The sequence below is a fragment of the Ischnura elegans genome, chromosome 5 (genome assembly GCF_921293095.1).
Source record: "Ischnura elegans chromosome 5, ioIscEleg1.1, whole genome shotgun sequence".
Classification (NCBI taxonomy): Eukaryota; Metazoa; Arthropoda; class Insecta; order Odonata; family Coenagrionidae; genus Ischnura; species Ischnura elegans.
Window position 1 is genome coordinate 120,178,947 of NC_060250.1, and position 270,139 is coordinate 120,449,085.

Here is a 270,139-nt window from a genome sequence, read left to right on the forward strand (position 1 = left end):
GCCTCTACGGAAATGGGAAAAGAATGTGCTGAGAGATTATATAGCAATTGACCACGTAAAAAATAAAAAAATCAGCAAACTGAGCATTAATTTCATCATTTTAATTTTGGCGAGAAGGCGTCATTATTTCAAGCGTTGAAACTTGCAACTTTTCCATAGAAGTGTGTACTGAAATATAATTTCCGTTCTAGAGCTATTTAATCCAATCTTGATTTAAATAAGCATTCTGAATAGTTGATAAAATATGTCATGCAAGCAGCATTTCCCTTACCTTATTTCTACTCTCATTTTGATATCATTTGTGAGAAAAGTTTTTGGCTTAAAGTCGAAACGGAATTCAAAGGAGATAAATGCTAAGAAAACTGTGGAATAGGGTATCTAAATATATTTTAAAAAGAGTAATGACTTTTGAGCGGCTATGCTATTTTATTTTTTTGCGATTTGAAGTTACTCTGAATTAAGTTAAACTGATATCAGTAGGAACCAAAAGTACAAATGATGTTTTGGCCGAAAATTACACAATTTTTAAACTACAGAAGCTATGAGCCAAGCACTTCCATTGACTGCGAGTTTACCCTGTTACCGGATGCCTTGGATACATCGCGATCTTTGGCAGGCAAAGCATTCGGAGTCGTATGTTGTCCAGAGCATCCGGCAACATGGCAATTTTGCGGGCAATAGAAGCGCTTGGCTCAAAGTTTCTGTGGTTTAAAAATGGTTAGTTTTCGACCTAACCATCATCGGTAAAATTAGTTCCTACTGATATCAGCTATCCAGGATTAAAATTTAGTGACACAATTTTTCTTCATCCTGTATAAAGTATGCGTTTCATAATTTTCCATCACGTTTGCTATTAATTTAAGTTGGCGATGGATAAAAAAAAGGAAAAACATGGTTCTCCTTATCAGTCAAAGTCTACCGCAGTCAACAACAAAGTAAAATTATTGCGCGAGCTCATTCTTTAGCTGCTTTCTCTGAAATATTATTTTTCCAATAAAAAATCTACCTGTGACTTATGTATCTCCATTAAAATTTTCTTTGAGAATAATTAAATGGCATGGGGAATATTGTTTCTTCTCAGATAATATGTATAAATTCTCGATACACATTGATTACCACTGTTTTTTACCATACATGATATTACCCAATACCCTGTCAACAATATTAATGCTAAGTTTGCGAAGGGTTACATTAATGAGTAAAATGAAAACGCTTGTCATGATCGAACGAGTGAAATCAACCATCTTGCACATAAATATCGGCCCTGGAGTAACTGCCATATACCTAGTTAATAATATTGACGCTTGTAATGAAGCTCTCACTCACTCAGTATTTTAACATGATGGTCGGTTTGGCTAATTGAAGATAGTGATGGAAAAGTGTCGATAGAAATCGAATTTTCGAGCAATCGATTTTTAATCGAAGTGAAAAGCTCGACTTTTCAACCAAAACCGAAATTTGATTTGAAAGATCGATTAATAGAAAAAATCGACTGTTTCCTTTTTGAAACAGTACAGATGGCACAAAAATATGTTAATTATTCATTCGAAAATTATTCAAAATTACTCTATTCTCAAATTTGTGTTTTGAGTAGTAATGGAAAATATCCGAAAAAGTCTACTCCGAATACATGATTGAATTATTAGTACTAAAATTTACGAATACACGTACCTTTTAAATTTTGGGATCACCGCTTAGAACGAATCGGTTCCAATTAAGTTATTTATAAATATCAACCAATTGAGATGCTTTCGCGATAATCGAGGGCATGCCTTTCCAATTTTACCGGCCTTGGAGAAAAGTCATTCACTCGGGACTGATGACGTTACCGTAGGACGGTAGTGTTACTGCTAAGATCAAACGAAATAGTCGAGATGGAAGTTGAATAATCTAGTTTGGATCGAAACATGAAGGTCATGGATCGATTTCGATTTTTTTCGAAGTTATGATTTTTGCGTCACCTATAGTTGCGGGGACGATCATTGCTGTTTCTTGGTTCTTGTATATACCTCTATCACATTTGGCAGACGCATTTTCCACGCAGAACTTCCAGTTTGAGATTTTAGTCCTGAATTTTTATTTGATGAGGAAAGTAGAGATAAAAATCGGATGATTTCTCTTCAGTTTAATTTTCTTCGGATGAATTGATGAAGAAAATTTTGATACTATTTTCCCATACAAGAATTGACGATGTCGACTCAACACTCTCCGACGATTCTCTTTTTTTTTCCTCAATTGTCGAGTTTCTTTAGGACTCAATCCAGCAGCCATCATCTTTAGTTTCGTCCGCTGGTCTCTCAACATACTTCTTCATTGGGGGGAACATTATGCTCCTTCTTGTACTTACACGCAAAAATATCGCATAATTTCAAATGTTCTTTCAAAAAGGCTTCAGGTTTGTACTTAAGCAAAACCCCTACTTTTGGCCTATTCGCATTTTCCGTAAGTTTTAGTACTTCCTGTTGTACCGCTAAATCCATTTAGTCACACACATAATGGAAGGGAAGCGTCACCATAGTTCGCACACCTTTATAGCCACTCGAGAGGCCTTTTCATGGACCGTAGGCTCCTTTCCTGCGTTCTCGGATCTAAAAATATTTCATCACTTCTCTAAAAGTTGGTAACATCGATTTGTTTAACCCCGACGAGGCGCCTAATAAGGGAAAAGTCGTCTCACTAAGCTTCCTTTATTACCTTCTACCATCTTCCGATTTATATTATCAAAGATAAATGACCTCCTAGCAGCATACGCGGGATGAATTTTGCTGTATTGGAGGGGTGGGAGGGGTAGAAGCGAGCGGGGAGGGGAGGGGATCGGCCTGCGGCTCTTGTATCCGCGACGCTGCGTGGGCGTTGGAATATTTTCTTCGCGGGCGCGGACTCAAATTAGGCATTTTGTGGCTAAACGGTGGCAGATACGTCAAAATTCACAAAATATTCGTCCTAGAAGGGCAGTAACTCGGCAAAATGTATAGGAAATGACCATAAAATACTATATTTTTCGATTTTCCACCTTCCCCCCCTAAATTGCATTTGAGCGAGGGTCAGGGGTTCACCTAGAGGTCTCAAATTTTTCAGGCCTTATTTTTGATCGGTCCCACAACTTTTTTTCATTGGGCCAGATGGATTTGAAAAAAATCGATTTTTCCGATCCGCCCTACTGTGGAGGGTAGATCTCACTCCAGACGTGTGAATTGCACACATTCAGGGTAGGAGGGACAGTTTCTATTCCAGCTTGTCCACCTCGCTTTTCGAGGACTTTGCTCGGGGCTGTCCGAGGGCTTAGCCCGGGATCCGAACCCATTTTTTTCGATCAACAGACTAGTGCTCTACCCACTAGGCTACTCATTTACGCTCCTCATTTTGGAAAAATCTAGATAGCTAGAATGTTGCGTTTTTGTTTCCTCCTTGTAGACACAAATTGTAGAACATTTTAGTCTCCTATTTGGAAACGTTCTTCTTAGTTTATCGAAAAATATAGTTTCATGGTCTCTTCTTGATGCAATACTTCTCTCAGTTGCACGATATTTCTCATTTTAAAAAATCCGAAGATTCAAGAGTGATGGAGTGGAATTTTTCTACAGTGAAATAAACATGTACTTGCAATTTTCCACGATTGTAAAATTTATTACGACCTAGGTTACAATGTTACTACATCATTTTCACGTACTTCAAATATGATGACGTCAAATTGAAACCTGGTTCGTAATAAATAATATTATTGTGCATAATGTATATACGTAAAATTGTGGGTACATATTTTATTTTTCACATTTACTAGATGCATATATATGCAACCGTGCGACCCTTGGTTACATTTTAGTTGCATACACTGAAGGATGAACCCCCAAATTTTCTTGGAATGGCAGTTTACGATCTCTCCTCCCTGAATAAAAAAGTCAACTGAAATACTCCTGAGGTAGGCAAGGAGAATATTTTTAGCTGTTATTTTTATAGCACAGCCTTCATAAATGTGGCTTTCATTGATTTATTCAGGTTGTCATAAGAATAAACAATAATGTGCTGTTACTTACAAAAGGAAAATTATTATCCGCTTCTACTTGCTAGAATTTGAGGTATTCAGAGTACAAATCAAAAGAAATTAATGATAAAATATTAATAGAAAATAATGTGTTATCGAATGCCGTTTTGAAGGATATTTCCCATGTCCAAGTGCTGTAAAACGCTAAATTAGAATATTAACGGGCGAAAAATATGAGTACTGAGGACAAAAGTTACCCTAAGGTGGACTTGGTGTCTAATTTCATCATTGTGATTTCTCTTTTTATATTTATTTATTTTTGCTCCATCCTCGCTGCTAAATCTAGGAGTGATATTTAATTAGTTAATTCTTGGCTGTTTTCTCGTCTTCCTCGCTATCTTTCCGCCAGCATTAGTTTTGCATCAATACACTTCCGGTAAGATATAACGCTATTGTTATTATTTTCCTATCTCTCTTTTGCACGTATTCTAAACACGTCAGCTGTCAGGAGAATTCAAATACCACGATACATTGGCATTAAAATTACCTATTTTCAGTATTAGCTATTGCTTTCGATCTTTCAGCATCCATTTCAGTAGCAAAAATTCTTCTATTAGCTTTCCATTTGAACGCCATATATATTCCCATACGCGTAATCCACACTTCCGATCTCAAGGTCGCAGCTACTCTTAGGAGTTTCTATTGGAATGAATATTTCAAATACTTAGATAGCTATGCCTCGAGGAGGTTTTGGTATTCTACAATCATAATCGTTGTGTTTCCTCTACGTTTTATTTCCCAGAAATTAGGTACGGAGACTTTTACCCTTAAAAATGCAATACTTCCGCATGAAAAGTAGATTTAATTTTAAAAAATTAGCTATTGGTTAGCTTGTGTAACAATTACTTTATTATCAATATCAACGAATCACTGCAGGTTGAATTATCCGACAATGGGTTATTGAAGCTGTAATCTCTACAGTTATCCTCGCGAGGTCTATAGAGTTGTAGCAGGATTCCACAGAAACACTCGAAAATACCCTCTTCTACCAACGCTCAAAAGAGATTACGTCGGAATGTGCTAAATAACTGGTACTGTTAAAATGTTGAACCTATGAATTCATCAAGCTATTATTTCCGTCTGTATAACCTCAAGTTTAATGGCTTATTAATGTATATAATATATGTTTTGCATTGCCAACAGTTGTAGATTTTTCCTATTTTATTCTTCAAGTTTATTCTGAAGTCAGGCCATCGATCATTGAAATATTTTCACATTAAGATAAAGAAGAGTAAATCAAAAGGGTCATTACGCAGAAAATTTTCTGATTCGCAGAAAACATTCTGGTATCTACTCGCGCTCACTTTGTCAGCGATCCGAAGGTTTTCGAAATAAATTCGATCGGAGCGCCACCGAAAAGGAACTTTCTCGTGTGCTAGCGAGGGAATTTCAAGCGGCAAATTTGATCGCTGTCGTATTTTTGGAGAGGTCGCTACTTCAAGATAAATATCAATTCCTTCTCTCTTGAGTAATGTCAGACCAATTTAGGGGAAGAGGGACACGCATTATTCTTTTATCGTATCTTTTGAGGTAACTTCTCCAGTAAATTATTTACAAAGATAGTGTAGTAAGAATAAACCCTATCTTAAAAATTATTTTTGCTAGCTTGTATCGCAGTAATTGATAAGATTTCTTTATTTTAATAAGGTTTAGTTTGAAAATGGAGTTCCAAGGTTCAAGCTTTAAATTAGTTTTATGAAACAATTTTACCCACTACCATATTGGGAGAAAACTATAACAGATGGGCAAACAGAAAGAGCCATTAGTGAATGGATAAATATTTTACAAAAGTATCAATTTCAGACCAAATTTTAATAAACAAAAATAGTGATTATGCATTATTTTGTCTCTTTCTCAACAATGCTACTCAAATTGCACAGTATGAGTAATTAAAATGAGTTAAATATGTGTTCTATTCTCTACTTTGTTTTTCCTTTCATATGTTTTCAATTCTTCCTTTAACGCAGATACTCATACTCATAGATGTTGTTTGTTGGCCAAATTTGAACTGAAAGGTCGGGTGTATCAACTTATGCAACAATTTATTGAATATTTAAATTATATAATGAATAGAAACAAATTTGGTTGTGATGACAAAAAAAAGTTGCAATTGCAAATCAGAGGTTATTCATGAGTATTTAATCACAAACTTCATTTCTTTAGGCACAGAAAGAAAATTTCTGTGGATCATATTCAGTTGTGAATGAAGCTTCAGGAATAATTAAATTTCATCAGCTGGGAGTAGGTACATAAAACATTTCTTGGATGGCCTAGAGTTCTTCTAAGATTTAGTACTTCTAGAAAATCTTAAGATGATGGATGGAATGATTTAGTAAAGATTTAAAATTGAATATGGTCTTGGATAGCAAATGATATCAAATATCTTTGATATCACATAGATCATCATTAAACTTGTATACTAAAATGGTCAACCCATTACACATTTTGAATGCTCCTTCTCAGACACTGTGTTGGAGACATGAGGAAGACCATTCTGCAAACTAATGAAAGAAACGGAATGATGGAATGAAGGGTGAATCATTTAATGTTGTATGTACTGATTAAAGCCACCAATGTTTAGCTTACTATTTTCATTCAAAGGTGATGATCAGAATGATACAAAGTTTAATTGAGTAATACTGATGGAGGTAATTATCAGTATCTCCAGTATATCTCTGATAACTAGGTTTGTTCTGGATGTCAATCAGTTACCACTAGAAAGCACTGAGGCATAATTTTGGCCAATCACAGACTCAATGATCTTACATGACCACAGAGGTTTATCTCCAGCATAGAAAATCTGCAGGGGTGGGCTTATTAATTTTGAAATTAAAGTGACTAGTGCCCGTGGGTGACAGTGTGTTGGTGTTGACAGTTTGACAGAAAGGACTTTCCTCTATATGAGACGACAAGCAGTTCATTGAAAGACTAATAAGATTGTATCGCTGGCCATCAAATAAACATTTTCATTTAATTCATTGAAGTGAGGTTAATTACCATACTTATCCAACCCCTCCAATAGTTTCCCAAACTGTAACCCTCTAAACATTTCTGGATACAGTATTTTCAGGATAGGTAAGCTTTGAAACTGTATAAATTGGGGAAAGAAAGGATAAGATGATGAAATTTGTGATGATTTGGACACTCAACAGTGTGGGGTAATCTACATTGCTTATATTGTGTGTTATACTGCCCCAGTCAACAAAATTAACCAACTTTGTGCTGCAAACGGAGGAACTTATTCTAAAAATTGACCCTCGGAGGATGCAACAATTGAACACCCCCCCTGTGCCTATTGTCATGCAGAATTCGAGTTAGGGGATTATTTTTGCCCTGATTGATGGTGATCTAACAGCTGTGGCTTGGCCCCTGCAACCATCACCGCACAGAAAAACTATTTCCCTCCTCCGATTTATTGGCTAGGTCACAAGGGATTACATTAATGTAGTGCCACGCAACAACCAATATTCTAATATCCATAGACAGGCGTGCATATAGGACATATGGCTAGGGGGGTTTTCGGCACAACTAATACTGGGGGTTGGAGGGTATGGAATACCCATCGGGCTAAGCGGGAGTTTCGGGTGCCCTGCGCCAGAAAATTTTTCAGATAAATGGTTCAAAATGGTGAGTTTTACGGCTTTCTTAGGGGTATTTTATTAATTCTTACACTATTCTATAAGTAATACTTATCCAATTAAGTAAAATGGATTAAATTTTATAATTCCTCTGAGCTCTGAGGGGAATTTTATCCCCCAAAACCCTCCCCCCCTCACTGTGCCACTAGCCATAGATAATAGAGTGCAAATACTAACAATTGGCTTAGTCACGTTGAAAATAACCTAGGCCTGAATACACTATTAAGTTTACTTATGAATCATTTCCAGCTTGACGTGGTGGGAATACAACGCATACATGATAAAATATAAACAACAATTGGAAATTTCCTCCATTTAATGCATTGCTCCAGAACTGACCATGGTTTCAACACTGCCATTTCACCTTGAAAATGACATAGTGTGTCAAAACCATGGTTGGTAGTCCATTTATACATTAAAGTGTGGAAATTATCATTTGTTATTTATATTTTATCATGGACCAAGTTGTTGATCAAGATACTGTTGGCACCCAAATCAAATGGTTGCAGAAGAGAACCTGAGAATGCAGAATGCTTCAGGATGAATATTCTTCTAAGTACATGACAGGAAAATACCCAGGTTGGGCACACACCATATGATACAATTAAAGATACAAAAGACTCACATAACTAAATTTTCGGTGGCACTACCACCTTCCTCGGAGTGAGTACATATGTATGTGTATATTTTATTACCTCCATTACTTTTCTTTATCATAACTATACTAATTTTTTTCTGATATTTCATGATGTTAGAGCTTAATCCTGCTCCCAAATCCTTCCTTTAAAAATTTAAAAAATATACAATAGTTTCATGATGGATACATCTCAGCATTAATTCCAGGCCACAAAATTTTGATTTAACCCTTAGGCTGCGGGAACGTTTTTAAACGACCTGCATGGTGAGTGCAGGAAAAACGTTTTTCTACGTTTGACCAGATTTTCTTACCACTCGCAGACTTTCCTTAGCATTTCATTGCCATCCTTTCCGCGGTTGCTTGAACTCGACCCAACCTAGAGGCAGAGAGCACAAAGGCGTCTTTCGAGGACTGGGCACCCTCACCACGGGGAGCGCTACCCAGATTATCCCTTCTTCGAGAGAGAGTCTCTCTGCTCTCCGCGGCACATTCACGAAGAAAACAATTCCAATGAATCCTTACATTTCCTAGGAATTTTTTAATCTTGTCATTGTCCATTAGCCGGGGAAACTTATTTGAAAGCATTGGTTATTTTTTCTTATACTTTCGGTGGTGGGTCTGTCGCACCTGCGTAATTACCAAGGACATTTCTTTCCTTTGAGTATTATAATCTCGTTCTGGATTTCCCACCGAATGGGTTTCCCTTCGAATATCCTGTCCTTTCCACATGCTCTATTGATCTTTGCTCAGTTTTTCCAGAGTTTCGGTGGTGTACTTTTGCTCCTAATCAAGTACCTACTCGAGTGACTACATTTTGTGAATCTCTTCATTTATTTCCACTATGGATAGTGAAAATTTGCCATTTCAGCCTAAAAGGAGAAAGGTTTCTCTCGAGGATGAAGTTCTCAATATTTTATTTGACTCTGATTGTGAGAGTGAGGACGGAAATTTTTCCGATGTGTCTGTGTCTACCAGGGATACTGAGACGGATGAGGATGATGCAAATGATTCCGGCGATGGTGGTCCATTCAATTTGGCTGAAGACATTGAATCCGCATCATCTTCTTGGTCCAGGACTGATGATTTTACTCCTCAGATTTTCCAGTTCGACAGCTCTTCATCTGGTGTAATATCGGACCACCTTCATGAGAATGCCTATTATAACCTTTATTATCCATTACCTTTACCTACCCCATCCAAACATACGTTCCAAATGCTCCCCAAAGTTCAAATCGGCTGAAGTATGGTTGAAATATTGAGGAATATGGTTAAAAATCAATGGATTTTTTTTACTGTTTGATATCAAATCGCTCATAAAAATGTCATGCTGGCCAAATTTGAGGAAAAAAATTCATTTACATTCAATTTAGAAAAAGTAATGTTCAAATCTTTTAATTCCAATTATGATTCTTAGAAAGGGCTCAATTGTATTCATGGTCTGTCGTCAAGGGGTAGGGTGGGTAGTCCCGGATCATGAGGGTCCACTACCTGCTAGACACACGCCCGGGGTCGACGGAAAAATATCTTCCCCACTCATGTCCCGCACACAGTGGGAGAAAAATTTTGACGCTTCCGCAGCTAAAGGGTTAATAAGATTGGGTTGTATGCAATACTTCTTAATTGCAGTGACTAGGGATATAAAATCATCGTTTGATGTGTTCAACAAAGAGAGGGGGGAGGGAGGAAGAGGTAGGCACAGCAAGGTAGAAGATAAAGGAAAAGATCCATAAAGTATGCTCATTACCTATGATGCCAGTGTATATGTATTTGTAATTTTTCCACTTAGTTTTCAATTACTTAATTGCTTAGCAAATTCTCATATCAGCTAACCTTTTCACATCCACTCATCTCTTCTCAATCACATCCTTCTTGACCCATTCCATACACAATTACATTTGAGGTCTTCCTTTTCCGTTCTTCTATTTGTCTCTCGATGATTGTATTTCTCAGGCCATCATGTCTCAAGATATGCCCTATAATGCTGTTCCATCTTCTTGTCAAGGTTTTCATGAGGATTCTCATCTCTCCTACTCTTCATAGGACTTCTTCATAACTTACTCTGTCAATTGATTTGATCCCCTCTATTCTTCTATAGGCCCACATATTGAAGGCTTCCACCATTGATTTCTCCACAGTTGTCATTGTGCCTGCCTCAATTCTATAGAAAAGCATACCTTATGTCTCTCTAAATTTAAATCAGTTTACCTTATTTCACAGGACTCTGCTTATTATTCAAATAAGGTTGTCAGGTGACAATAGATTCTTCAATCATACTCTTCACGTTTCTCAACGTTTTTCCTCTTTGTTACATGAAGATACACTCAGGCCCACATGACATACATGATCTTATTATTATGCAGCTGTGTCAATAGCCCATGAAGCAAAGGGTTGCAATGTGGTATGTTATGCCTTGTGTCCCATGTCATTGTTAGTCTCAGAATTCACTTCCACCTTCCAGTATTCAACAACATAAATGGATAATAATCGTAATGCACACAAAGAAAGCACATGAATATAGGTGTACATAATTGTATGTTTTCTGCACACACATTTTGTCAGAATTTTATTTGTGTTGAAACTGGTTGGGTGTTAAAAATTATTGTGAAGGAGTACAAATTCCAGTCTTCAGTGAACTTCCAAAAAGTGACAGCTGAATTTCTCCACTCAACTTTGTTGCTGCAGCCTAAATTATTTCATTTGAAGTAAGGGCCTAAGACTGTGCCAACAACTATGGCTTCATGTAGAGATTGATGTGAGGTCTTGAATGAGTGGGGACTGCTGAGCAGGAGTGCCGACTTACAAAAAATATTGGGGTGGCCCAAACCGGGGACCTTGCCGCGGGTAAATTTTATAAGTACATAGTGAATTTTAAGTTTTTAAGCATTTTAGAAGAGTCATGTGATCAAAATTAGAACCCTGAGCACTCAAAGCTCGATATCTGGACACTCCGGGGAAAATTGGCAAGCCTGACACATTTTTTCCTCACACCTGTAACGAATTTTTGGGGGGGCTCGGGCCCCCTCAGGCCCCATGGAGTCAGCGCCACTGCTGCTGAGAATCTTTACAATCTGATGACATACGTGGAAACTGGGTTTTTTCCATCATGAATGATAGGAGGTTCCTTTTTCACAGGCTTTCACTTCCATTCAATGCATGTGCAGATTAGGTTTTGCTCCTGTGAATTTACACAGCCTTTTGTGGCTTATAGATAGCCACTCAGTTATTCCATCTTTCCCCTCATACTTTTCAACCTCCAGCATTCTTAAATGAGGGGCTATTGCATGCGCTGATCCCATGCATCACGGATAGTTGGGCCAACATTGGGGAATGGTTAGCTACAACGGTTGGTCAACCATTATTCATGTAAAATTTTAGGTTTTCCAGGCGTATAGATTGATGAAAAATTTCTCACGTTTCCCACTGGGTGTGGTATTGAGTTAATTCTCCCAACGTTACAATGGCTAAGTTTACCATCATTGGTACATTTTTTATGATTGATTAATGATTATTTTACGACTGATTTGGTAAAATTTGGTCACCTTTCTTCTCTTCAAGACTGTCTTGACTCAAGCCTTGCTTTTTCTTTTTTGAAGATCTCTTTTGTTCAAAATGGCAAATGATGGCTTATAAATTGTGCCCATGTCCTTTTACTGCCTGTAGCAGTGATAAAAAAGTACCAATGATGGCAGACTTAGCAGCTGAAACTTTGGGAGAATTAACCCAATACCACACACGGTGGGAAACCCGAGACATTTTTCATCTATTATTCATGCACGTTTTGCTAACCGTTACCTACTGTAGAGATCCAACTGTTCTCTTACCATTTTACCCTCCATCCACCAACTACTGCACGACCATCCCTTCTATCAATACATGCAATGTTACTACATTAAAGAAATACTATAGTATGCATAAGCATAGCGTTGGCTTGTACATATATGCCAGTGCCAAACTAATCACCTCTCCTGTTCTCTTCCCACCTAATTTGTGATCTAGATATACCTGATTGCCCTGCATATTTATTACACCGTAATTTCATTAGCAGCTCAAAATCCCATTTAGACTTCTGTAAAAAGAATTGGTAGAATATCGGTACAAAACTCAGGATAAGATAGGATACACCACCTTACACCATCTCACAATGTTGCCCCAAGAGATCATTAATAATCGTGCCGATGGCACCGTTTACCAACGTTGGGGCAGCAGTTATTAAGTAACCAAACCATTCCCCAACCATAGCACCATTTCCCAATGTTGGCCCATCCCTGTGGTGGATGAATATGTGGGTCAGGGGGCAAACCGGACCACCCACATTGGGAACATTGAAGAACCACAATTGTAACTTTTTTATATCATAAGATAGCATTGTCTTGTATAAGGGAATAATAAGTTCCAATAAAACTATCTTAAGCTTTGCTTGCAACCTTGATTATTTTTCATTATGATAAAAGTATAGGTAACTCAAAATATCTTTTGCACACCCCCGCCTTGAGTTTTTTCTGTGTCCGTTGGCCCAACCATCTGTGCTACATGGGATGCCATGATTTCCTTGATTGTAAGGAAAATAGTCTTATTTTACCCAACATTTTGATAATTTCTTGACTGATTTGGTATAATTTGGTCACCTTTATTCTCTCTAAGACGCAGTAACTTAAGTCTTGCTTTTTCTTTTCTGAAGATCTCTTTTCCTCAAAATGGTGAATGATGGTTTATAAATTGTACCCATGCCCTTTTACTGCCTGTAACAGTGATATCTGCAGAGAGTTAGGAATCATTGAATGCCCATATCCTGGTGGCTTTCAACTGCCATGTCCATTTTTTGTCAGCAATGTCCTCGACAGCTATAAGAACTCCAATTTTGGGTTCTTGATACTATGGGCCCATGTGGAACTTGTGTGTGTTATTTTAAGTTCACCAAATTGTAACACATGATTGTGAACTTTATTTAGGTCATTTAGGGACTAGAAAAAGATATGCAAATTCTGAAAAATAAGCACCTAAGCAGTTAGGTCATTTTGACTCACACAGGTCATCTCAAAGGGCAGCCAACTCTGGGGGTTACAACATTTGAAAAAAGAGTATCCTGGTGCAAGGAATATTTATTCTACATGTGAAGTATTTAATTTTATGACTAAAAGAGCAATCAGAGTATGCAAATTTAAACAATTATGTTAATTAATCATCAAATTGAATAGAAATCTCTTTCCTTAGGTCTAAAGTAGTATCTATATTTATCAGAATGTGAGAGCAGTCATTTAATGGTGGCAGAAGAATGAAATGTTCATTAACTCTGCATTTTGCTTTGCTATGTCACAACAGTATATTTGAAAAGTAAAGCCGAAGAAGCCGATTCAGGTTCAGCACAGATTTGAAAAACATTGCTGCTATGGAAACTAAATTTTTTGTTAAAAGTTAAATTAAAATAAGATTTTCAATTTGCCTATGTCTCTCAAAATGGAGGAAGAATTCATATCCTTTCAACTCAATTTCTACAGTCGAACGAGAGGCATTTTTTGCAATAGAATCGAATTTCATTGCTCTTAGATCATAGCATTTCTAAGGGGTAACAGATATACGGAGAGAAAATTCCTGAAGACAGTTATCTACTCATATATGTATGAAAGAGGATGTCTGTGTGTCTGTCCCTTTGCTTATCTATATGGCAGCACGAATCAAAGTAAGCAAATAGGTGCATTTCATGCTCCCAAACCCCACATTATTATTTTTGATTGCATCCGAAGCGTCCTTAGCGTCGTTTTCTCATTACCGTTAGCTTCGTCACGTTGTACAACTTCTGCTTTGTATATCCTACCGATTAGGTACACCTCTTGACGCGCTCAAATTTTAAGAATCCATTTCACCATAAAATCCCATTTCCAAGTTTCCCACTTGGTACTATCCTTCCCGAGCAATTCCGGGTGGCCTTATCCCAAATAAGAGCAGGCTGTGCAACCAGAGCCAAGAGAAAGATGGGTAGGTCTGGAGCGAGGCAAGGTCAAAAACTATTGATGAGTTATTTTATCAGTCTGCGGACGCATTATTTAAGCCACACTTTCTCATTTGAGAATCAATGTTAGATTAAGCAAAAAGTTATTTTCTTTTCTTGTTGCACCACCCCGAGGCAGTGTATCACTGAAATCTTTACTGCTTTGAGATGTGATAAAATCAGGGGAAAATGATACAGAATTCTCCTGACATAGACCTAGGACCAGGGATGCCGACTTACAAAAAATATTGGGGGGGGCCCAAACCGGGGATCTTGCCCCGGGAAATTTTATAGGTAGTGAGTTTATGTTTCTAAGCATTTTAGAAGAGTCATATGATCAACATTAGAAACTTGATCTCGATATCTGAACACTCCAGGGAAAATCAACAAGCCTGACACATTTTTTCCTCACACCCATAATGAATTTTTGAGTGGGCTCGGGCTCCCTTAGGCCCCATGGAGTTGGTTCACTGCCTACGACTAGTGTTGGTATTTATAGGGCTAGTACTTATGCTGGGTATTTTGTACACTCTCAACAAATGCCCTCAGCATTTCCGATTCGATGAAGTAAAAATTATTCATATCTGATCGAAGTGATTATAGATAGTCCCGAAATAGTATACAGAAAAATATAGTAACTGCGACTTTCATATTATCTGTATCAATTCCTCAAGACTACTTCTCTTAAAGGGCAAGTTACTTTATTAAAATATTTAGACCTCCTAAACTGCAGATCATTAAAAATTATTTTCTCCGCCAATGAAGAGAAGAAAAGACCTAATAACTAGGCAGGTAATCATAGACATATGATCTAACTGAAATAAAAATAGGGTCCTAAACGTTATTTAAACAGGCATTATCAAAGTTTAACATGAAGGCAGGGAATTAAACTGAATAATTACCACAGTCATCATTGATCAACGTTATGTTTGAACATGGATTTGGTCATAAAGGATAGATCCCACTATCCCCACACCAGTGCAGTGCCAGGGGTGCGCCAAGGTGGGCCCGAGCCCACCAAATTATTTTTCGGCCCACCGAAATAAGACGGACAAATTTCAGAAATTATGTGCAAATCGATCATTCTGTATCAATTTATATTGGATTTCATGATTATTTCGTCTGCAGTTGCTGCATACTTGCCCCGGTTTTCACTGTTAGTTTGAATTTTACGGATTCTTCGACAGAGTAGCTGCGGTGGTCTAGTGGAGTAAACGTGCTAGTATGGTGGTGGTGGTTGTTGGATGGAGTTCACGTCGCAGAAAATTTTGTTTAAAACTTTTTTCAGATTATACACTCGATTTGTATTTCCTGAAGGTTTCAAATCATTTTAAATCTGCTGCAACAGCTTTATATAAATACTATTTTTTTCTTTTATTAAGTCGTATTAAACTTACGAATTGGGGCAGGGTTGTCTTATCCTTTTTTAATGGCTACATTTTAAGGGATAGGTATCCGTAAAAGAGGGTTAGCTAAAGGTTAAGGTTGGATAAAATCCGGTGCTGATGTTGACGAACGGTTCATAGACTGATGCAAGGGGCCACACATTTTGTTTTATTATTAGAAACTTATTTTTCTGCTTAGATAAATGTCGGTTTTAAGTATTAGCTAGAATTCGTTTACCACACACTCTCCTTGGTTATCCTCTCCTCGCTCTCCTAAGAATTTCTGAGCTATGGAAGAGCAAAGTAGCATGCGGTTGATTCCAGCCTCACGTGGCCTGATATGAGACATGGTTGAGGGTGGTAAACAGTTGTGTAAGAAGCTGTGCTGCTCAAGGGCGTAACCAGGATAAAAAATTGGGGAGGGGGGGCAAGCCATGGTTGTTCAAGTTGTAGGTAAGATTTAAGGTGAATGGTGGTAAGAAAAGGTGAATTAAATCAATATTTTAAGGAACCTGTAACAGATCTTTATTAGTTTTAAAAATATTTGCTTGAAAAAATATTATTTTCCTTATAAATTGCGATTTTTGCTTCCAGGGGGGGCAGCTGCCCTCTCCTGCCCCTCGCTAGGTACGCCCATAGTGCTACTGATATTGTCCCGGAATACCGTTTATTATTGGTAATGTCATCTCAGGGTAGGTCGCGAGGCGCTGATGGACAGGCGAAGGAAAGGAAGACCTCGAGCCACCAACGATTTCGACCTTATCTTGAGGCATGAATGCCTGATGAAGTCGAGGGACAAGTGGATGGCAAGAATGGAAAATGAAGACCGCGAATAGACTCTGTGGAAGAGCTAATGAAGGACGTGAAGTAGAAGAAATGCATAAGAAGCTGTGGAGTTAGTGAAAATGAACGGGGACAGACGAGGGTCACAACTTCTGTACAACAAATCAAAGCTTCTGAGGAGCTGATCTAATGAGGAGCTGATCTAATCAAGCCGTACAAATCCGTTAAAAACCTACCTGCTCCCACGAAATTTGGTGCCGCAATCAGAATGTATCACACGCATGGGTCCTCGGCATGAATGGGATCGTTCAAAGGCCGCTATGAATGCAGGAGTGGATGGCGATGTAACCAATTCCAAATGCACCGCCTTCGAAACAAAACAAACAAATAAATATAAGTAGGCCTTTCCCAAGTGGGCATTCCTTCGGTTACTAAGCTTGTAGGAGAATGGACCCCCATAATCCGTTCCTATGCAAAAAAACGACGGTTGCGGCACAAATCTAGCAGTCGGGAGGTCCGAAATAATTGGATGCAAAGTCGCTCCATGATAGCATGATAGCGTGAGAAAATAGTTAGTATCTCCGATCTAATAATGGTCCAAACCGAAATAATCCAGAACTGCCTGCAAATTAAGGCTCCTATTATTCGTGGACCACCATGCGGAGATACCAATTGGTAATGGCGAATTATAAGAAGTGAAAGATGACTATCTTCAGGAAGCAGAATAGGGTGTTTACCGCCCACCCTAATCATTCGATCGGCATCCATTTCGGGACGAAGACGAGCGATACTGAGCGGCGGGCGATTGCCTTTATGTATTGAGTCAATGATAGATTCGAAATAAAAAGTTCCAGTGTCCTCTTCAATTAATACAACTTCTGTTCCTAAAAGGCCGTATTACACGGTACACGGAATTGCGCTATCTGACGTACGTGCGAAGGCACTATCAAAATTGCGTCGCATAAAGCGGTGAATTGCTAGAACACATGCGAGAATGCGTGGATGCGAGACGGCAAAATAGCCCCTGTTCTAATTTCGTTCATGCATTCGCGCAATTCCACGCCATTTTAGAAATAAATGCAGGTCTAACCTGCGCAATTCCGTTCCCAGTGTAAAACGGCCTTAAGATCACTGTCCGCGAAACATTAGTTTGAGCGATCGAGGAAAATATCCCAGAGGACGAGGCCGCCCGTGAAGACGACTCTGGCGGTGAAGGCGTGGCTGAACCGGAATTAGTCACAGAGCCATGTGGCTCACGACCGTCCTTGTTCACAAGAGTTGAATAGGAGAACACCCGAGTTGAATTGCGGTGCGCTCGTGAGTTCACGAGGCGGGTGAGGAGACGAGTGATGATAAGGCTTTACATTCTCGACAGCGCATATCTCCCTCTAAAATTCGGGTCCCAATGGCCTGGGCGCAGGCAATTAAAACACAATTTTCACGAACGAGAAAAATCAGAGCGGGCAGCTGTCAAGATAGTCACCTTAAACCGGTCCCTTTTGAACGAATGAGCTTAATATGAGCGTCAATGCCTATCTGGTGACAGCCATTTCGATTAATTAAGTTAAAAGCGGCACTTAGCGACAAACGAACATAATATTTTAACACACTTTATAAGAAATCATCCCCTTATCAGTAACGATTCCCGAGTTTCGGCACCATGAATTTTCACGCATGCCAATGGGACCACGAGGGTCGTACGCACAACGTGAGAAGGACGAAATGAAAATGAAGGGCAAGGAAAAAAATGATTTGTAAAGAGAGGACGCTCACCTGACTTTCCCCGCACCATCGACCGACCTTCGCCGGAGAGAACGCGCTTGTCTGCTCCCACGTATTCACACTCTCACTGCTGCCCCAGGGCGTTCAAGTCTCTCAGGCAGGGACTGGAAAAAAACACTTCGGGCGCAAATCTTCTCGAGCGCCATTTTCCAGAAAACAAAATAGGGAAGTAATAAAGAGAATAAAGAGAACGAGGGAAAGGAGATGGCGGGAGGTTTAAAGGGAATAAGAAAAGGGTCTCACGCTGATGCACACGAACACACGATAGTATCACCTCGTACATAGATACTCGTGAGAAGTTAATAACTGCAAGACCTAATTATCTCAACTCATAACTGATTTTTAAGGCAGGAGCTCAAGCTCACTAGTGGTTACGAAAGTAACTACTATGATAAATTTGAAAGCAGTTGTTAGAATTTGGCACATAACTTTGTCATTGTCCAACGATCCATTAGTAGGCTTCCTCCTTAGCGGCAGGCGAGCGAGTGAATGAACTTGAATGACTTCAAAGAGTTTTGGGGGATAAACCCCCCTCAGAACTCAGAGACATTTTTAAGTTTAATCCATTTTCCTTAATGGGATTAATATTACTTATAGAATTATGTAAGGATTATAAAAATATCCCTCATAAGGCCCTAAAACTTACCATTTTGAACCATTTATCTAAAAACATTTCTGGGGAGGGCCCCCGCACCTCCCGCTTCCCCTGGCGGGTATTCCACTCCCCATAACTCTCCGGTATTGGTCGTGCCTAAAACCCCCCTAGCCTTAATTCCTAACTGCGCTCCTGTCACTAACAAGCGAGAATCGTGATCTATTTAGACCCCTTGATCCTCCTTCCTCTTACTTCCACCCCTACCCCGTTTGCTACTCCCTTGATTGGAGTGGCGGATCTATTTGGGGGGCAGGGTTAAGGGAACTATAGGTTTTACTAGTAGTCTCATTAATAACTATACATGAGGTCGAAACACACACTAAATAAAATCGAAATTATTGGAGGTTGCCACTTTGTAAAAATGTATTTAGTCGTATTTTCCGATATATTTACCCTTTTAACGAATTGAAATACATATTAGCTCTAAACTTAGGGCCTATTTTACATGCTTTTTCGTATGTTACAATCCAGTGGCAGATCAAGAATAAGGGCTATAGCCCCGCCTGCGGGTATCCAAGTTACACTAGATATAGTGGTAATTTGGTTCGGACCCCCACTGCTGCTGGGAGGTCACCCTCCTCTTAAATCCCCTGCCCCTTGTTGTGGATCCACAGCTGCTTGATTCTCCCAGTCACCCAAGTATTGAGTGACTGGGAGAAGAATAAAAAGGACATTGTGGAATGGATTTAACCCTTTGCGGTCCAACATCGAGGCTGGCTTGACGAGTCCAGTGCTACGAGCACTAGGCTTGTTGTAGCATCAAGTTTAACTTCGAGTTGACAGCAAATCTCTTGAAAAATTGCGCTGTTATAAATCGCTTCACCTTGTGATGCCAGGCTCTACTTGAAGTTAGACCTGATTGAGAACTACACCAAAACTTTGAATTTCATTGGGGGCCCCATGTGATGGAATGAATTTAATCCATCCATGGCTTGGAACTCACCAGGGGTTTTTCCCCCACCCCTATTCAGTAGATTTTAGAAATTTAGCCAAGATTTAGAAATCAGAGGGGGGTTATCGGAGATTTTGGAAAACACCTCAGGGCAAATAGGCATCTGAGGATTTTTGATGTTGAAAACGTGATTTTTAGGATTCAATAACAGTAGTTTTGTATGAGTATTTATCAAAATAGAGTACCTATTTTTTATTTATTGAGGCCATGTGATCCATTTAAGGCACCTCTTTTTAAGGCTGAAGTGGGTGTAACGCGGAAACAGCCCCCCCTACTCCCTCACTGCCTCAAATTCCCCTAAATTCATTGGTACAACAATTAAGGAAACATTAAGGTGTATAATAGGTAGCAAAACTCTTTTAGCACAAATATCGGTTCCTTTAATAAAAATTAGTGTTTCACATATGTGCATTTGAGTAATCATCAACAGAAACTATGTTTAATAGTCGTGGCAATGTATTGTTGGCCATTTAAAAAATTGTACCTGTCATCTAAACCACTGATAGCCCGGAGATACTGCGGACGAAATATAATTTTCATTTTATTCCATTCATCTCTTACTATTTTTTCCATAAATGTACTTGGTTAAACTGAGTGACAGCATTATAAAAACGACAAAAAAGAGCAGACATTCAGTAACAAACAGTGATAATTCTCAGAGTCTACTGACCTGATTTCTACAGTGCATGGTTGGTAGATCCATTAATTAGATGCAAAATCTTCTTCAAACCAAAAGTTTTCTTCAAGGTTAGGCCTCATTTTACACCATTTTTGGTATGTAAGTAAAAAAATTAAAGATACCTTGTTACATTTGCATTGTTGTGTGCGGAAATAATATTCAGACTCAGTAGTGAGGCACAACGGATTTATTTTGCCAGCAACACAATAGATTTTGATAACGCCAGGGCTCGCGTTCGACACCCGGAAATTGACTGCCTCTGCCGCATGTTTCCGCCCATCATGCAACACAAAACAAAACACTGCTGAATATCCCTTAACAAGATGGCCTGATACAAAACAACATTTCAATTACATTACAACATTACAATCACATGCACAATACATGACAGCATTGCTAATGTTTACTGCCAGAAATGCTGTCTGCAAGTGAAAACTATGTGGTGCATAGATTATAATTGGAGAATGAAACTAATCAATTGCTAGAAAAGCTAAGAACTTCCCAATCTTGGAATGGACAAAAGGATAATAATGGATTCAAGGTATTATTTTTAAACTTTTATTAATTTACATGGGTGTAAAAATATTTTGATTTATACATTTTTTTCAAGGTCATTTGTAAGGTTTAATTTTCATAAAAATGAAAGCATTTTTTTTAACAATAAATACATCATCTTCTGAGACTTAACTTTAACATTGTATACGAAGGGCATTAATTGTATGTATGCATTTAATAAATAAGATTACAATGCTTGCTGCAGATTGAGCAACTGACAATAAGGTGTTTTCAGCCACTTTTACTTTCTTTTTGTCTGATGTGCAAACTGACATGTGAAAATATAGAACTACATATTCAGGAGATGCTATAATTTTCACAAGATAAATCAGACAAAGAAATTTTTATGGCAGTTAGAAATAGATGACCATCTCGTCAAGCTCACTTTAAATTTATTCCAAAGAAGTCCTCATCTAGGACAATGATTCTATCAAAATGAGCTCAAGGGTATCATCATTTCAACTTTTTCAAGAGGGATCAATCATGTTTATCCATTTAATAGACAATTAAGAGACATTTTCACATCAAAATGAACTTTGGCAGCCTTGTATGGCTTCATTAGTCAGTCAGTTTACCCAGAACTCTAGATGGCTCCATATATGTGAGGATGGCAAAAATAAATTATATCGAATCACTTAAATGTTCATGAAGGAGATGTGAAAATATATGCATGAAGCCATCGAAAAATAGCTCATTTATGCCCTCACTAAAAACTTTTGGAAGAAATCGGCAGCAACTTTGCCATACTAAATGATGGTTTCACACCAACTTACGATACCTGGACTATATATAAAACCATCAGAATTCATGGAAGAAAACCTCGATATGAAGTTCTCCGACTATGATCCTGATTTCAACAAACGCAAAGAGAAATTAAAAGTTAGCCAGCATTAATTACATAACAACAAAATTACTGACACACTATCAAACTCTCTCCTCGCTTGCTTTTTAAACAATGCCACACATCCAGTTTCGGCCTCATTCTACCATCAAAGAGATATAGAATCTTTTTTGGTCCTTAAAACAAAATAATATTTTCTGATTTATTTGAACAACTCCTCTATCAAAATCTACTCCTCTGCTGCGACCTAGCAACACCGTTACGACCTTGCCATTCAATCTCTCGGTCGACAGCATTCCCGATCGATCCACTGCTCCCTGATCGACGGTGCTGCTGGGGTTGGGCGCCGTGGTGATGATGGTGATGGTGGTGGTGTCGCTTCTTCTCGATCACATCAGCTTCCGAGTGGCGCATCCTGTAGCTGGGGTCATCCAAGGTTTCCTTCCTGCGCAGCGGAGGATGGTGGTGGAGTCCCTTATCGCTCGGGCCTAATCCTACCAAAACGGGTCTACCCTTAGCACCAGCGGTTGCAGCCTGTGAAGATGACTCATGTAGGTTCTCCCAGGCTTGCTTGTAAAACCGACCCAGTCCTCCTTGACGGCTCTCAGACCCAGACGATGACTCGTCAAAGGAGGCTACGGTGTGGCTGTCTGGGGATGCACGATGGCGATAGTGTTGCGTGCCACGATTCCTGCATCGACCAAAAGGCATTAATTGGACATTATGGACAAGGGTCAAAATTACAGAAGTCACAATAAAAAGAACAAGTTTTCAATTCAAAATTTTTAAACTAATAAAAAAACTAATGCTTCAAAGGATGAACACATTCAACCCACAATCTTGGACATTGTCAGTGGCGGATCCAAAGAGGGACTGCAGGGAGCTATAGCCGGTGGTACCCAATTTATAGTAGATAAAATGGTTCTTTTGTTCCAGCCCTCACTACTGCTGAGACATTACCCCCTAGTGATAGCAAAACACAAATGCTAATTTCCTAACTTTAATTCAAAGCACATCAACCGACTATGGTTTCAACATATTATGTCATTTTCAAGTCATGTCATTTTAAATTTTAGGAGTTTACCTAAAACCAATCGGAATTTACATAATTCCTATACTATTTTCCAAAATGCTATAGGAAACCAATGGGGCATTTTTCCTACAGGAAACTTTTATGTTCCTATAGGAAAATTTTATTTCCTATTCGAAAATTTTATTTTCCTATAAGAATTTACATAACTTCTGTAGTATTTTCCAAAGCATGGCCACCACAAATATGATTTGTGATAAAAAATGAAACCAATAGGAAATTTTTCCTATAGGAAACTTTTATGTCTCTATAGAAAAAAAATTTCCTATAGGTATTGATATAATTCCTCTATTACATATATCCTAAAGGATTATAAAAGTTTCCTATAGGAACAAACGTTTCCCACTGTTAAATTACTATTGGAAAACAAAATCTTATAGAGATTTTCACTAGGGTCTATCCTGGATCCCCCACTGGACATAGCCAGGAAATTTCATTGGGGGGCCAATGTGACCACCAACCCTCCTTGGGAAGTCCAAGGGGTACCCCACTTTATGGTGGTGTTTCTCCCCTGAAAAATTTCTCAAACTTAAATCAAACAAAATTTATGGCAATATTTGTGTATAATTCTGAAAGGAGCTGCCAGTATTGTGTGAAGCGTGGCCGCCACAATTTTGATTTGCCAAATTTTTTAGAGGTTTGAAAACCCCCTGAAAACCTCCTTGCTATGTTCTCACTAGTTTTAGTTATATTTCTTCACGTGACATTTTTCATTGCATTTTGCTATGGATGTGAATTTCCACTCATAGGCATTCTGAAAATTCATGATAGATCCACATTTTAATCCTTCAACTTGATATTTTTTGGCAGATATAAGATGGCAAAATTTATTTCCCATATCCAAAAATCATTGAAAAATCTTTAACATGTATGACATAACTCATTCCCAGCAAATAATATGACTTCTCAGGCTTACCGTCAGGGTACAAAATAGTCAAAGTAGCCTTGGGAATTATTCGAGTCGGAACACAATACATTAACTGCTTTCAACTATCTTACACCGTGGCAAGCCACAAAAAAGTTTATCCTGAAACATCATTCAGTAGTTTTGTAGTAATTATGGACTGCATTTACTCATAGGTTCTCTAACATCTGAAATACACCTCTAATCATTTTACCTTGCATCCACTTATCCAAGGATTTGAGTGAGTATAGAATTTTTAGGATCTAACATAGAATATCCTTCACTGTGCCATTGGAGCCATCATGCGATTATGTATTGGACTTTTCTAAGATTTATCTAATTGTAACTATGAGAAACTTTATTTTTCGTGAAAAGAAATGAAAGCATTGGGCCATTCAGCCACTCTTTCCTTAGTGATCCATGAGAGCATACCAAGTGCAACAATATGAGTTGTAACCTTCACTTGCTCTTAATACTTCAGCTCTGTGTTGATCAGAGACTTCATTGCTCACTAAAATGGCAACTGATCAGTGTTGTGACATCACAGCTCAGTTACTCAATAATAGGAGGCGATTGTTTAGTATGGCTGAATGCATCCATTGATTCAAGCAACTGACAATTACATTGCAAGCTCTACAAAGAGTAAACTAGATTGGTTGATGCTGCTAAGTCCCGTTAGCAGGATGGATCACTCTCACATTGAATGATTGCTGAGAACACACATACCAACAAGGGAGCTGGTGACGATGCATAACTATACTCTAAAAACATAAATTAAGAGCATTTATGGGCTAAATGAGCCAGTGGTGTGGCTATAATAAAGCATTCTGGAGCCATCCCCCCAGGACACCAAGGGTAGGTAAATGGGACCCTCAATGAGATAAAAATGATCGGGTAACTTTAGGAAAATAGATTGAAATTGAATTCCATTGAATATGGTGTAGTCTATAGCACATAAAAATTTCACCACCTCCTGGCAAGGTTGTAGACATAAAGATTTTTTGTTTGGAGACTTGTTTTGTTAGTGATTTTTGGAGAGGCTCATTTGGCTGTACCTAAAGCTGTAACAAACAAACATTTTTGAGGTGTGGGGAACTTTGAACCCCTTGACCCCTTTGAATTGATTAAAAACCTTAAAATTTTGCCAATAAAAATAATGTATAGCCGAGAGTCTATCATCAAGAGTGAGGAGTGATAACATGTGAAGTGTTTTAGCTATTTCTAAATTAATTTGCGGCGGAAGAACCACTTTTTTCATTGGCTGTGAGCATTGCTACACCACTGACCTAAGTACATATCACAATTCATAAACACACAGTAATATATGCCTATGTTACACATAGTAATAAAAGAAAAGACTAGTTATTAGAAAACAGCATTGAGAACACTGGTGTTTTACAGAGATTCATAAAGGATGAAATCACCCAGTAGATCACAAGAATGCATGATAACAAATATGACTTATTAATGAAATTTAAACCTTTAATGAATGATGTTTATGATGCAATTCAATTTTAAAGCAATAGGCTCAAAGAAGATACTTCAACCAGCCCCAGTCAAAAAAATCATAGAAATGTAATAAATAGTTCCATGCAAGTAAGAACAAGAAAGGCACATAAAAGACATTGATATCTTAATGCAAAACTAAATTTTATAGAAAAAATGTCAAGATAAAAAGTATGACAAGGAGTAGTTAGTTATAAACAATAATGTAACAAAACATAAAACATAGAGTGTTCAAACAAACCTTTTACAAAGTTACTACACCAAACAGTGGATATCAAGACATGAACTAAATACGCTAAATAAATACTTAATCACTCTATTATATGTATCTATATCCCAAAAATATCTCATCAATGCCATTCTCTATAACATAATTAACAATGGAAAAAGAGAGAATGTATTAAAAAAACCTGCTCACTAAGAAAATTGCCTACCATTTGACTAGAGCGATGGATTTGAGAAATATCCCGCACGATTTCGATAGCAGCGTGAAAGATCGTCCCTTCTGCCGACACGCTGGTCGGGGAAAGGCAAGGCCAAGAAAGTGTACCAACTCTGGTCTCGAAGGTGTCGGTGATGGTTGCGGTTGTGGTGTAGAGGGGCCAGGGGGGGCAGGTTATGTGTTGACTCCTTTGAGCTGCAATGGGGAGAACGGGGATCCAATAGTAGCTTTTTTTTCTTCCTCTTCACTCTATGAGAACCCTAATCCCACGTAGTCAGGTAGGAACATTTAGTGGCCATTGACAAGCAAACTGATGACATCGTGTACTGTCTTCAATCCCCTCAGTTGTAAAGGTATAAAAGGGTCATCCATCATGGAGTGAAAAAATTGAAAACCAAACCTATCCACAAAGGAAAAACCATATGTCTTGACAGAGATGAGTTTTTCTCCACGTAATTTTCATGCTTCAATGTAAACTGGCAGGTGACTCTAGGTAGTTAAGCTGCTGGCTAGTCTGTGGATATTTTCTTGAAACAATAGGTATGTCCAGTTATTATGCTCAAAATCCATATTAGAAGCCATCTTACTACAGTTAAACTCAAGTTGTCAATCGAGATTATAACAATAATAATAAAATTTGACTTCAATGAAGATTGTTTCCCCCAGTAATTTTTAGATTTTTAAATGGGATGCGAAGGAAACTTTTCAGACATGAAACACATGCCAATCAAGTTCTGCATTACATAGCAATGGTTTAACAAAGGTTTATTGCGATAAAAAGTATCCCAATGCATTCTATATTGGAGGAAATGGTGAAACATGACATTGAAGCTCAATGAGCAATAATGGTAAGGCCATATGTCAGTATTAAATTTCATAAGAACAAAGAAACAAATTTTTATGAAAAAGACAGCTCATATTCTGGAAGTGCTTATGAAATAGATTGATAGTGGAAATAAAACGATGTCTTCAGTGGCTTGTGAAGGCCTATTTTTTATCTAAATGGTTCCTACATGCCTACCCCTTTCATACATTTTTATGAATAGAGATATTGATATTTTAATGGAAAGCCTAGTTAGTGATTTTCAGTGCTCTTGGGATAGGAAAATTTGGTAATGTGCTAAGAAAGATAGTGTGTTGGTGCATTGGATGTATCTTGTGCGGCTAGAGAAGATCACCAAAACCAAGGTCCGAACATTTTTAAATAATGTACAGATGAATGATTGCCATTCTCATGATTCTCTTTGATGACTCATCTTATAGCAATTTAGGTATGTACATTGTTATAATATCCAGCGTAGATGAGTGAAATATTTTTCACATTGCTGAATAAGAATCTGCATTGACTCCATGGTGCTGATTTTCCTACCTAGAGAAAGTGTAATATTCTCTACCATTCATCACAAAAAATCATTCCACAATAGCCTATGAATCTTACTTTAACTTTTCTACAGAAGAATTTCTAAATTAAAATAAAATTCATATGGAATTAATTGGTTAGTTGGATTAATTCAGTGACCACATGAAAAATTCAGAGCAGTTCAAAATGGATTGATAATTGTATAAGGCTAGTATTTAATGAATTACAGGTTATTTAATAGACATAGAAGACAGGAAAAATTAATAAAAATATGAAAGTCTTTAGAATCACAGTTTACCAAAGAGTGAAGAAAAACACCAAAGAAATGCACCACACCAAGAACAGAGAATTAAGATATACCGAAGTAGATACTGAAAATAAATTTAGTTGTAATGAGAGGAAAACCTCAATCATATTTATTTAGTTATTATTTTGGAAATTATCCAAAGTGAGTTGGAAAACATTACCCACTGACCTTTTCTATACCATTTAAAATGAATTTATAAGTTGAATCTTACCTTTTCACGATGATCACAATAGTAGTTATTATTGCCGCCAGGAATACAAATCCACCAAACACTCCCAATGCAATTATTGCACCTATGGAAACAATATTTAATTACATTTAAGTTTTAAAATAGAATTTCTGGAACAAATAGGAGGGCAAGTGTTATATGTAGTCGGATAATCATCACATATCCAATGAAAGTTGACAAAACATTAGCACAAAGGTCAAAATAAAGTAAGAATCAAATCTTTACTAAATTGTAAAATTTAAGTAAGCACTTGTTGGCAACCATCCTGGTTGCTAGTTCTGCAAGTGAAGTTGGTGATGCTAGAACTTGAATGAAAAACTACATATGTTGAATAGCTTCAAGTTTGTTTGACTGTGATAGTATAGTAATACATATGTATATGTATGCTGAATCACAGCTCATACATCATTAAAGAAATATAAGATTATTCTATTACCCTTTGGATGAAAAACTGAGTTCCACTAATAAATTTGTATATTTACAATGTAACGCACATTGGGGAAACAGTCTAAATCCAAAAAGACACCCATAATCTAAAAATTTTGATGTGTTACAATAAAATAACAATTATGTAATTTGGTCTCTTAAACAATCATAATTGAAATACCTAATAAATAATGAAAGACAAGAGATAATGACATGTGTGAAGTACGTAAGTGCAACCAAAGAAAAGAAGAAGTGTTGTATCAGCATAGGTCCTGGCATGGGCGTAACCAGCAGGGGGCAGGAAGGGGCAGCTGCCCCCCCATAGAAGCGAAAATAAATTTGTTTAAAAATACAGTTTTGAACAAATTTTATTTTGAAGAAAAATGGTATTACCGTAAGATATGGAATTAATATAAAAATCATTAGTTTTTTTTCAAGCAAACATTTTTTTCATCAAATAAAGCGCAGTCACATTTTTATGAAAATTTTGGTTTCATTACCCTTTTCTGTGCCAAAATGCTACAATTTGTACTACCACGGTATTCCCCCCCCCCCCAGTTTTGATCCTGGGTACGCCCATGGCTCGTGGATGGTGTATATATGGTTTATATACCTGATTTATTCTGTTTTTACTCGGGTAATAACAGTTTTTACACGAGATAAAACACGTCTAATACACAGCCAATATGCCAGTTTGTGACTGTTTGTGCTGTATGGGATACTTAGGGGAAAAGAGGTATAAGAAATGAAAATGCTCACCTAAATTAAGTTTTGGTCCACCATCAGTCCTTCTCCTCTCTCCTCCCTCTACAACAGGCCTGGGACTCGAGGGACTGGGTGCAGGCGAACTGCGAATGATACTGCTCACGCCATCCTTATCAATATCGTTTGGCCTCAAAGGTCGAGTCGTTGGGTGCCTCACTCCTGGAGACAGTGTGACTACTCCGATGGATTCCGCAGGCTCGCTGTCCCCAGGCAACAAACCATTGTCCACGTCCACAGGCCCGTGTTCCCTGTGAAGCAGTTCTTCCTCCACTTCGGCCTCGATTTCCTCCTCCTCTGTCCCTGTGACCACCATGGGTTTCTTTTCCTCCAGGACGGCATAAGGTGGGCTCTGTGGTCCGGGACGGGCTGGTGACATTGGCGGTTTCAAGCTGGTCGGTGGCCTAGGCAATCTCGTGTCGGTTGTGCTTGTTGGAACTCCAGGTGGTGGCCTGGAAGGTCTGCCAGTTCCTACTCCCGGTATGACGACTGATGGCACTTTCTCCACTATCATTCAAGTTAAAATGGATTAATATTAATGTCATTTCAAGATTAAATCAGCCGTGCAACATATTTAACCAGAAATAGTAACTGATTTTAAATTATTTGAGCATTTACACAGATGGTGTTCAGCCAATACTTTCATTAAGTGACCAATTGCCCTGATCAATCACTTCCCGATTCACCAGTCCTATATCTATGATGTAAAATATCACAACATGTGGAAAGACTATGAGCAGAAAGAGTAGATGAGTAGAATGAGTAGACCTTTCAGTAGAAAATTTACACCAGTTTGAGTTGACTTAATGTAACCGTTACCTTTGCAGGAGCTGACCTTCTTCATCTAATCACATTAATTCTACAGCATGGAAATATATTTCAAATCGCATGTATAATCACCAAATGGTTTTTTTAAGCTCCAAAAATGTTTCAATACCCCATATAATTTGCAAAAATGACAGTAATCCCCTAATATGTTTCCCTAGCATAGAGAACATGTGGTAATGTAGGTATGAGAAGGTATATTTAAATGAATATCAAGGTTGTTAAAAGTTTTAATAACAAATTAAATACAATTAGTAACTTCATTCCTGCAACACTCAAGTCATGGATAATTGGGTTTATCTATAGTTATTCGGTGTCATAATATTTACTATGGATGCAGTGCCTTCTACCTTTTCAATAGAATTGAGTTACATATTTAGTTCTAAGTTAGCCTTACAAATATTACACATACACATACCAAAATACCAATACATTTTGGCATTATTTTCAGAATTAATATACTACAGATTAGGCAAAATTAAAAAATTCTACCCACGGTGTGAGAAATAAAGTAAAGACAATGAGAGAAAGTGCAGCTTAGTGAATCAAAATTTCACATTCATGCTTTTAGAAACAAATAGGTGAAAATGATAGAGCACACGCAAGTACATAGGATAGTATAAGAATAGGCAGATTTATGGGGTGGGGGGCACAGGGGCACATGCCCTCCTCCCACAGGCATTAAAAAATAGACAAAATTTTTCATACGGCTATCATTACGTTAGTTTTTTGCGTATTGCAGAGCTTCAATCATTTAATATCATCTTAATAAATTTCATATTAAAATAAAGGGAATATTTTGTACTGTAATAGTTGTATCTTGTTTTTAATCTCAAGTATGGGCCCCTATGAAAAAATTGCATAAACCTGTTCAATATTCAATTTTTTCATAGGGGGGAAGATCACTTGCCTGCCAGACCCTTGTGCCCCCACCAGAAAAAATTCCTCTATCCACCCTTGAGGAGAGTGGATATTGTATTGTGAAATGAAATGCTTGAAGACTGCTAAATGAACAAGTGAGTCTGCAGCTACATAAAGTCTAAATGACTTGTAAATTTGTGAGGAAGTATAAATGGCATTTCTGGAAATGATTTGTTGAGAAGGAGTGAGATACTGGTTGTTGGTTCTGGAACATTTTCAGATTTTAGGATGTCAAAGAAAAATAAGAGAAATCAGGCATAGTTGCTGTTAAAGGTAATGTAGCTAAATAAATGACTGAGAGGAAGAAGCACATAATTCAAATAATATTCCACTGTTTCCTTATTGCGTAGCATACAATTGTGTTTTTACCTTGACAAGTAGGAGGCTGCTTGTCATATTGTCCAGTTTTGAGACAGACGATTTGTCTCGGTCCAACCAATTTGAGATTTCTGTATTTACATGAATATGTTACAATTGTGCCAACAGTGGTAGTGTTTCTGGAGATGGTGAATGTTCCGTTTGCTATGGATGGTGGGTTGCCACATCGAGATGCTGTAAGAAATGCATTCACAATGATGAGCATGCTCAAGGTATTCAACGTGATGCTATGGGAATGGGATGTAATATGTTAGGACATACATACATATGTACATATATATGTGCATGACAATGACAATTTACAACAACACCATGTAGAAAGAAAGAAAATTTGAAAAAACTCACGTTGGCAGCGTGGTGGAGGACCATTCCACCTCTCATCAACATCACATATGAGCTGAGACCTTCCGATCAGTTTGTACCCATCCTGACACGAATAGACAACTCTGCTCAGGTAGCTAACAGTTCCGTTGACCAATGTGTACTTTCCATTTGGAACATCAGCAGGATAACCACACTCAATACCTGGATGGAATGAAAAAATAATAGTTCAGTTTAAGAAAGTACCCTAACCAGGGAGAGGGTGCACGGCGAAATGTAACATTAGAAGGCAAGTGGAGTGTCATCAACACTACAAGGAAAATATTTTTTTTCTCTTTCCTTGGAATGATATATGTAGTTATGCTGCATTCTTTTTAAAATGGGTCCACCGAATTAAATTGATACTAATAATTATTCTTATTAATTAAAGAGGAACCATGGGGTGATGTACACCCTTCGTGCCCTTTCATGGGTTAATCTGAATATGTTCAATGAATCATGCACAAGGGCATGATGATTGAATGCCATGGTACTCTGTGATACAAATACTTACAATTAAATGTATTTAAACATGGAGTGTCTTTTTTAAATTGAGTTAACGTAACGGTGCATTGATTTTGACCCCCCTACTGTTATTGATCCATCTTAAGTTACCTTTGCATTTTATCTTAATCTTAAGTTATTCCTAAGCGCGATTAGCCTGTGGAGTCTCTCTACATAGAGAGATGCTTTGTAATAGGGACAACCCAAATTTTGTTGTTGCCAATAGTAATCCCCTGAATGCTCAATATAACGGAGAGGCTGTGCCCCCCGCCCCTCTGTAATGACAATTTCATTTATTTCCATACCACGCATGCAAAACAGCACTTGAATGTTGGCCTTTTCCATTGGGATTTCACAGCAAGCTAACAATAGACATTCACAAACAACCATGCCCTGGATAGGGGTGACCTACCCAGGTGGGACTCCAGCCTGCCTTCAGTTAGGCAGGCAAGGACATTACACCCCTGCCAACAAGGCCGGCAAATGCACGCCATTGGTGCAAGTATCATCCAGCATACTTACGTTTACAAACAGGAGGGAATTCATTGTAGAAACCTGTTGGCAGACATGTGCGCGATGCTGGTCCAATCAATATGTGCCCAGGGTCACAAGTGTAGTCAACTGTTGATCCAACTTCGAAGTCACGAGAAGCTAAAATGGTAGAATTAGGAGGTTGCTCTGGCTTTCCACAAGTCTTAGGCTCTGTACAGAAGAGAAAAAAGAAAGACATTTAAGAAAAGGTATAATATGAATGATATCTTATTTAAGAACACCTTATAAAATAAAAACTTAGGTAAAAATAGCAGGAATATTTCCTTTCTGCTTGCTTCCTCATGATAAAATTCATAACTATTCTTCCAAAATTAAAATCTAACCAGTTTTCATAGGCAACTAGTTTTAAAAATCTGGTAAATGTTTTAAGTTTGAAACCCAATTTGTAATTTACAAGCTTAATATAATTGTAAAAACTCTTCTTGGGATACCGCATGGGTAAGAGTATATAAGAGCGCCGACGTTTCGGGTACCTACTTGCTACCCATTCTCACGGCTACTGAGTAGCGAGTCGGTACTCGAAACGTCGGTGCTCTTCTATAATCTTACCCGCGCGGTATCCCGAGAAGAGTTTTTACATGTTATTCACCGTGAAAGTGTTAAATCTTACTTAATATAATTGTTTGTCAAGTGAGACTTATTACATCATGTATAATATTCAAATATACTCAAACTGAAAAAATTGCAGAAAAGAATGCGAGTGAATTTCTGATTTTTGTGAAAAGTAGTGTGGGTCATATCTTCTCGAAATCATAGCCTCCTTTTGCACTCCTTTCAAGTAACACTTACGATGCTGGCAGATGAAGTTGAGCCTGGCATTACAATTGGTATCAGACCAAAGCCATCCTTTTGCGCCATCAAACCTTGCACAGTCCTCTCCACCACCAGGAAGATTCCAGAAAGATATGGCAACATCTTTCCCACTTGTAGACCACTTCCAGTTGTTGCGATCAGCTGGGTCCCGAACTGCTCCCATCCAATACTGTCCATTTTTGTCATTCCTAGAAGAAAAAAATTAATTTTTATCCCAATTGGCTTGATTATGATAGTTTAAAAAATTCATTCATTTCCTTTTATGGGAAATACTATTAATTCTCTGAATGCTTTAGCTTGGTTTCCTCAAGCTTTCTAATTGAAAAAAGTTGGAAGTGTATGGTGGCTATCTTTTAAAAAATAAATTACCTAAATACAATACAACTTATGAAGAATAATTATCTGTAACAAAAAAATGCATTTGCAAGTAAAATATCAGTACATCCATTAACGTTATTTTTGAAATTGATTTTCAGCTTGATAGGGTTCTATAAAAAGATACTAAACGCTTCCAAAATTAATTATAAGGTCCTATTATATTTTCTTCATTAAATAATTAATCCTTAGCAATCTCTTCAACAAACCATTTTGCTCCACAGATATGAGGGAATATCTGCAAGGTTGACATATGTCGTGGAAAATCCAAAAAATAAAAAATAAATAGGTACTTTCAGGACTAACCAACCATACCAACTTATTCTCATGAATCATTAATTATCATGCAAATGATGGCAATATTTCAAAAAAGCCATGCATTTGGGTAAATAGCAGGAGCAATTTTCTTAGGGGTCTTTATTGGTATAATTATCATGTCATAAAAATATTATGCGGAATTACAATTCAAAGCTTAGTGAAGTTTGGGACTGTTTTTGAGTATTGATATACCGTATATGTCTGAATATAGTCCCCCTTTTTTCCAAAAATGCCCGTGATAAAAGTTAAGGGGGGGACTATATTCAAATGCATTTTTTAAATTTTTTCCCGAAACTCAAGCCTCAAAATTAGGGGGGGGGGACTATATACAGAGGGGGAATATATTCGGAGGAATACGCTATGCACCCATAAACCTTGCACCTGAGTTTAGTTATAGGCGTTAATTTCAATAAATAGATAGCTATTTCCAAGAAATAAAAACTAGTTACCTGTGCCTTCTCCACAATTCCCAGCTGACGAATCCTTGGAGGGCAGGATTACTCTCATCAAGGAGCGTACCACCCCTGGCACGACAGAAGGCTAGGGCATCCCGGAAGTTAGCAGGTTGCTGGCTATGGAATGCATAGCATTTGCCATTGTACGTTGCCATGCTGCCAGGGGGAGCATCTCTGAATTGGGGGCATCTCTCAATGGGTAGAGCCTAAAAATAAACAAAGAGAAACATGCATAAGACAAAATCATTGATCGCAAGAACTTAGATGCATTAATCAGTGATGAAAGTTTCCATTGATACTAAGATAGTTAAAATATTTTGAAATACATCAAAATCTCATGTTGACAAAATTTACTCTGAAAAGACATACAGGGGTGCAGCTAGGAATTAAGGTTGGGGGGGGGGGCTTTAGGTACTAATACCGGGGTGTGTGGGGGTATGGAATACCCACCAGGATAATTGGTAGGTGTGAGATAAATAAATTTCAGAATTTTAAGATAAATGGTTCAAAATGGTGAGTTTCACGGCTTTCTGAGGGATATTGTGTTAATCCTTACACTGTCATATTGGTAATATCAATCGAATTAAGTAAAATGGATTAAACTTAAAAAATTTCTCTGAGCACTGGGGGGGGTTTTACCTCCCAAAATCCCCCCTCGCTGCGCCACTAAAGACGTACACTACATACACACTCTACGTACACTATCTAACCAACAATATTAATGATCAATAGCCATTGATACGTAAAGAGCAGGTTTCCGAGGGTGATAAGTGTTATAATCCTGTTTACAGGGGTGCCAACTTTTAAAAAATATTGGGGGGGCCCATATCGGAGGTCTTGCCCCAGGAAGAGGTTAAATTTAAAGTGTGTCGCAGCACCGATACACTACCATGATTCACACCTCTTGATTCAGTTAACCTGCTTAACCTTATAATTATTTGTTTTAACATATAGTTGAATTTATTTTAAAAGGTAACTATCGTCAAACATAGGAAATAAAAATTACCAATATATTTTTGTGATTTCACTAAGCATAATATAACTTAATTATTTTCTTGAATTATTGAGGGGGCTCCACCTCCCCAAACGAATCTTAGAGGGGTCTCGGGACCCCTCAGGCCCCATGGAGTCGGCACCACTGCCTGTTTATTACCAAATAGCTGAGAGTTTATCTACATGTTTCAAGCACTGAGGACACCGTTCACAGGATTATTAGTCTGCTATCTACACTGGCAGGGAAGAAAATTCAAGAAATAATGTACGTATCACCATATTTTCCCTCTACTCCATCTAAGATTCAGTGATTGACCCAGGTAGTCTTGACTTTAGATCCCATTCCCCTTCCAATGGAATGCATTTTATGCTATTTTGTGGAGGGATATCGACAATCTTATGCCCCTCTAGATTTACCACTTCAAAGTTTTGCCATTTTCCACATGAACCAGCAATACTTGAATTATTTTTGATTAAGTTCCCAATGCCCAACACAATCTGCAAAGTTATGGTGGAAATCTGCACAGTGGTATGTACATTCAGGACAAAATATTGTGGAAGGTTGGGAATTCGTTCCACACATTAATTATGCTATTGTATACCTTATTATTTCATAAATATAATATTCTATTGATTTCATATCAATTGGTATTGGCTGAATGCTATTGTCAGTTGCATTTACGATTGCTGCATGCAGGGGCGGATCCAGGATTTCTTTCCGGGGGGGGCACAAGGAAGGCCGTATCCAGGAATTTGTTCTGGGGGGGGGGAGGGGGGGCACAAGGATACCCCGGAATAAAAAAAGAAATGCAATGATAATGGGACCGTATTAAAAATCATGCATATTTTTAAGGGTCTGGGGGGGGCACGTGCCCCCCCCTAGATCCGCCTATGATTGCATGCATGGTTGTTTCGAGAGGTGATAGAAATTCGTAAACAGAAAAACAATTTCCACAGGAATGACAGCCACCAATAGATCAACTCCTGGATGCCTATTTTCAGCAGACTTTCCTCCTCAACCTCTCCCCCTTCCCTCATTCCCAACCCTCCAACTTGAATACTAGATATTCAACCAACACTCAGAAAAGCCCAAAATCACCTCTGAAGAAAAGACCAGCAGGGGTCGTGAAACATCAGGATAAAACTTGAGCCATGTGGTAAGATGCGAAAAAGTTTATCAACCATGGACCGCAAAAGCCTCAATGACGAATTTTCATTTGATGATTGACGGCATTGAAATCTCTTATTTACACGCAATATGTAAATCCTAGCAGGCCACCCGGCATTGCTCGAGAAGGATAGCGGAGAAATGGGAAATTTGGAGCTTGGAATACATAGCCACATAGTAGAATTTTTTATGATTTCTCTTTAGGCATGTCAATAGGTGTGCCTACCTAACAGGATGTCCAACCGAAGAAGTGGTATGAATTGATGTAATAAACGGTAATGAGTAAACGACGCAAAAGACGCGTCGGACGCAACTGAAAGTTGTTGTATTGGATTTAAAAGCATAAGATGCACCTATGTCGCACTTTTGTCGTAATCCATGATGCCATATAGAAACGCATAGCGGACAAACAGACATCCTCTTTTATAAACATGTATAGATGGACCGCGAAAGCCTCAATGATGAAATTTGCAGGGATGGCAAGTGAAACGAAACGAAAATGTTCTGTTTCAAACCGGAGGGAAACAATTATACGAGGCCTAGGTTTAGTTTCGTTCCTGCACGAAATTAATATTACCAAGGTGTTTAGTTCCGACCTGGGATGAAACTTACTCCCAGAAACGAAACTAAATTAATCGAAACTCCGCTGCTCATAGTTAAGTTTCGATCCCAGAAGTTGAGTGGATGGGGAGAAGAGGGAATAGTTTCAACCCATTACGTCTGACATACGTGTGGAGAGGTTAAAAAATTGAGCTTAAAAATCGAATGGCCAGTTTGCCTTCACCGTTCTCCGGTTTGTGGTAAAAATATAAGAGCCCCATGCATCTGATGGCGGTAGGCCGAACCTCTACTTCATTAAACCATACTTCGTACTCGGTGTGTGGGTAGAAACTAATTGTTCGAAGGTGAAGCAGGTGGTCCCTCTGGTGCGAAACCTAATCTGTGTTTAGTTTCGTCCCTGAGGTTTAGTTTAGTTTCGACCCGATTAGTAGTTTTGACTCCGATTTCGTTTATACATGTTGCTCCTGGGAACGAAAATGTTGAAATTTTACTGGTTTTGACTTTCGTTTAGTGTCTATTGCCATCCCTGGAATTTTGACGCTCGACTTGCATTGAAATCTCTTTTCTTCACATAATATATGAGTAAAATTCCTTGACATTAACCATGACACGAATCCGCTGAGGAAGGTAGGGAATTTTAAGTCTTGCATGCAGGGAAGAGAGGGGGAATTGAGACGACTTGCTAGAGCCCCTTTGAACCGTAGTAAGTGGGTCGCGAAGAGAAACAATTAGACCTGCCGACAGATGGCTCCCCCAGACGCGAGCTTCGATGGCTCTTCGGGACGGCCGTGCCGCCTCGCTGGCCGGCCACGGGAAAAGCCCCCTAACAGTGCCGTTATCTTACTACGAGGCGCGCGTGACATCTAAGAAATAGTGGGCATACGTAAAATGGGTCGACATCCTCCGAGCGCTGCGCCATCGGCTTATCATGTCGTCCTCACCGGCACAAGAGGCAAGCTAACTCGCAAACTATCTCCGAGGAGTACAAATACCAAAGAAGGAAAATGATTAGCCTTGACCTAGACTAGCCACAGGATTTCCCTAATTCACCCATCTTAAGGACTTAATTACGTTGTAATAATGTAAATAATAAGGTTGCTGCGTGAGGACTACGCCGACCCATGAAGTTTTCATTGCACCCATGCTGCATACATTTACAAGATGACTACAGCATCCTGTATCAGGATCTGGGATTCATTTTTCCGCATCACATCACAATATAAAAATGATGATCATTTTCCTACGCATTAAATCAATGAAATTGCGTGACCAGATTAGCCCAAAAGCCAAAAGCAGAGCAAAAAAGAAAAGTCAGTGCATGACACTCGGAAGATGAAAAAGTCCATGCATGACACTCGGTTTCAAAGCTGTGCGGTACTAGCCTCGGCAAAAAATTTTTCTCTTGGATTCAATAGAGGAAATGTCCCATCTCATCTCCTCGTGGATTCTCTATGACTGACTATATGTTTCGCCTAATCCATGAGTACGATGGCAAAAAGCAGGAAATTCCTGTTGGTATCTTCTTCTCCTGTATTCACACATAAATTGGCGAAGGGGATATTGCGTAGATAGTAGGGGTTTTACGGTAAGTACCGATGAATTTCCACGGGGGAAAAACGCTGATTGGGTACAGATCAAAACACTTTTCCAGAGTTTCCTGTTTGAGCATCTTTCATCAAGTGGACTGCGAAAAAAATGCACCGAAAAACACAAATTTTAGTAAACTACGTTCAATATGTGTACAAAGACAATGATAGCTGACCTGACCAATGAGTTTAAAAACAAACAGCAGGGAATTCCTTAATCTTCTCCGGAGAAGAATCCACTCATAAATTAACAAAGAGGGTTGTACGTGGAGAGAAGGGGTTTTACCGCAGGTAATTGTTATGATGTTTGACGAATATATGTCTATCACCATCCAAATTCCAAGTGATTTTCCTCGTCTATAAATCGGCCAGCACTCCACTTTCCTTTCTCCTCTCTTCCGTGATTCACGAAAATCTCCGGCCTTCCCGAGAATCAACGGTACCTTTCTTCTCCTCCTCAAACTTTTATAAACCGCCAATTAACGTTCCTCGAGGTGCGTTTGTGCGTGCTGTGCGTACGTAGCGTTCATTTCCTGTTCCTTTACCCTCGAATGGACATGACGACATCGTTCCCAGGAAGTGACGTCAGCAGCGGAGGTGTAGTTGGGTCACTAGGCGCGACCCTTTGCAATTACGGCCTGGTTGCTCCTTGACCCCAAGTATCCACTGACCGCTAGCCGAAGGCGACCGTTCACGTGAAAGATAAGGCAGTATTTATAGCCGTTTCCTCTACGAGTTACCCATTCGTCTTTCCTACTTCCCTACCCTTACATTTGAGATAAAAATATTATGCACAGTCTCACTTAAGCTATAGCGAGGATATTCTCCTCTTTGGCTATAGGTACTCTGATATCCCTAGCTGCTTCTGCAGAATACCCTGCGGGCCACCTTTAGAGTGGTTGGCAAGGATTGACCAATCACCAGCGTGCTAAATCAGGGTGGTCACATGGTATATGGGGAAATACAACTGACGGGGAAACCCCAAAAGGTTGCCAAGTGGTCTAAAGATGCTGGAAAAGTTTCAACACAACATGACAACGTAAAGTCGTGCCTGATTGAGGGAAATGTTAGGAAAAAATTAGTCTATTTTAGCAAAAACTTTATGCATTTCCTCCATAATATGAAAACGATTTGTTCTGGAAACTTAGATCTTATAAAAGTATAAATGGGAAATTTTTCTGTATTTGAGATTTGTTATGGCACATTTTTGATAAAATTGATGCATTTAATACTCAGAATCTGGAATAAAAAGTGCTATAAATTATATCTACATCGACACTTTTATATTCCATAATGATCTTCGGTTTACCCAACCCTTAAACAGTCATCGCGTTCACTCCACATGATGGGGAACGTATTCGGTCATCATTGAGTTATATGCCACTTTATTAGGCTTACATGAAGCAATTGAATGACTGATTTCGAATTCTTATATTTTCCACTCTTTCCACTTTTAATTTCTAGGGAATAGAAAGAATAATTATTAAAAAACTGTCCGTCCGTTGAAAATTGATACATTTCTGTTTTCTCAATCCTACTCACTAAAAGTACTCATTTACTTGAATATAGGGTTGAAAGTTATGTCTAGCATCAATTAGAATTTACTTATAACTAATGTTGTTTTAGAAAATTTCAAAGACGAGAAAAAAATAAGTGAAACAACATACAACCTGCTTTGGAGGCTTATATCGCAAGGAGCTGGAGATACTCCAAGTGGTTCGGCATACAGAATTTTTCCACATGTTTCACAGGAGATTAAGGTAATATACATCAGAAAATAGAGTGGTTGAAAACGTTTTTGGCGGGTATAAGAGTAGTTTCATTTTATCACGGGAAGAATTTTTAATGCTGAAAAGTAAAGGTGAGATATATTTGAAGTTATTTTATGTAACTTAGTTCACAATATAATTATTTACTTCTCGGTTAACTTAAAAATGATATTCTAGTTTCTACTATAACTGGAATTAACTTTAGAGATATTGAAATTGGGAAATCGATTTCTCCATTAACAGCGGCATCAGCAAACTCTTATACGTATTCCGTGAGAAAAAAGTACGTATTCCATGAGAAAATGCAAACACAGTTTCTCATGGAAAACGTATAAGCTGAAACTGTTAAGTGAAAAATTATAAAAGGAAATTAATGGCTTTAAAAACTGCAAATTGTTTGAGAACCTGCAAGATTTTCTCACTTTCTGAACAGTACTTCCAAAATGTCGGGACTACACTCAAATAATAAAGGTTGATAAAATTTTAAAAAGTACAATCAGAAAGACATAAAAATTACTTATTTGCTTGTGCAATATCCTCACCCAGAAAAAAATCCTTTAGAATCGGATAAAAGAACCATAGCCGGACTCCAATGAATTCATATGATTGATTATTGTGAAACCTCACTTGTACAGACTTTTAACAGAAATTATATGGAAACCGCATAAGTGGTGCTATATGATTAACACTAAAATATTACATCATTTCCATGCAATAGAGTACTGTAGAAGCTTCACATTTTGCAACACCGAAATGAATTTAACTATAACAAGTGCAATTTGTCGAAATATATCCATTAGATTGAAAACATATTAATATTACAAATGTAGCACTAGAGTATCATCACCTGACTAACCGTAATAGAAATTTTAAAATTTTACAGGAGCAGGAAGCGAATCAAATCACGTTTTTAAAGCATTAACAGAAGAATAAATGGTTGTCAGTCAGAGCATGCAAAAATGCCTCACCCGTCCGTTTGAACACTGCTGGCATTCCTTTCAATCTGTGGGGTCTGAGGCAATTTGCCGCGCCTTCCAATTGAATGAAACTCGTTGGACACCCTCCCGAGCGATGAAAGGAATTCCTCAGGGTCTCCCCGCCGCGAAAGTTTCAGATGACAAACATGCCGCGTGAAATCGAATTGCTTGTGTCATTGGAAAAGGGGAGGAATCGGTTGTTAAGGCCTCAGCCGTCACTACGACAAACCTTTTGTTTACATTGAGGAAGAGTTTTCCTTTCAAGCACACGCACGTTGCATGCGCTGATAGAAAGGTGAGACAAAGGCAAAGGATGGAAATATAATGAATGCGCATGAGTAACCCGACAAGCAAATAATGAGACTGAACTTGTTTGAATTGAATGACTTGTACTGGTGAGAAGATATTGAAAGTGAAACAACCTAATGGATTGGATTGTGATGAATTGTTACGACAAAAAGTGCAGCGTTTTCAGTATGTTACATGAGTTAGGATGGGTATCCTTACAGGAGCGTAGATCGAAGTATAGGCTTAATTTACTTAGTAAATTCGAAGAAGATATTTTCTCTGACGACGTGAATCACATCCTTCGTTAACCGTCGTACTATGGTAGACGTGATCATGAGAATAAAATAAAATAAATATACTGAAAAACAGAGATATGTATTTAAAATGTAGTTATTAACAATTAGCAAGTTTTTTTATGAATAAGCATGTATATTTTGCTAGTATGGGTAATATTTCTATGACCATGCTGTGTGCATGTGGCTGTCCTCTTGCATGCTGCATGTTGGTGATTGGTCACCCCCTGCCAAACACCCTAGAGGTGACTCTCAGGGTATTATGTAGATTGGATAGTCTCAGCTCCAAAATATTTTCAAAATCGGATGTAGTTATTCACAGGAGTTTGCCCCGAAATTCAGCCTTAATTTCCTCAAAATGTTAAACTTTAGTGCTCGGACAGCTGTGGATAACAATATCCGATTTTGAAAAAAATAATCGGAATTGAGACCCTTGTATAAGTTGGCAACTTTCCCGCACGGGGCAGATTTGAACCATGAAATAAAGTCATTTTCCGGCCCACCCTAGTATACATACTCGAAAAATCATTTTATCGGCTACAGATAATTTATTTTCCTCTGGCGGTGCCCGAAAGAGCACGTTTACTCTTATTCTATTTAGTGTAGCTGAGCTGCTTGTCGCGCCAAAGGTGTTGATTTTGTGATCTCCACTCCGCACTCACCTGGTCCGTGTAGACGAATGCCTCGCAGATGGAGAGGGCGCTGGGGGGCACAGGTGCGATGGGGGAGGGAGGCGCCCCGGAGGCCACCTCGAGGTGCACGGAGACGAAGGCGCCCGGCATCGGCGGATTGCACGGCAGGAACAACGGCTTGCCCTCCTCCAGGTGACCCGTGAACCGGTTGCACACGGGGTTCGAACCCAGGTCCGGACGCTGGTTGCCCACGCGCACCACGATCGTCCCCGGACTGTTCTTGCCTGTGAGAGAGAGAGGAAAAGAGAACGTGGTCACGAAATACTCAGAACTCGAGCGTTCAAATCGGTGGTGTATGCAATTTTCAGTGATGATCAGTTATGCTGCGGCCTGGCAGGGGCGCAGCTAGGAATTGAGGCTGGGGGTGCAACTAATACCGGGGTGTGTGGGGGTCTGGAATACCCACCAGGATAAGCGGTAGGGGCGAGATTAATAAATTGCGGAATTTGAAAGATAAATGGTTCAAAATGGTGAGTTTTAAGGCTTTCTGAAGGATCTATTCATCCTTAAACTATTCTATTAGTAATATCAATCGAATTAAGTAAAATGGATTAAACTTAAAAATTTCTCTGAGCTCTGGGGGGGTTATCCCCCAAAACCCCCCCTTCGCTGCGCCACTGCGGCCTGAAAGCATTTCACTGCAGGAAGAGGAAGAAAAATGAATAAGGCTTGCAGACAAAAACCTTTCACTAAGCGTAATATCAGGCATAGATTAAGTTCTAAAAAAAGGAATACTTTAAAATAAAAGTGATATTTGCAAAGGTGGTTTCGTCTAGAAATCTTACAATTAATGGCATGCCACCAAATAAAATAAGAAATTAGTAAATAAATGATAAAGTAGGACCATTTTGAATCCACGTTCCGATTCGCGTAGTAAAATTGTCCGACAAGGACTTGGGTTGGACCTCATGCCGTGATAGTGCGGTTCGAATAGCGTGGGATTCTCCGAGTGTGGTCAGTTTGATGATGGATAACGATACCTGACGCGCGCAATGTACGACTAAGGTTGAGCCTTAAAATCATTTTATTGCAGGAAAAGGAATATAACGACGGCTAACTTCTAACAACACGTATTTTTAAAATACCAACTTTTCAGGAGTGCAAAAATACGATTAATTTTTTCTAATTGTGCGCTAAAATTAAAAACCAAAAATTCACCAAACTGAAAAAGATGCATACACTTGCCAACAAGGAGTTGTTTTTTGCTTGAATTTTATTTTTTAATATGATTAAACTTTGTTTAAGATACCTGAGTCAAGCCGGCCAAATTTTAAGGTACGTGTTGTTAGAACTTAGCCATTGATAAGGAAATGGTCACTACTCGGTCACATGAATCACTGACAGCTTGGCTGCGCACTCAATTGCCAAAAGTTTGAGGTAAAATTGTTCATGAAAGATGTGGCCCTGAACATATGAGAGCAATTCCAACTCTATAGGACTCCTCAACACGATAGAAAAGTTCGCTCAATCTGACGTTTATCTTAGACCGTCCGCGTTGAGGGTTGGCTCAAGGATGGTGTGGGAAGTTTTTAGAAAAAAAGTTTCGCCAAAATGTTTGTTATGCTTCATCACACATATGCTAAGAAAGTAATTGTTTTAATCTTGAAAAAATAAATGATAGCCATATCTTCATAATATCATGTAAGAGTAAGCGATAAGTACGATCGTCTACAACTAGCAATGAAAAATCATTAGAGCAATTTCTCTTAGATATGCACCCCAGAGTTCATTTAACATTGAATGAAAACTACAAAATATTGAATACAATCACTAGTAATTCTAGCTCTTAGAAAGAGGCGCGCTATTTGCAGATCCAGAGATTATTTCAATCAAATAGTCGAAATAATTATCATAAATAACCAAATTATTATAAATACTTCAACATTCCGAATGCATTTGCAAAAAGAAAGATGTTCACTCCTTATAAAATGCCGTCTGCATATTAGCGTGATGACATGTTCATGCAGCAACACGTTCTTTAACGATATGTTTCCAGCATTCGTAAAATAATCTAATCTACTCTACCGTTACTTGAATTTCCGGAGTAAACAGACGGAGTGTAGGCCGCGATTTTTAATCGAGACCCTTTAAACGTCTTTCGTGTACAAAATAAAATGCTAATAAAACGGGCTTGACGGAAACCGAGTTCCTGTATCTTTATTTGCATGGCAATCAATCTTCGGGAGAAATTATTATGGCTTCGTGGAAACATGTTTGCATAACGGAACATAGGAGGAGGCGATGTGAAAAGGGAGAGAGAGAAGAAATAATCATTTCGCTGATTAAGTGCACCGTAATCCTTCATAAGTCAACCGTGACTGAGCGGATTACAGGTCTGAACATCACGTTGAGTACATATTCAGAACGGATGTTGAGCCGCTGAAATGAAGTGCATGATATAACATCGGATGAACAACTTAGATCATCTTAGAAAACTTGTATACAGAATGGCTTTCGTTAATTCCATCATCTGAAGCTATGTTTATTTCTACTAATTTCAGTAATAACATTCTGTTCGAAAGTATGCAGTGGGTATCACGAATAATTATAATAAAGAGAATCATGGTAATTTTTGTAGTGATTACTGAAAAAGTGCGCTGAATAGCTTATATGTTTTTTTCTGGTTAGAGCCTGAATCCAGAATGAGTCATTAATTGATAAGTTTCGGATGAGCAGACCCGATATTACCTCAAAATTTGGCAGAATATTGATTGAGATTAGATAGTAGTTAGTAAATCAATTGGGATAGATACACTATAACGAAACATACACCTTAAATGAAAATCTGAGAAAAAAATCCCCTGAACCGGGAATCGAACCACGGACCATTGAATTTCCAAAATATTGGCTATTTTTATAGTTGAAACTCGCATTAAATGTGAAAGGCGAAGATTTCATATGATGTACACACTTTACCCTAGGAGGAAGCGTGGTGAAGCCTTCGGACTCCAATCAAATTCCTCCAAGTTCGAGGTGGACTAGGGAACTGGCCGGAACGAGTGGATTTCACACACCTGTGGGTTAGTCCGAGGTGAGGTCTATCCTTACATATCCAAACCAACCTTTGGTTGAGGCATTGAGGGAGTGGTACTCTATAAAATAACCAAACGATGTTAAACGCCTCCTCGTGCCTTTTATTGCTTCCTAAGCAAGAGAGATCCAGCTCATTTTGATAACAATTTTTTCATGGAACAGCATGGCGATTATCTTTAAACGTTTTCATAAACCCGCTTTGTTGTTCGTCTTCTTGTCCAGGTCTAATCTTGCAACCCAAGTTCAAACCACTTTCCGATTATCTATCAAGCTGGATATTGTAGGATAATTTAGAACCAGATGACAATGCCGTATTTAAACAATTTTATGGTGATTGCAGCTGTATCTCGATTTTTGTGGAGAATTTAAATTTAAATATGGAAATTAGTTCAACAATTGCCTCCAAAACCCGATGGCAGCGCTGTGAAAATGATGGAAAATCATAACAACAAACTTGTTTACATCAAAGTTTATCGAAAATTTGTCGCGAGAGACACGTTGCCTTTTATAAAAATTAATTTTTTCACTATGATTTTATTTATTATGATTTGAACCCATGTACAGGGTGAGCAAGCAGCAAGACGTTATAAGCGTCCTTCCTTTAACCCTCTATTAGTGTCCGCCGAGTCTCATTACTGTGCTCGTCCACACCATTGCGAATCCGCCAACCCGACCGTGACACTATAAAGTCGAAAAGGGGGAGTGCGCGCGGGAGGGAGGAAATAACAAAAGAGCGAGGAACTGCGGTCCGGGGAAGATTGATTATAAAGGAGGGGCCAGCGAGAGATTTAAACGCACTGCCCGTCAAGGAGGAAAGAGATGGAAAAAATCGTGGAGAGAAGGGGAAGCGGCCATGGAACGGAGCCATCTTGTTAAGGAAGTCCACTCTTGTGCCAGCACATTTCTTCACATACGATCTCCAAAATTTACCACCAGAATACATAGTCGATCCTCGAAGTGAATGCCCCCTGCACTGTTGGAATGGGCAGTTGCGTAAATAATACCAGATGGTAAAAATTATAATTCCACCGCTGCTGGTCGCCAAATATTATCTCAAGAAATCACTCCTTTCAAATGTATCTTGGATTTCTGGTCCAGTAAATCGTATGTGTAAAATTTGAGCCATGTAATCGTTTATGATATTTTGTCCATAGAATCATAAGCCAGAATCAATTGACACTATTCGTGTTCCAATATTATAAGGAAATTTAAGAAAATGGCCATCCCAAATCGAAATTTCGATTTCGATGGAAATTCAATCGAAAATCACGAAACGAAGATTGAATAAATGGCTGAGATACGGGTTTGTGGAATGGTATTCTAACGTACGGTTTTATGGACGAAATTTAAGATACAATTGTATGGCTCAGGCTTTACACATTCAAGTTTGTGGACTAAGAATTTAAGATATATCACAAAGGAATGATTTTTTGAAATACTATTTTGCGGCTACGAGCGGTAGAATCAATCATTCTCAGTACTGTAAGTAATTACAACCTATCTATATATGTAAGCAGCTCTAGTTTACTAAAATGGTTGAATGAATAGTTATTGTATAGAATATATAAGTCTATATATTGACTATAAATTGTATCTATGAGTACAATAGATCGTTTATTAGACAATGTATTGTATCTAAACTAGTCTGATAGACTATCTTTTGTATTTGTATGTATTGCAATTCTAATCGGTACCAATATGACTAAGGCGTAAAAATTGGTTAAGAGCTTTAAGTTACTAATAGAATATAAGTGTCAATCGGAGCACGTATATGACTTTCAAGAGGCGGATAAGTGAACAAATATGAGAACAAAAATGACTGATAAATTAATTTCAAATGTCGTAATTATAAAGCATCGCCACTGTTGCAGTTACTCACCTGATCAGTTTCTATCAAGTATCAAGTCTATATGAGTTAATTGGGGGAAAATTAATTTTGCAAAAAAAACGAAATCTGCCGTATTTTTGTAATGAATTACGCATCGCAATAATCGATTAAAAATTGCAATAGCAATTTAAAAAAATAATTTTAGATGAATACCTTAATAAATCTCATCAACTACAAATCCCATTGTGGACCGCCTCTTCAATGAGGCATATGATCAATCAATCAATAATGAGGATCAATTTTCATAATGAGAGCTAACGGATTAATCGGTAAAATAAAATAAGAGGGTCGCTTGAATTATAATGTTATTGCGGTTATTTGAATACCCCTTCTAATGGAGCAATTCAAGCCTTTGGATGGACGGATAGTGCGGAACTATTAAGACGACTACAAGACTTTGGAAATCTGAAATTCTCATGCAAAGCAAATCGAGTCTTTCCATGCAAGCCCGAAGTCATTGGGGCAGAAGCCATTTCGCCTCATCGAGCATGCGCTTTGAAAACTTTCCTCCGAATGGTCGCGGACGAATTCAACTCGGTTTAACGGATAAAAGGAGACAGCTCGTAAAAGCCTTTTCACTTTCTTCGAGTACAAACCCTTTGACTATCGCGCACTCCGGAAATGGAAATTTGTTTCGTCACGCTTGGTTTTTGAACACTGTCGCAATTCTCATCGCGCAAAGCCCATCCCTCGGAGGGAGAAAGGAAAGGATTACGTGAAGTGAAAACTCAATCCAGAAGTTACGACCGCGCGCGAACTGCGACTTCGAAAATCTCAGCAGAGAGGAAAAGATTTATTATTCACGCTCTGAAATACTTTCGTTTATTTCCGGAAAAATATCATCGATACCTCCACTGCACTAGCGCTTAACAATTGCCCACCGAATCAAATCCGCTCATCCAGGAGCTTGACAGTACGGATGCGGTCAGCTGGCATTAGGCAAAGGAAAAACGCAAACCTCCATTTCTCCAAGCTTCAGAGGTGAGCGTTTGCTCTCTGACTATTGCCAGTTGAGCGCATTCATATTGTCGGGCTCCTAAAGTAGCGGCTTTTATTCGGTGCGCAATTGTTGAGCGTTTATGCAGTGGAGGTATCGAAATGGTTCCAGATTAAATCCGCGGTTATCGGAGGGGTGAAGCTAGATTGTCTTTAGCATAGGCAATTATTAGTAGAGGGGGACATTTTGGATTGTAACTATTCGATATTTCCAATACTGATATTTGTAGTGTTATTAATTAATAAAACTTTTGAGTTAACCCGTGTCTTGCGGCTTAAAAGTCAACGTTTGTTCCCATCTACCGGGGACCTCTTCAGGAATAATTAGATAACATATGAATCGCGAATGTTTTATCAACTTCATTTTTAATCTTAATTTTAGATTTGCTCGCGTTGGGCAATATTTCGACCTTCAACATTCGTCCCTTCAAATAATAATTAAAGGAGATTCAAAAAATTAATCTCCTTCAATTAAAATCTGAAAAAAAGAAAAGGAACATTTCAAAGGAAAGGAGGGTAAAAAATATTCCAGTAGGCGCGACATCCCCCCTGACTTTTACCCTTACATGACGATTCTTATCTATGGTGTGAACGGAGAGTATCTATGAAAATCTCCCTGATTCCATTGTAAACACATCTTCATTTGTAAGCATATGGGTTTCCGGGAACGATAGAACTTTGCCGAACCAGATATTCTCCTCGAGTATAGTGCTTAGACTTTCCTCTCTCCTTTGCGGGAAATGATAAAAGAACTACACTGTTTCACGGCTAATAACTCAGGTAAGAGATTAACCGAATTTTGGAAATAATAATTCATGCACAACTTGGGTCTTCATTTCATACGCTCGAATGGAAGGCAAAGTTTTGCTAGGACAAAATATCACTCGTGCTTCCATATGCATAGTAATTTAGTAAAAACTGTGAAAAAATCACCCGAGGGCTGGAGTTAATAAATATTCCCTTTCCTTAATACTTCTTTTTAGTTGCAGTCATAAAAAGGGCAAAATTATAATGGAGAAAAAGTAGTTCGCTTTCGTTTTAACTACGTGCACAATTGGGGTCGGAAAGGTAGCCATCGTAAGATAAAATTCAAAGTATTAATTTTTTCCTTTGTTAAAACTCAAGGAATTTTATGTGCTGAAACCTCGTGTTGCCGAAATTAGTGTCTTCACGCGTAAGTTGATGCAATTGCTATGCATTAAAGATAAAAAATGGCTACAGTTCCTGACAAGAATACAACCCGTGCATACATTCCCTCGTGCTTTAGTCCGTCCAACGTATCACTTTCTTTCAACACTTCTTTGCGTGCCTTGACGAAATGTGGAAGGTGGCCAAAGCGTCGAAGTCGGCAACCCTTCCGGACTCTCTGTCTGTTCCAATTCGTAAGATTTCACCGACGTTGTCCGTCTCTTTCCAACATTGTCCCCCTCCACCCGCAGCTGCATCAAAATTCCCCAAAGGTAACACCGCTTCCGGTCAACCCTTCCCTTTTCGATCGGCAACTCCATTAATCCGTATCCACTAGCAATCGCTCAGTTCAATGGCGTAGTCCGGGAAGTCCGGGAGGTCCGAACCTCCCCCCTCCCCCCCCCCCCCCCCGAAATATAAAAACACAATTACTCAGCCTCATACAAGAAAGCAAAATACTGATAAATCATGAATTTACAAAAAATTTACTTGAAAAACGAAATTTTTCGATTATGAAAAGTGTTAAAATTACTTTAAAATTTTTTATTTATTACCCAGTTTTTCAAATATGTTCCCCTGGTTTTGGGCCTTCCCACCGAACGAAATTCTTGACTACCCCACTGCCTCAGTTGGTGCTATGCGATACTCAGCCGATATGACCGAATGGCGTTCCAATTCAAGCCTCTTGCTCGTATGCATATCCAGATTTATGTTTGAAGAATAAGTGGGGAAGCTAGGCTTCCAAAGCACTTAGGCCTAAGGGTCCATTGCGCCAACTACCGATGACTGATCACCCATAGAGGCCTATATCCTTAGTAAATGCCAAGAGGTCTCCAATGGAAGATCTCTTTCCCCCTTGGGCTCCATAAAAGCTGAGCCCGTCTATATCGAGTCCTCATGAATGCAGGGCACTCGCATATTAGATGGGTAGTAGTTTCCCCTCCCATTTAGCACCATCTAAACTTATCCGAGTCTGCAACTCACAGTCCCCCTCTATGAATGCCGAACAAATCATATTTGGTAAAAATGAATATTTGGGTGTATGTTGGCTGAGTCACATTCTTTGAGCATAGTGATGGTGACTGCCGTCCGCTTAGGCGTAAAGAAAACCGAAGGATATACCTACGTTTGTTACTTCTGCGGGCAATCAACCCATATTATCCAAGGAAATCTTTGATGTTACTGTTTACCTATTGAGAGAAATATCGATGATCATTTTAGTATAGAAAGTTTCAATTTCTCTCGAAACAGTAACTTTCAGGCCCGAATATTACCATGTAGAATTCTCTATTCGTATGCTAAATGTGCTGCCAGCTCGAAAAAGAAAATTCACAGTACATATTAATTTTTTCCTCAGTTGGGACTCGAGGATTCCATACGCTAAAGCCTCATACTGCCAAAATTGGTGGATTCCCACGTATGCTGAAATTGCAAAAGAATTTAAATGAAAACTTGGCAGAGTTCCTAAATAATTAATGAAAATCATTTGGTTTAAATCTACGCTTCGTGACGTACTACACGAGTTTCAATAAAGATTCAATTGTGCCAGATGATGGCATTACTGTGTTTAAACCTGGGCCGCTAATAAATTAAAAGAAGAAAGAGTGGATTTAAAAAAAGTTATTTTAACAATTAATTCGACTAACTTTCAGGAAGTGAAGCCTGAATTAATCAACAAATAATTATTTTAAATTCATGTTGCGTCACTGGGCGACACCATGAAATGGATGACAGAAAATTTGACACAGGGAAACTTTTGGAACGCGCTTTCTTTCTTACGACACGTACTCTCACGATCATGAAAACCTCTTGTCTTGTCCGACGCGGCGCTCAACATGCTGATCGTGAGCGACAACCGACGATGGCCCATCACCCAAAGGGAGCGATGCTAAACAACGCCGATTTGCGGCGGAGATACGGTTTCAGTTCATTAGTGATTCACTTTTCGTGTCAAAGTCGTGCGCGGGCGAGATTTCTTGTCGGCGATGAGGCGGAAGCGATACATTGTAGTGCGAAGCAGTGCGTGGTCAGTAGATGAAGCCATAACGGCGAGGGCGATGTGAAGAAATTGGGGCCATCAAGAGGGTACCATCAGTAGCGCAGCAACCGACAGCTGCTTTTTAACTCTGCCTCCGCCTGAATTTGGAAGTAAAGATATTTAAAAGATATATACGATATATAAGATATAGGAAACCGCCACAAGGGCTCTGAAGAGCTGAATAAAGGGGTTTACATAGAGGAGGCCCTGGTTCGTCCCTTGGAAGCTTGATTCACGTTGCCAGCGGAAGTTTTTAAAACTAACTGATATGCAAGGATGCATATCAATTAGTTTTAAAAACTTCCGCAGTGCGGCGACGAGTGCAGAGCGATGTATCATCCTTAATATTTACAATACAGTAATTAGATTCGCAATGAGTGGCATGGAAAAGTTGTGAATTTGTCCGTTAAAAGTTGCGATAATTTGAAGTAAAAAAATCAATTTCTGTTTATAGTATAATTCCCTGAGGAATTCGGATCGATAACACTGTCTGGCAGTTTTCTCCGCCGCCATCTGCTTAGATTTATTTGATGAACTTCTCATCCTGAACTATACTCTGATATTAGTTTTCCGCTCTCACAGTTTGAAAATTTTTCGATTCTCTCTTCAGGACTTTTTACAACCTAATACTCTTACTTAAACGATTACCTACATTTATTTTTCTTCGTAGGGGGCCCTATTTAAGTCACGCTATCGAATTACCGTTCGAAGTGGCTTCATTGAACTGTAATCTATTGCCACACCGTGGCTGCAAGGACTTCCTATATTTCCAAAGTATTCTCTCTTTATCATCATCGAATCTCTTACAAAGCACATAAGTACTTCTTTCGTGAGTTATTCTGAACTGTGATTAAGCGTTAAAGTGAGTATTGGGTATTATTCTCCACTGCGTGCTTCGTCGATTCCGTTCAAAACTACGAATACATATGAAGTAACAGCACTCATGGTTCAAATTCTCACCCACGAGAGTGACCACAAAGCTCAACTTCCGTATGAAGCCCATGAAAAGGGTGCAAAAAAATGGTTTGATGAAACAGGAGTCAAATTGAAAATAATGTCCGCTCCTTCATGACGAAATGTTTTGAAAAAAAAAGTGACCATGGGAATGCTTTTCGCCCATATTTTTTTTACTAGCTTTCTTCCCAAATCGCCTCAAAATTTTGGATAATCGGTGGAAATACCAAAAAAAATATCGGACACAACATTCTCGAACGGTATCGATGGCGTAATGGTCTTTCAGACCTTGCCTTCAACTCGCATTTTCAACCGCCGGGACACTTTTTTTGGAAAGTTTTTTTTTGTTAAGCTCGTCTCTTTTCTTTCGTGATCTTCGACCATCTCACTTTCTAGTCCCTTCGCTGAGAAACGGGACTGCCTAAAAAAATGCTTTCCTTGTCGCCGAAAGACGAGGAACTACGCTCTACCGACTGACAATCTCCGAATTAGACAGCGGGATTGTTTCCCAACGATCATTCGAGGAAAAGTCGAGAGAGGAATGTAAAGTACATACTAATTAGAGGCTAGCAGTCAAAGTTCATCACCGAACCGAACAGCTGAACCGAAATATCTTTTATGTGAGTAGCGTGAAGAACTAGATGAAGATCAATACACATAAGTAGTTTCCTGATTATCTAGCCTATCTTTTAACAAAGAGCTAGTAGAGCTTATGATATGTATAGGATTACGATGCCACAAATGTTATGGACTCTTGTGGGTATAATACTAAATTCACAGAATGTATTTCAGCCAAATAACCCAAGATACACATACGACTAAGTATAATGCACTGCCTCAAGTGGGACATCAAGTTAAGTAAATTTAATTTGTCTACATATCATTTCCTAGTGTTTGCATACAGACATTACGACGTTTGCCGACAACATGGGTCATAAGAAAAATTGATATACCTACTTATCCAACGTATTGAGTGTGTGCATGCGCTGAACTTACAATACACTCTTCGCCAATTCTGGGTAATAATTTAAAGTTAACAATTGAAAATTGTAGTTGTGCACATGGTTAGCACAATTGCATGAACAAAGACCTAAAGGAAGCAGGGAGTGGCGCTAAAAAAATCCTCGCCCTTTTCCATGAATAGATTGAGAACATAGATGCTTCGTCACTGATATCGAGAATAGTAGAATATGGATCTCAAAACGGAAATAGAAGGCTGTTTTTATAAGTCACAGTATATCCGAGTAGGCAACAACATTATTTTGGCAAACAGGCCAAATTACGGTGATTCGGCTGGTGCGGTGTCTTTTTAGTGTGCCTTCTTCTTATCCCAAGGTCTTTGGTTCAAACCTAGCTTAGCTGTGTCGAAGAGAGAGAGCCTTATCTCCACTTAGGTGCTGCTTGAAGGTGACTTCTCTTACGATACTCAGGTGGCCAGGATTTCAAGCCTTCCCTTTTCTGCCTTTCAGACTTATTTTCTTCCCTTTTTTCTTTCCTTTATATCAATTTCCTTACAAAACAAATGATCTTAGCTGTCTATCATTTTGTTCAAATGCCAGCACCAAAATAAGTCTATCCAAATTCGATATTTCTCTCAATAAGGCCTGCTTGGCGATGCCCCAATTCATGCGGATCGAAAATTCTTCCAAGTAGTCAAGCGCAGAATAAAACAAGGGAGCAGCGGTGGCCAATATATATAAAATATAACCGACGTATCTATTCCAGGAACATTTCTCGCCCCCTAACGCAAGGGCCGTAAATCATCGGCTAATAGGCCAGCGGCCGATTGAGCAACCACTTTTTCAGGTCGGAACGGGTATCATTACACCTATCGGAAAGACCCGCCCTCATCTCTCAAAAGTCAATGTGCAAATTTTGGGAAGAGGCGGCTGTTAGTTTGACTGGAGGCGTGCCGCGAACGTTCCGATCGCCGCCATTCACGTGCGTGGACGTCTATACAGAAACTTCGCCGCCGGATTTGATGATTTATATTTGAGGTGGCCGGCGTCGGCGGCGGGTGTGTCCCTGAAATTGGGCCAGCAGATGCATTTCAAAAATCGCAGATAATACGCGGACGGTAAACCTGTAATTCAGATTATTCGCGTGTTCTCCTTTTTATTTGGTGCCGTTCCATCGGCCTATCACTTCTGTTCCGACGCGGAAATATACGTGATTTTCTCTTCTCCCGACGGATTGAATGGCCTTTGACAAATGGGGACAGGAAACGAATACAACGTATGAGACTCGCGCAGAAGAGACTTAACACCTTGGACAGAGAACTTAATATTTATGTAAATTTCTGTATGTCTGTTGCATACAGAAATTACATATTATTTATGTAATTTATGTATAAATAATATTTAATTTCTGTATGCAACCGACAACTGATTTTTTACTCTGCCTCCGCCTGAATTTGGAAGTAAAGATATTTATAGCGCTCTGAAGTATTCAACGCTGAAAATTTATTGCATATTAAAATGATTGAATAACTAATATTATTATTGTAAAAATACTATTATATACTATTGCTGTTTCAATTATCACTATTATAATTGCTTCTAATTTTGAAATTTTATGGCAAAATCAATATTAACAAGGATAAAAAGATTGCGTATCACCTTTGCAAATAAATAATGCCCAAGATGGCAAAGTACCTTGATAATCTTAAGATTGCTGCCCACAGCTAATATTTTGCGACAAAAATGGCCGGAGAAAAGTGATTCCATCAATAAATTTTTGGTGTAAATGTGAGTATTTTGAACGATTAAATTGCAATTTGAAATTTCAGAATTAAAAGATACGAGTTTTATCATGGTAATATATAATTTTCAAACCATTGGCAGTTCATTTCCACTAAAGTGGACAAATAGCGAGCGATACATTATTTTTGTATCAGATCCTCCCAAAAAATGCGAAAATTACTAGTTAAGAAGGAAAGGTAGATATTTATAAGTCTTAGTTTAAACGTGCCCATCAAATGTAGCCGGAAATTCATACTGTATCCAGCTTGAATCTGAGCAAGGCGTCATACTGTATCCAGCAATTACCGTACGTTTGAGACTATCCTAGCAACAAGATGAAGTGTATATTGGAGGACAGGAAAATTATTATTTTAATAATCATAAAGCCAATTAGATTTTTAACTTGCTTAAATATTAGTGTTCCAAAACCATTGCGTAACAGTAGCGCGACTTAAAATATCAGGAAAAATGCTTCAAATTTATTCGGGGAATTTCTCTACTTGATTTTTTATTAAGAAAGTACCTCACCTAAATTTGAAATTTTCAGGAAAAATATTATATGAAATGAATAATATTCCTTTAATCTAAAATGAAATGTGGCATTACTTCTTAACTAGGAAATTTGCAGTGACGGCAGTAGTCTTTTTTTGCGTAGCCTCAAAATGAAATGTAAAGGGGTGCAAATTTCTGATAGGAAAATTAATTCCTCAATTAATTGAGAATTTATAAAATTTTATCTTGACGGAAAATTATCTTTAACGCATTATACCCATTGTTGTCTCCAAGCAACATCGAAAATGTGTAAATTTTCAGCTCTATTTAGAAAATATCTTAACAACGTATTATTTTGTGGTGTAAATTTTAATGACGAAATATTTATCTGCCATAATGATTATGATTGAGTGCAGAATTTTCATGTTTTCAAAATGAGAAATCTTTAATTTTGATATCTCCCAGAAGCAGGGATGCCGACTTACAGAAAATATTGGGGGGCCCAAACCGGGGATCTTGCCGCGGGAAATTTTATAAGTAGTGAGTTTAAAGTTTTTTTTAAGTGTTTCAGAATAGTCATATGATCAACATTAGAACCATGATAACTCGAATCTCGATATATGGACTCTCCGGGGAAAATCGACAAGCTTGACACATTTTTTTCTCAAACCCATAACGACTGCGTAGGGCTTTGGCCCCCTCAAGCCCTACGGAGTCGGCACCACTGCCCAGAAGCAAGTCTGAGTTGGAAAGGGTTAATATTGTATGCATGAGATGAATCTTACTTCTGGAGATGAGCGTTAGTATTCCAGAACTTCATCAGCGTCCTTATTTTTTTCGTACTCACCGCAGCATGACTTCCCAAAGTCTAGGCGCACCAACTGCACCATGTATGGCTCAAGCAGGTTGACGTACCACCAAGGGGACCTCTCGAGCCCCGTCAGGGTACAAGTATCGGCCGTGAAGAAAGAGCTGGTGCTGCCATCTATAGCCTTGGATGGTGAACCTCCCTGCTCAGTGCTCACTTGCATGGCAGCTTTACCCGCGGCCACGTTCAGAACTGTTGGAAGAAAGAAAAAATGATATTTTTACCACTATAATTTTTTCCATAGTAAACAAAAAAATGAACCAACTACTGTAAAATACTAAATTATTACTACAATCGACCAGCCGCTGGCCATCTACCATTGGAAAATAGGATTTTTCTCATTGCTCTAACACTATCCGGTATTTCAAAATAAGACCATAAGTATCTAAACAAAATGAAGAGGAAAATAGAAGTGTTGATGTCAGAAAGTAAATAATTTGCCTACGAGAATTTTAGGAAAAACTGCTCGATTTAATCGCATTCAATATACGTAAGAGGTGATCCCATTGAAAATTCAATTCAAAATCACTCCTCACGGCTGGGTAAAGGAATACAATGCAATTGTTTCTGGAAGTAAATGAGAAATAGAATTAATTTTTTGAGAAACATGGGTTTGATGAGTTACATAGTGAACTCACAAAATGTTAGTTCTAGAATGAAAGGATAGAAAAAAATGCATTCGCGAAAATAAATTAAAACATCATGGACACCATTAAAGACCTAACCGGCGGTCGATATAATTGTAGTGTGACTGAAAAGATATATACGATTTACTAAGAATTAATTAGTGATACAACTGCATTAAATAAGATAATTTTGAGTAACTTCTGTAGACTAAAGGGAAACTCATTAAATATTATTTTAAGTGGCTGAAAATGATAAGGGTTCAAAATCGTGGCAAATATAGAAAGATCAAAATATCGAATACATTTACAGAAGAAAAACTGCAAAATGCATTTACAAGGAAAAGCATTATTTTAGTGTTTGAAAATGAGAAAATGGGTAAAAAATTTGCCGAGTAGTAATGTCAAAAAGACAACGTGATTGATACTTAAAATATAGAGGTAAACAGAAGAAAATCGGCAAAAGGTACAGGTCTGATTGTGTCGGCCAGGCTGTCAGTGGGCTCCCACTCCCGGACGCGATCCCACTACTGCCAGCCACGCAGGCTGAGAGGCGAATCAAGCCAGAGGGTTACCCCCCTGGCTCGATTCGCCTCTCCTTAGACAACCTGGCCACCCCAGACTCCTCCAGGGTGCCCATGTTGATGCCTGGCTTAGTGCGGACGTCCAGTCGACGTGGGACAACCCACTGGCAGGACCCCCAGCCTCAAATCATCCTCTGCACCAAGCCTCCAGGCAGCTGGATTACAGGAGCACGCCACCACTCCCGGCATGTCTAGGCGTGATACTTTTTGACATTTCATTTTAATTGTACGTGAACACATTTCAAGGAGTGGATATCTTTATAATTAATTACGATAGTTTAGAGTAAATTAAGGATTTTTTGATATGTTTTTGCAGTATGTACGGTTAATCTTAATGATCTTAAAAGTAATGTTAATGGTACGTGAACAGCAATTCAAGGAGGGGATATATTTATAATTAATTACGTTAGTTTACAGTTTAGATTATAGATTTTTTAATGTGTTTTTGCAGTATGTACGAGTAATCTTAATTTTATGATTAAAGAAAGAATTACTCTTCATAGTATCTCTCCTATAGAATATTACCAAGGGCACGCTATCTCGTGAAATGTGAACTCTTATTCCTTTTACAATTCGCACCGTCAAAAACAATCCAAATGAATAATAGAACCCTCTTTGGAATTCTAATCAATAAGTTTACCCGAGTGAAGCATGGAATATGTCTCAATATTTTGGAACTAAAAATGATACCTCTTTAAAGTGTTTATCAATTTAATTTTTTCAACTACTATGCCGCAAATTTTGCTTGTATAAATTTTCACCCTTACACTTCGATTTCACCTCTCTTTATGCCATGTTATTGTGTTACCTTAATCCTGTTTAAGAGAATGCCTTAAATATATTCTGAGCAGCCAAAATCCTACGTGCCTAATCGTCGGTTATTTGATCGAGTTTAATATCCTAACACGTCACGTCACCTCTACCGTTAGAAGAAAGTTATTGTTAACCATTCACATTATTTGCAGATAAAGTTTTCGCAGGGCAATCGAAGCATACGTCTTGGCAAATCGATTTCATCCAAGTGGACTGGTATCACCATCATCATTCTTTCATCATTTTTTTTAGGAAATAATTTCGAACTTTCCACACCTAAATTTAATCCCGAAAAATATCATAAAAATTGAAAATAGAAAGAAAATATAAACCGTTTTCATGTTTTTCTTATAATTATTTTTAAACTTTCATTTTGAATGAATTATTTATTCAAAGTGCACTTACTTTATCAAGTTTAAGTATGAGGCGTATATAATTTCTATACTCTACTGAATAGAGACAATCAATGCTGTGGCGTAAATAGCTTAAAACTTTTGATAAGTTACCTATACTCTCAAAAAAAACTCTGTAATAACAACAGTTCGTCGCTAATTTATCTTTTGATTGCGGAAGCAGGGCAGAGATCCATTATGAGTAAGACTCTTGCTCAACCAGTTGAGTTTATCACACCGTCAGCTAATTTACCGAGAACGGAGGTGATTTACCTCTCACCTGGATACTTAATGTCTTTCATGCTCAGTCGATTTTCTTCAAATCTGGATCACTAAGCACATCGGCTTCGAGGAAAGACCGTACTAACCTCCTGCTCGGCCGGATATGGATCGAATTTCCTCTCGGGAAAGCACTTCACCACCGACTCTGTCTGACACTGGTGTTTTTCACATCATGAACCTTATTTCTTACCTAATAACTCGACGATTCCAGATTTTCTCTCTATTCTATATTTATTCATCGATATATCTAACAGCAAAATGTACCATGTGTCCTCCACAAAATGTGTCATTAACTGTCTCACACTTTACACAGTGCGTGAAGTCTACTCAGGATTTCCACATGATTTATTCATTTAGTGTGAATGAGTAAGTTTGACCATAGAATATATAAAGAGATCTCGCCCTGATGGGAGGAAATATTTATTCTCGCTTTTTAAAATCTTTTTTCTACTCTCCGCTAGATGTCAATAATGTTCTCTGGTTACTATTATTGTTGCTCTATGGTTTGACTGCACATAAAATGTTGTAATGCCTAATATATTAATGTTAAATTGAATTTAAAATTCACCGTGATTACGATAGAAGATACGTCATTTGAAACGTTAGCGGTAGACAACAAATTAAATCGATGGAAATTCCGAGAAGACTCCAAGAAAATTATACGCCGGGAAAGAATAATTTCATACTTCATTGTATATTTATACGTAGAGACTATGCTTTATTTGTTGACTCAGCTGTATTACGTTGTCTGAGTACATTGGAAAAATACTTGATTTCTTCCACGCAGCGTAATTATCTTGGAAATGTTATTAAAGTATTGAAACCATATCTCCTCGGGATCTTCACTGCTTCAATTCGTTGTACAACACCAACGCTTCAGCAATTGGATGTCAGAGTGGAATGTAACAAGTAAATTTACTTATCCTTACTTTACACAATATTTGGCAATTTGCCATCAACCGCCGTTCAAAGGCCGCAACTTATAAAATGGACCTCTTTTCACTCTTCGTCGCTCACATCTCTTACCAATGCACCCAAACTGCAAAAATGCACCTCTCTCCTGTATTTATGGGAATACGCATTTGTACCTCTGGTCACAGTCATATGTACTGAAAACGGTAGTGAGCACCAGGATATGAAGTAATGCTGAAGTTCCGCTACTCCATCTGTATAGCTAACCTACAAAACTGCTCTTTCCTCCAATCCGTGTCCGCCTTCTGAATACCTATCACTGGAGGATACTAAGCGATGTGATGACATTTTTTGTGTATAAAAGAGGAAGTATGTTAGTATGTCCGCTATGCGTTTCCATACAGCTGCACAGAATGCAACCGAAGTTAGTACAAATGTGAATCTTATACTCCCAAATCCTTAGTGCTACTTTTGGTTGCGTCCGACGCGCTATTTGCGTCGTTTTCTTATTACAGCTTGCTACGTCACGTCAGATAATTTCTGCTGTAAGAAATCCCCATGGGTAGGCACACTTCTTGACAGGCTAAAAGGAAAAAAATAATTCCATGAATGATCATAGGTTTTCCCAGCGTTCAGCGTCAGAAAATTTTCTCGGGTTTTCCACCGGTTGATGTTTTTCATGTTTCCCTACGTTTCGAGCGGCGACTTGCTGTTATTCCTCAGGGGATCTTCCTAAGATCCCCTGAGGAATAACAGCAAGTCGCCGCTCGAAACGTAGGGAAACATGAAAAACATCAACCGGTGGAATCTTCCTAAGATCCCTAAGATCCCCCAATCTTCCTAAGATCCCCTGAGGATGATCCCCTAAGGATGGACTGCAAGTCGCTGCTCGAAACGTCGGGAGACAAGGAAAACAACAACCGGTTGAAAACCCAAGAAACTTTTCTGCCCATAATTCCATGGATACCTGACTATTAATCCTCTCGGTGCAAGCCTTCTTGCTGGGTATACGTTCACACTGTTTCTCATTTTCTACACAGTTTCGTACACACGCAACGATCAAAGCCGTGGAGCGGGATATAAGTTGACCCCGTAAGGGATATACGGAAATCGTTAATTGCATTCTCTGGGTACTATCCTTCCCGAGCAACGCCGGGTGACCTGCTAGTATTTTTATAAAAATCCTATGAATTACATTTCGTACTGAAAATGTTTGTTTATCAGCCGGATAACCTACGAAGATAATCTTTCCTCCCGTCCGTGTCCGCCTTCTGAATACATATCACTGGAGGATTTTAAGCGGTATGATGACATTTTTTGTAAGCTAAAACATAATCTTCCAAAGCATTAAGTGATCCAAGAGCATTCATCCGCATTCTCATAAAAAATTGTCACGATAATACGACAATTCTTGAATAAAATTTTTGTTCCCTCATTATCATATTAAATTCCATTTGCTTTTATAAAACGTATATATTTTAAAACCTACGCTGCTAATTAATCATTCACCAAAGTTATTCTCAAATATACAAACTGGTTAAATCTTTTTTATGGGCAGACGGACGGACTAGATATCTGATCTAGTATGTTAGTTTTGTCTACACAACTGTTCTGTTCTGTTCGTCGCAGAAGTTGAGACGGCCAAGAGATTAGATAAAGGTAGAGAATACCAACATTGCGTTATTTTTTCTTAAATTTTACTGTTTGTCTATGTGTAACATCCTCAATTGCTAAAAAGTCAACTACGCCAAATATAATAGATGCCTTGTAATGGTCATATTTTTCATTCAGTACTTTCCTCGATAGTTCAAGTAGACATACCATAGCGCCATTGGCATTCATTAAGGTGACATATTTTTACTTCAGTTACTTCAGCATTAATTTGAAAACATCTTGAAAAAAATAAGATGATGAGGTGGCTACACTTTAATTTTTTGATGAATCATTTGGTGAAAGGCACACTGTATTAAATTCGTTTTATCAAAACCATTTTTTGAAGTACCAAGTGAAGAATCTGTGGAAGCTTGGGGGAGCAGAGACGGTGCTATGGACAAGGATGATTAGAGGAGGCTTATTGATGAGGCTTAATACCACTTTGGGTGCCAAAGGCAATGGTAGTAAGAGTAAGAACATTTTGAATTCTGGTTTTATTCTGCATTTCACCTTCGATCCGAAAAGTATCACTCTTAGTTTCCAATTAAAGTTAGAATATTCTAGAAAATATTTTCGCAAAAAATGTTGAACATCTTTAACAACATTCGATACAGTAAAATATAGAGAAAGTATATTTTTTAAATCTTCACGCAAGAGATCCGATGCGGGCTCATCCATGTCCTGGATTGAAATGGTCACGGCAACTGCTTTCGCGTTGCACTGACATGAGTTCTCGAAGGCATCCGTGCGATAATCCCCGAGAGACGCACATCGTGTGAACTGGGTGATCTTGCCCTCTGGGGCCAGGCCGGCGAAGAGGAACACCACGCTTACAACGGTACATACACATCTCTTGCTGCAGAGGTCTCTCTGGGCTTCCTCTCCCAACCCACTCTCTAAAGGGACCTGCCGTCCGGTATTCGTCTATGCGTTCCCTCCGCCATAGATTACTGCAATTCACGGAGCTCATCATACGGATTGGCCAAGTCGGCAAGACGAGTTTATCGCTTCCGACGCATTAATAACGTGCACCGATGATTTATAAGCCATTAATTTTCCCGCCTAAACCCCGCTCCACCGAGCACAGGCCCGCTGCAAGCTCTTCCGTCTAGCATGAAGACTACCATACCGCAGATCTCTATCGCTGGGCATTTAGTGTTGGCATGACCACAAGGGGAATCGCTCGTAAATGATAGTGAAAGAATTGTATAATATTCTCGATACCGGATAGTGCCTTGAAACATACCGGTTTCAATCATGACTGGTTTCAGTAATATTCTCATGCATGTTATAAACAAAATAATTCCCCTCATTTATTACACAACTTAACGAAAATATATTAAAGATACAGTTTCCTGCGTAATTCGGAGGAATTCCTTTGATATTTAACACATTGAAAGAACTTGTCTGTTTTCACACTTCTTTATTTCTACCGACCCAGGTTACAATTCAAGAGAATGGTATTATGTGCCGAAGTCTGGGTTGATACAAACAAAGACGTCTGGAAATAGACGAGTTCTTTCATATGTTAAATAAGAAAATATATAAATATATAAATAATATAGTAAATATATAATATATAAAGTTGTTTATTTAGTTATATTATATGTTAGCCTTTATATAGTAAATGTGTATTTTTAAATTTGAAAGTAAATCGCATTTAGTATGTACATTATTTTTCGCATCTAAATCTTTTTAAATGGAAAAAAGACTTCCCGAGCGAGAGTAATACGTTTTTTTTTAGCACTGAAAAGACCAGATCCGTCATTTTTATGAGTAACCTCAACTTATTTAATCATATTGCCCAGAATTTTTTCCGTCATCTAAATTTCTTTTGACTTTTATTTATTTTTAATGGTACATATAAGTCTGCGAAAATATAATTTTTCTTACAGAAATGGAATTATACCACATGTTTACCTTAAAAGATCAACACCCGCTAAAATGATAGGTTAAGCGTTTTTATTTTATCTGAGACGGTAACGCTTGTTTTATTCGGGAAATCGCAAGACTACATTACTTCTGTCCATATTGATGTTTGGTCAGCACATTTATGCACATTCCTTATTAGATTTTGAATGGAAATAAGTATTATATCTTCAATACCGAGCGGCGCATGGTAGGGCAGAGCAGGGGAAGCAAGAGCGACGTGACCTCTTTTCATTAAAAATTTTTTATACTGTAAAATGATATGCAAAAAATACTCAGTTGTATTGTTTAATAAGGGAAAAGGTTTTATTTAATAAAGTTATCAATTAAGTTAATAGGAACAAAGAAATATTTAAAGTAATTACTACGCGCCAAAAATTATAGGTAATAGTTCATTAAGGTAGTCATGCGATCCCGGTCCTTCTTGTGTTGAAGCGTGCTCGCGAGAGGCGTTGCAATCGTCGGTCTGCGCGCGCGTTGCTGTCTCGCCTCGGGTGTTCTTTCCCTCTTTGCACACTTAATGAAGAGGTCGGTTCGCTTGAACATCCCCCAAGCGAACCTCGCCTTTGTTTCGCTCATCGCTATCTCTCGCCTCGATCTCGGGCAGCGCGCATTTTAAAGGCCGCACTCCGAATTAAGTCCTGCCATCAGCCCGAAGAAAAAAGATTCACCAAGTCATTCCGAACCCTACCTTTCACTGAGACTGTACACATGTGACCAATGAGTGAAAAGCGATCTTGAGAGTTTGCCCAAAATAGCAATCCAGCGTTTTCATTTGAATTGAAATCGGAGATAATTATGGAAGAAACTAATAGATATACAGACTAAAATTATGGCGAATAATTATGGTATTCAATGATATCATTTTGAAGTTCATTAAATAGCCAATTCAATCGAACCGCGGTATTCACAAAGGAAACCAATTGAATATTTTTAGTGGCTGAAAAAAGATATTTCGCTAGAAAAAGTTGCTAGTAACAATCTCAAAAAAAGCTACCTAAAATACAAAGTAAAAGTGAATAAAAGTGGTAAAAGGTAAACACAGCTACATTGAATGAGTTCATTTTAAAGATACATCCTCCTTAATTCATAATTCATGTTAATATTACAAACGCTGCACTTACAAGGAAACGCATTATTGTCGTGGTTGAAAATGAGAAATTGGGTTTAAAAAATATGCCGAGAAGTAATTTCAAAGCGAACAATTTTAACGGAAAGACAACGCGAATGTTACAGAGATAAACAAGAAAATCGGCAAAAGGTACAGGTCTGATTGTATCGGCCAGGCTATCAATGGGCTCCCACTCCCGGACGCGATCCCACTACTGCCCGCCACGGAGACTTTTGGCTGCTGGGTTACCCCCCTGGCCCGGTTCGCCTCTCCTTAGACAACCTGGCCACCCCAGACTCCTCCAAGGTGCCCATGTTGATGCCGGGCTTAATGGATTACTAGGATTAGCTGGATTACAGGAGCACGCCACAGCTCCCGGCATTTACTGAATCGAACGAATAGCGGCTTTAAAACTATTTAACTGCTACTGCATATGAATAGCTGGATTACAGGAGCGCGCCACGACTCCCGGCATATGCGAGATGGAACTGATGGCTTCATTATAACTATTAAATGGCGCTTGCAAATGTTTCTATTCACGAGCCGCTAATTACAGATATTTCCACAGTAATTTCGTAAAAAAAATTATTTGTCTTCGATAATAATTCCAAAATAGATTAATTATTGCTAATCATATTTTTGTTCGAAAACTGCGTCAATTACTTTTTTTGCTGTCTTAAGTGTCTTTAACTCTATCTCCTCAATAATCAAGAATAGGTAAATGCTTGAAACCTAAAAGATAAAGTTTAACTAAAAAAACCATGGCAAAAAGGTTATTATGATGACTAAAACGAAGAAAGCCCGCATAAATACAGCTGTATTAAAAGATATTATTACGAATTTATATCTTCCTTCATTGAATAGGCAATTCATGCGAATATTGCAAGTACCTACTACACTGATATGGGAAATTTATTCTTTTAGCGGTTGAAATAGGTTTGAAAACGTGGAGTTACTCTTTTTTCTTTTTACATTTGGAAATTTACTTTAAATTAACAGATATCAATATTAAAACTTGGTGACAATTTTCCATCGTCTTCATGAAAAAATAAAAAAGTCTCCAATTTTTTATTGAAGGATCCTAGTAATAATACTTAATCAATTATGTCGCGAATGCGGAAGACTGATCCTGAAAATAGTAAAACATACTTGATCAATAAGATAGCAAACCGTGGAAGGTAAATTCTGTTACATACCGTGCAACGGGACTGATGATGACATATGAAACATCAGACATCATCTTACAATGCGTAAGAGAATCATGCCAGTAATTTTCCCCATACTCCGTTATAAAATGGAAACCCTGTAATCAACTCAATGAGTTACCACGGCATTTCTCACTTCTAAGCCAGATCGCTGGACAAGAGAAATAGTCTGGTTCCGTGAGAACCGTCCGCGAAGAAGTCTTCGCTGCTAATTGAATTGAGTTGTCTTCCTCACCGCTCAAAACGCAGTTTAGCCCGTAGCTCTGTGGATAGCTTTCCCTCACTAACATCAAGATTCCGACTGCGATGCCAAAAGGTACAAGCCATACTTAAGACTCAAGAATAGAATGACAGGATCTGGATACAAGGAAAAATTTCTGGTAGGCGCTAGCTCATAGATTGTGGGAAAGTAGGATAACATGCGTAATCAGACACCAAGGCACGAAGCATAGGGATGCTTGAGAATTGAATTACATTTCTCCCGGCTGCAACCACTCACAATCGATTGTCATATCGAACAAGAAAGAAAGCTGAGGAACAACTGCACAACCGTGAAGTGGGAGATAAATATTATTCAGCCTGCTAACAAGGTGTCTTCATCTTTTTCCTATCACAGCGAATAAAAGCTTTTTCTCCAAGGTACCCAGGTAATCAGCGTTTAACCCAAAAAATTACCATATGTTAATAATGCGGCTAAAATAATTCATAAGCAGGAAAAATACTCTTTTCGCCAAGATAGTGAGCAAAAATTACACAATAGACAGGTGAAAAACTACTTTAATAAAAAAAAAATTATGAGAAAATAACAAGCGACGTGAAGCGAAATTTTTCCGTCTTAATTAAAGCGATCGCTCGTAAGGGACGAAAACATTATAGTGTGATTCAGGCTTCAAGTTTAAAAAATTAAAAGATTCCAGATAATAACTATATTCTTGATTTTTACACACATTCAACTCGGTTGCCACGTTTGCGTGACGGGAACTCACTCGAGTGATGAATCGAGTCCAAGCTTAAACTGAGACATCAAATTCCAAGATGACCGCCGCATGTCAGATTTTTGAAATGAAATATCTCCCGCAAAAATAGTCTCACGTGTGGTATTTTACCCCAGTATCGCTGGTTTTTTATGGCTAGGATGCTGTGAATGACCACAGTTTTGAGAAATGTATTTATTTGTAAATTTTATGATTGAGCGTAGCCACAAAAACTCTGGCTCGAATAAGCCGAAATTTCGTTAAAAAAATACCACTCTAACTCAAACATAACTTGAATGGATTTTATGTCATTTGCGAGTGCAGTTGATAATAGTACATGAGATCTTAACCATCGAGATAGAGTGAGGAGAGGACTCGAGGTTGAGACGGAGTTTTTACAGTTTGGCTTGTTTTTTTATAGGCATTACGAAACTACTGTGGGCATCTCCTTTTTTTTACCGCATCACCCTCTCGATGCGAGTCAAGAGAGGATAATTTTGGAGATGAGCAGGCCACTTCTCAGCGTCGAGAGAGGACACAATCACGGCAAAATACTCGTCGGACGATTAGCAATGAATCTCTGCCGTCAGGAGCCCGCCCAGTCTCTCGCCGTGAGTTTTGTCCGAATCCGCTAGGTAACGGCCCCACGGGTGGGACCACCCCAAAGCCAAAAGGTGGCGAGGGTGGGGGGGACGTAAGGGGTAAGGGGTGGGGCAGGGTGGTGGACCTTTGACCGACTCACGGAACTTTTCCCTTGGATTGGAAGAGGGAACGAAAGAAGGAAATACTAATAAACTGAATAATCATCATCATAAGTCAACAATATAAATGTTCAATGTGTAATACATAAATATGTTCTTTTTTGATGTGGTTGCGAATACATATATATTATTATGTATTATTTTTTATATTTTTTGTGAAAGGGGAAAAAATTCATTTTATTTTATTTTGCCCATAAATTATACTTTGCTCTTGTATATTGTAGGTTATTGTCACATATAGGTTTCATAAGGATAAGATTTCAGAAAATTATATGTATACTTCCTTTTGTTCTCTGGCCTGCCTTGACTTTTATTTTTAAGGGTGGTAGCCAGCATGCTGGTTTTTTTACCATTGAAGCTACCTAAAGCTCCTTTTAATTTTGTGTTGATAAAAAAATGTGCATTTAAGTTTGGAGTTATAAATTCATTCTAATTCATTTATTCATATTAAGAAAGTCTCTCAAATCAAAGGCTCTGGCTAAAGAACGATTTTATTTTCCTCGCATCATACGTGAGGCTATTGAAATCGAAACATCAACAGAAAACTTCAATAGGGATGATGGACACATTAATTACTACCTGGAAAAGACTTACTTACTTACGCAAAACGGAACACCAAAAATTGAGGTCCTCTACGCTGATTGGTCACCGGTAGCCATCCAGAGGATGGTATATATAGCGGGCCATTTCCATCTATCGGCACTCAGACCTGATCTGAAGATGAGACCAGTGTAGGCCACGAAACATCAGAACTCAACTTCGACGCAGCCAATCCGAAAAGCAACGGAGAGAAATGCAATATTAAGATTGATTTGATGAAGCTCTCCATTTCGCTCTCGTATCCACTAGTCTTTTCATAGTGACACATTACTTCTGTTTTATTCTTGTTAATTGGTATGTTTTTCATTCTTCTTCAAGGGTTGGTCCATACAAGACATATTAGTTCCTAGGTAACGTTTCTAAAATTCTATTGCTATCTTTAAGGCTTGAAATTTACTTAAGCAACCGGGAAACCAAAATCAACCATTAAGTTTTTGATAGATGGCTTAAATCTGAATCATACAATAATTTTTTTTCATCCCTTCCGATCGATAGCTCCAATGATGGCGGAGAAATGAACGTTTCACGAAATCACTTTCCGCAATGGCTTCAGGGATGGAAATATCATCCCTTTTTCCACCAGGAAGCCGAATCATCAACAATGGGGACGAAGCAAGAAAGACATAGCTAGTAGAATAGCATTGTTTTCTGCTGAAAAAATCGCTGAGAAGAGTGGAGAAAAGAGGTCTTTTAAAATTTTAAGGAGAATACCGGACTTCTTGATTGGCCACATTATGAGGCATGATGGTCGGATAAGAAAACATCCTTTGGACAGTTGGGAGGGAGAAAGGGCAAGCGACAGCCCTAAATGAGTTACATGTTATATGAATATAATGAGGACAGGCTATAAAGGATGGCAAAGTTTGTCGTTCCATTCCAAACGCAGGTTTGTCTTGCTATCGTTGGATTAGCATTAATACGTAGTAATTATATTTATTGGTAATACGTATAAAATATGCTCAAATACTTAATGGTCGATTTTTGTTTTCCGGTTGCTTATCTATATTTCCAGTCCTGAAGAATATAGTAATAGAATTGTTGAAGCGTTAGCTAGGAACTAATATGTTCTTCCATTGATCAACCCTTCAAGAAAAAAATAACAAACATCGCGGATATCCCAGTCAACCCCAGAGATGTAGTCTTTCGCGTAGATCTCAGGGCATTCAAGCATAGGTTAACGGCCGAGGGTCGCAAAGAAGGTGGAATGGGATCGAGATGAGAAGAGAAAAAGGGATCGGAGCGTGTAATTCCGGGAAGAGGCGGCGAAAGTGGCGGGAGAGAAGCGGGTTTGGATGAAAGGAGGGTGATCGCATTGCACGGCGACGCGAGATTACATGAATCGGGTTCTCCGTGATTGATCTGGAGGCCGACGCCACGAGAGAGGACGTGGGGACTCGAATGCTGCTTCTCATCACGTCTCCAACTCGAAAGAGAGAGACGGAACGAATTCCAGGAATCCAGCCTCAAAGGATCGGCGGCTTAATCGGCACTCTCGTAAGAGATATCCCCCGAGTCATTTATAACGAGAAATTAGGGGTTGTGATCCATGTTTGACCGCGCGAGGGTGTTCTCCTGGATATTATTAGTCGGTAAGGTTTTTTTATTTTTCTTGGAGGGTTTACCAATAACGATAGCACGGCCGCCTAAGATTGAAGTATAATAAAAAACTTTGGCAAGGCACATTTATAAATAATTTCCTCTTTTAATAAAAGAATTAAACAAACGTATACGTACGTTACCTGGTTGGAGGTGATCGACCCCTCACTTTTTAGGAAAAATCACGAGGATCTCTACTGAGATTTTAATAGCCTAATGAAAAACGCAGACTTTTTACAACTCTTGATGATTACTTACTCTCATAACTTGTTGACACTCTCTAACAAGTAAGTGTCAACAAGTTTTAAGCCAAAATTTTCCTACTGTTTTCACTCCTCGAAGCGCAATGGAAAACCAAGCAATGCCAAAGAAAGTCTATCGCCCCGCGACTTTTATCTTCCTGAGAACGGGCAACGGTATCTCGTCTTACGGTTAACTCTCGGAGACAGTCGCTCATCCTTCCTCTCTCTTTCTACGGACTTCACAACACTTTCGTGCACTCTCGATCGCTTCCTAACGTCATCGGAGGGGGTTCTCGAATAACCAGAAGTAGTCTGAGACAATTCATTCACTTTCCAGCTCAATGGGTAAAGACAAAGCTATCACAACTGTGGCCACGCATTTCCTAATTTTCTCCGAATCATAAAATAGAGATTTTGCAGAAAAAAAGAAAAAATAATTTAATTTGTTATTGAAGGAATCATTATCTTGTTCAAAAACTTAATTTAATTTTTTAATAAGTACTTTACTCGTAAAAACCTACTTCTGAATTGACTTCTACTTGACTATATTCTTTTAGGGAATAATTCCATTATAAATGAGGAAAAAATTAAGCTTCCCTAATAGGCTCCCAGAAAGTAAAATCACTATGTTTTGTAATCATATTTTCTCTTACTTCATTGATCAAGTTCACAAAATGTACACGGACTTAAGGAGGATATTACTCACAAGAGGAAACAGCTACTTACTAAAGGAAAAGAAACGATCTTTTCTGTTTTAATCAACTGCCAGACTTAGAATATCAACTCAGAGTATCAGGTTATGCCATCACCAACCATATACCAGGGGCTTACACTCATATTCTCAACCTCATTAGTTAATTTTTTTTGTACTTCTGTGCTTTTCTATCATTACTTTGAATTTTTAGCATCTGCTGGGTTTTAAGAAGCAATTTTCATTTTAAGCCCATAAAAATCAAGTATGGGATCATTGTTCTGTAGCTATATTTGGCGAACAAAAGAGCATTTCTGAAAGAAAAATATAATTTCTGAATTTTAAAGAGAATTTCCAGGAAATTACACTTTTATGCACTGAGAAATTACAGTCAAAAGTTTTTCCAATGTGGTTTTTCGAATCTTTTTCTTTCTTTGCAATACAGACGAAATTTTCAGAAATAAATGATTTAATTATTCACTTTAGCAAAATAACTGAAAAGTAAAAATATAAAACGGTGCCTACCTACCAAAAATCATGACAGATATTGCAGAAAAAATCAGTCAACTCACGAACTTTGCTTCTTGTATCTAAGTATGGTATTATGGGTAATGCCGTTCATCAATAACGCACAGGTAATAAAAATCTAGAGAAGCCACAGAATCAATTCCCGAAAAATACTTGAGTTGTAGAATTGCTCCGTGGGAGATTGAGGACCCGATATGTGCCCTCAGATTCGGTGAATGGAGAGCATCCACGTATCTTCCCTTGGAATAACTTCACGGATTCCTGCGGTTTGGGTTAATTTCCGAAAAAAAATCCCAGAAGAAGAGAGCACAGACAGGTTCCGCTCGATTTCCTCCTCGCAGCGAAACAAAATCTTCGACCAACGCAGTTTTTAAATGGAATTCCTTCCTCGGATGATTTTTTGGATCCGCTCCTTTTGCGAGCATTGGGAGATGGTGAGAGGAGGATTATAGACATTTCCCACCCCTCAACTTAACCTCTGAAATACCACATTATCCCTTCCCTCCACTCTCAGCTACGAGGATACAACGTTTTAGGCATGCCTCTTGAGAAATCTATGGTTCCAAATTCGGTGGTAGGATAGGCAAGAGCCCGATCTATCCGTGGCATAGAAGAGATCACAACTTCGGTAGATGGAACCGTCTGAACTATAGTGGTCATTTTATATATTTCGAACGAAAATTTAATGTTTATTATCATGAAAACTGACGAAGAGATATCAGGACTTACATGAAAAATGATTTGTTGGTTTCACAAACTTTAATTCACCTTGTCCTTCCGTATTCAACTTCATCTGCATATTTTGTTAGGAAGAACTGCGCCAAACCAATGATTGATACTAATGAAGATGATATTTTCATTTTGAGCAGAGTAGTCCCTATTCAAAATTTCCGTCTTTTTTAAGATTAATAGAGTAAATCGAAGAAAATAATTCAAAATAGGAAAAAATAAAAAAAATTTCAAATTCGAGATACAGGAAAATGTTGACAACCCCACAACTTTATGACTATTGGCGGTGCCTTAAGATTTTAAGAGGATTGCATAAGACTAAGGTGAATAATCCGGTTATCCGAAAGAGAGACGAGTAGAGAAGGAGTGGGTCCTCCCGAGTGTGGGTGAAGTTCTCCTATTCCTCAGATGATCCAAGTCTCTCACGGAAAACTGTTTGGCAGCGATGATGTTTTCGAAATGTGTGAAGGAATGCGAAGTCGGAAGCATTCAATTCGCTGGGCGTCGCTTCAAATTCTCCCTCTCCCCATCTCTTCTCACCCTCCTCCTCTTACCAACACATATACTATATGGCCCCTCGGATCCCCCCTCCCCCTCAACCCGTGTCATCGAATGATAACGGTACGTCAAAAAAGCTCCTGTGAACCACGCAACCGGGCGATCAAACAAGGAGAGCCGGCTGCATATATTTGCTTTTCTCCTAAAATATGCATGTTGCGGAGCTCAATATCTTACTAATATTAAAAGCTTATTCCGACTAACATCATAGATCCTGGCGTACTGCCTACAATACAGTTTTTTCACCGCTTGGCTGAGTGTAATGTCCTTATTGCAACTATTTCAGTGCGTCCTGACAGATAACAGTATCAAGCGATTTGATCGTTGGATTATTCTTCCTCATAGGATAATCCTCTAAAATCGCTGGCACAGTGATGGTTTTCCAGGTTTCGCTAATAGTAGGACCCGCCCGCCTTTGTTACGGTGCGGGATTCCTCTTCCTTTCCCTTCTTTCCCTATCCTGTCCCAGGAGGCGTCGTCGAGCTCCTATCGCGGTGCGGAGAACAGAACCAAGAAAAATAACCAGGCAACTAAATGAGAAAATTCCTTCGTTTTATTTGATTGATTTCTTTTCGCCTATTTTTCGAACTCTATGGATTTAATACTGATAAAGAACATCAATTTCTCGACGTATTCATAGAATTTAATCATGGTAATATAACATCGGCATGCATCTTAATACTACATCGCAAGCCCGCTTTGTGGTAATAATTGATCGATGCATGCAAATCCAAGCACATTTGAGACATAAAATTTTGAAGAGTGATTGCCGTAACATCATTTATTTGCATCGTATGAATTCCCATTCTAAATACATCACTCAGAATGGATGAAACAATGTTGCGGAAACGGCGAAGTTATTGCGATTCCTGAATTCATTCCCTTCGGGGTAATTTGTCGATGGTGATGATTACCATGAATTTTCTGCTACCAGCATTTAGCGAAACGAGACCTTTCCGGCAAATCCTCCGCGAGATAATGAGCCCTTCACTTCCTCCTCCAAATTGCTCACGTGACGGCGGGCGGATGGCGTGAACGTCATGGAATCGCCTTGACCTCCGGAAGAGAATCTTCGGAATCCATTCCAGGGAAAATTTCACTGCAATACAATTTTTTTATCCAAGCCATCCCATTTTAAATTTCGGAGGAAGATTGCGATACATTAGCATGCTTCTTGCATGCATCAAAGGATGCATAAAAATAAAACAAAAATGGCAGAGATCGAAGCAATTTCTAAATGAGTGAAAGTACCTACATCGGAAAAGTGAAAGGTCCCTTCATTTCGGATCATTTAAGGGGGGATGATCGTGACTTCTTTAAAAAAGTTTTGATGGCAATCAGGATTTAACATAATCATTTCCGTGACCCCTTGCCACTTTAAAATGTTAGCATTGAAATAAGCACTTGCAATTTTAAGCGATTATAAAATTTATTAAGACCTAGGTGCTAATGCTACTATATCATCTTCAAAACGTAGAGGTAGTAACATTGAAGCCTTGATCGCAATTCATTTTACAATCCTAATTATAATAATAGTGGAAAATGGCAAGTATTTATTTCAATGTGGAAAAATCCCACTCCATAACGCTTAAATATTTTGATTTTGCTTATATTTTAACCGTGGAATCCACAATTTTACGCTAATTATTTGAAAAAAAATTCGAACACTTACTCTCTCTCCCAAAATAAAATTTTCTGATTCAGATCAATAATTAAGGCAGTATTTTGTTTCTAATTTCAAGGCTATTTGTTCTCATACCTATTGCGGCGCTTATCTTTTTTCTCTGAGCCGTGTATTTTTTCACTCTTCCTCATTCACCACATATTTTCCACTTTTTCATTCCTTTCCCATTTCACTTTTAGCTTTCAAAAACTGTCGAGCATGATCTTATTAACCTTTGTCGTGAGCCAATACTTCCGCCGAGTATTTTGCAGGAACGGATGGTGATGAGTAAAAAGTCGGAACACAAGTCTAAGATCAGTCTCTTTTTAAACTTCTACTGCGGAAAATTCCTTTATGTTCTTCAATCTCTTCATGCTGACTTGAATACTAAGGAATAACTGTAAAAAATTGTATCTCAAGTCTCCGATTACCTAAAAATACTAGCTAAACTTTCTCTTGAGCACCGCAAATGAAACGGTAAACAATTTATTCCCAACATACGAGCTATTCATAGCTGTGAATAACATTTACTCTGTTTAATAGCACAGACGATTGTGATATGGAGAAAATATTATCGTTGTACTCTAAGTGGTTTCGCAAGAGCCGAAATATATTGCAACTCATTTAATTCAGATAAGTATTGCTATATTAATGATTAACTTGATAAAATAGTAAATGAAAGCCCTCAAAATATATTCTATTCAAAGACACGCCAAATCTTCCTCCTGACTCATAAGTTCCATAAGAATACATATTTCACCTCAAATAAACTAACATACTGTTTCAATTTTATAGGCGGAATGGTCAACTAGTCGAAACTAGTCCATAATGCAAAAATTTTGTGCATCATGGAAGATTAATTAGAATAGAAATCGTGATTCAATGATGATGTGAAAAAATATCACAAAAAAATCGTGTATCTAAGTTCAGCCATCAATCATTTGTACCATAAATACGTTTTAATGCCGCGCTTCCTATCCACTGACAATGAATGCTATCGTTGGAATCAGCCTTCAGTGTCTTCTCTGCCGACAAAACCCGCTCTTTCTTATCCTTATTCCGAGGGTTGTTGTGATCGAGAGACCGGTAGTGGCTCGTTCGTTGCCCGGACAACTGCACTCACGCCTCCCATCCTCGCGGAACAGAAGCAGTTGGGATGAAGGGGCGGAGGAGCAGAAAATAGGAAGTCGCAGGAAGGAACGTCGAAGGCGGGGAAACGAGTTCCCTTTCGCCGGCAACGAACGCTCCGTCATCCAACCATCTTGGCCCGCTCCACGGCGGCACTATGAACACTCAGAAGGCCTTCTTTCCCTCGTAATTTAGTCTCCATTTGCCGTCCTAGTAAGAGATGCTCCGCTCGATTTCATCCTCGCAGCGAAACGAAATCTTCGACCAACGCAGTTTTTAAATGAAATTCTTTTCTTCGGTTTTTGGATCCGCTTCTTTTGCGAGTATGGGGAGATGGTGAGAGGAGGATTATAGATCTTCACCAACCCTCTGGAATACCATGGAGGTTCAAATCCCGCCTGAATAGGTTTCCCCCATCTAGGGCATAGTTATTCGTGCACGTGTAGTTGTTAAATTGTTGGAAACTCGGCTATAAAATGCCAATATGAGCTATTTTATTTAGCATAAGAATAATTTTAAAAACTGACACTATTTTAAGAATAAGGGGCGAATTATTGTTGTCCTTATAGGGTTCAATTGATTAAATATACGCTTAATAATCGCCGATGGTTCCGGTACCTACTACCATTGAAATTAAAAAAAATAGTAAATGAAAGCCTTAAAAGTAATTCCTAATCTTATCCAAATCTTCTCCCTAAATAGTAAGTTCTATTGGAATAAAATATTCACGTTAAATAAACAAACTTATATTACTTCAATTCTGTTAGCGGAGTAGCCATTCAGCGAATTTTGCAACATTTTTGTAATAATCGCTAATTCTTTTTGTCACAATTAATCTCATTTATTGAATTAGAATTGGTTAGTTTCATTTCAAATTACAATAGCATGGATACTATCGACGGAAAACAAGTAAATCTGTGTATGGTCAAGTAGAAAATTATTATTTTAGGGGTCAAGTGAAGTACCCAAAAACTGAAACTTGGTCACGTACTTGATCATCATTGACGAAAAGGAAAAAATGACATTTTTAGTAGGTGAAAAATAACATCACCTTTAAATTACAGGGATATTCAGTATGGCACCATATTCCTTCACAATTTCTCGATGGTAAGAGAATTTTTTCAGGGCAGATTTAATAAAACTTAAAGACATCTCATATGCTTACAAAACACTGTATTTTAGTTTGCAAGAGTTGAAATAGTCATCTATTAAATTCTAAAGTCATCCTACTGGCCTCAAAGAGCCTTGGATGCACATTAGAAGAGACGCCTCCAATCTTCACACAAACTCAGTATGATATCCTTCCTCAAGACAATTGTCCGCGCATGTCAAGAAGCTGATCCGGATTTGCAGCCAGGTTAATGCTTTTAAAGAGAGCGAAGTATTCACCAGGAAAAATTAAAATCGTTGAATAAGAATCGATGGAATCGGAATCGATTTAAAACAATCAAAATTGGAATCGAAAAAAGTGGAATCGACTCATCGTTAATATATATATACACACACTCGCACGGTGGCAAAGATCATCCCCCGCTCCCCTCCCCACCCAGTTGGTGTCTCGGCCATCGACACCGCATGTCTATCTCCTCGCTTGCGGTTTCGCTCGACTCGTCCGTTGGGTCGTTTCCGACAACCACGCGGCCATTTCTCCCGTCCCATCGGCTACCGCAGCCACACAGAACGATGCCGCAGGAAATCTCCCAGCGGCATCGAGACGAACCCGGCTCCATTTACCACATCTTTTACAGCGCTCTCCGCGACCGTTACCAAACGTCCTTTTTTATTTATAGGTATACATCGGTCGTGTTTTTGTTTTTGATGCGAGAATACGTGAGCCTGGTTAAGGTGCATTGTTCAGGCGATATACTTTCTACACAGGAGGGGGTTTATTCTGCATTTCCGAATGAAAACACCACATTCAAAGAGCTATGATGGATCTTCAAATGAACCGTACAATAAGTAATTCTTTGGGCGAGGAAACAAGAATGACCAGGGTGAAATCTTCTGGGGGTTTTCGCCTGATGAATTTGATTTCAAATACACGAAAATAATTTGCCATATAAATTAAAACTGAGCTATTATCATTACTGTTGTCGTTAAGAGCTACAGGAATTTATATCAATTACGAAAACTTAGTTTTAGATAAGCATATGCTGTCATTGCCTGCCCGCAAAATGTTATTACATTCTCGATATCATCCCATCCGAATGAAAGCGTGATGGTTGTCCCAAAATAATATGGCAATCATTCTCAAAGAGATAGAGATTTCGGAAAACGTCAATGTGGTAAAAAATATGGGATTACTTAGAAACAAGTCCATCTCTGGCAGAGAGAAACGACTTTCTATCCCAGTAAATATTATCACCTAAAATATTGCCGACGATCAAAGAGAGCCGTGCCAGAAAAAAAATGAACTACTTTCCAAGGCTCTAATTCGAGAACCAAATCCTACATGCGAGGAACACTCTTGAGTGTCTCGGCCATTGCATGTCCTTCTATCCCGTGAGCTGGTCTACATCTGAATGGCTGTCTGAAAAAAAATAATTGCGAAAACGAGGCACGGTCCAATAAGAAAATGCAATCGAATCTGTCGACTGGAGTCGGCGGATCAACGAAGCGGTGTGTGGCCGGAAGGAATCGAATCCTTTGTTCTTCTTCCTCCCGAGAATGACGAGAATCTAAGTGCTTAATCCAGAGATATATATATGTATCTCTCGCCGCTCGATTTCACAAATCGGTCGCAGCCGCGAGGAGTGTTGAGATTTCCATCGTTTAGTCACACTGCGGTGACGATTCGCACTCGCTGCACTAACATTGCGGTGAATTTCTGCTCTAGCTCTGTCCGACATTTCCTATTCCGCGGTTTTCATTCGTTGAACGTTTCGCGGAGAGAAGTTTTTCGTTCTCCGATTTCTTTCGATTCTATTTTTGTGGGATTCCACGCCCATTTTCACAGTAAGCTCTCATCAAAGGAAGATTTTGCGTACCAGAATGTGTCTCATCAGTTTTTTTATCAAGCCGTTTTAATTTGTATATTTATTATGATGAACAAGTTTATATAAATGACGGGTAAAGGCAAAAAGTATTTTTTATCCTTAACGTAATTTCTCGTGTAGTTCCGCCGATAAATGTGATATAATCATAACTTCTGCAGAATATGTCGTTCGTATATTTTTAATGGTGACATTTCACCAAATCATCGTCCCTCTAATGATTTGTACAATTTTAAACTATTATTTTACGGAATAAAATGTACTTTATCACAGTTTTTTTCGTTCTCTATTATTAATAATGTAATCAAAGGGAAGAAAAAGAAATTATTCAACCTCAACAAAATTCCGCGCGTCATGTCACGTGAATCACTACGACACGTTTTCAACAACAATTTCTCATAAATAATTAGTATTTAAGCGATTTTTTAACTTTCATATGGGGTGAATAACGTCAATAATTATAGCAGTGAATGGAAAATTTCGTTTAACATTTAAGGAAAAAGGTTGATCTGTGGAGTGAGGAAAACGGTAGGTATGTAAGTATAGTAGACAACCGAACGACTCATCAAAGAAGCAGGTGATGACAAAATATCAACGCCGAAAGTACGAAAAAATCTTTCCTCCCCATCTAGCTTTCACCAATCACGCGTGAGACCCGAATCACGCCAATCTGACGGAAATTTTCGGACACGCGAGATTTGATGAGCTGAAATTTTTTCTTATTTCAAAATAGAACTATTCTAGAATACGACCATCCACCCAGGCAGCCTAACGATCACATCTTCATCATCATTATCTGGGCAAACACTTGGCAATAGAAAAAATCGGCCAGAGGCATATTTCCTCTCCATAACTCCTCCTGCCTACATCTAACAGGATCACCCAACAATAGTTTTCCGTGATTTTTTTCAATTCCATTTTTGATCCTTCTCGACTATCTTTGAAGCCATTTTTAATCTGAGAATTTACGTACCAGAATGTTCCGCATCAGACTTTATTCATCCACCTTTAATACTACATGTTTCCCAAGGGTGAAGGCGAATTTACTAAGAATATATTACCCTTATATGCTTCGCACTTCATGAGAAATATGATCACTCTTGAGGCTTATGCTTCATGCCAATCATTCTTTAGTTGAAACACAAGTGCACTTCCTTCAAGAAGTGCACTTGATTGAAGGATTAAACGAAGGCGATGAATTTTACGGTGGCTTGTGACCAGGTTAGGTTCATTATATCAACAAAATAAATTTATGAAGTGATATACCTAGATCACCATAAATTAAAGCTAAGGCAGAGCACTCGTAAGCTGGCACAAGAATGCAGCAAGGTATTATCCCATAAGGCGACCTTTACTTTGGGTAAGGAAAAAGTGGAAGAGCCAGCGGAATTCTGAGTAGCCTTCATTAAGTAACCTTAAACTATTGAAGATCTTATGCGTCCTCCAACAACCAAGGTAGTGGCAGGTTAAGGGTGTAAAGTACCAAAAAAAGGAATAGACGTAAGCGTGGCTAACTCCGAACACAGAGGGCCAAGAAATGGAATTATACTATCCTGGTATTATTGGAGAACGAATGTATGTTTATCATAAGAATTATTCCGGATCCTAACCCCTTCGTAGCCTTGACCACTAGGGAAATTCAAAATAGAGAGAATGTAAACTTGGTACCATCACTTCTACTACTAACGACCATGAGGAAAATAGGTTTGATATAAACATTGGTAAATGCCTTTCTATAAAACTACTTTAATGGGGAGGAAACCGTGGAAAAGATTAAAGTGGTAATCGTGGCGAGAAAAAAAGAATAGAGCATGATAGAAAAGTATTACCTTGCGTACCAAATAGAGAGATTAAGCACGCACGCTCCAAAAGCCAAAAAACGAATATTGCTATACATTCACTAAAGCCCTCTTCTTGCCCATCACTTTCCCGGTTATCAGTTTTTTTTGTAAAAACTTTTGTATCATTCGTTGGAATAGGATAAATTAATGTCACCGTAATAGAGGAAGAAAATCATGGGACAGAGGTCAACAGCCCGACGAAAATTACGAAATATGATACAAGAAAGGAAGGAAAATATATCAAGTCTTTCGGACATGAGTGTTTCTGAGAACAAACAAAACTTGGACACAGGCCAGCAGCAACGGTAAAGCCAAAGCGGACGGTGGAAAAGCAACGGTTTATGATTCGCCCACTCGCGAAGAGTTTCTTCTGGAATTTTTTATTTCATAAAACAGCATAGTTGATAAAACGTGTGCATTAAACTGAATTTAGAGAGGGGAAATATGGGCCAAATTTCATTAAAATTTAAAAATATCTTTTTACGCTCATTTTAATAGTTTGTAAGAGAAATTTTAAAGTAATAACTAAACCATAATCAAAATTCCCCTTAGTTTAATTTTGTTATGACTGATTGAAAAATAGCGTCTAAGAATGGCAAAAGGTTGATATCTAAAAGATAAAGTTTAACTAAAAAACAATCGCAAAAAGATGACTACGGCGACTAAAATAAAACAAGCCTTCATTAATATGGCTGCATTAAATGAGATAATTTTGTAGACACATATTACATTATTAAAATTACGAAAACTGTACTAATATGGGGGTTATAAACGCCGTAATAAATCGCTATGAAAAGGCTGTCCAATAGGAGAGAGGAATGGAGAGCTGCATCAATCCAATCTTAGGATGTTGACTAATGACGATGATTAATTAGGGAATCGCATTTTTTTAACGGTTAAAAATTAGAAATTGGATTAAATAATGTATCAAGTAACAATTTCAGAAATACATAACGAATCATATCTAAAAGTCAAACAGAAGAAAATCGGCAAAAAGGTACAGGTCTGATTGTGTCGGCCAGGCTGTTAGTGGACTCTCACTCCCGGACGCGATCCCACTACTGCCCGCCACGGGGACTTTTTGGCTGCTGGGTTACCCCCCTGGCCCGGTTCGCCTCTCCTTAGACAACCTGGCCACCCCAGACTCCTCCAGGGTGCCCATGCTGATGGCGGGCTTAGTGCGGACGTCCAGTCGACGTGGGACAACCCACTGCCAGGACTCCCAGCCTCAAATCATCCTCTGCACCAAGCCTCCAGGTAGCTGGATTACAGGAGTACGCCACGACTCCCGGCATATTAATACCAAAATATAGTTACCATTTTATGGCAATCAAAAAGCATTCCTGCCCGTCTCATTCAGGATCTTCTTTGATTACATATTTTTAGGAAGTTTTTGCATTCAAACGAGGTTTATTTTATCATAATACATGAAAGAACGGATTGAAAAATTTTAGTTTTAGATATTCTGTCTCATGCAATTCAATCCAGTGGAAGGGACGGAGAACACTCAACGCAAAAAAGTAATTATTTGTTCATGAAGATAATATTAATGTGTTAAATTTGGCGGACGTATGTTTTACAAGTCAATACTTTTATTGTTGTCATTATATTACCACCAAGTTAACCTTAACTATGCAAGAGAAAAGTAAACATAGGCATCATGTCAACGAATGACCCATGACCAGTTAAAAGAAAACACTTGCATTTGGGAATCAAAAAGCTTGCTGCTTAGTCACTTCAGAAAACTCCTGGTAGAATGCAAAAAACATACCGATGGCTAAGTTCTAACAACACGTATCTCAAATTCGGCTGGTTTGAGACAGGTATCTTAAACAAAGTGTAATACCATTAAAAAATAAAATACAAGCAAAGAAAAACTCTTCCTTTGCAAATGAATGCTCCTTTTTCAGTTTTATGAACTTTTAATTTTTAATTTCAGTGTGCAAGTAAAAGAAATAAATCGTTTTTTGCCCCCCTGAAAAGTTGCTATTTTTTAGATACGTGTTGTTAGAACTTAGCCATCGATATTATGCAGAGAAAAATATTATGCTATATGAACTTGAATCGAACCATGACGTGCGTCGCGTAATGTACTCGGCGCCGAGAGATCGAACTTACTTAATGAAGCTAGCTAAATTTGTTTGAGATATCCTGATTCAAGTCCACTTCAATGCGAATTAATTTCTTATAGAATTTTAGCAATTTGTGGGTTTGTTAATGATTTAAAATTCATACCGCCTAACTGGTCACAGTTATTTTCAAAAGCAAAAAGAATGGCAGAATATTTTGTTTCATTGAGGTCAGGACTTTGCAACCATGCCAGTGATTTCTTTCCTATAACGAATTCTATAAACGCTTAGCAGCGGCTCTTGATTTCCAAGCACATTCGAGCCGGAAGCTTTCTGTCAACAGCATGAGTGAAATATAGGTGAGCTACTGCTCGCTCCTCCTGAATCGGTCTGTGGGAACATTGGCACTCCTCCGGATATTTAGGTGGGCAGTCTTTAAGTGTGTGCTTGTCTTGAATTTGCTACGGACCGCGACCAGCAGTGGCAGATGACAGTTGATTGGAATCGGTTCAGCTGACAGGAAAAGGGGTGAGGGGACTAAAAGGTCTCTGGAGATGGAGAAAGTACATATCCGCGCGGACCTGAATCCCGAATCGTAGAAAAAAAAGTGAACTTTATTGACTCTCGCATAACCACCTGCTCTTAAACGATACCTACGCCGCTCTATTTACTTAAAGACGTGAAGTATTGATATCGCCCTTCAACGGCATACCAGTTTCACCTATTCATCTACCGTACGAGATAAATGCACCAGTGCCGTCTCCCGATTGATTTTTGCAAGAAATAAGAGCCTACTAGCACCTCTTAAAAGCTAGGAAAAAAGGAATAATTTTGCACTTCATGAGATGGTATAGCTCTCCAAAAACTACTCACCACAAGAGTAAGTCCTTAAAAATGATGTGCAACGAATGTCTAAAATTTAATAAATAATGACAATGGTCACCATGACACATCATTAACCTCCGGTACAAAAGTTATTAGTATGCATGAGGCATTATAATTAAGAATAAATATACCCTGACGAAGCAACTACAAACAAAGAAGTATACAGCAATTGGATTTGTGATATCATTTATTACTTTGAAAATATTAATAACGAAAATTATCGATTTTGAGAACAATTTTATACAATATTTCACAAAACAAAGTTATAAGACAGAAGAGAAGATACTAAGCCAATTTGAGACAGGAGAAAATTCAGAGACTGATCGAAATAATATGCGTAGAAAACACTAGTGGAAATGTCGGGGAAAAAACATAATTATGAAGATCCATGAAATTCAGAAAATGGAATAAGAGGAGAGTGAAAATTGGCAGCGGATTTTTCATAATCTATCGTTATCGATGAACACCATCAGTTACAGCAAGATGGAACAGAAAGCAAAGTTAATAAACATACTAGATCAAGAGCAATCGATTGTAAAGTGGGAGAGGAAAATTTACAAGTATAAAGTTCCCACGACTTGGATTGCTTATCAGCTTTCACCTTTTTAGAAGCTTTCCCTGAAATATAAAAGCTCAGTATAAAATGAACTAGTTACCTATCATCCCGAAATCGTAATCAGCATTGATAAATCAAACTTTATCCAAAGCCTATCGGATAACGCCATTTGCCTCACACCGTGATCCAGTTACCGCTCCGGATGTGAAATGGAAAATCATGAGTGAAGGGCTTCATATTAGGCCAAAAGCACATGGTTCATTGAACACACCCATAATTTTCTCTAAGAATGATGCCAGAGAAAAAAAAACAAAGCATGTTAACTCCGAAAATCCAATTTTGCACGCCAATCAGGCAAAATTTTTTGTGAATCTGAAGATGATAGAGGACCGTGGAAAGAAACAACCTGAGATTCAAAATAAAGGCTGATTCTGTGCAAAATAATTATATGTAATTAAATTTTCATTAAAGAGAACAGAAAATATCGGATGAAAAGTTAACTCTTGCTGTCCTATTAGCTTCGAAGGACGTAATCTCTTGAGCGAATTCGGCACGCATGTGTTTTTTTTTTAATTTCACGATGAATTGCCTCGTTAATGTGAATCAAATCAACTCGCACAAAATTTAGGCACAGACATATCGAAATCCCCAATTCGAAATAGCTATATTAGTTTTCTTTTAAGAAACAATTGAAAAATTGGATCTAATGGTTCATTAATACGCATCTATTCAAACAAGGTATCAAAGCGGTATTTATCTAGGGAAGCCGTGCATTTTTTAATCGGAAATTGGTATTATTTTACACTGAAACCTAAGAAAAAACTTATGAAAATAATTCGAAAGGTAATAAATAATAATGGGATATTGGAGTAATTATTCCTTCTACTAAAATGACTATAATGAAACTAATCGATTCCCTTTTCCTGTAATTATATCCCTCAAAAGTCGTGAAATTATTCACTACAAAAAACTACCTACAGTTCGTAATTTATCATTATTTTTTACTTCGAGCAATGTAAATCATTAGCAGTAATTCAAAAGAGCCGTAGGCTTAAATCAGGTACCGATGGTGGAAGAAAAATGATAATACGAACCTACCTATTCCATGCTCGATATACGAATTTCAAATGAAATAGCCATAGTTACATCGTCATGTTATGATACTATTGAATAAAACCCTGGTGGTGGTTTTTCAATTATACTGGTATACTTAACAAAGTATATTCATTCATTTTCCATAACGGAAAGGTCTCACACAGTTAAGCCTGAAATCATCGGTTAGATTTAAAAATAAGTTTAAGCTTAAAAGTATATCGATATCCTTCAATATATCCAACATGGACAAATCCATTTTCTATACGTGTCTGTGTTTTTTTTAAATATCTTCCGGATGAGTTCGGCAAGCTTAGGATGCACAAGGAATAATCAATTGATAAATCTCTCGGCATGAATACACCATAGAAATGATGTCGTATTAGCTTCGAATCTCCTGATACTATCTTCATCCTCCAAATCCCACAAATTCCGTGACCGACGCAGTGATTCTTCATAAATATCTTTAAACGAATCGTGCCGCTGAAACGCTTCGACCCATCGCCGCAGCATCACGAATGGAAGTTAATATATTCTTCCGGAACCTCACGCACTGAAATAGCACGCTTCCGCTAACACCCTATTTATTTCGTGATCTGGGAGATATCTCGAGGCCTTGAGCCCGCACGAGCGTAGGGAAATACCCCATCCTCTGTCTCTGCCGCACAAAACTGTCGTATTTCATGCCGAGGAGTAAAATCCTGAAAGATACACAAGAAAGATCACTTATCGTTATCTTTAGATAGAAAGATAGGTAACAGCTTGGCTAAGGAAGAGATAATGCTATTAAAAGAATGGAGTACATATATACTTGGTCAAGAATTTAAAAACACCCTGACTAAAAAGTAACTTCTAGAAGTTGATGGTAGTAGAAGTAGACCCGAAATATGTATAACGAGGTAAAGAATTTAATTATACTCACGATATTATTTTCAAGAGAGTAAAATCGTTAAGCGTTAAATTATTCATAAAAAAAGCAGCGAAAAAAGGTTTTCTAACAATGGATGTGACGATAAAGCTGTAGGTATATTGATGAAACCACGAATAATCATGTCATTCATACTTTTTAGATGGATGTCAATAAAACATAGTAAATAATGTCAACAATATGTGAATTTTAAAAATACTTAGTTTAAGTACTCGCATACAGAGAAGAAAATACATTTCGTTGATTTAGTTGGAGAAAAATAACAATTTGACAAAAAATCCATTGTAGAGAGAATCTGGCAATTATTCCCCTTCAAGGAACTAAAATAAATGGAATATAGGTATCTTATTCTACTTTCTCTGCAGCTTAGTTCCCATTTGGGTTCGCTGGAATTTAATATAGGTACACGATAGCAAACTAATTAATTAAGAAACCCTCAGACTAATTTTGCGATTAACATGATCGAATTCTGACCCCACAAACTCAAAGGAATGGAAGCAAAGATCGATATTTTACATTACACGCGTCCAGCAATACGGAATCCTCGCTGAACACAGCCGGTGATTTCAACGCCTTGGTTCTGAGGCAGCAGCGGTCGCGAAACATTCCTTTGCAGATATGTTCAAAGCGTTGAGGTGCAGGTTTGAAGCGCGAACGAGCGGTTCGAAGAGGAGCCAGGTGGCAGACCCGCTCCTCGACGCCGGCCGGGCCGCGCTGTTCGCTGCCTGGCGGAAAGCCACGGCGACCGGCGAACCGTGAAACAGATGCAATAATTGATGACTAGAGGGCTTCAACGGGGAGAGCGGATGGGTGGATAGAACAGGGGAAGGAAGGATTGAGCAGGAAAAGAGATGAGAATCGTATGGAGGTATAGGGACAGGGATAGAAACGTTGATAGGATAGGGGTATGAGGGCGTTTTTGCGTAACGGAAAGAGAATCACAGCACAACATTACCCTGGTCCACAGATTTCCGTGAATGAATAAAAATCATAGGGTGAATGCATTCAGTGGTGGAAAAATGTCGGTCAAAATCGATTTTTCGAGCAATCGATTTTTGATCGAAACGAAAAGCACGACTTTTCAACAAAAATTCGAACCGAAAGATCGAATGATCGAAAAAATCGGTTCTTTAAAAAATTTGTACAATAACTAGTTTATTATACATTCGGAAAAAAATACAAAATTGAGATGCAGAAAAAAATGCCAAAAAATCTACTATTTAATTTGGAATAGCTGAAGACACTGATACGACTAAGAAATAAATGAATGCGTCCACATAGTGTTTGAAATTGAATCAACCTTGAAATTGAAAAGCTCAACTTAAATCAACGCACACATGTATACTAAATGTCAGCATGAGTTTAGCGATACAACGTATCTTACGGGTGTATTTTCACACAAAAAATTCCTTTGCTAATTGGAGCAGAGAAATATAAGTTGTTTGACATTTAGAAAGAAAAAAATACCAACGACCATAATAAGGCAATATTTCATTGACTCACTTTCTAATTGAAGTAAATTTTACATTTAACATCATTCTTTCTCTTACTTTTCGAGAAATTTCAATCTGACGACTCTTTCCGAAAGTTCTGATGGAAGTATTTTACGAAAAACTTATTAATATGAATTAAATATGTGATGAAAGAAAACTTTTGAATATTTTAGACAAAATTCCTTGAGATAAGAAGAGTACAGAAGGATTTTCATCACCAGTTCTGTGCAGGACCGGAGCTAGAAGTTTTGTCAGGGGGGTAAAGATCAATTTTCCATCTCCCCCTGATACTTCCTACAACCCCCTACCCCACCACTAAAACAAGAAACATCCGTAAGCTGTTTTTAGAGATGCGGTGGTTGGAATTACCCACCGTATGTTCGCTTTTAAGAAGTTCTTTACCTTATTTTTTAATGAATTATAATTTTATAATTATTGTTAAATAATTTTATTAGAAAAAATAAATAACTTTTTAAAATTTTCTGCCCCCTGAAATCTGCCACCAGGGGTACGTGTCCCCCCTTTCCCGCCCTACTTTCGGGCCTGATCATGTGTGATAAAAAAACAATAGATAATATAACACGCACTCAGTCGGGCTGGTCGTGAGTTTTCGATCTTGGATTCACGTCAGTGTCCACCCAATGCATTTATTCGCATTCCATGGACCGGAAATTCCGGCGCCATCGACCGCCATTTTCTCCGCGCCCTCTCCCGCCACGGGGTCAGAACGGAAGAAGAATGATATATATTGCGCATGCGGGCTCCTCGCGTCATTTGCGTGGGTGGAGGCCGGCTATCGCCTTATCACGACGCTTCCTAATGTCTTTGCGCACGTCCTGGAAGCGAGAGCCAAGGTGGCCTGAGTCACCGATCGAGCGGAGGAAGCTAGCACACTACTCATATTTTTAAAAAAAGTTCAAGGCTATCGTAAAAGAGTGGTGCGGTGGCAGTAATTTATAGGAAGATAGTTTCAAATTTTCAAAATATGTGCCAAGATTGTATATTGTGCCAAGAGTGTATATTTTGTTGTATATTGATTATTGAAATTGAGTACTTACTGTAAATAAAAATATGGAAAATTTTGCTACAAATTATATCTTTAAACGATATCACCTCCTGCCAAGTTCTTAACGACGTAGCGGTGAATTATAGGTTCCTTTCATTTAATTTGTATGAATATATGCATATTGTTCATTTTAATAAGGACATATTATTATTATTATTGTTATCATAAAAAATAGCTATCTGCAGCCACCGATAAAATGCTCATGCAATGAGTATTTTAAAGCCTCATTCACTAGCACATACGTTTTTATGATAGCTCATAGGAATTGTAGGAGGACACATCAGCAATCTAGTTTATAGAGAACTGATTGAATGATCGGGCGTCGAGCAACAATACAGGAATTTCGATTTAAAAGAGGTGTGAAGAAAAATGGAGTAAACGTCAAGGATAGATGGGGTGGTGTGCCATATAAGGTCGGGAAGGGAGGGAATGTTAAGTTGGTTGCCATAAATCGCAGTTTGCAAATGAGCGGGGCAGGGTTGCAGATCGCGGACACGATGCACCTAACGGCATCCCAGGGGCTTTTTTTGGGTAGGACAGGGTACTCCTAGTCAAGGAACGTGAGGGCAAGGCCAACTTGTGACACTCACTGTGACCACTCCTGTAACATACTTACGTTCCCATTGATTTATACAGTACTTACCTAAGCACAAAGTCACAGAACTATGTGAAGTAACCCCTGAGTTTTTAGATATTGGTAAATTACAGCATGTAAAGCGTGAACGCAAGAGCTAACCATATTACTTATGTTTTCATACTCCCATGTCCTTTTTTTAAAATTTCATAAAAGTATTTAGAGTGAATGAATGAAAAATGTGCAAAAGAGATGCCAAGAAGCTGAAATATTGAGCAGCTTCTCTCAAAGAACTTTGCTGAAATGGTGATGAAAATGCAAATTTTTTCATGACATAATTTATGAGGAAATTCGTGATAGTAATTGTTTCAATTTTCGTGTTGTAATGAAATACAGTCGCAATATTAGCGAACCTAGTTTTTCGGATAAATATGTCCCCAAATGAATCCGTGGGCATATTTTCAATCCTAAAACATTATCTTCGCCGAAAATTACTAATTATAGGTTTATTTTGATGCAAAAGGGAGATATATCGCTTTATAAATATGGTTTCAAAGCATTTAATTAACAAAAGGCTTTGCTTGCATCCACAAGTAAACGTGCCAACATATTTTACGCCAAAGATTGACATCCGCTGAGAGAAACATTGAGTTGATTAAATAGTCCTAGTCAAGTGAAACTATTTTCCCACAGCGAATTACAATCATTGGGGTAGGTTTATACGTGTGTTTTAAATATTTACTACCTAAATTCCATATGAACTTAAAGAATGAGGCGAGGAGAAAATGAATTGATCTCTCCACTACGTGCAAGAGAATAGAATAGAATAGATATTTATTCATGCTCTGGGTAAACCCTTGGAGCAAAACACAATTTACAATAATTGGCTCATCAGAGCACAAAGTTCATGAAAATATCAAGTAATAACAATAAAGTTGTTTGATACACAAATAATAAAGAAATGGCACGTAATTAGGATTGAAATTTGACAACACACGAAATATGTTGGCTGTATTTTACTTAGGAGTTTATTTTTGCTCTCCTTTGAGTAAAGCCATGTATAACTAATATTTAAATGCATGGACGGAGCCCTTCTGTCTTAGATCCCTCAGGGAGAGAATTCCAAAATTTAGACTCCGTTACTAGAAATAATTTCTGGTAGGTAGTTTTACGAGGAGTAGGATAACATAAATAGTCCTTTTTGCGAGATGACATATGAGTGGTTACTGATCTGTCCATAAAGATTTCCCGTAGATAATAAGGGATTCTCTCTCTAAGGGAATAGGAATACGAAAAACATTACGGTGTGACAATTTTCTTTCTCAACGCACAGCGATGCAGCTCAGAAAAGATATCCTCGGAATCCTCCTGTACTCGTTCTTCCATTTGCAGATTTACGCATAATTTCTCACCCGATCGCAGGCACCAACAAGTGATAGAGCCAACGATATGGATGCAAAACACGATTCTGAAGGAACCTCACTCAACCAGCGCCCCAAGTAACCCAGGAACAAGTTGGGAATTAATAGGAGAGTGGGTGATTCTTGTCACAGCTTGAACATATCCCCGCTAAGACGGCATTCCTACCCGTTAGAGGATAAACTATCACGGTGTCGCTAATCCCGTTTTACCTACATTGAGGAATCATTCCCACTACGTATCTCTTCGGGGAGATCTCAGAAAATACCCTCTTGCTTCATTCCGAAATAAAATCAACTCGCTTATAAGTTTGCTGTGACAGAAAAAAATCGACAGCTTCACGAGACGAGATAGGAATCCTTACGCGGTTCCTAACAAGAGCTTGAGCATGAGACTTGAAAAAAGTTCATTTTTTTACTCGGAGATGAAGTATATTTAGGTTTACCTCTAACTCAGAGCTCTGTCAGTGCCGAAATTTACGGTGAGTCTCATGGTCATACGTCAGCATTAGGTGATCCCTCAGAGTAAAAGTATGTCCTATTTTTACACTGAGGGCGATTTCGAAACTGCAGGAAAACCCGAATAGGTTCAACTAAATAAGCTAATAATTTAGATTAAATTAATTAAATAGTCCAGAGGACAGAAATAATATAGCGAAGGTAAACTTGATAGGAGCGGATCTCCGAAATGACCATGACGTACGCTAAAAAGTATTCCTTTGAATAGGTACAGTGCTATAATTCCAACACCAGCCATAGCAAGTCAAAAAATTTAAAACATCTCTACCCTACGTCAGATTTCAGTCAATAATGGATGATTTTTTTAAAATAAACTCACCCCTCGGCGTTTTTACTGGGAGAAATTAACAAATGAAACGCGTCACTCTGAGAATGGAAAAATAATTATTACTAGATATATACAATGATAATGCATTTTTTTGTTATCTCGACCTACACGAATATTTCTGTTCAATGCAAGCGATTTAACAAATTTACCTCGAGGATCGATTCTCTCTTGGTTGAAAATATCTCCAAGAGGTAAGAAGAAAAAATAAGCCCCATCAAATGGTCGATGACGCAATAATATAAATAACTATCCTCAGCATCGAAATTTCGTTACTCTGACGCAGTCATAAATCGAATGATTTGTCAGCTAACCGCGTATTATCCTCAAAAAAATGCATTATTTTTTTACTTGCATGAGCGTTTTTCATTCCCTCTTCTGCATATCTCAGAGAAAGTGCCCAAGGAAAATTCCCCTTCCTATCATATTGACTGATCAAAATGTTTTTTTGTCCATTTCCCTCCCAACCGTTTGGCTACTGAAATTAATTACTGCCATAAAAATGATGGTTCCACACCAAGGGGTGACCAGATAGGCTAGATAGGCGGCAGGCTAGGCTACATTTAATTTTACGGGCGAAAATTTAACTCAACTCAAAACTACCGTTGCATATAATGTTTATTTTCACCGTTGACTGAGTTAAATTAATTATAATGCCGCAAATCAATCGAGTTCCACTCCACGAGTTCGCCTCCCTCAAGAAAGTGGCTCAGTGCCTCACCTCTCCGAGCGTTCCTATGGCAACCACTTGATGGATGATGCCATTCCACAGGCGCAGAGTAATTAATTTCCTTCCCTTTGGGAGATAGGAAACATTATGTTTGACCAGATGAGCTACACGGAAGGGCAGGAAGTGGACTGGAATGGTGGCAGCAGATTCCAAATGATTGCGGCAGTAGTATTTTAATGGAGACATTGAGATATCGCGGTCACAATTAGCCGGAGATGCACTCTCGAGACATCACCTCGCCACAAACAGCCAAAGGTGACGCGAAGCATTAATCCAGGGGGGGGGGATGAAGACGTCGAGGAGCGAGGAAGTGCAGGTGGAAGGAGGAGCGCGACTCGTTTGCGAATAGGGATGTTAATGCGTCGTGTCCATCTGGATGGCATAGTCTGCGTAAAAGTGGATTTATAAAAACCTACCCAACACCGAATGTGAACATTTTAAATCAGCGTTTTGCATGAAACCGATATTTAATTGAATGCGAATATTCGCCTTTGAAGTTGACGCAATGAATAAGATGATACAAGATACAATGATGCACGTTACAATTTATGCAATAAGTTCTTTTAGTAGCTCACGCGTGCCACTAATTCTTTTTTTTATAGGTAAACGGTGAAAATGGCTAGGATAGCAATTTTGACTACCGGAAATATATTATTAGGATGATAATTTGTTTTTTTCATGAATAGGTCAAATGTAGCTGATATTTATTTTTCTCTGGAAAATAATTTATCCACCACTCAACCAAGAGCTAACATGAGCAGATAATATTGAATATTATGAGAGCAGGTTGGAATATTAAGTTTTTAAGCGAATGTCATTGAGGTACTCAAAATAAGTTTTAATATTTGCTCTTGAAGAGTTGCTGCTGCTTAAATTGCCCTTTAAGTCTTTGAAGTAATTTTCCCCTGCAGGTAACATTAGAAGGAAAGGAAGATCAGATCTTAAACCAATACCATTCCAGAAAAGGTGTTGTGCAGTTCTGTGGATTATCTAAGAGGTATGACCGTAATAAGTGCTCGTTACCCTCGGAAATAAATGGAATCAAATCCATACCTCTCATTTGAGCAACTCATATTTGAGATAATTTTATGGCGTTCCAATTCCTTTGTTGATTAATGCCTTAATAAAATGAACGAAATTACTGTAGTTGATATTTTACTTAAGTAAATGAATGTAGTTATGTTAATGTTATATTTTCCTAGCAATTGATTTGCATGAAAATGATGAAAAATATTAAACTAGCGGTATTTTTGGAAGTTAATCCTTTGAAATTTTAAATCCAGCATACCTAAAACTTTCACTTTACCCAATCGATTATGCCATTTCTATTTCCACCATCAATAACTGCTCCAATTACATAATTAACGATTTACGGGAGCTAAACCTCTCTGGCCCACCCACCTACCCCTATCTGCGATCAGTGCCAACGGAATGGTTGTTTTTTTTTCCTTCGTCTCGACACGTTGCCTGGCGACGACACCCGTTACGTTCCGCGTCAAGAACAAATTAAGTGCCTTCGAAGGCCTTGAGTGAGGGAGCAAGAACAAGTGGCGTCATCACCCGGAGACCTTGCGAAGCACACACCCCGTGCGACCATTTCTCATTTCCAAGTTCAAGGGAAACTTTTTTTTTTATAAACGCATAGGTAGACCGCAAACTCTTGTTTTTTTTCCTCTCTCTCTCTCTCTCCTCAATGGATGGACAATCATCTTCCAAAGCCGCGAAAGGAATTCGAGTGATGAACAAGGTGAAAAAAACATGGATGCGGAAACTGCTGCGATCGACATTTTTCGTGCGGCGACGGTTAAGACAGCCGATCCCGTTTATCAGATCGGAAAAAATGGAGATTTGCAGTAAATTTCTGTTTTATCTCGCGGCGTTGACTTCTCAAATGACGCTTCTTTCGTGAGATGGGTAAGTGAAATATTTTTACGGCTCAAGAAGCGGCAAGTATTTCGATTGCCTCGTACAGTACGAGCTATCATCATCTGGAGAGATGGGGGAAAAAGTGCAAGGGTGCAAAAATAACGCTCCAACGAAGAAAAAGGCAGAGCTGACGCGTTACTTGAAGGCTACATTACGGAAGTAGTGGTGAGTTATAAGAGTCTTTGCAAAGTATGAATGTTTTTCACAACAAAAGGCTTGCATGCCTATTAGAATGGTACAGGAAGAATGGTTTAGGAAGTCTGAGATCTCTCCAAGCTCTCCTATCTCTACCTTGTTGTTGAGATTTTATTTGAACTTCTTGCGGAATTCAACTGCTTTAGAGAGACAAGGACACAGCATAGAATTGCACAATTCCTGTGGTTTATTGGATTTCCACCCAATCCAAAACGGATACAACGTTATCCACGGAGCCGGAGATAAATCGCGAGTTATGAGGGCACATTTATACGTACACGGTCACTTTACATACCTTTCAGCGACGGGGATGCCGAAAATACAGGAATCGAGAAACATGACTGAAGGATTTTCTATCGCCATGGAATCACAATGGATTATCGGAAAACAAATGAAACAATTACAATTCCACTTTTCTCTAGCGGCGTCAACTTCTCAGATGACACTTGTTTTCGTGAGATGGGTAAGTGAAATATTTTTACGGCTCAATTAGTGGCAAGTACTTCGATTACCTCGTACATTGCAAGCCATCAACATCTGGAGAGATGAGGGAAAAAGTGCAAGGGTGAAAAAATAAATGACGCTAATAATAAGGCAGAGCTGATGCATTACTTGAACGCTACATTACGGGAGAAGTGGTTGGTCAGGAGAGTCGTGGCAAATTTGGGTTTTCCACAAAAAAAGCTTTCATACTTATTTATATTTTTCAAAATGGATCACCATAGAATAGATCAGGATTATCAGAAAGAGAATAAACCAATGACAGCGAATTGAATGGGTAATGCTGATACATACTTATTGAAAGAAGTAGAAAATAAGAATTAACAAAAATAATTAAATTCCCCATTAGATACAGCAGAGCTTTCCTTATCGTGCCACAAATTTCAGCACTGATGACGGGATTAAATGCTTGCCCTTTCGGGGAACATGTACTACCCGATAGAAATAAATTTTCTGTGAATAGATAGAGAAAACTGGCTAAAATGCGGAATTCAACTGCTTTAGAGAGACGAGGACACAGCATAGCACTGCACAGATCCTGTGGTTTATTGGATTTCCACCCGATCAAAAACGGATACAACGGTATTCACGGAGCCGGAGATAAATCGCGAGTCATAAGGGCACATTTATGCGTACACGGTCACTTTACATACCTTTCAGCGACGGGGACGCCGAAAATACAGGAATCGAGATCTAGAAAACCCCCCTCTCTCGGAAACCATGGAAACCGGTCTTTACATGCTGTCCAGCGAGTATTCGAAACGGGCGGTGGGACAATATTTTTAAGTGGACGGCAAGGAGGCGGCCGCGGCAAGGGCATTTTAATGCGTCTGCGATCTTTTTATGTATTCACGTACAGATTTTTAAAATATTTTTTTCGAATGACTTATGTGTGCGAGGGTTACTTAACCATCCCTCTTGAGGGCAACCGTATACCAGGGAGATGCTGTTACGGTACTATTTACGAATCGACCGGCAAGGACGCGGAGGACGAGCGCCGATGAGGCGGTCTGAACTGGCCCAGCGGCAACTCCACATTCACGTCTTCAAGGACCTGGACCATATATCGGAAACATGGGAAAATAACACGATTTTTAAATATGAAAGGAATACCACATTAGGTCGTGAGCATTGACAAAGCATGGTTGTTCGATAAAAATCGTGGTGTATCTCGACAAAAAAATCGCCAATCGATAAAAAAAACCACGATATATATCGCCTAATAAATATGCAGAATCATGATGGAACATCCAATCCAAAGTATCTTGATATTGTGAGTGTAAATTTTTATTGGTTAATGTACAATAGCATTTTATTGGGCTAGATTAAGCGATGTCGTACCGATATTAATAACCATAATCGTTAACTATCGATATTTAAAGATATCTTACTCCAATATTGAATTCTCGGTATCACCCAGGCTTATTACATCTTAGAAGTTCCGTAGTATCGCCCAAGCCAACAGCATCTAGTGCCCACACCTCAGTGTCACATCGTATTTCTTCGATGCATTGATTCCATGCCACATCTAAATGTGGCATTAGCAACTATGTGAAAAACCCGAACATTCACTAATATACATTAGGGTGAGCGCGCAGCATTCATAATGACTCTGTTATTCATGGCTTACACGATAAGCTTAGCTCGCAAAGGAGTATTCCAATAATACATTTAGAGGTGAGGAGTAAAGGGAATATATTGGTCACATCAATAGATATTTTTACAGGAGAGAATAAAATTCACAGACGAATTCATATAATTTCATGAAAGTGGGAGGGATTCCATACGAAGATAAAGTTTGATCTAAATTTCTTTTTGATCTCTTCTTTTTGTGATCTACACAACATCCAACTTTTAAAAAATACACAACCAAACTTTTTGTTAAAAAATATCTAGTCCAATTCATGTATGTCACCGAAGTAATCCCCACAGATATGTAAAAAAAATATGAATACATTCTCCCTAAAAATACCTATGATGACGGGAAGGAAAAACGGATACAACGACGATTTTCATAAAATATCTCAATTTCTGTAAATTTTTTATCATAAATCATAATTAAAGCTCATTGTTAACGGTGGCAGAACTCGCCTTAATATCCTGAAATCTAGAACCAGCTGTTATTATGAGAGAGGATAAGTCACTCTTCATGATCGTCATAAAGCTAGATCAGACAGATGTATGTTATACATGGATATCTGACGCAATATTTGACCGACGGAACTTCCGCGTTCATCCCAAAGATTTTTAGAGGAAGTGTGGCTCGGGCAGTTCGATCTGAAGGCGGAATAACGAATGGAAGGGGTGGAGGATGGATACCTAATACCAGTTCCAGGAGGATGTCTCATCGGCCTACTTCCGAATCAAGATCTTTCATCTCCCCCCCACCATCATCCCCAGTGGGAGGCAGAGACGAAGCGAGGAAGAGAGAGAGAGAGAAGGAAGGAGGAGAGGGGAGGGAAAAACTTTGAATAGCCTCGAACTGTTGCCGTCCTCATTTCTCTTCAATCTATACGAGTTAATGCCATTTTTTCCAATCGGGCATATTGCGCAAGAGAATATCAAGCCACAAAAGTGCGCAGTAAAGCACTGTTTTAAACTGGAAAACGTCGATTATTAGTTCAAAAACTTTTCAAAAATCATTTGCCGTTTCCACCTAACAAGCATGGAACGACTTTCCTTAGCCATTCAAAGAATCATCACCCCTGCAAAAATTCAGAAAAAGTCATAGGTACTTATCCCAAACTAGCTAATCATTATTGACCATTCCAACGTTGTATAATCACATACGTATGCCCTACATTGTTGTAAATTTTCCTACGTTATTGATTTCAAATTACGATACTAATTGTAACACATTAAACTGAATGCTGAGGTTAAAGCTGTGTTAACAAAAAATAATGTTCCAATCGGATGTAATGATCTGAGAAAAATTAATTTATTCCTATTGCCGCTTTTGTAAATCTTGGTTGGGCACGGTTAAAGTAAGTTCTTCGCATCCATTATTATCGATCTTTCATCTTACGAATTAAAATCCCGCCATTATGTATAGGGTATTACTAGTTTTTTTTAGATCAATATTCTATTTTAGGTATGATCGATGGGTGGTTGTTGGAAGATTTTGAGGATACAAAAATACTGAGCATGTGATAACTTCCGTTACCTAGAAGTTCCCTTTTTCTCTTAACGGAGTCTTCTCCTTCCCAGTACCCGCTAATGCGGCCCTGGACATCGGTTTAAATGTATTTTAAAGTATTGAAAAGCATAATATACCATATCCGTATCACTTTTATAGCACACATAAGCTGTTTCAATAATGTTTTAAGCACATATATACTATTATTATGGGGCATTATTGAATGCTAACGAGTAATTGATTGAAGAGGTCCATCAAAAAATCTCAGAAATGTTAACCAATCATGATGATAGGGAATATATAAAGCCGAGAAGATTTAATTTAAAACGTGAAACAAAATTAACTTTACGTTAGCATCCAAGAGAAAAACTAAATTCTTGATAATCCACAAGATTATATCGCTTAGGCACTTGAAATCTCCATTACTAGCCAAGAGATGTAAAAATTCCTAGTACATTCCCTGGTCAAAAAAATATTTTTTCCCGGGAAAAATGGTTGAACTCAGAATATTTGTTAGACTGAATCATTTTCTATTTTAGTATTTTATAACATCAAGTAGGCTTTATTTCACTTTACTTGAGAAATTTATCCGTGAGAGATCAAAAAATGGTAGAAAGCATAGCCAGCAAATTAAGTCAATGGAACTCCCAGGAACTTTACGGGCGAGAGTATTTTCAGAGACAATTAATTCGAAATTCACCACCGGTCCCTCATTTGTTCAAGGGAATGGCCAAAGAATTCGGTCCCTTCACGCAGCCTGCAGTGGCCGATGTGGTTTTGTGCTACGCTCAAAAATCAGGGGACTTGGAGAAACCGGTACGAAATTTGTGAAAGTAGTCCGGCCAGATTTTCTTCTTATACTAAAGCGTAACACGATCATCACATCTCCTTTGGTAGCTCAGTTGGTAGAGCGGTGGACTGTAGCGGGACTAAAATGCAGATATCCATAGGTCGCTGGTTCAAATCCGGCCCAAAGGAATTTTTTTCCATATTCGTTGTGAATTTGTTCTAGCAGGAACTTATCACGGTCATTTACCTAACATCGGGTTTTTTGTCAGGCGAGATAAGCCATAATTTTACATTTAAGTAATTTGTATTACAGCGGATTCAAGTTCGTCAACGGTCGACAGTAAACCATTACGTAAAGTAAAATATAAAATTTAATAATATTGCGAATTATCTCAGTGATTTTTTCGATGTGAAATGTCTTTTATTATATTCGTAAGATTATGTGGCGTACCTTATTAGGATTACAGCTATCTTAGATTCGTAAATTAAAATTATAAAAACATATTATTCAAATTCAACGTAAAATTTCCATTTTCATATGAACGGCGACCAATTAAATAACACGATGAAGAGATACACTTTCACCGACGCGGTCCGGAGAATGACAACTTTGGATGAAAACTTGGGAGATAATTTAACCAATAAAAACCAAAGCATTTAGATAAATACAATTGGCTACTCCAAAGTGTTATCTGAATTGACCAACGATATTAAACGAATTGTTCTGATCCTGGAAAATAAATTGATACGATTAGACCATATAAATGTAGAATTAACAGTTAGTTAAACTTAGGAAAAATGTGACTTAGCACAAAAACATTTGTGACTTTTAAATACTCATACTGAGAGGAATGTTTAGGAATCACGCAATTAAATTCTAAATTAGATATCTCTATTACGTCGAGGGAAGGAAGATGCCTAAATCAACAATAATACCCTTTGATGAGAGCATTGCAATAATACCACGAGTAGATAAAATTTTCAATATATTACTGTTTTAAATGTCTTCAAATAACGGCTCGTGAAAACAATGCATGTGCAGTAGCAGTTAAATAGTTATAAAGACGCTATTCGTTCGATTCAGTAAATGCCGGGAGCTGTGGCGTGCTCCTGTAATCCAGCTACCTGGAGGCTTGGTGCAGAGGATGATTTGAGGCTGGGGGTCCTGCCGGTGGGTTGTCCCACGTCGACTGGACGTCCGCACTAAGCCCGCCATCAACATGGGCACCCTGGAGGAGTCTGGGGTGGCCAGGTTGTCTAAGGAGAGGCGAATCGGGCCAGGGGGGTAACCCAGCAGCCAAAAGTCTCCGTGGCGGGCAGTAGTGGGATCGCGTCCGGGAGTGGGAGCCCATTGACAGCCTGGCCGACACAATCAAACCTGTACCTTTTTGCCGATCGCCTTTACTTTTACTCTATATTTTAGGTATCACAAACTTTTTCTTTTTGACATTGTTACTGTTAACAGCAATCTTTTGTGACTAAATATTTCTTTTGTTGGCACAAGTTGTGAATGCAGCGGTTGTAATATTCGATTGAATTGGCTATTTAATGAACTTTTTGCCGATTTTCTTATGTTTATCTCTATATTTTAAGTATCAATCGCGTTGTCTATCTGAAATTGCTGCCCGGCACATTTTTTTAACCCAATTTCTCATTTCCAACCACTAAAATAATGCGTTTCCTTGTAAATGCAGCGTTTGTATATTGACATGAATTGTCATTGAAGGAAGAAGTATCATTAAAATGATCTCATTTAATACAGCTGTATTTACTGAAGCCTGTATGTATATCTACAGATCTTCGTTGCCATTATTTTTCCATTAGCCACTTTTAATTAAAATTATCTCCTCCAAAAAATTTAACGTTTAAAATTTAAATAATTTCCGTTCTCACCACAAACCAGTGAACTACAAAAGAATCCTCAATTCGTTCTCTCATTGAAAAAAATAACTACAGGCTGAAGATTAAGATGATGTGTATGAATGAAAAAATCATAATTCTTTTCGCTGCAGGCAAGGGCGAGGGGTTGGTTTGTGACAATGAACATGGTCTGAGATACGCGGGACGGCTCGTCATTTGATCCAGGAATTCCCATCATGTCCGGAGAATGAATATGATGGATGCTGACAGCTCTTCCTATCAAAAATAATAATGAGTTTTCCGTCGGCCAATTCATCATGGAGATATAGTCGCCGGACACAATCAAAATTCCTCAGAGCTTCGATATCGCCTCACCACACTTGCTATAATTACAATCAGCCCAATCTGCAGGAAATTACGCCAAGGAGTGAGCACAAGATCTTTGACCCTTCCCTTTTCAAATATTTCTCCCCCTCGCGACTTTCATTCATTATGATTACGCCCGCAGGCGCTCACTTGGCGCTGTTGCGTTTCTGAAGCACGTGACTCATTATACCATCCGTCTATACTCAATCGGACACTTATAACGGTCGCTTACGGTTACGATGACGCTCCTATCATAAATACCAATCCTGTGGTCGCTATAACGGAAAAAAAGGCATTCAAATTCTAGGTCTAGGAATTCTTTTTATTCCAGCCAAAAGAAGATTCGTAATCATACGTAGAGGAAGCGATCGATTTTTATTCGTTAGGAATATTTCTCAATTTTTTTCACTTGTTAATCCAAGACATATTTCATGCTCACGACAAGTTTTTTTCTAATGCAATCGTGGAATTTTGGAGGAAATAGAGAATTAGAAGGAGAAGCTATTGGAAAACCTAAGCGGATGGAATGCATAATGAGAGGGTGTATGAAGGATGATGATGAGTGCTGCGTGTAATAAATATGCAGGAGAAGTTTAGAAAATTACCGTAACAGATGGGTTTCTTGGAAAAGGAATAATAGGACGCAGACACAGAAATTTAATATAGAGATGCAGTTGGGAGCGTGAAATACACTTTTCTGTACAGGCAATATGATTAGTGTAAATCGCTGACCTATAACCTATACTTCACTCGACAATTATGTGTCTCTTCCTGAAATATAAAGATAGCAGTACCAACTAAACCTGTTGCATACCATTGCAATATGCATACTAGGTTCGCCGATTAAGCTAAAATAGCTTTTTCGCCATGCGCAAAAGTTGAATTTAGTAGCTGTGATAAAAGATTACAGACAGTATATTGAGGCATTATCATTTCATTGGAACTGAAATGAACTTGCCAGTTGAAAAATAGTGTATCCAATAGCACATCTGGAGACTGCTGACACCAAAATAAAAAACTGGGGAGTAAATTTGAAAAAAAAAACAACCAGGAAAACAAATGAAACATATGGATATCGCCAGAAATTGAATCTCAGAGGTAGCTTTCAGGGTACCTCACAGACAGGAGTAGACCTTAAAGCCGTTCTTATTGTAAGAAATCAAATGGTTATGATAGGTTTAAATAAAATATTTTACAAACCATCCATCCCTTAATCTCCTCTAAACTTAAACTCCTCAGGACTTAAATATCCTCTAAACAACCAAGCTCACTTCCAGATTGCCTTTTCTTTCCGTCAATATCAATTTCTTGATACGTAATGATAGCAATGAAAGGAGTTTGTGACCTTCACAGTTTATTTAACACAGTACTACCGGTTACGGCTGTCAAGCCAGCTTCAGGCACATTTAACAACATTGTTGAATATGTTTTACAATATACCTGAAGAAGACTTGACAACCGAAAGCGGCCTTTCTGAGTTAAGGAAACTGTGGAAGTCGCAAAGTCTCTTCATGGCCCTTACGTAGCCCTTTCACGGTGTGATAGCTTCCGATTTCGATTGCACATATCGAACGCCTTGATATCGAACGTCTCCCCTCATCCTCCTCCCTTAACGACCACGATATCGAACCGTAAAGCCGTATCCCAAACATTAGGCTCACTATCGCCAACTTACTTTTTATGGTCTTAAACATCGACTAGTCTTCAGATCTTTCATATCCTTAAAATCCTCCCTTATTTATCCAATTATCTTCCTGAAATCCTAAATGCTACGCGTCCATTTCCCTCTGCTGTGCTGCCCGAATAGCCAAACAGTTTCACCTGCATGAGTTTGTGACCATTTACTTCTATGTTAAGCCTCTTTTCACCGGGCTGAAAGTCGTGGAGGAGAATGCAAGGTGCATTGTAGTGAATCTATTCATCGGAACCAAATTCCACCACAGCTCATGTGTTCTTTACCGGCATGTTTCACGATGCTCCGTGCGCCACTGCAAATACCTCCAATTGAGAAACTTTCTTCCCAGGAGGAGGCGATCATCAACGCTAAGCTTCCTGGAAAGAATAAGGGTGCCACTAAAATCCTAAGACCCCTTTGTGCTTCAACTTCCAACCTGAGGCCTTGACTCGTATTTGCCAAACGCAAAAGGCGGCGGGAATATAGGAATCATTTGAATTTCCTTTTCTTATCGCTTTAACCCTATTCCCACGGGCGGTTGCCGCTGCTGTTCCCAAAAGCGGAGACGACGCGACGGCCGTGTTCCGCCACTAACAGCGCCCGCGAGTGGCTGAGCGGAGACCCGTAATGAGCGCCTGATATGCGATAAATACTCTCGCCAAGGCGGTCTCTAATCAGCTCACTTGGCTCGGAGATGCGGAGGCTGCATACGAGAAAAGGGGAGGCATTCCTGACAAAAATCATACCCAGAAGCGCGGTTAACACCGGCATTTTTTACCACACATTTTCGACGTAAATTACGGAATTTTTAATAATTTATGCGAGACGTGTTTTTGCTGGTATTCAGCCACCAGGAAGAATTTAAAGATTATATATTTATAGTTGCTGTCAAGCTTGTACCCAGGCGATAGCATTTCCGTTATCAATATGAATATAGCCAACGAATATCAAAATTGAAAGACGATTATGCGTGCTACTTTTTTAAATCGTTAAATGTACACTGAAATGTCAAAGTAGCAAATTAAGATGCAAGGGGTACCCTTACCATACCCTTCTACTGGCGTGAGAGGCAATACTTCTCAATATTTTATTGAAACAACACATGAGACGAAAATTAATCTTGGTAGTATAATATGCACAGGTTATTTATGACTATCTAACCTGGGCCCATTTCTAATACAAAGGCAATAGATGAATCAATTCCTTTATTTGAATAAGATATTTGGGAGTTTGTATCCTTAGATCTGGGCCAATTGGCTGCTATAATTGGACCATGATATTCATTCTAATATTTAGGATTGGGTAACCCCTAATCAACGGCTATGAACTCGATAACATTTCCCAAAATGCGCCATGATATGAGAGGATGAGCATTAAAATATATACCGTCTGTTTCGAAGTCATCTGTTGCAAGGGCGATAAGCTTCTATTTTACATTGAACAGCGGCACAGCGAGAGGGGTTTTGGGGGATAAACTCCCCCAGAATGATACTCAGAGAAATTTTAAAATTCAATCCATTTTACTTAATTGGATAAATATTGCTTATAGAATAGTGTAAGGATTAATAAAATATCCCTCAGAAAGCCGTAAAACACACCATTTTCAACTATTTATCTGAGAAATTTTCAAGAGGAGGGCCCCAGGACCTAACGCTTACCCTGGCGGGTATTTTACCCCCTCAGACACTCCAGTGTTTTGCACCTGAACCCCCCCCCCCCCTAGCCTTAATTCCTAGCTGCACCCCTGACCATGTGTATTAGTATTGTTTGCATATATATTACTGGAATATCACAATTGCATGGAAATGATAAGAACAAATATATCACTGAATTCAACGAAAGAATTTTATTCACATAAAAACTCACCATTTTGAACCATTTCTCTTAAAAATTTTCTTGGGGAGGGCACACATACCTCCCGTATTCCATACTCCCCAGTATAAGTCGCTCCAAAAACTCCCTAGCCTAAATTCCTAGCTGCGCGCCAGATATTGAAGAGGCTCATACCGCGATATTTTTGTTTGACGCGAGATCATTTCACTGCCTTCTCAACCCTTCTCTCCTCCCCTACGATCAAGAAAGCGAATTTTCCCCCGCCTCTCCCTAAGATTCCCTCAAACGACCACTCCTCGTCAATTCCTTTGCGGCGAGGATCGTCGAGCGGCATCCAATCGGGACGAGTGGTCGGTTAGACACTCAACAGAGTAGTAATCTTCCGCGCTCTGATGTTTCTGCGGTGAATTCGCAAGGGGTCAGAGTTACATTTCCCAATCGGCGAAATCTACTATTGCGGATTGGAGAAACGAACCGAGCCGTGATGGTTTATGTTCTGAATCTCAGTAAACCGGATTGGGATTCGGAGAAATTTTCGAAGAAGGAATTCGGGGATTCCAAAGCAATTTGAGCACTTAAAATCAGCCTCAATCTCAAAAATATTTTTAAAAACGTTAAGAAAAAACGCGGTTTAAATACTTCAAGCCCAGGATAATTCAATACTTACCAGATCTCCTGGACTCCAGTCTTTACAGAACAAGCCTTTATTACATATTAATTAATATTTGTGAAAAGCTAGGAAACTATTTTCCCTGTTATATTAAATTAGTTGCGAGACGAAAATTATTAATAAAAAATAAAAATTTGTAGCCAAAGTTTAATTATTGACTCTTAATTCTCTTAGGCCCAGTTTCACCAACACGGATAATATTCTCTATTATCTCAGTTTTCAAAAACTCGGTTAAAATTATTATCTCAGAAATGTGAGGACCGTGTTTCACCAACGACGTTTTATCTTAGTTTTCAAAAACCGAGATAATCAGAATAAATGATTTGGCTCGTACGTTTTTCATAACTCTGACGTGGGAAAAACAAATGACGGTAAGCAACCGTATGACATGGAATCAGCTTTAATAAGCCGGTAAGTGTACAATCAAGTACAGAGTGATAAAATGAACAGCAACAGTATTAATATAGACAATGAGAGTTCGAAAAGCTCAAATATTAATGTTTTCGTGTAAGGATTTATTAATTTGCCTTACCGAATACCACGCATGGGTAGTAAAAAATAAATAAAAAACAAATAGGGGAACCGCGTTTAGCAAGAGCAAGGAATGCGAGAATATTGCGGTAAAAAAACTTTTAAGCACCTTTGTTTAATGCATCGTCATTTAAAAATGAAAATTTTTAATTTACCGAGACTCCCAGATTTAAACAAACACAGTTCTTGGTTATTTTGTGCTACAATAATTAATTACGTCTCACATTGGTCAAATTGCGATTTCGAAGATAACGATGCTGTTACATAGGTATTAATTCAGGAAGAGGACAGAGATAAAAGGTTTTTGTATGTATATGTAAGAAAATTCAAAGAAAGGCTTGTGACATTTATGAATACGAACATATTTTGGCAAGAGTTGTCGGAATTATTGGCTCAAGTGGAGCAAAGGCATGGGAAAGCTCAGGTTTAAGAGAAAGAAACGTGAAATTTCTTTGACAAGGGGAGATCACGTACCCCATTATGATGATAAAAAATTTTCCTCATGCCTATGCTTGCTACAATTAAAATTATTCATATACTTGTCGCCGTATGATCAAAACGAAGACGAAAAAAAAATTATGGAAAAGTTGCTACTGCGAAGGCTCGAACCCTGGTCCCCTGGGTGAGAGTCGACGACGGTACCACTGCACCAACTACCCGATCTAGAACGGGTCGCGCTATTTTAGCATTATACATCATTATTGAATAAGGCTTGTTAAAAGTACCGCATGAAAATTAATTATTTACTGCCAAACTAAGGCTCATTCATTAGAACCAATACCAGTTTATAGATGTGTTCGCCATTCCGAATGCTATAAAATATACGGCATTGGAAACCTCCGCTTCCCCTTGTTAGTAAAATTCGTCTTCTTCGATGAGAGCGAGAACTGCCTTTGCAGTTTCATATGCCATTTTGGGATGAGTAAATAAATGTACTTCACCATATGTATTAAAATAATCTGCACGCTCATTTATCCATAATGAACGTGGTCTCCGAATAGAATGTCGATATTCTTCATCGCTGTCATTCGTATTTTCCGAGAGCTGATGAAGCTGCATGCGCGCCATGCCATCTGCCCTCAGATTAACTCGGATAATAAGCTTTGGACTGCGGAATATCGCCAGTAAAAGTATAAACCGAGATAACAGCCCAAAACCGAGTTAATGCATCTGGTGAAACACGATTGTTGTAATATCTCGGTTTTTGAGAATATTATCCGAGTTAATTCAATTATCCTCGTTGGTGAAACTGGCCCTTATTCAAATACAATTATACACGCTATTTTTTTAAATCATTCGATTAACGGTACTGGCAAAGTATAGATTACGTTATCATAATGAAAACTTAAGCATGGAGTAAAACGTTTGGTAATCCTGCATGCTAACATGAATTAAAATTCTATCTAGAACTCTTTATTGCTGTAAGGATAAAAAAGTCCCTTTTTGGATAACCCAGCGTCTATTTAAAGGGTCTATCCACAGAAAATCTTTTCACTGGTGAAAACTTTGAATTACTTAATGGCTCTTAAGCCCATTTAGTCGTAAATACATTCATTTGAATACAGTATATTCCGTTTCATGGGCCCACCGGTTACTTGGGGCAGATCTTGAAGAACAGAACCCAATTGCAGAATATCCCAGAGTATTCTCCGCTTAATTGGGACAGCATGCCGCTTTATTGGGCCATGAGTCGGCGACATTGACTCTATACTCGCGATGAAATTAAAATTTTTTGTTTTCAGAATACTATTTTTTTATATTTTCCTCCTTTGATTTACTCTTATTTTTCACAAATGTTCCTATTCTTGCCCTATTTTGAAAGCTCTTGTTGTTATAATATCCGCAAGAGGATAGGACTTTTATTTATTAGGACTTAGTAAAAGACATTCATTCAGAGTCGCCCGAGGCTGTGAAAATTTTTTAAAACTAAATTGTTATAATTCTTAAAAATGATAATAAATTAACTAAACTCGCTGATTTATTAATCAAATTAATAGTTTAATAAACTTATGTTGCATTATAAACATTCTTTAGTCTTCTTTCTATCATTTCAACGTTTCTTTATACCCATATACGAGAGAGTTCGCCTAATTGGGGCAAAGTTCACAAGTCCCGATATGTCCCAATTAACCGGAATCTACTGTATTTACCTGGGCCACGGTCCATTTAAGCATACCCTTCTCACGGGCACATTTACCTACATGGCCTACATAACAGCATCGATCTCAATCCATCACCGCGAGGACACAACAATGAGCTCGTTCCCGATGTCACAAAGCCCCACTTTGAAAGGAGAGAAAACGCACATTTTGGGGGAAGATTCGATATCAGACCCTTAAAGAGGGTATCGTAGCCGCCAGCGGTAAAAGGCAAAAAGGCGGAGCACTTTCTAAGCGGCGAAGGAAAGGAGGCGCGGATTAATGCACGTAGGATAGAGCACGTTCCACTATGACTATCCACATTCATTCCTTTCCGCAAGAGAAGAGAGTCGCTGGGCCCATTCTCAAGTGGAACAAGCAAAATTCTACTCGTCGATATAAATGTAATAACGAAGTGGGGCGTGACAAACGATACCTAACCTCTATTCCCTCACTCTATGTGTTGGAAAGTGTTTCAATGCGGTTTTTTTCACCACGATCAATTCAGAGGTGGTTAGGCGTAGTTTTTTATTGACCAAATATAACAGGATGCACACAGTCATAGCCAACCTTGTCGCATAAATGCAATTTCTCGATACAAAGCATCATACAAAACATCACAACATCCCGTATTGTGGCCTATCTTTGGCGCACGATCACTTCTTGTTTTCAATATGTTATTAGAAAATGGTGTACGCCGTCATGAAGAGACATTTTTATTTTAGAGTTGATTTTGAGGTAAAGCAAACTTTCCATTAATGTATTACTCCTAATGAAAGATGCCTGCATGCATTATTACTCCCCAAAAATATTTATATAAACACCTCAAATAATGGCTCCTCATCTTCGTATGTAAAAAATATTTGAAGCAGGCTTTACAAATAATAATCTATTGCATTGAATATACTCAGTGTTTGCTCACATTTTTTTTAGTTAGAAGTCCTCGGTATAAGTGACCAAAATTTCATAAAAAGGTATTTGTTGGATTGTTCCATTCATGGATGTTATTTTAAAAAATCAGTATTCGGTACCGTATTCACACGAAATAAATAAGCCAATCGCGGCAGTGATACTTCGAGCTTCGCGCTTCTGATGAGGTAGTATACCCCTTTAGTAAAAAAACGCTTTTGCAAACATTATAGTTAGCAGTCTTCAAAAGAACCCGAATTCGCCAAAGGTTTGGTTGTCATAAGCTCTATTATGCCTTCAACATAAATACCCTGTGACGTAAACGGAGCTGGCAAAATAAAAAAGTGGATACTGGAAAAGTGACTGTCTTTGTTGATATGCTACCTGACAACTTCTTCCACAGTATATTGCTTGGTTCACTCCTTGCCAGTCTTTCTCGGCTAGAGAAATTATACGAAGCCTTCTAAGAGCAAACGTGATCAAAGAGATTGTCCTGGAGGAACACGAATGGCGAAGAAAGAAAAGACTCGTACCTTAGAGTTTTTAAAGTACTTCCAACCAGTATATGTAAAAGAAAATATATTGTGGGGTAGAGCTCCCTTTTTTCTTCCCGAAAGAGGCCACATGCATTAGGAGCGAAGCGGGTTTGGAGGTTATGGCCGAGGGTGCTAAATTAGGCGACAATTTCAGCATAGACAATAGAGGCGAGCGGCGGGGAACTTCAGCACGCATGCCTCCACATTTGAAAAGCGAGGAACCCACACGCAAGCCACAGGCCTAGCCATTCGAAAAGACTGCCTTGAACTATTGGAGTCCCATTTTTTCCTTCGGATTCGCGAAAATCAATCTCAATCGCGAATCAATCCGGAATCGTGCCCAATTTCAGATGTGTGGTTTTCATTCTATTTCGTTGGCAGCCTTCGTCTGCAGTTTGTGGTGGGACCTAGTTAAAAATTATTTTTCTAGCTAAAGGGAAATTTTCCACCCCTGAGTTGATTTCACCAAAATATTTTAGTCTAAGTTTACACAAGTAATTTATCTTATGTTCAGTTGAAATACGGAAGCGAAAAGTTTTACCTCTGGAACCTTTACAAACTTTTGGAACCTGGAACAAATCCCCGTGTTTTTAGAAGATTTTACGGAAAATACAATTGGAGAAAAGTGGGAGTTCGGTTAATTTGGGGTAAATAGGGTTTATTACATCTTGCAAATGTTTTTACAGTCAAAAAACTAAGTCATTATTAAATTCATTAGGAAACTAGCAGAGTGCTCTATAATATTTGTCGCAAGGCAATGAAAACTAAGGAACCTATCCTTGAAAATCAACTATACTTTGTGGAGGTAAAGGGATGAAAAGGCGTTTGGATAAGATTAATTTACGATTTCAATCTGAAGTAAAAGTTGTCTTAAAAAGGTAAAAAAGAGTCTTTTTGTGAGATTTTGGCTTCTCTGCGGACTTGAAATTGGGAGAAAATATACCCTGCTACAGAGGCATGTACTAGATAGAAATAGGAAATTCTCACACATCGCGCAAAGTGAGGCTGCTTTTGAATGAGACCATGAGGGAGGGAACTGCATGAGACACAGGAAGGAAAAAGAAAAAATCCTCCACGGACGACCAATGTGCGCTGGCTAATTTCCCACGCAGCAGCATCCTACGTCGTTTCACATGGCTCTTGCACAGCAAAGATTGCTAAAATTTTAGTAGTATCAGCGTATGCATAGGTCTAGCTGTTACGCTCTAACGTTCGAGGACCTCATTCACTATTTTGACTACAACAATCCCATAAAACTTAATTTAAAACCGAAACCGTAATGGTATCACATGATCAAATAATAGCAATGCCAAGAAAAAGTTATTTATAATAATCATTGAAAAGGATGGAGAGTCAAATACTTTCAAACAAAGAAAAAGAACGTTTTCATGAGGGTAAGTTGAGAAAATATGAAGGATAGAATATAACAAAGAAGATGTCAACAAATTAATATTTATCATTAATCCGGAACGGCTGAAAATTCATCGACCACAAAGCTCCAAATGGAGATGTGACTAAAAGAAAAAAAATACAACAGTGAAAACCAACCGGCATAGAAATAAAGGGCTCTCTTAATCTCTTTTAATTTACAGTTTCTGTCGGACCTGGAAATATAATATGGTACCCACCTGATGTTTTCCGTGTCTCTCTGAAAGATATCTATTCTCAATCGCTCTAGCAATCCATTACACTTCAAAGCCAAGAAATATCAGCTCAACCCTTTTAGTACTAGACTGACCACCGTAAGTACCTACTTCTAAAGCCATGATTTTCCCATTTTTTATAACCTGGGCCGCATTGAAATCTTTTCGATGCCATTAAATCGTGCTTTCCCCGTAATGAAATCCATAATTCTTGGATCGGTATGAATCTAACTGCAGGTGCGACGGTGGGGTGAGGAGCCGCGATGGAGGGGGGGAGGTTGAGTATTCCTCTTCCCACAATTCCCCCGCACCGCCGCGGCGCAGTCCGAGGAGGCAGCAAGCACTTTTTTAATCTCCGTCTTATCTGGACGCATGGTCCGCGCATTAGCATCGATGGAGGAAGTGCCAGGGGAAAGCGAGGAGCACAGATGGGCAGGACACAAGTGCGCCGCGAAACAATGACCGATTTCTCCCCCCTCCCTCCCTTGACCACTGGTCTCCTTTCCTATCTCCCCCCCCCCCACCAACCCCCATTCTACCCTCGCTCGATAACGGCCGTGGGATATCCTCCATCCCTCTCTCCCATCCCCCTCTCCCTTTCAAAACCCCCTTATTCAACCCTTTTGCGGCTTAATACATTTATATTGAAATGAAAGGTGGCTGCGCTTTTCCATATGTCGAACATCCACTATATCACGACGGAATCAGTATAACTAATACATTTACTATAAGCAATGGATAAAAAAGCTTGCTATACACAACATATATCACTGAAAATGCAACGGATCAAACCGCTTGCTATATGCAACATCATCATCGCAATTAGTCAACAATCCTAAGATTGGTTTCACGCAAATCTCCATTCCTTTCTCTCCTATATGCTAGCCTTTTAATAGCGACGTATTTCTTCTCTTTTACATCCTGTATCTCCTGTCCTATGTAACTCATTCGGGGCCGTCCCTTACCCATTTCTTCCCTTCCTCCTGTCCTTCTAACATTGTTTCCATTAGGCTATCATGTCTCATAATGTGGTCAACTAAATTGTCCCGTCTTCTGCTTAAGGTGATATACAGCATATTAAACAGAAAATGGAATGCACAAACGGATCGCAAACGAAGATTCAACACTATAACAAATATGGGTTAAAATGAAAAGTCACTGAATCTGAACAACTGTTTACGATTAGGGTACTGTGTTTCCATATTTTTCCCCTACAATGTCCACATCAGTAATTCATCATTGAGCGCATTATAAGATGTACAGAAAAAATAACAATTACGAATTGAGTGAAAACTCACAGGACTTCATAGCAATTTTTAAAAATAAATCAACCCTTCAACTAATCAGAGCCATAAGGTAGCTGTGGAACGGCTTCAAATCCTCCACTGTTTTGTGTCAAATACAACTTGTCGAGGATGGGTCATTGTTTTGGTTCCCATGGAACCTCGCGCGCTTCGCTAGGGAAGTCGGTAGGGTATCTTGTGATAATGACAAGCCCCTTCCTGGCAAGTGGAGTTGGGGCAGGGAGCGTGGGAGGTTGATGGAACAAAAGAACTCTTTTCCGTGAATGAGTAAATGGCCAGAGGAGGAGAAGAATACGCGGAGTAAAAAATAAAATGGAAGACGGAAGTGGGACGTTTGGAGATATTTTTTCGCGTCGCGCGCGCACCGACTTAAGTTCGAAGTGGGTCGGTGATTTTGAGTCCGAAACCTCATTCATGACGATATGAGAGGCTGCATTTTTTAAAAATAAATCCACTGGACCTTAACGTCTGGAGGAACAGCGGACATTAGCACAGTAGTGTAGCCAGGATTTAGAAATACCAGGGGGGGTTTACCAGAGATTTCAGGGTCCTTAAGGGGTGCATAGAAAACACCAAGGGGCAAAGGGGGGGTCCTCCACCGGAAAATTATGGGACTTTTGATGCCGAAAACGTGATTTTTTAGGACACAAAAACTGTAATTTTGTACGAGTATTTATAAAAATAAAGTATATCATATATATAAAATAAGGTAATAAAGGCCCAAGAGGGGGTTGTAACCCGGAAAACGACCCCCCGTGGCTACGCCACTGCATTAGAATAATAATATCCTTCCATCTCTACAATATTCTCTCAACCTACTCTCATTTTGTCAAAGAGCGATCCAAATAAATGGAGCAGCTCGATGGATGATCACAAGTCAAGCACCGCTTGAGCGTAGGATAGGGGATTTAGAACCCCCATTGACGATCGTTAAAGAATATCACAGAAATATTCAACTGGAGCAGGGGACATAATCGTATTTCATAGCGAGAAAGGTTTGGAGTTCATGGGATACTAAAAAAAAGCCAAAATAGCGGTAATCTTGGCGCTATTGTCCCCATGATATGCAACGCTTCATCGGAAAAACTTCCCAAAATCATTACTGATTATAATCGAAACCTTTGAAAAATCTCAAAAAGAATATAAAAAAGATGATTTTTATATTAATGCCGGGGTTCTAAGCATTTGGCTGCGGCCCATCCTCATAAGTAAGCGCCCACCCTTATAAGTAAGTATCTTGAAGTGAAATATATAAGGGTATTGGGGAAAAGGTAAAAAAAATTCTTCATAGAGAGAATGAAGGAAAATGGTATTATGCAGACTGAAAGAGAAGTTTGAGAAGCAGTGGACACATGGAACCGGATGAAAAGAGATAGGAAATATGTAAAATCATCCTTTTCCTGGCCATTGGCAAGCAAATATCACACTTACCGAAAAAAATACTTATGTGCTTAGGAATGTAGAGAAAAATTGCCAAAAATAAATGTGAAAAACAAAATAAAAGTAAATAATATTGTTTATCCCCAAATTGTTCCAATCTTTCGTTCCAAACCATTCCTTAAAATTTCACCTGCTGTTCTGAATTGCTAGGTTCCATTAAAATTGAAGTTTTGAAACAAGCCTCAAACCTTGTAACTGCAGAAAATAGAAAAAAGAACAAGTTTTTTTCTAAGGTATTAGGGCACAACAGCAATGCGATAGTTCGTAACTCAAAAGGATGTAGTAAGTAGCTCTATTTCCACTAGCATTTAAAAGTCCTCGGCTGATTTCCTTGCTATAATTGTTTACCGGTCGCCTTTCATATACCTTTGCATTTCGAAAATCAGATATTTGCATCGCAAAGATATTTTGATAAAATAACCACGGTTTAAAAAACATCCGAGTCCCACTGTTGCTATACAGATCTGTGCCAAAATAAAATGCAGCAGAGTATTCTTGCACGATGAGATGTAGACATAATCAGGAGAGAGGTTAAGGCTACAACGAGAGACCGTCCGTTGAGATGCCAGCTACGATTGCAAACCTCTGACAGTAAATTGTGATCATTTACTCACACATTCCAGGTCCACGAACCAACCAACCTCGGGAATGAAGCTTTGCCACACTTACCTGCAAATAGAGAAAAGGAGCAATTAGTGAAATGATATACAATCCAATATCTTCAATATTAACCTCTAAATTGAGCCTTCATCACACTTCATAAATACCATGTAGATCATAGAATCAACATTATAACACAACTGTTAACAAAAGAGATTGATGTTACGGGTGACTTCGTAAAAAAATAGCAGCAGTTCACTCTCAATAAGAGATTCTAAAAAGTGTTTTTACCATCATTTATTTAGAATTAACGAGTTCCCTCGGAACAAAATAGGCTCACTAGGCAAATGGTGATTAGTAGGGACGTGGGAGTACTCGAAAATTCGAGCTGAGTCGAGTAGCTTGAACTCGACGCGAGTGAATCGAGTTTCCTTACGAATGTCGACTGGAGTCGAGTAGTTTCGGTAACAGACATGTCGAGGCCGGTAAGTTCCAAAATTTGCCGTCAGGAGGCGCTATCATTTAAAGTCGATATGTCGTTCTAATTCCTTGGCATGGGAATTTCAGCTTGCTGTATACTTTGCAGTAAACCACTATAGTCGTCGACGTGGGCGCCGAATATTTTTTCGTCAGCAGCGGCACCTACCGTCTTCCGACCCGGTGGCGTATGCGGAGTAATCCGAGTGGAGCGCTGCATTGCTCATATTTCCTAATGTGATATTTTTGTACTCAACCCTACTATATTTATTCAAAGGCATAAACTAGGTAAACTAGGTAGGGAGAGGATAGGTAAAAACTGTGAAGATTTCTGAAATAAATAAAAATATGTAACTTTAAATTTTTGGCGAACAATGCCGGTTTTTCCCAATTTTTACACAATTACCATGACAGTACCTCCACTGCATAAACGCTCAACAATCGCCCACTGTATCAAATCCGCTCATCAAGTATTATATGGGCTATCTAGATGAGTGGATTTGATTCAGTGGGCGATTGCTGAGCGGTATCGATGAATATTCCTCATTATCATTTACTTTTTTCATCAAGCTGAGGATTTAGAATAGAAAATTCGCAAGGGGATTGAAAAAATGAGAATATGTTGGAGAATACGTTGTTGTGTTGCCTGGTCCAGAAATAACCATGTTCCACTCGACTCGACTCGATACTCGGCTCAGCGCGATACTAGAATCGATATCGAAAAGTGCTACTCGCACATCCCCAGTGATTAGACAACTAGAAAGTAGTTTTTAAGTAAACTTATTGCACACGGTTGGCTACCGTCAACCACAGCACAAATGGAGGGCCGTTAAATTATCGTGGTGCTCTGATTCCCGAGTCAATTTTTTAGGCTGGGCTACGCTAGTCACCTCCAACTGAACCAAGGAAAGAAGCGGACCATTCTTAATTAGGCGGATGGAAATAGATGGCGAGGATGCCACTTTCGTTTGTGATTCTCGTTTCCGCGTCAACCCGTTTGCGTGTCGCTGCATTCTTCGCCATCTTTCTCGAGCGGTGAGGAATTTGGGACTGCCCTGATTCACATAATTTTCGCTGTAGTTCGTCTTGTCAGACCACAATCCAAATGAAGGGGTCATTCATTTGACGGAAACCAAGTCGGGGCCTCAATCGGAGCAAATGGAGTCAAATATATTGACCCCTATAATATGCCCGCAGCTGCCTTTATAAAAAAATCTCAAAGCTCCATTTTGAGTAATCATAAGCACAGTTCTGAGAAACCTATCTCCTACCTTTCGAACATGTCTCGTGTTACTTTACCATAATTATGTAACACAGCTTAGCTGAATTTATTTTCAGCTATTTGACATCGTGGGGAGTGTATCCCCGACAATATAAGATGAGATAATGGTGGAGATACTGTTTCGTATTTGAATGAAAAATGAAATCCTAAGCAATTGGAATCAAATTTATAATAATTTAATGCAATTTTTCGAGAGTTATTAATCCCGTTATAGTTTTATCGTATGAGAAATTGGACAAAAAACAAATTGCGATGCACACGTAAACAATTGAATCCAATTATGGGAAAAATATCGAAAGCATTTTTTAAAAATGCAACAAAATTCATACGAATCAAGGATAATACAGAATCCCTCAAGATCGTAGGTTTTATAATGCCATCTTTGAGCATGCAGAAGTATTGCATACGAACCGTCCTTGCAAACTAATGAGCACAAGCAGCGATCATTTTTTGTCGCGAGATAATACGACTCATTAATATGGCATCATAAAGAGGTAAGTCAAAATAGAAGGTCCATTCTACGTCGGAACTCGACTTGTGCCTTATTTCGAAAGAGCATTCCCACAATATGGATATTGCACGTGAACACAGCGTGTTCATAAACCATATGGGAAATAATGCGCCAACCCATATGTCCACACGTGTATGTAATTGACATGAGCGCCATCTCAGAGTCAAGGAGGGTAAAGAGAATTAGTGGTCTGTTTGCGAGATTGCTCTGAGTACGCTAAGAAAATAGAAAGGTTTAAACGGAAATGAAAGGTTTGATTTTTTTCAAACTTTCTCCATTTTCAGGTAAAATGGCTTTATTCATATTATGTACAATGTCCCATGCATTTACACAGTCCTCAGAAATGAAGCCATCTGGTAGGCGGGTAACCGTAAGAGAGGAATATGCCAGTGATGGAATTTCCACCGGAGTAGGTACCTACACATGCGTTATCATTTGTGAATATGTTTCAAAAGGTGCATGCATATGAAATCAATGACGTTGGCTAGGAATCCATAACGGGATTTATCTGCAATTTACAGATGCTTTTTTGATTCGCGACATTGTAGCAATGACAGTAAATTTACGTTTTCACGAATCCTATATATATTATATTCTATGCTTTAATTGCATGTGTAATAGTGTAATATTTGTGTATGCTTTGTACTTAACTATGTTGTATTTTATATGTAACATGACATTAGCTTTTACTCAGGTAGTATTCGCAGGTCTTTCACGCCCCCCTCCTTGTGTGGGCGTTTTCCTGCAGAGGGTTTTACTGGGGATACTACACCCTTAATCCTTATCCTCATGTATTTTTTCACAAACAGAAATATTTTGTACACTAAATCTTCACACATACTTGTTTATCTTTTTTGGCATTTCACAAATAGTGTATATTGTATATCTTTTGTATTTTCAAAGCTTATCTACCGTTTTTAAATATGTTTGCTTTGACACTCTTGAGAGGTTAGGTGGAAGAGGGGACTTCTTTGACTCAACCTCGCCCTAATAAAGACATCTTATTACAATTATTTAAATTTGTAGCCACTCAAAATCGACTCTTCTGAAATACGAAAAGAAAAGGTGACCTCTAATCTATTTTCCCTAGTGGCTCTTAAGCGCAGATGAAGTTTTCATTTGGATTATGAAATCTTACAGAGGGAAACCTAAGTTTTTACTGGGTCTTAGGTACTTGTGACTAGATAAATCAATAATTGACGTCATAAATCACGTTTACTTCCATTGCAATAAATTTGCTCAAGCTTATGCGACGTATGGCTTAAATCTCAGATTAAAACAGACTTAACCTTAAAATGCCCGCAAGTTTAATCTTAATGCACATGGTACACGTCCGATGATTAATATTGTTTTCAAGAATAAATAACTCTCATTAACTTTCTTTGTCGGAAATAAAATGAATTCATAGCATAATTAAATTTCCCATTTGCAGTGAAAGTACAATAATTTCCAAATATTTCTGTTAAATTCCTATGCGTCAATAATAACGTACTTCAGTACGCCATAGTTAAATGTCACTCTATTAATATAATAAGACTATATATAAACATCAAAGTCATACAATGCAATACAATCTCCGTATGAGAAGCAGGGTGAAAACTGTAAAGCCTTTCACTTTTTACGAGTGGAAATGACTTTACTCTCTCCAGTTATTGAAAAACGAGAGCTATAAATGGAATCGGAGAAAACGCAAACAACCAATGCAATCTACGCAAAGGGGAATATCCAGCAAAATCGTGAGGTGCTTCTTTGGCTCAGTCACCGAGCTTAAGCATCCTTAGGTTTGGTTCGATCTCAAAAGGATGTCATCTTTACTTTTACGAATCCTAATCTGCTGAAGGAAGAAATCATTTCACCTTCCTCGCACGCACTGAAGGGACTTATTTTTTAAATCTCATTAAAGCCAACTTTTTCATCTCATTTCAGAACTTAATCTCATTAAACTCAACTTTAGCACCTGTGAAGACTGCAATACAATCAAAATACTTGTAGTAGAGTTGCAAAATAAAATTTAAGCGGGCAGTACGATATCGTCGTGTGCCATTCAATCCCATTCAGTTTGTAACACCGAAAGAGAGTATACGTTAGTAACACTGAATGTTTTACTGGCTAGCAAAATGAAACGTTTACATTGACAAGCAGGCCAAGAATGCAAAATTCCTTATTGCAACGCTTCTTACGATACCATTCCATAGTTTAAGCTCTACTGGGCAATAACTATATGATTAAACCTACAACTTAGATAAATCACTAATTGTATGCTAATTCTATAATCGCTACAAACCCAACCATTAATAACATGTAAACATTCATCATTCCTGTTTTACTGAGGAATAATTGCATTCTGATATAATTTTATATTTTGAAGCTGCATGGGACACGCTTGTTCTAGCTCACTTCAACAGATATGAACTTGTTCTTCTAGTCATCTACGAGACTCAATTAAAAAATGAATAACCGCATGATCAAGCATTATTGGTAATGGGCTCGTTCACCATTTTTTTAATTACTGTCGATTTCAATATGGTTAGAACAATGAAAAAACCCTTATTTTTCCATCTTCCTATCCGTTACGTACTTCTCAAGCTATTAGAAATATCGACGGGCTAATCCCTTTCGCTGGTAAGTGTAAGACGTCACTGAGTTTTACCGAGCGATTTACCGCATCTCCGCTACTTTCCGGCCTCGCTTATCCGTCTCACGTGCTTCATTGTCATTATCACTCTAATGAGAGATTCTTTCCGTCAAAGATCGGGCCTCTTCGAACGAATAAATGAACCTGAACTTAAATGACGTCACTGACTCATGAAAATTGGGCGGCAACTTTTTTTTTACGATTTTTCATTTCTAAATTATGAGAAAATGGATGAATGAGGAAGACTTTTTTTCGTAATGACATATCTTTCACATCCATCCATGTAATTACTTTAATCCATCATAACCTAATGTTGCTTCTCAGTAACATCAAAAATGTACACATTTTCAGCTCAATTAAGGAAAGATTTAAACCACGTGCGCTTTTGTGCTGTGAATTTTAATGGCGAATTATCTAGCTGCCACATCAATTATGAATGAGTGGAAATTTTTCAAATTTTTAAAATGAGAAGTCTTGAAATTCAATTTCTCCCAGAAGCAGCTCTGGGTTAGAACGGTTTAATGAATTTCGAGTTTGAGTCAACGACCCCCATCGAGACTTTTACAACTATTAGCGATACAAATACAAACAATAATCGCAAAAGTAGACCATAAAATCTGATTCGAGGTCAATGCTAGCATCTTTTCCATGCACACGTGTGTTGCTGCAGAGGATGCTTCTTCCAAATGTGGGCAATAACAATTTATGTTCATGATACTTATAGAAATCAATAAATGGATGACAAATTGGTGCGTAATGAGCTCTCATTGACCTCATTCTAAAGAAGTATCATCCGATGCGAGCGACAAAAGTCCAGATAATGGCAGAATGCATCAATACTGAAAATCACTTTGAAGAGCAGAATATTATCTAATTATGAACACATGACCTAAAGCAAAGGTTCGCCAAATGAGGCAAAGGCAAGGATGTTAGTTAATAGAGCTGATAGCTGATATAGACGAGAAACTAGGCCATAGAAAAGCTGTTTGGAAAAGGATAAATGTCCTTCAGACCTGGATATGGAGGAGCATACTGACGACCAAATGGACGAGGGGTATTGGGTAGTGTGTGATGAGATAGGAAATACGCCAAGGATGAGCCCGGTGAATTCTTGTGCGATAAAGAGGCCATGAGACGGAGCAACTAGACGGGAAAGTTCATTGAGGGAGGAGGAAATTGAAGAAGTCCAGAGAGGAACGCTAATGCCGATTCTAAAAGTGCTATTGAAAGTACATCCAGCGCTTAAGCAGGTTTTAGACTACGTCATATTCGCGTCATCGGCAAAGAAAACTATGCAATGAATTTTCTACTCCATATTTTCCAGATAAGGCTCCGTTTGGAATTTTCCTATTTCAAAAACCTATGAGAGCCTTAAAGGACCGTCGTTTTACAAGCATAGATGACATTAAAATACATGGCAGACAGACGAAAAACTAATATCGAGTTTGAGAGTGTTTCGAGAATTGGAATAAGCGCCGGAACGAGGGCATATTATCAAATGAGGACTAGTTTGAAGGCTACAACATTAGTATAGACGAATAAAGAAATTTTTTTTTTCAAAAATTAAAAACTTCCGTTATATCCTGAACACACCTGGTATGAATTCACGGTGTGCTAGACTTTCTTTGGGAATGATTGGAATAAAGTTCGGGTTTCCATACGCGAAAACAGAGGTGAAATTTTGGTGCAGTGAAAATAATTATCAAGAGTAGTTATTGTAATTGAGTTTCTATAAAGAATATTTGAAATGTTTACAATAAGTATATTTTAAATTCCCCCAAGAAAAATGGTGAAGCGCTCGCATAGCTGCGATAATCCCTCGTCATGGAATCCACATTGTTTTGAAAAATATTTCTAAGTCTGTTCGCAGGAAGACAAAGTCTCGAGGTGCTAAATTTTCATCAGGGATGATTAGTATCCAATGAGTTTCAATGAGTGGAAACCTTGACAAAATTTAAATATAGAGAGATAGCTTGATGATCAACAGTCGCTAAACTTCGGGAAAATTTAGTCTCTTTTGAGAACACGCCGCCTGCTCTGACAAAGCAAGGCAGCAACACAGGAATAAGGTACACATAAGTAGGGGGTGCCAGGAATAACTATGGAAGATGACGCTAAAGGATTTGAAAAAGTGGGCGTGGCCCCTCACTCCATAGGAAGATGGGAGGACGCTGGATTGTCTGCGTGGTTGGGAGCGCAATTAATCCGACTAATGGAGCGAGCAATTGATCGAACGCGCGCGCGCGACGCAACGAAACGAGACGTGTGGCCGGATTTCGTTTTCTTCCTCCACCCCTAAACCCCAACCCCCTTGAAAAAAAACTACCCTTCCCTCCCCCAACACGAGACATAATAATAAGGCCTAATGAGGACGAGGCTACTAGCGACGCACGACGTCCGATAACCAGGTCGTGGAAAAAAATATGTATCGCGTAGAAACGAAAGCTTGCATCTCCATGGAAACCGTATACACACACACAAGAGAAGACGCCATTGGATGCGAAGAAGAAAATCACTTCGTTCGTCTCTCCCGCTGGCCAATTGTAAGTGCATCTCTCTCCCCCTTTTCGCCGCGTGAATTTCACTTTTTTCTGTCCATCGACATTGCGTTCGACATTTATCACAAAAATTATACGGCATTTAAATGCGCGAAAGCGATTTGCTCACCCATAACATTAAGAGCAGCTCGTTCAACGGAGTGGATCGCGCGCTCAAATGGGTGGAGAGAAAGAGGGTTGACTTCGGTGCAGCATAGATGGAAGGAATTGCTTCCATCCGGCTTCAGTGTCAGCATTGTAACTTCCATAAATAAACTAAATAAAGCCTTACATTGGATACCTTTCTATCATTCTCCTCCAAGATTCCCAGCAACGACACTGAGACAATAGATAGAGCTATAAGAAACTGCCATAACCCTCTAAGACAGCGGTACAAGGAAGGGAATCAAAAGTTATCTTACTGATTATACTTGAATCTTGTGTAGACTTTTACTTGATAGGGGAAGTGCCCCGTCCCCATCTATCCATCTCTGATAAAGTCATACAATGAGAGATAATTCCAGGAGTAGCTAGACCAACTATATACGCAACTATTCGTTAATGTCACATATGATTATAATTCTATTCTAACCCAACCAAAGAGAAATGTACGCTCATAAGCTTAACAATCAAATGTTTACGACCGGGGCCCGTACATGATGAAATATTCTACGTAAGCCAATAATTTACTCGAGGAATTGGGCACGGTAAAAAGCCTTCTCCTTCAATCCTGGTGGTTTCCTTTAATTTATTACTACTCTAAAGACTCATGATGATAGATATTGATCTTCACAGCCATTTATGATTCCAGAATTCGTACAGTACAAAACCAGTTCAAGATTGAGGAGCAGATACTTAGAATTTGCTACGGAGTGAACAGCAGCATTTGGGAATATCGATACCATTCTGCTCTGTAAACCAAGAAATCGAACCGAATACTACTAAACTAAGAATACAGTTCGAGATGTATTTCAATATGAATGAGCAGAAGGTGGTGCAATGTTTACAGATTTATGATATAAGAAAATGAAACTATATCTCCCCGCTTTGCTACGTCTTAAAGCGCTACTCGCTAAAGCGATATTGACTTAATAAGCGATATTTAATATAAATGTTGTAAATACCAGTCATTCACGCAGAGGGAAGAAATCATTTCAAAACATAAATTTTACATTCATAAAATAGTAACAGACTTAATCAAAATATTATGATTAAAATAACTTAAAATGCAGCAGTAAAAATACCAATCTCTTTCACAACGAGCCCTTACTCACTTGTGGGATGAATATACATGTCAACAAAGAAGCTGATTAGTTAATTATTCAATCAGATGATTCATGATTAATATTGTAGCATTGGGTGTACAAAGAGTTTGTATACCTAACTACGAACACCATATATTTTTGAAAAAAAAGCGCCAAAGTGGACTTCTGCTTCAAAGGAAAAGAGACTAGTATAGAAAACTTATGGAAAATAATTATCCATTCTTAAACGTAATTTAATTCTAAAGACAATGTTGAACTCTTAGCGACTCAGAATGTGGATAATTGTTTTGTTTCATCGGAAAACCTCTTGAGAGAGAATGGGGAGGTAGCAAAGTGGAGCACGTGCAGGCATCCTCTCCCTCTTCACATGACCCCTTAGAGCGCCGGGTTGCGAGGAAAGGTTATTAACTGGCCATTTGTCTTCCCAGCGGACGGGCATCGAACCACTCCCATCCCGCCATCGAATCTTCCTGCTTTCCCCACTAGGATGAGGAGTGGGGAAAGGAGAATAGAATAGGGAGGCTTGCCGTTATTATAGATAATAGAATCTCTCCAGATATTTCTCCCCCTAATACTAAGAATTTATAAAGGTAACTAGAAGATAGCTAATGCATCGAATCACCCAAGATGAGGCGCCTTTCACAGCAATGAAGTCGCCGTTAATTTCTCTGATAGGAAAATGTAAGTCTCTCACGGTAACCTTCTTGAGCGCTTGTCTCGTAGCCAAAACACCAACCTACGTGATAGAGGAAGATAATATATGTATTTAATCTGATATCTACATTTTAAAACGCATGTAATCATAATTGTAGACTATAATGAGTAAAATTTGATTCACGAAAGTGTTTGCAAGTTTCACGCCGTCAAATCATTAAATTTTATTGAATATTTTGGAATATGAAGCAAGAACTATACTGCCGCCGGAGCAAAAAGAGCCAGTGATGGAGTGAAAAATATGAGAAAAATACCAGCAGCTACTCCATATATGCCTTAGACATGCAGTTTATTCATATCTTCATATGGATATAGCAAAATACACGAAACCATTGTTAACCCTCGAGCGGGCGCTCCTGATATTTTTACACTACCGGCCACGTGGCGAACTTTGTCCACGACATATGCATTTATAAGATGACACTCGATTTATGTTAAAATGTATCTTTATTTGTAGAAATTAGCTCAATCTTGTACATTTATAGTTGATTCAGATATAAAGGTACACAGTTGGTACAAGACCGGTTGTGCGGGGTTATTTATACGCCACGAGTGTCGGGTTCCTCTTGCCGATCTAAAAATAATTTGCTACAATACTTTTTGCTTAAAAAATTGAGCTATGGAGAGTCAAAATGACCTTACAAGAATACACGAGGTCATTCAAGAAAAGCAAAGCACGAGGTAAACGGCCGGTCGCGCGGCGTACTTTGTACGCCACGGGTGTCGGTTTTTCTTGCCGTTCTAAAAATGAATTAGCTGCAATACTTCGAGATTTGTAAACTCGCATTATAGACATTCAAATTACACTGTAAGAGTAAACGAGACCATTACAGACCAGAATTTAGGGAAAATGTTGAAAGCCTTGGTTTTCGAAGATTGGCGTACTTTATACACCAGCACGCCCGATCGAAGTCACACATTCTCCGCGCCGAAGGCGCGTCTATTTGAGCTGTACCGGTGAGTCACATAACTCACCCCAACCAGCTGACAAAAGAAATGAAAAAAAGGACGCATTTGTATCGTTGTCAGAATTAAATGTTGCATGTGTGGAATAAGAAACTTAAATCTAATGAATTTAAAATAGGAAATACAACTGTGTTGACTTTTAAAGTACAAGTTGCTATTGGATTTTGTTGCCTTTTTTCTTTTTGCTATTATATCATTTTTAAGGCCCTTTTTATTTTTTATATTACTAATTATTTTTTTGCAAATTTCTTTTTTGTTTATAGTTGAACAGTGCATAGTGCAGTCCTGAAAGCAATGAGGAAACAATGCTTAAGCTTTCATAAAAAATAATTGCTAAAATACTCTAACTACATTGCATACTAACATACATTGCTCGACAAGTGATTACTTAAGAATAGGAGACATACGAAAGACGCATGCAAGAGAAATAAATTAGGCAGTATTATATGTTTAGTGTCAGAGATAATTTTGCTAAAAAGTGCCATCAGTCTGGACGATTAAACTATTAAGGTGTTTGGAGGAGAAAAAGTTGATTCAATAGGAATGATTTATTTTCATTAATGCTTCGCAGGGAAGTGTGTGACATTCTATTTTAAGGTTTCTTGGTTCGATAACCATTATTTATACCACTTCCTTTTTTTAAATAAAGCGACCCAGATTTCGATGAATAATCATCATTATCAGGCTAATTTAGCAACTAAACATAGCCAGAGAAATTAATTTGCAATTCAAGCGATGAGAAAAGAGAATGAAGGGATTCTAAACACAGCATTGAAGCTTCGAACGCAACAGGATCCGCTTGAAGCCAACTTCGAATCCGCGTGCGAACCTACTTATTCCGAAAGCGGAATACACAAGAGAGCCACTGCTCGAGACGAGAGCCGCGGATCGAGTTTCTTCTCTGTTTTTTGCACCCCCGAGTCCCCTCACCCCCCATCTCCACCCATCCGGCCAATTTCCAAACCAACAACCCCTTCCCTCGGGAAACCCTTTCGAGGTCTCGTCAATCTCTTCTTGCAGTCCTCCCGACCCAACCCCGCTCCCCCAGATCCAAGATCCATTATTCCATCTCACGACCAACCGCACTGTGCTCAACGTTGAGACTTCCATTCCATCACAAGGGCCTCGTCTTAAAGAGAGAGAGAGGAGGGTGAGGAACAGTGGACTGTCACGAGTTCCCAAGAAAAAGAAGACGTAATTGCAAGTTGAATCAATATGAAGACGACGAAACCGGAATTCTACTTTAAAAAGCAAAATAATTCAATATATTTCCGCAATTACTAATTTACTCTCAATTGATTTCAACAAAGAGATGAAACAACCAAATGTGAAACTTGATAGTGCTACGGGGCATCAGGTCGGTGTGGTAGCTAGAGTGTTGGCTCCTCACCCCGTTTGATCGGGTTCAAATCCCGGCGCTGGCAGAGAATTTTCAAAGACTGAATGAAGACTGAAGACTGAGAAGGAGCTTCTTGAGCGTTTTGGAAAGGAAATTTCAAGCGCAACACTCCGTCCGTCGGATGGGACGCTAAGCCGTGGTCCCCTTGGCGCATTTCGTTAAGAACAGGATCATGCAGGCACCGGGTTTCTCTCCACCCTTCCTACCATACCTTCCCTCATGGCGCAAATGACCTTCAGCAGTTGGTCGCCTCCTCCAAAGACCATACATACCTTGACAATGTTGCACGTGGCTGTTCAACTTTTGGGCCAAAATTGGGAAAAAATCGGAATAGTCTGAATGAAATTTAGCTTAAAATTTGGAACACCGACTACAAAGAGGAACGCTTACTTTATCCAAAAATTGACGAACTGGATCACGGAGTATTCTCTCTGACTGCCAAAACTCCGAGGATTGAAAATGAATGCATTTGAAATATGGCGCAACCGAAAAATAGTCAAGATAATAGGGATCGATAGAGTGATATTGAAATGCTAAGATGAGTGGGAGAAAATGGAAGTTTACAAAAACTGTGACCACAAAATGTCACTCGGAATACATTTTTTGAGACATGATAGTCTGCGAGGGCAATGATTAAAAGGAAAGCGGGCGATAAAATCGTTAGACAGTGAAAAATATATCTGAAGTTATTAAAAATGAAAAATAAATATGCGACGCAAAAGGCTTATTGATATGGGAATATAGAGTAAAGCAGCGTTAAACCACTCTCAGGATTTTTGAACGATCATTAAGACGACGCGGTCCCTCCAATTGCAAAATGATAATAATTCCGAGGAGCAAGTTGCTTATGTGGGTAGAGCTACTGATCGAAAGGCATCAGGTACAGATTTAGATGAACCTTTGCAAATTAAAAAGACAAGACAAAAAGCCACGAAGTGCGGTCGAATGAGAGGAACTGGCTCCCTGAATGTGTGAAATTCATGGCTTGGTCCGGTATAAGCTCTGCCGTGACCCATCCAAAACCAACAATCGGGTTGACGTTCACACCAATTTTTATTATTGAAGTATCCCACCGATTTAAGTATGTTGCCATGGAGTATTTAAGAAGTATTCTGGCAAATTTTCCCTCCCTTCATGGATTTCCCTCTTAAAAATCATAATAAGACTTACTCCCTTTCTTTCTATCCAAAAATTCCATTCACTTCCTTCCCCCTGCCTTGTTTACTTAACATTATACTCTATAACACCGTTTTCAACATACCCTCCCCGTTAAGTACTCCCTCCATCCATTCCTTCTGTCTCTTCCGCATCTCATCTAAAAGCTGCCTCTCCTCACCCACCATGTCCAGCACTTCGTTGTTCCCCCTCTCCTTCGTCCGCTCCATCTCTTCCATTTTTCTCCGAACCGGCATCTCGAACGCCTCTAGTCTTCTCCAGACCAATTTCCATGTTAAAAAATTTCCCCTATCTGGGAATCGAACCACGCACCGGCTTTCCCGGACACTGCGCAGACTATCTCGCTATCAAGGTTCCTTATTTCTATGGCAAAATTTTATTTGATGCTTTCCCGAGGAATATATTGCGTGAAGAGCTATCGGGATCACCACCGGGTCAGGAGGGGAGGTGCATTACTACCGACTCCTCAGGACTAATAGTGAACGAAAAAAATTCGAATGTAATTATTTACTCGTTGGTTACGCACGGTGGCCAATTCGGTTATCGAAACTTCGGTAGCAATGCACCCGGTGGCGATCCCGAGAACTCTTCACGCAATTTACTGATGTGCATATTTATTTATTTTACTTATCTCCATGACACCGTAAACCTCACACTTTGGCCTTTTACATCGGGGCTATTGTATACATTTGAACAAATACAAGTGCACGAACATCCATGCCCTGGATAGGAGGAATCTACTCAGGCGGGACTGGAGCTCGCGACCTCTTGTTTGGCAGGCAAGGATTTTACCCCGCCGCCACCGAGGGCGGCCATTACATTGTGTTACGGGTATTTAGGATAGAAATACATATATCGAAATCGCGTTGAAGCACAGAGTGAATGATAACGCGAGGATTGGCACTAATGTTTCCTTTATTTCACCGTGCACTAGTACTTCCTGTCCTCAACTCCCCTCCCCTCGGTCCCTCACCTTACCCATCCCCCCCACCTCACTCCATCCCTTTTACTTGACTCTCCACCTTCTTTCCTCTTCCTCCTCCTTCCATTCCGATTAAGGCCATGTTCCCTCTCCGCTCTGAAGTACCTGCGGACGACACTCAACTCGCGGAGCATCATCGCATAAAACTCGCTTTTATCGCTCCACGGCTCGGCTTCCGAGGCTGCAAACAGCGAATCTGGCGTTTGAGTCCCAGTGATCACCGCCTTCGCCTCACAACCGACTGCTCGGCAACAAATCGTCGTCCTAGGCCGCGCCTCGGCCACCGTTTCTCCCACGATCCCTCTCCGAGTGGCCGTGAATGTGTTTTTTGAGGTCGTAGTCCACGACACCTCGCCTTGATAACAGCAACGCCCATGGTGGTAAGGGAAACGGAATCCATGGTGGCTTCCATGATAGTCTATCAATTCCGAGTCAGACGATGTAAAACGCCGAGTTGGTCAAACTTCATTCTTTCCAGTTGTCAAAATAATTTTTATCTTATAAGTGATATCCAAAGAACAAAAGCGATGGAATAATGAGTCAACGAGTTAAGTAAAAAAATTGTATGAAATTCATCATCAAGGTCACAGAGAGGTTGAGATATTTCGACAGGATTTTCATCCGTGACCCATACTACGGAGATCTTTTCACAAAAAATGTGAACTTTTAAATACGTGTGAAAAATTATTTGATCATAATATTACTCGATTTTTTTGCTTGAAAGGAGAAGGCTGATGTATTAAATTTAAAGAGAATAATTTAAGGAGTACTTGACGCTTGTTCATTGCTCCACAGAGAGCAGTGAATATAATTTGACCAGAAGAAACGAAGAAAACTGTTTCATCCAGTAAGAAGGAAAATAGCCAGTAACATAGAGAGGAATAAGCGATATCATGGAGAGTAAAGCGCCTGGCGTCAACGAAAGGGTCTTGGATTCAACTCTCGGTTTAAGCCTTCAGAAATCCTCTTGCAAAAAAGCTGCACTCCGGGATTGCCGACAGAAGTGAAAACTTGAAATAACGTGAGCATTTTTGAATGTAAGGAATAATTTCTAATGTTTATATTTCTACAATATATAATTGCAAACACTTCACCTTTATAAATTAATTTTATGGCACAACATTCGAATCAGCTACTCAAATTGAACGTATTAAAAGAAACTGAGTTATATTGAACTAACCTTCACTATTCTTGTATCGAGTACACTCTCCTGCACAAGTATGGACTAGTGACAGTGATGCGAGACTGATGGTTTGTACCCCTCCACAAGTACTGTGTATATAGCGAGTATACTGTGTATATGCAGAATATACACAATTATACATAGTAGCGGTGGCGGTGACGCGAGTGCAATGTCTTTTACCCATCTTCAAAAGTGCTCAACGCGACATAAGAAGTTTTCACATAAAAAAAATTCCAAGGGCGAGATGGCCCAGGGAAAATAGGTGAATCCTTTACACTAAATACGCTATACGCAAGCCGTGTCTTTATCCGGAAGGAATCCTATCCTCACTGGTGCAGACCAGCCTTCGAGTTGATTGAACTAGTGAAATAGTGAAGATTACTCTCATTTCCTCAACGTCTCCATTAAAGTTCCACAACATTACCATTTGAATCTTCACATTGAATTCTGCCATGAAGCGAGAAAAGATGCGCTCTGTTTAGGCTCACAATTAAATTTTCCAAAACAAAAAATTTTCCAGTTTTTTCCGCATAGGTACAGAAAATTCATATCACTAAGTTGATTAGAACACATATTGAATATTTAGACGCAAAGTTTTCCTTAGTAGAAGTATAATTGAACTTCAAATTAATTAAAAATTAACTCTCATCCTGAGACCAAGCCCAAAAAAAGCTTTTATTCAGTTAAAGTAAACATACGGAAGTGAGGCATGGACAATGACCGCAGCGGAGAAAGCAAGGATAGAGGCCTTTGAAATGTGGTGCTACAGAAGAATGATGAAAATCAAATGGATTGACCGAGTTAGTAACGAGGAAGTGCTAAGAAGGGTAGGAGAGAAGAGAAGCCTCATGAAAACCTTAATAAGAAGACGGAACAACCTTATAGGCCACATCTTGAGACATGATGGCCTGATGAAGGCAATCGTCGAAGGGCAAGTGGAGGGCAAGAATGGAAAAGACCTCGGACAAAATATATGGAACAAGTAAAGAGAGATGTGAAAGAGAAGAATTACGTAGGTGTGAAAAGATTAGCTGATAGGAGAACTGAGTGGAGAGCTGCGTCAAACCAATCCTAGGTTTGTTGACCAGTGATGATGATGATGATGATGAAAGTAAACATTCCAGCAAAATGAATTCTGTGTTATTCGTTATTTATCGCCGCAATTGAAAAAGTTTCCCTCACAGGTGAAACATTGTTGCACCGAAAAAATCTCTCTCCTGACAAGTCTGATTGAATAACGGGCGGCATAATGTATTCCCAATCAATGCTATTCCCCAAAAGTGCACTCACCCACGACCAAACCGGTCCACTAAGGATCCGAGAACACGCGTTTTTAATTGAGGAGAGCAATGATGATTTTTTCCCCAACCCAACGCCTATTGGACAACCCATTTCAGCCAACCTCGCGTTTCCTGGCTTCCATCGCTAATTTGCGCACCGACTTCCTTCCTCACTCCTCGCCCCGCGGGATTCCCTTCTATTCGTGGCCAAACTGAGGGAGAAAATAAGAGAATGCACCGCCCTTCACCGCATCCTTTGTTCTGGGGGATTTGATAATGACCCCTGAGGAGGGAAACCCTTCATTTGTATGCCTATCCTCGACCGGTTCAATGCATATCCAATCTACTGCCATCGGCTTCCGCAAAACAAAAAAAACGCATAATTTTGGTGTTTTACGAAGATATTCAGATAAAAACTCTTAAAAAAGAAGGAGATAGTATTTCAGTAAAATTAATAATGATGTGGCACCTAACTTTTTGATGTTAGTCGAAGTAAAAACTAAATCAGTTCAAATTACTTTCCCTTACAACGTGATCATTTATGGAACCGCAGCTATAGCTTATACAAATTACGTAAATCGTGATAAAATAAATTGAAAAAAAGGAGGGCAAGTATTTGTCAATATAGATGACAGCGCTACTATACTTATTACTAGGTATAAAGGTCCTTACTCTTCTTCTCTGATAAATTAACTCATCTCCAAAAGTAAAAAGGAGAATCAGTAACAAATTTAAGTACTCAGTAATCAAAATAAATCCAAATATTTCAGCAAGCCAAAAATCAGTGAATTTCCAGTATTCCACTGTCAAAATTAATTCATTTTTCCCGCCAAAAAGAAAGTAAATGAAATGAACACTTTACCTTGGGTAACTGTAGGTATAAAACTCTCATAAATACATAGGTCTACAGCACACCATTCTTTAAACTGCTACTTCGGGTCTTTTTTTACTCCTCTCAGGCTCTTGATTTATCGGAAATTCCTTGCTTGTCTCTCGATGACTAAGTTTCTGCCTTTAAGGAAAACCTTTGGTGAAGAATTGTTTTGAACTCGCCACCAAAAAAAAATCCTGGCCAAGTTAAAGTTTTGGTCACGAGAAGACCAGGAACACGTGAGATTAATCCGAACTTAAATGTGGGAAATTGCAACCACCTTCGGACCGAAAACAAATTGGGCATCATAATGAGGAGTTTAACAGCTTTTCCCTTCGAAAATTCCTTCCCGCACACTTCATAAAAGCATTCCCAAGCGGTAAGCACCTTCGCTACAAATCACGACGAAAAGATGGAGAGCTTTTCACGCCATAAATTACGTGGATGTTTAGACAACGAATTTTAAGGAAGTTTCCCATCGGTGAGTCAACCTTCGGATCAAAACGTACGCGTACGCAAATTAATTTTAGTTCACGTACCTTCATTATTTCATATCAATGTCGGGTACACCATATATCTTCATGAATACTACTTTAATGAAAAACTCTTATTTCATTTTTAAGACATTTTCAATCGGTGAGTAAACCTTCAGATCCTAACCCATATTTTATTGCCTATAATTTTACATCATTTTTCGTAAAATAAATAAGAAAAATCTCAAATTCCCTTATGTAATATAAATCTAAATACTGTTCTAATAAAAAAGACGGCTACTGTAGATAGATATATTCTCTACTATTACTGTATAGAAATCCTCAAACCATTTTCAAAACTGCATCATTCTTTTATTCTGCAAGTAGTTGTTTCGCATATTCGCTGAAAGATGCTAAATGCCTCGACCTAATCGCATCTGATATGATTAAGGGACAATCTCTATGCATTGTAATTCTTTGATAACCTAACTGAACAGACATGCCTAAAACTTTAAAACTTCCATGCAGAAAACAGTCTTCTAGGAACTTCCCATTTATCAGTCTAATAGGAACTTCCCATTTATTCGTGAAGACATAAGATTGCGTTAAGTATTTAAGTATATGTTGAAGTCTTCAACTTTACCTTTACCCAAGTCTTTAACTATATTGCCCATTGGATAATTTACCAACTATATACATTACATTTTCATCCATCACCGCACTGTCATACGATAAAGGTTTTACAGTGAGGGAACTAACGGTAGTTTCTTACATCAATTTCAAAATAATTGCCTGTAGGGAAATTTTTTCCCATTATTTCTTACGCCATCAAAATTTGTTTGACGCCCATCCTATTAGGACATCTAATTTGGGAGGAGCACGCCTTTTATTGATAAATGACATTTTTGGCAGCACCTTCCGCATGAAAACGACGGAAAGAATATTGACACGATGGAAAAAGAGAAGAGAGCCCAGCCATTGTCTATTTTGGTGATTAAGAAATAACATTCGAAAGCTCTTCATTGTTTCAATCAAGCATTACGACCTCATTAAAAGATTGATCAAAACTCTGCTTTTAAGCACGGTTCACAATGACGTAGTCAATGTTGTGATCCTTATTAATAATAAGATACAGGAGCCACAATTATGTAATACGACCAAAAAAATTCTAAAAACCATGTGTTAAAATTTGCAAATAAGTATACAAAAAAATCAAGATAATAATTTTACGATAGTGCTAAAATTATTTCATTTAAATATACTATAATGTGAGCATAGTCACCCAAATACTTTCACAATTCAATTAATAAATTGAAATCAGTCTCTGAAAAAATTTTTCACGGAGCGGAGTGATCTAGGGAAACTCCCTTTCCCTGCTCCGGATTATGGAATAATCACACTCCTGAACCTTAAAACGGGTTAACTCCTGCCATGACCCATTCAAATCCATCTTCGGGTTGAGGACTAAATACGAGTCATCAGAATATAAATTCCCTCATTGGCAAATGCCTTTTTTACATTGGACATGAGACGAATGCAAACAGAAAATGCGCATAAGTTCCTATTTCAAAGGAGGACTTTCTTGCGGCGAAATAATGGAAACCGAAAAAATAAACGAAAACAAAATCAATTACAGTTAAAACAATTTACAAAAATGCACCATTATTTTATGACAACCCTGTACTATTCTAGAGGGAAAAAAATATAAACTGTTTTCATTTAAACCATTTTCAAAACTATATAATTCTTCAATGATAACCCTGTGGTATTCTAGAGAGGAAACAGCATAAACTGAAAGTAATTATTTTTTCACCTAAACCTGTTCATGTTCAAAACTGAATCATTCTTTTACGATAACCCTGTACTGTTCAAGGGACCTTAACCTCGCGAAACAACCGACTGCTTCCTCCCGCACTTCTCCCCACCCGTTCCCCTATCCACTCCCCCCCTTAATTCCCTCCACCTCACCCTCCCGCCCCGGCCTTTTTTTACGCGCCGATTGTAAAGGCAGCCGCGGCTCGGTTGCAGGTATTCAGGTCACACGCATGCAAGGAAGAGGCACGGAGCGAATACGAAGATGTGTGGAGGGATGGAGTGGAAGGAGGAGGAGTCCAGGAAAGATAATGGCCGGGAAGGAGGAGAAGAATGCGCGCCCGCGGGCCTCGCGCTAGGAGTCGAGTCCGTCTTCTTAGGGCGTCTTCCAAAGTCGAGAGAGGGACACTCTGAGCCAATGCAGAAACTTGAGTGAGTAATTTAATGGAGGCAGTATTTTATTCGCATTTCGCGGCGCCGATGGCAGAACCACTTTGCACGACCGACGCAGGTTAACATCGAATGCGCAGGATCAACATTTAGGCCGAAGCGCTCCCGTCCACTTAAATTTGCGGTACTCGGAAAGTTAGTCGCAAATAAACTTGCAGATGTGGGACACAGGCAATCCTGGGCTGAGTCTGAAGAGGGTTACTGAGAGTAGGAAGACTAACAGAGTAAATTGTTCCCGGGTCAGCAATCGGGTAAGGTTCTTCTCTACCGATGCTTCAATTACAGATTCTCTCATGGTCTACGAAAGCAGTCGGGATGATTGGGTAAGACTCAAAGCAGTTGAAATAAACTTCACATAGCTGCACAAATTCGCCACATTCCCTATTCCATACCCACCAAGCAGTTGAAGAACTGGATAACTATAACCTCATTTCAACTCATGAAGTTAAATGAAAATTATGTAGCTACTTAACACGCTTAAGTATTCAACAGTGAAATTTCTATTAATAATAATAACAATAATAATAATATTTATGTTCTCGACAATTGCCCGTTAATAACATACAATAGCTACAGCATACAAAAGAGCTAACAAAATAAAATTTTACAAAATAGATCAAACTTAAGCCATGAGGTTAGCTTTATCCACATTAAAAGCATCGGAAGAGCTTTTAAATCTTCTTCGATTACTGCGCTTTTAGAATGTTTTTTTCTTAAATTATTAAAACAAATACATTATTTGAATTATCATTTTACTAGAGCGTAATCTCGTGAAAATCACAAAATGTTCACTCACGGATACTATCAATTTTTAATCAGATGTTAAGTTGGTGACTTGCATTGGGTTCCTTATCCACGAATTAACATGGACTTATATAAGAGGTAACTTTTACAGGAGCAACCTTACAGCGAATAGATAATTAAATAAAATACTCCAAAAAATACAACGCTATGAGGCAAAAGGGAGCAATTTTACTTTATGCTATGCGCATAATGTTAGAGGTATTTATTTTATGCTTTAACTTTGCGAGACAACGAATGTGAATACGGCTTTAAACAGGCAAGACCTCCTCATCATGGAAAAAATGTGTCAATAGGGTGGGAGCCTGTAAAGAATGTATGTTGGGTGGAGAAAAATTTTCATAGTGGAGGAAGGGTGGATTCCGCTGCGCTATTGTTCCTCTCTCTTGACGGACAGCTGTTTCCTCCGCGGTATTCAACACTTTGAGTCGGAAAGATGACTTGGAGGAATGATGAGAGTGACAGACAATTTTGATCTAAACGTTCCCTTTTCAAAATTTCTCAAAGCCTTGATCCTTGACGATGAAAAGAATCCCCAGAAAAACGAGAGAACGAGAAATTATAGGCTGCAGAGGAAGCAAGAGAGACAGAATATCTGTTCGAAATTCTTTATTGCCATTATTCGTCCATCCTGATACATTAACTTCCAGTCCCATTGTATTTAAGAATTTTCAAAGCAAACAGGCTAGTGAGATTTAATCAATGATTCAAACTTACGATCTCAAATATATGAGAGCAACCGTATTATTTTATCTTCAGATTGACTTAAGATAGAATTTCAATTAATATAATCAATAACGTAGTATAGAATATTCTACATGGCGATAAATTTATTTTCCCTATATTTTACCAAGTAGCTGACGCTAGTGTATTTGAAAGGGACAAAAGGATGGCAAGAACAGAAAAGGAAAATTACGAATGTCAAGTATGGAGTAGATGAAGAAGAAATGTGTAGATGTGGAATGATTAGCTGGTAGGAGAATTCAGTGGAAAGCTTCGTCAAACCAATCATAAGATTATGATTTCATGCTTTCCCGGCGATCATAGGATTGTCGACCAGTGCTGATGATGATGAGTGATGGAGGGATTCGACGCTGATGGAGGAGAAGTCGATTCATCAGAAAGAAGAGTGAAGACTTGGGATTTTCTCCGCGGAGGAGACTAAAACGTGAACGGCAAGTAGGCGACGGCGTCAGGCGAGCCACATTCGATTCCTGGAAGTCTTCCTCGCATTTAAAGATTTTCCTGAATGGAAAGAAATAAAAAAATCAAGAAAACATTCGCTGCCCTTGCTCAACTGACTTTTCTCGTTCCATGCATTCGCAAAGACTGCCTTCTCGTTTGTCCACCGCTCTTTTTTTCCTTCTTGTTCCGATTGTAGAGGAGAAACTACCTGAAGCGGTTGCTTGTGTTTCAAGGAGATGATGCGGAGGCTGTTGGCCTCAAACCAATCAATTTAAAATCAGTCCCGAACAAGCTCCAATATTGTCAAATTATATCATAAGGAAAAAAATAAGTAAAAATTAACGAAACTATTGTTTGATGGACCAACATCAACTCAACATATCCAAAGTTATTTATTTCAAATACGAATACTGTCAAAAAATGTAAATGAGCGACCTGGAAACCTGACATAAACAGCATTCATTTGTTTGGTAATTGTTGCGACGTCATGTCACCTGTCCCTTTATCCACTACAAACGTTTTTGAGCCTCATCAATGATGCATGAGATAACGTCACGTGGAATAGTGATCGTTATTAATCAGCAAGTAAATTCGTTTTAATTTATCACTTTGATTGTCTCCACTTTGAAAATTACCGCAGTAACATCAGCCTGTGATACTAATTTTTATTGCTTATGAAATGAAATTTATATTATTGTGAGGTGCCGCAAGTATGATAAGGAGGCATAAAAATGGCTGTCGCGACTGATGCAAAATCATCATTTTTTCGCGCATACAAAAAGTGGACAACAGGATACGAAGCTGCGTCCAAAGGGATAGGAGATCGCAAGTGGCCTTAAAAGCTTCACTTTCAAGTGCAGATGGTGAGTCGCGATAGTCAGCGCCATGGCTTTTCACTCAGTGTTTCTATCCGAAAATAAACCATAAAGGTAGAAGCTCAACTATAACTATGCAATGGGAATTGTAAATATACAGTCATGTTATGAGGTACCTGCCGTACTTATCTTCGTGAAATATACTTAACTAAAAAGTACAATACAGTTTCTGAGTTGATAATCATATCACATCGACGACGTTGTAACTGAGATTAATAATTTCATATAGTTGCATTTTATTGTGTCATAAGTTTATTTCAGTGACGTGCCCATTACAACGAATTTATTGAGATACGTACGATTTAAATTAACTTATATAAAAAAAAATTTGGACGGCCCATAAACGTTCAATTAAATGTTTTGAGTAGTTTAGAGAATAAGTTTTCTCCCAGTAAAATTTCGTAATATTTGAGTGAGGATAAATTTCAATGTATTTTTTTACAAAATATTTTTGTCTTTTTAGCGACCTGCCTCACCATATTTCAATAAATCTTTACTGAAAAATCTGCAAGACATCGAAAAGCATCGTTGAGCATAGAATTTATCATTATATAAGTACACACAAAATCATTTATTCTTTGATGCACCAATGCTTTCCGTTAAATTATGTTCATAATGGTCTCAATGCCGCTGAGTCAACTGTGACGTGTTGACACACACTTAATGCTTTCTCATGGAAAAAAATAAGGCTCTAAGAGTTATCCGTTGAGTACTTTCTCGCGAAAACGTTCCTAAATGCTTTTCTATACCGAAGAAGAGAGCAAGTTCATGCTTTCACTTGCCGCGAAAATCCACCACTCATCACGCAAGAGGTGACTTTTGAGAAAGCCGACTGTGATTGACAACGTGAACTTTCAAAGAGCTCAAGGCCAGCAGGATGCTCACAATGACATTTTAAAAAACAAGTACATACCGAGATCATGGTCAGTGTTTATAAGTTATGAGAGAAAATATGCGTTACTATTAAAATATAAATACGTGAAATGATGAAAGAATGTATGCGTGATCATAGTGAAACTTACGATGTCGAAAAAAAATTAAAAAGTTGATCTTTCTCAAACTCTAACCGAGGTATTTGCGCATACGTTCAGTAGATATTAGTGACTTAGCCGCAGATTATCTGCATCGACGCAGCAAATGAAGCTCTTATATTCTCTCCTTAGGGGAGCTAATATATAGGGTGGTATAGGTAATTGTGTGATATCCAGGAAAACTTATAATGGAATTCCACAATGTTAATCAAGAGTTAGTGAATTTTGATCAAAGTCAAATTACGCATAGCAACAGCAGACCCTAGCGTCCTAAAGATACGCTAAAATTAATTATCACAAAGGAGTCACTCACACCTAAATGTTGACGGGGAGAATTGATTTATCATATAGGTGGAGAAGAGCGTTTCATAGGCTTTTCCGCAGGATAGAATGCAAACATCAGATGATTGATATGCTTAAGTAAAGATAGAAAACACCTTTTTTTAGTCAGGCTTACTTCTTAGCAAAGTAATTTTCGAAGGAGGAGAGAAGTTTGGCGAATCAAAGCCAAATATTGCGTCGTATAAAATATTTCACTTGAAACCAACGGTTTTCCTAATAAATTGGCTACAAACCACTATTATTTTATAGGAGATAGTGCACTCCGAAAATGAGCTTAAACTCCGAGATAATGCGCGTTGCCAAGAAGATAAAACAATCTTCCAGTTGAAATTATTGATAAATTCCCCTTTAAGCACAATAATGCTCCCGCTGCAAAACTCTTTTCATTAATTTTACGGCATATCCATCCCCAGTGTCATCCTGCGATAATGACTTAGTGCATACATGATGCTGGGAAATACATACCTCCTGCCAACACACCCAATAGGTGTCCAGCAGGGTTCAAAGTCAAGATATAGGGCGTACCATGTATCATCCAGGACAAATGCGACGGCAAAGAGAATTTATACGGCACACTTTAAGTGAATTCATCCCGACAAGGACCGCGTACAGGAAACACGCATTCCAGCAGAGAGGAGCAGTATAGGGAAGGCATAAATTAAAAGGGAGCGTGGGCAGAGAGTGAAGTCAGACGCCGCCAGTCAGGCACACAACCCGCTGGGAAGGCGAACGGGATCTCCCGAGTTGGGCAGGGCCCCTTTGACTGAGTGTGAGTGTGCAATCCCACCTCGCGAAACCGCCCGCCCGCCCCTTGATTCTATTTCCTCCGCAAAGTGTGTCGACGAGGGGCCAAGATCCTTTCTTCGCCGGAGAGGACGCCTCCCGAGTGCAGTCGAGGAACGTCGACGCTCGTGGGAGAATTAGACAAACAACTCACACGCGCACACACATACATATATATACGCCCGAAGAAAAACACTACCTCCTGTTGTGCGGTGCTCTGCTTCGAGGTCAAGGGAGGGGAATGTAGAGACAGAAGCAGGGGCGCAGCTAGGAATTAAGGCTAGGGGGGGTTTCAGGCGCAACAAATACTGGGGTGTTTTGGGGGCATGGCATACCTATCAGGGTAATCGGGAGGTGCGAGGGCCCTCCGCCGGAAAAAAAAAATTAAGATAAATGGTTTAAAATGGTGAGTTTTAAGGCCTTCTGGGGGATATTTTAATAACCCTTACACTATTCTATAAGTAATATTTATATAAATAAATAATATAGATTAAACTTAAAACATTGTCTGAGCTCTGGGGGGGGGTTTATTCCCCCAAATCCCCCCCTCGCTGCGCCACTGGACTGAAGAGATTCTGCTGGGGAGAGATGAATGAATAAAATAAACGCGTTGGTTGTGGAAAACAGTGGCGCAGCGAGGGGGGGCTTTGGGGGATTAAACCCCCCCCCCAGAGCTCAGAAAAATTTTGATTTTAATCCATTTTACTGAGTTGGATTGATATTACTAACAGAATAGTGTAAAGATACAGCAAATGCCACTTTTATTTTCAAGTATTCATTTTTTTAGAACTTAATCTATGCCTGATATTACGCTGAGTGAAAGGTTTTTGTCTGCAAGCCTTATTTCTTTTTCTGCCTCTTCCTGCAGTGAAATGCTTTCAGGCCACAGTGGCGCAGCGAAGGGGGGGGGTTTGGGGGATAAACTCCCCCCAGAGCTCAGAGAAATTTTTAAGTTTAATCCATTTACTTAATTGCATTGATATTACTAATAGAATAGTTTAAGTATTAATAAAATATCCCTCAGAAAGCCGTAAAACTCACCATTTTGAACCGTCCATCTTAAAATTCCGCAATTTATTAATCTCGCACCTACCGCTTATCCTGGTGGGTATGCCATACCCTCATACACTTATTAGTAGCACCTAAACCCACCTAACCATCTTAATTCCTAGCTGCGCACCTGGTGAAAAGCCCATTATGGAGGGAGGAGGCAAGGGAATTCCCTCGAAGGGGGGCCCATCCTTTTAGCTGTGTTCCATTTATTTTGCTTATACAAGGTGTATAAAAAACCCCAAGTTTTAAGCAAAAGATTAATGGAGATATTAATGAACAATTACATCAATGAATGCATACCATGAAAGAGAATTCCTTCAAAATTGGAGAGTTAATGAATCAAACACCACAAGCTAGAATAGTGTATGGCACTGTGCAAAGTTTCTAGGACACATTAAAACTAGAGAGTTCTTTATCAAACACCCTGTTTATTCACCCCACTCACAATCACTCAATATCAGAGATTCAGCCTGTGCGTTGGTTTTGGTAGGTGAGGGTAGAGTTTACCTCAAATTAAGCCACAAGCGTGTGAATATCACACATTCAGAGAAGGGAACCCAGTCCCTTTTCCTGGACCACCTCGCACTTCGAGGATTTTATCTGGAGGTGTCCACTTGCTACCCCCGAGATTTGAACCATTGGCCCCTCTTTCAGGAGTCACTCACTAGGCTACCACACCCCATCTCTCAAACACAGATCGCAGTAAAACTTTATTTACACTACACTTATCGCTATGATTTCCTTTTCACGAATTCAATCCTGATCCAGGAGGCTCTCCATATGTATTGGATCTATTTTTAACAGGTATTCAATCGCTTATATTTAGCAAATTAAGCAAATGCGATAGTAGATAGGTACTTTACAACAGGGAGACCTAGGATGTAATAAATGAGTAATAATGATTATTTACTTTCTTACACGATTACGCATTCACAAATATGTAAAATTACCCTGATCTTCACTCACCCGAATCAATTTTATCTCTCGTTGGTATCTGTACCTAAACCATAGTCATATCGAGAAACAAAGAGTAGCAGAGACAATGATTTTAAAGTTATCTACAGACAGGTTCGTGAGACAGACCAGGAATCAACTTAACTCACGCAAAGGAGGCGAAAATTAAAACCCTTCAAAGAGCGCAAAAAAAGCCAATAAAAGCCATCACACTAAAAATATCCTCCGAGATAAAATGGAAAGTTTTGCCACTGAAAATGCGTTAAAAACTTTTAGAATTTAATACGGAAGCTTCATTTGAGTACATGGTAAAGTCCCAAGAGATATCTCCGCACATTCATTGCAAATCGTCTTTATTTTCCAGGTCTTTCTTTTTCCCACAGACAACCCTGCCTTTCCCCCGACAATGAAAGGGTGGAAAACTTTGTATGACGTCTCTCCGTGTACAGATGCACTTTAAATCCAAGAGGGGGAGTTCTTTTTCAACATCCGCCACTTTCACCCGGGTGACTCCGCGCTCTTCGACATTCCAGGTCGGTGAGTCGGTGAACGCCGACGAGGATGGGTTGGAGGGACCATTGGCCCGCAAGTGGATCTCCCGGATGAGACCGATTCGGGGAAAAATATAATAAAAGGCTGTAGAGAGGCGAAGGCGGGCGAAATATGACTCGGATGTTGGAGGGAATGAATGAACGACGCCGCCATAAAAATGCGATGGGAAAGTTTTACTTCTTCTTCGCGCAAAAAAATGTGCATGATGACGCTTCCGTTCCATTTCTACGACGTGAGGGAAGGTCCTTGGATGCGTGAACTTGAGAGGCAATCCCGGATTATCTGGTATCCACTAAACGACCTTTAATTCCATAAAAAAATAAGAAATTTGCATGCAGAGAAGAATCTGCACGCTGACGCTATCTTCACGAAAGAGCGGTTTGGTATATGTATATTGTAGAGCAAAAAACATACACGCCCTAGATAGGGTCCATCCACTCGGAAATCGAACCGGCGACCTTCCGTTTAACAGGCGAAGAACCGTTCCCCATTGCCACGGACTCCTCCAATTTCAGCCGAAGAAGAAAGTACATTTGATTACAATTTTTCTCGCGAGCCATTTCCCTCTTAACGCTTTCATCTGGGCGGTAGAACATTTTACGTAGCTGCGCGTCAGCTAAGGTTATTCGCCCTTTAAAGGTAAGGCGAGCAAAGAAGAAAGAAGGGAAACTTCGCATGTACTCAGATCGGGAACGTATATACCTCTGAGTTTCTCTATTTTCAAAATTAAATTAATGATGTAGGCTTGGTAATATTAAGCCAGAGCTATGAATGAGCATGTATCATTGTGATAGTGCCTAAAGCTGTGTAGCAAGTGGCTTAGTGTATTTTAAGGAACACTGTACTCAATCCGTACAAAACTGCTGGTAGCTCGCTCGGTTTTATGCGAATGAAGAAACTTGGCGTTGGTTGATCCAAATGAAAGGCGATAGGAGAAACGCTGCTTAACTTGCATCTGAAAGGGCATGGCTTTTGTGCTAAGTATCCTCCACACAAAAATTAAAAAAGATTCACTCCGAAAAAATACCCTTAATCACCTCTACTCAATTTGGAGTTTGGGCAGAGTAGGTGCTAACGGCAAATACTAAAAATATTTTATGAAAATTCAACCGTCTAAGAAAAGAAGATATTACAAATTCTACGTTAGAATATGGTTCTCTTTTTTACCTTTAATGCTAAATATTTTCCCAGCACTAAAGCTGACCAATGTTTAACAAATGGGATGATAGATCGAGCAGCTACATCGACACACCCTGTGTTAAAAATTATTGGAACGGCAAATTGCATTTACAGGGTCGAAGAAAATCCTATGAATGTCCGGGCTCCTAATTTCCATTTCAATGATGTTGCCTTCGCATAAACTATACGCGTTATCTACAAACAGGTCAACTGGTCATCCTATGGGAATTATAAATGAGATAATTCAAGTTATTAACCTCAGTTTTCAGGCCCCTTATAATTAAATTCTATATTTATGGAACGCAATGTAAATGTAGCTTGATGAACAAAATTTGTGAGTATCTTTAAGAAATTTCAGAGGGTGGAAAGAGAGAAATTAAGAAGAATAGGGTTGAGGAGGTATTGCAATGAACACTATATTTTCGTTATGTGAAAGTTGGAATTTTTTAATCATAATGCAGATCGGAATAAAAATAATATGCTGAAATTCACACGTTAGAGAAAAGTAACCTAATGATAGCATAGGTATTATCGACAAACATCTGTTTAAATCATATCACGATCAAAATATGAAGACAATTTTCTCGCTAAGTTTACAGGGTTGGGAAGGCTACATCAAAATGCTTATCAAGCGACGCGACGTTAGCATTTTCAGCTCGCAAATCGACTTTTAAGAGCTTTGAATACTTTTTTGTGACGAGGAGTTGTCTTAAGGCAGATGAAATCAAGAGAAGGTTTCGAGAAAAAACCTCATCCCTCTCGATAGACCGGAACTGAATGGACTGCGCTCGGGGAAAGGTAAAAAAGTAATGAAATTTCTTTTCTTCATCGCTGGAAATCTAATTAAGTCCTTTCTGGCAGATGAGGATTGGTTGAGAAGGAATGTGGGAACCAGACATAACCGGAGGCTTCAATTCTCATTCAGGGGGTTGCAAACTTTCTCAGACTGATGTGCGAAAGAAATTTAGCGAGTTTTAGTCGGCATTCAGGATGCCCGGGCGGAAGTGCAAATTTTCCTCGCCGTCCTGGATTTCAGTGTTCGTCACTCACCACTGTAAGTCGCCTGGGAGGACACATGCCTTCCTCTCGAACGGTCATATTCTATATTTTTGGCCATGTATTACCCCTTTAAAATTTCAACAATCACCCTAGAATGTTCGTAGTAAAAATAGTAGACCTTTGTCAACACCTGTCTATCTCCGATTCACAAATAAATTGTAGCTGGGAAAATACTAAGGTGAAATTTTTAAATATGAGAAGACACCGAGATCAAATTTTCAAAAATGAAAAGAAAATTTTTCAACACGCCCTCCTTTAGTGATACTGGAAATTTTAAAATGATAGCATAAGTAAGCGTACAATCCGTCACCATGAAAGTCCAGTCTAGTGGGAGGTGATGCGTCTTCTTAATGCGTTTTCGGGTCGGGTTGATCGAAGTGCCCTCCTCAAGGCACTCAAGTAGGGATCGGACAACCACTGAAAAATCTCCTCCACTCTATCCCTACCATTTATATGCATATTAAGTTTGTAGCGTGTCAGTCTGTCTACATTTTGCGCAGTATATGTACTTTAAGGTCTATCTAAGTCGAACCAAGTGCTACAGGGATGGAGTTTGGTGTGCTTGACCCTGAATCTTTGCACGCACATTTTAGACCTGGTCACAGCGCGACATTGCGTAAAGTTGCGGACAGAAAAAGAGCAAAAACGGGAGGCATACAGCGGCGAGCCACAGTTAATTCCTGTCTCCCCACTGCAGTGGTTCTCCTTAGAAAAACTCCAGAGAAAGATAGCCAGGAAATGGTATGCTACAATTAATTCCACGTCCCCCAAACTCACTGTGACCGTTTCTTGCAATTAGCCCATGATTCTCGCCATTGGGCCATGACAAGCAACAAGGTAACAACCAGTTCCCCAGCAAGTACCCAGTTGCCTCGGTACAGGTAACGCAGGTGGGCACCGCTAGTCTTCCATTGAATCACTGAAACTGTACCAAATTTTTTTGATAACCCCAGAGGCGCAGCGAGGGGGGAGGTTCGAGGGATAAACGCCCCCAGATCTCAAAGAAATTTTTTAAATAAAATTATTTTATCTTTAATAAATATTACATGAGGTAATTTAATAGCATGCTATAATTTTGCTTCATAGCCCTTTAAATTGTCTATTATTATTATAAAATACTATGATTTTAATCCATTTTTACTTATTATATTAATATTACATATAGGCTAATATAGAGTAAAAGTCAACAAAATATCACAAAGAAAGCCGTTGGGCTCAACATTTTGAACTATTTATCTCAACATTTTTCTGGGGAGGGCCCCCACACCTACCGCTTAACCTGGCGGGTATTCCATACCCACAATAGCCCCCTATTTGTATTAGTTGCGCCTAAAACCACTCCTAGCCTGAATTACTAGCTGCGCAGCTGGATAACCCTAGATGGAGAATCAGAATCGAGAGTGGTGCAGTGGAGCAATCCATCTCGGCGTGTGATATTATTTCGAGTTCGTCGACCTCATTGTCTATCCTCATGCTTCTCCTGGGAGGGCAATGCAACAATCATCGTATCCGTGCATGAATGTGCGTACCGATATGTGCGGTCACATTCATGTACCGATTGGATCAAGGAAGCCCCCCCCCCCACGGCCAGTCCCCCTATCATCATGCCTCTGCAGTCTTCCCACGCACGCCCCTGACCTCCTCCAACCAACACCTCCCTCTCCCCCCTCACCCCTCTCTGCACTTAACCGTAAGGCACACCGCCTCCGAGGTGACGGTCATGGTCGCCTACGCGTACATCGCGGGAGTTATTCCATTTAATCCTCACACCATCGCTTCCACGCGGATCATGACTCACATGACACACTTGCCGTCAAAGTATGCTCGACTTTATGATCAATAATAATGTATATTCCGCTTATAATTACTATTTTTAGTAGCACATATATATTTAGGAACATTGGAATTAAAGACACCGTTTTGGGATTACCGACTTGTTTTACATTTGGAATATTTTGGATGTGTTGCTATGTATTTGAAATAAAAAGGGTAAATGATGGCAGTAATGCAGTTAGGCTGCAAAAGTAATTTACGTGTTGAACAAACAAATTTGAATTTTCACATAAATATAATATATGGAAGCACTAGGACATTTGATATTGCACTGATCTACTTTCCATGCAGTATCTAATCAAATTAGATACAGCATTGCCTTTACTATTCTGATTACGTTTATGTAAGTCTATCATACATTTACATTGTCGCAATTCAATCGCAAATAATATGGATTAATTAATATGCATACGCAGAACTAAATACGCATTTTTTCATAATGTTATTAACTAATTACGGCATTTCATGGCACTTCAGGGCAAAAGGAATCCTGATGAGACAATATGATTAGTTAAATGAAAGTCCGGCTTTTATTAACGATTAAGAATTGTTGAAAAAATAAACTAAAAATCTTATTAAAAATAGTTTTATTGTTGCATTTCTTAGCAGTTTTTGCAAAAAGGAGTTTTCATAAGACAATGTGATTATTTTAATGCATGCTCATCTCATTTTTAACGATTCATCCTATTCAATATCTAGGAGATGGAGAGATTAAAAAGCACAAGCAAAATCATAAGCGTGTTTATAAAAAATCACTCGTTATTGTATTCCATGAAGCTAATGTTAACTTTCAACCACAAATTAATAATTAAAGGAATGCGTTAAATTGTTTGCCAGAAATTATAAACGTTAAAATAAAATAAAAATGTTAAAATTTTTGAAAAATTAATGCCCATATCGGTAGCAAGATTTATTATGCAATGTGTAAAAATGCACTAAGTATGTAGAAATCTCTCAGATTGTAAAAAAAATTGCAAGCATAAGTTGCGTATCTTATTGTTAGTGATAACTCCAGAATAAAATGTCAAAATATTTTAAAAATTGTTTACGTGGGCATTAGAGGGATAATCCTGCCTTATACGCGAGCATGCTTCATCTGACCCATATACATCGGTTCGGCCTTCCTGCCCCCGTGCCCTCTGAGCCCCCTATCTATCACCGATTGACCGTCTCCATTGTGAATTGTTCATTGGCCACCTCGATTGAATACCAGCTGGATGTGACCAATCGATGGCGATACGGCGCGTAACGAAAAAACAAAAGACTTCACACCAGTTAGCTAGTATAGCAGGGTTTCCACTGACCTGTAAAACCTGGAAGAGTCGTAGGATATTCTTCGATGAAAACTCCATGAAAATGGCTAGAAATTTTACTGAAACATCCGGAAAATTCACAACCACATTAAAATAATGAATAACTCCTGTCGCCATCAGCAATATTAAGTAAATGCCAAATGTTCATTTAGCAGCATCAATTAAATTGCTCGTTTAAGACTAACCTCGGCTGTCGAACTAACTACGGTCAGTTTTACCCATTCCTGAAGCCACTCGTTACCTACTAGTAGCTCGAAGGAATTCTTCGAACTTCCTCCGGTGTTTAGCAAAAGTACATTCTATTATATCCTCTCCTGGCGACCGAGTGGGTGGGAAAAATTTTATGTGAGAGAGAGGAAGTAGAGATAAGAATTTATAGATGGAATGACCTTGCAAAAAGGCCTTATTATGAATTGAAGAGATATGCTAATTGAAGATATAAGTTAAGAGATAAGAGTGGGGAAAGATCGAGATGATACGTTAAAAAACATTTATTATTGATCCCATAATCCTGGGTATTTTTCTGCAGGTGTCCTTGTCTTTAAAAATACCTTCAATCAACCCTTCTGGCGGCTTTTCCCAAAAGCTTTAACTTACACTCAAACGAACGATTTCTCACGACTATGTCCCATACTCGCTGCATTTCCTGTGAAAAGTGCAGCCTTTCTGTCTCAAGACACCTTTTTTTCTGAATTTCCCAAGGATCCGTGGGTCCGAGTATACCAGGGTGAGGAAATACAGCGTCACTACCCCACAGAAGACCGAGTTGTCATGGGATACCTTGGTGGAAGTCCAGCAAAAGAATACTCTAGGTTTGCTAATCAAGGCATAGCAGACTCGTGGTGCAAAAAAAGGCTCCGGTTAAACCGTGGGAAAAGAACTTATTTCCCCATCTACCTGGACGGCCAGTTTTCAATACCTACCGACGCGACGGGGGATGAATTTACCTGGCGACAGTAGAATTTGAAAAAAATTAAACGTCCTGCATTTGGGACCAAAGCCAGGAAACATTAGACGAATTACCATAGTGATAAATAAACGGGTATCTATTTTATACAAGATAATCACAACTCGAAACATGAAAGAATCTGCACATTAGAATATGAAAATTACACATTTATAGCCCTGAGAGTAATTTCTTCGCTACCAGTAACGACCAGCGCGTTAATGTAATCAAGAAATAGATCGTTTATAGCGTTTTAATTATCAAAGTAATGATGCGAAATGAAAACAAAAGAGAAAATTTCACTCTGTCTTAAAAAGAATCACATATAATGATTATTGATGATCCTCCGCAGGGGAGCCGACTTATAAAAAATATTGGGGGGGCCCATATCGGAGGTCTTGCCCCAGGAAGAGGTTAAATTGAAAGTGTGTCGCAGCACCGAAACTCTACCATGATTCACAACACTTGATTCAGTTAACCTGCTTAAAACCTTATAATTATTTGTTTCAACACTCATTGTTGAATTTATTTTAAAAGGTAACTATCGTCAAGCATGGGAAATAAAAATCACCAATATATTTTTGTGATTTCACAAGGCATAATATAACTTAATTATTTTCTTGAATTATTGAGGGGGCTCCGCCCCCCCAAACGAATCTTTGAGGGGGCTCGGGCCCCCTCAGGCCCCATGGAGTCGGCGCCACTGATTCTCCGGGAGTAGAAAATGCACTTAAACGGCATTACAACCTTGAGGTTTACAGTCAAAGATTAACCTCACTGCCACAGAGGCCGTTACTAAATGTAAGGAGAATAGAAAAATAATGAATTCGCATTGACCCTTTCTAACCCAGAGCTGCTTCTCGGAGAAATCAAATTTCAACATTTTTCATTTTGAAAATTGGAAAATTTTGCTCTCAATCATAATTATGGTGGGAGCTAAATATTTTCTCAATATAATTTATGTTACAAAATAATGCGTAGCTAAGATATTTCGTAAATGGAGCTGAAAATTTAAACATTTTTGATGTTGCTTAGAAGCAACATTAGTTATAATGGGTTGATAACACGATGAGAATAGCGTGACAACTGCCAGGCGAGGAAAAAAAATTAATCACATTGAAATGGCCAGTAAAAATGCGCTTCTGTCCGAGAAATGGCCAATTATTTACACTGCATTGATCTTAAAAAAAACCTGCATCAACTATTAAGGCTTCGTGGATGGAGAATAACTGAGAACGATGCGGTAGGATTTGAGTAAGAGAGCTAGTCTCACGGTTATCCCTTATCAGCCTGCTGGTTGATGTGAAAGATGAAATAATTTCAGGTAATCCAATGAACGAGAGAATTCAAATGGGGAATTTGTCATGCGTAAAAAAGATAAGAAGATGTGAATAACTGTTAAAGGCAGTGCCTACAATGAAGAGAATAAATTGGGATATGTATCTGTCGTGGTCCTCACTTCAGTACGGATGTCCAAGGTACCGTTAAGGCGTAAAATTCATTGGACACAATATCCTAATAATGAGTGTTGTAAGAAGTCTTTCCTAAGCCATCAAGTCCACTACAGAAATGCATCCATATAGCTTTCCTTCTCGAACAGCCGAAAGAGTCCCCTGACTATACAAAATGTTTGATTCCTCCATATCAATAGCAAAGCATAACGGGATGGAAAGGCTAGTGCACGGTTTAGAAGACTGATTTGACCGTACTATTTTTCGGAGATTTCATGGTGCTACGATATAAGACCGTCGAGGTATCATATTAGGTAATCGAACTAGCTGTATTGCATCAATGTCAAAGAATATGGGAATAAACTCGATTATCAACTATCGTTAATGTATATCAATGATATTAAAATGGTATTGCATGGCCTTATCAACGACACGCATTGCATTTGGGTTCACAGTCGTTGATAAGGTTATGCAATGCCACGTTATAATTAGTGGTATATATATATATATATATATAATATAAATACATGCATGTACATTGTATAAACGATAGTTGATTCATGTTATTCCCATATCCTTAGATATTTATTTCAATTTAACCAGACATACTGCTGTGAAAGAGTGATTCATTTAACGCACTGTTTTTTGCTCATAGATTTGTTCCGCTCCTCAGCCTCTTTTTCAGCGCTTATAAAAAATCTCATTAAAGTTGTAAACAGAAGAGGTTGGTAGGTGGAATAGCGGCATAGTCTCTTATTTTCACTTCTTCCGAGCCAGTTTCTCTTCCTTGTCAGAAGGATGCAGAAGGGTGAGATGTTCACGGTCAAAAGGTTCTGAACCTCGGTTCTCCGCGTCATTTGAGCAGCAGAAGATGCTTTTGAATTTCCCCCGGAGAATAACAACTGCCTTTTTAAGTATCTACGTGTTCCTCGATGCTGCGTGAGAACATCCTTCAATTCCTCTTTCATGCTTCAGATTTCCCTCGAGGCCAGTGGAGCGGAAACAAGCAGCACCCCCCCTCCCCCCCAAAAAAAACACATGTTACATGCGCATGGAAGATGCCCCGGCCAAGTTTCCTCGCATGTCACTTGTTTTTAGAAGGAGCATTCATTAAATCTTATTCATATTTATGAATAAGTTGAAATGAAGGCTCCCTGTTTTACTCATCTAAGTCGTGTCATCCCTAGATGGGTTGACTGCATCCCCCTTTTCTAATTTGCTTTTCATGTTATTTCTTTCATTCCCTTTGTTACAAGCTTCAAATCCCTGTAATGCTACCAATACCTGGTTCGATGTTTCTCGGGATGATTTGTTTGTTTTCCTCACCTAATCTTATCACCTATCCAATTATATCAATCACTGACATCCAAGCATTGATATTCAGATTCGAGATTTCACTGTAACAAAGTGTTTCCTGCGATTTCCTTTCGACCGCATTTTAAGTGCTCCACCTCTCCAATCTCAGCCTTTAATTTAGCCTTTAGCTCGCGTAGTATCATTATTTAATACTTCTCTTACCACCAAATGGATTTAAAATATTGCCCTACAAAAATTAATTACTTTTACAGACCAATGGAGCCTTTCGGGTACATATTTGTAAACGTTCAATTTATATGATTTGCAACCATGTCATACCATGACTTGCGGAATATTTAGCTAACTAAATTAATATGTATTTAAAGCTGCTTCAACTTTCAGATAATACTTCATTTTTAAAAAAGCTAATATTTTCATTATAAAGACATGAAATCAAACATTTTTTCACCTATGAATTAAATTTTATGGAAGGCCAAATGAAGGATTATAACAATAGAATTAAATTCTACGAGCGCGACTATCGAACTTCAGTAAATTTTTCTTCAATTTCTCATACAGGGGATCTAACTCACTCACTCAACTATCTCCACTCCTTTCACCGTTACCTGTTGAGGCTCATAACCCGAAGAAGAAAAATTGTCGACAAGAAGAAAGAAATTCTTAACGTCGCTCAAAATTAATTGAATGGCTTGGATTCGACCTGATTCTCGCACGAAAAGCGTTCCTTCGATTTTATTCCATTCGAGAAATGAAATTTTATTCCAACGGCATCAATAAATTCATGGAATTTACCCCTTTATAGACGAAAGACTGAGGATTTTAGTTGAGCCAAAAGCAAATAGATATCATGCTTAGAGAATAGAAAGCGCAAAATAGTTCCTGGAAAAAAATACCTCAAAGATTTGCCAATATTCGTTTGTTTCAGTTTGTTATGTAGGACAGCCGTCCACAATTCGATATGATAGGAACAGAACTTTCAACCAATTTAACATGAAGCCGTGCTCAGGTGTTGTTCGGCCTATACATTTTGGAGTTTCTAGTCACTGAGTTGAGGGGCGGTTTCATGACAAATAGAGTCCTTTATCGTGGCTCTCACCATAAAAGCTCATACCAGTTGACGTACGATGACGAGCGTTCTAACCAACGCCATTTAAAATTCTACCGCTCAATGCAGCACCTTCATTTCTGACAACGGAGCACAGTATTATTTTGAGATAGCATCTCACTCCCGGAGAAAGAGTAACTACCAGGTAAATGAATTTACCGCCTCGAAAATTGATTCAGAAATTACCTGTTCTGCTACCCATTGTTCGATTACCATGGTGAGGTTAAACAATGCGTTGGCAGATGGTCGTTTAATAAATTGCATCGCAAGTAAAATAACTCTGTATAATTTTTTTTATATTTTCAAAGAAGAAGCGAATATTTTCAGCCAACGCTGACAAGTTCAAATAGCTTCCGTTACACATTAGGAGGCTTTAGAAAAAAAGATATTACTTTTCGGAGAATAAAATTGGCCAATTCTGATACACTGAGGTAGAAAATAATATTACATAGCCGCATAAATGAATTAGATAATATAGAAATGGATTTAAATATATTGTAATGAAATTACGACATTGAAAACTAACAGGAATTTTAATGTTCACGGCCAGCTTCGTGGAAGGATACTCTTCATCAACATGAATCGAGGTAAAAAAGTTGGGATGATTTAAACAAACACTGAAAAAGTTTAACATAGTGGATAGGGTTAATTGTACTATTTTGGATTTCCCTGATGACTCCAAAGTGTATCCGTGGCTTTCTATTATCAAACTTTCACTGAGAAGAATTGACACAAGAAAACTACAAATACAACAAAAAGTATGCAAAAGCTAAGGTATGGTAATACTGCATCCGTTTTGAAATCGGCAAAAAAATAAGACTCGTCTCTCAAAAGCCAGTTAATCCCTCACTTAAACAAAGGGTGGACTTCTCACTTTAGTCAGAGGCTATCTTCTGCTCAATCTCAAGGTTTAGAGTGAGGTGAAGGGCAGACTTTTGGTGAGACGGAGGTGTTTTCTTTTTAAAAATATTTTCCGCTGGTTTTTCGGCTTATTTGGTGAGTACCTCTTTCCACATCAATGAACAAGCGAAGAGAGACGAAAACAAAACGGAACTGGCTTCAACCCACGAGCAACGAAATCTCCCTCGTTTCGTACGCGGACACAGCGCACCGCCTTGGTCAATCTTAGAATGTTATAAGGCGGTCTTCTGAGAAGAAACACGTACACTAAAATGATGTGAATTTATAGCCACGCTCTCCCGGCTTCCCTCGCCTGACCAGCTAATTTCAAAAAACCCTTGGGAATCCTCTTGACTGCTAACGGAACTCTTAAAGCCGGGCTGGGCGCGCCCTTCCATTGAATAGTTCTCCCTTGCCTCCATCCCCTCATCCTCCGCCTCGCAGAGAGGAATGAGACAAAACCGACTGCGAAAGAGTGGACTCTGGAAGGGAGAAAAATAAGCTAATACTTCAATACTACCTTTGCCTTTCACCACAATAATCCCTTGCTTTGGAAACTCGAAACTTAAAAGTGAGCTGGAAAGGCTTCCATAAAAGTCCTTATGCCCAGCTAAATTCTATTTCTTAGTCTGCTTGCGTCGAAAAATATCTAAGTTTTATTTCTTGATGTTTATGTCTTAGAAAAACTGAATCCCAAAAATGGAATTTAAAAGCTGGTAAGAATCGTAAAACAAGTTGTTCTTCCCCGTAATGTTGTCGGATATCGTGGAAAAATATATGCTGGGGCAAGGCGTGAAAGAGGTTTTCGATTATCATCGAAGGGTTACGGAGGGATTCGATATATTTCATTTACTAAAATGATAATCGAGGGAATGATTTTATTTAAATTTTTTACACGGGCATAAAGTAACTATGAATATAACTTCGATTAGAAGCACAGTTTGACTCTAAGTTTTAAATAAAAATAAAAAAGTAACTATCTTAGTATTCAGATTCATGCTATCCCGGAAATTCCCTCAATATTTATATTAAAATTTTAGTAGGAACCAGTTTAATAAGTAACAAATGCTTTTTTTATTCCTACCACGCTTTTTTTGGTCAATGTGCCGCAATAACTTATTGGAAAATTAATTTAAAGTTACTTTCAATGCTCAAATTTTCTCTGAAGACCATCTCTACATTCTCTTCGGGTTTTCACCGCGTCCGTTGGCTTTTGGTGACAACAGTTTCGCGTCAACAGGATATTTCAGCCAGCGTCTTCAGGTCAAAACTGTTGTCGCCAAAAGCCAACGGACGCGGTGAAAACCCGAAGAGAATGCAGAGATCATATGATCAACGCCGCGAAAATCTTAGAACCTACATCTCTCTGAAGCCCTCGAAAATGTAGTAAAGCAAAGAAATAAAATGGTGAATCATTCAAAATTGTGAAAAATTATCATAAAGCAGAGGTCATCGGTGACGTAAGTTGTAACCTTGCTTCCACGTGATGATGAGTATAAAAGATTATCCCTCAAGTTCACAGCTATGGAATGACGTCGTCTGACGGTATTCCTGCTAGACAACGGATTTACGTGGCCAGCGCAAGCTTGAGGAAGTAAAGGTCATAGCGGTGCCACTAGCGAAAAAATCATTATACCACAGTGCGGTCAAATGGTTTGGTGTTGATCCGTAAACTGGAAAATTCAAGTGAGGTCAAAAGGTTATAGAAGGCAGAGCTGAAGCGTTTGAAAACAAGAAAAATCCCGGCTTGGAAAATGTTTCCTGATTAAATGAGGTATGACATAAGACACGGTAAGCAGGAGGAAGGATTAATAAAAATATTCCGAAGATGAAACGTGGCGATAAATCGAGAAGGGTTACCATGGTGCGGGAGTCACGACCCATTAGCCTCTTCACACGACAATAAAAGGGCTTTACGGTTTTCCCCTTCAACTCAAAAACTTGATGAGAAAGGAATCTCCTCACGCCGAAACGGACACGAAAAATCACTTCTCACAAGCAAGGCAAGATTTCCAGAGATAAAATTCCTTCTGTCGGCATCCACAAGTCTAGTCCACAGAATAATTCAGAGATCTGTCAGCCTGAGTTCGATCAAAATCTTCGAGAGTGATATAAATTCAAACATCTTCTTGCCGGTGTTCTTCTCACCTGATAATCAGCCAAAAGATTGAATGATGGATAAAAATAACTGGCAATTTTCACATTACAATGATAAATCTTGGTTACATTTCACATGTTTTGAAACACATCAACCTCGGAGGATCTGAGGACCAAAAATAGTGGTCCTATGATATGGTGGATGCATATTAAAATGCGGGGATAAGTTTTAGTTTCCAGTAACAATACTCTTATTCACCTCTTTTGGTGCCTAAATTATTTCATTATTGATTATTATCATATCTACTCGCGTCAACAATAGTTACATTATCATATTTTCGTTCCGAGAACGAGGGTTGAGCCAAGTACTAAAAAGGTAGAACTATGAGAGGTTATCCACGGATTTAATAAAAAGAGGCAAGTGATACTATGGAAGCTACCAGGATGAAGCGAGTTATATCACGATTCTATATCGTGTTCAAAAATAGGTGGTGAAAGTAGCAGCATTTAGCCGTTAAAGTTTAAACATGGAAAACTTTCCTCCTGGATTCACTTCATTTGATCGCTGTAATGGACATGTCAGAAACCATTCAGGTTAAAAGAGAAGTGATCCTCGTGTAATTATCCTGTTTTATAACTCTCGAGTTTGATGACCTACGACCTATGAAACAAAAGAAGGTCAGTTAAAACATGGCGTTTTGCTAATAAACCAGGATTTTACTCCCTCGCACATTATAGTAAATAACTGAAGTCAAGAAAAAGAAATAGACGCATTCTGACAACTTAAATTCATAACAAGGCTGAATTCTTTCTATTCCACCCATAAACAGTGTTGTCTTCCTCCATGTTCCTTGCCTTTCCCAATCACCTTTAGTCTAGAACATTTTTCTGCGCCCTTTCCCCGCTCAGAATTCACTCCATCCAAGCATTCAGCCTCCTTTTGATCTTCTGTAGAATTTTCCTTTCCTCAGCCACCAAATCGAACAAATATTTTATCGTCAGGGTGTACACACGAATTGTAAGAGCGCAGACTCATAAAAAATACCCAAAATTTAAGAATGATAGAATAAAATGGAAGCGACAAGAGATACCTGGATCAGCCATTCTCAAAGATGGAGGCACTCCATAGGTTTGAGGACCTAGGACATATTTCTCCATTGTAGTGCAGCCTTCGTATACTAACAAGGCATGAGTAGTCGAAATACGCCATTAAAAACTATCCTTTTTCTAATCTATCTCTAAATGGTTTTTGAGTTGCGAGTTCTTGGAACCAAGCGAAATATACTGAGATCGTCACATACACGAATTTGAGGAAACTTGAAGTAGGCTTTTAATCACTTTTAAACAGAAATAAAACCGCTCTAATTACGCGCCAGTTTCGCTCCTCTAATGGTTTTCGTCGGCAGGTAAACCAGTATTCGTGAAATTTATTACATCTTCTTTTCTTCTTATTTCCGTTAAAAAATAATAGTTGGACCACCCAAAGGAGCAAAGGACGTCGCGTGAACAGGGGAATGGAAAAAAATCTCCCTTGGCAACAGGCACTCATACGGGACTCCGTTCAAAAGGGAGTGGAAGTGGAAGCTGGGAGAGAATCAGCAGGAGTGGGTTGCGTGAGGGGAAAAATAGGAGCTGTCTGCTGGAGCGGTAACTAACGCAAGGGGACCATTCGAATGGACTCGGGGACGCCGGAATGCAGGGCCTTTTCCTTGAGGATGATGTCTTGCTGATCTTCTGTCATCTCCATTCCCACTCATGACTTTTTTCTGGCCACTGGCGACCCTAACCCACAACCAGCGATATTTTGGCACCCACTGGGAATAATCGAAAGAGTCAACTATGGTTCAAATAAGGACGCCACTCGGCAACTATGGTTACTTTTGCATATTTTTGTACCGTGAACAACGGTCAAGCCAAATATTAAAGGGATAGAACTATGAAAAAGTATTTACAGATCTAATTAAAGAAAGCTGGCTATATTTCGTGGATATTATATATTTGAAACGCGCAAAGGATTAAGAGCAATAACGAGAAACATCCACCCTTTTAAATTGTTTCTTTTCCATTCAAATACAACATTAATGCTTTATGCGTCAGAAAAGTTGGGTATGCCTTTACTAAGCCAGTTTTATAGTAGTAATTCAATTATTTAATCTTCTAAATAATGATTAATTCAAGTAATAAGTTGGATCAATAATGTTCTCGATAGGTACTATGTATAATTCTGATTACTGGCTAGCATATATCACTCGTTCGCTATCTTTCGTTGAAAACGTTATTTCAGCGAGCATATTGAAAATAAGATGACTCTCCCATAGGGTGGTTTCCTATTTTATTATTGCCTAAATCGAAAGATTATTACTCCTGAAGTGCGCATTTCACGCTTTTAGATTTTTAAATGGCGATATCTATTTTTCGCGATTAAATGAAAAGTGAAAATTTTCAAGCGCGCGAAAACGTGACGGCCAAGTATGAATGCTGGTAATAGCTCGTTTGACGTCATTCTGGTTCCAGCTGCCGCCGTGTGACGAACCTATGAGCGCCGCTACGATGCAGGCTGCAAGCAGGCAGCAGAGTACCCTGCTAGCTGGTAGCGCTTGGCTTAAATAATGATTATTAACACCTTATCAAACGAAGAAAACTTTCCGACCTTAGCCAGTTTTAATAGGTGATTATTAAGACATGTTTCCCTGAGCTATGTGCCTCATGAATGCATTTGTAATCTCAGACGATGTAAAACTCCTATCTACTCGTATAGAAACTAGGTCCCTGTGGCGTCACGTGGAGTGGCATCGCATGGGCGCCAACGTGGCCTTTTTCAAATGAGGTTAAAATTTACTATTAGCATTCGTCTAAACTGGGATTTCTAAAACCAAATAATTTGCATATTATGAATACACTAATGTTAGGTAACGAATTGCAATCAATGCCATTCGTTTTCTTTGATGAAACTACCCTATTACGATAACTACTTTCAATTAATGACAGTGATCTCAAAGGTAGTTGGTTGGAAATCCTACACGGTTTGATATTAGCAGGGGACCGAAGTAATAGCGTATTAGAAAATCCTTCTACTCCCACTCTGCCTTTTGCCCATGGCTCAAAACCTCCTTCTTTACCTCCCACTACGAACCCGGATGGAAGGCGAGGATCCTGTGAGATTTGGAGGCTTGGGTCTAACGGGGGAGGGCAGGGAGAGGGGGTGAGGGGGTTGAGCGGAGTAAACAACCCGCCCTCTTTCTTTTGGGGTAGGTCCGGGTTGGCCAAACCACCCCGACGCCCCCACAAACCCCTCGGAGGGAATCTTTTGGGAGGGATAGCATTAAATTCGGTGAGCATGACGAGCACAAAAACGACCCAAAGGTGCCTTCGGGCCATAATGACGGGACCCAAACAACCTTCATCGCCAACGGCAGGAAGTCGGAAACTAAAGAAAAGAGGTATAAAGAATGACCGCTGATACTGCTTGGAAGCCTCCCTCCGTTTTTTTTCCCAAGCACCCCTGTTGTGACCACTGACCATACCGGCAGATTACTGAAGGACTCCCTGCTTCGCTTTCCTTTAGCTGGAAACATGTTTGGAGGGAAAGGAAACAATCATGCAAATACTGAATAGTTTCCAAGGGTGAGGTAGCAGTCAAGAAGTCCACCTCGCCTAAACCCGCGGTCGTAAAAATTTAGTCATCAGAGAAATGCTCGGACTAACCGTGAAATGCTTGAAGCGCACTTCGCATTGCCTTTGAGCGTAGACTGCAAGGCAGTGGATAGCGAGAGGGCTCTAGTGGAGGGGGGACGCGGCCTGCTTGACCCACGAAGAAACTCGATGGAAACAATCAGACTCAGATCTATTGGAGGGATTGGAGAAAAAAAGCAGCCTCTACCACAAAAAAAATCTACTTTTCGAAAGGACCCTCTTTTGGTTTCGTAGAATACCTCTTTTTGGTTGAAAAACGTCAGGTAAGAAACCTTTCTGTGGAAGAGGTGAAGATGGCGAGATTTAGAGAAAACAGATTTTTTTTCGGAGAGGAACTCGTATAAAAAAGATCCTTTCGGATGACGTCTCGCAGAAGTAAATCTGAAGGTATGTCGGACAGGTGAGTTCTCCCTTCTTTTCACCTCGCAAGTTTTGCAGTGGCTAAAGGATGTTATGGAACATAATCAGCGTCTCGAGATATTCGAAATAGGCCTGTGCCATACAAGGATCAAAACTAGAGGGGCCGTGGTCGTTCAAGTCGTAACACACAAAATTTATGAAACAAGAATTTCAGGAAAATTATAACCGCGGTTGATTGGTTTTCTAAAGTATTTGTTCGGAAAAATATTTTTATTTTTATTACATGTTAAATACTACTATCACTTTTTTAGGATTCATAGAAAATTTGTTCAAAAATTTCGTTTTGAGCTAAATTTACTATTGCTTATAGGCGGGGGGCAGCTGCCCCCTTCTGCCCCCCGATGGGTACGTCCATAGACTATCTCCGGGAAAATAAAACTTGAAATGAAATATCAAATTGGAGCCCTTGGACGAATGGAAGGACGTAAGTGATATTATGAATAGCCGAAATCACCTGACAAGCGTTTAAAGTACGCTTTTAATACGTGCTAATGGCTAACCCTCGCAAGCGAACAGCCGCTAGAATTCAAAACGCAGCAGTAGCCGACTGCCGAAAGACGGTTGTCATGAAAGAATGACGCGGTTTCAGTAAATAGGAAGATAGGAGGGATAGGGTGGCAAAGATTTTTCAGATCCCTGCTTAAGTGCCTTGAAGAGAGCTCTTCAAATGCAGCTTTCCGTCCTTCCTCGGCGCCCTTCGTTAGGAGTAGGCCAATGCCGACACCGGGTTTCTCTCTTGTCGAGCGACAAAGGGCGTACATTTTTGATCTTAATCAAAATAAGCTGAAAGTAATTGTGTTTTCATCATCCCATGTTTAAAACCGCACCATTCTTTTATTATTATTACAATGAACGGGTTTAACTTACGAAGCAAGGCAGCTCAGAATTCTTTTGCCGATCTCGGAGGCGACGGTGTAAAGTACTTGCCTGACACACAATTGGTCGCGGGTTCGAGCCCCACCAGAGTGGTTGCCCCCATCTAAGGCATTGATGTTCGTGTGCGTTTGATTTTGAAGTTACAAATCCCCGGTGTAAAAGGCCAATGGTGCTTTTTTCGGTGGTACAGGAAGGAAAAAATAAATAAAATCTTTACCTCAAAAAAGGACCACTAGCCTCTTTCCTTGAAAGATCAAGAGGTGCGGTGGCACTCCGCAAGAAACATTTTTCGCTGAGGAACTCGTGAAAAAAACAGTCCTTTTGGGATGTTAGACATTTCAGATGACGGTTCGCTGAGCATCTCAAGGGATGAGAGACGAGTGAAGCAAAAGGAGAAGAAGGGCGGATGACACAGTGAACTCTGGGAACACTTCGACCCGCCTTCAAAGCATGCGGCGTGGCTGGGAGCATGTACTCCCAAGGTGCAATCCGGGGCGGTTAAACGAGTTCTTCTCACGGATAGAAAAGGAGTCTCTATTTATACATTTACAACGGAATGATAAAAACACCTGACACTTTTCACTTCCATAAATTTTTCTCCTTCCATCACATACCGTTAGCGCAGATATTAGATTCACCCTATCCGCTAAGGTCACCCAGCCGAGCTGAAAAGTTATCACACATACGAGATGGACGGATACAAGTTATATCTCTCCTTTTTTTATTCACGTGTCTTCGAACAGGAACTGGGAGTTCGAGAACTTCGTCTCGAAAGAAGAAAATTGTGTCAATGTCGCCTGGCTGGGCTACGATACACAAAGAGGAAAAAACATTTTCTGACGAAAAAGTTTGCAATCTTTAGTAAATTCTATAATGTTGATTTTTCCAACAAGCCTATAGGTGACGTTGTCTTTGAGCTTTTCCTGCATATCAACGAAACTGTACGTAATTGTATAAAACTCGTGGAAACCTACATTAGGATCCGTTTTAATTTAGAAAGATTTTTTTCCAACGATAATAATTCTTTTGCGTTAAATTACGGATGGTGAAACATCGTTGTTGACTACATTGCAAGAGACAAGAGGCAACTAATGTGCTGATTTTTGCGGATAATATTTATAACTTTAAGCTTTCATTTCCAGATAATTCATGACCAGAACTAATGATACAAAACACTCAGGTAACATCTGAAACAGTCCATCATGCAGCGCAGTCGCAAGCCACGGAGAAATTACCATCCCCGGTGACATTGATAAAGAGTCTTAAGTGTAGGTACTTCGTAGAGAGGCATAGATATAAATTAGTCTTCGTTGGGAAAGGCGTATGACCTTTTTTCTTGAATATTGGATAAAAAATTGGACCCTTATCCCCGCCCTATAAAGGAGCAAAGATCAAATCGAGGAATAAATTCGGCAGCATTGACTTCGAGATGACAAGAGAGGAACGAAAATCGATTTGGACCAGCGCTCTTCATGATGACGCACAAAGAAATCCGTTTAAAATTCCTACAGGAGGGTTCGCGCCCCACAAACTTGATAAAAGAACCAATTTGTCTGCGTGAGACTCCGCGCTATTTATCTCAAAAAAAAATTGACGTGCGTCCTGATAGGGTTCGGAGAAGAAGATGGTGATAAAAACGCGATGTGAAGTAAGACGCTCTGAAGAGTCCATTATATAGCGGTTAGGAAACAAAAAGCATATATGGTCTCTTGTGAGACGGAGGGAGTTGAGAAATGGAATACTTTTGAGGTGTGAAGGATAAGGAATGGAATAAGGGCCAATGCGTGAAGAGAAATTTCGGTTCCATTAGGAAGGCGGATAGATTGAGAGGTAACTCTTTTTGAAAGGTCCCAACGCGTGGTCACTATCCCCCATCGAAGAAAGGGTCCAAAAAATGTGAATGTAAGATTCTTAGGCGTCAAAAAATATAATGGATGTGGTGATAAGCATGACGCCATTCCTAAAACGATCGTCGAAAAGTGGGATAAGGATGTTACTTAAAGGGTGAGACAGAGGTGAGGGAGCTAGATGCCTATGGGGGAAAAGAATGAGTCGGAGAATTAGGTACGGTAACAAGCACCTACCCGTTAAGGAGAACGAAGTCTCGACGAAAAATGAAGGAAGCTAAAAGAATAGTACGAAAATAGGTACATAGTAGGGATATGATGATCAACTACTTGCATATTGCATTTTTTTAAATTGCGTAAAAGTTACAAGTAATAGTATAAACATTCAAATTTTTCTACCGAAAATAGCTCGCATGAAATCCAAGCCAACCTATAAAACTTTCATTAAATGCCATTACTATTTTATGTTCCCATCTCGGCCAGCTTCATATGGCTTGGTATGTTTTAAGTGATCCGTATTGAGTATATCCAGTACCATAGTGTTCAGGTACGGTCAGCTATCAAAATCAAATAAAATCAAAAGCTCTTCAAGTTGGCTCTTCTTTGTTTCCATGTTGGAGAAAATTTTCTCTCCCGATAAAACCTAAGACGCCTTGCAGCTTTAATAAAACTTATCTTTACTATCTATTGGTATAAAATAATCAAAATTCCTGCCAGACTTGGCCAAAATCGTGAGAGAAATACACTTGATAGGCACCAACTCGACACAGTAGGAATCACTTCAGAATAACTCTCTCGGCAACTCAAAAACGTGACAGCGCAGAAGTCAATTATTCGCTAAGAACTCGGGAAAATTGAGCAATCCAAAGCGTGGTGCCATCATTTCTCCTTGGCGAAAGTGGCAAGAGATTCAAAAGTTCTCCAGAGAAAAGGCATTCTAATGGTGAACATTAATAGCACCGTGGGCACTACAATCTTCCTTGGCTTTCCTCTTTATGAGAGCAAATGGCATTCAACATTCCGGAGTCGTACTCATTGATTCAGCGGAATATTAGTCGCATTCCGTTCCTCTATCTTATTATTTATCGCGCCATAGGCGTGTTCAATGCTGCCCCGGAAATCCACGTTCAAGGCAACCAACAACTTCACTATACCATAATTTTGGTGCACATTTGTCGGTTTTGTGTGAGTAGTGTGATGTTTGTGCTAGTAGACGCTTGAAAATGAAACATTGACAACACAAATCCAAGCTTTTCCAACTGTTGCATAGAATGATGTTCTCGGGGTAGATATATATTTTACATTTTTTCATTTTTATTTTTTTCTTATCTCTTTTTTTATTTTATTTTTTCCAAGTAGAATTTTCATTTTATTCCTGTTTTATTTTCATCGAAATTCTTTTTGTTTTTCGTAGTTGTGCGGTAAGTAGTGACTCTGAAAATGGTTTCTACAATATCGCAATGAAATCTCAGAGTAATTGCATACGGGTATGATTATTTATTCATCCTTAATAATCCATACACCATACATCCACCATACATCATTATATTCACGTGGTTCGCGTATACAACAGTTTTAACCCCAAATCATCAAGTGCAGCAATGTCCAGAGACGACTCCTAAATCGTAAGACTCCAATATAATATATTTTTCTATCTCAGTATCGAGTTTCCCGCTGCTGCCAACCCTCGTGAAGATGGAAACATTTCAGTTGTTTTAAGAATGCATTTGCCATCGGAATAGACCTGAAGCGGGCAATTGCAGCGTGGCCGAAACGTTTCCTTTATGATGAAACATTCGGTAAATCATTTAATGAAAGCAAATGTTTAAAACCCATCGCGACACAACACTGCAAAAGGATTCGAAACCCTGCTTGTTTATTTTTTCTATTTACTGAGGCTAGCTGTCGTGTTTGTTTTCTTTGAACCTCTGTCAAATGCGTTCTCCTGAGTTTTTGTGCTCTTGTTAAGCATCTCATGGGCCAAAACAACTCACGATAATAAACTAATTAAATTGAATTGCAATTTAATATTAAAGAGGGAACTTCGTTTGATCGTTTCCTTTTTATTTTTTAACGGCAAGTGTCCTAACACCTCCTGTAGGGGCTTTCTGTAACTCGATAGCAAGTCTTATCGACGTTGCTGCGTCGTTAGCTTATCGAAAATCTTCACTAACGACAATTGGTTTTCTCTACGCTCGCTTAACGATATTTTCTCGATAGCACTAACGAAAAATGCCGATAGCTTATCCGGGGACTCGGGAGCCCGTCTTAAGCTTATCGACGCCCGCTATAATGCTTTTAGGTATCGGTTGCTCAGTGCGTGGCAAAGTTATAATTCTGCTACCACAAAGCGATAAAGGTATTTTTACTTGAAAAATTATAGATACACTTTTGCAAAGGAGATGGAAAGCATTAAAACGTTTTGCAGCAATCATATGATTATAAAAAGTGGCAACAGAGACACTAGTTTTTGCGGGGGAATAAACATGTTGTTTGAAGTAGATTTAAGAAAGTTATTTACCTTGTGAAAATAATATTTACACATTCCAATTATAGTGCTCCGATTATTTTCAGTCGGTAGTTTATTTAGGCTCGATGGATGGGTCTTAACTTTTTAGGTAGGGATCTAACCACATCTTGAGGAGAGAGCAAATGTAATTAAGCATCTAGTGCAGAGAAGACGACTTAGGAATGTTCAGAATACTAATTTTCGCCGCATTTTTAATTCAAAATAACCTTTTGAATAACCCCCAATGTGGCCGTAACACTGACGGATTTTTTGACGCCTTTTTTTGGCTGGCTAAAGCCACCGTTCACGAAAATAATTACGGTTTCCCTCATTTACTCAGAACACATTAGTCGTCACTTTTAACTTTTGCAATGCTGTTAAACTAAGTCCCAACGAAAAATATGCCTGTGTTTTGATGGGTACAGGCATACACTTATTTTAGTATCATTTTCAGCTGCTGATTGCAGTGATTTCCTATGCCTAATTGTGGCTACCAACGACAAACCTATGCTACGCTTCGCTTTTGTGTGAATTTAATCAGTAACTCGATGCCTCAACATGGTGGGCGACTATGAAAATATTTATATTACTTCCTTAAATGCGCATTTTTTTCTATGTTTACTTTATTGTGTTTATCTTCGCTTTGCGTAGAATATAATTATAAGTAACAACAACACCAACAACATTAACACTTCCGTAATCTTTACTCAAGAAATTGACACTAAAAAACGTTAAGTTTGTGACACGAGTTCACAATCACAACACTCGCGATGATTCCTTCCATGACATCCGCGTAATCTCGGTATTTTTTATCAACGAATTGATTTCAAACATCCCAAAATATGATGAAAGCGTCAATAAGTTTTTCTAATCGAATAACTACCGCTGTGGAAGTTGTGGACTTATAGCGGAAATAAGGCAAACGATGTAAACAAGCCGTGGCTGAAGATGCACTCCGAAATTTACATAGTTATAATACTAATAAAAATAATTTTGTCACTACTATAACCACGAGAGTAAAATTATTATAGGCGTAGGTGAACGAGTAAGTAGCAGACAAAGTCCTCTTCAAGATAATTATGCTTGAAAATTACGATACATAATGCACCAAAAGTTGCCGATATTCTTCCATCGACGACTGTTGAATCCTTGAATATACATGCTTACTTACACTAATTTCCCCCTTATTTTATTTTGTTCTTCATGGAAATATATTACGACACATCATAAAAACAGTAAATGAATCCACTACTAAAATGATACTCATCAGTTTTCTCCATCATTTATTATTCTTTTCCAAATCGACCGGTGCGTTCTTTAGCAGCTTCTTGTTTATTTATGGTGACTATTTATCGTTTACTAGTTACCGTAGTTAGGCACTGCTTCTTAATGCTACCGAACGAATAAATCTAGGCATGTGATTGGTTGAAAATTCTAGCCTCACTCGCAGGCGCCGACGGTGTATTGTTTGCTATCGACGAGCCGTGGTCTTGTTTTGCAACGACGAGCTGTCGTTAAGGTGAGATACAGAAACACACTTTCGATAAGAGGGTGTCGTTGCAAGAGAGGACTTTCGTTAACAACCCGTTAACAACAAAACGTTAACGAGTTAGAGAAAGCCCCTACTGCCAAACGCCTATCGACGCGGCTTGCGGGATAGTATGTAGATGTAAAGGAAGGATGCCCCAGTTTCGGTCATTTTGGCTGTAAAGCGACGTTTATCACGGGAAGTCTCTAACGTAGACGCAGAGGCGCTTGGGAATTTATCGCATGGAGTTCAAGGATGTCTATGGAAGATTATTTGGGGGGGGGGGGGGAGGGCTCCTTCGCCGTTAAGTTTTTTTTATGCATGCATTTGGCCATCTCGGAACGAATCGACTCGACGCCAAATAAAACACGAATATCGATTAGGTGGAGAAGAACTCAGCGAGAAGAAAAGTAGTCAGGGTAGAAGGGGACAGAATGCTTGTTATGTTCGGACGGGTCAATTTTTTGCTCGTAAAATAAAAACCCTGGAAAAGATAACAAGAAATCGTTCTTAGGGGATGCAAGTCATCAATTTCGTCTTTCCAAGCGCCTGAACAGCCTCTAATGCCCTCGAGTTTACGGAATTTTCCATGATGCATACATTACACACAGTTATTAAATAAAGCATCGACCGCTTTCTGAGATAATATCAATAACTGGAAATAAATATTTCAGGTAATAATAGGTACTCTTATTAAGACGCTTTAAACTTTGAGGAGTTGATTTGGAAAAAAATCAGTGCGGAATAGGCGAAGTGAGTCTTCATTTGTTAATGTTAAGATAGAATTGCAAAAAAATATTTCATGATCCACTGATTGTACGAGATAAAGCAAATTTTCATGCTCTGCCGATTGCCTTACTTACATTTAGTCAAAATTCTATCGATTATCTTGCAAGAGCAAAGACCTATACATTGTCATGTTTCTATGGATATTGGATTGCTAATCCGTAGAAACAGCTTAAATGACTGTAGATTCACATAATATACTGCAAGGAGCTTCAAGGTTGATACGAAGAGAGAAATTAATAAATCCCTAATTAATTAGCATAGAATTCAATCTTTACTGGTACTTTTATCGGAAAATAATTTTCCAAGATGCACAGTAAAACTATCCACACGATGATGCTATATAGCAATGATCTATGGATGATAGCCGGATTGTGTTAATGGTCGAGCTGCATGATCTTCATCCAACCAAAGGTACGCCAAACGTTATCGCTCATTGTTACTCTATTACTTGAATGACTACCTGGATACTCAAATTATTACTAGAGAACTGAAATGAATACCTGAATTTATAGCAAATATGAACGTGTATGAGTACACAAATGATTATAAAATATGTCCGAATGAATACCAGCCAACATACGAATCGAGACGAATAACAGAAGCCTTTCAGACTTATGAATCCAATGAGGAACACTCCGGCACAATTACTTTAGGTGTTCCTGTTTTAGCCTCTTCAGTACTCCTCGTAAGTGAATGATGCTTCTAATAGATGATACGGTTCATAAGTGAAATGGTAAGAAAAAAGAACGCTTAGAAAATCCTACGTTAGTCATTAGTAATCGGTAACTCCGATTGAAAGTGCGGAAAGCAATCGCTCCGAAAACCTCCGCTACGTGCCCAGCACCACTACGCGCACTACAGCACTAGTATGCGCAAGATGAGACGCACCTCAGTCGGCCAAGCAAGAGACGACCCGGCAAGAAGCTCCCTCCTTCCCACTCGCGAGCAACAGAGCCGAAACCTCTTCGGGGGGCGGAGAGGGAATTGTTGGGGAAAGGAAAGGAGGAGAGGCAAGGGGAGGGGGAGGGCCCGAGGCTGCGGACGAGCACGAATAACGGTAAAAAAAAGACCCAACTCAGGTGGATTCTCCCACTCTTGCGGTGGGCAGGGGTGGGGGGCGAACCTCCCACCCTCCTCACATTATCTGGTTCCCAATCCTCCCCCTGCCATCATCTCCCTAGCCAGCCTATCCACAGACTTCTCGCTCGCCGATCCCCAGAGGGCGTGTTGTATTCCCGCTTATATCACGCGCTAACCACAGCATTGATGGCATTAGGACGCAAGTGTTACCACCGGGTGTGAAAACAGTTAAGCCCATTAGCCCATGAACACATAAGTTAAAAGTGATAAGCGACCACGGTGTAATTACGTACCTGCTACACAAAACGTACAGGGTGTGCCACAAGGAAGTGTGATGGTGCCACTTTTGTTCTTGACTGGCACTGCTGACAATGGTTGCGAGGAAAGAGGCAAAATAAGCTACATCCATTCACACAACAACGGCTAGTGCCTTGAAGACTTTTTGTTCGTTGTACACCTCCCCTTCACATGGCAGATAGTTCTAAAGGGGCTCTCACTGCTGGACCTCACATATACTATCGACGCTGAATAATCTCTTTTATTAAACTGGAGTCGTTGACGTAAGCATTATCGATATAAATAACTGCAATTATATTTTCTAAATTGTAGCATAAAAAACGTACTAGCTGAAGGTCATGAAAAATTACCGGAATTTTATATAGAATAAACAAGTTCTAAGGAAAATAACTCACCCTAGCAGCAAGTCAGGAAACACGCTTGAAAATTCGGCTGCAATCAATTACGAAAACTTCCACCGGTACTTACCTATGAGTAAAAGAAATCTTGATAAATAACAGTATTAATAACAATCAGGAATAAAACATTGAGCAACATATAAATGTAAATCATAGTGTCTTACAGAAGAATGGAATCAGTAACACCTCGTTTCACACCCTTGTCCCTCTGCATGAACAATTCATAAACTTATTGTTAGATTGGATAGCTTTCACTTTAAAATGTATATATATTTTAAAAATCATTAATACGAATTCCTTTGCCTTTCAATTCCAAGTCACCAAAATAGATTTGTGAGCGGAAGAATAAATTGGCTAAGGACTATCTGACTATCTATATGTTATAATTAAAAAGAAATATGAATACAACGATATACGGTTGCAGTGGAAACTCACTCCAACATTGGTAATGTCGCTTAATTCAATCTCAACGCAGCATTTCTATCCAGAGTGGTTATTGATAGCAGGCTTTGATATTTTTATTCTTCGATATCTAGAATTCGAAACCGTTCTTATATACTAAATAATATTTAGGCTGAATGAGAAAAACTATATTTTATAAAATGTATTCAAGAATTCCAACATAGAGGATTGAAGTTTTATTTGGAGGGTAAGAAATCAATTTAGTAAAAAGAAATCGTGAAGATAAAAACGTTAAACTTGACTTTGAACACAGGAAAAGCCATCAAACGGCTGATTCACGCACCATTCTATCCGAGTAGCTTTTAAATGACGTAGGTTTGATGCTTGCCTTATATTGGACTTATTTAACGTAACTAAAAGATGACTTAAGGATTTAATAAAAAATATAGAGCAGGTAAATAAGGTTGTGATAGTGAAGAAATTAGTGGGTGTGTAATGATTAATTAATTAGAAGAATTAATTGATTAGAATGTGGAGAACTTCTTTGTACCAATCTTAAGATAATTTCATCGCGATCATAATGAATATTTAAATGAACTTTTATAGTCTTATGTGATTATTTAAAACAAATGTGTTTTTGCCTGTGTTTCAATGTATAACATTTACAGTAGCGTATTTACAGTAATTAATACAGTATAAAATGTCAGTGGCGCAGCGAGGGGGGGGGTCTTGGGGGATAAAACCCCCCCAGAGCTCAGAAATTTTTTTAAGTTTAATCCATTTTACTTAATTCAATTGATATTACTAATAGGATAGTGTAAGAATTAATCAAATATCCCTCAAAAAGCCGTAAAACTAACCATTTTGAACCATTCATCTTAAAATTCCGCAATTTATTAATCTTGCACCTACTACTTATCCTGGTGGCTTATTCCATACCCTCACACACCCGGTATTAGTTGCACCTAACCCCCCCCCCCTCCAGCCTTGATTCCTAGCTGCGCCCCTGTAAACAGCAGTACGTATTTACAGTATCGCGTCGAAAATAAAAATCACTGTACAATTTTTTCGTCGAGGAATTAACATAAACTGCAATTAATCTACACAATGTCAGGATATGTTTTTTCTCATGCTTCCCCCCGCTTCCCGCATCAACGTCTGACAAGCGACTCGCACAGGTGTAAACCGGGGTCAAGGTCACCCAATGATTTCGCCCACTGGGATGCTGCGTCAACAGATGGGCGGGGAGAAGGCCGGCCCCACAGACGGGTGTATTTTACACCGAGCTGCTGTTGGTGCGGCTTAAGGGGGAGAAGGGAGAGATGGAAGTGGGTGGGGGACTAATAGAAGAACCACAGAAAGGGGAGGGGGGGGACGGCCTCCTTGGAATGCGGACGTAAGACCTCTGAAGACCACTCCGACACTTCCCCCCCCACCCGCCACGCACCCATCCAACGGCAATCACAAACGCACAAAAAAAGGGCCGATCCCTACGCTTTCGAGTCTCCTTCCCACCCAGTCGCAAGGACGAAACTCCAGACCCCACCTACCGAAGGCGTAATACACGTGTTAAGCATCTCCATGTATGACACAAGGGAGTGTCATGGACCCACTCCCGTTCCATTTATACAAGTAAAATTTTTGTAAACCACCGATCCTGTTATGAAAAGACAGAGAGAGAACCCGGCTTTGCCATTTGAAACTGAATTCTTCATCCATCTTGAAATATAATTTTTCGGCTGCCTGAATGAGGGATGAGATCGTTAAAATACTCCCTATCGACTTATATATTGATAATCTGAAAGTACAATAAATCCCTAAGCACATCCTCACATTCCGTAACTAAAATGTTCCAAGAAAAATATTCCATTCCCTTGTCCCAATATTTTGTAAAATCCGTAAATAATAAAATCAAAACTTTAAGGAACACTTATTGAATACCATGTATGATATACGGCACGATACGGTGGCAGTTTTTAATGTAATTTAAATGAGACATTGCAATATTTCCACAAGATTTATTTTAACTCGACGCTTTTCGTTGATACAACGACTTGATAATGTTGTTGTAACAACGAAACGCGAAATAATACTTAGTGAGGCTCACACTACGCCATGGATCTAGAAGGTGGATTTTAGGTGCCATGAATACGCAGGCATATAAAATCTCAGGTACAGACTAAATGGAGCAACTGCATAGCTACCTTGTCTCTTAGCGTTCCACGCGACACCTCCTGCAGGGAGGATGAATATGAAACGGAGGAAAGAGGGGAAAGAGTTCTCCCATTGCGTTGCACACTCCTTACGTCATGATAACGGGTCCTTTGGTGCTTTTCAAACATTGCGTGACTCATCGAAATTGTTCGTTGGCGGATTGCTATGCCACTCCGTCATTGGAGTCGATCCGTCGCAAGGTGGATGAGAGAGGGTAAATAGAGGCAGGGATCACTTTGCATGATCGGATGGATCCACGCGTGCAGATGATGACCCCATCATCGAGGGGTCGCGTCACAAACGACGGACAATAACACGCTTCCTTCCCGTGGCAGAATCGATCTGCCGTGAAGTCCATGGGGGGGAGATTGTAATTCCATTTTCTCGCATCTCGAAGCGGGATGTCCTTAATAAACTCCCTCTCTTGGGATTCAAAGAATATTGATAATGGAGTAGCCAAAAAGGTGTGCCATCAGAAACAAAATGAGTTTTCGATAATTTTTTTCCTTTTATAGTTAGGTTTTATTGAGACAAATATAAGCCAACGTATTAATAATAATCGGATAAAAGAATAACAATTTTTTTAGAAATTTTTATAAAGTAATAACATTTATATAGTTTTACTATTTTTTTGAACTTTTATTTATATGTTTCATGAAAACTTTTTTACTAACATGTTCTTTTAGCAGAACTTATATTATATAATATTTACTTATTTATAATAGAACTTATATATTAAATAATTGAGGAGCTCTATAACAAACCAGAGTCGTTTTCCGGCAACTCCACAGCACAGGCAAAGTAAATGGTATTTTTTCGGTGAAAGTTTGATGTCAATACTGTGCAGGCCATCTTGAAGATGAAATGAATTTGGTGAGTTAAATAGCTCCAAACATTGAACGGAAAATGTATATGGAACACATGAGGATTTTCGCGATCGTTTAAGCTCCTAATTTGAACCTATATCTTAAAAAGACTGCATTAATTGATAGTGGTTCAGAAAATGTGGAAAAGCAAAGAGAGATATGAATATAAGACATCTTACAGAATATTTGGTCTCAGAAATTAGGAAATCATTGGAATTTTATTCGGATTTAAGTGCAGCTAAAGATGCACATTTTGACATTGAATTACGATAGAAATATTTAAAAAAAGCAAACACTGCTTATTCATTCAAAAATTGCTATCATGAATAAACGTGAATATTCCCGGAAATAAACGGTAGAAAGTTATCCTTCAAGCTAATCGATGAGTTCATAAAAAAGAAAGAAAGCTTAGATTAATTTTCCCACTGCCGAAACAGCACTGTTTTCATATTATTCCTGAAGATCCCGCCATAATTTCAAGAGTGTTTCTTCAAGACAACCACTTTAGTTGTTATATTTACTGGCTCAAGACTTCACTCACCAGGCTACTGCTGATTAAAGCTTCATCTAGGGGTCTGTATAATAGTCGAGTTTTATTCATGTGTATCACTATACCATTGAAAAAATTATCAATCTCATCCAGAATTTGATCCAAGCACTTCCTGTGATTCTGAAGTGCATGTTAGACGATTCGTTGTTCGGGCATAGAAATATAACATTGTTTCAAAACAGAAATTCAAGTACTTGCCAAAAAATTTCCCCTAATTTACTTCAATTTTGATGTATTGTCTTCGGAGGAACGGAGAGTTTTATCTTGCCCTAATTAGCATTAATAATTGCCGGCGTTAAAAAATAAGAAGCCATACGGAAAACATTGCTACATTTACGGCTCATAGCAACAGAAGAACGGGAATCGCGCAGCCTTGTATGAAGATGACCAATGTCCATTTGGGTGTATGACCCCAAGAAACTGGATTGCCCACGCAAATACAAAGAAAACACCGTGGGATGGACTGCGGAAGATGGGTCCAGACGCCTACTGCAAAACCCACCACAGTTGTCGGCAGAGAGTTAATATCTCCGAATTATTCGCGGTATCCTGTACACGGTACATCTGAAATCTATCATCCTCCAGCCGTAAATGCCTTTTTAAACGGGGCACGTCATTGAGTAGGGTAGCACAGAAAACATATTTAAATGGCGAGAATGCGAGCTTGGAATTAGTACAGGGGCTATTTTGCCATCTCGCATCCTCGCATTCTCGCATAAGTTCTAGCAGTTCACTTCTTTACACGACAAATTTTCGATTGTGCCCTCGTACATACATCAAATTGCTCAATTACATGCCCCGAGTAAAACGGCTTAGTTTCGGGGGCTTATGTTACAACTTGAGGGTAAGAAATTCATTTATGAATTGGCACTCACTTGGGTACTTACAAATATACACACAGCTATGTATTAATAATTAATCCTGAGTGACGATTTTTAGATGTGACGAAAAAAATCAAAAATCATTCATTTAGGTTTATGTGATGCAGTGGTGATAAAGACGATACATTAATAAAACGATATATTATGTTCAAAAAGACTTCTTTACACTAAAAAATAGACTCTACGAATAGTATCCGCCCCTTAGAAAACCATTTAAACATACAACCGCCATTGTTTCACCTCTTGGAGCATTAATGAAAGGGTTAGCATAAGACGGGCCACGAATACTTTGTAATCCATGAACGGCGAAGTATTTATGAACTGATCCAGTTCCTACATAAATACTCAAGTTAATACTAGAGAATTATGAAATATAAGCTAAAGCCTCGGAGTTACAGAAAACGATTGTTCTTTCAGCCTCCAACTCAAAGATCGTTTTACATTCAGGGTTAAGTGTTCAAAGATAATCTGAGGTTTCAGGCGAGATGGAGTGGAAACGGAACATAATGAAGAAGCAGGAGCAATTTCCACAATTTTAAATATATTGGTACTACCGGTTTTGCTTGCAGCATCATCAGGTACAATATTTTAAGGTGTGCAACGTCTTAAATAGGGAAGGCAGGATGAGGGTGGTAATATGGGAACGCTGAGGAAGGGGAAGAAAGGAAGGGAAGGGTGTACAATCACATGTGCTTGGAAAAACCAAGGATGGAGTCAGTGTGAGGAAGTATAACGAATATACAACTAATTGGCCTTAATGTCTTCACTCCAAAAGGGTTGGTGGGAAGGCCCCTGGCTACCCTACTCCGCTACCCAGTAGTAGGGAGCCTCCGGCTCCCCCGGAGTAGGGGAGCCATGGGCCTTCCCACCAACCTCTTTGGAGTGAAGACATTAAGGCCAATTAGTTGTATATTCATTATTTGTTGTATATTAAAATTGTGGAAATCGGTCCTGCTTCTTCATTAAGTGTTCAATTTAAAAAATTCATAGTTTTCAATTCATATAATCGAGTACAGAAATTTTTTTTGAATTTTTAACCAGTCCTGTTTCATTTTTTCGTCGCCCCGTCTCCACTCCAGTAGTGCTGGGTCATGAAACCGGTAGTTATAGCAATTATAGACATATGATTTGTAATAAACCATTAAATGACCTGAAACGAGATATGTTGATGGGCAAAATCATCAATGCTAGAATAAAAGGTGTGTGTGTGTTTTAAGTAAAGAGAATAAATAAAGAAATGTATTTCAGGTATCACTAAAAAACTCCAGTAGTTTCAAAATTATGCTCATTCAGTAACAACACACTTCTGCAGGAGAGTTTTCCACGCTTTGCACTATCCCTGGAAGTCAATCCACCGAAGACCGCGGATTCGCATCCGCAAGTTAATCCGCAGAAGCCGAAACAATCTTCGGGTCATGAGTAAAAGCCACTTTGACAGCATCCATGGCTCGTGGTTACCGAACAATTGGCCAGAAATGGCATCGTAACCTCCCTGCAGCCCCGATATTGCCCAAACAAACACTTTTCTCTTCCCCAAAGTGAAAACCAACCTCAAAGGACGCCAACGCTGAATTCTCGATGCTGTTAATGTGGCTTGCACGCATACTTTGAAGGATGTATCGATTATTAACTTCCAGGGAACATGCTAAGCGTGATAAACTCGCCCGCAGATATTTATTGTTGCTGAAAGAACTTAATTTGGAAGCTATAATATTTTTGCAGCGATATTTATTTTGTGCGAAAATCCACAGAGAAAAAATCATTCGCCTTGACCGGGATTCGAACCCGGATCCCTCGATTTCCGGCCGAGTGCTTTAGCCAGTTAAGCTACCGAGGCGTCATTCTTCCCTGTGGAAATTTGTGGACTATACCGGACAAGGTGGTATGGACTGCTGAGCATATTATGCGACGAGCAGTCCAAATCGTGCGCACGGCGCCACAGCCGGAGAGTAAAGTCCGAACTTTGAACACATATAGGTGTTCTCTCTTTGACGAATTTAAGTATACCGGGACTAGCCACGGTGACTCCCGTAAAGTTATCACCGTGGCTAGTCCCGGTATACTTAAATTCGTCAAAGAGAGAACACCTATATACGTTCAAAGTTCGGACTTTACTCTCCGGCTGTGGCGCCGTGCGCACGATTTGGACTGCTCGTCGCATAATATGCTCAGCAGTCCATACCACCTTGTCCGGTATAGTCCACAAATTTCCACAGGGAAGAATGACGCCTCGGTAGCTTAACTGGCTAAAGCCATCGGCCGGAAATCGAGGGATCCGGGTTCGAATCCCGGTCAAGGCGAATGATTTTTTCTCTGTGGATTTTCGCACAATTTGTGCATTGCGGGTGACTCCCGTAAAGTTATCACCGTGGCTAGTCCCGGTATACTTAAATTCGATATTTATTTTAATTGATTTATTCTCAATGCTCATAAAACACACCTCATCAACCGACTATACCATATGATTGACAGAAGAACATTGACGATGGGAGACAAGTCGTCCCCCGAAACGTCGGCTTTCAAAGAAGCATTAACGTGGCTGAGAACCCGAGAAATATTCGTCAGTAGTATTCACCAGGAGAAATTAAAATCGTTTATATCATATGATAGTTGTTTATGGCATATCAGTGTTCATTCGATCGGATGCGTGAAAAGTTTTGAATAGTATCCGATGAACCAGATTCGATTAAATTAAAAATGAAGTCGATGAAATTAAAACGTCGAGCAGAGAAGAGGAAGGTGATTTTTCTATTTCTTCTATTACACATGAAAGACTCTTGCGACCTCGTTTTCGCAGAGTATCCGGATCGCACGGATCCCAGACTCCTTAAAAAGGAATCCTCGCGCCCACCTCATGAATAGCCTCGTCGAGAAGAATGGATGCTTCCGATAAGGCATTCTTACGCTTTCAATGCGCTCTGGAAGGGACCCACAACGATGCCTCCCTGACCCAAAGGCCCCGTTGAATTTTCGGGCTTCGCTCAACGGCTTCCGGATCCTACTCTTCTTCATTGTCTTCAAACGGTCAACCTCCATTCATTCAAGATTCTATTTCATGGAAAATAGTTGTCAGTATTCGACAAATCCCTCTGACCAGTGGCGTAACTATGGGGGGGGGAGGGGATAAATCCCCCCCCCCCCAAAGCCTCAGAGAAATAATTTAATAATAATATATAGATAATATTACGTAGAGATATAGAGATAATATTTTAAACTATTGTCTTGTTTTGACTACTAATTTGATAATAACTACATCTGCTTAAAGTAAAACTTTTAGTGCCAAAATGATGTAAAACATTTCCAGGCTAGTCATTTTTCAAAAATTTTCCCGGACCCACCGTTGCGTGGGGAGGGGGCCGCCTCCCCGGGCCATCCCATCCCTCCCCCCCCCCCCCCCCAAATCATATTCATAGTTACGCCACTGCCTCCGACGTACTAATGATTGAATTCCAGTCAAACCGAAAACCGGTCAGAGGCTTACATTGAGCAGAAACTACACCTATATATCCAATGTGGGTAACAGGCTGTTTTTTGTAGCTTTTAAAATCTATCTAACAATAGAGCCTTCTTATTTTGACCAATTCTTAGCATGAAACACGTTCTTCGCTACATCAAAGTCACCACCATTTACTTTGACTTGCAGCCTATTTTTTTCTTTTCAGGATGGAGATCTTAAGTAAACGAACATGGGCGAATATTTTTTGTACATTAGTAGTTTCCGCACTGACATGTGAAGCGGACAATATGCCTTTGACCTGCATGCTTGCCGAATAAATGAAATTGACGCAAAAATGTTCAGAATGGTAAGGGAATTTCAATAATTATATTGGTGACTTCATTAGTAACAAGAAGGAGGCATCAGATCTCTAATGCAGTGATAGAAGACTTTTCACCTTAAACTCAATACAAAGGATATTAAAAAAGCATCGTTTCAATTTATATCCGTATTTTAGTAATAACACACTCGGATGAATATGAATTCTTTCCTAATCAGTAAACATAAACCCTTATTCACGATACTGCGGTAGCTAAACCGAATATTTCTATCGATCTGCATTAATTCTCAAAATAAACAATATGAATCTCCGACTCAATTACATCTCAAATTGTAATGGCGACCTTAATTCCCAATAACGGTTGAGAGAAGTTCAGCAAACTTTAGCAGCAGTCTCGCTTGCGTGGGCATATTAGCAGAAACATTTGATGCACTCGAGCAAAATTCATTGTGGCTTTCGGTAACCTTCTTTCAGAATGAACTGATATTGACTATTAATTTGGCTATAAATGGGTCTCATAACTCGCACTCATCGTGCATAGCGCCATATTACTTAGCATAATTAATAAATTGTTTTGTAGCTAGAAGTTTTGTTTATTTCTCATTGTGGTGAGTACAGCAGGAGTTTATTTTTATTAACGGACCAAAAGGCACCTAACTATGATTTTACAGTCCACAATTTGATCTCAATGTATCGTTTAAAATAATACCGACGAATCTTAGATCGCCAAATTACGTTTGATATGAAATAATGTCGTATCCTCTTTTATTTCTATTTTCTCTGACAATATTTTCCGTATTGAAATAGATATCAAAATTACTAGCTAATAAACACTCATTACTTTTTTGCGACGAATGAAGTCAAAGAGTAATAACCATGGAAGATGGAGAAATATAGTGCAATAAAATTATCGGATATAGATTGAAAGTAATGGGAAGGTGATGGATTTTCAAGAAGTTCTTCGCAAATTTCCATAAACGGCTTTAAAAGGGACCGACATCCAATTCTAGTTCCAATTTATATGAATCGATTCCCGCTGAGATCAACGTACACAAGGAAGTACAAAGTGGCCGCATCCTTTGCCTTGAAGCGCAGTAGACACGGGGAGCGTAGATGAAACTGCTCAGAAACAGAGCAGCCTTTCTGCACTCGAGATGGACCACCCACGAGAGCAGAAGGTAAGAAATCGTTCGGAAAAAAAACCTCGATAAAAGCAATCAACCATGAAATACGGTGGTGGTTGCTCCGTTGGGAAAATAAAACACGGGAAATCCATTTTATCTAGCAGAACAGGAAGCACGATCGGAAGGCAATATAAATAGAATCACCACGTATAAATTTTTGAACCCCTAAGGATTCATGTATACATGGTTTGCACTCAATAGCAGGCTGTCTGAAGAACTGATTTAAAACCAGAAGTTTTAATTCTTCAAAAGCACCTGGCATACTCAAGCTACGCAAGTGATACGCAGGTGTACCTTTATTAAATCCGGATCGAGTCTCGATCTACCAGCATAAAATGTAAAAATATCCATTATGTATTTATTTCCTTTCATTTATTTCTAGATTCAGCCGAAAATAAATATTAAAGACATTGCCACCGTTCATCTTCACCTCATGCTAGCTTAAAATATACCACTGAAGATTAAAAGGCGTCTAAATTTTACTTGAAGGATTGGTTTCGTAAGATAGGTAATAAAATAATTACAATTTTCTTACTACCCCTAATGGAGAACAGTTCACCGAAGGCTATTTCTACATTTGGATCCAAGATGGAACATGATCTAATATTACACGAAATAATTTTCATATGTGCATTCTGTGGTGAAAATAGTTTGCTTTGCTCAACAAAAAGGTTTCCCAGCAACAATATCTATATTTATTCAAAATAACGAGATGAAATGTAAAACTTCTTACATGAGTGGGGTTGTTTGTCACGGTGTCTTTTAATTTAGCATAAGGTATCACCTAATTCTTCCGTAAATTTTATTTCAATTTCAATAAGGTCCTTGATAGTGTAACTCTAACGAAACCATGGTCGGTCTCAATAAATTAATATGTGGAAATAGCAAAGTTGTTGATCCTTCTATTCCTGCGATTATGGATTTCCACCAAGTTACGCCTGCAACTATTAATTATTTCAATTTAGCTGGAAAATTGCAAATACACAGCTATTACTTTTATATAAAAATTATTACCTACCGTTACTTAAATCACCACAGCAGAAATAAAATCTTTTCTTATAATTTAATGAGGATATATAAATATTTAATACACAAAAAGATATAATTAAAGATGATTCTCGATTTAAGTTAATAATACTGCTAGACTATAGACAGCTACTGGTAAACTAAGGGAAATTATAACCTCAGTCTTATGAGAGATCTGAGTTTTACCACGATAATATCTTTTGGTTTTCTTCGTAGGGGGTGGGATTAAAATCATTGAACATACAATCATGTTGAAGTGAACAAAATGAGAGAGTCGAGGGTCGCAGGAAATGACATGATAAATTACGGAGGAGGGTGATGGGCAAGAGAGGCATCGCGAATGGATTGGCATCGAAAGAATGAAAAAAAAATTCTTGTTCGTCGGCCAAAGCCACGCCTCCGTGTCAGAGCGTCGTGGTCTGCTGGCCATCATCATCCCTCGAGACGTGTGTGGGCACGGCTGCCGTGGGCAACGGCCCCGGAGCACACACCAGCGGGCCGCGTACGATACCCTGAGGTACACCTCGCACTCCCCTCCGACCGTCACGGCGTGAACGAGGGGAAGCTAGGGCCAAGCCACCGAGGAATGCACGAGGAGGAGAATGGGATGGTAGACTGGACAAGAACTAAAGGCTGGAATTAAATGTTCGCACCCCGTGACCACCCCAGCCTTATCATCGCCGCTGCATTTATTAATCCCTTCCCCGACTGCACATTGAGTAGTTGCGTAGGTACTCCGTGCATTACAAATCCATTCGTCAATGAATATGCAGCGTCCTTCATTGTGGGTGCACTGCCTGTTTTAACGTGGATTAATTGAAGGTTGATATCATGATTTGATGAGTTCCCTTGCCCAATTATCATTTTTTTATTTTTTTAAATTGTTACACGTCGACAATGAGGCCGGGTAATAACATAGAGCACAAAAATATATCGAGTGCAAACTAAAAAAAATATAAAATGCTATATAATAAAAAATATAAAAAGGCGCAAGCATTTAAATTTTTCATCTTCGTCATTAAAGTACGAGTATTAATTGGGCATGACTCCAATATTTCCTCGGGCAAACTACTCCAGTCTGTAGTGACAACATTGACGACCAAAATGGTTTCATCTTCAAAACATATATGTATTCGAAATTACATACTGTAAATGTAAAACTTCCAACAAGAACGGCTTAGTCTATCATGATGTCTTTTAATCTAAAAATAGCTATTAGCTGGTTCTTCCTTAAATTTTATTTAAATATATCTATATAATTACAAATACATAGCTGTATTTGATATAAATATTTTAATGAATATTAATTAAATCGTAATAGCAGAAATAAAATCTGAAATTCGGACATATAGTTTGAATAGAGGCTCAATAGTTTGCATATCACCGGTGTTATCCGACAGTATATCATACCAATTCTTAAATTGACTTAAAGAATCTTGTCCGCTAAACCACGGCATCAAAAAACTAACAGAAAGAATTGTTCCAATTCACGCCATCGTGTGCAGCGGCCGGCTCAACCGCTGTTCGGCATTCATCCGAATGTTAAATATATGACATCGCCCAATCGACAAACAAACTATCGCATTGATCTCACCTTATCAAATTACCACACCGTTAAATCAAATAGCGTGCGGAGCAATTATTTCACGGGCATTGCAGCTCATAAGCAGTATTCAACCACTTTGAGATAAGATAATTGGGTATACCGTACAATTCCAGTCATGCTGACTTACATTAAGCGCATACACATACCGTTAAGTCAATAACGTACGTAGAAAATTATTTCACGGACGCTGCAGCTCATAAGTACCTAGTTTCAACGCCTATGAGATAAGACACCAATTATTACAAGATACCAAAAATTACAATCAGACTGACATAAATCAAGCGCATGCATTACGTTGAACAGTCATAAAACTACATTGTACAACCTCGTAAAACTGGTATCATAGGTAAAAATAAATAAGCTAAATCTTAAGGAGTACTATGAAAATTACATAATAATATTTTGAAGTCATGGTCGATAGTTGACTTTTGAATTAAAGTTTGGAATTATCACTTGTGTTTTATCATGGATACTTATATCTAACTTCCACCAAGTCAAGCCTGAAACGATGTTATACGTTCGAAAAAACTAAAATATTCCCTATTAAGGATCAGGTGCTTCCCGGCGAATAGACTGGATAAGGATTTCTCCGAAATCCCGATGGTTGAGAATGTCCATTTTCTCCAAAGTGTCGAACACCATTCCCTGTTGACGAGGGACGTGTCGGACCTCGAAACGTGATGAAATGGACAATGAGAGAGAATGGACGTGAAAAAATGGGCACTCTCACGCGGCTGGGAACCCGAGAAAACCTTATTAATACCCGATTCAAATCACAGTAGACGAAAATTCCACAGAAAAAAAATCATTCACCTTGACCGAAATTCGAACCCCGTATTCCCCGATTTCGGGTCGAGTGCTTTAGCCAGTTAATGTCCAAGCGGAAATGAACTTAACTGGCTTAAGAACTCGAACGAAAATCGGGGGATTCGGGTTCGAATCCCCGTCATGGCGAATGCTTTTTTTCTCATCGGAATTGACGCACGATTTGTGCATTACGAGTGGCTTCGTAAAGTTATTACCGTGGCTGAAACCGGTATACTTTAAACACAGTAAACCACTGCTTCCGTATAACAACACTTGCCATGGGACCAGTAACGGACACAGAAAAAACTCAAAGCGATATAAGATATTTTGAGCTACTTTTACTTTTATCTTAATAAAAAAATAATCAAGCTTAATGAAAAGTTTAAGATAGTTTTTATTTAAACTGATTATACGAATGAACAAGACAATTCTATCTTAAGATAAAGAAAAGTTACAATTGTGGTTCTGCAATGTTCAGCAATGCGGGCAGCTCCGCAAGGGGGGTTGCGCGCCACCAGCGCCCCCCATGTGAACCCCGTATTCCCCGATTCCCCAGTTGATGCCCATGGGGAAATGGGCATCTTACTTGGCTACTCGACCGAAAGTCAGGGTTCAATTCAGGTTCGAATCCCCGCTATGGTGAATGATTTTTTTCTCATCGGAATTAACGCACAATTTGGGCCACCACTGCATAGGACGGTAGGACTCCGAAACTTCTCATCATTTAAAGCTTAAAAGTCGGATGCTCGAAAAATCGCCCTGTCTTTTAAAGGGGGCTTCCACTCTTCGGTTTCGTGGGTGAATCACGTGCCGTAGCATGAACTTTCGTCTCCGGAACCGACCGCTCTCCTTCCGTGTTGATATTTCGAACGGGTGCACGTTATTTTTACAGTCCCTTCTTGAGCTTTCACTTCTTTCTCTTTTTTTCGCGAATCCGCAAGCGGGGCCAACTTAAACGAACGCATAATCGCCAAAGCGAAGAAAACGTGGCCGGAAGTGAGGTGTCCGAGTTGCTCTCGCCTGCAAACGAACGCGTCTGCTCACTTTCCGGAATCCCCTGAATGAAAACTTGATTGCGCATTAATTGGCGAGGGATCGGGTTGGTGTGGTGGCTAAACCGCTGGCTTCCCAACCAGGCAGTTTGGGTTCAAATCCCGGCCTTGGCAAAGGTTTTTCAGAAGCTACCCGATCTTTGATCGAGAGGAGGCCTTGTGGAGGCCACTTCAAGCACAGCACTCCGTCCGTCGCATGAGACGTTAAGTCGTGGTCCCTTGGCTCATTTAGTTAGGAGCAGGCTAATGCCGACGCTGGATTTCTCTCCATCCTTGCCTTTCTTACTATTTTCTCATCAAGCAAATCTAATCTGCCAGTCACCTCATTCAAATACGAGACCATACTAAACCAATCGTATTATCGTAAATTAAAATCGTAAAATCAACCCACTGATTATCATTACCCCATCCTAATCGAGTAGGCTAATGCTGACGCCGGGTTTTTCTCTATCCTTCCTTGCCTAATACTCTTTCGAGGCGCAAATGACCTTAGCTCTCGGTCGTCCTCTCCAAATAGTCCATATCTTACGAACGCTAGCATAATACGGTAAAAAAGATCATAAAAATACAATAAGATAGATACACTGTAGAGCAGATAGATTCATGATGTCTTTTTATCGACGATCGATGATCGATAAGAGACTATACCGGCAGCGTAAGGACTTAGTGATAGAAGCGTAAGTCCAATTAGTGATATTCCAAAAAAGAATTTTCAAGGATTAAATGTAAAAGTTTGTAATCTATATTATTGTAAAAAACAGAAATATTTTCAAATGTGTCACTTGTGAGTTTTTATTGAGTATGAAAATGTATGACTTCAAATGATTAGTTCTTAAAAAGAAAATCTTAAACTCTTCTCTTGTGGGCTCATATAATATGTAAGAAACACAATGCCTTATTGGTTGTTAGTGAAATGAATTTGTTTAGAGAACTCAGGAATTTCTTATTTTGTATTCTACCCTCACATCCATCGCTGGCAAGTCTGATCTGGGCTTTATCCCACCGTGTGTTTAAAGACACGGGCTCTCCCACCAAATGTATGACGTTCTGATTTTTTTAAACTATTTTTCCCATTGCAAGTAGTACAAATAGAGCAGAATACCTAAAAATTGGACATCAAATAGGTAAAAATGTGTTCCGGGATAATATGGGTTAATAGATTAGTTGACTTGTAGTGCTGTCTGCTAACATACGTATTCCTTAATGTATATTTCTAAATTTTCCTAGCATTTCCAGCACCATGCTTTGCGTGTTATAGTTTCATTGGCAGATTGCCTTCATGAGTTGTTGGCAAGTTTTCACTTTCTATGAATGCAGAAATATATTTCGTTAGTATGCGTAACATTTTTATGACCGTGTGGTGTGCATGTGGGAAAATCCTCTTGCATATCGGTGATAGATTACCCCCTGTCAAACACCCAATAGCTGGCTCGCAGATATACGAGGGCCGTTTTTATCAACCTCCGATGGGTCATGATCAGAAGACGAAGTGATCGATTAAAAATTATTTCATTGCTAAATGTTGAGCACACTTGTAGTGTCCTTTCGACATAATCGCTTCGGCGATTGAGGAATTGGTCGTGCCTGTGGATATTTTACTATACTTTCTTCATGGAATGTTGCCGCAAATGACTTCCAATGGATTATGCCTTTGTCCTGAAGCCCATCGCCCGTTTTAAAACAGTTGCCATCTAGCCACATCTTCATTTCAGCGTAAAGATGAAAATCACACGGCACTACAGGTCGGCAGGTCGGCATTGCACGGCGGGTGATAGAAAATGCCCCTTTAAAATTGCTCAAGGAGCAGTTGGGCTGCATCAGCGCTGAGATGACGGGCGTTGTCATGGATCAGAACACTTCAAGAAGTCAGCATATCACTTCTTTTATTTTGAATGGGAATGAGCGTAATGTTTCACACTGTAACGCACTTTAGCCTCATTGAATGAAAGAAAAATTTTCTTTTATCGGCATAAAGGTCAAGAAATGTCAATGCTGAAGCCATTCGGCGAGTTGTCTGTTTCTCTCTCCGCTGTGCCCACTTGGCGGGAGAACCAATTGAGGCAGTGTAGTGAATGAGATTGCAACTAACCTTAAACTAACAACTTACGGTCAGAAATGACTCTAGCGTGTGGTGCGGAGGCCGCGCAATTGCCCCACCTGCGCAGTACCCGCCTGTCGCTTGTATGGCGTTTTTGCTCAGCTATCGGATGTTGAGAAAAAACCTCCCTCGTAGATGTAGATGCATTCGCAGAAACTGTCTAGGACGCCACTTTATGATCATCTCAATTGGTCACAGTAAAATACTGCATTGTAACGCAGATTTTGATACCAAGCGAAGAACTCTGTGGAGGCGATTTCTAGTGAGCTCGTTTACCTGGGCTTCTCAATGGCCCCGCAAAGTGAGCTGCTTCGGTCCGTCCCAAATCTGCGATGGCCCCATGGCGATCCACGGGTCTCCTTCTGAGCCACCCAGGCCCGGAAAATGATCTAGCCCTAAAAGCAGACGGCACGCCGTGATTTAGAAAGTCGCCCGCGAGCGTACTCATCAAGCTCCAAATGAGGACTCCTCAAGTTTCAGGCCTTGTGATTCTCGTAAGGCGGCAGAAATGAAAGAAATACTTGATACCTATGTGGGACTGACCGCGAAAACAAACCATTGAAGTGGGACATGATGCCATATATATAGTATCAACACTAGTTGGAACGTGGGAATTCACCTTCGCTGTAACAGAGACTTCCCATTTTCCGTTTGACGCCCGTTGAGGGGGCGAAAACTCATTGCTGCTCTCATGAGGAGAAGCATTTAAAATACACTGCGGCGTACCGTTAGGTATTCAACCTACCTTTGAGATGGTAATAACTTTAAAAAGGTTTCGAAAAAGTTACGAGAATGAGAAGGATATCAAAGAAGGATACATTTTCAATAAAAAAGTTCCACATTACGTAATTGCTCACTGACAAAGGTTTTTTTTACATTTCCCTTTATTATTTTGACTTTAAAGTACTTATCACCGGCTACTGATAAGCACTTGTCATATAAAAGAGCATAACCCTCATACTGATTCTTACAAATAGCAAAATTTACCTATGATAGCATAAATAACTTCGCAAGAATGTGTGAACAGAAAGTTTTATCCCAGGGCCAAATATAAAAACATTCGCTCTTCATTGGCTAAAATAATCCGTCAGATTTAAATAAAAATACGGAAGTGTTTTTAATGCAACACATGGAAATTTGATATTGTGGAAACAAAATTTCCTGTGGCCACTGTAAATAATGCACCAAGTAATTATATACACGCACGTTCTTTCGCCATTGACGCTGAAAATAGTGAACCTCTTTTGATTTTGATACAGCATCCCATTATGCCATAAACATCACTAAAATCAAATAGAAATTATGAATTTTAACCAGCCCTCACTTTTTTATCATAATTTGTGACGTTTGTCACTACTCACGCAGTTGCGGCCGCTGTTTGTGTTTTGCTAATTTCTTTTTCCCCCCACCGACCGTAGAGGGCAGACGCTCGCGTGATAGATAGGGTGTAGGTGACGTGTACCTGTAGGGGGCGTGGAGGCAGGAGTCGCCGCGAGGCCACGCGAGTGCCTTCTGGCCAGCTCATTCATTCTTCGGTTAGGTAAAGTATCTTATTCAGGGTTTTTGGGTTATTTTTTGCGTCCCCACCTGTCCCTTCTTCCTTATCCTTCCCAATGATGAAAATGAGGGGCGCAGCGAGGAATTAAGGCTAGGGGAGGTTTCAGGTGCAACTAATGCTGAGGGACTAAGGGGTATTGCATACCCGCCAGGGTAAGCGTGAGGTGCGGAGGCCTTCCGCCGGAAAAAAATTGAGGCAAATGGTTCAAACTGGTGATTTTTACGGCCTCCTGAGGGATATTTTATTAATCCTCACTCTATTCTATAAGCAATATTAATCCAATTAAGTAAAATAGACTTAACTTAAAAATTTCTGTGAGCTCTGGGTTTTTATCCCCCAAAAACCCCCCCCTTCGCTGCGCCACTGATGAGGATAGCCGTCAGGAGAACGTGAGTTCGATCCTTGACCAACCTGAGGAAACTCCTTATCCCTAAAAGGATTGATTAACAAAAAAAATAAACCACATTCCTTCCTTTCTGAGTAGGTACAGGCGAAGCTTGTCCCTTTTACCTGTACTGGCGCCCAACCAATTCTCATGCTCGACCTTCGGCCCCGACCCCACTCCATTGAGCACAGAGGCAATTGTACGAATAACATTTCATGAGCTCACACAATAGGGTAGTTTCCTTCATCAAAGAAAACGAAATGCATTGATTGCGATTCCTTACCCACCATTAGTGTATTCATAATATACAAATTATTTGGCTTTAGAAAACCCAGTTTGGACGAATGGCCACGGTCAATTTTAACCTCATTTGATAAAGGCCAGATTGGCGCCCATGCGATGCCACTCCACGTGACGTCACAGGGACCTATTTTCTATACGAGTAGATAGGAGTTTTACATCATCTGAGATTACCAATGCATGTATGAGCCACAGAGCTTAGGGAAACATGCCTTAATAACCACCAATTAAAAGTGGCTATGGCCGGAAAGTTTCCTTCGTTTGATAAGGTATTAATAATCCATAATTAAACCAAGGGCTACCTGCTAGCAGGGTACTCAGCTACCTGCTAGCAGCCTGCGTCGTATCAGCGCTAAAGCCTCGCCCCAAGGTCACCTCACACGCCGACAGCTGGAACCAGAAATACGTCACACGGACTTTTCCCATCATTCCCACTAGAGAGGAGAAGCGTCCTCGTTCCTGCTTAGCTGTCGCGTTTTCGCGCGCTTGAAAATTTTCACTTTTCATTTAATCGCGAAAAATAGATATACTCAAAATCTAAGAGCGTGAAATGCGCACTCCAGGAGTAATAATCTTTCGATTTAGGCAATAAAAAAATTATAGGAAACCACCCTATTTTAAACATTTCTTAAGGCTACGAGTTTTCACGCGAGTGTTTGAAATGAAATCAATTTAGGAGCTCACCGCAGAAGGGTATTCCATCGGGGGTCCATCGTCCGTCTTCGGTGCAGACTCTCCTGGCAGGGCCCAGCAGCTCGAATCCCCGCTCGCACGAGTAGGTGGCCACGGTGCTGGTGGGCAGCCTCGCGGGGGACCCCGCCCCCCTCGGCACCGAACCCGCGCCTCCTGGTATCGTGAACGACACCGACGACTGGGCGGGAGCTCCGGGGAATCTACACCCGACTCCTCCCGTCGACGTCAGCGGCTCCGCCTCCGCAGCCGTGCTGAAACTCCGGTGGACCTCGATCTCCTCCGCATCCTCTGAGCTATCCTCCTCCTCGCCTGAATGAACGAGAGAGAACATAAACACGTTTTAGATTTTATGCAGCATCTCCAATGCGGTAAAAGATAGTTTAAATAATGGTTTTACAATAATAGATGATGGGTATACAAAATAAGTTTTTTATTAAAAATATTAGGAAGAATAACCTAAATTAATGACGGAATTCTGACATCCGTTTTAAAATTCATCTCTTCCTCCGTCAGGTAACATGCATACATATATGCATACAAGATAAATACATCATAATTTACGCCTGTAGATGAGGATAGCCGTCAGGAGAACGTGAGTTCGATCCTTGACCAACCTGAGGAAACTCCTTATTCCTAAAAGGATTGATTAACAAAAAAAAAGAAACCACATTCCCTCCTTTCTGAGTACAGGCGAAAGCTTGTCCATTTTACCTGTATTGGCGCCCAACCAATTCTCATCCTTGACCTTCGACCCCGACCCCACTCCATTGAGCACAGAGGCAATTGTACGAATAAAATTTCATGAGCTCACACAATTTTTTAACATTTCCACCAATGGAAAAAAGCTCGCGCTTAGTATCCCTGCCCCAGGAATGTAACCGGCGAGACTGCCTTGGAGTCTCGTTTCCACTGTAGATGATGATAACTCATATAAACCCCGGTCGAGTTATGTAAAAAAAGTAGTTGTATTGGTAATAGTGAACTATCCGAGAAAACTTATAATGGAATACCACAAAGTTAATTATGAGTTAGTGAATGTATAGTTTATTTAACTTTCCTTCATCCAAGAGTATGCTTTCCCTGAAGATTCATTATTTCTATCAAGGTGATTCGTAGAAATTAAACAATACCATATTCTGGACTCGTCACCACCTAGTGTAGCTATATGGCTACCGATCATTCGGAAGAAACAGGCTCATTTATTACCAAAATGTTTCACTAGATTATTAAAGGTAGCAGTAATGTACTTGAATATATTCACATTCGCTTGCAGAAAGTTTTCTGGGAGGAAATGGGTTAATAAAGGGGACGGACATCGGAAAGGTAAACCCTGCTCACCAGCCTTATGGGATGTAGGCCAAGAGAATACCGAATGGTGATGCAACGTTAGGTTACATTTTTACTGCCATGACGCAAGAAGCCAGCTCGTCTTCTTCCCGTCGATGCCTGCAATGTTTGTGTACCTACTCCAAAAGAAACCGCAAGACTTTTTTTTGAGCGAGGTAATTTCCCAGTTAACGATCTCACGAAGGCTATTAAGCATTCGGGAAATTACTGGCTGACCAACAAAAGAGGAGGAGGAGAGAAGCCTTGTCTCGTTTTTTCTCCACCCACGTTCCTCTGTGGCCGCACCCTTTTGTCGAAGACTCGCCCACAAAAGAGCGGCAACCCAGTTACCAAAGTGATTCACCGTCTCCTCCATTGCGACGAGGAAACTCCGTCATTAAGAGCGCCCCCTCCCCTCCCCCGTAGACGGAATAAAGCTATGCGGAGCACTGACCCCGGATGCTGTGAAATTGGGAGAGACGAAGAATTTGTGTACGCAAATTATGAAAAGTTACGTCAAGAAATTTTAACCTTAGATTAGCTGATGGCAGCAGGAAAAAAATACTGTTAATATTCAGGTCGAAAACGCACCGTTTTTAAACTACAGAAAATTTGAGCCAAGCGCACCGATTATATCCGCGAGTTCGCCCTGTTACCGTATACTCTTGACAAAGGCAAAGATTTTGAAGCCATGAGTAGAATTGTGCTTCAAATTCTATTCAAGATTCATTGATCATGGTTTCTCGAATGGACATGACGTCATTGAAACGTCATAATAGCGGCCATTCTGCCTTGAAACCTCTTTGAAGGCTTCTTCGCCGTCAAATATCTCTCGTCTTTTACGGTTCTAAAAATTCTCGAATATTGAATCAGTTTGAAGTCTCTCTGCCGATAGCGAGTGACCATTGGCCCTGCCATAATGCCACTTGCTTCTCCCGTTTCCGCAAGGAATACAACCAAATACAACGATCAAAATGGCCTCCTAGAGTAAAGAAGCAGTGGAACTCTTAGTTAATGCCTATGAAGAAAATAGGTGACTCTACGAAATCTCATCCCCAGAATACCACCTCAAGGAGAAGAGGAATACTGCCCTGAATGAAATGGCTGCTTCTTTAGCAGATGTAAGTAAATTATTTTAGTGTCATACCTTTCAATTAATTGAAGCTGGCGATTTTACGCTACGCGCCACGATTTTTTTGGCAACTCAGTTCCACTGTAAATGTATCTAGAAAAGCTAAGTCGTCTAATATTGTCGTTGTTTCTTTCAACATGACTAGTACATTCTTTCCAATAAGTTTCATCAGAAAATATTTCCATGTTCGTCATGCAGCTCGGTGGTACCCCACAAATATTATTTACGGAAAAAAGCTTGCTGATATTTCCCATGAATTTGATATTTTTCACCCTAGCAGAGTCAGTGACGCTAAAAATTGACGCTCTATTTCGCGACTGAATAAATTCAGCGCAGTTCAAAATCAGCCTATTCAAAGTCGGTAAATATATTTAATATTTAACGGTCACAGGAGAGTTTGTACACAACTAAATGTAGAGCTAGATGTATAAGCAGCAAATGGTGTTTTAACCTCACAAAGATGTTAATTGAACATTGCCCGAAACTTTTAATTCACGTACGCAACCTGACATAAATATTCAATTCTAATCACTTTGACCTTAATAAAAGGGAAATATTAGTTACTAACTACGGAAAACTTTGGATGCAAAATATTACGGGTTAGTATTAAAAGAAATTTCATGGCACACGCTTAAAATGAAAAATTTTCCTTCCCGGAATAAAAAAAAAACTTCGCGCCGCCCTGTTGTAACCAAGAGCGTCGGCTGAAATGCTTTTTCCATCGCACACGACTTCCTTTCCAGGAAATTAGGTGATAAGATCACGTTCGTCGAATTTAAACATGCGCATAAGGAAGAAAGCAATACATCTGCCGCAAAAGGCATGGACCTCCGATCTCACAACAATGCCCTCAAATGGAATACACGGGTCGCACTTTTTATCATCCCCAGGGCCAAATTTTATGCAGCCCCCTGCTATACCCGGAAACCTCGTTTTAAATTCTCAAACAAGGAAACTCAAGCATAATAAGGCATTACCGCGAGACCGTATTGCGTAATTATCCAAGGACATATGGTCAACATGATATGGGTTCCGACCTCAACATCGAGAGTATGACACGACGCATACGGGTATTCGTGGAATAAATGGACGTGGCAAACACCATGAAATAATGCTGGTATTATCCGTCCCCTAAGGATATATATCATGGTCAGAAACCGACTATGGACTTGCTGCCTCATAAAAGCATAAAAAGGTATAAAATTTAACTGCAGTGTATCAAACTAGATTTTCATTGGACATGGCCACTAAAAATCAACAGCCTTTCCCTTTATATAATTGATATATTTCTGGCCGAATTACGATACATGATTGCTAATGACCGTAAATAGAAAACGATATCATACATTTATGCAAAATAACCGTTGCATTTATAAATGCATGAAACTATCGATGAATGATAGTTATGATTACGTCACCTTCAATCCAAAGCTTGTGCATTTAACTTTTGAGTGGAAATGGCGCGCCATGGCCGTGGAAGAAAAATTCGGCCAAAGATTTTGTAGCCTGAGCGTGAGGAAGAATGAAGTGCAATGAAGAAATAGTAGTCTCAATATTACAAGATTTACATGAGAGGTGCAACTTTTCCCCTCGATGATGAACTCTTACGTCATTTTTCTTAAACGGAAACTTAAGGAAAAAAAAAAGAAATACGCAAGACGTAAATCAGAAGCTGAGTATCACTTAATCTCATTTTTTCAAGTATTCCTTCGATTTTTATGCCAATAAGTAGGTAAAATCATTGAGTTACATCTTTCTCTAATGAAAAAAAGTAACATCAGAAGAGAAATAGGCTCATCTAGAGGGCTTTTACGCACGAAAAGAACAGTTTAAACCTACAAAATGCCTCTTCGCTCCGTGCCCATAAACTACACATGGGCCCATAAACTGCGCATCACTTTGGCCCACTTGATATCACCACAATCAACTCAACGCCTTCAAAACTATTCCCATTTATTCTTTTTTTTCGGTCTTCGACTGAACGCTAAAGGTATCACCCCGGCACTTTTAGGTGGTCCGATCGAACCTGAAAACCAAAGGCAACAGAATGTGGTCTTCGAAGTGGCAAAAGCCAAGCAAAGCAAAAAAAGGAGTCTCTTTTTTTTTAGAGCAAAAAAAGAGCCTCTTCCTACTCATTCGGAAAATGTGCATCATATCTACGCATCCTTTTCCCGAGGCATGACGAGTCTGCATTTAATGCCCTCCATCAACGCAGTTTCCTGCCGGACCAGAAGGTGATCCGAAGTGCGATAGCCAGCCGTTCTATCCCCGCAGGGAGCAGGGCACTTGCTTCGTATATATACATATATTCCTCGTGCGTTCTAAACCCCCGTTTCGACTCAGTCTTCCCATTCCGAATGGCGGGCGGATGGACCACTCCTCCCGGCTTTACCAACCGATTAACATGCATTATGGATGCGGCATCAAAATCGGAAAAAAGGGGGTGAGACGCAAGATGAAACACGGTCATTCATCAGACTCCGCTACTTTCCTCACTGTGCATCAACACCGGCAGACATCGCCTTCGCCCAGAGCGAACATATAAAAGGATGCTCGTTACACAATAATAATGGCAAAAAATCGAACAGAGCAAGGAAGTAAAAGCAGTTTTGCATTTCATAACTTTTTTCACGAATAACAGTAAAAATAATGGGGAGGTTTTTTTTAACACTTTATAGGTATAAAAGTGCTGAGCGTACAGGTGTTCACACGTTGAAAAAACGCAAAGAGTGAGCGCGGAAAAGATATCTTACAGGCGTTGTTTCCTCTGTAGCATACAAACAATTGTTTCCTGAAATGAACTTCAACCATCATATTTTACGACACCTAATCGGTTGGTGATATACAGGACGGATTCAAATCTAGTGATTACGAAAATTAGGGATAGTTCGAAAGAAAAATTTATTACAGATGATAATTCACTGAGTAATTTTCAAACTGCTTCACGCTACATGTACAAACCTAGAGTGCGATGCTTTCTTTAGATGAAGCATGGATCTCCCAGCAGCCTTGGATTCAATTTTAATTCGCTCAACACATTATTTTTACGCTCTCACATATCACGCTCATCGTTTACGGTTCCCTAATTTAAAGCATATTAGTTATTTCGCTAATTTAATTGTAATTATAGGACAGCAATTACTAATTATATTTTATTTACAGCAAACCTTTCAATAGCTTCACTCTGAATGTAGACGTTTACCAGATTTACTATCTATTTAACACCTAAGTCAGCAAAGTTTTCGGAACGAATGCTGATAAAATTATACCCAAAGAGGTCCTTCTGTCTATCCTTCCGGTCTGACCGATTCAATACTTCCATGCATGCAACCCGCAATCATAATATGAGGGTAGAAAACGTCTTAACGGGATGACGCAGTCATCACAGCGGAAATAAGTGACAGAATGCGATCCAGAGTGTATCCTGACCTCGAGAAGAGAGAAAATGTCATTCCTTACGCACGCATCTCCTCAAGCATAGAAAGCGGGGAGGAGAAAAAAGGATAATTTCTTCGCGTCGACCTAGAGGAGACATTTTTTGAAAAGTATGGCACTAGGGTGGCACGGGAGGTCGGTGGATAGAACACAATAACGCCCCGCAATGAGCAGTCACCCCACTTTCTTCGAATCCCCGCCGGGACCGTGACACGATCGTGAACCCGGAGTGATGAGTCCTCCGTTCCCATGCACGGAGGAGCAGGCAGTCGTAGTGGGCAAAATAACCAGTATGTTTTTTTTATAGCCTCTAAAACCCTTGAAGCTAATTTTCGCTATCGTTTACAATAGAACGGCCTTCAAGAAGTGTATACTCAATCAAAAATTCATTCATAGGAATGGGGTACATATCCCATTCCTTTTTTTGTGTCCTAACACCCCCGCCATACGCCTGTTGTGCACGGCGTGTAGAGTAGTACCTATGTACAAGTAGAGGCCATTCATTAATGGGATCACGAGCTGTGTTAAAAGCAGTACACTTGACAGTGTTGATCCAGGTGTCATACTTTCCATGGCAATTATAACAATGTCGAAGGGTAAACCTGGAGGAAAGTGTATTGCCACTGCTCGCTTTGAAAGCGATCCGCAACCCTGCACTCTATTAATTGATTTTAATGTGATCTTGATGATAGTCTTGCCTTGATGATTAAGTTACCAAAATAACGCTAACAATGTCATCAAAACTAAACTTTAACAACAAACTCGAAGACAGATACTTATAATCGAATATAAATTTATAAAATACCTCACTAATGACTCCTTTTTAAAAATGATATCACTACGGTGCTGTAAATATTAGAATTTACTCGGATGGCACGGCCCTCAAATATATATCTGTTGAAAATGAAAATAATTGTGCGTATGTAATGTAAATTGACTGAACCCTAAAAATCTAGCATGAATTTCTCCAATTCAAATTTAGTGCCAGTGGTTTAAATACTCATCAAAACTAAAGGCCAGTAACTAGATTACTCAATTATATGATAACAAAACTAAGCTTAACAACGCCATACGTGCGATAGCCATACAAAAATATTAGATAAAAAGTATCAGCCAATGTGACATACGTATCTATCAAATCCTAAATGCTTAGAAAATTTCCGATGAATCCTCTGAATTGACATCATATTTTGCCAAAGTACATACAAAAGGAATGAGTCCAAAAGGATCTGAATTTATTTATTAAAGAATTTCACCGATTCAAGTGGTTTTACATGGAGTACCAACGAAGAAATCTTGCAGTACCCACTCCCTTTTCCATTCATAATTCGGCCCTATCCCAAAATCAAATACTAATGTACTAAATGATACCATGATAGCACCGGCCCTTTTCACCTCGACTACCTCGGCGATACTATTCTCGCTTCTTAGCACTAATCGGTAAGTGCAGGTACTATATTGCAGCCCGTACACCCAAGAGGGCATGTGCACTGAAGGTGAGAGAAAGACCCGGCGACCCAGAGTGCAAACGGGCGTGTCCTCGGCGCCTGGGAAGTGCAATGCGGGCGTGCCATCCCCTGGGAGGTCACTCGCGAAAAATAGGTCGCCCCGTATAGTACAACGGACGACGATGATCGCTGCTGCTGTCACCCACTGCGACTCCCTCGACACGACAGATATTCACACATACGAGTGTCCTAGTGTGTCGCAATGTACTGCGATGGGTTGGGTACGACCTCAACACGGTCGTGATCCGCTAGGACGGAGGAATATATAAAAAATATATATGACAGCGAATACGCGTGGTACATCGTTCGCAGTCATGAGCGAGGTCGCTGAGTGATTTCAACGAGCGGAATTCGGATATTCCACACAGATTTCGCAAACGCGTGCAGTAGTCCACGATTATGAAGTAGGATTGACAGCTGAATTCGATAGAGTACAGCCCAGATTCATGATGAGTTGCTAGGATAAAAAGTGCAGCGTTTCCAATATTTTAGGCGAGTTAGGATGGGAATCTTTGCAGGAGCGTAGGTCGAAGTATAGGCTCAATTTACTTACAATTAGTAAATTCGAAGAAGATAGTTTCTCAGTCGACGTGAAACATATCCTACGTTTACTGTCGCACTATGGTAGACGTGATCACGAGAAGAAAATGAAATAAATAGACCGAGAAACGGAGATACTTAAAATTTCATTCTATTCTCGCACTATTATGGATAGCAATGACGTTACTCGCTATATTTTTTTTCTTGCATTGTTCTAACCTTGCATGGATTTGCTATGGGAATTACTAACTGCTGGCAAGTTTTGTTTTAACGTGAATATGCACGTATATTTTTCGCTTTTATGCGTAATATTTCTATGGCCTTACGGCGTGTATCTGTTGACCCTCTAGCAAGCTGCATGTTGGTGCTTGATCAATCCCTGTCGAACGCACTCACCCTTAAATAATCAATAATTGTTAATTTCATTATGATAGCACGAGCGAGCAATATGTCGCAAGTAAATAGCAGCCCAGTGGGAGGCTATGCATCCTCTTAAGCCCTTACTGAATGCGGCCACGATGTCATTTCGGAAGGTTACGGTAATAGGTCGAATGATTTTAATCCTTAATTTATGCAAGAACTTGACTCATCTTGTGTGTCGCTGTGGCAGAAACAAAAACAAAACACGTGACTTTGACCCGAGGGGACTCGCCTGAATCATAAAGCCCCTGGAGGCAGATTCCGATGGCACGTGAAAGAAAAGCTCTTCAAAGCGTGTCAAATGTGCCGTATGACGGAGGAGTGGGGGAGCGTTGCGTGTAGGCGGTGAGTAACTGGGTTGGCGCTTGGTACGCCTCCATTCATGCTATCCGTCACACTCGCTTCGCTAAGGCCGCCGTCGCCGCTTCCTGTGACTTTGCCTTGCTTCCCTCGGGACGATGACTTTGTTTTTATCCGACGGTGCCATGACAATGAATTTCCGCAATCCGATTCGCTATATTGGGTCGTCCGTCATATCGTCCATCCGAAGAAACCGTTGGCACGCTCCCGACAGGTAATTTGCAAGAGGACGTGATCTCGTAGATTTAAAATAAATGCCCGCACGAACGGACTGTTTGCATATCAAGAGTGAAATAAAGAATATCGACGTAAAAGGTAGGTGTACTTTTCCAGAAGTAATAAAGTATTATATTTTCCACAAGTACAAGAATACTTGTGGAAAATGTAATAGATAATTTAATACTTTCAGTACAAGAATACTTTCGTTCCCATGCATCTCATCAAAGCAATTATCTTTTATTTCAATATGTCGAACTTCCACTATATCACGTCTAAAGCGGTTGAAATTATTCACAAAGTAAGGAATTAATTCCAATATAAACGATAATTTCACGCTTTACCTCGTGGTAGCAGTTTATATCAAATTCGAATACAAAATTTCCCTTTTTAAATTCATCTTTTTTATGAGAGGACTTCGATCGAAACCATAAAAAAATAGAGGAATGAAAATAGAGGAAAGGTGAAAGAGTATACAATTCAAATGGACAGTTCCTTTTTGTGTATCTCTTTGTATGTGTTATACCTGAAATTTCAAATTTTAGTCAAATTTTTGTTCAAAAATCTTTGGGCGAACGCAAAAATCCGAGGTAAAGTTGAGTTTCACTTGAGCGGGTGAAAATATTGACTGAAACGCAGCGAGAAAGAGAGCGTAACGCCCCCAACATTCCTCTTAATCCAGTTTTTAATTGAGGATGGATGGACAAAGTTAGTAAGGAGGAAGTCCTAAGAAGAGTAGGAGATAAGAGAAGCCTAATGAAAACCTTAACAAGAAGACAGAACAACCTTATAGGCTATTGAGACGTGATGGCCTGATGAAGACAAGCGTCGAGGGACAAGAGGAAGGCAAGAGCGGATAAGGAAGACCTCGAACAAAATATATGGAACAAGTAAAGAAGGAGGTAAAAGAGAAAAATACGTAGGTGTGAAAAGATTAGCTGATAGGAGAACTGAGTGGAGAGCTGCGTCGAACCAATCCTAGGATTGCCGACCAGTGATAATGATGATGATGAAGTGAGGATGAAAAAAATTACACGAATTCATAAACTTCATTTCAGAACATCGCTAAGCATATTAAATATATCGGAAAAACTTAGTCATAAATTAACTGCCATTAACTATCGTACTTAGCTGATTTCAAATATGATTTCTTTCAAACTCGTTTGGCGTATAATTTCTTCATGCTCATTCCCACATAAAATGATGCGCGGTACGTTGCAGATTTTTCCAGCAATATTCATTTCCGGTATACCAGTAATATTCATTTTTAATGCCTATTTCAAAGAGCATAACTGGATTGGTGATTTCCAATAATAATGGTGGTGAATATAATTCGGCTGTTACTTAGCGCGGATTTTTTGCTTCATGCACTTGTATAAGAACAGATTGCATCGCAGATTATCCAATTTCAAACATTCCCCAAAAATAAATAAAAAACTATCCTCAATTCTGGAAGATGGATGAAGACAAAAAACATTTACCTCATAAAATGGAACTTTAAAAAAAATCAGAATTATCGATGGATTGACCGAGCCCGGGGCATCCATTGTCGACGCCATATTTTGTTCTTCTTCCCCTTCTGCCTCTCAATTTCTCTCCGCAACCCATCTTTTTTTGCGCCAGCCTCGAGTAATGCAACTTCACGACTCTTTACCGGAGCGTAAAGGTACGGAACGAAATGCCCTATCTAGGGCAATCTGCTTGACCCACAGAGATCACAGACCAACTAGCATTCCCCACCACAATAAAGATCCCCCAAACATTCCCCTCCTCCCGCTATCACTCCCGTTTATAATTAAGCCTCTAATCGACCGATCACGCGACAGACAGGCAAGAGGATCCACTACGTCCTTAATCGCTTCACCAATGGATAAGCAATTCCCCGATACACTGAGAGGCGATCCACTCTATTAGCTCTTCAGGGGCTAGGTGAAGCATAAGATCACGGTGACCTCCGGTCTCAAGCCACAGGCGAAACTAACTTGCAGAGAATCAGTCCATTGCACTGAATTCCAGGGGAATTTGTTTTTATTTCAAGAACAATCAAGGGCGAAGTAGTCGACAGCAGACGCAAAGAACCTGAAGTAACGAATAAAAAGTCTTTCTAACCGAATTTATCCCAGAAAACCATCGCGAAAGCAAGTAAGGATGGCTGAAATAGTCACAGACAAGAAAGTATTGCACTTTCTGCATTTTTATTCTACACAATTAGGTCCATATTTTATAACGTTGGTTTTTATACAAACTATTCACAGCTCTGCGATTATTTTTAGAGTGCTCCAAAGTTTTTCGTAAATCTAAGCATTGAATTCCATTCCATTTCAAAGAATTCATAATCCGTGAAAAGTGGAAAGACACGAAATAAAAGCCGCTTCCGAGGAACCGTACGTTGTCATAGTTCATCCTTCGTTAAAATAGGGCAATAAAATCCATATGACTGACTGCGGCAACAATTCAGCGTCAACCGAATGAGAAAGAAGTTTCTAATGACGCCGGTATAAATATTTTTTTCCCCTGACCCTATTACGTTTCCACCGGAGGTTCTTCGTTCCCACGCATTTCTCATTCCCATTCTTCGGACATTCCCAAGGAAGAGAAAGAAAAAACACTGAACGCAACAGGGACAAAAGAGCTCTTCTTCTGACGTAGGTAGTGGGTAGCATCGATGTTATATCACATCTTTTCAATGCCAATAAGGATTTTCCAAATTCATACTTGAAAGGCAGCTGTAGGAGGGAAAAAATACAATTAGGGAACACGCATAATTAGCGAGGGATTTGTTTCGATTTCTGAGATTTTTCCCGAGCGATAGGAACCTCAAGACCGAAGACCATGGCACGGATTTCAAGTCGCCATTCATCCTCAGTTTGGGGACACATTAGCATTTTCTGGTAATTGGTCTCAGACGGTATTTTGCTTCCCGCAATTATTGGAGCACAATCCAAGAATGTTTAGATTCAGCAAATAAGAAAACGGAATGCGAATTTTTTTACATGGCACGAAGTATCCCTTCTTATATCTTCCAGCTACGTAGGGAAATTTATTAATTCCTAGCTGCATAACTTGAGTTAAATTTTTAAGTCAGTACTTAAACTCAACTTGCAATTTTAAATTGAAGTTACCAAGAAAAATAATTATTAATTTAATCTAATGAAGCCCCATTTACTCATTTTTCTATATTTACCTACATTATAAAGAAACTATAAAACAAATGGCAGTCAAATAATTGTTTCTAGCACTTTCTTTTTGTCTTTCGTACCTACTATTTTCACGGTAAATTTACCCTTAACCTTAACTGACAGGATTGCTACAATCTATTTTTAAATGTATTAATGAGGCTGATATCGAAAAATTGCTATTTTAAAATAGAATTACGATAGATGTGTGACAAATATGTTACCTTGATTCAGTACAATGATATTTTCGGCTCAATATCCCTCTATATTAGTTTAGTAAAATCTTTATGAGTTAAAAATGATATTATTAAATTAAATTCTTCAAAAGTTAGGAGGAAATTTTAATTTTTTGCACTAAAAAAAAGGAATATCACGGTTTAACAATTGAAAAAATAAATAACTTAAAGCGGAAAGTCGGAAAATAGTAACACCACTAGGTCCCCTTTGTCCCTCTATCGCTTTCATAAGCCTTACAGAATACATTCGGGTCAGGCTCGCTTCATTATACGCGCACCTTGCTGCCTTCTTCCTTCAACAATACCGTTGCCAGCCGATATCAGATAGCGGTAAAATTCGTTCCTTAACTAGCACCATCGATTCATGTGGGACAATTTCCCAGAGAGGTGTCCAAAACCTTGCAAATAGTGACCCAAATACTTCTTCTATTTTAGAAGGATATCTCACGTGGCTTCCGCGTTGACCTTGAATCATTTAGCGTGCACTCGGCGACAGCGTCACTTGCCGGTTTCACCTGGGCAGCACGGCGTTTTCCTTCGAGACGGTTGACGATCGAAGTTCTGGGCCATTGTCCTCGGTCAGTTCATGGCGTAATACTACAGGTGCTCATTATCCTCAGCGCGAGGGGCAATTTTTTGGTGACTGCACTTGCATAATTCACGTCGGGATAATACTCTCCTCATGAATGCTTGTCGACATTGCGAGCCTCAAGAGGAATTTTTATTGAAGAGTTATTACAAAAGCAAAGCGCTAAAATGAGAAACCGCTTCACCAAAGTAAGTGGCACACTTACTTGGAAGATTTCTCCGTCACTAACAAAGCAAAATAATGCCTTATTTTCCTAAAACGTCGCTATTGTTGTTTAAAAACATCGCTTCCACAAATTGTTGTTTAAAAATATATCATATTTAAACCATAGGTGTTCCTATATTTGTATCAGCTTCACCCGTATTTTCATTCAAATAACGGCTTTTGAATTCAGCGTTAAATAACTAACAGCTCTAGCAATACGTAGCTAAAGGTACCAACTTTTCATTCTGATCATGACTCATGAATTATGATTTGTGACACAAAAAGCATCTGCTTTTGGTGAAACGATACTAATTCTATGTTCAGGGAATTATCTACTTAAGAGCATATTGACATTTTTGAATTGAATAATGCGATTTGCTGAATAAGCTGCGCAATAACATTAAGTCTAATGAACGACAATTGACGGAGCATAGTCTGAGGGTCAGAATTCGATATTTTTACGATGATCACCAATACTTGGCGATGCGTCGGAATAATATGAATAATGTATTGCACTTTAAATTCGCGATAATAAGGATAAAATCCCTCATTTTCATACCTCTTCCTATTTGCAAGCATATATTGATCATAAGAAACGCAAGTATCTCAATAATTTTGCGATAGTTTGATCAATGAATAAATAGTTGATTTTGCCATAAAATTGAGTAAAATAAAGCGTGATATAAAAATATCTTCATTCCTCCTGCGTGGAATTTTCACACCGGAGGTATAAAATATTTTAAATAGTATCCGAAATAGTAAAAGCACCCGGAATTTCTCAATCATAGACTCGTTTTTTTTCATGAGCATGGTTACGTTTTTTTTCGAATGGTTTTGACAGCAATTTGGATTGACAGATCGCACCGAGTAATCGGGAGAATAGCGGATGCGAGCACAATCGGTCTCTCAAACATGAATAGGCCAGAAAGAGCAGCAACCGCTCCGCAATCGTTGAGCGGAAAAGGAAAATGACTCGTAGAGAGCCTTTTTTTGTTCGATTAGCAGCATGATTTCCCCCAACAAAGGCAGACAATTGATCGTATCTTCATACGGATCACGGAGGATTAGGGCCGATATTTCATAAAGCGGTTCGCTACTTTTAAGAGCAAACGAGCTGTACGCAATTACTCTCAACCGAACGAGGCTCCGCGAGCGTCCAAAACGGTATATCATTGTATTTAGAGGTGATCGACATCTTAATCCATTATAACCCAATATTGCTCCTTAGCAACATCAAAAATATAAGAATCCTCAGCTCTATTTAGGAAATAACTAAACCACGCATTATCTTGCTGTGTAAATTTTAAAGACGAAATATTTAGCTGCCACGATAACTGCGATTAAGTGCCATATTTTCTAGTTTTCAAAATGAAAAATCTTGAAATTTGATTCCTCCCAGAAGAATCTCAGAGTTAGAGAGGTTTAACCATTCACATTAATCCATTAGAAAAAAATTCCCCAGGACAGTGAATGAGAATTTTTCTGAGGTTCAACGGCGCTAAATGTTAGGACGACAACGGAATAGAATATGGGTCTAGCATCTAGCACCGTCGAACCTCAGTAAAATTGTCATGAGAATTAAAAAAATATATATACATGGGTATAAATATTTTTTTAAACGCTAAAGATTGGTTGCTATCCCATGATAGTATAAATGTTCTTTTTTGATGTGTTTGTGAATACATACATATTATTATATATTTTTTTATATTTCTTGTGAAAGGTGAAAAAAGAAATTCATTTTATTTTGTCCATAAGTTTACTTTGTTCTTGTATCTTGTAAGTTATTGTCACATATAGGCTTCATAAGGATAATCTTTCAGAAAATTATATATGCTTTCTTTTGTTTTCTGGCCTGCCTTGAATCTAATTTTTTTAAGGATGGTAGCTTCAACGCTGTTTTTTTTACCATCGAAAGTTCCTCTTTATTTCGTGTTGTTAAAAAAGTGTACATTTAAGTTGGAGTAATAAATTCATTCATTCATAAAAGAAAGCTGGTAGTTTAATGGCCTGCCCAGTGACTCAGAAATCCAAAGGTCCGTGATTGAATTCCCGGCAGAGGGGAAATCTTTCACGCGGCAGGATTGAAATCAACCACAGTTATGGACGTTATCAACATGTACTTTTGATTCGATAGAAAGATTGGAGAGAGACTCAGCATCAGGGATAGTTATTTCTCAGCTAAAGATTCCAGGCAGACGTCAAACTCAACGCCTAACGGACTGAGTTTTAAAATCTTGGTCTGCGCAGAGATCTTACCCTAGGTCCGAAGAATAGAGTAAGATTTAATAAATTAAATAAACAAATTGGGTAAAAAGTGTGTCTGTTGCTAGTCCGCGGTTAAACCTTGTATATCCTTATCAAAAAGTCCGGAAATTTCAGAGGACTGTTTTGTTATTGATGTATGATCTTAGGTTTTCCCGGCGTAGCAGCTGCAGAAAAGTTTCTCGGGTTTTCCACCGGTTGACATTTTCCATGTCTCCCGACGTTTTTCTTTTGTCTTCGTAAGATCCCCTGAGGATGAACAGTCGATGCTCGTAACGTCGGGAGACATGGAAAACATCAACCGGTGGAAAGCCCGAGAAACTTTTCTGCTATGTTACTGGTTCACAGAGCTGAAAAATGACTCATTGATCATACTCTTCGTTCAATGAGAAGCTTTTTTTCCAATATAGGCAAAGATCGATGGAATTCTTTGACGGTTCATCTCCCTCAACTACCTTCTCCGAGTCTCCTCAAGCATACGGAGTGACATAGGAGCCACACGTCTGGTCACGCCTCCACCGCCAGCGAGAGACCGTAGATGGGGATCGCAGGCCTGATTTCGCATTCAACCCCCGTCACGTAACTTCCCGGAGGGAGGGTGGGGAGGGGGTGAGAGCGCTTAAAACAATCGCCGCGTGCATCGCGCAGCCATTTTTGATATATCTCCACCTCACCACGCCCGATTGTCCATACCTTTTCTCTCCCCCCCCCCCTCCAATTCCTGCCCATACATCTCTACCGGAGGTCAATCCACTATTTATGCAGAGTTCGCCGTCCTCGGTCAAGGGCGACGCTCATTTAAGCACGACATTTCCCACGTTTCCACGAGCGTGTTGGAGGAAGATTTTCGGACTAAATACTAAAATAAAAATGCTCCTTTTTCACTCGTCCGGCCATGCCTTGAATATGCAGTGAGAATATGGGATCCGGCGCAGAAAGAAAGCTGTGAACTGAATGAAGTACAAAGGAAAGCAGAATGATTCGCCAAAAACTATAGCAAGCTTACAGAAAGCTATACATGGATTTTAAACGAATCAAGCTGGGAGCCGCTAGTTAAACTGAGCAATGCTGGCATGTGAATATATTTTTTTACATTTTTGGAAGTAAAACATTACACTAAGGGAATTATTGATTCTAATTTTGACCCATTTCTCATGATTAAATTTTTAAAATAAATTTCGCATGGATAAACATGTAAAATTAAACAAACTAAATTATTGCGCAGCTATTATCAACATCGTAATAAAGCTGTCAGGCAGCAAACTCAGTTATCCATAGTTAATATGATAATCGCTATTGAATTAGAGAATTTCGCTTCCAATCATGAAACTAACCGATAAAACTTTGCACTAGAACACCGAATTCAACAATCTTCACGGCTCTTCGCGTAATAACAAGAGAATGATATTTATCCTCGCAAAGTCATCACAGTACCGGCAAAAGTTAGTTCAAGGAGGAGTCATGGTAAAGGACTCCTTCGACCCAGCAGCGAGTCAGTTTAGAGAGGTAAGGAGAACATCGGATTATTAGAATGAGAATGGCGGAGGCCCGCTAAATGGTCACCGCTGAGGCATGCAACTGACGCTGGTATTCTCACTGAAGGAATGCTACCCCTCTTGACAAGGTGAAAACTAAACATAACTTAACTCCTGCTAAATACCGTTCAAGCTTATTTCTATACGTTTATCGCATATGGAATCACGCGAGAAATTTTAAAGTTGAAAAGTTATTTGGAGAAGATGACCAAAAGCTGTGAAAACTCACCGCTCAATAGAAAGTGGTGAACTTTCAATAATAATTAGGTACTGTAATCAAATTGAATTACATGAAAAATAGACTGTTGGAGGAATTATAAATGTTAAATATTAACTCGTATGTTTTGAGATTACTCTTTTGATTTTTTAAATTTATTTTTTATTTGTAGTTTCTTTTTTTGTTTTCCCACTAGTATCCTTTGCCGGACAAATGCAAAACTCGATAAATAAATAACACTGAGGTGATTTTTCGCCATCGCGCGCATGTTGAGAACTGAATGGAACGATATGGTGAACAGGATTGGAAAGAAAACTGACTCTTCACGGCGTAGACATGAGCTTGCTCTTTCAGAAATTTGCATTAGGAGAAACGAGTCAATATCCTATCCTTGGTTAGGTTCCAGTATTTGAACTACCCTTCGGGTGCTAGCTAGGGGCTTCACCCACAAGGTCATCAAGCTACTATTTATTCCCGCCCAAATGTATTCCGAAGAGATGTTTACGATCATGTCAATGATATCGAAAGAATATCAAGCCATGGTTAATGGTTAACCTTGGCACGGCTGATTAACGGCAAGGGCAAAGAATTCCAAAAAGCTATGGGAATAACGCACGGCAAAGCGTTTCCCTAGTTGCATCACACAAAATCTTGATTAACATCCGCGGACACGGTCGAGGCAATGCAAACGATTAATATCTCTCCCGTCTTGCTTACCCAACCATCCCAACTTATGTTATTATTATGCTCCAAAGCACATCATTGACCTACGTCTAGTTCACTCCATTCCTTCCGTATTTACACCAGAATTGCCTCTCCTCACATCCGTCTTCCAGTTTGTGCCGTAGTCATCACGAAAATAGCTTGAAGTGGAGTTGGAAATTCTTATTTCTCTGTAATGGAGCCCAAATATTTCCCTCATCATGAGGAAGTAAATAAATTAGAGAATTCGCTCCCCCTTTTCCAAATATCTATACACTACCATGGAGTTCCAGGGATAAGATATTAGTTGGTTACTTAAGGAGGTATAATTATACATTCGAGGTCTATTCATCACTGCAGCAATAGTTCTTGTAGCGCAGTTAATACTTCACTTAAAACCCATAGATATTGAAATTACTTTTGTACCTATGGGCTGATTGGTACTATGCAGTAGGTGACTCAAGCAGCCGCGGTTCTCACAAAATGGTAGCTCTAAATAATTTTAACACTTAAGAACGTGAAAGAGCTATTGATTTTTTTTCTAATTTCGTATATGCATAAGCTATTTATACCAAGCCTACGTTAAATACGCAATCATTTGCGTCACTCGTAGCCAAATCAACTTGGAAATACTGTCTGCCGGCATGAAAAGTTGATCGACCTCTCTTACGTGTTTAAGGAGGCGTACAGGTCACAACTACAACGTCATGACGCGCATCCCATAATACACTAATCATTCTTATTCCGCTAAACTGCCATTTCGTCCACTATTCGTCCACAAGTTGTCGTTCAAACTCATTCGGAAGGACACTGATTAACCACTGACGGTTCCCGCTCGGCTAGTTTCGGCGCTGGACACGAAGTAGAAGACGCCTCAGGGAACCCAAAGTGGAGGAGGTGCTGGGGGAGTAGGAAGGGGCCAGTTTCAATCAAGACGGGAGGCCCTCACATGTGATGGCCCAGAAACCTCGAATCTGACGTCGACCTATCGAGCCGAGATGATCGGTCGGCTTTTTAAAGAGAGAGAGAGAGGACACATTACGAATGGGTTTCCATCGAAAAACACTCGAGGCTACCAAACAACGAACGCCTTTTTTTTTAAAAAAAGAGAGGTAGGATATAGAACGCAGAGAGGTTTGTGTCGATTTTACGATCGGGTTGAGCGGACCTTGGCGGGTGTCTTCAAAAGATCCACCGATACGATTGGGATGAACCACCCCTTTCCCAAACGCTACGCTGCTTTAATTGCCTCGAGGTCCATCCCCTCGTTATCCATCATTCCCGAAAGAGAGGGTGTCAATCCGTCCGAGATTTCTTGTCCGTCTTAGACCTCGTCATAATGGGACAAATTGTGGGAACATTATGATTGGAGTTTGCTGATCGGCGTGCTTGTTGTGTTCGCTGTTACATATTTTGTTATATGGATTAAAATTAGATACATCAAGAGTTTAAATAGCTGATTACATGTTACGGATGACGATCATCACGATTGCCCATGGATGGGAAAGAAAAAATAATCATCGTAAAGTCAACTTGAGAAAATGGACGAGCTTGGGTGCTCATACTGGCCAGCCACAGTTATGTATGTACCATCACGCTACTGTGCACTTGGGTTCAAGCATAGAGCAATTATGAAAAATGCACGAACAGTAAAAACTGAAATATTTTAAAGTATTATAGTCATAAACTGGCCGAGAGAAGATAGAGAAGAAGCAATATCACAGACTTCGTGTTTTCCGTATACTTATGAAAATAGAGTGGATTTCAGCTAGGATTTAAATGGTAGTAACTTCAGAGATGGGTGGACTAAAATCCCAAAGTTTCATAATATCAGTCTTTTAAGGTTCAATCACCATTCCTTCGACCAAGCCTCGAATTATTGTTTGTATAAGAATCCCAGCATCACACAATTCAAATTATTTATGAAGATGAAAATATTCAGAAAAAAGACTTTTATTACGATTTATTGTGATTCAAAGCTTGATCTGAGAAAGGATCCGAGTGCTTTAGCCCAGCTCTCTTGGATATTTTCTGATGAAAAAATTGAAGAGCTGCGTACCTATCTTTTCTGCTTGGTTACAGAACACACACATTTTATTATGATCATCTTGTCCTCAAACTGCATTCTGTGCGGTCTGATATATTGCAGGTAAACGCCAGTGAAAAATATTTATTTTGTTCATCTAAATCGTAGGATTATATAATAACACTATAACTGACCATACGCGGCCCAGAAAAATATTTTCAAATGTAATTTTATGCGTATTAAAAATGAGTTGAAAATTGGCCAAGTTAAAGAGAATATTCTTCTTCAATCCAGGCAATTATAATAATTAATTGTAGGTTAAATATATGGAAAAGGAAAATGATTCGATATAAAATACCATTCTTATTCCAAATCCCTGCATATCTGTTTCACAGCAGCAAACCATTTGGCATGCAAATAAAAATCTGTTTACTGAGAAGAAGAAAATCTCGCTTTCCTTACGCATTATGAAATTAATTTAGTTCCACCGAAGCAGAATCTTTCAAAATAAAAGTAAAAAAAGGAGTGGAAGCAGACGAAATTAAAACACACTTTTCGGCTTATCACGGGTTTAAATGGAGGATCCAAGAGGGGAAATTCCAACGGTTTTGCTTACAAGATAGCGGTTATCAATCACGATTATCTCACACTTCCCCTCACCGCGAAGAAGAAGAGAAGGAAACACTACAAAGAGCCGAGACGTCGCCCCACCAATCCAACACCTCACGAGACTGTATAGCTTTGGAAGAGTGTCCACATTTCAGGATTTTTCAACTGTGAATTCCCCGGAGCATTATGACCCGAAAAGTCAGCCAAGCCGACGCTAAACGGGATTCCGAATCGCTTGAGACACTATCTACATCGAAGGTCGGAAGAGAATCCGTTCCGGAGCGAGCGGCCGCACAACATATTGAAGCGAGTGGGTAGGTGTACGAGTAGGTAGTATAGCCATAGGGCTCGGACATTCTTTTCCTCCCCGCCTTCGCCGTAGGTGGGGCCCGTTATTCAATTCGCCCCGATGATGATGGGACCGGGGAGATGAACGAGAATAATCAATCCTGATATTTCGGAACTGGTATTTTTGAGGGACGCGAGGAAATTTGTTAGGCGCGGTTGACCGATGAGAAATCGGAGAGACATTTTTCGGACATTTCGGCTGACACAAGAGGAACCTCTTCAGAAGCCATGGAACAGTCAAGTCAATTCGGAAACGCAGCTAATTTTGTGTTCGTCCGTTAAAATGCTGAGATGCCAAAGTGTTGGCCTCCCACCTCGTGGATTCCGGGTTCAAATCCCGCGGGTGGCAGAGGAATTTCATAGACTGCCCGATACCTGATTACTTCCTTTGTAGAAGGTGCATCATTTACAGCTCACCGTCCGTCGGATGGGATGTTAAGCCGTGGTCCCCTTGGCGCCTTTCGCAAAGAGAAGACGCCAAAGCATCTCTAAAGGCGTAAATGACCTAACTTGCTAGTGCCCTCCTCCATATACCTCGTGCCACGATGAACATTTCCAGCAAGTGTTTATTTTCTCTATGAGCTAGTACCTTCCATTAATGGAATCAATGATCATAGCGATGAAAATACACTTCATTATCCCTCCATTGGAATTTTAAATTACGTAAGAATATCGGGTTAAAGTAAACTATATAAATAAACCTCAATATAATAAATTTAATTTGATAAAAAAAAACCTACATACTTCTTCTGTAACATGAAAAATTTTTAAATTCACGATCTAAACCAGCCTATGCTTCTTAGTAATTAAAGTTCCAGCATTAGTATAAAACTACATCATCACTCTTTTTAAATGAGAATATTGCTATTAAATAGACTTTGGAGCATCTCATTTTATTTCCATTATCCTCAACTCCTTTAACACTAACCTACTATTAATTTAATAAGACATGGCAATGTTTCCACTGAATTTATTGTCGCATGACGCGTATCGTCGTTAAAACATCATTTTAAACTTCACCATGTCGTTAAAACATCGTTTTAAACTTCACCATGTACAGCCAAGTTTTTCTTTAATAAGGAAGGAAGACTTAAGGAAGGAATTTCTTTATGCGCCAAAAGGAAAGCATTCCTTAATGAAGAACATGGTTGCAAATGATGCACTTGAAAATATTGTTGTACAACGAAACGCTTCGTGCGAATATCAATTCGGGGGAAATATTTTAATTTCTTATTTAACTAGTATTCATAACTTCAACCGCATCGAAGCACATATCATATTTGACAAACCTACCACCTTTTACAGTAAGGAGTGATGCATGATCACTCTCGTCCGAAATAATAGCTACGCCTTGAGGATGCCTTGGAGAAATTCCACAGAGTTTTAATGCCTTTGAAAAACCGTTCCCGAACACATTCCCTGCTGAGACCCCCCCTTTTCTGCGCCAATGTGAAGGAATGTCTCGTCCATTGAGCATCTCGCTTCCTCCTTGCCTTTGGCTTATAGCGCGATTCCCGGAATATTCGCGACGCCTGCACCCATACCCAAGGCACGATCTCAACAATTCGGTGAGTACTGGTTAAAATGAACTTGCTTTGATACATAGCAATGCCTGGATGGACATTGAAAACGCGGAGAAAAATTTTAACTGACGTTTCATTTATTCCTCACTCAATAAAACTAAGGACATCATTTACTTCTATTCCAAGGGAGCAGCATTACGAGGCGGGACTAGGGGGGGCACTGGGGGTTACGAGCCCCGCGCGGCAGATTTCATTGGGCGGCAAAATATTAAAGTTTATAAAAAAATTATTTATTTTTTACAATAAAAGTATTTAATAATAATCATTTAATTATAAATCAAATTATAAATAATATTAATAAAACTTCTTTATTGCAAAACATACGACGCATTGCTTCAACTGCCGCATCTCAAAAAATATTACTTTCGTGTGTATTATATTTTAGGGGGGGGGAGGGGATAAGGGGGGATAAAAAGAGGGGGAACGGCAAACTGATCTTTGACCCCTTGGCAAAACTCCAAGTTCCGGCCTCGAACATTACCTAATGTTATGTAAGATTTTACACTTAGCCTGCGAACAGACTATTTAAACTTTTCTTGGGATTCCGAGCGGGCAGAAAATCTTACCCGCGCCCATCCCGAGAAAAGTTTAAATATTATATTCCCTAATGTTATTACCAGAGCTGAACGCAACTAGAGCTGAACATGTATCACATTATCGGTCCGCAACATTTCTAAATTCAATTACAGCTGCCGCCTGACAAACATGGAACAACTTTCTTATGCCAATCAAAGACTCTTCATCTCCACAGTAATTTAGAAAAAAATACTTGTTCCTATCTATCCCAAACTAATTGGCCATTTCAACGCTGTATAATTATGTTTGCGCGTTCTGATTTGCTGTTGTTTATTTTCCTTTATAAGTGATTTCAAATTATTATTATTACACCAGTACATCAAACTAAAAACGTGGGAAACGTTCTCAGGGGAGACGGCTTTTCTTCCTAATCAACGTGATTTCCTCACAAAAGCCAAGTGTGCCTCAGGATTTTATTTAAAGAAAAACACTTCCAAAAATCGAAAATTCGTCTTACGCACGGGTTTCCAAGGCTGTCTCGGTCACTAAACTGATCAGATGAATGCGGTGCGCGGAATGTTTTTCTTTTATTTGGAAGGAAAGGGAGGCTCCCAGATCACTTTTTTTAGTACTCCATGGAAACCTACCTTAATCGGTTGAATATTGCAATAATAATCCTCAACACCTCGAAAACATTTTGTCAAACAAAAGTCCTAGTTTGATAGACAAGAGGTCGTGGGTTCGATATCCGCCTGGATAGATTACCCCTATCCAGAGCATGGTGTTTCGTGGACGTGTTTTTATTGTACAAATATTGAAAAAATCCGATTTAAAGGCCAATATGAGCTGTTTTCGGTGATATAGGAACACATACACAAATAAAACACCGCAATCCGTTTGGCGCCGGCATCGGTGGCACCGGGGTAAAGTCCCCGATTGGTAACCTAGAGGTCTCCGGTTCTAATCCCACCTGGGTGGTTTGACCACTATCCCGAGCATGGATGTATGTAATTGTTAAACAAGTTAATTTTAAGAGAGGACTCTATAGTCCTAAATTTGCTCTGTGAAATAAAGACGACATTATTAAAGACGACATTTTAGGCCTCAGAGCGGCGGATTATCACAAATAACAACGTAGGACGATCACAAAACCCAAGCCCTGGATTGGGACAACTTACTTCGATGGAGCACGAACGCGCGACCTTCGATTTGGCAGGCGAGGACTTTTTTTTGCCGCCCTTGTTTCACTTTTTTTAAAGGAATATTAAGGGTGGGTGCAGGGATGGTCTCAGCTCTCCCCACCCCATTCCCCTGGATCCCATTACCTCCACTTTTCCCCCAAAAAGGCCCCCCCTCGCCGGGAAGGCAAGTCGGCTGCTCCTAAATCAATTCCATCCAATGGCGACGCACCGCGCTGCGGAGGGAGAGATAACTGTATAGCGCTCACGTCTCAAACTTGGTCTCAAAAACTAACGGTTTGAAAACATTCCCTCTCTCTCTCTCTCTCTCTCCCTTCCCTGGCGGCTTTTATCTCTTCTCATTCCTACCCGTTCTCCTTATTGCTCCCCCCTCCCCTTAACTTGTGCCTTGTGCTAACTTCTCTTCCCTCCGAAGCTTTTGCTTTCGCCGTCCTACACGCGACCTCCTGCTAGCAAATACCTATGGACGACGACGCTGAAGATGGTTATTATTTAAGTATTCCATCAATTAAGGCATCGATACTGGATGATATGACCTCATAGATCCACGATGGAAAAATGCTATCGTTATGAGACAGTGTTTTTGGTTTAGCATTAGAATAAATCGATAACAACTCAGAAAAGCTAAAAATTGAATGGTATTCAGGAAGAGCACTTATTGGCTTTTTTCTTAGTTTTATTAACTTTATCACGTCGATTCCATGGAGTCTTTTAGAATTATTAAGGTATCTTTGTCCGTCGCGTATTCAAGAAGTATTATGACAGTCTCCATTCCATTCATGGACTTCCATCTTAAAATCACAATATGGCTTACTTCTTTCCATTCTATCAATAAATCCCATTCTCTTCCTTCCTCTGTCTACTTCTATTATAAGTATTCTACTCCTTAATATTGTTTCTAACACCCCCTGTCATTGCCAGTGTGTGAAATCAACACACTGGCTAAGACATCAACCCGACCCCCAAGCATAAATTGACATAATCACTGAATCTGGTATGATAAGACCGATTATAATTTTTTTAATTCCCTAAAGATATCCAAATAGCAGTGGCTGGTAGTATTATTTGACTATACTAACCTAGAATTTCGTATGGAACAATATTTTTATCTTCGCAATCTAACGGAATTTTCATGGCGACTCGTTTCGGAATGTTCAAAACGAGAGCTCAAGTAAATGAACAGAGACGTACTTGAGAGTAAGATTTGAAAAGGTGAAAATATTGATTTACGAGCACAAAATTCCTGCTTCCACGAAATTTTTATCGAACATGGGGTTCTGGGGTTTATTTAAATTTTTAATCCTCTATAAGCTGTACACTCAACAACTATTCTCCGCGGTGACGGAATTTCCAGGAATATGAGAATACATTCACGTGCAACCCTTCCCAAAACTACGTAATTCTTATCCGAGGACTCATTACGAATATCTCCACGTCATGATATATAGTTTAAAACGAGTCAAATTATCGATCGGCCTGATGCGAAAAGGTATACACTATCATAATGGAAGCGCTGTAACTTAAGGCACTATTACGGAAATACAAAGGCTATTTGTCTTGAAGAGAACAACAAGGCTGTTAACATCGTCATCTTGACATCAACACCTAATATTATTTTGATTCGGCAATCATCCGCTAATAAATTCCACTGGGGATTGAATGGCGTCAAAAAAAAAGTTTTACGATCCCTCTCGCGATAATCTAACAGCCCATTCTCATCTGATCGTGCGCAAAAAAAGCAACAAATGACTATGACCATTATTTCTACAAAATCATGAGCTTCTATAAATCTGTAAACACGTGTAAAATAGAAATTACTTACACGTGTGCGCACGGAAAAAAACTTTTCTTATAGCAGTTAAGTCATAAATTCCCAGGCGTATTACTAACTCAGGAAGTTCAAAACACTGACAAAAGACCTCGATTTTTCTTGTGTTTTGGACTTGGCTGTAATACGGGTCACATAATAAATGCTGAACTTATGATAAATGTACTCGGAATAAAGATACTTAAATTAATCTCGGGTAGTTAAAAAATCGACGTCATCCGTAATCCTTAAAGTAAGTAATTTTAATAACGAATTTCTTTTTAGCATAAACATGGGAGATATTAGATACTACGTATTATCACATGATATCTATCATCTCATAGAAGCAATTCAAAGCAAACACTTTAACTTAAAATTATTTGGGGGTCAAATACTTCCTTAAAAAATTCGCGTCCACTGGGGAAAGTTTTTAAATAAAAAATATCGCCTTCAAATTTTTAATATAAGTCTCCGTTTTTGACAAAGTCTCCAGGAAAGCGCCTCGAGCGATCATATATATATATACACACAGAAAAAAGAGCACTCAAACTTTATCCGACGTTGCAGAGGGTAAATCCACAATCCTTAATGAGAGATAAAGTTATATGTCTACAAAAAATGTATTTTACTATTATTCCACAAATAATTGGTAGAAACATAAATAATTCGGTGGATAGAACTTGAATTTTCCATCCCAAAGATTAAGTCCCAATGCTGACTTGGGCGCTGATTTTTCAGAATAATCTTTATGACAACTAAGCGATTGGAGGGCATTTTAAGTTTCAAAACTATTCTCATCGGAGATAAGGTCGTGTATATCGCAGTAAAATAATACGTATGCAATGAATGGGATTAATGACAAAATTTATTGATGTAAAGAAAACCTAGGAAGGGCAACAGTAGTTTTAATTCACACCCTGAAACTAACTTGATCGGTTAAGAATCGCTTTTAATGAGAAGTTATCGCGCCCAAAGATTTTGAGTTTAAGTCGATATTCATTCAGCTTTCGCCAGAGCACGAATCGAAAAAGAATCACGCACATGCCATCGCCTTGTGTAAGGAAAGTGTTATTTTTTTTAATTCTCAGTAGTCACACGTTCCTCGCTTCGGGGCATCATGGTCCGATTGTACCCGAGGAAGGAAGGAAAACTAATAGCAAAGCGATATTGCTGGCTCGTGAGTTTGCATCTACTTATCTCCGTCTCCTCGGGGTGAACTCGTGTGTCATTAACGAGTCCATCCTTTGTGGACGGGCGAGCGAGTGGGCAAGCCGGACTCCCGTTTCCCGACACGTGACATCATTAACGGTATTATTCGGCGGAGAGCACGCCGAATTTAAACGTTCGTTTCCGTGGACACACGCCCGCTTTCGACGCCTCCGCCGAAACGTATCGAAGTCGAGGACTAGCGAGAAAAGCACGCCCATTGACACCCGATTCCCTTAACTGTCTCCTTCCTGTCGAAACCTGACTTATCTCACACTATTTTGTGGTCCACCTTCAATTTCCGTTAAGTAAAGTTGACTTGGGTCGTGTCTCGCCGATTTGGACGCGAAAAAAGATCGTGCACTCAGATGCCGTGGCCGTGTTTTCAACCCCTCTCCTTTCCCGTGCTCCGGTCGACGAAATCACTTCGGCGGGACACTCTCAGGGGTAATGTATTTTTTACTATTACTCGCTTTTTCTTAACTTGCTTAGTCTGCTTATCCGTTTCATCGATGGAATGTTGTAATTTATTGGTGCTGCCGGCTTCGGTGGCGTCGGCGTAAAAGTCCTGCCAATCATGAGGTCGCGGGTTCGAATCCCGCTTGGGTAATTTTCTCCTATCCAGAACATGGTTTTTCGTATACGTTTAATCGGTAAATTTGTTGAATACCCCGATATAAAATGACCAATATGATCTGTATTCGGTGGTTTGGGTGAGCTTTTCATGATTCGGAGAATGATGCGGGATAATTCATATGTAGATGCCATGCAGATTTTAACCAAAATATTAATGTCAGTTTACCAAGAACTGGTTAAAGGTGAGTCATATGAGTAACGTTGACGTCACATCATTCAGTTTTCCGAGTCATTTAAAAAAACTGATACACTACTTAGGTGAAATCCGTGTACAATGATTGAAATAATGCAGTAATATTGTGGGGTAACAGTGCATTATTTCATTAGTGATTCTTATTTTATGACTCACCTCATACCAGTTTTTTGTAAAAATTGCGTTTATAATTTGGTTGCAATCTGGCTGTGATTTACCAAAAGATAAGAATCATTGTTAAACACCGTAAAAATGTAAAAATCGTCGATTGGAAAACATATTCTGTAAGTAACGTACGTGATATGCGGTCTGAATTTGCTTTGAAACATCCATAGATTTTACTAGTGAAAGCAGTAGATTTTGAACGTTTTCCTTAAATGTTGGAAAGGGGAAATAACTTGAAAGAATAAGCTCTGAATCGCATACCCAACGAATACTTTCACGGAATTATCCATTTTATCCTACCGGGCAAATGCCAAATGGAAACAGGTTCGATTTCTTGAAATCACCATCCAGAGGTAAAAGCCAAACATTGAATACCGAACGTGTACGATCGCAGTAAATTCGAAGGCTATTGTTGTTAGCTTAGTTTCTCTACCGCGTTACGCCTCAAGGTCACGCCTACGCCATCGCGCCATAAATAGCGATCGGCAAAGTCACGTGTGTCACACGAATCTTCCACGGCACTCGACTCCAATGAATAGGGAGATGACTCTAATTCATAACGATCCAATTTATTTTAACTGCACTTGACCCCGAAAACCAATGGCGCTGAATAATTGCTCCGACGCAAACACCCGATCCTGCTTTCTTTTTCCGTTCCTTTTGTTTTCTCTCTGTGGCTGCCGCCGGCCAGAAGCCCGTCTTCAAGGGATCCACCGCCTCAACACCTCAACACGACGCTAAGACCGCCGAAAATTTTTTCATCCCCCAAGGAACCCGTTCACGGGCGCCGTAACGGGTTCACCTGAGCACATTGAAAGGTTTTTTCGGCCGTTAAACCGAATGCTAAAGCCTTCGATTCTAAAAAGGGGAATAATTTACAGCATTGGCTCGCGAGTGTATCATTATTAAAGATAAACATCGGAGCAGGATTTAATGAATGGTACGAGCTAGGCGGTAATCTGAGAAAAAATTGTTGCCTTTTTATTTATTCTCTGACGGTAAAGCAGTGCGTATTTTTTATAAGCGCCCTTTTTTGTGACGAGCAATTCGGCAGGATGATTCTGTTTAATCCTACTCAGTCAACTTTACCCCAACAAATTGATAGCCATTTAATAAATAAAAGAGTTTGGTACAAAGTAAAGAAAGTGAAAGCTCCTGAGGCGAATAAAAAAGTTTTCGATACCGAATCGAGGCTGAATTTACTCTGAAAAAGTGTACTTTACATATGATTTGAAATAAATAATTTAATTTTTCTTCGATGAATCTTTATCACAAACATATTTGTGGTAATAAAGCAGACGATTTAATAACAAAAGTACAGTGCACCTCATGAGTTCTGAAAATTTCAACTATTTAAGCATGACCGACGAAAATAAAATTTATGTAAAAAATATTTTTCGTTCAATATGAAAGTCTGATACATTTCGAGTGGATATGCGATACAATTTTAAGTAATTTACTCAGGGAAAGGGATGTTTCTAACTCTAAAGACGTTCGTTATAAAAGCTTCCTCTGTTTGGCTTGTTTACGGAAGAATGGTAGGCAGAAGTATCTAAAGATGAATCACTCCAATCAGAAGGTTAGTTTGAAAAGGTGAGGGTAGGGCTCATTCAAGACCACCTGAATATCATTCATTTAACATAGGACAGAACCTTAGGATTCCTTTTCCTGGCTTGTGTTTCTAGGAATTCCACGGTTCCCTTCTGCGTTAAATGGTTGATATTCACGTCAGACTGTATTGGGTGAGTTCTTCCTTCACCTGTCGAAACTGACCTTCCGATTGCAGCATAGAGTAATTTATTTTTATGTGTTTCTGTCATATTATCTAAAGCCGCGTTTACACCGGAGTTTGAAGCACTCGTTTCAAACAAAAGTTGCAAACATCTAAAAAAGCGCGCATTAGCAGATGAAGCATTTCGTTTTTCAAACACAACAGTTTTTCAGTGTTTGAAACAGAAATTTTTGTTTCCACCTGAAGTCGGTAAAGATCAAAGGGTGTTGCAAACTTTTGTTTGAAACGCTTGTTCGGTAACTATGTGCCGTTGAAACATGAAACAGATACATTTACCCCACCACCCCTCCGCGCATCCACCCCCACAACCACTTACGTGATCACTCGTTCCGCCATGCTGTCATCAGGGTATTCATCAAGGTCGCAAGTGTTTCAAGCATTTTCATGAAATATGGAAATAAACACCATGAAACAAAAATTTAAAACTTTTGTTTGAAACAACTGTTTCAAACAAAAGTTTGAAACATTTTTATCTTGTATGATGTCAGGCACGATGTGGCGGAAGTTCGTAATATTATTAAAATGTTATATTGCAATATTTCCACTTATAGTTTTATTCTTACACAACGCGTTTCGTCGTTACAAACGGCATTATCAAGTGTGAAAAGGTCTTAAAGAGTTTCTCCTTGTATATCTTGGGGCTTGAAGGGAGGGAGTAAGGGAGGGACCAAACCCCATCCTCCCCCTTACTCCCTCCCTTCAAGCCCCAAGATATACAAGGAGAAACTCTTTAAGACCTTTTCACACTTGATAATGTCGTTTGCAACGACGAAACGCGTTGTGTAAGAATAAAACTATTAGTGGAAATATTGCAATGTATCATTTTAATGATTGAAACATTTTGTTTGAAACTCCGGTGTGAACGCGGCTTAACACTCCGAATATTTTTACTTCGGTGCAGATATAGGCTTCACCCGAATTTTAACTTGAAAGCCTTCAGTCTATACCTCAAAACTCAAGCAACAATTAATTCCATTTGTTTCCTTTAACATCTCACACCGTTTTTCAACGCTTTTGCGCTGACCGCCAGTCAAGGTGACAAGGTGATTCAGGGAACGGTCAGTAGCCTGAGGTTGAGCATTGATAAAGCACCGCGTCGGACAGATGAAAAAGTGCCGCGATTAAAGGCAGTTCAAGGAAACATCTCCACAGCTTTCGCATAGGAAATGAGCTGGCACGCAGGTGGCGCCACGGCTAGGCGGAGTTTCGGACTAACGGTATTGGCCTCTTGACCCAAGAGCACGACAATACCAAATGTGACCTCCGGTTTGTTATAAAGTTTCAAGATGGCATATATGACCAGAAATACGAAAAAAAACCCAACGCTAAAAGGAGAAAAGACAAGGATTCTTCATAGGCAGGACCAGGAAGCGAGGTGGACAAGAAAATCGATAGTGCCTGTACCTGGCGCTTGTCGGTATAGAGTTTAAACCCTGAGAGTACAATTTACACAGTTTATAGAATAAGCAGCATAAAAAAAGCGTATGGGCAGTATTGGGAATCACTTTACTGCCGTATTGAATAAATTCTATGAATTTCAAAAAAGCTCAAGCTCTAGAAATTATGTGATGCATCAAAGCCCACGTAAATTTTTGAGGCTTTACTACTAATAATACTTTAGTTTTAAGATCCTAAAGTATTCTAATTGGGAGAGCAGAGTCTTACTCTTCGATCGTTCAAGTATATAATGATATTAAAATTTTAGCTCAGACAGAATGCCTTCTTCAAAAGCTACGCACTCGTCGCAGATCCCTTTTCTATTCATACAGCACTACAGGCCTTAATTATTATTAAAGAACTCACGAGGACTGCTATTGAATCAATGTGAATGAAAACAAATTGATTTTTTTTGTATCCTCCGCGTCAAATCAATCCACAAATGAAACTTGGAAATGACCTACGCAATAAACATACTTGGACAATTTAGATACGGCCATTTTTTATATCTGACTCTCAGATAACTATGAAAAATAAACATATGAAAGTACAAACTCGCGATTTCCTCAGACGACAAATTAGAAATCTTGTCAAAACCTTGGTCGCATAAACCACGGTCTAATGAGCAAACAGCTGCTGTATAAGTCAACTAGGTACAGCTAATTTGTGCAGCGAATATGCATATATCAGAGCAAGGATTTTGCTTTATTGCTTATATGATAATGATCTTTGCCCAAACTTATAACGATTTCCCTAAAACACATGAAAATATAACTTTGGAGCAAAACAGTAGCAATTGCTGATATCACAGATAGCTTTGTCAGCTTCGAGTTTGTTGAGTGATTATAATGATAAAGTAAAATACAAGGCAAAGTAACTTTGGGATTGAAAGGACTTTTCTTGACTACGTGAAATCAAATAAATACTAAAAGGTATATTTCTAAAAGCAAGTAAATATATTTGTATGTTTATCGTTCATGATGTAATCCATCATACAAGAAACTAAATATAAGTTGGGAGAAACCATTGCCCTACGGCTCATTGGGAAATACTATTTGAATAGGGTTACTATGAGGAGAAAGAAATAATTCTAGCAAGAAAATGACCTAAGGAAAAAATATTGAATTAATTCAACCACAGCGAATATAGAAAAATGAATAAACTTATTGCTCATTTAAGAGAGGACAGAGCCATTACAAGGCAATTATAGGTTGGATTACGTTTTTGCTGGATGACTTGACTATTTTGGCTTTGCCTTCATTTTTTCACAAAAAAATATGTCGCGAATGCCTTTTTTTACAATCCTCTCATAATAAACTATCAAGGAATACACATAAATGACATAGAGAGGACGCCGATGGAGAGTGATGACAAGAATAGTGATAAAAGTCCTTAATCATTGGAGTAAACATTAGCACGTGGTTAATTGCCAAAAAAGCGGTCCTACAAAGAACAGCTTTATTAAATTAAAATGGAATCCCTCGGACTGACGGTGGTCATTCTCACGAGGTTGCTCATGAATATTACGGTATATGTAATGACGCACGCTAAAAATAGTGCCGACTCACGGCGACCCGAGCCCATATTTACAGAAAATAAGAACTGCCAGAAGATTGGCCCAAACAATTAAAAGAACTGCGAGGAATTGGCGCTCGCGACGGGCAGTAAAAAAAGTCGGGTGCCTTATGCCCGATGACTCGCCGGGAAGGACCATGATAGGGAGAAAAGTTGATGAAGAAAGGACAATGGAGTATTCCATGATTCTGTAAAAAAATAATTGATTTAATAGAAACGGTGCGCAAAATTGAGGAAACGAATGATAGAAAACATGCTCCCAGCTTGTCTAAAATAAAAAATCTATGCAAATCCACGCCAAATCCAACAAATGTGCAATTAAAAAATTACTAATGGTGAAATTTTAAAGAGATTAGGTTGATATGCATATCCACTGACAAAATGCAAAACTTATACTTCTTTAACTCGTAAAAATAATGGTAGTTACAGGTTTTTACATGATTACTCGAAGGTAACGAGGCAGCTAAGGACTTAAAAGTGAAGATACAAAATAAGTTTCATATGAGAATCGTTAGAAAACTTCTCAATCAAAAATGTTGCCTTGAGCTCAGCCCAATAAATAATCGAATGGAATTTCTCATGGCTTTATTTACATTGTTGGCCTCATGAGTAACATTAGAAGGCTTCTTAACATAAAATATTATCTTGATCTTAAGCTAAATGAATATCAAAATTGAATTTCTCATGACTATTTTTAGATCATTGGCCGCATGATGGAAAAGTCGAAACTTGCTCTTTCCTGCCCTTAACTCTGATGCACACGCAACCAGGAGGTGAACTCGCATGTAGGTATAGCACACTCCCCTATGTGCGGAAACTTGGAAGCTGCCTACGTGACAATCATCTTAAGACGTCGACTTTTCCTATTCAGGACTATTCGCACGCACCCATGCCACTTCCCGAACTCACCAAAGAATTTCTCGTAGCAGCGATTTCTCCGCGATAGCCGAAATAGCCATCCCGTATGCGCTATCCTGTTGCGTGTTGTCTATCCTGTTACGCATTAACTTTTATTTGTAGGAAAGATTCTCACGGATTTCTCTGGCTTAGCTAAGATCTACAGGATGCTTCAAAAAGGAATTGAAATGTGTATAAAATGATTCCTTCCATCAGCCAAAGAGTTAGATGCAAAATGTCCTGTTTGCATGAAGCAAGGTCTGTCCTGAATTCGTGACATTTAGCAAAGCTTTACTTAACCTTCTACGTATGGTACAGCCAGCGGTGATTCTATGAGAATTCTTTGAGTCTTGCTAAACACTTAGGGTCACCGTAACACTTTTGCTATGTATGGATAATAGACCCACTACCATACATGACGTTAAGATTCATAACACCTAGATGTAGCTCTCGGTGTTACAGAGATTGATAAGCCACCTTTGGAACAAATGATGCAAGCAAAATAAAAGTTTTGGAGCGGTGCAAGAGTCGCAGCTCATTTTTCGGGATTTCCTCCGCGTCGATTGATTTTTCACGACAATTTTGACTTTTGAAATTAGCCACTAGTCAGGAGCATAAGAGGCAATTCTTCCACTTCGGATAAATATGAACGCAAAACCGGGTTTAAGATCAATGAGCGAGATCATTGTTTTTTTCTTTGAGTTGTCGCGATCGTTGTCCTAATTTTAAACTTTTATTATTATTTATTGCTCATCTCAATGGCTTTTGGCGTTACTACGGGCCAAAATACAAAATTAATGTTTTTATTTGGGGAGGGAATTTGTAAATATTGATGTGGTAAGATTAGTATTTTAAGATCAGTATTCAACCAGGAAAAAAATCTTGATGGGGTGGAAGAGTTTTGTTATCTAGGAAACCGAGTAATCAACGATGGACGAAGCAAGAAAGAAATAGTCAGTAGCTTAGCAAAGGCGAGGAGAATTCTCTACAAAGAGGAGAATCTACTTACAGCTGAAAATACCTATTTAAAAGTGAGGAAACATATTTCTACATGGGAGCGAGACTTGGGCGTTGACGGGTGCAGAGAAGTCAAGAGTGGAAGCATTCGAAATGTAATCCTACCGAAGAATGATGAAGATAAATTGGATCGGCCGAGTAAGTAATGAGGAAGTGCTGAGAAGAGTGGGGGAAAAGAAAAGTCTTCTAAAAACCCTAGTAAGAGGACAGGAATACATACTGAAGAAAAAAGTAGTACTCGGCCACGTCAAGAGACATGATGGCCTGATGAAGGTAAACTTCGAAGGATAGATGAACGGGAAGAAGTTCATGGGAAGGCCACGAATGAGTTACATAGGACAGGTTATTACGGGCGTAAAAGTGAAGACATACATCACTATAAAGATGGTAACGGATAGGCGAGAGGAATGCGAGCTGCGTCAAACTAATCTGGGGATTGTTGACTTATGATGATGGACCGGAAATGAGTTCTCTTCCAAAGAAGCAATGCTTATCAGGAGAGAGAGAGCAAATTATGGGAAACGATGGAACAAACTGCTGACCCAGGAGATGGCTTTGAAGAGAAAATTATAAAACTGCCATGAAAAAAAGAGAAAGAAAAGTCAAATCAAAAAATCTAGTTTGGCTAAGGACAATTATGAAAAAATTGAAACCATGTTTTTCAATGTCTTCCGCTCCAACCTTTCTCTCCTCCTTTGCTCTGATTAAAATTTTGCGCACAATTCTATCTCATCAAGGAGCACTACAGCTGAATCAGTTGACTTGAGCACCTCCCGTCACGCGAAATGCAAAGAAACCTCCCCGAAATGCTTTGTCGCTGGTTGGAAAAAAAAAGATCCAAAGGAAAACACGAATAAGCACTGAGAATAGCTGTGGTATGATTGTTCTGTGGTTTCCCGAGCAACGTGAATGTTGCCTCAAAGCTAGAGGCGTTGGTTCACATTCCTCGGGATTTTTTCATTTGCGAGGAATTCTTTCCGAGAACCGGTAATATCATTAATAACTGATGAAAAAAAAATCTGGAGAGGAGAAGGAAGGGGAAAGGCAAGAATCAAGACTCTTTATATATTTTCTCTGCAGCTCTGATTGATACGAAGTAGACAAAAGATATCAAATAATGATTGCAGCAAATACTTGGAATTTTTCTGTAAGATTGCGAAAAATGACGTTCCATTAATTGTGTCTTATTGGGGAACTGCAAAGGCTTGAGAAAGCTGCTGTTGAATCGTTGCGATGCAAATTTTATCAAAAACTGTAATTGCCACTACGTGCGTCTCAGACGTCGTTTTTCACCGAGAATAAAAATATAAGACCGTCAAAATATAAAAATAAATATTTCATGCATCAAATGAATACTTCCCAAAAACCCACATCCGCTTGGGATTATCAAATAAAATGTTATGCTTATGTTGCCACCTATAAAACTGTATACTAGATTTTGGAGCTTTGATTCACTTGATTTGACTCCAAAGATAAGGTACAGGTTTAAGAAATCTCAGCACATCGTAGGAATGCATATTGCCTCTTTGAAGCCAATGAAATATTCCGAAACTAGATTGTGACTCCTAATTCGCCTAAATCCTTCAGCAAGCCTTCCTTAATACGAATGCCATCCCCACATGTTTATGCTTTCACCAAAATCGATCTTACCTTAAACTTCTTCCGTAACCAACGCCAAAGCGACAAAAAAATATCGTATCCGAGCGAAATCGAGATAGGATATGCTCTCTTTGCAGTATGGCACATGAATTCTGGCAATGAATCAGCTAAGCATTCCAGGTGACTTTTTTTCCTAGCTCTTTGAAAGTTTCTCTCCGACAACGAGGTACACCTACATGCACTACTTCAGTGGATAGGATTCACAAAGAAGTAACCTCCACCAAGCGTGGCATCGCAATCTTCCCAAAGAGCCGCGACTCGGGTTAAGGGATTCCATTGAAAGCGGACGGGGATGTGGATAATTTCGGATCGTACCGTGCATCTAGGCACACCGCAAGCGACCGGTGATTGAGGGCGCGTTACCGACGGTATTCAGACCAGAAAGAGGATTGCGGAGGAGGCGGTTCAGTATGGTCCATGGCAAAAGGAGGCTGCGATGATGGGGGAAGATCATCACCACCTCGCCCAATTGCTTCGCATCCTAAATACTCGCGCAGAGATTGTGCTCAATACACATCAAAAAAAGACATTATATTCCTGCAAATGGACGGTAGCCACACAAAATCGATATTATTAATTTTTATTTCATTTTCAAAAGGAATATTTTTCAAATTCTTCGCAAAAAATTTATGATACATAAATTCGCAACAATATAATGAATTTATCAATGAAAACAACGGGGAATGATCAAATTATTTCGCAAAAAATATTTCACAAACAAAAAATAAGCATCAGCATTCCCATATTTTTTTAATCAAAACCAAAATATTATTACGTCAATGTTTAACTTCTTCCTGGGGTTTGTACAATAGCGAATAATTTTAAATACAGTACCGCAAAGTTAATAATGAGGAATGCGTTTATTTAACAACTATCCATCCATAGAGGCAACGCGAGTTTCAAGTAGTTTACATAAAGTACGTATTCTACGATTCAAACATTCACTGCCTACGAAAATCAAACGTGAGAAAAGGGTGTGGAATCTTCATTATGACACGAATTTCTCAATAAACACCCTAAAAGATGGATAGGATTTCGCCACGGTGATTTTTGCTGGCGAAAAGGCCTACGCCAAAGGCGATCGTGATGATGGAAGCAAGTGTTTGCCGACAATCTTCCCATCCTAAATGGAAATAACGGAGTGCGTTCTTCGTGGTTTGACATCACTGGAAGGCTTTCCCCGGAGAGAATTCGCTGTTTGCTCACATTCGCCACGAGTTCCGATTCGCACCGCGCTATCCTATCATTTCGGGAAAATCATTGCGGACGCAATAAACCTAATGGCTCGCCAGGTGTATGGACGGGTACGGGTCCTCATTCAGTCGTATGGCTAGCTAATGGTCGCAAATTGCCTCGAGGAGCCATAATATAGATGGTACATACATGCTGAAAGAGAATTTTTCCACAAATGTTCCCACCAAGGCAGTCTAGAGAGTGTAGCAGCCCAGCGGGTAGACATTGTCTAGCAATAACTCGTTCTTTGCCTTTTAGAGACACATATATAATAATAATATCTTCACAATAATTTACAATCCTATAACTGGGATAACTATACCTCAATTCCCACGTTTTATAGAAAGAGATTATGCAAGTAAAGTAACAAACAAATTTGCATTTCGTGCAAAGCATTAGGAAAGAAAAAACACGGTTTTAGCAGAAATTCAGCATCCAAATCTCACGCATTTACTGCATTATTTTTTCCGCGATGATATTAAAACATTAAATAATCCATCATTTACTGATAAAAATACGGAGAATAGCCGTTATATCGACTGAGAAAAGGACGTTGGCATCATAGGACACAACATTAGCAATTTTAGGCTGTACTGGTGGATAAAGTTAATGACCTACGGCATCAGGCATTGTCCTCTGACTGAAAGGATCTGGGTTCAAATCCGTGTGAAACTTCTGTAAATCAACGAAAAATCTACCCTCAATTTTAAGGGGATAAAGTGTGATTCCAATCGTACACCATCTCTTCATCAATCACGGCGAGATATTATTCTACACGAGTCGTGGAAATAACACTTTTCACACAACCCAACAAGAATGATGGTAACGTCATTTTTTTATAACAGTAGTATAAAAATTGGGCAATAAATGCGAGAGTAATTTAGCTTTGAATGCTAAAATCGTTGCTAAGAACCCTAGCTGTTCGTGACTGGAAGCATGTATCCCAGCCATCTCATCAAACCCGGTTCCGAGGATGTTGCATCCTGTGCGAAGCCTGCTTTAGCATCATCACGGGCTTTTAACCCAGCCATGACCTCCCCGTGGGCCCTTGAGCGCTAAAGCGAGACCTCTTGACACCTCACCACGATGACTGAGTAATCCATCTGCCTCCTCATATCCTTCCTGACCCCTTCTATCCTCGGTAGGGATAAAAAAAACTTCTCTCCCTCACTGCGTCACCTTCCTCCTCCTGTTGGCTTTTCCCCAATAACTCCACGAGCAAGTTTCACGCCGGGGAACGTTCACCCCGGATGACGGGAACCGCTCATCTCTCCGCCGCTGAAACTCTTCGACCCACGCCCAGGCGTTTTGCCGAAATTGTCTAATCGCTAACGGAGGATTTCGTCCCACTCGCGGCGATGGAATGAGGAATTTGTCCAAGAAAGCCGTTCGATCCTTTCCATATACGCGGCGTCCTCCTCCTCACATAACGCGTCCTTGAGTAATAAGGGAGTGTTTCAGTGGAAAATTCATGGGCGTTATACACAGAATCTCATCAAAGGACCCGTTTATCGAAGGACCAAAAGAAAAAGAAAATTTTCTGCACTAGGATTACTTCCAAAGCAGCGAGGCGGCTCTACAGATACACCATTGTACTCATGTACTGCGGTGTTAGTAGATTTTTATGTTGAAGTGTACCATATCACACTCCAACGAAAAATCTCCTCTTCGACTTAATGTATTGAAATCACCAAAATTTTTCTTTTCCTCACTTTAAAAACAGAGCAATACCTTTTCATATAAATTATTTTTTAAAGCTCCCCCTTTTATGAGAAAGCTTTAAAAGTCATAATCGAAACCTACGGTGGCTGGTATATACGAGTACATTGCATTTATATGTTTATCATATACGTTTACTATTCTAATAGGAATATGAATTGAAATTGGACACTTTCAGGCCTAAAATTATTCTCATTTTCAGCTTGAGAAATGAAATGATGGACAGGTTGAAGACCTAAGCCCGGAGTTTCTCATGAAAATAAATCGACTGCTGACACAGTTATGAGACACATGCGGGTGATATTGCCGCACTTGGGATATGTTGCGTAATTGGAACGGTTCAACCTTCAATTGATTAGGATATCCAAAGAGGAGAGATGGGTGGAAGAAAAGATGAAGGAAGGCTTTCAAATAAATAAACTATGACTTAAAAGATAGCGGAAACCTCAATTAATAACCTAAAAATGGTGAAAAATAGTAAATGCCATCAAATATGAAAAAAGCCTTCCGCAACACATTCATTGAAAACCGAGTATGCACATACAAATTTTTTGGAAGACACTGGCACATTATGAGCTCATTAAAAAGAAATTTCACGATGCTGCAACCATTTAACATTCACCATATTTTTTTTAGAAACTATTACAAATTTTTATGGAGGACGTTTAAATTTAAAATAGCACACCCAAGTTCCACAGCGTGCGTTTCTGATTGTACGAAGTACTTTCGTTCTTGCAATATTGATCGTGGCCACCAAAAAAAAGCACACCGAAGAATAATATATTCGGAACATTCAACTGACACCAGCAACTTAAAGCTATGAAATCACTTCCTTATTGCATGATCCGTCTCCATAGAGGTTAATGCTCGCAATAAATGATAAATAAAGACGTTACATGTTTTAAAGTGCATGCTGACAGTGCAGGTACCATAACCGCGCCATTCTCGCGTTCTTCGATCATTCTGACTGTAATTTTGACCTGAGGATGCCAAAGGGGAATTTTCGTTGGAGACGCTGGGTAATTTTATGGGCAGTTTATGAAACAAAAATAGGTAAGAGCAAAGTTTTTGTGAATATCGAACTCAACGGCAGCGAAGTCGACTGCTAACAACGTGAGTTTGCTCTCACTGATCCGATCACAAACTCACTCATTGTTCAGCCTCAAGGTTTGTTCGCAGTATGGGGGCAGAGAATACCTTGAACTAACATAAGCCAAATATTCGCGAATTTCTCAGGGGAAACATGTTCTTTTCCTTAAGCTATCTTGGACTTGGTTTTTTTGGGAGTTTATTTTTATTCTGGACTCTTCCATTGGCAATGAAGTAATCTATCCTCTTTTTAGAACTTTATTCTACCGTGATACGACTGGTAGCAATTTCGATGCGTCAGTTGAAACACTAAAAAATCTAACTTTTATCATTTATAAGAACATGTATTTTAAGCTTATCGACGACGGACGAAGACCTGCACTCCAGAGCTATAAAATCATGTCCCTAAAGCGAGAAGAACCGTCGCCGGTTGCGAGCTCTCCGGGAGCTCCCGATAGGCGACCGTTATCCGGCGACCGAATCGATTGCGGGGAAGCTAAACTGCAAAGACGTGCATTGGAAACGGTGACAGTGAGCTCAGGGGCCATCGTCACCTGTTCCGACCACGAAACGGCGGCGGAGGCCGTAAAGGAAGAAGACGAGGCACCCCGGTGTGGGCGCGGATGAAAACCAGACGCCAGGTGGTGCTTCCAACACGCACCACCCTCCTCTTGCGTTGCGCTCGGGGTACCACGGGGGTCCCTCTTCCCCAATCCCACCCCTCACATGCCTCGTGTGTACGAGTTGCCGTCACCCTCGTCAACGTCACGGAAAGTGATCCCCAGACCAGCACCCCATAACAAAACCGGAAGACGTAACAGCACGAATATTACGACCCCTACGATAGAGGATTTTTGACACTGGCCAATTTCATGAAAAGTTCCAATCAAATGACATGTATTAGCGTCATGAAGACCGCTGCGGCGCCACTTTGGCAGTATAAATCATTAAATTGAATTACGTTGAGCGTCGGTCGCGAGTACTAATGCTACTTTAGGAAAAAATAGAAACTTGGTAGTCTTGGAGAGTGAGGTCCTAGGTTCAAATTTTTTTTTAAATTCTCAAACTACCGAATACGGCTCCTATCGGGGTTTTCAATATTTTTTTTAACAATTGCACGTACACAAAATTCCATATCCTAAATATGGGAACTCTACCCAGGCGGGACTCTAACCCGCGACCTCTTGTTTGGCTGGCGAGGATTTCACCCCGCCGCCATCGAGGGCTGCAATATCAAATGGATAAACCGATGAGAATATTCTCAGGCACTGAGACATTTCAAGGCAAAGAACTAGCCTCTACAAACAAATATTAGTTAAATTCCTGTTCCTGCTTCTTACACCGGGGTGAGCTCTACGGTCGCTTATCCAAAATTCAAGCTGACGGATGGTATCCCACCATCTCCCACCACACGACTACTTAGGCCTCTAGAGGAGTAGTGTATAAATGTAAAATCAATCGAGAACCACTGTCAGACAGATTGAGGAAATGAAAACTAACTTTATAACTACTAAAGTACCAGATTATTTTCGCTAATGGCCTGCTATTTCCCATAACACTTGCAGAACAAAGGTTGCTTGAAACTGAGGGAAGCGTATGAAGCTGAGAGTAGTCATAAGTAGTCAAAAACTGCTACGGGCGAACAGAAAGCGTTACACAGATTTTAAACGAATTAGGCTGCGAGCCGCTACAGGCTCGAAGGCGCACTCGGCTCAAACTGTTTGAGCAATTGAGAAAAGATATCTTTCAGAGCATCACATAGAGCATCGTATTAGGAAACCACAAGATTCCCATATCCAGAAGAATTGCAATAAATTGAGACACATTTTGCCGAAAGAATAGGTATGGGAATTCGTTTTTCCCCAAGCAAAAAAGGACTTTAATAAATTTCATGTTATAAATGTTAAGTCGTTAGAACGTTTGCTTTTTATTTACAAACGGCTGATTTCCTAACGCTTACACCCCTATCGAGGCAACTTTCCAGGTAGTATGTAAATGAAGCCGGGAGACACTTGAGGACATCTACAAGAATGGAATGTTGGGAATCAGCTGCTCACTTGTAGCGCTCTCTAAGTTCAGTCCAGATATTTAGAATCCAGTTTTCATATGCATGATCGTCACCAATGTCACGCAAAGCGAACTCCATACCAGCTCCCCGTGACAAAACCGGAAGAAGCACTGGTCTGGGCTTTGCGAGGGCGTCTCATCGCCCACTCAGCTGGGGAGACCCCGTGGCCGAATATTCGGTTCCCTTGGGGAATGCGATCGAGTTTCCATCGTGGGTGTCTGGAGATGACGACTCTATAGGGTCCATAACGGTTCAGTCGGTCACATCAAAACCGTTTTTAGGTGAATTCTTTTCTTAAAAAAGTAAACAAAAAGGAAACTCTAGATAGAGGGCCCAAGGAATTCGTTATATCACGCGTCTCGTCATAAGAGTATGCATAAATCCGAGTGATTACTACCTAATTTTATTGACGGCAATTATTTCTATAAAAACAGTTTTCCGCCTTCGATTGCTAGTATTAAATATATTAAACAAGTAGTCTGTACGTTACCTAAGTAGTAATTGTGGGAAAGTTTATTTCCCTTGCAAGATCTAATATTGAAGCTTACACTTGTTGTTGATACAGAACTTAATTATTTCGTGCAAATGCTATTCTGAGAATACATTTTAATAAACTTTAAAAATATTCTGAAAGTGTTTACCGGCACAACTTGTATTAGATAACGTATCTTATTTTTCAATGGGCACCGTAGAGACATTTGTGACAGTTTTTCGAGTTCAAACGCTTAATATTAGCGTACCTAAACAAAAGTAGACTAGGAAAACATAAATTTCACTTTTATGTATTAAATTTTTCATTATTTTCCAAAATATTCCTTAAACCTGAGTCATATTACCTACATGCCACAGGTTAAGAAAGAACATAATTATGCCATGACAGATAGGGACATTAGCTCCTACATTTACCCCTTAATAGTGATCTGCAATCATCACGTACATCTACTCAACTCGACGAAAACTTTTAGCTGAATTTCACCCAAACTTTTTTTTTCACATTCGAGTTCAGAAATGTTAAAAATTCATGCAACAGAAAAAAATATCTATTCTTAACGATGATTTTACATATCCAAGCAAAACCACTTCCAAATAGGTAAACAGAAAATGTTTGCTGTAACGCACAAAGTATTATCAGAGAGGTCATTTATAGAGAAAGTCATTAAAACTATTATAATATGCCTGTTTAGGTACAATTATTAATTTATTCTTAACTTTTATCTATAGTGATGTTATTTCATAGGAACCACGTCAGCAAATATAATGCTGGGGCATTTAAAAAAAATCACAGTAAAAAATTTATGAAAGGAAAGTAGCGACTCAATTTTTTGATGATTTTAATTAGAATATATTAGCGAAAAAGGAACAACTGCCTTTCTAAAAATAGTTGAGATTCAGCACTAAATTGGGCAGGTAGAAAAAGCATAGTATCGACACAAAAAGGCAAGAGAGCAGATCAGAGAAATAAAATTTGCCATAAATAAATTGAGGAAGAGAAAGTGCCATTATTTTTAAGGCCCTAATCGGACTTAATGAAGGACTCTATATATAGGTTAAAAAAGAGCTCCAAGTTTGAACGGCAAGAAAACACTGGAAGAGCACTCACCCCTGACGGCGGACGAGAAACAGACCAAAACGCACAACACCGAGACACCGATGACACTCCAGGACATCTTTAGACCCTTCTTGGTCACACAGTTCCGCACTAAATTCATTTTTACAAAGTGTATGTTTTAAGAATCCAGTCAACTCCGCATCAACTATAGTTCCAATGGCCGCACTTCACTCCTAACCTCCCTCCAAAAGAGTTATACTCCTCCGCGTTCTTTTATCAGCGATTATCCCCGATGGAACAGCGCCTCCGTGGAACAAATCAAAAGGATAACTGACGCACCCCGGCCCCCTGAGGAATTATCGTAGCGCCAGAGACTCCCGCTGGAGGTCCGTCGGTCGTTGAAGTCACCACGACCGTTGAAGTCTCTCTACGTCGTCCGTAAGGCCTCCTTTAAGGGTTGAACGTCCGCACGGTTTCCGTCAACAGATGAGACTGAAGTGAAGGCGGCCTACACAGGGAGAGGACGGAGGAAGCCATGCCCAAGGGGGGGGAGTGGAGAGAGGGGAGGGGGAAAGGCCGTTAGTGGGATGGGTTGGGCCGGTGGTGTGGGTCGTGGAGGTGAAAGGAAGGGATGGGGGGGGGCTAAGAACGAGGGCGAATGAGGGAGGTGAGGGAACAGGTATACGGGTTCCTCAAGGAGGGAGGAGGGGTCTAAAATTTTCAGGGGGTCTCCAAAGGTACTCATTGGAAGGGTGAGGAACTTCTGGGAGCAGAGTCGCCGCACAGTACCTGGAATAGATTGATAGTGACCAGTTAAAAATTACCGTTGTCTTTGCATACATTTTCGACCCGATTATAAGCCTTGCGATACTTTTGATTCATAAATTCACTTGACAGCTCAGATGCTAAAATGTATTCGCAGAAGCACCAAAAAGACCAGTTGATCAAGGGATTGGGGTGATAAACCCATTGAGAGAAACCGTGGGAAGGAAGATCACATGGGTACGGCAATTGTATTGGAGAAATTGTTTGAAAGCAAGGCTCATCGAAGGAAAAATTCAAAAAGGGGAAAAGGCATAATTTAGGACGTGAAGTGAGGCTGCACGGGGGACTGAAATTAAAAAGAGCTGGCCAAAAATCTTTGCCTCGTAATTATTGATAAATAAATGGGACCTTTTCCGTCGATTGTATTGTAAAGGTGCAAAAAAACTTAGGCAGAAATAAAATACAACGTCATATGGGAGGACAATCAAAGATAAACATTTGGAAAAGTGATGTGGGATGAAGACCCTTAATGGTCAATGCAAAATAGAGGCAAAGGAATATACAAGAAAAATGGAATTACTTTCATTGGTAACAGCATTTAAAACTATAAAATAAATTTTAATAAGTAAAACCATGATTAAACGTTGATATGTGGTCTTGAAACCTGAATTTTGTTAATTGAAGCGTTATGAAAAAGAAAATTACCATTTCCTAATTTTTTATTGCTCACTGATCAGACACAATGCCTAGATATTCAAACAGCCGGCTGTGACCATAGCATAGAAGAAAAAACGTAGAAAAAACTTAATTATTAGAGTCTATAACCTGCCTTAGAACAGACCTACTGCAAGAAGAAAAGGAAAGTTAATCCGAGCCCTGTCATCACTGAAAAAACTTTAAACACAATCGCTTTTTAAAACTTAAAGAACGTTACCGAGGTAAAATTTCTAATTATTTCCTTAATAAAATATGGGCATCAAAACGCCAGGGACAGCAGTTATCTTGGTATTATTTGTACGAGATCTTCATCAACAGTGACTGCTTCTAAGCCATTGAGTTTTCTAGTTCAATCACATATTATGTTATGTTCATCCATACTGAAAATTGAAAATGTAACTGCAAGATTTCGTCCTTATTACACAATGAACCAACTGAATTCCCCTGGCAGCTGATGCCACACCCAAGTTCCGCAAACTATGCCGGGTTATTTTGTATTTAGGTTTGAAACCTAACTAATTTTCACTTTCATTATCAATTATATCATCGACTAGCGATGGAAGAAGCAAGAAATAAATTAGTAGTAGAATAGCCCAAGTGGAGTGAATACCATAAAAATTACAAATCTCCTTACAGTTCAGCGGGAGATTTAAAAATAGAAGTAAGGAAAAAATTTATCAGGTTGATAGTTATCAGCTCTTAATTTGGAGTGTGCTTCTCTGTATGGAATTGAGGCATGCGGCATTCAAAATGCGGTGCTTCAGAGGAATGATGAGTATTAAATAGATCGACTATGTGAGGAATTTCTAAGAAGAGAAGGGGAGAAGAGAAGCCTTATGAACAGCCTAATAAGCAGGCGAAACAACTTGGTCGGCCATATCTTGAGTCATAACGACCTGATGAAGACAATCGTTGAGGGATATGTGGCAAGAAAAAAAGGAAGATGCATAAAATATATGGAAAACGTTAAGAAGGATGTGAAAGATAAGAATTACGTAGGTGTGCAAAGATTCCCTGATAGGAGAACTGAATTGAAAGCCGCGTCAAATCAATCGTGAACCATTGATAATTATAATATTGGTTTTCATTAGGCAATGCCCACAACAGATTTCTGCGAACAGTTTTAAACTTAAACTCTATGAATAAAGTATACAGCTTCATGCCCTGAGAATAACATTTTAGTTTCATTTCGTGAATTGGAACATTCTAAGCAGAGATACAAATTAAAAACTTAAAATAAGACCGAAATGATAAGTTTATAGTGGAAAGAATTATTTCTAACGTATAAATCTACAAACTGCGGGATACTTCTTGACTCAATGGTAGGGAAAGGCATTTTACAGATGGAATCATGTGCTTCCACAAAGTAATTCCAGGTAACCAGTATTCAGTAGGTATTCAGGTAGGTAGATGTGTATCCCATCGGCAGTAATTATCAGTATTCCTATTGTATGCATTAATTATTTTCATGCAAAGAAAGCATCATCATGTGGAATTTAAACTTTTTCGCGGCCATAAAAATAATTGTGCATCGATTGTATCCACAAAAGAAAAAAATGAAGGAAATGTAAAAAGTGAGACATTTGAGAGCCTTAAATCTCCTCTCTCCGATGTAGACTACTTTAAGAACTATACTGATGCGGAACACACTCACGTTTAAGAAGGAATCGTGAAATCACCCTTGGTGCTGTTTTCAGGACGGACTTTCCTCAATCTCTCATAACTCCGCAGTGTATTCCTCGCTGTTCACTTCACCAAACGTAAACCGATTTGGGCAGAGATGATCATCAAGCACTCGCACGGAGGCAATGCATTAGAAGCAACCAATCAGAAAAGCCCAGAAAAACCTCGAACAAATAACAATATTTGAGATAAAATTGTGATTATAATGGGACCGATTTATTACTAATTTGGCATGGAATAGATATATATCTGAAGCAAGGTATAAAAACTCTTAAGTTCTTTGCACACCCAACTTCCGACCAAAAATTTATTTCAATACCATTTCATCGGTTCAAACTGCCATAATTTAAGTCAAGATTCGACATCCTAAAATTAGCATTATTACTCTCTACTCTTTGAATAACTCACCTTTCGATAACACTGGAGAATTTTTTCAATCTAATCGCCATGGAAGCATAACTTAGAACATTTTTAATTACTTAAATCACATAAAACACGCAACCGCAGGATACAGAATGGAAAATGAAACCTTAACATTTATGAGTTCAATCGTTAAAAGAAATGTTGAGGAAGACACATTCCATATAAATATGGATACGTCAAAGCTAAAACACCCTATGGAAATCGCAAATTGTAAAAAAAATGGAACGAAAACATAGGTAATAGTAGTTCCTCAATGTTAAATTAGACATAAAAAACAAATCGTTATGGTTATTATAACGTTACGGTTTCATATTGTGATTGACAAATTATTATTATTCAGTATTCTATAAATTAAGATAAAACAGGTTTTCATGACGTATTTACGAAGTGTTCTGGGAGCCTCACTTCATGGGCTTCTCTTTTCCTTGGGTTACAACCCTGTAGTGATGAAAAGGCTTGCACGATCGCATGACCCCCTATAGCTGCACTGGCGGGAGTAATTCTCAACTAATCCCGGAAGGGTCACCTATGACAGATAGGTCTAAGGGTATGAGCCAGAGGAAAGGTATTCCACGTGATTCTATCACGTAAAAAACACAAAGGGAATGGAAGTGGAAAATCTTGGCAGCTGTCTCTTCCCTGAAAACGTGGATAGACAGATAAAACGGCTATTTTCCACATCGATATTGTTTTAATTAACGCTTTAATTAATAATTTAATTAATTAATTATTGTTTTAATAGTTAGGGTACTGTACTTAGCAATACTTCAAACTAATAGCTCCAGCCCAATAGCTATTGGGCTGATCGCCTAGCAACGACGGGATGAGGTAATGATAATCAGTAATCATTTTAACAATTGGTTTGCTATGGTATTTGAATGAGGTGACCGACAGGTTAGATTTCCTCGATGAGAAACTGATAAGAAAAGCAGGGATGGAGAGAGACCAGGCGTCGGAATTAGCCTGCTCCTAACGAAAGGCGCCTTGAGGACCACGGCTTGACGTCTCATGCGACGGACAGAATGCTGTGCTTGAAATGGCCTCCAGAAAGCGCTCAAGCCGGGATCGGGCCTTCTCTGAAAAATCTCTGCCACCGCCGGGATTTGAACCCAGACGATCGGTATGGGAAGCCAGTACTTTAATCACCACACCAACCCGAACCCCTTGCAATACGTTACTGCGATGGAATAAGGAGGATTAGGACCGAATTGGGAATTTAAAGTAAAGGAATGGCTATTTAGATACATTATTTAATAAATAAACTGTAAATTATACAATAAAATAAAAAATGGTATTATAATAAATGTCAGCAATTTGACAAGGACATAAAAATGACAATTCAACACACTGACACCCACTGACCAGTCCTATCGGACACAGCTGAACCAAAATTGTAACGATGTTTTATTAAAAAATACATAATAAATGAATATAAGAAATTCTTTTGTTTATAAATTACATTTTTAATAAATTATACTGAATTGGTTTTGTATTATTTGATGCTAAATGCTAAGCGTGTACAAAAGTGTCATTATTATTGTTAAAAAATCCTCCAAAATTGTAAAATTAAAAGTTTGCTAAAACCTAAATAAAAATGCGCCCATATATTAAAAAAGAGTCATTACTAATGAACCTTTTCTCTTTGCCCCCTACACCAAGCAATAAAATATGACATTCAGATCGCGGAGCCGACTTTCCTAGCTTTATCCCTTCTTAGGTTATATTTTCTTGGATTTTCGATTGTCGATTCTCCCACATCCTGTGTACACTTCTATCCTCTGCCTTCCTCCCTGCATGTACCGAGTGACCCAAATACTTCAAATCCTTTCAGTGCCCACAAACTGCCTCCTTCCTCTACTCTTATCTCCAACAGCAGCACGCACTCTTGCCGTCTTAGCGCCCAGATTGCTCCCAATTAGTGCACTTGTCCATCGCCCGAGCCGAGCGGCACAACTCAGTACGTTCGCCTCCATGCAAGCCAAGGGCCTTGTCTTCTCACCCCAAGTCAAGTAATTTCGTGCCTTGTTAACCATAATTTTTATTCATTTTATTCAACGCTATTTACTAGATTTTGTTCGTTATTTGCGGTTTGATTTTATTTGTTATATGTTAATGATAACACTCCAAAAACAACAGCAATCTCGGAACTGAAAACAAAATGCAAGAAGCTCCTAATAGAAAATCAACCAAAACTATTGATACAGATTCTAATACTCGAGTACCTTACATGCGTTATTTTTACGTGCTAAGTGCTATGTTAATTACTTTCTTCTGCTTAACTGTATCCGTTCGAGCAAGCACCTTCTCACGAGCCATGTGGCTCAGGGGGATTTATATTTTTAACACTTATTACTTCTATGTAATCGAATTGCACAATTTACCTTATTTGCTACACTGTACAAGTTTAAATACATTTTTTCTGTAAAGAGGTTGTGTAAAATTGCAAAATAATTATTTTTTTTATTTAAAAATATATTTGAATAAGGCTATTCGGGCTTAGATGGCCAAATAATCAAGCAAAAAATCTAGTCTCTTGCGATTCAAGGAATTTGTCCTTCGATCAATGCAAGTTGGTAAAAAAAAAACTTCCATAGATAGGCTTCGTAAGAAAAGCATTGGAAATTTTCAAAAAAATCATATAAAATATATTTTATCAAAATTTCGCGATGACAACCTCACCAAAAAATCAATTTTCGTCAAAAGAATTTCTTCTTCCTGAGACATCTACAAATACGCAATAGAAGGAAAAAATTTTAAGTCCCATAAGGCTCCCATGTTAATTCAAGTCGATATATCTCGAAAACTAATCGGTCTTTTCGAGTTTTCAAATGTTTCCTCCTAATCATTTCCGGTACTATACACGCGTGCCGAATTTCAGCACTCTAGCTCTTCTAAGAATGTGGTCGGGAATTTGTATCCATGAGTGAGTGAGTCAGTTACACATCCGGCTGTATATTTGCTTTCCTCGATAATATTTTAGATTATTTACTGTTTGTTTCAAATGAGGTTTCCATGTTGTTGTTGATAAAAGGAGTTGATGGTTAAATTAAAGTTTTAAGAGGGAAGGCATGAATAAAGAGGACAATGCCTAATTGAATGATTTGAAGGAATTTTATATATATTGAGGGATCCCGCCGTCACAGCAAGCAATCCAACCCAACCCATTCGAAACATTTCCCTGCCCGTTTTCTTCCCTTCAACCCTCGTTATTGTTACTTTTTTTTGCTTTTATTCTCTCCTACCGCACCGCCCATCCTCATTAGTTTTTGTCTCCAGATCTCCTCTTCCTTTTCTCCTCTCTATCGCCTTCCCCGTGGCGATGTGGTGATGTAAAAAAAAACAGACTCGGATCCCGACTCTTCCCTCTCTGCGAAAGTCTAACTGTACCGAGGCCGGAGGGGAACGGCGACGGAGAGTGATAGATAGGAAGAGTTAAAAAGGAGGTGCAGAGAGAGAGAGAGAGAGGAAGACGGGTATCAGGAATGTTGTGGTTAATGAAAAAAAGGTCTTTCAGTGCTCCTAAACCCGAAGTTTGGCTCGGAGCTTAGGTGAGTGCAGAGGTCACCGCGGACTAAACCAAAGATGCGTGCGTATGCTATCATTTCAAGCTTGACATGGTGGTAATGCGATATATCCATGTTAAAATATAAATAATAAATCGTAATTTCCATCCTTTAATGAGCCTTGTTGTCGTGGCTTTTTGCACGAATATAATCCAGATGTCATACTCATAGAAATGAAGAATTGAGATGAATAGGGTCAGGAGGATTCGAAATTCGTTTGCAATAAAATTCAGTCGATGTTTTTACGACTGAAATATTTTAAAGCCACCTCAATTCGATCACTGACAAATAAAATACTGTAAAAATAATCAAAAGTCCTCTCAGGGACTTCATCTCCCTCTGTTCTTTCCCCTTACGATTACCTTAGGTATAAGAAAAAATTGTCATTCAAAATGCTTAAAAAGACTTTCACAGCTTCAAGATATAAAATAAATTCAAAACTAATAGACGACAATATCAATTTCTCAGATGAACTACACTGCTGCACCATAATAAAAAACTTATCCATTTTCCAAATATATTTTGCTTATAAATCAGCAAGGCTTGCGGACAGAAAAATTGTTGATACGTAGTGGAGTTGATTCCGGGATGGTATCCATTTCGGAGATGCTCACTACAGACTGCATCGACCAAAATTTTGGGGAAAAGCCTTAGATTGCCTCTCCCATAGCTGGTCAGGGCCTTTTTAAAAAGTAGTGACTACATTGCGTTTTATACTATCATCTTGGATGAGCGATCCTATCACCCCTGAGGCATGACCCGCGTTATTGACAACAATAGAATTTTATTAGTTATGTAAATAAGACATTTTAATATTTCCCATGAATTGATTTTCACACGACTCGTTTCGTTATTACCACATTATTTTTAAGTACGCCATGTGCAGCCATGTTCTTCCTTGAATATGTCCTACTGCTAAGGGAAGGTATAGTTGCTATAGTAATATGTCCCACTGCTAAGCAGGGGTTAGAGGTAGAATAGGACTGGGATGTATTCACCATTCACTTCAATATTCGCGATTCCAGCCCAGAATACGCCAACTAACGGCAATAAATGTAAACTACGCCATTAAGAAGAGCTGAAGAAAGGATTGCGGTGTACACGTGATACGCACACTCTCCTTAACCAATACTTAGAAAACTTATTACACCTGCAAGGTGTTACTTTAATCATGTACTTCAGAGTGTGTCCACCCTTTTATTGGGAATAGGAGAGGATCCTGAATTTGTGACACTTGAACTTACTATTGTGGACCTCAGTGCAATCGAATACAGCTTTTACCGTTTTTAAATTTTCGAAACATTTGGGAGTATTTTTCAAAATTTCCTCTCTGGCAGGCCATTTAATATAAGCTGTCATTACCGGTGCCATTCTCTTCACAAACTGAGTAAATACAGGATTAGAGGTGGTGGGAGTCTCAGAGAAAAGAGTGAACATTACTGGAAATTGCCAATCTAACCCTCAGGGCTGATTTTGGGAGAAATTAAAAACAAGACTTCTCATTTTAAAAAATTTTAAAAAAGTGAAAATTTTCTACTCAACCATAATTATTGTGTCAGCTACATATTTCACCATCAAACTTTTAGCACAAAAGAACACGTGGTTTATATCTTTCCTGGATAGAGTTTAAAATGTATACATTTTTTATGTTACTTAAAAGCAACGTTGGGCTATAATAGGTTAACTTGATTTCTTTTAGGGACATAACCACGTTTGGCCTGACATTAAATGCATTTCGGCCACTTTTTAAAAATAGTTCTGTGAGACTTGACAGTCTACCAATGAATTGTGGAAATCACCACTGCTCACTAGGCATCCGAAGTATCTTTTCTCTATTTGAGCACTAACCGACACCCCAGCCTCATTCTTCCTCTTCCCCCCTGTTTTCCATTTAGCGCAATGATATATTTAGTAAAGAATTTGACATTTTGAATGAATAACTTAACTTTATTTTTTCACAGACTTTCATATTAAAACATGGCCATGGTTTTGACGGTGGACATCATCTTCTTGTGAATTATTGTCTGAGAAGTCCTGAGTGAAGAATTTGGCTGCACATGATGTACTTCATAATGCTATAGTTACAAAGGAACGCTTATTAATTATTTCAATAATATTAATGAATTTCACCACTCTTCCCCATATCATACAAGATAAGATCATTTATTTGAGCTGGTAACCTCGATGAAAGTCCACGAAATCTTACTTCAATGAACGCACCAAAAATACATGAAATAATTCATGAAAAGAAACGCTAGAAAACTAATCTATTGAAATAAGCAAATATAATTGTAGTTTCACAATCAGATTTGTAATGGCTTCATCGAAAATGTCAATTAATTGATGACTAAACTATGATCTATGACTTGCTGTGAGAAGTATGTGGTGGAGATAGGCAAAAACTACTTCCCATACAAACAGCTGTTCATCATCATGGTAAATCTACTTTAATGACCGGTCATGCTTCAATAGAGGTATCAATCAGGCGCTATGAAATGAAATAAGTGAAATAATATAATAAATGAAATAGCAATGAAATAAGTCTAGGGTGGGTATTAGGAGCAACTAATACTGAGGTATGGAATCCTGGAGGTGCGGGTACCCTCCCCCAGAAATTTTTCAAGATGAATGGTTCAAAATTGTGAGTTTTACGGCTTTCTGAGGGATATTTTATTAATCCTTACACTATTCTATAAGTAACATTTATCCTATTAAGTAAAATGGATAAAATTTTAAAATTTCTCTGCGTTCTGGGTTTTTTTCCAAACCTCCCCTCGCTGCGCCACTGTATTCAATAATACTATTAAGTAGTAAGTAGTACTCTTTCCGCTAAAATTTAAAACTGATAATTCCCATCAAATAGATGGAGTAGTCAATCCATTGCCTATAATGCTTAAACACTTTTCATGCATTTATATCCAGCCGATTAAGCAATTTTACTATCACTTTCAACCGTTAACTTTTCCAGAAAGTGAAGGAATCGAAGCAATGCAATACAACTCCGTAACACGCGTGAAAAAATGTTAGACCTGGAAATAGACAATTATCACTGAGGGTCAACGCCCCTAAAGCATTGCGCAAGAGGACATAGGAAAGTTTCACAACGAAAACAGCGGGTGACTTTCATTGCCCTAATGACATACAGCAGGATTGGGGAAAAGAAAAAAACATGAAACATTTTACTCGGTGTAGCCATCAAGGAAAATCTTGTATGATGTTGTTTGTAACGACGAAACGCGTAGTGCCATAATAAAACTCAGAGGAAATATTGCAATGTTTTATTTTAACAACATCAAGGAAAAGTATACTTGGATTAATGCGTTACTAGAATCGACGATTCAAAACAAATACTGCTCATCTTTGCTGCTAAAAATATTGTTTCATCATACGCTATTTTCATCGCGATTGAAAATTAATGTTAAAGTAGAGATCGAGTGAGTTGCTCAATTCTTGCATTTGTAATTTAACACTTCCTCCAGCTCTTGAGCTCCATCCCAGCGCAATTTTCATGTGTCTGATGTTATTTGACTTTATTTTAAGCATTCATTTATTAACAACACAAAAAGTGACCTTCCTATGTTTCTTCCTAAATCATGATTTTGAAGGCATAACTTGCATCATACTTGTATGCGAGAGAAAGAGCATAGGAGAGCACTGCGGCACGCCAATACATCAGTATGACGATTTTTATACATAAAACTTGACGTGACATAAGAAACCTGTCTACAATATTCGAAATCAGCATGCCTCATTTGCCACTAAGCGACTGAAATATCATACTCAACAAAAGACTTTTCATTAACCTTTTCAGTCAGATATGTTTTCTCTACATTGTAGAAAATTACTATGTTTGATACAAAAACCTACTTATGGTGTCATGTTCACTTTCCCATAAAGATTGGAAATTATTTTCAAAGTAAATTTTGTGGTCTATCTCCATAACTATGGACAAGTATGCATATTGGCAAGTTAAAATCCCCAAAGAGTCATGTCCATTTTAATGGACACTATGACTGAAAGGGAAAGTTTCCCAGGGTAGTTATCGAATTAGAGATACCAAGAGTGGTGTAAGGTTGACATCAGTACCCAATGAGATAAGTCATATTGCTAATCTTATATATAAAAATGAATCGCAAAATGTGTTGGTAAGCGCATAACTCAACAACGCCTGGACCAATTTGGCCAATTCTTTTTTTAAAATGTTCGTTGAAGTCCAAGGATGGTTCTTACGGCGAGAAAAAAATCGAATAATTGCCGGGAAAACCCTAAAAACAGCCCTTTTGTTTTTCACATACAAACGTTCTCTAACTAAAATGTAGAATCAATTTGAGCTTTATTGCTATTATATAAAGTTCATATTTAATTACAAGCACTCACTGTTATCTAAGAAATGTAGGTGTGTTTCTAACGTCAAAAAGTAAATTTGCACTTTCTTACCGCTATACAAAGTTCAAATTCAATCATATCTATCAAAACAGTGTGCGTGTGTGCGTTGGAGCACAGAATACGTCGTTGGAGGATTTAATGTCGCGTTCCGAAACTAAAAAAAAGTGATCGCGGACCAAATATGCAAATCAGTGAAGAAATTTACAACGAAGCATTGATTTCAATTGAAGACATGTGCTTGATGATGTCAAACAAACTATTAATTCAATTAGGCTTGGCCGCGCCCAATCGTCCAATGCATGAATCTTTTAACCAAGAGTTGCACCGAGAGAAACTGTATGATCTCAACACTTTGAAAGAATTAATTCAAACAAATCTTCCACTGTTGAATGAACAACAGAGGTATGTATTTGATACTCTTATGAAAGTAACTAATGATGAAACTGGGGGGATTTACTTCTTAGATGCACCTGGTGGTACAGGAAAAACTTTTTTGATTTCATTAATATTAGCAACAATTCGCTCACAAAATAAAATTGCACTTGCACTCGCTTCGTCGGGAATCGCAGCAACTTTGCTTGAAGGTGGTCGAACAGCCCATTCAGCACTAAAATTGCGATTAAATATGCAAAGCAATGAAACTCCAACCTGCAACATTTCGAAAAACTCTGCAATGGCAAAGGTTTTGCAGCAATGTCAATTGATCATTTGGGATGAATGCACGATGGCACATAAAAAATTTTTGGAGGCTTTAGACAGAACCTTAAAAGATCTACGGAGCAATCAGAACCGATTTGGTGGTGCAATGATTTTATTAGCAGGAGATTTTCGTCAAACATTGCCAGTGATTCCACGATCAACGCCAGCTGATGAACTCAACGCATGTCTAAAGTCATCCAATTTGTGGAAATATGTCAAAGTACTTCATTTAAGCAAGAATATGCGTGTTGAGTTGCAAAATGACCAATCTGGAAACATATTCTCTAAACAACTCATTGACATTGGTAATGGCAATTTTCCTATTGACATGTTGACTGGATGCATTAACTTTCCTCAAAGTTTTTGTCATTTAACTCAATCAAAAGAAGAACTCATTCAGAAGGTATTTCCAGATGTTGCTCAAAATTACAGAAACCATGATTGGTTAAGCGAACGAGCTATATTGGCAGCCAAAAACATTGATGTAAATGAATTAAATTTCAAAATTCAAGAACAAATTACAGGCGAATCGAGGATATATAAATCAGTTGATTCGGCAACTAACCAAGACGATGTAGTTAACTATCCACCGGAATTTTTAAACTCGCTGGATTTGCCAGGATTGCCACCTCACAATCTTCAATTAAAGGTTGGATCGGTAATTATAATGTTGCGAAATATCAACCAACCGCGCCTTTGCAACGGCACACGGTTAGCGATAAAAAACTACTAAACAACGTGATAGAAGCAACTATATTGAAAGGAAAGGCAAGTATAAAGGAGAAGATGTTCTCATACCGCGCATCCCAATGATTCCGACTGATGTGCCATTTGAGTTTAAACGACTACAGTTTCCAGTGCGGCTTGCTTTTGCTATGACCATAAACAAGTCCCAGGGGCAATCATTAAGTGTTTGTGGTATTAATTTGGAAAACCCATGTTTCTCACATGGTCAATTGTATGTTGCCTGTTCCCGTATTGGAAAACCATCAGATTTGTTTGTCTATGCGCCAGGTAATCAAACAAAAAACATCGTTTATCACAAAGCACTAAAATGAAAATAGAACTGATTTTTTTTGTTAATAATTATGATTTACATGATTAAATTACTTACTTTTAAATGCTTATAGTGTTATATTTAATTATTTTTAATTCACACCGAATTATTACCAGGGTGACGGTTCTGTTCAGGATAATTTTTTGCAAAGAATATAAAAAAGGTAGGAACAAAACACTGCCACATTACAAATTCTTTTGACAGGACGAAGTCTGTCGGGTCAGCTAGTGAACTAATACAATGATTACTTAATATCAAAGAGCAATAAAATAACTGTGGCTACGGGAAACATGTGAAAACTAATTTTGTAAGACATAGGATGCACATCGAAATGGTAAAGTTTTTTTATTATATTACAGTTTTTATTAATTACATTTTATAGTAAGTACTATAAACAGCAAGAGACTCAGTTACTTAACTGAGTCTCTTGCAGTTTAGGTAGTGTGTTGAAAACATTAAAATGCAATATTTTACAGCGTTTCTGTTTATTTTTGAATCTCCATGAGGGTTTGTAATGAAATTTGATATAATTTTGAGTAATAACCAAAATAAATGGCTATAAAATGTTTATCACTAATTTATAGCATAATCAAACACGGATATTTAATTAATCAAATTGATAGGTCGTAATAATAAATTGTATTAGCTTAGTAGCCATAAAAACATTGAATAAATAATACGAGTCAAAATTTAAGTTTCCATTTTTCCATTTAACAACTGAATTTCTTTTTTTTTAATTGTGCTAAAAATTATTGTAAAATATTTTTATAGCCCTACATTTTGCATGCATCTCAAAATTTTATACATTTTCATATCAAGCCATGATGTGGGTTTGACAATAAACCGAAATGCTGACAAGAATTGAATTTTAATTTTTTCTACACAAGGCCTTTACCAAGAAACTCATTTACTAGGTCATGAAAAGAATAAGAAATAATAATTTTTTTAAGTTATCTTACATGCTCCCAATTTCTCGCCGAATGCATTTAAATGAGGCGTTACCTCCTAGGCTTGAGGTCAATGTCTTCACCGATGAACGATGCCAGTGTAACCTGTGTCTCATTTTCCATATTCCTTTCTTTGACAGTGCAGCATAGTTATAAGGGGTACAAATTCTCTGCTGAACTTACGGAAAGCTGCCGGCGCTACCACCCTTTTAAGGAAATAATTATATAGTCTAAGTCTACTGATCATATTCGAGGGACACTTGCTTCCCAAAGCAGAGTCCCAAAGAAGAATTAAGCTTTAACTCAGCTAAATACGTGCCTGCATCTATAACTTTAGCTTTAAAGAACAAGAACTCGCCCAATTTTCCAATCGAGATCTCCAGAAACGTTGAGGTACATTTTTTTAAATGTTGCAACTCAACGGCATTACTTTTTCTGTATTAAATTTATGTATCCTTGGTAACTATTTGCTTCCCTCTTAATTACTGAGCTTTGCCCGAGATCCCAAAGCAAAATCAGATTTCAGTAATATGGATATACATGTCTTTTTTTTGGCACTGTGCATAGAAGACGCACTAATATTATACCGTTATTTCTCGTTAATAAGGGAGCGGTGTTACCGCAGATGTTACAGATGAATTAAAATTATGATACTGGAGCATTTTCCATAATTGTCCACTGTATTTGTCGATCAAAAAGAATTTTTTGATATAATAGTCACAAAAAAAGAATAGCCATTGGGATAAAGACCTTCTGAAATATAAAGCAATAAAACACAATACTGACAGCTTAAGTGTTTACCAGTCACAAAAAAGAGAACAACTTGAAAAGGCTAGGATAAAACTCAACGTGAAAGAGAAAATTTTTGAGGAATGAAGATTCGTGACGAAATATGTGCTATTTGCTGATATGAGCGTGGAAAGTGGTAAGTACTGCTCATTACTAATATTCGGATGGATGAAATTGTATGATGATAAATGGAGAAATTTAGCTCAAAATTTTAGCACCTTCGACCATACTCTCATATGCAGTTTCCTTTATTATTTTTAGCGATTATTTCTCTTTGTGGGAGAAATCAGGGCAAAATTGAAAACGATGCATCAATTTGATTTCTCTTATGGGCTATCATTAAAATGGTAGAATGGTACTCGCAAGCCAGCAAGGCATCTCCGAAAATTTTCCCAGGCATTGCAAATATACTCTCCCTTCCGTTTAGTCGGCTCGTTCATGTTTTGAAAATATGTAATTACGACCGAGAAAGCAAGAGAGCAAAAAACTCTCTCTTTCGGAATATTATTTTCTTTTCCTTTCGCAGCGAACGTGCCCCAAAGCGACGCTTTCGGGCACATCCTGCAATTATAATTCGGTTCAGGAAATTTTCACGTTCATCTTCCACGGACAAAAGTCACCTCGAGCTGTTGATACTCAGAAATTAGATTCTTTCACGCGATCATGACACGCGACCATATTCCGAGGGGCGATGAACCTCTAATTCCAACCGAATCTCAGTGGTAACCCAAAGCCTAGAATACCCCCTCACTGCTTAACCAATCCCAGCTCGGCACCCTCCCCCTCTAATTAACCCCCACAACGTATATAAAAGTGTCTTCGCTATATTTTTACATCGTGTTTATGTACTTGGTAATGGCTAGATACATTGGCGTAGCCAGGAGTTTTGTTCGGGGGGGGGTTCAAACCCAGGGGGGAAATTTTTGACAAACAGGGTACTAAATCTAAGGTTGAGGGTTTTCAACTAATTTTAACACTTTTCACAATCGGAAAAACTTCACTTTCAAAGAATTATTTTGAAAATTCATGATTTCAATATTTTGTTTTCTTTTTTGATGCAAAGTAAAGTGTGCCTTTTTATTGTGGGGGTGGGGGCCTGGATCCCTCAAACCTCCCCCCCCCCCCTAGCTACGCCATTGGCTAGATAGCCGAAACTTGGCGTAATTTAAAAAGATGCATCGCGGAAGTCACGAAGTATCTAGTATCAAAAATTGGAGATTAACTCAGTAGCATATATAGATAATATCTTTGAGAGAGGATGGAGCAGGATTAATGTAAGGTTAGGTTAATCAGTTTTAAATGAAAAGACCCTACACTTTACAATATTTAAAATAAAAGGAGTGGATAGCGTGGTAGCTTATAAGTGTAACGTATGGTTGCTGATTCCAGAGGTCCTGGGTTCAAATCCTGGGTGAAGCCTTTGGGCACATCCAAACAAATTGGGTGAGGTGGCCCAGGGAAATTCACATGCCTACGGCTTAGTTCGGGTCAAGCTCTATCCTCACCTATCCAAACCATCCTTAGGGTTGAATCTTTTAGGAAAGAAATTAAAGCCACTATATATTTACGCGGGGAGCGGTAGGCAACTTTAACTTAAGCGCTAAATAATTTCCTCGTTTTGGGGGATTAAACAAACGTTTTCGAAGTCATGGAAAAAAAGTGATAAAGAAACAACTAATTACTAAAACTCGGCAGGAAAAAATATTCCTGAGGATCTCGATCTCAAATAAATCTATAATCATGCTTTTATAATAAGTTAATAAACTCATGAAGGTAAGAAATGACTTGTAAATTTAATAGAAAAGAACTTAGAATTTGCAGATGCAGAGATTTCGCCCTCTTTTAAGTGACGGTAGCAGATAGCAGAAAAGTACCCAAGAACTATTTATAAGCTATGTAAATAAAATTCCAATACTATGGGGAAGGTGTTTGAGAAACTCTGCCTAATATGCTTATGTTATTTCCATAAATAATCGATCTTAAGCCACAGTACCAAAGCATTCTTATCACTTAAATTTTTGATTTGATATGCAATATAAGTATTCATAAATTTTTTTGTCATATTTATTTCTGTATTGTTGTTATCGTGCAATGATTTTGATATTTTTATAATACGGACGTTTTCCTCTACATAAACTCACCTTGATGCTCAGTTATTTTTGTTTTTCTCTGGTGCCATGAGTATCAAACGGAAGCCCCACCAATAGAGTGTTCTGCTGCGGTGCCAAATAATTTCATTCTATTATAGCTGATACTTATTGTATGCTATAAATTAAGCAAATGAATGAAATAAAGTCATATATTCTCATTGATATAATATCCTTATACACACCCGCAGTCACTCAACGTCAGATTTCCCAATTGAACAGTATCTTTTTTTGCAGAACTTCTTGCTCAACTTTAAAGAGAGTTGGAAAGCTAAAAACCTCCATCAATAGTGAAGAGTTTTGAACACTTTTTATATTCTAAAGATGCAATCGTCATTATGCAACGTTGAGGCTATTCTTCCCAAAGAAACACGTAAACGTAATGGGTACTTGAGTAAAAAAAGAAGCACTATTATCGATCGAGCTGAATCTATGCTTAGGAGAAACTTCACCGATGCCACCCAGGCAACGCCCTTTCATTGTGGAGACGAGCCGCGCCGGAGAGAAGAAGAAAGTGGGTTGGCGGATGGAGGAGGATCTTAGTGGGAGAGGAGGAAATCCCGGCGGTCGGTGCCAACGGCCTCTGCCCAGGGATTCGTCATCCTCGGAGAAATGAAGCGATGAGCATTCGGCTTACTTTTCGGGGCGGAAGAAACAGGAAGGGTCACGCGGAGTGGTGGAATAATGTGACAAACGTATCCGTGCCTTGCTCCTATTGTTAATGAATACCTTAGAAGCTGAAGCATTCATTATCATGAACAATGAACACATACCTGGCTGGTCAAATGAATTCACACAAAAATTTTAATTTGTACTCGAATGAATGCATTGATTAGGTTTGACACAAATACCATGGAAATTAGACAGATGCACAACGAAATCAAATTCGTATTCACTCCGGCACCCGAATAGCTAGTTTATGTAGACATAGTCCTGGTAATCATATGATTTAATTGCATCAATTCGAGTACTTATGAATTCATTCGAGTAGTTACATGTTAATATGGAACGCAGTTATTCTTCCGGGAACTCGAATAACATTAAGTAGACAGTAAACACCCTTGGTTCACCTCTAGGAAGGTATGCACCAAAAATGTTTATTCGTTTTTATTTGAGTACCTTGAATGAATGCCTGTCTAGTCGAATGAATACAAGAGTACTGAAACGAAAATACGAGGATCTATTCGAATGAATAAATAGGTACTGAGGCATCTATCACGGCAGCCACTTAGATACTCACCATGTTACAGATTGGTATTCACTTAGATTTTTGGTAATTATATTATTTAATGGCATATTCGAGCACTTATAATTACATTTGCGTAGGCGCGTATTTATCTGAGAACCTAGGAATTTATTCGGATACTTCAAGACAGTAAATAAATACTCTTGCGCCCACCCCTTGGTAGGCAGGTGTTTGTATTGTTATTCGATTAGGCAAGTAAAAGAGATTGAAATTTGAAAAGGTATTCAGAAAGATCATTTGCACGGCTTTCATGTCCAAATACGCAGGAAATATATTTGGAAGCAGCACATTATTCTGTGTCAACAGACACCGAGTCAGCAATTGTTATCGGTCCATTGCTATTTGTGACCCAATTGACTCATTGAACCCCTGTCAATACCGCCCGGGTATTCATCAACAGCAGTAACAATGAATAAATTAATGAGGAACATCAGTACCTCACTCAGCATGACCCTACATGTTTTCTTTCTCCTCAAAAAGTAGACCGAATCCTAGTTGCTTTATTTCTCCGAAGAATGAGGTGCCAGCGAAAATAGATACTGGATAAAGCTCTCCGAATGATCTTTTTGAGTTCCTTTTTCTCATTTTAGAACCTGTCTTTTGCGTAATCGGATAAAGGTTGATGAATAAATTTGGGGCAACTTAATTAATTGTTTTTATTCATTGTCATTCAAGCATACAAATTAAAACATTGTTTCCAAGGTAAATGCGTTATTGCGTACGCTAATGAATAGCTAGAATCTCAATGAATGCTGAATAGCTAGCATCTTAATGAATTCCATTCATTGACATTAATACCTAGACGAATGCTATAGCGAAGACTCTTCCCAGATAGTTAGCTCACTTTCACCATTCATCAAGCATAAAAATAGAGGAGTATTATAACAACACACATTACTGCTCCGAGGAACCAGTAATCTCAACTGGTGTTAGGGATGGACGGACAAGAAATAGAATAGCCCCCGGTCACAAATGCATTTCATAATTGCACATTAGACAATGAAGGAAACACCTCAAATTATATATCGCTCTGAAATCGAAATTTTGCACTCAATTGACGGAAATATATTTTATGTGGGTCACGTTTTGGAATCCCGGACGTCTGCAGGAGATAGATATTAAAGGGGAAGAAGGGTTTGTTTCTGCGTGGCCTTAATAATGGGGCTTCTCCCCTATATACCTGAAATTTTATTGTATCGGTATCGCATTGTTCTTCGCAGAGTTATTCAGTGCAGTCTTTTCTCGCATTGCTTGCCTTATGAGTTCGAAGGCCTTGAGTAGGTCACTCCGCGCGTGATATGACGCACGGGGACATTACCATACGGAACTAATTACATCACTGAATACCGAAACGCGACGTGGGCTAACGGTTTAGTCACCCAACACACCCGAAATAAGGCCTTAGATCCCCTTTCTCCGAATCAACGTATTCGGCTCAGACCAGGAAGGGAGTACCTCGACGTTTTTTTTGCGGGAAATTTCAATGTGACAGTTTTTTGACCCAATATGAGGTCGGGATCTCTGGTGGAAATAAGTGTGCCGAAAGAAACACTGTTTTCAAAGATCTTGATACCTTCCACATTCGATGTGCTCGGCAGAATTTTAAATTTTTAAAGGAAATTTTAAAAGGAAAGGAAATTTGTAAATATGAATTCGCAAACAGAAATTTGAGGCTTGCAACTATCGTAGAGCATTTAAATAAAATGTTATTGCACTTTTCCAAAGTTATTTCAATGCGTACGAAGCGTTTTGGCTCACAGGGCCATCATCCGGTACGAGGCCGTACAAATCTGGTCTGGCAGTAGATTTTGGCACTGTGAGCCGAAACAAACTACAAGGGGGAGTAGTAAAGAGCCGAAAAGTACTAGATCTGGTCTTGTACCAGAGGATGACTCTGTGAGCCGAAACACCTCATTCGAATTAAAATGATAGTGAAGAATTGAAATAATATTTTATTTTTAAAAGTCAAACTCCACCATATCGCGTTGGATTCGGTTGAATTTATCCTAATAAGGTCGAACGCTCGAGAAGAGAAGATGTTCTCGAAGCATGATTAAATAAAGAAACTTAACTTCGAAAAAATATATAAATACATATAATTTAAGTAGCCTAAGTACCAAAAGAGCGGATGAGGCGTTCTTACAAGTGAAGTATTACGTAATATCTGAGTGCTATTTAGTTATCGTTGTTTCTTGCTACACTTTATTACTTAACCATTTGTTTAAAAATCCAATGTAAAAGGTCTTCAGTGCTGTTTGTGGGTTAATTGCAAATTACTTTTTTAATTGTAATTTTTGGGCACACAGAATGCTGATAATGGTGAAAAGGCAACCGAATGTAAGAAAATTTAAAAGATGAACTCAAAAAGGGAATATAGAAGAGCGCATTCTCCCACACAGGGGAAATAAAATGCTTATAAAAAGGTCAAAATATGAATCACAGCATTACATAGCAAGCTGAATGCACGTACAGTATAAATTGAACCAGAGCTGTAAATAAAGTACTAATGAGAAAGGGTATAGAAAATTTAACATTTTACTAAAGTTCTACATATCAAAAGCCGTTTCCTAAAATATTTTTTTATTTACAGCGTATTTCGAAGCAGTTTGAATGAAAAATTTTAATGAATGAAAAGGAATAGGAATTTATAGCGTAATTTAAGACAAGTGGTGAAGCAGGCGATAAATGGGGAAGAAACAGAGTTTTAAAGGGAAATGTTGATTATAAGTGAAGAAAGCAATAAACATCTATTGCTCACTTTCATTATTCTGCGGGTAGCCAAATATAATTATTTCGTTCGTGGAATAGACACATTGGCTGTCGACTGAACTTATAAAGAGGTTGAATTCATCTAAGTTTCGTTCAGCACACGAACTTTTAGCTTTTTAAAAAATTCCTGATTGCTTTCGTTTACTCAATCATTTTAGAGCCAAAATGTTTTTTCTTTCGGAGAATGTCCAAAGGTCCTTCATATTTTTTTCCACATGGGCGTTCACTAACCTACGCTTGGTTAGACAGAAGGAAGCACGGAAAAAACCGTTACGAATGAGAAATGGGGAAAAAAGAAAACCCGAGTTCATCACTGGTATAAAAAATCCCTCTTTGAAAATTTGCGAGGGCGGGCATTCGCCGAAAAAGGGAACTTGTTTGAACGATTATGTGATTCATGGTTCCGGAAGAGCAGAACCGAAAAAAGAAGACATGGCCCAAGAAAAACCTATCACATTGACTTGAATAGGAAAAGTATGTGGCAAATAAACTGTGTTATACAATGTGGATATGCACCGTAGCATTTCATTTGGTTAAGAAAAATTGCTACTATCGTCATTGTTCGTATCGCGAAAATATGTCAAAATTTATAGATCTAAATTAATTTATAAGATAATCACTGAAATTAATTTCTCTTGATAAAACAGATATAACATCAGCACATATGTACCTCGTATTACGCAGAAAATCGAATTCAGAATCATTTTGGCAGAAATTTTCTTAAAGCAATATTTTTTTCAGAAAAAAATACACAATTTTCTTTCGAAACTACCATCGCTTCAATATTTTCCCATTAAAATTTTGAATTCAAACGGCTGGATAGTTGAAAAAGCAATAAATCGAGGTGACGGAGAATATTAAGATTGGAAAACGTCATGTTTCTCATTCCGTGACGATTCTGTGATATTCCATGATTTTTCCCTATTTTCTTCCATAAAGGTAATAGTAGGTATGAATAGGTGATGACCTATAGAAAAAGATAAATACACTTGTTGAAACAAATATACTGAACACATAAAAACCGAAGGTCATGCTAATATGATTAAATGTAAGACAAAATTGATAACTTCGAAATCATTTTGGCACCTATATATTTCACCAAGGTCACAGAATAATTCTAAAATTCCATATGCGACAATTGACAAAATTCGACCACGATTTAATACCATACCCGACAGGCTGAATGAACTCTGCATTCAAAGAGCTTTTCTCATAATACCCAAGTAGAGAGCACGCTTTCCCCAAGGAAAACTCCATCTTTACCTAAATTTGAATGACAGAAAGCCATCACCTAACACCACTCATATCCTATCCCTTTCATTAAAGAAGTCTCAAAGATTTTAGACCACTAAATAATTATGAAAAATATGTTGACTCTGGAGTATCCCGGTTGAAGCTATCGAGCGAAGTCACTGGCAATACATTGACGCCCGTTTCAGGCTCAGTCCCCTTCTCCCTTATATTCACCCCAGTGGGGACAACTTTCACTCTTAGCAACTATAAACGTTGATTTTTCCCTAATACAGCGAGTATCTTAGGGAATATTATCTATCGTAGTGTCTTAACGGGACTTAATAATCATCAGGGACATCTTCCCAACTCAGGTATTCAAACACAACTTTAAAATAGGATAGCGCAAAATTTGAAGCCCATTTATCACGAGTTGGTGACGTCATTAGTTTCCTGGTTCATTTACTTGCTAAGGAAGAATCTTTCAGGAATCGATCACAAGAGTAAACAAAAGCAAATCATGCGAGACCCACGCATAAATTCGAGGAGTAGAGGAGAAGCGGAAAGACGTTCTTCACGTCATCAACTCATCTCCTAAAAGGTTAATATTGTCGATTTTTCGTTTCCAATGGCTTGGGAAGCATTAGAGGGGGATGAATAAAAAATAGAAAATGCGATCTCTTTATTTTCCAGATTTTCACTATTGGCATTGAAGGTATAAGAACAAAAATAAAACTAATTACAGTGGTACAGTTAGTCAATAAACATAAAAATAATAAGAAACTGTTGCAGAATACGTTTCAAGGTATCTTTATAAAACGATTATACCATTTCCTTGTATGTAGTTCGGAACAAACGTATGTAAAAAAATGCTGCAGATTACAGAAAAATGAGTTTATGTTAAAAAAAATGCATAAAAATCTCTGAAAGCTCAAACAAAAGTCCTTAAACTGATGTATCTAACAGCTCTCCTTTTATTACTTAAGTATAGCAAATCATCGGTTAACAGATAATTTATCCAGCACCAATGATAGCCCCTATGTGATTGTGGCAGCAACACACTTATTTTATACTTTTATTCGTGTATTTCATCTGTGATGGCCGAGTCGATGACCTCAAAACGGAGGTACTGTCCACAGGGGCATCCATATTCCAGAAAATCGTTTTATAAGTTATAATTGACCGGGTGAGAAGCCAATTGGTACAAATGATTTTTTTTATCTAAACAGAGGTAAGTGCAGAAATTAGGCAAAGAAAAACCAAAGAGATCAGCGTATTTAGATCATTTCTTCAGAAGTGCATTTGATTTTCCACTCAATGTCAGCACATAACTTGCAACTCTTGACCATCAAGTTTTTTTTATCAATTTATTACCTAACTCTGTGCAGAAAAAAATCACCCCTTGGTATCTCGCCCCCTCAATTGTATGATCTAATCTGTAAAAAAATCATTATATTTTTAAAAATAATAAAATTGGCGCCCCCCCCCCCCCCCAATTTGAAATCGAGAGGGATTCTCGCTTCATAAGCGTGGAGGAGGATGGAAGAGAACTAGTTTTAGGATATGATGTGATACGGCCGACCGCATGCAGAAATAGAGAATGAAATACTAGCGGTTAATACGAAAGCTAACTCTAAATGTTTGCATTCTATGTGAATGTTCCTTAAGCGCTACAGTACGTAATATCAATAACAGGAATTCAATTGTTAGATACCGATATCTCATACCACGAATAATGAAGATGGATCGACCGAGTTAGTAATGGGGAAGTACTAAAAAGGGTGGGAGAAAAGAGAAGTCGTCTAAAACCCTTAAGGAAAAGACGTTGGAAAAAGGAAAAGGAAAAAGGAAAAGACTTAGTTGGCTAAATTGTGAGACATGATGGCCTGATGAAAATTGTCATAGAAGGGCAAGTTGAAGGGAAGAAGGGCAAGGGACGGCCCCGAATGAGTTACATAGGGCAGGTTGTAAAGGATGTAAAAGAGAAGATATACGTCGCTATGAAAATATTAGCGTATAGGAGAGAGGAATGGAGAGCTGCGTCAAATTTATCTTAGGATTGTTGACTAGTGATGATGATACCAATATCTTATTCGCGTTAAAAACACTTGCTTTCCTCGTTTAGTTCCCAAATAAGATATGAAATCAAGACAGCCCTCTCCAACGAGGGGTGGTAACGTCTTAACATTCCGCCACGGATCGCATTGATTCTTTTAAAATTCGCGGATTCGTTAATCCGTTTGTCTTTTATAACTTTGATTCTTTTAACTATTTTCCATAGCTTGAACAAATTCATGTATCTCTTTAAATTTCATCCTCTTCCGTACTGCCTAGTTTGAACGCGAATCTAGTGGTAACCCTTGTCAGTCCTCGAAGCAGCTTCATATATGTAATTACCAACCTCGTGAAAAAAATCACTTTCCAGGACGACGTCACTGATTCCAGCGAGGAGACTCACTTACACTTAGGCAGCAGACGTGTAAAAATTACATAATACACGACCAGATTCAAGCCGGCACTTTGCAAACGAACAGAAAATCAGCCCGAGGCGAGAACAACAATAGACTGACACAACTCCATTGTTAGGGTAGATACTTAAGTGCGCAGGATATGAGGATGAAAAAAAGGACCTCAAAAAAAAAAAGAAGTTTCTCGCCGTGGCTCAAGTGCTCGTCCACCATCTGCAGCTCATCACCGGAACGATTCGTTAATGCTCCGCGCGGAATCGGTCCGTCGACTTAATTACAAGGCGAAAAACCCGACGACTCCCGACGCCATCTTAGCGCGCTCACTCACTCACTCTCCTCTATAAAATGCGAGGTGATTGCACTTTCCGGGCGCTAGGAATTTCGTAATCGAGGAATGGATGCAAATGAAGAGGCAGCCAGCCACCTGAGGCCAAAAAGAAGAAGAAAGAATAACTAACTAACACTCTTCCACTGGGAATCCGTCCCGGACTCTAAACAGCTAACGCCCGCGAGGTGACCTCGTTCGGAGCGCGTTTATCCGCGACGGCGGTCCAAGAAATGGTTTCGCATTTCCAATTAATGCTTTTTCCTCACCAACTTGAGGTTGCAGCGTCGAATCGAAGAGGAATAGGTAGCAATTGATATGTTTCGTACTCGCACGTTTGATGTTCCAAGTGATTCTTTATTGTGATGAAAGTTAGGCTGGTTCTATAAATTATTGGCAGTGAAGATTTCTAGGGTCCCACACCGGTTAAGGTCCTCCATATATCCTTCCAACGTTTTAAAGGGCTAGTTGCACATTGAAGCGTTGGAAGGAGATTTAGAGGAACTTAACCAGGTGTATGATCCGAGTAAACTTCAGCCTCATTGTTTGCCTGGAATAAACACACGCTTAAATTATTTTAAACAAAACATAAGTCGATTACAAATTTTTATCGATCCCTTATTTGTTTTCAATTCAATCAGTTCCAATTACACTGATCCCTAAAATAATGTGTCTCAACCACAGCCCCTAAAACAATTACGAATAAATAAAATACCCACACCGTGAAAAAAATCACATTTCTCGGCTCATGCATTGTTTTCATTTGGTATCTCCAGAAAATTCAGATGTGAATGCTTCAATTTAAAATAAAAAGTTCTAAAAAAAATTTATGAATCATTAAAATAGCTAGAAAACCTTAAAGTGGAAATGGAAAGATTGAATATCGACGTGCCAGGAATCAGCGAAATGAAATGGCCTGAGGAGGGAGACTTTTGGAGTGGAAGCTATAGAATTATACACACAGAATCCCTGAACGGTAATGCTGGGGTTGGGATAATGCTCAGAAAGAGCGCCGGAATGCGTGTGAAAAGCTTCCTTCAGTACAACGAAAGGATAGTTATGGTGAAGATAGAGACTAAGCCAGTAGATACCGTAGTGGTACAAGTCTACATGCCCACGACAGACTACGAGGATGAAAACGTTGAAGACGTCTACGATGATATAAAGGAAGTAATCAAAAATGTAAGGGGTGAAGAAAACCTAATTGTTTTAGGTGATTGGAACGCTGTCGTCGGCGAAGGCCAGGATGGAAGAATAACCGGAAAATATGGATTAGGAAATAGAAATGAAAGAGAAGAAAGGCTGTTAGAGTTCTCCACAGAACACAAATTAGTGGTTGCCAACACTCTATTTAAGAATCACATGCGAAGAAGATACACATGGAAAATGCCAGGAGACAAAAAGAGATTTCAACTAGACTACATTTTAGTGAAGCAGATGTTTAGAAACCAGGTAAAGGACTGTAAAAGCTACCCGGGGGTAGATATCGACAGTGATCATAATCTAGTGATGATGAAATGCCATCTGAAATTCAAGAAATTGAAGAAATCAGCAAAGAACACCTGGCAATTAGAGAAACTTAAGGAGCCAAAAAATCAACAGGCCTTTCAAGAAGTAGTGGAGCGCAAGATAGGACTAGATCAGTCTGAAAACTCAGTTGAGAATAACTGGACTACCTTAAGAAGTGGACTTCAGAAGGCCGCTAGAGAAGTTCTAGGGATAAGAAAATGTGTTAAGAAAAAGCCATGGATCACGGATGAAATCCTAGACCTCATTGAAGAAAGGAGAAAGTATAAGAATACGAATACTGAGGAAGGACAGGCTTGCTACAAGAGAATAAGGAACGAGATTTGCCGCCAAGCGAGGAAAGCCAGAGAAGCGTGGATGAGGAACATATGTGAGGACGTACAAAATAACCGCGTAAAAGGGAAAGTGGAAGCGGCCTATAGAATAGTGAGGAACCATTTCAAGGAACGAAACACAAAATGTAATAGCATAAGGGACAGGAATGGAAACATTCTAATTGAAAACGAAGACAAAGCCGAGAGTTGGAAGGAATACCTGGAGAAATTATACAACGGGAGCAAACTTAGCTCAAAAGTTCTCGAAGAGGAAAGTGAAGTTGAAAAGGATGACATTGGAGCAAGCATCTTAAGATCGGAATTTGACGCTGCAGTCAGAGACCTGCGAAAGAATAAGGCCCAAGGAATAGATGACATTCCAGCAGAGTTAATAAAAAATGCAGGAGAAAAGGTCTTAACTCAACTGTATAAAACTATCTGCGATATGTACTCAACAGGAGATTTACCTAGTCACTTCGAGAAGAGCATCATCATTCCCATACCCAAAAAGAAGAGAGCTGAAAAGTGCGAAGAATTTAGGACCATAAGCCTGACGACACATGCGTCGAAGATTCTGACAAGAATCATTTACAGGAGAATTGAACGAAGAGCAGAAGAATTCCTGGATGAGGACCAATTCGGATTTAGGAAAAGCAGGGGCATAAGGGAAGCAATTTTGGCTCTTAGGATGATCATAGAGAAGAGAATGGAGAAAAACAAACCAACCTTCATAGCATTTGTCGATTTAGAGAAGGCCTTTGATAACGTGGAATGGAATTCAATGCTTAGAATTTTTAAAGAAATCGGCGTACTCTACAATGATCGTAGAATTATTCATAGTTTGTATAAAAACCAAGTAGCTGTGATCAAATGTGGACCAAACGGTGCAGAAGCGAGAATAAGGAAAGGGGTGAGACAAGGTTGTGCGCTTTCCCCCTTAATTTTTAATGTTTACACAGAGAAAGCCATCAACGAAATCAAGCAGAAAGCTTCGGGTGTCAATATCCACGGAGAAAAAATTAGTATGCTGCGATTTGCTGACGACATAGCAGTCATAGCCGAGACAGAGAAGGATTTGAAGAAGACGTTGACAAACATGGAAAGGACAATGGCCAGATATCAGCTGAAAATCAACAAAAAGAAGACTAAGATATTAGTTTGCAGTAAAAGAGAGGAGGCTAAAACAAACATCAACCTAGGAAAGCATAAGCTTGAAGAGGTGAACGAGTTCTCTTACCTGGGAAGCCGAATTACCAGCGATGGACGGAGCAAGAAAGAAATACACAGTAGAATAGCGCAGGCGAAGAGGGCTTTCTACAAAAAGAAGAATCTTCTTACAGCTGAAAATACCAGCATAGAAGTAAGGAAACAATTCATCAGATGCTACATATGGAGTATGTTTCTCTATGGAAGCGAGGCTTGGACGTTGACAGCAGCAGAGAAGTCAAGAGTGGAAGCATTCGAAATGTGGTGCTACCGAAGAATGATGAAGATAAAATGGATTGACCGTGTGAGTAACCATGAAGTGCTAAGGAGAGTAGGAGAAAAGAGAAGCCTCCTAGAAACATTAAGCAGAAGAAGGGACAACTTAGTTGGCCACATTTTGAGGCACGATGGTCTGATGAAGACAATCGTTGAAGGACAAGTGGAAGGGAAAAAGGGCAAGGGACGGCCCCGAATGAGTTATATCGGACAGGTTATAAAGGATGTAAAAGAGAATAAATATGTAGCTATAAGAGATTAGCGGATAGGAGAGAGAAATGGAGAGCTGCGTCAAACCAATCTTAGGATTGTTGACTAATGATGATGATGAAAATGCATGTCTATCATAGATATTTTGCTCCATTAAAAATTATTCATGCTTCTCTAAATACGCGATTCAAATGTTTAAAATTTAAAACTATGATTTTGTTATTGTGTGAAGTAAATATTCTAAAAATTTCCTTGATTAGAGCTGTTACTAATTTCACGGAGTCAATTTAACAGAATAAATCAATTTTTATCCTTTTTAAGTCGCCGAACAGTGAACAATGTAATGGTGTTACATCCTCCATCAACCTAGAAATTGTGCATCTGGCCATCTAAAGAAGGACCTCTTGAGTTACACTCAATTGAAATACATGGACGATCTCGTAACTTCGAAATTCTTTTCCTAGGTCATTCTATTCGGGTGGGATTACGATGCGCAAGATAAATTACTTTGATCCCAGGTAAAAGTATTTTTCACATCAAAATATACTATTCTTTTTATCTAATTCTGCACATTTTCCCATTTAAAATGCATGGGAGTCGGCCAAGATTGGAGGGTCTGGACGCGTTCCGTCTGGTATCAATGCTCCCTCGCTCGGTGCGTACACGACCATCACTCCATTGTTTCCACTGCAGAATTTTAAGTAAGCCATATATTTTCATTGTGGGACTTATGAATCAAGGAATTCAGATAAATGTAGGATATAATTATCATTTTAAGTGGTAATGAGGGTTACAAATCAATTGAGAGAGTAAGGAATGTTGAAAACTGCATTAGAGGGAGGAATGTTAGATACTAACCGAGGTAGAGGAAGAAAGGGAATAGGATTTTTAGATGGAATGAAAGGAAGTAGGCCTCATTGTGAATTGAAAAGGGAAATCTAATTTGGGAAGGGAGACTACGAGGGTGATACGCAAAATGGCTCATGGAAACCACCCTAAACCGGTAGAATACTTTAATAATAAGTTATTGTTTAACCGCGACAATGGGGAAGTTGTGGCGATAAGGGGATGAATGGAAGTTTGAATTGTAGCGCACATCACGAACAAAGCAGAGTTCGATTTTGGCAAACGAGCAGTAATTCACGAGCGACGGGTGTCCCATTTGAGGGGCACTCGTAAAATGAGGGTTTACGAATCGGAAAATTCGTTCGCTCGCTTGATCTGCCTGACCTGACGGAAAGTAGAGACTGCCTACCTCTTTAAAGAGAAATACAGAATGCCTTCTCCTTATAGAGAAGAGCGACAGCAAGCAGCTCTCGGATGATGGGCCGATTTTAGAGCGGACGGTAAAATGGAAAGTCGTTACTGAGGTTTCACCGGCAGAATATAATGTTTAGTGGAAGGATGGAAAATAGCTCGAAAATCCATTGTTTTGGCCGTATCTTCTTCGAATTCGGGACTCAAGGAAAGGAGGAGAGCAATGGATCACTGCAATTTTTCCAATGGCGAACTGAAGAAAACTTTCTCTCTGAATACGCTTAGCATGAGCCCTGACGGCGAATAAAATCACATTTTTATTGTTCTAAGAAAACAATTGATCGTTAAAAAATAAAAATTTGCCAAATTTTTTCGTGGTCTCACACTGAATTCTTGCAATAAAGAAGCACTTACATTAGATAGTATGAACTTCCTGTATACCATAACTATATTGATTGAAATACTTTTAAAATATAAGGAGAAATCAAACATTTTCGCAAATTAATTTTCTGGATAGACTAGTAACAAAATCGTAACAGAATGTTAGAATTCTCCCAAACGACTCCATGAAAGGGTTACAATGATAGCTAATTAGAAAGAGTGCACAATTAAATTTAAACAATACTTCTTATTACTTGTGTAAATTACGCAGAAAAAATTCAATAATGACATATAGCTATATAAATTCATAAAATTACTATACTTCTCGATTCAATAAGATCTGATCATGAAAGGGCATTGGTTAACTGGCATGCAACAAGATACCAAAAACCGTTGCCATAAAGGAAGAGCATCGTTTGGTAAAGTTTGGCAAGTAATATACAAAAACAATGATTCAGCGCAATTGCCTGACAAGATCATAAAAAGATACAACGAAAGTAGGGACACATAATGAGCATGGGGATAAAAGGAAATAGCATCACGCTGTTCCACCTTTTAAACTGAAAAACGCTTTAACGGTAAAAATTGTCCTAACCAATAAAGGCACTAATGGGAACTTCTAGATGCTATATTTTAGATCACGCGCAACTTGCAGGCGCAAAACGGATGAACCGAAGGATAGAGATAGAATATTCGAAGAATTTTGGTAACTCTACCATCACGACACGAGTTTTCGATTCCTGAACCTCTAGTGTCAACGTTTCACCGTTTCAAACGGAGCTACTAGGGCGAATTGAAAGAGAAAACCACAGGCAGCAGATTTATCCAATAAAGTTCATTGGAATCGCTTTTCTTTAATAACTTGCAAGTCCCTTTCGAAAAAGATGGAAAAAAATTCCATTTCTACAGTACGAATATCGGTCTCTCCTTCCATCGGCGAGACTCGAAGCCGTGATCTTCAGTTTAGCTGGCGAAGACTGAGTCACAAAGCCACCGAGGCCGAGGCCAACAAATAGAAGAATAAATTGATTGCTGAATATTCCTGGTATAAGGTAGGAAGGGTGGAGAGAAACCCGGCGTCGGCATTAGCCTGCTTTAAACGAAAGGCGCCGATGGGGACCTCGGCGTAACGTCCCATCCGACGGACGGAGTGTTGCGCTTGAAATTTCCTCCGTGCAACGTTCAAGCAGGTCCCTGAAAATTCTCTGCCGCCACCGGGATTTGAACCCGAGCCCGTCGGGTGGGAAGCCAACACTCTAGCCATCACACCAACCCGATCCGCACCGATAACCTAAAGCCAAGCCGCGAGGACAAAATGATTATGATGAAGAAATGACAATTGTGATGAAAAAATGCCTCGTCATCGGGCTATACTTTGTGGTCTTAAGGCCTGGTTACACGGTGCATTAACCCGTACGGGTTAATGTCTAAATGTATGAACGCGAGAATGAACGGAAAAATTCACCGTGTAACCACCCCAAAATGTACAAATGCATGAACGCGTGAACGGAAAATAGAACCTGTTCTAATTTCGTTCATGCATTCGCACAAGTTGATAACAGAGCCACCTGGTGGGAAATGACACATATAGTTGTCATCTGCAGGGCTATTCCACGGCCGTCTTGGCTATTCAGTAACTCTTTACGCGTATTTGTTCATTTGTACTGTATCGTAAGTGCTTGAATCCTACCACAAACTCACCATTTGCATCTACACTAATATTCGTATAGATTATCCCTGTATGTATGCCGGACATACCAAGTTTAGTATTATGCCGGAACAAAACAATCGATGAGGTTGTCACAGAGTTTTCAACACGACATTTGTGAAATACAACGGCTATCATACGACTTATAGAACACATTTAAACATAATTAATATCATACGAATTAACGACGATTCTACCTTTTATACGTCCGAGGTGGGAATGCGCTGGCCCACCACAAAAATACGACTCACATTACGCAAGTTCATAAATCGACAAGACCTCTAAACCAACATCTTTTCCATCAACAGCAAATATCTTCTTAACTTTATAACCGTCCCGGACAAAAGTTGAACAAAGTATTAAAAATATCTACTCTCATACATAATCTACACTCAGTGAAACAGATGACAGAAAAATGTCTAGTAAACACGGCTTAAAAACAAGATGCGTCTACAAATTTTCAGCCTAAGTATTAACTTTGATAACGGTTTGAAATAAATAGAGTACTATTGAGATATAGCATTAAGCGAGCGATAACGATAAATATTAAATATAAATAAATATTACTGGCACGAAATGAAACAACTTCGGCAACTACAATGAAAACCACTGTTTACACGGCAGCGCAAATATATTACCAGTACGTGAAATTTCCTGGTCCTACAGGAAACAACGAAAAGGGAATTATTTTCTGGTAGGTATCGTCTGCTTCCTACCTAATGATACTGGGTGCTTTCCAATCACCTTGCGCAGATTAGCTCACATCGCAACAGATTGAAACACATTAGCGCACAAAGAAACAGACGATTGGAACGCATCTGCGCTGATGTGTTTACATATGGTGGACCGATCGGCGGCAAAAGTTGAATGTTCAAATGACCTGTAGCTTTTGAACTGACCTTCGCCACATGATCAATCAAGAAGGATGATAAATGTTCGTCTATATCATTTTGTATTTATATAAGCACTAGTAAGTATTAATTGAAATAAAATAATGGAACTATCGCTACTTAATAATTACCTCTCCCGAACCGCTACTGTGCCGGCAGTTATACCAGTTATACTTCATTTCGCATTTCTGGATTGAGATACACATACAATAATAATTAATAATCCATATCACGCAGGTAAAGCCGTAAAAAATTTTAACACTGCATTATAAATCTGCCGATTCTATAGTTATTTTGCGGTACTGAATTTAAATTAATGGAATGCAATTAACGCCACATGAACGTTAAAGGAAATTTGGTATATAATACGTCCGCTATCCATGTAAGCTAATGAAATAAATCTGCTTATAATCTAAGCAATATAACATTTTAGTTTAATAGCTTACATTCTCCATTTCTAATTTTTTTGATAAGGACAATTTCTCTAGAAAATCGACTAGCCTCCTCTTGCTATCGTCCTTTGCTCATGTTATATCAATCATTACGTTTGACGAAGATAATATTATATTTCCCAAATTACGAGCTTAATTAAACTTATGTAAGACATATACAGATCAAATTATAGTTTATTATTCTCAAATGATCATCATACTTATCTTTGAGATGGTGGAATTCATTTTCCGTCAGCAATATATTTTCCCGCCATCATTAGTTTTGTCTGCTAGCGCAGACGAACAACGGTGCAGGATGTGTTCCCATCTGTTTAGCGCAGATGACGTCACAGGTACGATTGGAACACGCTCTGAGCTAAACAGTTTCAAACAGATCAGCGCAGATACGTGATTGGAAAGCACCCACTGTTTTCACATTTAAATTTTGCGCACTGTAAAGGGAATAAACAAAAACTAAACGCCTCGCGTTACAAGAAAATGTGTGAAAACTTGTGCGAACGCATGTACCGTGTAACCGCTCATTCATGCTCCTCGTTCACGCAAACGTCCATGAATTCAGACATGCAAACAGACACGCATTCATACATTAACCCGTACGGGTTAATGCACCGTGTAACCAGGCCTTTAGCAAATGAATGCTGTAATTGAAATCAAATCAAGTTCGTTGCATGATAGTGGAACCATAATATAAATGGTAGGCTAAAAGGGATGAAAGAATTCTAGCTTACAAAATTGTTTAACTATTCAACCTCTGTGTCCCAATTTTGCATGTTAACATATTTATATATCGTCTGTAAAGGTAAAAAAAGGTATTCTTTTGTAAATAACACGTGCGAAAATACCTTTTAGCGCAGTTACGAACCTCCTTTTGCAATGCTTTGTCTCGAACTTACACAGAGCAGCAGTAGAAGCGGATAATTGCAATGGGTTCTTACGTCAAGCAGAATGAAATAAAAGAAATAAATTCCTAACCTTTTTATTCATACTCAGCGTAGTATAAATAATGATATTGATTTTGGAATAGTAAAATAGTAACATTAATTCAAAAACCAGTGATTTAAAACAAACGTTCATTAAAAAAGGCATGAGGCATCTAAAGCTATTTTTTGAAAAGTTAAATTTTAAATTACGTCCAGTGCTTGGAAAGTAACATCGATATTAATGTCATGATGGTGCAGTTTCAATTTTTTTCACTTATTTTGATGATACTCTTAAATCTTTGCATTAAAGTCCTATCTACCGCGTATGGACCAGTAATCTTAGACGTAATTTTTTTCACTGGTAGGGACAAAGGACCGCGATAAAAAATTATTTCCTCCTTCGAGACCCGATATAATGACTCTTTTTTCTGATAAAACCAATGGAAATGAGAGATTTAATGAAATGGAGGACATCCATTAACTAGCTTGTTGTATTAGCTTCATTTCTTCATACTGATAAAATATTTTTGAGTTGAACTTTCTGCCATTCTTATGCAAATCTAACCGCTAAGAAAATACAACGAAGTAGCTTCGTAGAATCCATAATGAAAGAGATATATTTACTAAATCGAGTAAAATATTTTGCAAGGATCATTATAGGAATGGGTTAGATAAATACACGAAATTCAGATAATGCAATCCATTCCGTTAAAGTTACATTCCAATCCACGCTCTACAGTATCGCTCTTATTGTTAGCGTTCAAGCGAGGTCCTTGCATTACATCTCACAATCGGTAGTTTTCGGTATGTCTTTGTAATCGACTCGTTACAATATTGGCTCGATAATGATAAGTATGAGTTCACTTACAAACCAGGAGAACGACTTTTTTTGATCTATGACGTCTCTTTCTTCAATTACATCGTTTTCGGGATTTTGCTGAAAATAGCGCGATTCCAAAAAAATAAAAGATTTTTTCCCCTGACAGAAAACTTGTTCAAAACTATACGCATATGATGAGACGAGAGAATCTTTCAGCTATTATTATAACTACTACCAAGCACTAACGTCTGAATTACTCACAAATATTTTCCTCAGTGACTGACATACATTTGTGGAAGGATAATTGGTTATGTTAATGGAGAACTGCTATTCCAACTTTGCATTTCTTAGAATAAACCGAGGAGCAAGCCTAATATTTAGCATGGATTATGCAGAATAGTCACGACTATAGTATCACTTACAATTTTGTACATCAAATTTAGGTGCAAACACAAGCACCAAATTTGAGAGCAGGTTTTACAGTAGGGTATACTTGACACATCCATGGTGGAGAGAAACGCCCTCACCAACATCTCTTTCCCAAAAAGTAATGAAGCAAAATCGTTAAATGAAGCTTAGTCGGATGCATCCTGCCGACTTAATCTGTTCCATATATATTTCTTTTTTTTGCGACATGTAACTCACTTAAAACTTACGCTAGCACCATGAAATTTTTAGGGTATATACAGCAGAACATTACTAGCATTTTCCAATATGTACCTCAAATTTGAAAATTTTACCCATTTATATAATTTTTACATTTGAGGTTCAGGCAAATTTTTAAAATTCTACTTTAAATCCTCTGAAATTTTCAAGATGTTGACGCAAGTTTTGAACGAGTGCACGACGAGTTATCAGAAACAAAAACACGAGCGCTCGAGATGGAGTGAGGGGTTTTCTCAAAGTCGTCTGGAGTCAAGCGAGCTCCAAAATGATTTCTCACCGAGGTTTAAACCCAGAACCCTGGGATACGCTTCAACGCTCCCTCCCTAGCACGCAGCAACACCATCTCGAGTCGCACCCTATCTGTAAATAAGAACGCCAACTAAGTACTCGAGAGTTCAAACCTATTTCTCGTTCCGCAGTCATTAGCGGCGTGCAATCTGCAGTTTTAGTTTTTGCTCCAATTTCCCACCTCCCTCATTCATTCGCTAAATGCCCTCCTTTGCAATGCATCTCATGACTTGCCTAATATTTTTTTTCATTGGGCTTTCTTGGTAATTCCCATCAGTGACATTCCCATCCATAAATGTCTTCAGAGGCATTTACTGCCATGCCCGCAGCGTGGTCACAAAAAGGTTTTACCGTTCACTTTGTCGAGTTTTCATGTGCATCTTTTCACGCCAGTTCAGAGTATTACTCTACTCATTGGAGCCTATTTTAAGTACTCAGCAAACATTTACAGCGTAAAAAAGAATTAATATTCATTTGAATGCTATCTTTTCACTCAGTTTTGGTTTCTTTCCTTAAAAACGATCACTTTTCCTGAGAGAGTAATGCTTTGGGTGAACGGAAGTCCTTTCACCCGCTGCAGGTTACGTCTGGAGATTTTTTCCCATCCGAAAGCCAAAATACCGAGGAGTCAACCGTATCGGTTTTTTTGCGTTGAAGGAGTCCATCTAGCTGTTAACGAGCCATTCCATATGAAAAAAAAACTTAGAAAGAAACGTATAAACTACATATACGATAGAATTGGTTAATAATTTTACTGGTTCGTGTTTACGAAAAAACAGATTGTCCCAGTTCATTCAACTCTTCAATCTCACTGAATATTAATGCGTACATTGGGCAAATTCATAATTCCCATTAGAAACGGTGACAAAGAAGACACTTAATTCAGCAGCGGACAAGACACTTCTTAGTTAAAATCTTCATCGGTATACTTAGGTTATTAACATCTTCTTGCAGGTTATGCAACTAGATTCACGGAATAGTCTTCATGATATCATAGAGATAGTTATCATTTCATATTGGCATATGGTTCGTTTTCCATTGATGTCCAATGGTAAAAGAGAGGTAATTTAAGGTCTTAATGACTGGCTACCCGATGAATTAATTCGTGATTGTATGAATGCGAAAATAGTAAGCAATTAGTAACAACCTCATTAGTACGAATTCCATGAACGGAAAATAGAACGTGTTCTAATTTGTCTCATGCATTCGAAGTTCGCAAACGTTCCATTCTTTCAAAATCGTTCACAAATATGTGCATACATGAACTAGTACGAGTAAGGTATTCTGTACCCAGGCATTTAGCTATGATCTCTCGTAATACAGAGATTCCATGGTTATAAGATCGCATGGGGATCAGTAGAAGGGCCGACTTTAGGGTTTCTAAGCACCTTGGCGGAACCACTGTTGCATGCCAAATCTTGAAGCACGAAGGGAGTATTTTATTTATTTATTTATCCGGACCCCCCCCCCCCCCCCCGCCTCGGAGAAATTTAAAAAAAAATATTTAAAACTATTGTCTAGTTTCGACATTTAATAACTGTATCTGCTTAAAGTCAAATTTTTGTGTAAAAATTACGTAAAATGTATTTCCAGGTATGTCATTTTTCAAAAATTTTCCCGTTACCTGGGAGGGGGGTCGCCAACCAGGCCATCCCTTCCCTCCCCTCCCCTCCCCCCCACCAAAGCATATTCCTTGTTGC

The 270,139-nt window shown here is 39.0% G+C and overlaps 1 protein-coding gene and 1 non-coding gene across 3 annotated transcripts; one reads left to right on the forward strand and one right to left on the reverse strand.

The window, feature by feature from the left end:
* Positions 1-21,333: 21,333 nt before the first annotated feature.
* On the reverse strand, positions 21,334-232,783 carry LOC124159479. Of its 2 annotated transcripts, XM_046535310.1 has the most exons (12): positions 232,362-232,783; positions 188,118-188,435; positions 56,967-57,179; positions 42,760-43,013; positions 34,457-34,668; positions 33,291-33,502; positions 32,472-32,651; positions 31,431-31,610; positions 31,077-31,259; positions 28,959-29,468; positions 27,756-27,837; positions 21,334-22,626 (listed from the first exon to the last, which is right to left on the reverse strand). In XM_046535310.1, exons 1-12 carry the CDS (start codon positions 232,468-232,470, stop codon positions 22,158-22,160), a joined length of 2,922 nt encoding a protein of 973 aa, XP_046391266.1. In that variant the 5' UTR covers positions 232,471-232,783; the 3' UTR covers positions 21,334-22,157. The 2 variants fall into 2 exon arrangements, with proteins under 2 accessions (XP_046391266.1, XP_046391267.1); XM_046535311.1 differs by lacking the exon at positions 31,077-31,259.
* On the forward strand, positions 99,096-99,186 carry Trnay-gua. Its single transcript is given in 2 exon segments — positions 99,096-99,132; positions 99,151-99,186. It is a non-coding gene; the product is annotated as a tRNA-Tyr (tRNA).
* Positions 232,784-270,139: the final 37,356 nt, after the last annotated feature.

Excerpts from the sequence above, each read along its gene's own strand:
- LOC124159479 (XM_046535310.1), bottom strand. The coding sequence starts at position 232,470 with ATGAATTTAGTGCGGAACTGTGTGACCAAGAAGGGTCTAAAGATGTCC. Across the intron at positions 188,436-232,361 it reads TTTCTCGTCCGCCGTCAGGG|GCGAGGAGGAGGATAGCTCA; the intron begins GTGAGTGCTCTT and ends TCGTTCATTCAG. Across the intron at positions 27,838-28,958 it reads TGGACCAAAACTTAATTTAG|GTGCAATAATTGCATTGGGA; the intron begins GTGAGCATTTTC and ends TTGTTTCCATAG.